Source organism: Saccostrea echinata, unplaced genomic scaffold (assembly GCF_033153115.1).
Source record: "Saccostrea echinata isolate AGI-Se365-2 ecotype Australia unplaced genomic scaffold, CSIRO_AGI_Sech_v1 ptg000048l, whole genome shotgun sequence".
NCBI classification, from domain to species: domain Eukaryota; kingdom Metazoa; phylum Mollusca; class Bivalvia; order Ostreida; family Ostreidae; genus Saccostrea; species Saccostrea echinata.
In genome coordinates, this window is record NW_026889797.1 from 587,827 (window position 1) to 869,936 (window position 282,110).

Below are 282,110 nucleotides of genomic sequence, written 5' to 3' on the forward strand. Positions count from 1 at the left end.
GAAAATCACTAAATCGCGGAAAGCTCGGAACCGGAAGTGACGTCATCAAAACAAAAAATATACATCTAGATTTTTTAATCTTCTATCAGACCTGTAAGTTTCATGAAAATCGAGCGAGCCGTTTCCGAGAACTCGCGTGCACAAAATCGGTAAGAAAAAAAACAATAATAATAATAACAAAAAATAGTGGAAAAGAAACCTAAGAAAAACAAGAAGGTCTTCCGCTGAAGACGGAAGACCTTAAAAAAAGAATAATAATAAAAGTGAAAAAGAAACAATAGAATAATAGAAGGGTCTTCCGTTGGAGACAGAAGACCCTAATAATCTTAACCATCAGAATCAGTAGAAGGTCTTCCGCCTGGAGCGAAAGACCTTAATTAGAAACTCTACATGTACTTCATTGAATAAGAATATCATTGATTTCAATACTTTTGTCATATTGAAAACAAGAGAAATGTTTTCCATGACATTAAATTCAGAAACATTACTTCATTCAACATATTTATTGAACTAATCTTCTTTCACCATAAATACTTCACTTTGCTAGAGTAAATTCTTAATTATTTAGATATAAAGAAATGCAAGTAACGACTTTGTAGTTTGAGGTAAAGTCATCCATATCATAGTAGGAAGATTAGTCTATATTAATACATTTCAATTTTATAAATAACATTCTACTAAGAATCCAAAACATATAAACTTTACCACGGTTCTCGATTCTTTGTTTAATTTTATGTCTATATCATGCTGTTGTTTTGGCCACAACCAAAAAAGCAATACCATATCCAATTAAGTAACAATGTACTCCCTGCATAAAATTTAATCTTTCTGAAAGCTTCCCTTATCTTAACATGATTAAAGGGATTTGTTGAAGACCGAGGTATTGTATTCAGGGTTTTTTTGTTCATATTCAACATACGTTAATAACTAAAGGGGTCTTTCAATCCATTGCCAAATTTAAAATATACAAATCATTTAAAGATACTAACAGTGCGTTTTTGCAGAGATTTCAAAGTGAGACATCGACGACATATATGACAGTGGATTATGTTTGAAGGTAAATAGCAATGGTTATTCCATGTTTCAATTTAAAGAATTTGTAAGAGAAAAATAAAATGCTGAAACAGCGAAAGAAAAAAATTCAACCGGTTACATTTTCGTTTTGCAAAAAAAAAAAAAAAAAAAGTTTGACATGATTTCAAGAATTTCAAAAGAATTAACTGGACAGTTACTAAAAAAAATGGGATTCAAAATTGTTCTTCTTTGTCTTTTTCTATGACAATGATCGCCATTTTGAAATTTTTAGAAGATTTCACTACTAGATTTTGTTATTATCCTCTCTTTTAAGACTAGCCCAGATTTTTGTCAGAACATGTTTGAGAAAATTGTAGGTGGAGCTGTAGCAAATTATGGTGCCCCGACATCATTCAAAGTAGTACATTTCATTAATTTGTTACAGGCAAAATTGTAATATTTCCACGTGTGTGTTTTTGTCTCTTGGGAGAAAAAACTGTACCTCCCCCTTATTAAACTATTTAGCCTATAAATTTTTATAATTATAATATTCATATCATAAAAACTTGTTTGTTATTTATAAATACAAAATATGAATACAAAAACAATAGACTTTTGAATATTTCCACAGGTTTAATGTCAAAAAAATTATACACGTTTATAAATACTGGTATGTTACACTAAATATGATAATGACATTGATCTGTAAAGAGGGATTTCAATACAATTATAATACTTTCCCAGCTACTTTATCTATAATCAATTTTTTTTTCTTTTCAAGTGAAGGTTAAGAATGGCTTGCAGCAAATACATATCAACAAAAGAGACGACCCACTCCGCCCGTTTGTCCCGATTGTTGTTGGATCCATGCACTGATCTCTTTAGAGATCTCCTTAGGACCTTCATAACTGAAGTCCAATTTCCCTATGTCCTCCAAAATGGCAGAGCTATTTTATTACCGATTATCAACAAAGACCAAAGAAATTTGCTTTATCCCAGTTCAAGGCAATTCTTGGGAACATATAAAGAATTTGATCTGTCTTTGTTATATATTTTATTGAGAAATATATCAGGGATACAATCCCACAAAAACGGATGGGGTAAACAACCAGATCCAACAGACAGGTCTATCTCTGCCAACATTGACCGCATCAGAGAGATACGAAACAGTTTTTGTGGTCATGCACCTCGAGTTTCACTCGTCGATAAGAAATTTCATCAGATCTGGCAAGAAATGACGGTAATAATCGGTGAACTTGAGATGAGTTTAGCTTCGGGGTGTACAACGTATACAACTGCAGCTTACCTGTTAAAAACTGTCACGATGGACCCAGAACAGGAAAAGAAATACTTGGATATTATTGATAAACAGCATAAAGTTTGGGAGGACTTTAAAGGTAGTTGATTTTAATTTTAATAAAAGATTTTTAAAACATACATACATCACGACTCATTATGTAAAAATCAAAATATTGTGTAGAAGAAAATATACACATTAGTTCCCCCCATTGTACAGTTGTGCATTAGCTTCGATTTGCAGTTCGTTTAATTTTTAGCTTACTTGAGCTGAAAGCTCAAGTGAGCTTTTCTGATTCCATTTTTATGTCGTCCGTCTGTACAGCTGTCTCCCTGCCTGTTCGTCTGTCTGTCCGTCTGTAAAATTTTCACGTTTTCGACTCCTTCTGAAGAACCACTGGGCCAGTGGGGGATAAACGTTTTTCGTAGGAATATGTAGGAAAGATCTTTAGAAATCTTTTTCTCAAGAACAGCAAAGTCATGATTGGTTATATTGATAAGGAAGTATCCTCACGTAGTGTAGATTCAAATTGTTCAAATTATGACCCTGGGATAGGGTGGGGCCACAATGGGGGATCAAAGTTTTACATAGGAATATAAAGAAAAAATCTGTCGATGAAGAACAGGGCCATATTGCCTCAAGCGAGCGTTGTGGTCCATGAGCCATTTGTTTGATTATATTATAAAAGTCAACTTTTAAGGCTATTGTTTAAGATACAACAAGTGAAATAATAAAGGAACAAGAAAAAATACACAACGAACATCAACAACTACTAGCAGAGCATGATATACTGAAGTCTGATCTATCTGATCTACAACAACAAGGGCAAGAGGTGAGGTCTCAGCTTCACAGACAAGAAAAAGAAGCGAAATCTGCGCTGGATAGACAGGAAACGCATTTTAAACATGAACATCAAAAACAAGAGAAAGAACTTAAATACATACTGCAAAAACAAGAAACCGATTTAAAATCAGAACAACAAAGACTAGATAAAGAGTTTAAATCTGCGCTCCAAAAACAAGAAAAAGAACTGAAGTCAGAGATACAGCTCCAAGGAATGGAGGTGTGCGTCGAACAGAATACACAGAAAACGGGATTAGAAAGAGTGACAACACGTATTGCAGTTTTAGGTAAATTTTGTATATTTTACATGCATTAAAATACTTGAGATTATTTTGACTACAAGAAATAAAAGATTTCCTTTAAATCGTTTTGTATTAAATTGTAAATAATTTATCATTATATGAAGTGTTCTGAACTATTTTTCCTGTTCTCTTTTTCCCTTAAACAGAAAAACTTCCTTTCTGTGAAAAAAGTAACATTCTGGGTAAGTCATTCAATTTTGTTTTTGTACTGTTAAATTATTTCAAGTTCCATTCATAACGAATCGTTTGCGTTATTTCATTTATACTTGATGTTCTTAATTTCGTATTTATTATTCATTTTTTGGTCAATTAAATGCATTAAATATTGAAATTATTCGCGTTAAACGTGTGCTAATGTTGTTTATATTATTTTTTGAAGCAATATTTGATAAAATTATTTTCATGTTTGTTCTTTTTCAGACAATACCGCAGCCATTCTTCAAGCTCATAAATCGCGCAATGTGTACATTAGGACATCAGTCGTAAATAAAATTTTAGAAAAACTCAACGAGAATAAAATCATCATTCTAACAGGAAAAGCAGGAAGTGGAAAGACGACCACAGCTTACCAAGTGATGTGTGAGCTCTCGTACGAATGTTCAGAACCGCCTTATACACCTGCCATAATAAATACTCCTCATGAATGGAACAAAGTCATCAACCCTAATCAGCGATATATTGTTTTTCTCGATGACTTCATTGGAACAAAACATTTTGATGGAGTAGGTGTTGGTAAATGGAATACAAAAACCGATGCAATATTCGCATGTCCTACGTATGGTCAAGCTTTAGTTTTGATTGGATTAAGAAGAGACATTTTAGAGGAAGCTCGGAAGTATGACTTGCAATGTTTTTTTCAAGGAAAAACAATAATTGACCTCTCTCTAGAGCAGAATATCTCAGGACAAGATAAAGAGGAAATGTTCGCAGCTTATGATGCAAAATGCTCTTTTAAAGATTCCGTGGAATTATCTCCTTATGAAAGAAGGCAGATAGTTTGGTCTGATCCATATTATGGGTTTCCTTTGACATGCTTCCAGTTCTTTTCCAGACGCGAATTCTACCAACTTGGTCCTTCCTACTTTTCACATCCAAATGAATTTTTGTACAATACAATAGAAAAAATGCGAAAGCCGAAATCAGACTACAGTGAAAGGGTGTCGTATTGTGTTTTATGTTATGTTTTCATACAAGGGAATATTATAAAAAACGCCATCAGGTACGAACTGTTTGAAAGCATCTGTGAAAAACTGAGACTATGTAATGTCCATGACATTGATATTTGGGATGCTATTGATGATTTAAAGGGTTTGTATCTATCAGATTTAAAAACACAAAACAAATACGAATTCTCACATGAAACTGTTTTAGTTTCATTTGGGCAGATAGCTCCTGATATCGTAATAAAACAGTGCAGTATGATGAAATTGCACGAGTTAGTTCGTACAGAAAACTATGATACCAAACCAGGTGAAGTCCTTTTGAAAATTCCACGACGTAACTTTGAAGACTTGGCACAGAGAATGCTTCGTGGTGATGATGGTGACGGAAAGGAGGAGATTATCCATTACGTCGTTATTATTATTTGGTATCACCCTGCGTGTCAGGATCCCGAGTTTGTGTCTGTGTTGTTGAATCGCGGTATAACCATTCGATTTGCATCTATTCTTTCTCTGCTGTGGGATTCTTTCCCTGGTCAGCTACATATGAATTGCGTTGTGCTGGAGAAGATGTTACAGTATTATGGTCCTCATTATAGCACTTCCGAACCACTGCAAAGCTATGAACATACAATAGGGAACATTAGGAGGCCTTTCGAGATTTTGAGCAGTATCAATACGCTTGCTTTAATAGAGACACAATTATCTGTTCCCAACTTTCCTTTCAATGAGCTAGTAAATGTTATTCAGCAAAGGTCTGCGACACCGTTTTTAATTTCACGTGACCTTCTTGCTAATTTTTTGTCAAGGTTTCTCTTTGATTACAAAAATAAAGCCATTGTAATGACAGTTGTTCAGTACATCAAAGCACATCAAGATTCACATGACCTTCTGGACTCGCTTTACGTTGCAAAACCTTTTTCTTTATTTTCTTCTACTAATATGTTTAATCTATATGGCAATAACAATGAAACACCGCTTCATTGCTGTGTTTTATATGGATGGGAGGACATCGTAGATATAATTTTAGAGATCCAAAAACCATCAAATACAACAAACAACTGGACATGTGCTCACATTACTGCACATACGGGACGGCCGTCCTTGTTACAGAAGTTTCTAAATATGGGGCACAATTTAACTAAAAGAACAGTTGAAGAGTACTCTGTGGCCTATACCACATTGCTAGGGCTCAGGTATGGATGTAGAGTGGTTGAAACTTGGTCGTACAAAGTGAATGAAAACTTTCTTTATGGCATCTCAGAGACATACCGTGTTTTATTTCCTGGAAGTGAAGACTTTAAAAATGTTATCTGTATTTTACTAAAGATTAAAGCAGATTGTTTTTGCAGTGAACTACTCAGGAAAATTGATAAGTTCGAAAACAGCATCGGACATTACTTAGTAATTCATAATTATAGCAACATTCTTGATCTCCTTCTGGGATATAACAAAGATTTTGTTTTTCAACATAACAACACTGAGCTCCCCACAACATTACACGTGGCAGTGTACCTTGGTAGACCGGAACTAGTGACGACATTGTGGGACGCGGGAGTACGTCCCGGAGAATCCGATCTCTCTCTTGAAGAGACGCTCGAAAGCGGTAAAAAGTTTTGTGCAAAGAAAATTGAGTACTCTGGTTTATTCTCATATGATCCACAAGCATTTTGCTCTCTGGAAGAGGGAAAAGAACTAATAACAGACATTAAACTAAAATGTATTGCGCCTGTGGTGGTTGAATTTGGAAGCGATGATGACTTCCACCGTGTGAGATATTTTCTCCAAAATCAAGTGAAGCGTATTATCTAAAACATCTTATTAAACTATTTAAGTGGAGTATGTATTTAAATGATGCCGAGTTCTTGCTTTCGAAACGCATTTTATTTTTTTTTTCATTCATCTTATCACATATGCAGAAAAAATGTGGGCTTTTCGTTTACCATTTGATGACACTATACGTATAAATGAACATTTGTATATAAATTAATGTAAGAAGTTTTATACATGTAGAAATCAACACGAATTTATCTTTAATGCTGAGGCTGAAATATTGTATGTTTAGGTTTGTATTAGAGACACACTTAATGTAAACTTACGAAAGGCAGAGCCATCCTGTTATGCATTTTTTCAAACAGATTTCTTTTTTTTTTTACAAATCCGTGAAGAAGATGGGCGTACTTGGCGTGCTATCTGCAGGAATCACATGTACGAAACATTTATGGTTTAAATGTCGCTGACTATACAGCAGGACAGACCTTACAAAGTTAGGCACATGAAAAAATAGCTATTTAAATTCACTTATGTTAATAGTTAAGATAACATACATTGTACTAACACGTCACGTAAATAATAAACACCTAACAAGATATAAAGGATATGGATGATAAATGCAATGAAGTTTCAGTAGGTTTAAAAAATTGGTTTCGCTCCCTGTGACACTGAACCAAAATGTATCTATTTTTAAACTCTAATGAATCAGTAAATAAAATTAAACTGATAAACGACTTGTTGTTTGTGAAAATAAATATATGCTTTATGTAAGGATGGAACAAAAAAAAATCTTGACACTTAATTGCATTGGACAAGTAACGCATACTACATGTACTGAGCTATCACCGCCTCACAAACATTATGGAATTTAAAATGACAAACAAGCAACGCATTTACACAATGGGATTTTTTCTTTTAAATTTGTTCATTTCTTATGGACTCTGGGTATTCTCTCGATTTTTTTTTAAATGTTTGCTCGTTCTTTGGAATTAAAATGCACACAAATATTTTTTTTTTTTAAATCATGGAGAAATGACCCAGAGATAGCAAATTAAAAAAAAAGTGTTTAAAAAATGTAAACATTTTGTACCAAATGACTCACCTAGCCATGTTTCAAGTTATTTTAAATGAAATCAAAACAAATCATTGTTGGGGAAATATCTAATATCCTTTTCCCATTTCATAAGAACATGATACATCAAACGAATGTTTATATTTTTTTTTGACAGTTCAATAAGTTTTCAGTATACAAGTTCGCCGCTATTCCTGCCGAATGTCAATCAAAACCGTCCTCATTCTTTGTGAATTAATTATGGAAATTTCATGTATTGGTTAAGATTATTAATTACGGAAGCTATCCAAAAAGTTCGTTGACTGTGGCGTTTCAGTCAATTCTGATGTGCCTTAATATAAACATGTACATATTGTAAACCAAAATATATACTATGAAAATTCAAGCCAGAGTAGTTCGGTTTTAATGCTTTGTTGTAAAAACCGCTAACGGTCCAAATAGTGTGCACGACACAGGCTGAAATTTATAAACTATGTAATAAAGTTTTAGCACTAAAATATTATTTCAATAAAACCAATCAAGCTTAATAAAAAATAAAAATGTCTTCAATTAGACACTTGTCATTTTTCGATATCTTTAGTATCATTATCAGAGAAATAGTAGAAATATTAAAAAAGATTCATCATCTGTTTGTTGTTTAACATTCCTATCGAGAATTTTTCACTCAAATGGAGACGCCACCACTTGCCAGTGGAGAGCTGCAAATTTTGACCTATACCCGGCACCCAGGGCCATTTAGCAGTGAGGGCTCTTTTTCGTGCTAGCACCTACTGCGACACGGGACCTCTGTTTATACGGTCTCATCCGAAAGACCTGTCTCAACATCCCACAGTGGGATTCAAACCCACGACTTAAGGATCAACTCCTTACTCCGCGACTAGAGAGCAAACGCTCCAACCACTGTGCCATGCAGGCGACACAATAAATGACTGAGAGAGCATTCAAAATATAACTTCATATACATGTGTATTTGGCTGCAAGAAATGATTGAAAGAGCAACAAAAAATACATGTGTTTTTTGAATTTTACATATTAATAAATTGAAGTGTCTTCAATTTATTACTTGCAAAATGTATTTACAATTCAACAATTACCAAGTCCAAGTTGTTTCCAATACTTCATCATCACAGGGCCTAACTCAAAAATGTCCATATCTGTCACTCGGGACCTCTACTGAAAGGGTACATTCATTTGTCATAAGTGAACACGTTGGTAATATGAACACGGTAAATAATAAATAATTTGACCATGGTGAATTGAAGAAAATTTGGTGATGATGAATTGTATTCACTGCGATCACTGCAAATTGTAGATATGATGCCATCAACATGGCGAATTAGAGCTTCTGTGTACTAGGTAAAATATAGAAATTTTAACCTGGTACATTCAAAGTTCCAAAGAGGTAGCAATAGACAAATCTCAACATAGAAAATCTTCATTAATACGGTCAAGGTGAAATTCTAATAAGATTATGGTAAATGGTTTGATTTTTCAATTGAAAGTATATTTCAGGTTTCAAAAGTAATTACTTTGTACATAGTAATACAAGACTGTAAATAACGTGCTTTATCCAGGAACGGGTTTTTAAAACAATGTATCTACAAATTCACCATATCTATCGCACAATCATGTTTCTACAAAAGTCCATGCTCACAGTATCCATAATGCCTAAACTCTACAAAACACCATGCCCAAAATATCAACAACTAGACCATATTTAAAGAATCTATAATTCAAATGACATCCTATAGAACTAACAAAGTCATCAAGTCTAGATAGAATATCTAATCTATTCACCATGTCTTATGGTATCTAATTCACCACTTCAACAGTACCAACAATTTACCATTTCTAAACTATCTACACTTACTCTATCTTCAATTTAAAAATTTCAACCGTATCCACCATACACCTTCTACTATTTACCATGTCATATTTAATATAGCCTCCTACTAAACTTCTTGAGCAATAAAAAAAAAAAAGATTTTCAAAAACTTTGTTATTTGGAACTTATCATCCCAAAACTAAATCTTTTCAGAATGCTTTTATTAAGATATATCATGATGTATATTTATTTATAACTTTTTATAATAAATTATAACAGTAAGTTGTTAATCATGTAAAAAAAAAATGCAACGTACAAGTGTTGTGGATCGCCTAATTTTTGTGAAACTTTGTTTTCATGTGATAGTTGTTTGGTATAAGTGAAAGAAAATTTTACAAAATTTGTTATTATTGTATAAAATCTTTGATACACAGGGGTGTGCAATTACCATCGCCCGACGCCCGGGGCTACCAATTTTAGAGGTCGGGCTATCATAAATCTATACTGCGTTAGCCCATCGGGCTAGTAAATCTAAAATGAAAGAATAAGTATATTTACGTCGACTGAATTGATGTACGAATTAACTTTGTTGTAAAATCATAATCTTTGATTCGTTTTAACTTATATGTTTTGTGTGTTGCTATCGCCAGTCGTTTCAGTGACAATTATAGTCGATAAAAATAGCGAGAAGTACCTGACAATAACAAAGCGCAAACCATTATTTGTTTTATTTATTTCAACTTAAATGGTTTTTTTTTTAACCTTTTTGTTATACTTATACATGTATTGTTTTCGGTAGTTAATGGGCTAGTGACTGGCAACCTCAGGCTAGTAACTTTGTTACTGCCACTAGCCCGACGGGCTAGTAACTAATTTTTGTAATTGCACACCCCTGATACATAATATCCAAAAATGTATTTTTCTTGAGCAGACTGTCTCAAACAATTTTGCAAAAATAGATATTTCATAATAAGAAGTAATTCACAGTGTACAAATCAGTTTATACATCATGTACATGTATCTATCAACAATTCACTAAATATTAAATGTCAAAACATTACTGAAAGTAACAAAATGGAGAGTGGGTTTTTTAATGCTTCAATTAAATTTGACAGATTTCCTGTGTATCTCAGCAACAACCAAAATTTTTTTTTACATAACTACTGCATAAAAAAAAAAAAGAATTAAAATGCAAAGAATTGTGCATTTACTTATGTACACTAAATACCCCAATTTCAATCCTTGACTTTCCAATTAAATATCAGCTAGTAAAGAAAATAAATATTAATCTACATCATAATATCACATAAAGTTTTTTTCTGCTAAATGAATGAAACAATTCACAAGAAGAAAATGTCCTCTAAAAGAGAACTCTCTTCTGCTGTTTCCTCTGCCAACTCCTCACAAAACTGGTCTTTAACAGGCGGGGCCCCAAAGGGGGCATTCTTAGGGAGCCTCATGCCTCCAGTTGATAAAATCTTTGCTGTTCCCCCCACAGGGATAGATTTGGTCGTGGTAGGAGTGATGTCCCTTTGAATGGAGGATCTAATGAGATGTGAGGGGTGGGCCGGAGATTCTTCTTCTAAGGAATTGACTATTTCTACAACTGATAATGTCTTCTCTCTGAATAAAAAAGAAAATGAAAATTGTTAATAATTTCCTTTAAAAAATCATAAAAGACACACTTTTACTATAACCAAGAAGTGACATAAGAACAGACAACAGCAATGTTTATTTAAATTATCTTTGAACGTTTAGATATGCAGAGACATACAGTAAAACAGGCTTAGAGTGAAGTTCCAGGGAAGAACAACTTTGACTCATTATAAACATAATTTGATATATCCGTCTACATTTTAGAACCATGGGGAATGAAAATCACTTCACTGCAAGTGTGAATTCATTACAAGAGTGTTTTCTATATCTGTGTAGTATCATACATTATTTTTTTAAAGAATCTTTTGTTAAAACACACTACAGATAAGTAAAGATCCTTCAACATTTACATTGTACACACATAAGGATGTCTACAACATTATTTCAACAAAGAAATGTTTGACATCCCTACTCTAGTAAGACAGGAAAGTTTCAAACAAACTTAGTCAAAGGAAGGTAGTCAAAATTTAAAGAAAATAAAAACTGAAATACTTTAAAGTTATAAATCTTTACCCTGGTGTTGAGGGTAATCTTGGACTAGACGTCTTACACGCCCTTTGGCGGTTTGTCTGTAAGGGAAGATTATTCTGTCTTGGTAAATCTATGAAATCTTCATTTGGTACAGGAGAGCTGGAAAGAAAGAAAAATCTTTGATTTTTGCTTTATAATTAAAATCTTTATTATAGACATTTCATTTTTCAAGAGATAAAACAATACAAGAGTCAAACTAAAAGTTTTAACAATGGTGACTTATAGAATAAATCTAGCAGGGATGACTGTGAAGGAGAACAGAAACATCAGGGATTAAAAAAATCATGAAAATGTGAATTGGACACATCATAAAAATAACTGACTTTGAATATAAAATGATAAAATTACCGAGGACTTCTACAAGAGTAGCTCGTAGCAGCATCCATTCTCCTGGTAGGGGTGGTAACAGGATCCTCTGCCACCCTCTCTATGGAATGATCCAATCTTCTGGAATAACTGGTGGCAGCATCGATCAGCCTCGGAGTAGAAGGTGTGGATCCAGTATCTTCACTTTCAAGCTTTAGCGGTGAAGTAGCTCTAGTGTATTTCTCTTGTGTGTTTGACTTAGGATAATTTTTTGGACCAAGTGTTTTAATTTCCTGAATTTTTGAGATTGCAGTGGGTTCTCTTAAGGGAAAATCAGTTGAAGCACCTAGAAGAGAGATAATTTTTTGTAAATGTACAGTGGTAATAAATATCCAACTTTACTACAAGTAATTTTTATGTATTATGTTTGTAGCCAAATCATGCATTTCTAAATGTGACATTGGCACATTCCTGAAAAATGCATGCAGATATTTACAGTAGAACCTTGTCCCGAACTTAATGATGATGAAAAAAAACTTCAAAATATCCAACAATTCAAGATATTGAGGGTAAAATACTTCAAGAATAAGTGAATGAGATTTCCCAATCACTTTGACATATCCACGTTATGTTCGAAATACCAAAGTTCAACTGTATTTCTAAATATGACAACAACACATTGAAAATTCTTGAAATGCATGCAGATATATTTGTTTTCATTTCTGACCTTTGTTTGCAGCTTCTCTACGTATTTCTTCTTTATCCTCAAGGTTAAAAATGTCTTCCTCACTCAAACACCTATCAAGGTTAAGTTTATCAACACGACCTTCACACACACTTCCACTGTCAGGCACATTAAACACACTCCCTTCATTGTCATCTTTGTCAGGGAATTCCCCATTTTTCTCCAGATAATCCATTCTGGCTTGCTGAGTTGAGCGACGTTTCTCTATGATATCCTGCTTTCTCTTTAGCTGTGCCTCTTGCTCCATTAACACCTTCCTGAGTCTCTTCTGTTCTTCAAGTAAAGCTTCCCGCTGTTTCAAGAGTTCATGCTTGCGTTCAGTTGAACTAAGTTTCTTATACTTTTGAAGAAACTCCTTGTTTCCAGATCCAAGCTGTGGAGAATGTTTCTGTAATTCATCATTATCTACAGTAAGTTTTTCCTTAAATCCCACCTTATTTGATTTCCCAGACTGACTTATAGGCGAGGATGACCTTTGACCTTTTGGAGAGCCAGATGGAAATGAGGCTCTGGATGACCTTGGACTCATATCGGGCTCCAGACGCTGAAACTCATCTCTTGGTGAATCCTCCTCAACATAAGCTCTAATATCAGCACTCTTCTGTGTACTAGACATAACTGGTTCCCGAAAAGCTTGTATGACTGGTATCCGGTCACTATAATCAATCCTTCCCCCTTGATGCCTGGGTGGAGTTGTTGTGGAGGACTCTGAAGCCACAATGGTACTGAGTCCTCCATCTTCATTTTGTTTCCTTTTAGCTATTTCCTTATCAATCATAGAGGTGAAAGGTCGACGGAGGCGGTCCTTGGTTGTTTCTACTTCAATGTACTTCTGATGGAGTTCGTTCCTTCCTTTTTCTATGTTTTCTTTATTTCCTCTCTGTTTATGACTCTGTCTTCTATAATGTTCATAATCCTCTTCTTCGTCAGCAGTTCCTCTGCGCTGGGATTCCTGTAAAGTATATTAAACTCCTACTCAAACTTTGACTTCATTATATTGCACATAATTCTTAAAATTTCAAAAAATTATCAGTTAATTTAAGTGGCTGACTTCCTCAAAACGGCAAGAATAGATTTCTTTTTTTTTAACTGTGAATGGAAAGAATGATTGCACTTAGTGTACAAAACGTGGCCCCCGGTAAATTGCCCAAAAATAAAGTATAGAAAATAGCCCCATGAGATGAATAATGCGATTCTTCTATGTCTAAATCGCAACTTTGCGAAATTACAGGAATTAAAAGTCCATAAAAATAAAGAACGAAGGTGTGTTTTGTAAGAGGGGTCACTGCAATTCATGAATTTCCATTAATATTCAAAGTTATTCCAATTTTTAAAGCTGTAATACATGGTGAGCGCATTCTTGCCCAAATTTCTCAAAAGGACAGAAGGTGTATAACTGTTGGAAATTCGTCATATTTAAAGGAGAATTTTGGGCAAGCCTGCGCTCGGGGTAAACTTTTTGAAAAAGGGTACAAAACACCGACCGTTCCTTCACTATTCACGGGTATTTACATGTTATTGACCTCATTATGACCTGTTAAATGTTCCAATTTATCACGTGATTTGTAGACTCGGGTAACATTGTGAATACTAAAAAAAATCAATAAAGCAGGTGGCTTTAGCTCCGATTAGCAATTCAGACCGTTACATTTTCAATTGATCAACATCAAATTATTTTTTTCTGCCCAGTATTTTTAATAGTGCCAAATTTTGCTAAAATATTCATTATTTTGTAAGTAAATTTTACATTTTTGAATATTTCCAAACCGGTATTTTTTCTGTAATTTTGCTTATTTTTCTCTGTAATTTTGCTTACTAGTATTTTTTTTATTGTTCTCCCCACCCCTTCTTTTTGGTACATTTTCTACATTTTTGCTTTATTTATTTTATATCAATTATGGATTTACGTTGACCTTGATGTAGGGAGAGGGCTAAAATAGGCTGACCCTTCTACTAAATTCTGTTTACTTTTCTTAACAAAATATTCTTTAAAATAAAACATACATCTGTATTGATTTCAAAAGAGTTCAATATATACAAAGGGGGCATAAATTATCAACTACCAAAAATTCCTTGACAAGCAAAAAAAAAAGGGGGGGGGGGGGTATCTGACGTAATTATTGAAGGGGCACAAGTGTATGGTAGCTATGTTTTCTATAGTGTTCTATATATCGGCAAAATTATCGAAGGGGGGGGGGGGGCTCCGTGACCCCCCGGTTCCTACGGCCATGAAGCGATGATAATAGTGGCATCTAATGGAAATTAATATTGTTCAGGTATTAGGTCCACATTTGAAGACAGAAAAAATAATGATGCTACCATTCTTAACTAGTATTTGACAAATGAGGGTAATGGAATTTTAAATCGGGCAAAATGTAATGATATTTTAGTTTTAGTCCTTGGATTTAGGGGTTCGCTTGGGGGCTCAATGAGTTTCCAAGACATAGTCTACATCTTAGCAATAGCATCATTCCTCAAAATGTTTTTGATTGTAAAAATATAGATACACGGGGTAGACGTACGTATAGATTGTTTAACACTGGAAAGCTTACTTGGACAAAAAAAAATAACAATACAAAACAAACAAGCACGCATACAATTAATAAAATTGTTTTAGTGATTAAATATCACTACAGCATCACAAAAAAATGTTTTGTTTTGTTATCCGTACACCAGTATTTACTGTGCTTAAGTACGGAGAGAGAGAGAGAGAGTATTATTATTTTAAAATTTCGATACGGCACTAATCTTTTTGAAAATACAGAAGAAGTTGTTTTTCTTTTATATTATTTTTTTTCATTAACATGTTTACATGTACAAGTAGGTCTGGATTATTTAGTGTTGATTTTCCATGTATACGCCATGTACCTTTCTTAAATTGCGATCGCAACTTAACCTATTTAAAATAAAAAATATTTTTGGAACAAAAGTAACCTGTCATTCACCTGTTGTTTTTTAAGTAAGCTGCTAGATTTTGTTTATTTACTAAACGACTTCAAGGATCTACCAGAACCTACCAAAAATTGGGAAAGAATCTGGATTTAGGGAGGGAATACATGTACATCTTCAAGATCCTCTCCCGCACCCCTCTTTCAAAAAAAAAAACAAAAAAAAAAACTGGCTTAATTCTTGAGAAGTTTAAACATGCTCTTTGTGTTTACTTTTGTGTATACTTTTTTTTATTATATCATGCTGAGTAGTTCCCAGAAGCCAGGCTATTACATGTTTTCAATCGATCGAAGAAATGCCCCGCCTACTCTGAATATTAATGAGACACAATTAAAACCCTGCTCGGACAAGCGCAACATTCCGGAATTAACACACACTAGTGGGCATTTTTAATTACCTTTAATAAAACTAAATCGCCGTTTTCAATGTAAATTTTCGCAAGTAATGTACCACACAGATAACAAAATATGGGTAAGGTGTAAAATAATTAAGATTTGAGTTAATTAGATGATGTTAGAAGGGTCCGAAAAAGGGGCCACGGCAATATGCTTAAGTGGAAAGATTCTTTTTGTTTTTAAAAGCCTTCAAAATACAATGGCATTCCCTCTTTATGTTGACAAGTATTGTACCTTTTTATAGACGATCTCTGTAATAGATGTGTTAAGTTGTTCCTCTCTCTCCAGAAGCTGATCCTTGTATCTACTCAGCAACTCCTGACATTGGAACAGCTTACTCTGGATATCTGTTATAAAGTTGTTAAGTTTGTATTGTCAGTTCTTCTTCTCGCTAATCTTCCCCATCCAAATGTTAAATGTATTGAAATAAAATAATACAGTTCTTGATGACTGTACCTGAAATTTTCTCACCACCACCAATCCATTCTTACCGTATTCCCAACCTATTACCCCTCTCAGTGAAATTTTATCCCTCCCATGTCTATCCCCTCCCCCATTTTTGAGACATTTCCTGACCCTTCCCCTCTTTCTGTCACACCCCCTCTCTTCCTGCGTAAAGGATACCCTCTCTCTCCTGTAGAATCTGTTCCTGTTGGTTGACCATTTGTAGCACCTGTTTCTCGTACTCTCTCCTCTCTGTCTGTAGCTGTCCCAGTACCGCCTCCTTCTCATCCCCCATCCTACAACATCAAACATAAGAAATGAAGGATTTTAGGTCATGCACTTCAAATGTAGATTTTCTTGGTATGGGTTGGTCACCAGTTTTACACATTCAAAATCTGGGAATATTGTAGTTAGGGCTCATTTGTTCTGTATGCTGCAGTGTGCAATCCCCTTAACTATCCCCTGTCATGCACCCCTATACCAGTGTTTGAAACTAAAAACTGACCAGTCAGCAAGGGCCCCGCCGAGGGGTAGAAATATAAGGGTGCAGCTTACAGAATGAGAATTTTCAAAAATTAAAAAATATATGAAGAAGAATATGCAATAACAACTGTATTTATAAAATTTCAAGATAATTCCTAAATATCCAACAGCCTGTAAAGAGTATCCCTGTATTTACATAAGGCAGTAAAAAACATCATATCTATAATAACTCATTTAAACAAGAATGAAGCATGTGTTCTATAAAATGCCAGCCTTCAGTGATTGCAAATATCACCCAGGCTTGACCTTAACTTCAAAACAAACATCAGTTGCAGACAAAGGTTAATTCATCCTAAAGTGACAAATAAAGATAAGCCTGGAAAATTTCCTGCCCCAGACAAAATAATTAATCCCAGGGGATTAATTGTACTGCTCTCTCATCCTTTTCTTCCAAGTTTACAATAAGAACTTTTTCAGTAATGATAGAATGAGTTTTTTATCAGACTACCTGTTACAATTAATAGTATTCTTGAATTTACATACGGCAACAACAACAAAAAAGAATAAATAAATAAATAAAATAAATAAATTAAAAAAAAATTAAAAAAAACCCATATCTTTATGTATATCTTGTTTTTAGAATTCAATAAAATCATAAATCATTGTGTATTTTATCAAAATAAAGTATGAACATTATTTAAATCCACATTTCAGAGAATGTAAACATCATTCAGAACTGACCTTAACTTCAAAACAAACTTCATTTGCAGACAGAGGTGTTAATTAATCTCAATTTGACAGAAACAGATAATGCTTTGGATTTTCTTCAAGAGGAAAGTTAATTAATCCCATGGGACTAGTTGCAGCTTTCATAGTTTACAATAGTCAATAGGAACATTCTCAGCAGTTATCTCTCTTTGCCCTGGCATTCATTCTAATGTAAAGTTAAGGAATCTACCCCACCACCCCAGCTCCAAACTGGATGACATAGAGAACCAAACTTAGCATCAAAATATGTCTTACTGCCTCTTCAACCAACATACCAAATTTGAACTTAATTGGTCGATTACAAAAAAAGTGATTAGAAAAAAACAGAAAACTTGTGGACGAAAGAATGACAGACGCACAGACAGACAGACAGAGTGATTACTATAGGGCACCCACAAATCCTTGCGGGGCCCTAATAAGCATGCACCCGACCGCCTGAGACGCACAAATTTTGCCATGGCCGAACAGATCTGCATGAATGGACGCCCTGCTGGACTTGTTAAAATTTCCGATAAATTGGAATTCATATCTTTGATAAATCTCTCTCAACTCAACCAATAGTATCGGTAGCAAAGTGTAAGAAACAAAGGGGGTAGAATTTGTCAGCCTATAGAATCAGGGTAGAAGTTATGGTGATCTAGCCCCATTCACGTTATCGCTAAAACAAACTATTTTCTCGGGAATTATCAAAGATTAAACAGAGCAATGACCGAAATTTGTGAAAATTTTACCTCGCTTATACATAACAAATAACAATCTCGCAAAAATTAGGTGGCCAGAAAATTAAGTGATCTACAGTATTCTAAATTCATACGACATAAGCTAACCTTTTTTCAAAGTTTTTCTGCACTATAAGCTCAATCTCCCTATTGAGTAGTTCATTGTTAAAATTGGCAATCTGACTTACTTGGCTAGTTCCTTTATGAGGTTAGCGACACGCTTCTTGTCATCTGCACACAGGTCTTTCAGCGAAACTTTCTTCATATTGCCTCGGAAATGCTTGTGTGGCTGTTCTTGAAGACTTTCAACTGTTAACTAAAATAAAATTCACATCATCATATACCTGACATTTTTCATTTTTCACTGCTCACAGTTACAAGAAAATCTTTTATTTTATTGTATTCTTGTCAGATCCCAAATATTCATCAAATATTAGCAGAGATCAGAAAAGATAGTCTAATTTAAAAGTTTATAATCATTAGGCAATATTTTTCATTCTTTAATAAGATGATTGCCTAAAAAATTCAACAGCATCTGAAATCATGAAAATTCTGTAAAAATGAAGCAAACCAACAAAGTTGGCCTCCATGAATGAAAACATTCTTCTTAACATGCTGAATTAGTTCATATGCATTTACTTTCCAACATATTCCTGCTGGATTATAAATACCTTACAATATATAGCATGTGTCTCTACATTTTTAAAAATCATTTATTAAGTCTTCTCTTTCAAAGTTAAAAAAAAAACCTATATGATTAATTAAAAGAAAAGATTTTTTCCCCTGAATTTAAATGAACCATTACATGGTCAATATGAGAATATAACTTACATCCTGTGTTATTGTGGTGGCATCAGCTGATAAGTTCATGACCTTGACTGGAGATTTGACAGGTATTGTGGCCTTGACCTCTGTGGTTTTGCGACCTGATTTCACTTGATTCGACTTCATTTTCTTAGGTCTGTGTGGACGGCGATTACCTGGTGCAGTCACTCCTAAAACATCAAGAAACATGATACTTCATACAATTAAGCCTTTGTCATTGACACAGGACTAAAATCTTTTTTTGTGGAAGCATATTTTCAGTTGCAAAGGAGTAACAAATATAATTTTAATTTTATAGGCCAATACTTTTACATTAAACACATGTCAAAGAAAAAAAAGTAGCTAAGTTTAAATAAAAAATGTATAAGTTAAATGTGCAATAAAATTCAAACAATAAATTTATTTTGATTTTAATTCTTTTATCTCAAATATTTCTAGAATGTCTACAAGTCTTTTTTTAAAAGGACTGTACAAATTGTAATTTAATTAAAATTTCAATTCACTCATCAATCACGATAAATCTATTCAGTACTGTGCAATTTGAAATGTTGCAATTTCAATATTAACACTTTGACTAATCAAGGAAGTTTCCACATTTTCTTTTGGAATGCGTATAAATTGTTTTAAGGCCAAAAAATATATACGTGTTTCCGGTTATCTGACCCAACCTATTTTTTTCCACCCTACACTTTTTTTCGGAAAACTTATTTTTTCCAGAAGAAATTTGTGTTCGTTGCTGTTTCATATCATTTATTGAATCATTAAATCATCCTTTTAAAATTAACAAGAGAGGAAAATGTTACGAATTGTCCCTTGTAAAGCTGTTTTCACAGTAGCAATCCTGAAAGTGTTATGAATATCAAGAGGAATCGACATGGGATCATATAAATTTAATTAGTGATGTAACACATATCTGATAAATGACCAGTGACATTTTGTAATTAATCATTAATTTATTTCCAGCCATTTAAGATATTTATTAATAAATACTTCACTGATTTTGAAAACAATTACAGATATCACAATATTGTCGATGAGCTTACTGTACATAAATGCATCATGGACGTAAATAAATATGGGTCAGATATATCAGTACACGCTAATTTTTTTTGGCCTACCTGAAAAAAAGGTCTGGACTCACCTGGAACAACAGCGTCCTCACCATTCTTTTTTCTTGGATCTAGAAATACAACAATGCAAATTATACAGAGAAGTAGGTCTGGACAGATATCTGATATTCTCTGATCAAAAGTATAGACAAAGTATGTAAGATGAGAATAGTTAGAATAATCTAACTGTGTCTTGGCCAGTTGGGAAAGGCCCTCACCACAGTTAGAATGCCTCCCATATACCCACAATGTAGCAGAAAATTGCAGAATCACAATGAAATGATTTTGAAGAAAATAAATGAAGTTGCATTGCGTTGTCAAATTAATCATGACAGACCTTTTTGAGACTGTGGATACTTTACATCCAAAAATTAATCCATATATTCAAATTAAACATTTTTTCTCAACGTTTTTACTTGCTTCAAATTTACATTCCGTGTTGATTCGGAACTCTCTGGATTGTTAATAGAATATGCACTGAGTTCGAGTTATATTCCCATGTTTGTTTTGCTACATTGCCAATACACAGAATGCATTCTATCCTTAAGCCAGGTGCTTATAAGGACATTATCATTTTATTGATAGAACATTCTATCTAGAAACGAGAAGATTTATATTGCTTTAACCATTTATCCGTTCCAGAAAACAACACAATTACATTTCATGTATAATTGTACTGTGGTCAGTTTTGTAAAATTTGCAGCGTCAAACAAGAGATTTTACATCATTCCTAATTCATTGTGTCAACAGACAGTTTAAAAAAAAAAATGCAGAGAACAGGTGAAAACTGATTTGTTTATTCTTAACATTTTTTTTTAATTAAACCTCCTTCGAATGCAGCTAGCTATATTTTAATTTAATTGATACATATTCTTTTGCTTTCAGTTTTAACGTAGGAAATGAATGGAGATAAAAAGTGCCAAAAAATATTGACAGTGATAGATGCAGAAATACCAGAGCTGTGAAGCATGTTGTGACAAGCTTTTAAAAATGTCGTCTGCAGTCAGTCAAACTTTAAATGCTTCTCACATTCCTTAAATGAAAATTCCACATAATTAATTTAAATATTCTTTTGTCATTCAACACATACTTACCAATCTTTGTCCAGAAAACATCCTTAGAATTCGGTTGTTTACTTTCTGTCTCGTACATGCCGCGGTTTCCGATAACGCATGCGCGGCTTCCTTGGTAAACGTATTGTTTAGATCCCAAATCGGAGAAATATTAATTTCCCGAAATACAAGTCGGAAATCACGGATCGAGTCGGTCAATTCTTCAGACAGAACAAAACATTTAATTTGAGCATAAATATAGCACTTTCCAATGTTCGGATATCTATTGTCACATTGTCAGTGATAGACTTATGGATGTAGTAAGAAAAAAGGTGGCGATGTAATGGAATAGAAAGGGGGGGGGGTGTATTAGAGTTTAAAATTAATAAACAAGACATTGAACAGTGTTTTTTTTTTTTTTTATGATTTAGGTGTTGTTTGGTACTTTATCATGATGTATGTATGTGTACGTTCACATAAATAAATAAATAAATAAATAAATAAATAAAAAGAAAGAAAGAAAAAAGAAAATTTACAAAATGTAGTTATCATTTTTAATTTAAAAAAAAAAACAACTAACTATCATTAGCTATTTTGAGGACTGAAGTATCCTCTGAGACCTTATAAATGTCACACGTAAAGATTGCAAACACGTTACCCCCATCAGCCCCCTAGCCCCTATTATTTATACTAACCAAAAACTGTAATTGCAATGTACATTCATATGATACTAACTGGACATGTTAATTTTTATTATTAAGATTGAATATTCATTAACTCATTTATTTTATCTTCATAAAATAAAAAAAAAAAAGGTGGAGGGGGGGGGGCTGCAATAAGGATATTTGTCTGATTTATCAACTTCAGTTGGATTGGACAAGTAAAATTTTCAAAATTTATTCTTTTAAATATATATTTTAATGCATTGGTAAAACACAGGTAATTCCAGGAAAATCCCAGACAGAGATCAGACTATAATTGCTATCAAAACATATTTCACACCTATTGTTCTACACCTAATAATCAGATGTGTGCAAAACAGGAATACATCCACCCAATATAGTTGCCCTATGTGCCTCCGGGTGCAACAAGGACTATATATAGGTAGGTACATGTACATCCAATACAGAAATTAACAATAAGTTAACTAAATCCGAACCATTTTTGTAACTTTTTTTATCAGCTTCTAATCCGCTTTATCTTGAAATCATTGGTTACAATACGGACGTATATGTAGGAATAAAAAAGAACGGACAAAAAATCTTTTTTTTCTCTCTTAAAAACTAATAAGAGTTAAAGACGGTCGATCGATCGATCGATCGAGAGAGAGAGAGATGAGATAGGATGAGTCAATTATAGTTTTATCAGCGATGAACTTTAAATTTATTAAATTACATTTTTAAATGTATGATGGCATGCTGAAATATTAACGAGATTTAAGATTTTAAAGAAAAAAAATTAACATTATTTTTTTTTATTCATAAATAATATTAACATCTTGCATGTAACACCGTGTCAATAAAAGTGAGTCTGTAAATCAGATTCTATATATAGTATAATTATATTTGAAAAGAAATCATAATCTTTGCTAACAATACTTTCTGTTAGACATGACAATAAATATCGATTTTTTTTTGGTTTGTTATGTTTTTCTTTTTTTGTTGGTTGGTATTTTTTTTTTTTTTTCTTTTATTTATTTATTTTTGGTTTTTGTTTGTTTGTTTGTTTTTGTTTTTGTTTTTTTTAATTTCACATTCTTTCTTTCTTTGTATTTTTTTTGCACCTTGAAAACTCTAGGAAAGGGGAAGGGGAGGGGATTACGCAATTCTAGCTATTTTAATTTTTAAAAGACTATATAATGAATATTACTTTGAATATGAACAATTACAAAATGAATATGAGTTTGAAAGGCGTTTTAATTTACAAATAGAACTTGTATCTGTTTAGGGGGGCTGATAGTTTAATTCAAAATACGAAAGAAATATTAAACTGAAACTGAACCGACGCTTCAACTTGTATACAATATCTTTATTAGACTAAAGCATAATATACAGAAATAAACTAGGACTCGTTTGATAAACTTATAATATAATCCGTAAATCCGTTTCTTTGTGATATATTACAATCAATATATAACAACATACAGTTCCCCTGCTTCACAGTATTCACACTATGTAATATATCTGACCGTAGGAGAAAAAAAAAAGAGAAACATTTGTCAAGAATGCGATATGTTCCTGTACTTGAGACCTTTGGAAGAAAGGATGAAACGATGAATCAGTCGTGATATGAAAATATTTTCTCATTTTTTCTGTACACAAAAATATCAAAATGAAGATAAATTCGGATGGCTTAAATAAGGCACCATTATTCAAATGTCTAGTATATATACACAAGAAGATCCAAGAAATGCTGTCTTAGACTTTCATACATAGGACAGTATAGTAAGAAAAAGGTCAGTTGTATCGGGCTTACATGTACCACTCGCAATATGGGCTGTCAGTAACTTCTCCTTTAAGATATGAACATTAATTTTAAAATAAATTGCATTCAAATCTTAGTCTCATATAAAATACAAGGCGCTCTCTGCGAATCATGAGGGCATGAGGTGTAGGAAGAGAGGTTTGATCCTGAGGGATTCTTTTGTTCAAAGAGAGAAAGATCGAGTGTCTCCCAAATGCAGATAGGAGGAAAGAAATTTTCTAACGTCTTTGAGTTGTTTTTACACAATCTCTGAAGAACTTTTTGCTCGCCTGCTGATAATTGTGCTCTTCACAGTGTTTTTTTTTTTCAGTAGTAGCATCAAGATATTGGAGGAAGGGGTGGGGGTTAAAGGTAAGTGATCATGTATTGAACACTTTAGTCAATTTCTCGCTTTTTTCCAAATGTTCCCACACTGTTTCTTTGTTTCCTTGAATGCCAATAATAGAGGGATTTTTAATGAAATTAATTCTAAAATATATTAAAGGTTCGCTACTTCTGGATCCACCATTTTACTGATTGCTATAAATGTTTTCTGTAGCACTTTGTATGTGATCACATACGGATCTAAAGACCAGACCATACTCATCCTGAAAATAAAATGACAATATAAATATACTTGTTACACCGAATGTATGGCTATATAAACTTGCAGATGAATATAGCACATTTCTTTCCATAAAAAGAGTTCATGCGTTTTGTATCTGTTTTCATTTTGTTTTCAATTTTGTTCGTTTATTCCAGATACAGTAATTATTTAAAATAAATTTATGTCTTCAATAGGGAAGGGAATTTACAAGCTTTGAATCATTATAATCTACCTATAAAGTCACCATTGCATCTAATTCACTGCATGTAACTTACAAAATTAGCACAGAACTCTGGTTTTCTAACTTGAAGCTGTCTGACGGCTGTAAAGACATCCACGCCGTCGTCCATGTTTATTTGTTGTATCACGTTATGAACGGCACAGAAAACACCACAGAGGGATGCACCATCTCTGTTGCAAGGAAAAAAAAATACAATTTAAGCAAGGAAATAAGGATACAACTCACAAATACGTATTGTAGGATTTGACACATGGACGCAGAGAAAAATAAGGCAATTCTCTTTTCTGCTTCAATTTTTAGTAAGGCGTGACATTCTCGGCGATACATACTGGCCATCAGTGAAATCAAAGAAACGAGATAACAACAAAATGTTAAATATTATTTGATTAGGCTTTGGCATGTTTTAGTTAATGTCAAATATTCACCTCTCAGTTGGTGAGTTATGACAATTCATATTAGATAATGCACATTTTAGCATTGGAAAAGGGAGATAAAGAAGATGGGCGAGCATGGCGAGCGCAATGCATATAGTGCGATAAACATGAAGGTGAAAAATGAAATCTAAATTATATTAACATTTTCTTTGAAATTTCATCTAAAATTAAAGTATACGTTATGTAAAATCTCCACAATTTGCAAGAACCTCACAAGGATTGAAATTATTTGCCTATGAAATAACATAAACACACTAAAGAGGACAAAAAGGACCACACTATAACACAATTTTTCGATATGAGGGAGTCTTCGCTCCATATTTTTGAAAGTTTATCCTCAAAGTTTGCGTAAAAATATACATTTTTTGGTTAACAAAAACATGTAGCAAAGACCCACTATACCTTAAAAATACACTTTTATCCCTAACAATAGAATACTAAAGTAAACTATAGTTAACTATAGTTTACTATAGTTAACTATAGTATCAAAGTAAAAACTTTGGAACTTTGATTTACTATAGCAAAAACTTTGGAACTTTGATTTACTATAGTGAAAACTTTGGAACTTTGATTAACTATAGTGAAAACGTTTGAACTTTGATTTACTATAGTAAAAACTTTGGAACTTTGATTTACAATAGTGAAAACATTGGAACTTTGATTTCCTATCGTAAAAACTTTGAAACTTTGATTTACTTTAATAAAATCTTTGGAACTTTGATAAAGTATAGTAAAAACTTTGAAATTCGATTTGATAGAGTAAAACCCGTGGAATTATGTTTCTGATTCCCATTCTTGCCATTTCATGATATTTTGTGGTCAGATTTTTAAAAAGCTTCACAGAACTTCTCATAAACATGGCCCTCCCCTGAAAAATTAATGTACAAGAAATGAATTTTAATATAAGGTTATCTTTCGCGCCGATAGATGAGCAGCATGTATTTAAATGTATTTAATAAAATGCAGATATAGTGTATTTTTTTTGATGGAGAATGGAAAGTGAAAAAATAAAATTTGCGCCATTTTCTAACCAAAATACCTGCTCCATCAACTTCAGTAAACATGTATTTTTACATTGATAAATGTTAATATTGCATTTGAGTTTACTAATTTGTAAATTTGAATTAACATGTACAACAACCCCCAGCACCCACACAACCCCACGCCCACCCTAAAAAGCGACAAAATAAGCATAAAATTATTAAAATACTTTAATAAGTTGATATACTATTGTGAAAACTTTGAAACGTTGATATGAAACTTTGATTAACTTTAGTAAAAACTTTGGAATTTTGATTTATATAGTGAAAACTCTGGAACTTTGATTTACTATAGTGAAAACTTTGAAACTTTGATTAACTATAGTGAAAACTTTGAAACTTTGATTAACTATAGTGAAAACTTTGGAACTTTGATTTACTATTGTAAAAACTTTGGAACTTTGAATTACTATAGTGAAAAACTTTGGAATTTTGATTTACTATAGTGAAAACTTTGGAACTTTGATTTACTATAGTGAAAACTTTGAAACTTTGATTAACTATAGTGAAAACTTTGGAACTTTGATTTACTATTGTAAAAACTTTGGAACTTTGAATTACTATAGTGAAAAACTTTGGAATTTTGATTTACTATAGTGAAAACTTTGGAACTTTGATTTACTATAGTGAAGACTTTGGAACTTTGATTAACTATAGTTAACTATAGTTTACTATAGTATTTTTTTTTTGTTAGGGATGACACAATGTTCGCATGTTTCCGAGAAATACTTGAAGTCCATTTAGTCAAGGGTCATATCACAAACATGATTTAAATGTCACCACTCATCAGGATCTATGTAGTGTAGTGGTTAGCGTGTTAGTCTCAAAGGTAAATGATACCCAGTTTTTTTTTTATTGCTAGGGTTCGAACCCTTCGAATCCCATATTTTCTAAAAAACAGAATAATTTTTGCCAAGAAAATTTTCCTCAGAAATGTTCTGTTTATCATAATTTCAAATATTTCAATAATGAGAACTTTACTCTAAATACTAAATTCATAAACTGATTATGATTTATATATATATATATATATATATATATATATATATATATATATATATATATCTGAAGCTATAGGCATTCTGCGCGGCTTGTTCACCCATCTCCTTTAGAAAACTTCATAAAATTTAATTGCAAAGAGCATCTTTCTATCAAAAGCCCAGAATGGTGTATTCTTGTTTCTAAGTGAAACTCAATATCCAAACTATGGATAAAAATGTCCTATATACATTTATTATCTGATGGTAAAATACAAACATTTGCATATTGAATGCTTTGCAAGGGTCAGGGATTACAGATATATTGCCATGCACTCCATTTGCATTCTGTGTAAACAAATTGATGAGTTTTTCTTACAATAAAGTAAAATAAATGAATGATAATGATATATATCAAATATAACAATATAAATGGATTACTTGCTGACAACTGTAATCGGTTTTTCATTCTCAGAACTCAGGGCGACAGATACCAGGCCTCTAAGCTGGGATGTGTCTTGAGGGTTTCCGGATGTTTTGATGGCGGTTTTCGGTTCAATTATCGTTATTGAATGAGCCTCCTCCTCAGACTAATATTAGAAAAATGTAACACCATAGAGCATAAAAGGAGTGTAAATTCAAGTGAAACATATCAATTTCTTATTTTTGAACATATTTTATGAATAAATAATTACATTCATACAAAATGCGCAGTATCATGTCCTACAAGTATATGAAAAGTTTCATTCGATTTCATTTTGGTTGGTAAAAAAAATCATTGACATTGTTATCTGATTTAATTATGATATAGAGGTATACAAGACAGAAATCACATATACGTATGAATCATCATCAGTGAAAACTACTCACAGTATTCTGAAGGAGGTGAATTATAGTGCTTTCAACGTCATTTCCGGTCCTTAACTGATTCTGCTGATAGTGAACAGAGAAAGGAGAGACTACCTTGGAAGAGGAGGGACTTGGTAACCATGTCGTACTCTAGAACGAAGGAAAACTGAAGTACACTAACATTAACTTGATACATATAGAATGTTCAGCTGTCACAGTTCCAAACAGTAATTCGTATACATACCTACATATTTTGAAATATTTCTCAAATACTTCAAGTAAAAAGAAAATGTTCTGTTTATTTTGTTCCTTGAAGTTATTTATTGATTTAACAAATCGTAATTATTCATTAATAAATACTCATTAATAAAGTCTGTATAAACTTGATTAAGATTTTAATGAATGAGAGAATCGAAAGTTTAAGGTAAGCATTACTAGTATTTTCTTTTCCTTTAGTGCGTAAGTTATACGTTTTGAAAATTTAAATTACCTACCGATCCAATCTCATTAAGTGGGTCCACACAAATTACAGTATCAGATTCGTAATCATTGAGCAGGCGCAGGAAGTCAACAGCGTCCTCTGTCGGTGGATACTTCGTCACTAAAAACGCCCGGCTGTTGGTATATGACTACAATTACAGAAGTCAAGACTGTAACATATCATTTTTTTCCCTTCAAATCGAGAAAGCGGAAGATCTTTTGCCTCAGATTTTTATCCATGATACAATTAATGATATGTAATAAAAGAATTGTGAATGAAATTGTTATATATATATTATGTGTAGAATTTAATTTTCTTTATAAATGTTCTTTGATCATCATCGGTACAATACGTATACCGGGTATTTCCTTACCGGTACATATATTGCGTTGATGAAGCTTCCTCTGTTTGACACCACAGAGGAGAGATGGACACTGTATTTATCCACTTGTTAGTGAAACAGAAAAAAAACTATTAAAAGAATCAATCAATATGTTGTTAACTTTTGAAAAAGGATTTAAAAAAAAAAAAAACGAATCTTTTTTTTCCCATTCTAGATGTAAAATGTTAAAATTGTATTAAAATTATTCAGTCTATTTGAATATAAACTAAAATAATTATGAAGACAATCAGATGGTTAGACTGGATACTAACAAGGTAGTATACTATTCGTATGTGCACCGCCACATCCTTCTATAGCTATTTTGTAATCAGAGTCCGCATATGTTGGTCGTACTTTCATCAAAAGCTACAAAGATGAGGACATTAATGAGTATATTTGTAGAATTAAACAATTAAAAATTGCCCTGGTTGGATATAGATTTATCAAATTTAATCTTTAATATTCGTTAAAACACTTACAAACTCACTTAAACTGTTGGGTTACTCCCACCGACTCACTTACCCGATCAGTATATGCACTAACGCTGGCAGACTGCCTTCTTCACAACCCTCCCTGCCCCCAATATTGTACCCAATCAATTTGACACTTGGTCAATATGAACCACTCTCTGCCTACCTGCTTGTCAATGTGCCTCATTACCTCAATAAATATCTCATCACTCACTCATTCACAAGCTATATAAGTTAAATAACTCATTCACTCACTCGCTAAGTCATTCACTTACTTTCTCCTTACTAACTCACTCACTAACGTTCTCCTTACTCACTCGCTAACTTATTCACTCACTTTCTCCTTACTCGCTAACTCACTAACTTTCTGGTTACTCACTCGCTAACTCACTCACTTTCTCCTTACTCATTTGCCAACTCACTCACTTTCTCCTTACTCACTCGCTAACTCACTCACTTTCTCCTTACTCTCTCACTAACTTACGAAAGCGGATAGGCTCATTTTTGACAAGATAAAAAAATATTTAACTCGTTATAACGATTTTATTATCTCGTTATAACGATTTTATTATCTCGTTATAACGAGTTAGTATCTCGTTATAAGGAGATAATTAAGTCCTTATAATGAGTAAGTTATTTCGTTATAACGAGTTAGTTATCTCGTTATAACGAGTTAGTATCTCGTTATAACGAGTAAATATCTCGTTATAACGAGTTAGTTATCTCGTTCTAACGAGTTAGTTATCTCGTTATAACGAATTAGTATCTCGTTATAACGAGATAAATAAGTCGTTATAACGAGTTAGTTACATGTATCTCGTTATAACGAGTTAGTTATCTCGTTATAACGAGTTAGTATCTCGTTATAACGAGATAATTAAGTCGTTATAACGAGTTAGTTATCTCGTTATAACGAGTTAATATTTCGTTATAGCGAGTTAGTTACCTCGTTATAACGAGTGAATATCTCGTTATAACGAGTAAGTATCTCGTTATAACAAGTTAGTTATCTCGTTCTAACGAGTTAGTTATCTCGTTATAACGAATTAGTATCTCGTTATAACGAGATAGTTTCATGTATCTCGTTATAACGAGTTAATATCTCGTTATAACGACTTAGTTATCTCGTTAAAACGAGTTTTTATCAGGTTATAACGAGTTAGTTATCTCGTTATAATGAGTTAGTATCTCCCTATAAAGGGATAATTAAATCGTTATAACGAGTTAGGTATCTCGTTATAACGACTTAGTATCTCGTTACATGTATAACGACTAAGTTATCTCGTTATAACGAGTTAGTTATTTCGTTGTAACAAGCTAGTATCTCGTTAAAACGCGTAAATATTTCGTTATAACGAGATAATTAGGTCGTTATAACGAGTTAGATATCTCGTTATAACGAGTTAGTTATCTCGTTATAACGAGTTAATATCTCATTATAACGAGTTAGTTATCTCGTTATAACGAGTTAGTTATCTCGTTATAACAAGTTAGTATCTCGTTATAACGAGTTAGTTATCTCGTTATAACAAGTTAGTATCTCGTTGTAACGAGTTAGTTATCTCGTTATAACGAATTAATTATCTCGTTATAACAAGTTAGTGTCTCGTTATAACGAGTTAGTTATCTCGTTATAACAAGTTAGTATCTCGTTATAACGAGTTAGTTATCTCGTTATAACAAGTTAGTATCTCGTTATAACGAGATACTAACTCGTTATAACGAGATACTAATTAGTTATAACGAGATACTAGATTGTTATAACGAGATAACTAACTCGTTATAACGAGATAATTACCTCGTTATAACGAGTTAAATATTTTTTATCTTGTCAAAAATGAGCTTATCCGCCTTTCGTACTAACTCACTCGGTCACTCCCTACCCTTATCTCTCTAGATCTCTCCCTCATTCATCTTTCCAACAACTTGTACTACCTCTGACAATTCAGTGACTTGCATCACTCAAGTAATGAAAAAATAATTCAGTAAAACAGTTATTCTTGTTTGAAATTCTTTCACTCAGTACCTGGAATTCTTTATGCAGTTCGCTCTGATTAGCTGGTTTGTCCATGGAGAGAGAGTGCGCCTTCTTAGTAAATTCTTCAATTGTGTTTACATTCACAGGAGATTTGTATATTTCGTTTAACGCAAGAAATATAGTTATATACTGTTCCTGAAACATTGAGTATATTTTACATAAGTATAGCGATTTCATGTGAAAAAAAAATAAGAGAAAGCAAATAAAAGCTATCGGTTCTGTAGCGCCTGGTATGGTAAATAAAATTTACTAAAATCACGAGCAATACTGCACTCAATTTTCCCATACAGCGACATTAGTTAGTGTTGGTGACATACATTACCTTTTATTCTAGTATTTTTCAATACAATATTTTACTCTAGGAGAGTTGAAATGGTAAGACTGTTTCAGTACTATGTACTTTTTTAATACATAGACTGTTTATTACATAAAGACTGTTGCTTTGAGGAGGGGGAATAGGCTGTTAAAGAAGGCTAAGAAAGTGTTTCGTTTTCATTATAATTGTTAATTTAAACAGACTGCTTGTTTTGCATGGTTACAATTGACTGCTATTTAAATAAAAATTGAAATAGAATTCTTCAGTGGTTTTATTTCACATGGATCACTCTTTCAAGACGATTGTAATTTACTATTGTTTTTACACAGCGACTCTATTAAGGTATTGTTATTTTGCAAAACATTGACATAGACTGTTATTTCAGTGTTATAGACTCACGTATGTCTGGACCATATTCATTCTGTTTTCTCTCATCTTCTTGACATATTCCGCTACGTTTACTTTCCCCGTCTTTCTTCCTATCTGGTTCAGGGCGTCTATTGCTATATACGTTCCCGTTCTTCCTATACCAGCACTATAACCCAGAAGATATATCTATGCTTATCAAACTTTTAATGTACACGCATCTAGTAATATCATATTTTCATATGTATATTTTAAATCATTTTCATTTCGTGCATATCAACAATTCTAATTTAGATGAAAAACTTATAAATAAAACATTTTCATCTAAATTAGAATGCACCTGCAATGCACAACAGTACGGGAATCATTCTGAGTGGTTGCTGTTCTGGTCACGTGATCAAGGAAGACAACAAGACATAGAGGATCCGGGGTTCCGTGGTCTGGCCACGAAGTATAATGATACTGGGTCACCACACGTGACTTCTTTGTCTGACAATGTAATTAAGCAGTGCTAATATAAATGTTTTGAATATCAAATACTAGTATACTTGTACATTGAAGGTTACTTAATATTATAGCAAAGTAGGACTTTTCATTTTAATTCATTACAATGTTAAATGTGGTGAGCTCTTGAGTTTTTTTTTCTTAAGGATTCAATTTTTTTTAAAACACTAAGTACATGTATACATTCATGCATAAAAATCTTAAGGAAATTAAAAAAGAATTGGACACACACACACGCACACACAAACACACAAATGCGATTCCAATTTTATAAAATTCGTATTACATTTATTGTCATCATTTAAATATTATTATCCTTAAATGAAAGATGGATATTGATTACCTAATTAAAGATTGCTGGAAATTTTACAATTTTACAATAGAAAATTAATCCCTGGAAAATTATGAGTGTTTGCTTCAACAAAATATAATGACATTTTTATAACATGATACATGTATTTACAGAAATGTGGTGAAGTACCAAATATTATACAATTTTCCCTTTCAAAAACATCCCTCCTTATAATTCAATATATCGTGGAAGTGTCGGAGCATAAAAAAAGTTACTTCTCGGATTGCAAAATCTGCGTAATAAGATATACAATACAAATAGATATTGGTTTTGGTAAAGTACCAACCTCTTTATGGATAACAGTCATTTTGCGTACAAGGTAGAATGCGTATTCTTTTTTCTCGAGCACTTTCACAGACACAGTTCCATAGTTGATGTGTTTGTTTGCATCTGGCCAGTACTGGGTACATTTGATCTTGAAATACATAAATAGATAAAACGTGTGATATCATAGCAATGTAATTAAAACAAACCATAAGTTCTTCAGTCAATTTCAATGAAATCCACAAGTTTTTGCTTTCATGAAGTAAATTCATAAATATATGGCTTTAAAAAAAGTAACGAAAATGAAAACTTTGATCTTCAAGGGTAAGGGAAGATTAAAAATTAAACTGATTTCATAAAATTAACTTGATAATAAGCAGGTAATAACATATCACCATTATTTTTTTTAACTTCAAATTTAGATGTGGATATGGAATTTAAACTTTATTAGACCAGAAAGTTTTAATTTTTCTTAAGGAAGCTCTAAACACTAACAAAAAGTGCTTTTTGGACTTGGAGAAAAGCATATCATATATAAAAGTGTGCATATTGAGACTATTTAATTCATTTACAACATAGGGCACCTGCCTTATTTCGGTAGGAAAAATGTTCAAAGACAATGGACTATTCGTGAACAGAAATCACTGTTGTTTACTTACATTGGGAAAATTAATGAAAATCATGAATTCAATTACTTATTCTTGGTATAATATAATGTTAGAACAGTTTAATCTATTACAATTTGTGTAACTAACTGTAATAGCCATTTTTTTTCTATCTTACTTCTAAGGGCAGATCACTCTAACTGCATAAAACTATCCTACAAGTAGCACTTTTTAGTGTGCAGTGTTTAGAGCTTCCTTAATTAGTACATTTTATTTAATGTAATTAATTCCTGTATATTCTTGTTATATGTGTCTTAAAGAATCAGAACGTAAATCTAGCATAAAATTGAGCAAAAAAAAATAAAAAAAAAAGTTTTAGTCGGATGTCAAGAGTTGAATAACAATCGGAATTCCATTCTAACATGTAATTACAAACCACTAAAAGGCTGTACCTATTACCTTTCTGATAAAATTTCTATTAACGATAAAAATTTATGTCATAAGTGATCTAAAATAAATGACATAGAGCAAATTTTATTGATAAAACAGAAATAAAAATATTTCAAAAAGACAAGTACGAATTTTTTAACGACCCACTTTTCTTTCAATTTTTTTCTTGTACAAATGACGTAGACAATTTATACTAGTATCTTAGGTTCAGATTGAACAAAACATGTCGACAGTGTAAAAAAGAATTACAGGGTTACATTTCAGTATAATATTGAATATGAAAGAGCATCGTGGAAACTGGAATTTTGTTTCAAACGATGCCTTAATAAACGTTTTTTATTGTTTGAGATGTCTTTTGCATGAAAGGATTTCAAGGGTTGGTTAATTAACTCTTTGCCCCTTTTACGTTTGTGACGTAAAAAACAACTTGACGTTGCGTCATAAAGGAACGACCTTATCCTTATCCCCGCACGCACCTGAAGCTACACAGTAATATTTGCGTAAAATAAAGGAACTTATTGTTGATATAATCGGCAACTGAAAAAGTTTCTTATTCAGTTTTAATTCTCAAATCAATGCTTTATGTTTCTTTTATTTCATACTTAAGTATGTGTTATCTTTGTAAAATTAAATCTGTATACGTACTGAATCGTTATGCCTTAATTCGTATTGATTATAGGCCTACTTTCTAATTATTATACTACTCCCCGGGTTCGATTTTGTAATAGGCGCGGATGTTGATCCGTGCATTATAGTTGCATTCTAGTTTTCCTTTTCTCTGAGCTTTTATTCTATTTTTTCAAAATATTTTTTTTTCGGTACAAGGATACATGTTTTATTTGCGTGATGATTAAGTTTAATTGCAATTCTTATTGCTATTCGAATGGTTATTCAGATTTTATTACAATAAAATTACGGTGTTTCAAAACAATGTGTGGACAGTGTGGGAAACTTGGTTACCATTGGTACTATAATAAAAAAACAAATTCAAATCATTGTATGGTATCAAAAATGTTTATAAATGTATTTAACCTACGGTACAGAATTAATAAAAAAAAAAAAACAAACAAACAAACAAACAAACAAAACAACAAGGGTATTCAACTGTTAAAGCATGTGTGTTTTTATAACTGAAACATTTTACGTTACACATATCATCCACACTTCATAAAAAGTTGATTAATTATAATTTCAAATACTTGCTTACAATCAGATAACTGGGATCAGCTAACATTGTATAACAGACCCCACCCCCCTCCCATCCTATCACCCAATAACTATTTTTCAAAACACTGAATTATTCCTCAGTCGCTAAGAATCCATGAAATAATGAGAAACATTGTTTCCCGCATAAATGAATATCACAAAGACTGCAACCATATGCAGTGTCCTTCCTCTTTCTCGGCGTCTACTTCGAACATTGTTTGCAATATGATCTCTTCTTCACTAGTTTTGAGAAACTGTGACATGTCGACGTGTGTAAGGCGCGTCTTCCTGCTGCCCTTAATGGTGTTGTGAAAGACCCGATCAGTTGCTGAGCCAACGAGATTCTAAAGTCCAGTTGTCTGTACTTCTTTTTGGGAAGCTGAGGTCGACATTCTTTCGTAAGAATAAAGGCGTTAATGATGGCAGTGTTGATGAGGAAGTGAAGTACATATTTCCACCACTTTTTGCTCGCCCTGCCGACTGGATATTTAGAACGCAACTGGTCAAATAAATCAACTCCCCTTAAAAATATGACTGGTAATGCCCGATACTTTGGGGTCGGGGAACGGACACAGCTGAACCATCTTTCAGACGCCTGGAAACGTTAGTAGCCATCTCCAGTGGCGATGTCATTGTCGACAAAACCGACACGGGTCGGTAGTCCATTCACACAGTTGCTGTTAATTGGCCGTCTTGTCTATAACGAAAAAGAAATTTATATTAGTCACATATTTCACAAGGGTAGTGTTACTTTTAAAAAGTCTACAATTGTCAGCTCCAAAACTGCATTTCAATATATTTTCAGGTATTTACCTTATTACATAATCTCCCTGGAACCTTGGCGTTACTGACTTCAGGTCGCTGGGAAACCCCTTTCTATTTCTCACTATCGTTCCACAACAGAAGATCTTTTTGGCGAGTAAACCCTTTGCAAGTTCGACTGAAGTAAAAAAGCTGTCGAAGAAAACTTGATGGTTTTTGCCCTGTAGCTCTTCTGTTAGTTTAAAGACGACTGTCTGGCCAACAGGAACACCCCTATATTGGTCTTTTCCAAGATACAAGTCAAGCTGATGGCAAAATCCAGACAGACTGTCGCACCTGAGCCAAACTTTTAATCCCCATTTAGTCGGTTTAGAGGGTATATACTGTTTAGCCTATAATTAAAGATAGAGCAAAGCATACAATTTCATTATAAGATATTTTTATCAGACCCGCCGTAACAACATTTTTAAAAGAGGAGGGTGTATAAAATAATCCAGAGACAAAGTAAAAAAGTATTTTAAAAAAATCTGATAAACCAATAAAATAAAAGGGATGGGGGTGGGTGGAACGCTTATTTCACCAAAACCGAAATTCGTAAATCGTGATGGTTGTCATGGTGGGGGGAGAGGGGTTAAACTCCATTTATTGCCATAAAAATATTTTCATTTCACTAACTGAAGATGGTTCCAGCATACTACATGTGTACAACAAAACACTGGGGAGGGGGTAGGCATTTAAGTGTAAAAAAGTCCACACTCACAAGAAAAATAACGTCAAAAGAGTCCTCTCAGGAAATAAAGAAGAATAATTGCAATCCCCCACCCCCACCTCTTCTTCATTTTTCTGCGTATTAAGGGTCTAGCTAGTAGTGTTAGGCATACGCTGTGATTCTGATCAACAAAAATTCAGAGATAGAGAGAAAGAGAGAGAGAGAGAGAGAAGGGGTGGGGTGGGGAAGAGGGGAAATAACTGTAAAATTGTAAACACAGAAAATTGCTTTAACCTTATGCCTTCCTTTGTAAGCAATCATGCCTTCGTCTATGGTTTGGTGTTTACGAGGTTGGTAGCTTTCAGACATGTTGACTGAGACTATGTCTAGAATTGGGCGGATCTTGTAAAGGGCGTCCTCCGTATCATCAGAGCTGCAGTGTAAATATTGGGTTATCTTTTCATACCGTTTGAGTGGCATTACTTCCTGTAAGCCAGCATTTCCAAAAAATTTATTTCGACTCCAATGAAGCTTGTAATCGGGAAGCTTGTTTATTCCCATGATGATCAGTATGCCAATATATGCCTGCATCTCGCTATAGGTACACTCATACCACATCGAATCATGACCTGCATTCAAAATACAATGAACATTTGAATTTTTTTTCGGGGGGGGGGGGGGGTAAAGTATTGATTTGTGCATATAGTAGAAATAAATTTATGAAGTGCAATACTTGCATCTTGAGTTTCACTCCATAAAAAGTATTGTTGAAATAAATGGAACGCGCGAAGTTATTTAATTATATTTTGGGGAATTTGAATTGATTTCACTCCCACCCCACCCCACCCACCCCTATTTATTTAGTTGTGTTTTAAGAATTTAATCATTTGTTGCATTTATGTGACAAGCAATGAAAAAACACTAACTATCTAGCGAACATGTGACAATCGTCAGTGTAAATAAAATACAGGCTGAAAAAGCGAGGGGGCTGCCGAAGAAGACAGACTAGGTTGACGTTTGCAGCACAAAATTCTTAATTTCAGAATACTGTTTAGTCTGTTACTTCCCAAGAAATTAATGTTTTATTATTATAATTTCATTTTTATTTTAAATGTAATATCATCGCAATACATAAAGATAAAATAATTTAAAATTATATGAAGAAAATACGGAACAATTCGACATTTCGTTTTACGTTTTTTTGCAAAAAATAAAGCGAAAAAAAAATTTAGCTAGATATAATGTAGCAATTTTTTTTTATTTTTGAATGAAAGAATTTTTCAATAACAGTATATAAATTTAAAAAAAAAATGTGATTCATTTATGGCCAGGTACTGTACATGTAGACTTATGCCAAATTAATATTGCTCATTATACTGAGCTAATTTTATGATTTGAACTATAAATCATTTCTACGGTATTTTATCTACACAATATTGTGCAATGTATATATAGGTTTTTATTCATAGATGCAGGATTTTTTTTTTTTTTTTTTTTAGGAAAGTTATTGTTGATTTTTATCAATATGTTTACTTTATAAAATATTTCTCTTAAGTTTTTATTAAACGTGATAAAATATATAAAGTGCCTCAAAATTTACACGGAAAATTAAGAATATGACGTTGCAAACAGTGTGTAACTCTTTTCATTCTTGTTTTTTGCTGATGTCAATTTTCCTTGCGTACCATACACGATCAATGAGTACTCAATAATTATTACTTATTACATTTTCCTGAAATATAACATAGTTGTAGATTAATAGCAAACCTTTTCGTTCTTGTTCTGCGAGGGCATATTTGTTAGTTCCTGTTGTCAAGGTGCTTATACATGCACTGTCAAAAATATTTTCGAAAAAATCTTTTTCTGCTACACAATTTTGTACTTGTTGAGTTGGTCCAGAAGGGCATATAAAGGGCGGTACATTGACCTCTTGAAGGTTGGAAGACCATTTTGGTAACAGGCACTGCTCTTCATCGGAATCAATTTCGGTCAAGTCCGAATCAGAAAGGCTCGCCAACAAAAGATTTTCACTGTCCGAGTCACTCAAGCTATTTTCACTCTCACAGCCACTATCTTCAAACAAATCTGAAGAAGCGTCCGTCATTTTGAAAACATTTACCAAGTATATTTTCTTTTACGGTTCCATTTCAGCAGTGATAAACCCTAAGTCTGACACAGATAATTACGTAAAATCTTATTATGACGTCATCAACCTTAATTACAAGATTTCCCGGTAAAATTGGTATACCCAAATGTACAAAAATAGATGGTTGTGGCGCTTTGTAGAGCAAAAACATACAGTGCGTTAAAATGCGTGTTTGCGGGGCAAAGGTATATGCGTTAAAATGCGTGACGGCGGGGACAAGGTATATGCGTTAAAATGCGTGATTGCGGGGATGGGGGTTAATATCCCGTTCAATATTTTTGCTTTCGAAGATATTAATTAAAAGTCAATTAGAGTGCAGAGGTATTAATATATTAATGCATCATTCATTTTGATGATGTGACTATTATTCATTGAAAGCATCTATACGTTAAAAGATTATTTTTTTTTATTGTAGATGCAGTTTACCTTATTTCTTTCTTTCAGATTTGTCAGCATCACAATAACAGATACATTCTCTTGCCAATTCATCGTCCAAAAATCCCCAACAGTGTTTTGCTTTGGTCCTAAAATAAATATTTATGTTTATGTGCAACATAAAGTGATCTATACAATCTGTTGTTTATTCTACTATTGGAATGAATATTTTTTCCCCAGAATTTACAATGCTAGACAGTAAATGATTGTTTATATCTGTAACTTAATCACATTATAAAAACAATTTTATCTAATATATTCACGAAGATATAATTAAAGCATCATTTCAAGTTCTTCTGTAAATTTGTTTATCTAGATTAAAAAAAAATAAAGTCATAGAACTGCATTGACGCTGATAATAAGCAAAATGCAAATATAAATTTGAAAATATCAACAATATATGCACACGTCAAATGGGGTCACTATTTAAAAAAAAAAAAAAAAAAAAAAAAAAAAAAAAAAAAAAAAATGTTAAAAAAATTAGAAAACTGTAGGTTTACAGCCTTACAGCAACAAAAGTTTCTTATGTTTCTTTTGAAACTTTTGTTTCAACTTTAAACTACCCGTATAAATGGAACACATCTGCTTTAAATATTATAAAAAGAAGTTTTCTAACAAGATATTTAATTCAACACAGCAACACTTGTTCGACACAGGTTTTCAGCAATGAGGGGGAAGTTACTATAATAATTATTCATTTTACGCAGAAAATCATTCATGTACACGTAGGTCATAAGTAAAGAAAACCAATCGGGAAAATGTCACTTTTAGCAAGGATTTGTTGAATGCAATACAGTTGGTCATAAATGGAGTTTTGAAAGTTAAATTAACAAATGTGCGCAGTTAAAATTGATGTTTTGTTTTAAATATACATAGACACATATCTGGTGTTATCGGAAACAGATAATCTCCCAAATAAAATGTTTATGACACACGAACCTAAGTTCATAATTTTTATAATGATAAAAATAGAAAAAAAAACCTTGTGCAGCGATGTATTCATGATCTCTCTCAGCGCCCTAAAATGTAAAGATAAAATAAACATTGGTTTTGAATAACAACAGAAATAGGTTTTGTTTGTTTGTTGTTTCTCGAGAATTTTTCACTCATATGGAGACGCCACCACTTGCCGGTGGAGGGCTACAAATTTTGACCTATACTCGGCACTCAGGGCCACTGAGCAGTGAGGGATCTTTTTCTTGCCAGCACCTACTGCGACACGGGACCTCGGTTTATACGGTCTCATCCGAAAGACCTGTCTCAACATCCCGCAGTGGGATTGGAACCCGCGACGTAAGGATCAACTCCTTACTCCGCGACTCTAGAGCAGACGCCAGAAATAGGTTCTTTTTTCAATTAACAAAACTTACCACGAATAACATGTATAAAGACACATATCTAAAGATTCATTTTATGTTTTGTCAAAGGTTACAAATGTTATTTACACTATGAAAAATAAAAGCGCTTGAAGGAAAATGAATTGATGAGTGTAGATAATAGATAATATTATACTAACTTTTAAAGCCACTTTACCTCTATATAGTTGGCGTTTATATAATCCGACGCAGTCTCAGTCTTTAAAATTACCCTTGAATGGTCATCTATTTCAAATGAGAAAAAAAAAATATTAGCAGATTCTTCTTGATTTGAAATACATAAAGAAATATATGACGTTATATACGTTGATTGATATAAACGTGTAAATATAATCAAACGAGACTTACAAGGAAATGTAGTCTTAAATCTATTTTTAGTAACATTTTCATTTCTCTTTCCAACGTCACATTTGTGATTTTCCCCATAAGGTAGAGTCTGAAATTTATTAAATATATTCCAATCTGAACATTGTTTTCATGACCTAAATGTTTACTGGACTATTGTAAATTGATATTTACAACCCAAAACATTTATATAAAAAGATAGTCTGGTTTACATTGTCAGGGAATGATTTTAAACTAATTTTCCTTATCTAGACATGATGAAAAGATAAAAGAAAATCTACACAATTCAAACCTTTTATATTATAAGGATTGTGTTATATCAAGTATTAATTGTGTATCCTCTAACCTATATAAAAATTTGAAATATCTGACAAAAAAAAAAAAAAAAAAAAAAAATTCTGGTGCCTGGATCTATAAAACGAATTATATTTAAAGTATCACAAAATACAGACAATGAAGATTAAAAACTTATTCTTGAATTTTTTTTCTACACTAGATTTCGGCTGTATGCGTACAAATCTTACTACTTACCGCATACTCTTTCTGGAATCCGTCATTATCATCTTTGCTTTTCTCAGAAATGATACGCTCTAACCGACTCATTGGAATGTCCGGTGTGGTGATATTATTCATGTACATTTCACCATACGGATTTTCTGCGTGTATGAGTTCATCTTCATCAACATCAACTGCGTTTTCTTCTTTTTTACTTATTAGGGATATTTCATCTTTGATTTTCATTGAAGACTTATTTTTGCGGGTTTTGGAGGACATGACACCAATGTCTGTAACTTTTTCCTTACCATCTCTCTTTTCATCTTTAAACACAAAACAATTAATTATATCGATTTTATATTAGGTGCATAATAAAAAAAGTTAATATTAAAAGGATAATTCTTAATAAATTTATATCTCACAGTGTATGGCCCTTTTGGTCTGTTGCTTGTCTCCCTCACCCTTGAGTTCATGACGTCTATTTTGTAAAATAAATGATTAGAAGAAAATGATGTTGAAATAAGTGTTAAGTACTAGATGGTTACAGTCCAATATTGATATGCCTTGAAATAAACAGTGTTTGGTAAAAGTAATAAGTAAAGCCAGTGTTTTTAGATGTAAAGTTTACCTTCTCAATACCAGCACCACGATCAGAATTACAAGGAAGGCAATGAAGGCCCCAGCAATCCCTCCAATAATTGATACTTGATTATTTACTTCGTTTGTCCCTGTGGTGAACTTAAATTTAAGTAAAGTTTTAAATGTAAATAGATATATTCTTTCAATACGCATAAAAATGAGCATACATTTTTATGATATGCAAACATCTATATGAGCAACTCAATAAGCTCACCCCAAATCTAAGGCATTCTCCAGTGACAGAATTACAAGTATTATTAAAGCAACTTTCACTGCAATTTTGCATACAATCGAACCCATAAGTATATGGACCACATTCTGAAAGTAACCAGTTAAATCCAAATTTTGAAAGAAATCTGTTTCATCAACATTTTGAAAGTTATCAGTTAAATAGATATTAAGAGAAACAAAAGTATGGTTGAAAAAGATCATCTTAAAAGATATCTTTCATCATGTAATATTGTTTTGGCGCTTTATTTGACACTTGAATGTATGATCTCAAACTTACGCCCGTTATCGAGGAAAAGCATAGCTTTGAATATTATGTAAGTATACCTTACCTTGTAAACAATATGTTCCTTGGTAACCTTTTCCACATCCAGCTGAACAAGAACCATTGATGTGGTGACAGGATGACGACGGATGACATTTACCACAGGGCTGACTACAGTTAACGCCATATTTATTACTGGAACATTCTAAAAGGCACGAAATACTAGTAAACATCATTTGTAAATAGATTCCATGCATTTTCTTTTTCTGGAAAAAGATGCAAAAATAGATCTATCAAGCATTTCAAAGTAAGAATTTGCGTCCAGTTTCAACACATGTGTTAATGAGTTTTGTGTTATATTAGAAACGTAATGTATAATCTTTGGGGAAAAAATTAGTAGAATTATCAAAAAGAATAAAGAACTTCACATAGAGAGAAAACAGTTAAATACTATTTCTGCATTGAAGTCCCTCAAATCCAATCTGGCATCCGCCCACACATTCCCCGGTCGTTCTGTTACATCTATTGGGTACTCCGCAGTTGTCATTACAATCTTGTTCACAGTTATTCCCAAACTTTCCAAATGAACATTCTGGAAATGATATTAACAATATTTCATATTTTTATGTCACTAATCTGCTTGTTTATTTTAGTTGTCGAATTCTTTATAATACACGAATAATACTCATCATACATGCAAGTACACAATTTAAGAAATACCATTTCATTATTACGAGGCAAATTACCTGTTGTACAAAAGTTTCCTTTATACCCAGTATCACAGCCCTCGGGACAAGACCCATTGATGTGATGACATTGTTTATATCCCAGGCAGGCTCCACATCTCTCTCCACAGTCCTGCCCATATCTGCCATCATCACATTCTATTGATTACAATCAATTTAGACTTTTCATTAAAAAATGAAATAAAAGATTTTCTTCAGGCGTCATACAAGTATATAAGAGATATTTGTCTGACAAACTAATAAAACCCTATATTAAATGAAGCATTCGGGAAATGACACAACTCTTAGGAAAGTAAAATTTAAAATAAATCCCGAGATTAATTTAATCACTTTTTTATCTTCAATATTCAAATAAAATAACTCAGAAATTTCCTACCATTTTCACACTGATATCCCTGATATCCAGGTTTACACCAGGAGCACACACCAGTCTCTACGTGACAGTAACGGCACTTGTCAGGACAGGGGAGGGAACAGTTAGGTCCGTAGTATCCACTTATGCAACCTTAATACATTTTAATATACTACCACTCCAGTGTTTGAGTGTTAAAGGTAAAATAACTATTTTTGGATAAAACGTATTCTAGAACATACATATAGATCTAATCCTTTTAAATTCATATATAGCCTGGCAATGTTTTTAAAAGGTAATGTTAAAGATTTTTAACAGGTGAACAATCATCAAATTACTAGGGAAATTAGTGAAATATTACTATTATTAAAAAAAAAAGTGTGAAAAAAGGAAACAAAGTAGGATGTAGGGTTTTCACTGTTTTACTCAGTAAACAACATACCGTAAACTTCAACCTCACAGAGCTCATTATGTGCGTAATTGGAATAGCCATCTGGATATGTAACATTTGAAAGTCTTTCGTTATAGTAGATGACATATTGTCCATGAACTGGGCATGTTATATTGGCAACGGCAGGAATTGTAGAATTGTCATAATTTGTGTCACGGAAACATAAATGACCATTTAGTCTCTCTGTTGTGTTTGACACATAAACAGAAAACCCTAGAAATCTTGCTGTGTAGCCATTAGACGAATCTGAAATTTGAAAGGATTTATTTAAAATTGATATTATTACGTTTAAATGTATCTGCTATAAGCTCATTTAAAGCTGTTAAGCCTATATTTAAGAACAAGCTGAAACATATATATATATATATATATATATATATATATATATATATATATATATATATATATATATATATATATATATAGAAAGCACAAAGAAATCCACATTTACAAGGATACCCACTTCCGCCCCAGCCCGGGATTGAACTCTCGACCTACGGAATCTGTCTCCTAGCAGTACAGGAACAGCGCGCTAGACCGCTCGGCTATCTAGGCAAGTCAAAAAACTTGCTTTCGATGCCGATGGAATAAGTAACGATCCTCTAATAAAAAACTAATGTCCAAATAACTGTATCTCACTTTCATTCTCAATGACCGTGTAGTGTAGGGCAGTGCCGCGAGAATTCCATCGGCATCGAAAGCAAGTTTTTTGACTTGCCTAGATAGCCGAGCGGTCTAGCGCGCTGTTCCTGTACTGCTAGGAGACAGATTCCGTAGGTCGAGAGTTCAATCCCGGGCTGGGGCGGAAGTGGGTATCCTTGTAAATGTGGATTTCTTTGTGCTTTCTATATTAGTATTTCTTCACTTAGGGCAGTTATGTTAGTTTAAGAGTTGTTGTAAAATGTGCTTTATAAATAAAAAACGTGTATTGGAAACGATCCTCTAATAAAAAACTAATGTCCAAATAACTGTATCTCACTTTCATTCTCAATGACCGTGTAGTGTAGGGCAGTGCCGCGAGAATTCCATCGGCATCGAAAGCAAGTTTTTTGACTTGCCTAGATAGCCGAGCGGTCTAGCGCGCTGTTCCTGTACTGCTAGGAGACAGATTCCGTAGGTCGAGAGTTCAATCCCGGGCTGGGGCGGAAGTGGGTATCCTTGTAAATGTGGATTTCTTTGTGCTTTCTATATTAATATTTCTTCACTTAGGACAGTTATGTTAGTTTAAGAGTTGTTGTAAAATGTGCTTTATATATATATATATATATATATATATATATATATATATATATATATATATATATATATATATATATATATATATATGGGGGGGGGGGTGAGAGGGTGTGTGTTTGTGAGGGGGTGTTTGTTCGTTTTGAAAAAAAAAATAAAAACGGAAATCGTTTGTTAATGCTTTTTCTTACTATTGCACAGGTAATAGTCACAGATGTCAACACGTTTTACAATTTAAGCTACATATACTTTCTTTTCCAAAAATGCTTTCTTTGAATAAACATGATTGAAAACATTTTAAATGAAAACTTGGAAAGATCGTCTCGTCTCATAACATTGTCGAAAGAATACTTACCCCATGCAGCATTATCTGTCCTGTAATAAATCCTTATGTTACGAATGCTGTAGATTGACTGCAGGTTTACCCACCAGGTAGCAGTTCTCTGATAATCAGCTGATACAGTGCAATGTCCTCCCCACGCACTGAGGTCAGATTTCTGTCCATCTACAGCATTACTGGAATCGAATGTACTGTCCCCTACATTGTACTGATTTGATTGCCATGTTGGTTTATTCAAAGCCACATTATCTAAAAATGATGATTACTTTTATTCATATTGTGATTGCACAGTTGATTGTATTTTAAAAAATGAACAGTTCTTAGCAAAAAACATATATTTTTAGAAACAAATAAGATTCCAAAGTTTTAGAATCAAATAAGATTGGTAGGTAAAAGGTAAATATAAAGTGTGTATGATAGAGACATTTTATCTTTAAATTTTTTTTTTAAAAATCACTCATTATTGCTTCCAAACGTAAAATGTACTAAAATGATATGTATGGATGATTTTTATTGCAATCTGCCTAGTTTTTCTTTATTGACGTTAGATAGGATAGAGAAATTGATGCCTTATTCAATAGAAAAGTAACAAGGAAGTAAAAACTGCCTTTTACATTGAAATTCATGAGGTCATTTTTGAAAGCTATTAAAGTATACTAAAAGCAACTTCTATAAGATAATGATCAACAGTATACACTTTGATGGTTGCTTAAGTGTATATAGAAAACAGAAAACGAATTGTTTTGTTTATAAGTTCCACTTAAGGCAAATATTTGTGCTTAGAATGGTTTGTTGTGACTTGAGAGAACGCCCCCTTCAAAACACAGTGATAAAGTTAACAAAATTGCTCGACTAAAACGTTTTTTGACGTAATGTACATTCTATGCATAAATGAACAAAATCAAATGAATTGTGTAATGATAAAGAAAGTGCGTGGAGAATTGGCCTTGTTATGACACTTCCTCTAGATCTGCGAAATGAATATACTAATGCAATATGGAATGTTTAAATATAAAATAAACTAGGCGCTACAAATTTTATAAGATATGAACGTGTATGTGAGACATTTAATCGATCTATGGATGAACTGAAAATGATTCCAAAGAAGAACGTCATTGGCGATAGACGAAAATTAACATTTGTGTTTTCATAATTTAAAATGTATTGCATATATCTGAATAAAAAGACAAGGTGCGGTATTGTGGTTAGACCAAATTTGGCCCCTATTTGATATCAGAATCAAAAGACAGTATAATTTGTGATAGTTTGCAATAAAAAAAAGTAAATGTTGTTTGTTTTGAAACCAGCACTAATTTTAATTCAAAGCATACATAAAGGCGAGTCAAGGATGAAAAAGTAAGGCATTTTAACAAATTTCCTCTACTCTGATGGAGTTTCATCAAATTTGAAATATTTTTCATTTCAGAAAATGTTTAGCTTGCATATTTGAGAATTTCTTTTCAAGATGTATCTTAAAGTACTGCTTGAAATAAAAAAAAAAGGTAATTAGGAAAGATTATGGCCTGTGTTTTCTGAAATAAAATGTATTTCAAAATTGATGAAAATTTGAATAAAGATGAGAAAATTTGGGAATGGGCATATTTTGTTACCTTTCTGTGATCTCTGTGTATTCTATCACTTAAAACAAACATTTATATTGTAATAGGAATGAAAACAAGTTTTGGGTGATGATTTATTTCATCTTTCTTAGAGACATCCAAAACGAGGAACCAAAAAGGAACTATGCCTATCTTGTTCTTTTGTGAGTAAGAGGAATTTTTTCAGTATGTAAAGTTTTGCTTATAAATTTATATTATACATTACTTTTGGATCAACCTTTTTTAAAGGAGCAATATTGTTTGGACAATTTATAATCAATTACAACCATTCTGGAAATAAGTTTAAAAATTATTCAAAAGAAATTTGGAATACATGTCATGTTATTCAATTGATAACAATGTCATTATTATTGCATTTGAATATTTAAATTACATTTTTATACAGTTATAGACTGGTATGAGGGCAACATATGGTTTGTTGGACCTGAAGGTGAAAATGTTGCCCGAGGCCGCAGGCTAAAGGCAATCATCTTCATCTTCAGGTCCAACAAATCATATGTTGCCCGAATCCCAGTCTATAACTTTTAGAGCCTTCACTTAAGATAGAACTATAAAATTAAAACCTTTAAACAGATTTACTCATATTATAAAGCAATTTCTTTATAAGAAATATTTTGGCTTTTTAAATAAAAATGACAACAGCAAAGAATAAAAAAAAAATCGATAAATTATCATAACAAAAAAAAATATTTATCACAAAACATTATTTTTCCCGTGACGCCATCTTTCAAATAGCATAGATGGTAACTCTCAAAACTTCGGATATTTCCTTGTCGCTGATATTGAACGAGGATTAATTACTTGTGACGTAGCAGTGACGTTGCGGTCTAACAATTCTTATGATGAACTGACATACCGGTCAACAATGAAATTGTTAGACCGATGAAAAAAACATTCAAGTTGTTGGATTTATTATTCGTAGAAATATATAGAAAGATATTTATAAGGGTATAACAATTCATAATGTATGCATCATTGTCAACAATGTTTGTCATAAATCCTCAACAGTCTATATATTATCCACTTTTAGTATTTTTTTTTTTAAATTGAAAACTTTTCCAGTTAAAAAAAATGTTTATGAATGTTTCTCATCTGCATGATTATCAAAAGGTCGATGAAATCTTTAGTAATGACTCTTTTTTGAATATGCACTGAAATATATCAAAGGCAATTGATTATAATCAGATTAAAAGTATTATACATAGAGTAACACATGGCAAAACCAGTATCACATCCTTCATCAACCCGAGACTTCAATATCAGCCCGAGAGCCGAAGGCCAGGGGGCTGATATTGGTCGAGGATTGATATGGGATGTGATACCGATTTTGCCATCTTTTGTTGCTTTCGTTATATATTTGAAAAGTAAGTGTCGATAATTCATATAAACATGTAAATACATTTAATAACACTTTAACGTGTACTTCTCTTTTGGTTGAATATTTCTGTTTTTCATCATTTTATCCAAAGGCATTATATTCAGTGATAAGAATAAGAATACTTATAAATTAAATAAAAATATTTTGAATAATACTGAATATCCAAAATTGAAATTTGAATTAACATATAAGAAAAGGAAAAGATCGATCTACCCCCAATGAAAAGTACTGAGTTGTTCCTGAAAGGTATTATAAAGGGTGTGATAAAGGGAGAAATGAAGGGTAATGATACATGTACGGGGTGTGTAATACAGGGCGCGAGACTGTGTTCATATCAGGGATGCAAAAATCCTGTATTATATAACAAATATATAATAATACATTTCAAATGTAGCCAGAAATAACAAAAAAAGAAACAACATCTATAATTTAATCCTTTTGATTAAATCGTTAATATTTAAAAGAAATCGGATCTTTACTGGCTGTAATACTAGTACTTTGAGAAAGACTACAAGTATATATTTCCTCAATAACAACTTACACGGGATCTAAATGGAAATGTACCTCTGACACAGTGTGATTAATATACGAAAATAAATAAACTTCCGGTATTGAAAATGAAAGAAAACCTTGAGTGACTCTGTATTAATACATTTTTATACTTATTTACCATAAGAATACATAAAGTGGATATCAAGTTAACCGCAAATAAAACTGTATTTAAAAAAAAAACCGATTTTAAACTTGCCTAATGCTTCGAATGATATCATTGATTATATTTAAATGTAGACAAATCTTTTTACATCTATGATTTCAGAAGACCAGAGGCCTGTAATACGTAGATGACATTTAACATGCCAATGCTTTGTCTAAGGAGACAGATGAAGAATCCCGCTATAAGTTATAAATATACCAATTGAAACATAAAGTCTGATTGAAATGTTGATATACATTGTGTTGTACAAAGTATTTTTTTTTTTATGAAGGCATAAATTTACAGGCGATTCATAAAGAAGAATAAAAAAACCTCACATATGTTGACATTGTACTGTATCAATATAATGTTACATGTAAATAAACGCTATAAAAATAAAAGGAAACACTCTCTCGGTAAAAGGTGAGTAAATATTTCTATGACTAAAGCAAACGCAGAACTCAAGCATTTATTGTTTGACCTGTTCTTAAATAAAATCTATATCATATTATTCACAACCAATAAAGATTTATCTTTACAAGCGATAGTAATTTGTGTAATACATGTATAAGGCAAACTGTAGCAGTGTTGCAATACCTATATTTGTGGATTCAGGAAAATGAAATCAAGAACACAGCATAAGCCTATGTCTTAAAACAAATAACAATTAGTCTTTATGATTAGGCTGTTGTTAAAAGGCACTCAGAGAAATAATTGAACTAAAGAAAACGGATGAAATCAGCTGATTCTAAAGTATGATATCATACTTCATTGGGAGACAAGGTAATAGTCACTTGTAAAACATTATGAACATCTTATCTACGTGAAATATTTAAATGAAATAAAACCAACTTACCATAACCATATGCAAGAAAAATTGTCAATGATAAGTAGTATATTTCTACAGAAGCCATATTAACTTCAGAACAGTACGTATCAATGAAATAATCCAGAAAAAAAGATATTTTTTATCAATCAACCAGGAAGTAATTGATTTGACCTTTCTCTTTCTTATATGATCGTCGACAGTAACCAAAACCGGAACTAGGTATACATCTTTTGAGGAAAGTTGAATATAATCATTGATATACACAAACGTATTTAGTCAAGAAAGATGATACATTTTGCTCAACATGTATGCATCATTTAAATATTTCTGTTTAAAAAAAGGCTATCTAAAAGAATACAGAATTTTCTGATATTTATGAATTAAATGAATACAATAGGCAAATGGCGTGTACAGGTGTATGTGATCTTAAATGTAATAACATATACATAACAGTATGAAATATTCATGGTCACTCACTAATTTATTTCATTTGGAAAATCTACCTACTTTGTGTTATATCAGTTATATGCAAACACTCACCGGAATCTAAAAAAAAAACACCTTGAATAAATATTTATTGCTTCACTGAAATTATTCAAGACAGATGTGAATCATTTTATGTGTATCAAATTATGTAGATCTGAGGCCTGTTCAACAGAGCGAACATTTCTGTTGGAGGGATAAGGGATTTTGGCAAGCGCTCGTGGACGTTCGCTCTGTTGAACAGGCCTCAGATATGTGGAACACATCAATCAAATTACAGCTGAATGTGCAATTTTGTTGAGGTCTAAAAACGTTCCATAAAAAGAGTGTAGAATAGATTTTCCTTTCCAAATTTGAAAGAACTAAACCTAAAAATATAATGGTATGTTATGAAAATCATGCTTAATACTTTTGTTTTTACTATAGAGAAATTAAATACTCTAAATTCTGCTTAATATGTAAACAAAAATTTACAACACTTGCAAAACGTGGTAACAAGAATATGCTTCTGATCAACAATCGTTTGTAAAATTTATTAGTACAAGCGTTTTATTCAATTTAGAATAAATGGCTTGTTTCCCCTTTACTAAATATAGTGTAGCCAGTGCAACTTCGATCGAACGATTATCATACAAATTGAATAGGCAATTTCAATCATATCTGATACAGTGCTCCATGTACGTGAACAACAGAGAAAATAACAAAATTATTTTTTTAAAATTTTAACAGCTCAAAACTGAATTTCAGTTGATTAAACTACCCAAATTTGAAAATATTTTCCAAAAATCTTTGTCACGGAGTTTTCATTTTCAATATGACAAAGAACATACCCAAATAATTACAATAAAAAAATATATACATTTCCACCATAAATAAATGAACAATAGAGATATTTGTGCCACTTCTTTTGATCTTCTTGCACTTACATAAGATTTAACGGTTGTAAAACTGTTTGGGGGTTACTTGTAGAGTTAATGGAGTTGTGGCCCTTGTTCAATGGTGTACGGTTTTTTATCAGCTCCGACTAAATGTGAGTTTTAAGTTGAATTCAGCTGAGAATGTATGTGGTATAGGCTTGAAAACTATAAGAAAACTATAAGAACATTGAAGGGTGTGTTATGATTTGAAAATTCAGGGAGCAATGCTGAAATATGTGAGTTATTTGTGTTTGAATTTTATATGCTGGTGTTAGCGTTATGAACATTACTCACTCTAACCTGGATGTGTGGCATGGAGTCGTCCTAAGCCTGAATTTTCAGTTATAAGCCTTGTAAACCTATGTTACTGTATATTGCACAATTACATTTGATTCTATAAAGGTGTGTTTATATTAGTGGTATTGTGTAATTCTTGAAAATGGGTGAATCTAATAAAAGAACTCTTCAAGATATGTCAAAATCTTTTGCTGATGCGGCAGCTCGCACCCCTAAAAATCTAAGGAAGGGTCGGTATCTGAAAACACTACCACACAGGAGCATCAAAAGCCATCTCCAATATGCGCTTCAACGCCAACATCCCCATCAACTCATGGCTATGAAAATTTAGAACCACACCTCCAGCAGTTCAACCCTGGTTTTCAGCCCCACTATGTTTTAAATGGTCCATTGACATTATCTCCAGAGGATATTCAAAAAATTGCCGAAGCTGTTAGAGAGGGTATCCGTGAATCATTTCGAGAGGAAATTTCCTCCATGATTGAAGAAAAATTGCCCCACTTCGTGAGGAGATAGACCGTCTACGAAATGAGAACAACGACATGCGTCGACAGATTGATGAGCTTGAACAGTACGGCAGACGTCCGCTCATCCGAGTATCAGGAATTCCTGAATCAGAAGGTGAAAACACCAGTCAAAAGCTCCTTGAGGCTACCTCAGCTGCCGGAATAGAACTGTCAAAAGATGATATTATAAACTCACACAGAGTTGGAAACCCCAGAAAACAACGACCAGGTCCACGCCAAATCATCGCTCGCCTGAAATCTGTGGATACGAAATTCCATGTGCTCAGAAACTCCAGCAAATTTCATGATTGCGAAGAAACTAAGCGTATTTCGGTTAATGAGGATCTGACTAAATTCCGCGACAGACTACTCTATCTGTGCAGACAATTGTGTCGACAAAGTCTCCTCAAGAATGCAAGATCTTCTAATGGAAAAATAACTGTTAAAGACAATCGCGATAAGTACCATCATATCAGAGACGAATCAGACTTGGTCAAATTCGGACATGAAATTCAGGAGGCAGTGTAGTCATTTTTACAAAATCCTCTGATGACTTTCTGACAAGTATTTCAGTAAGACCTATAAAACTAAATGTCAATCATAACAATAGCTTCAATATTTTTCTAAATTTAATTTTTTGTATGTTCCAGAGTAAATCAACTTTATCCACAACTTCTCAATTCCCTTTACCCTATGCATTTTTTGCATCTCTTGTTTATTCAATTATGTATATACATTTTTGTTGCATTGTATATCCATTCCGCTATTTGTTTTTGTGAAGATACCATTTTTGTAAATGTGTACCTTTACAATTTTCTCAAAAGACTTTCCACAACTTTAAACCTTTTCAACTTATTTACACTGGTTTTGTATTCATTAATTTACACCAGTGTACAGTATATTATTACCCATGTTATCCCTATGTACATATTCATATTCTATTTGTTTTTCCTGTTTATCTTGTGTTTGTGTTATACTTTGTATTATTTTTTTGTTGATACTTTGAACTATACATTATATCCAAAATCTCTAAGTCATGCAAACAAATATGTGTATTTAGTGGTTTTTGTATTTGTCATAACTTTAGCAGCTACCGATTGCAGCCTCTTTTTTAAATTCTACTTATGTCACAAGGTAGATAATGGGTAACTCAATCGAACAATATCGTGCTGCAATTGGTCTTTTCTATTTATCTGGCAGAGGTACATCAAAAACATGTTTATGGTTGTTTTTTTCATGCGCATGTATATTGCAACTCATGAAAAATGTTTTTAGAATACTCACTCAGTGCTTGACATCCATTACACTAAAATCTGTGTACGTCAATTTTTATTTACAATTTTTCACATTTGTTCTATTGGCATGTGGTGACATTGAGGTCAATCCGGGCCCTGTTATTGAAAATGTCCTTGACATTCTACACCTTAATATCCGAAGTATTCGACACAAACTAGGTCATTTAAACTCTTTCATTCACGACTTCGATCTTTTATGTTTTACAGAAACCCATCTTGACAATACCGTAAATAATGAAGACTTATATTTGGATGGATTTTGTAATATAATAAGAAAAGATAGGAACTGTTTCGGGGGAGGTGTCATGATTTATTTCTCTAACCAAATACGTGTTATTAGACGCCATGATTTTGAACCCTCTAACATTGAATGTATATGTATCGAAATTGATAACCATACCTCTAAAATCTTTTTATGCTGTGTATATCGTCCTCCGAACTCTGATAGTGGTTTTTGGACCAAACTTTCTTGGTGTATTGACAAAATGAGTGAAAAATCGGATAAAATAGTTTTAGTCGGTGATATTAATGTTGATCTTCTTACATGTAACACTCCACAAACACATATCATCCATGAAATTATTTCAACACACAACCTTGTTAATAATATTATCGAACCGACAAGAATTACGCACACGTCGAGCACGCTCCTTGACCCAATTCTCACTTCTGTTGACATTCAAGTTCGTGAATCGGGTACATTAGTAGTGGACTCTTCCATAAGTGACCACAGAGCTACATATATATCGCTTTCTTCAAACATAAATTATAATCGATCTTACAAAAGAAAAGTGTGGGCTTATAAAAGAGCTGACTTTGAAAAACTAAATTCTTTAATTGAAAACTGTGATTGGAATAAGAACATAAACGAGGCTCATACAGTAGATATAGCATCAGAAAACTTTACTTCTGAATATCTTTCGTGTGTTCGTGAATGTATACCTGAACAAACGGTAACCATACGTCCTCGCGACAAACCATGGTTTGACTCACTTTTAAGGAAAACAATGAGAACTAGGAACCGACTTCGTAAGAAAGCACACAAAACTAAAAAAGATTCTGATTTTGCCGCATACAGAACGGTTCGAAATTCGGTAAATAATATGAAAAAATATGCGATAACAAATTACTACGACAATATAGATACATTCTTAGAGGATTCAAGCAAAAATAATAATAAACTATATTGGAAGTTGATGAAAGACGCATTCAACGTGAAATTGTCCAACGAAATCCCACCAATAGAAATAAATAATGATAACGGTATAAAACATTTTGCTTATTCAGATATCGATAAGATTGAAGCGATAAATTCGTATTTTTCTTCAATTTCGACAATTGACGATTCAGATGAAACATTGCCAAACATGTACAATTTGTGTAGTGACACACTCTGTAATATTGTCATTGAGGAACAAGAAGTAATAGATATTATATCAATTCTTCCCGTGAACAAAGCCATAGGTCCTGACTGTATTAGTCACAAAATGTTAAAATCTACTCTTTATACAGTTGCTAAACCACTTACATTGTTGTTTAACAGGTCTTTATCAGAAAAAACGTTTCCAGCTTTTTGGAAAATCGCTCATGTTATTCCCCTGTTTAAAAAAGATGATCCCTCTTTAGTTTCTAATTATAGACCTGTGTCGTTACTATCTTGTGTTAGCAAAATTATGGAGAGAATTATTTTCAAACATATGTACAATTATTTTCATTGTAATAATTTGTTTTATCGATATCAGGCAGGACTTTTACCAGGTCATTCCACTGTGTATCAATTACTAGAAACATATCATAGTATTGTTCAAAATATTGATGAAGGTAAATCAAGTTGTATGGTTTTCTGCGATCTTTCAAAAGCTTTTGACAGAGTATGGCACAAGGGGCTTCTTTTTAAATTACAAACTTACGGTATATCAGGTGATCTTCTTCAGTGGTTTTCTAGTTATTTGTATAAAAGGTCACAAAAAGTAATGTATAAGGATCTGTTATCATCAAAACTAGATATTTTTGCAGGTGTACCCCAAGGTTCTGTTTTAGGTCCACTTTTATTTTTGATATATGTAAATGATGTTGCTGTAAATATGTTATCAATGTGTAGACTTTTTGCTGATGATAATTCGCTTCAAAAATCTTCATACAATATACTTGATATTGAATATAATTTAAATCACGATTTACATATTCTGGAACTTTGGTCAAATCAGTGGCTTCTAAAATTCAACCCTTCCAAAACAAAAGTTATTTTCTTCAACAAGAAAAATATTTCTGTTATGCCTAAATTATTTTTTAAAGGCGACAGACTGGAGTGTGTCCCAGTTCATCGTCACTTAGGTCTATTGTTGTCACAAAACCTTAGCTGGTCAGAATACATTGATAGCACTGTAAACAATGCTTATAAAAAACTTGGGCTTTTAAAAAAACTTAAGTTTAAAATTGGTAGGACACACCTTTCAAAATTATATGTCACATTTATCAGACCCTCGCTCGAATACGCTTCTATTGTTTGGGATGGCTGCTCTAACCTTGATGCCGAAAAGCTTGAAAGAGTTCAACTATCTGCAGCTAGGATTGTTACAGGACTTCCAATTTTTGTGTCAAGAGAAATACTTTACTCTGAAACTGGCTGGGAAACGTTGAAATTTAGGCGCTATGTCGCAAAAATGACGACTATGTACAAAATTCATAATGGTTGTGTACCTGAATACTTGAATGATATTGTTCCACACAAGCGTGAAAAAATATCAAAATATAATACCCGTAATAAAGAACAATTCACTGCTCCAAGATGCAGATTAGAATTATACAAAAGGTCTTTTATACCCGATGCTGTGAAACAGTGGAATTTATTAAAGATAGAAACAAGAGAAGCCATCTCACTCAATGCATTTCGTAAAAACTTAACTACAGAACTAAAAAATCCCCCAATCTATTTTTCATTTGGCAAACGTTATACAAATATAATCCATACTAAACTTAGACATAATTGTATACTTAACTATGATCTACACAAACGAAATATTATTAATAGTCCTTTATGTTCATGTGGAAAGTATGAAGATGTTTATCATTTCTTTTTTGCCTGTAGAAATTACCCAAACGCTAGGAATAATCTTTTTAACCGCCTATTTTTTCTTGATGAATTGGTCACTATTGACACAAATTTGTTATTATGGGGTGATGTAAATTTGCCTTTACAAACCAATACAAATATTTTTGCTGCTGTGCATAAATTTATTGATGAAACCTGTAGATTTTAAATTTGCTATGTTATTGAACAGATATTTCACTTGTATCACTTTTTAAATTTATATTTCTGTGTACTATTTCAATTGCATGACATGTAGTAATATATTTAAGGAGAGGAACAAGTAAGTTGTAAGAACTTGTTTCCAATCCTTTTGATTTAGTCAATAAAATATGTTCAAAACAGTTAATGTTTAAAAATTTATCCAAAAATGTAAATTTTTCTTGATAATATAGATATTTTATTGAAATATCAATTTATATACGCCTTTCATCGAAAATATGAATATAGAATTAACATTTTGAAATCATAAAAACACATTATATCATAATTGGCAACCTATTGCTTTTTCTTAGATGGGCAATGATTTTCAATCCAAAATGATGTTCAGTTTATTCATTGATAAATATGCAGTAAAATATTGTTTAAAAATGGAAAGAAACGTTGATTACAAAAATAGATATCCTTTATAAGAAATGTTTCCCATCCTTCGCATCTTATGTCCATCTTAAGTTGAGATTGCACGGATAAACTTTTAAATGCGAAAGAAATCAAAACTAAATAAGAAAATAAAATCAACGAAAGAAAAACAAGAAAAGAAAGAAGAATGGATTAAGGAATTATTTACAGGAATGGAAAGGAAAGGATTTGGACAGCAAAACTTCCTGATAAGCAAAATAACAGAAAGGCTATTTTGAGGTGAATGGCCGGTGTAACAATGTAATAAAGTGACAAAGATAATTAAAAAAAAAATGACGAAACCAGTTTACAAACTTATATATCTGTCGGGGAGTCTATATAGAAGTGGAAGTTATCACAAAAACCTCTAAGTAAGGTCGTGGGTAACATTTGGCATTTCATTAATTTGAAATTGACACGTACAAATTTATTATCTAATTCATTAAATTCTACGTTTTGTACAAAATGCGAATTCTAGTCAATTCTGCACCTGGTAAACTCGGCACCTGGTTAATTCGGCACCAAGTAAAGTGAATTCGGCACCTGGTATATTCGGTACCTAGTCAATTCGGCACCTAGTGCACTCGGCATCTAGTTAATTCGGCACCAGTTTTTAAATTATTATGAATATAATAAATTCTATAAATTTTTGAAGATGTTTTAGATAATTATCTTCATCAAACAGTTTTTTTCATTCCTAAATGGTTGCTATTTGAACAAAAATGCGTTCAATGTATCTATTCGAAAAAGAAATGACTGCTAAATGAAATAAATATATTGGAGACACTTGAAGCAAGTTGTAAAACTGTCAAAAAGTACCCCAATTCGATTAAGTCTCTGATTAATCCTTGTGCACGGAACAAGTAATTTAAGTGATTTCCATAAATGATGTTACTTGTTTTTTGCGGAATAATCTTCTAAAAATTAGATAAAGTAAAAATTTCCGAAGACTGTACGCATTGTCAAGTCAGTATACATTTTTTCATGATTCTTATAAGCATTTACAGGTTAGATTGTGTTTATTTCGGTATGTGAAGATGTGTAAGTCTATAATATACGTAAATATGATAAAAAATATTTTTAAAAGTGTATTTTGAAAGAAATTTCTGAACGAAATCAGATCTTCTTAAGTTACGATTGCTATCAGAGTTGGTATGTATGCACAGGTTATAAACGAAAAATAATGCACCGGTCGCTATCTGAAAAATAATTTCTTTTCCATAAAGAAATAGAAATTCAACAAAATTGTGCTGCCTAAATTAGATTTATTTAATCTCAAACAGCATGTGAAACACATCTAGTATACTATACGAAGGAAATGAAAATTATTTTTTATTGAACTGAAGAACTTTTACCATCAGTACTTCAAAACCTTTTCAAAGCATAAAGAGTCTTCGGGGATGTTTGTAACCTGCATGTATACTTAGACTTAAATAATATCTAGAAAAAGAGATGAAGTATAACCCCCCCTCCCCCGCCCCCTTTTACGTGCTCTATGAATAAGTTTTAAAGAAACATGAGCAAGTTTGAACTAACAATGTGCATATCAGTATTAATAGGTATAGAGTAGTAAATTTGTAGTCAATAATTGAAAAAAGTAAGATCTTTAACGTCAATTGAATTTAATTCAATATAAAGAAAAAAAAATGTTAAATCGTTCAAATGAGGATCTAATTACAGCATAGACATGTATGTACACATAGCTCCGAGTAAATTTCCGTTTTCCTGATATTCTCCAAGCGTTTTTGATTCAGATCTAAAAGCTGTACATGGCTTAAACATTCTTAGTCGCAATACTGAAAATATATTTTTGTCTTAAATTTTGTTATGTTTGTATGAACTGTAATAAATGTACATGTTACGGAAATGACTGTTACGGAGACGATAAAGTGACCATTGATTTTTATTTATTTATTTTTAAATGATTTGTTTGTACAGCATCAGGCTCAGTGGAAATTTGAAAAAATAAATATGTACATTTTAAGTTAATGAAGTAAAATTTACTATGATTTTTGGTATGGCACGGATTTGGTATTTAGTTTAAATTTTGGTATTTAGTTCAAAATTTTCAACAATATAAGATTTATAATTCTCGTCTAAGGATGTATAGTATTGATTATTAACGTTGTCCCAAAGTTCAAAAGATCTTTTAATACATTCCCAGATTATAGTAAGGAGAGTTACATGTATTTTTTGAGTGAGACAATTTTGTTGGTGTGGTGTCCGTAAATGAATTGTGAATTATGGGCTGTGATTCTATATTTCAAAAAGGACATTTGCTAAAATTATCTACTTGAAAAACAATTATATTATGTCTTTCCTGGTCAAAAATTCGTTGCCTAATAATCCAATTTTTCGCTTTATGCATTTCAACACACTGGCATAAAAAAATTACAATTTTGAATAGTACAATTATTATGGACAAGCTTTTCTTTTCAAATCTTGGTTATATACATTTTTGGTAAAGCAAAGGACAATGGGTAATTCTGAAAATAATAGCATCTATTTGTGTATACAAAATAGATGCCTTTATTTTACGAGAAAAGTATATTTGCAGGGACCTTTATACTAGTATATAGGTCCCTTGTACGTTGGCTTTTAAGAGTCGGGCTTGGATGACACAGCAAGTTTGTCTATATAAAGGGTCGGGTTTGTTCTTCACATTCCTTTCTGCTGAACCTTTCAAAGGTAAAGACGCATATCAAATGCTTGCAAAGAATACATCTAATTTTTGCTTTGTAATTTTAAAAAATCGTATAATTTTCCATTTATGAATTGTTTTTCAACCATTTTAAAGCTTTTATTACTGTTGATGTTGGATTCAAATTTTTACGAAGCAGACGACGCACACGCGGTTATGCCAAAAAATAATTAATTTACCTTTGTATTGTTATTAAATGATCAAATATTGGTTATCAACATTAATTATTGTCTTTTTGTTTCATACTGCGTCGAAATCGGAAAATGCAAACCCAGAATAGGGGAACAACAATATGGAAACTCGGTCGGACCTTTTTGTGGACACAGTGAGGATGGGCCCCAATATAAGTCAAAGAAAAGAATCGCAAATAGTCTGTGAACCAGTTGGAAAACCAGACTTTGAATATATGTATCATCACAATCCAATACATCAGGTACATCCACCACCTTTGAAATACATAAATCAGTTGAATGTGTACATGTATCATGATTAATCTTTGCCATTGTAGCATGAGACCAAAATATAAGCAATAGACTGCTCATACAGTGTATAGATATTGCTTCTAAAAAAAAAATCATTGCTTAAAGTGTTACCTTTCAAGCTTATGGTGTAGAATTTATTTCTGTTTTTTTCTAAAGAAAGGGGGGGGGGTTACCAAAAAAAAAAAAAAAAAAACTATTAAGTTTCAAACAAAAGTACCAGAAAGTCAAGTTGAAAACAAAATATATTTAGATATAACTAACCAGTTAATCCTACAAAATTATGTCACAACAAAATAATCTTTCAAAAATACATTCAAATCATATTATAATTTTACCATAGAATTCTCTCAAAATAAGGACAAAAGACTTGCAGTTGCCTGGAATTGTTCAAAACTAAGGTCAAAATAATTCAATAGATTTTGCATAGATGCTATTGTTAGGTGCACATTGTACAGCAGCCTTAACTTTGCCATATGTCCGGTTATATTAGTAGAATGTTCTGGACCTATTATATATTTATATTAGCTGGTTTCTATTTGTGAGAGGATTAAATTTAGTTTTTGTATAAATTCAGGTAATAAGTAATATAACCGATACAATGTTCTTTGCCATTGTAAAAGTAGAACTTGGTGAATCTTTCAAATCCAACTGTTAGGCACTACTTACAACAGGGCTCAGACTAAACAATCTTTAGTATGTGATGTATTTAAATAAAAGGGAGAATGAAACCACCTATCTTGCCCAGAGAAGAGTATTGTTATATTTATTTAAATGCTCCAGGGCTTTCCTGGATTTCAGTGCTTTGTATTCATGAAATTTTAGACTAATGTTGTGAAAATTTAGGAGGCTCTGATATATAGATAAGTCATAAGATCAGTTGCATATCATTAGTTATTACAGATTTACACAGCTTCCAACTCAATATATATGACTTGAAACAGGGGGATCTTAATTGTGTGGGGTCTGGGAGCAGTAAACCTCTAGAAAGGGCCTTTCTCAAATCTCATATCTTTAGGTGCTCTCGTTGAGGATTCTATTTGCTAGCTATTAAATTGGAAAAAATGATCTTGTAATACAAAAAGTGTGGGGGGGGGATTTATCATTGTTTAACAGCAGCCTTATCATTGTTTAACCACATAATTTATCAATCTCATTGATTAAGTTTGAATGAAAAGGAAAATGCAAAATATTTTTAGATAAACATCCATTTTCTATTACTGGAATTGGGATATCTTTGTTATGATCCTGTAGAGTGCAAATGAAATGTTGGAAATTGCAACATCTTGTACAAGAATGTTTTTGTGATCACTTATTTATGAATACATGTATACCTTAATGACCAATTATTAAATCAAAAAAGTCAATACAGTCAAACCTCATTGTCTTGAACTTATGGGATAAGAAATAACTTTCAGCTGAGATATCGGATATTTGAGATCTCAAGGGTAAAATGCTCGAGGAGTAGGTGTCAATCTGGAGTAACCATGTAATTTAAGATTTCAGTCTTCCAAATACCAGTTAAAATTACAATTACTTCTGTAAAGCAATTAAAACTGAGAGAACATTCATCCGATTGTATGTTGCAAAATGAATATATGGCCTTATTTTAATTATATTTAGTTGTCTTTAGACATCAGAAGTGACCCAAAGAAAGACTTTGTCAAGTACATGTACCTTAAATTCTTAATAATGTAGCAATTATTTCTCATAAGTCCTAGAAGGATGATTAAATTTTGTAATTTTATAGAGATAATGCTGATTGTTTGACTTCAGGCATTGGGCTTACATTTTAAGGTGTTTGGATCTGAAAACTCCTTGCAAGTTGCTTATATTTTGTAATTTTGTACATGTATATAATGCTGATTCTAAGACTTCAGGGTGTGCATTTGGTTTACATTTTTAATGAGTTTGGTTTTGTTTTTAACGAGGTTCGCTCCTGAGCTTTTGAGCAGATTTTTATCTTAACCTATATTTCAAAAAGTCTGAATAATGTTTTAATTCTTACAATAAATTTGGATTCTACAATGCCAATTCAACTATATTCAGTTAAAATTCCATGATTAAATTCCATACCAAAAGCATTAAGTGAGGAACTATGTTTTGTGGCGGAAGGTTTTTTAGAAGAAAATGATCATTTTTTCTCTTTATAAGTATTTAAAGTATGTAAAGTTTGAATTCCTATTTTTACATGCAGTCTGCACACAGAGTTATTTTGTGCAGTGAACTGTTTTATACTGGTCTTAAATTATATATTAAATAAACTGTCATGAATTCTATCATCATATTTGATAAATATAGCAAATATATTGTGAAAATCAAGAAAAAAATAGCCCTAATTTAAGCTTAAAATTAGCCCTAATTTAGTAATATCTAAAAATTAACATCACAGACCCCCACTTTTAATTTTCTTTTCTGAAAATATGAGATACTTTTAATCATTCTTCTTAAATTCAGTAAAATGTCATTACTTTCAAATGATTTTTTTTGCTTGTTAAATTTTTAATGCCAGAAAAATGAATTTTTTGAGTGCAAAAAGGTCAAATAATTGAACATGCAGAGTAATTTGAAATTTTTTTCATTGTCACAAATTTTAATGTGTCTATTTAAGATGAAATAAGACTGTGTCTGTTCCCATAATTTATTTTAATAAAAAATATTGGACGAAAAACTTTAAAAATTGGTTTATGTCTAATATGTTTTTACAGTGCAAAAAGGTCAAACTAAATGCTCTGTAGCGCCAAAAGAAGCTCATTGACCCCCATTTTTTGTTTTGATTTTTAGTTGAGCTATGTGTATTAATTCTAAAAATATACTTGATAAAAAAATCTCATTACTTTTGATGGCAGGATCCAACCTCCTTAATCAGAACACCAGAAAAATATAATTTCCTTTTTTGGATCAAGTCCATATTGATAGCAGTACTAGTTATATTCAGGCTCATTGCATATGAAAATATATCTCCAATTGGTGTCATTAATAATCAAACATCTATACCTGAAAGAATTTTATACTTTGCTATGCATTTTGTACTACACTGGAACAATATGGTCATACAGAGCTGTATAGAGTTCTGATGCACTTACATGTGTCACAGGCATTAATAATGTTTATTGAAAGACTCTTATCAGAGGTAAAGGAATTAGCACATAAATAAAGATTAGTTGAGTATACTAGTAGACAAGCATCTGTAATAAAATTGCAGCCTAAAAATCACAGGTTCAAATTGGCACCGTCAAAGTGCCAGATATCTTCATTGCAGCTAAACTGGTTATTGGTAAGTATAAATTTGAATAAACTTGTTACATGTATCAGGTAACGTATCTTTTTCTAGGAATATCATTAAGATCAGCATATGTTTTCAAAATATCATTATAATTGACAGTTCTACAACCATTGGTAACCATCACTAAGTAGTGTGATCTATTCTTATAATTGTGTAATACACATTTGTGTTGGGAATCTCCCAAGAAACTACATATTTGGGTATCAATAGGAATATAGTAAGATTCAACCTTGAAACTGGAGTTTTTGAAATGTAATTAAGGATTTCAAATAGCTCTGCTTAAATTTGCTAATTAGAGAGTGAATGTGTCACCTTCGGTGACGTGAAACTTGGTTCATCAAATAGCAGCATATGCATTGGCTTTCCTAGCAATTTTCATGGATTGAGAATTATGCTATATGTAATGATAATGAATGAAACTCCCCCTATTTGGTTATAAATCTCCAGATATTTGTTTTGATGAATTACAACCTATATATAAAACTTGCCTTGGCTAATGGACAATTCAAAACAAAATTAACAAGCAATGGTAAACTTCATGTAAATGCATTGCAAGGTGGCATATACATTTGTGAGGCAGGATAGTAGGGAAGTTTCTTTTTACAAGACCAAAGCTTTATTAGGCATTGAGGGAATAGGTGAGATACATGACATTATATATATATATGATATCATATTACAATATCAAGTCTCGTTTAAAGTCATCATTTCTTAAGTTCTATGGTCGATACAATGACCTTGTCAGCAAATAAAATCTATCGCTAAGTCAAATGCTGACTGATGTTTTTCATACTTCCTGGTAGTTGTTAGACCATTTATATTATTTACACACTGAATTATCGACAGATTTTTCTGTTATTTCCCTGTCATGATAAGGACACAGCAGGTGTGACAGGTCGGCAGAGGATGCTCACTCCTCCATGGCACCTGATCCCACCTCTATGTTTCAAAGGTTTCAGAGATGTTTGCTCTGCTCCACATATTTCATTGGCAAGTTTTGATTACTTAATGTGTTATAGCACCTTTCTTAATAGAGGGAAATTCAAAATTAATTCCAAGTCTGCTGAAGGATGAACACATCCATACATCAAGATGTGTGCAAGTACCCATTGGGGAGGGGGGGGGGGGGCTTGGGCAGTATTGGTCGTGGAACAGTTGACTTGTTTTGCTTCCCCCAATGTGTGGGGTGACTGCAATCTTTGCCAGCTTGCAGCCATGTGGCGTCTGCGCACACCAAGTCAACTGATAACTGAATATTTGTGTGAAACTTGTACTGAACTGTCACCTTGTTGATATGCTAATGCTAGTGTAAACTAAGCTAATAAGCTTACTCTTGGTGACAGTGATATATACTTTAGAGCTGTAATATATAGAACAAGTTTGAAATATGAAAAAGTTTGATATTTGAAGTTTGAGATGTTTGATCTATGAAGTTTGAGATATTTGATATATATTATGTACAAGATTTCATATGTGAAGTTGATATGATTGATATTTGAAGTTTGAGATATGACTTTGATTTTGAACAGTTTGTATGTTGATTTTGAACAGTTTGTATGTGTGCTGACCCTCCGCGGTAAACCCGGGACGGTTGGAATTTGAAACACACATGGTGTTTGAATTTGGTGGGATTGCCCAGTTGAAATGGCATCCCACAATGTTTGTATTTTCTTGTGCCACGGCCAATACTCGCCACAATAAATAAGTATAAATTCTATACTGAGTTTTGTGTCATTTTCTCTGTATAAATAAACTTCCATTAAATTTTCTTCTTTTTTCCACTAAAATAGCATAGTGGAAAGTGAAAACATAGCATATTTTATAGCAAAAATCAAGATCGGTGTTTATTCAGATGCATATTATTTAATACAAAACGATCAAATATAAAGACAACTAGAATTACAAAATTCTCTACTCAAGATAATCATAATATGCTTCGTTCTTTAGTTTTAACTTTTCTATACTTGCAAAATTAAGCGAGACTGATAGAGATTACAGTATATATTTATGCACTGATGATTCAATGTTGTACGTTTCAGTACGAATTATAGAATTATTCGAAATTTTCTTGAAAGAAAAGGTCTTAAACTTACTGAATTCCTAATTGAGTTTTCCATATATGAACTTTAAATCATTGGATCTGTACTTTACAAAGAGCATTTTTCTGGGAAAAAAAATCGAAACACCTATTTTCCCTGTAAGAGCAATCAACCAATTAATCACACGAAAAATATTACCAAAACACTCACAAAAATTACACGGTTACCGAAGTAACACAAATAGGTGCCAAATTCACCATATTCTGATGCCGAATTCACTAGGTGCTGAATTCACTGAGTGCCGAATTCACTTTTTCGTTAGGTGCCGAATTCACCAGGTGCCGAAATCACTTGTACCCCAAAATGCGCATCATGTTCTCAATTTATAACCTCTTTCTTAGGTCAAATACAAATACATGTCATATACACGTATTAGGGCAATTACCAAATCGCAGCAAATTTAATCTTTTGGTGCTGTTCATAATACAAATAATTATTATCGTTCATGCACATGGTGTACCTGCTTCTTCTCCTTTGTTTCGGCATATGCTGCATGTAAAGGTTTCGGAAGCCATATTACTTACGATAAAGCATTGTCTATATTGCACTCTTAGAGAACTATAACCCCTTCCTTTTAATGCACTATATACTGCTTTCTACATATCTTTTCCAGAAATCTCATTAGGTCGTATTAAAACAGTTAGTCGTTCAAAAATAACACTATAAGTATGTTATTTGAAGACTGGAAATTTATTTTTATGGCGTAATAGTATGATATAGTGATAACAAGCGGAAGAAATACTACAAAAGAGGAAGTACAGGCAGGTCTGGACACCTCTGATATCTTTCAACCCATTTTTAAAAGATATCTCCGCACCAACTTAAATTAAATCAAAATCCTTCAGGATTAATCTTGTAACATATTTTTAATTCATTTATCAAATGTTAAGCCGTTATTTTCACACTAAATTGTCATCAAATTTTCCCATTTACCTGTACAAAGAGCGGTGTGACCGATAGATAAGTGAAACCCACTCCTCCATGGCAGCTGATCCACCTGTTTTATAGGTCCGTGTTTGCCCTGCATCCATTTTCTATTGTTGTAATGGACTTTGAGTTACATGTATGATTAATGTTCGTTATCTGCACATTTCCTTCAAAACCATCCAACAGATCTAAAGTTTTTTTGAAATCCCAAAGTTGGAGTCGTTAGTTTGGGTCTATCTTGTTCTTATTTTCTTTCTTATTTGTTCTTTCTTTCGTTTGATTATTTATGCCACATGTTACACCCTACATGTAGCTCTTGCTACTCTCAGGCTTTATATATTTTATCTAAAAATGTTTAGTTTCAAATTGAGTTTCTCCCACAATAAGGCAGAATTGTGTTCCATTACGATCGATTCGGACATAATTCAGGAATCTAATCTGCTGTCTTTCATTATTGAAGAACATGATGCAAACCACTTGCTCAAAATAACAATCACAATCTCTTATGTATACTGTCATGCTAAAAACTTTTACGTATCTTTAAGATATAATTAATATTGTCGGAATTACAAGAAAGTAATCAAAGATGTATCTCTACTTAGTGAGATAAGAATACACGAACAAAGTTCATTGTGCTAAAAATGGCAAACGAACAAATATCAGTAAAATTTGCTTTGAAACAAACAATGCTTAAAATCCATTTAAAATCACGGAGGATTCAGAACTGGACAAAGAGAACCTCAACAAATCAACGTATTACCAGAATTGGAGTGTAATTATTAATATTTACATTTGCTGTGTTTTTCTACTAAGCCAACTGTGAAATTGATTTGAAAGTCATTTTTGTGTATACTCACGCGTAGAAATATACAGGACGAAACTCGCGCTAGTGACGTCACAATGAGGCTACAGAGACGCTAATAAAAATATGATGATATAGGGCAGCGAGAAATGCAAAAACGGAGTATATTTTTGGTGCATTTAAGCATGTAAAATGTAAATATAAGGAATGTTTTTAAGTTTTGTGTGAATTATAGGTGTTTAAATCACACAGACTTGCACGTAGGCATATTTTTCATGAAGTGCTAGCGCACTTCATGAAATATGCCTACGTGACAAGTCTATGTGATTTACACACCAATAACTCACATAAAACTTAAAAAAATTCCTTAAGTGAGGCAGTGTTAAATAAAAATGCTTAAAAACCCGATGAATCAAAACTTCCCTTCAATCTAACAAAATTCAATATGACTTCACATACAAAAACAATGGGGATGTTTAACTAAATTTGGAAGTTAACCATGAAAAAATTGTTATTGTTATCATATTCGATGCAATGAATTATTCTGGCAGTTTTAGTACATGTATACTTTTATGCATTTGTAAAATGTTGAGAAGGATCAAAAACCTTCCATAATGAAGCCTCTTGCATTTTATTTATTTAAAATACATTAATATACTTCTGTTAAATTTTTTCCTTTATAAAGTGAAGAAGGTAAAATAATTTTTCATTATAGTTTTAACATTTTCACTTATATATAGCAAAGCTATACCCCAGGGTATAGTTTGCTCTAAATATCAATCAGAAAATTTTCATTTCACTTCTTACGCTTTTTGATTTCCTGTAGTATAATTTGTTGGCACTCCTCCAGCACTGAAGAGTTCCACAAAGCTATAACTATGCTATCCAAGCCTCAGAAATTATGATACACATCGGTGAAATAAAACGCTTATTAAAAGACTGCGAATGGGATAACTTTTTAATCAAACCTTTGACATGAAAAATTCCCTTCAAGCAAGCCCTCGGGAAAAAGACCTTATAATGGCTTTGATAAAAGAGCTGTCCCACTCACCGCCAGTGAATAAATGCATTACATGAAACCCTTGAACGTAAAAAAAGTAAATGGCATAACTTAACATAACCACGTGTACACCAAACTGCCAACGATATATAGTAGATATTCATTAAAATCATATTAATAAACTTCAGAAAAAAATTCACTATGGTGCACCTTTCACGGTAGCTCAGTCGGTAGAGCGCTCGCTCCGTGATCGGGAGGTCGTGAGTTCGAATCTCGGCCGCGACAGACCTAAGTCGATAAAAATAGGTAGCAACTGATCCTTTGCCATGCGCTCGGCGCTTTGAAGTGAAAGTAGCGGGTCCTTCGGATGAGACCTTAAAAACCGAGGCCCTGTGTCACGGCAGGCGTTGGCACGATAAAGATCCCTCACTGCTCAATGACTCTGAGTGCCGAGTAAAGGTCAAAATTTGAAGCCCTTCACCGGTATATGGTGACGTCTCTATATGAGTGAAGAATTCTCGAATGGGACGTAAAACAATATATAATCAATCAATCAATCACTATGGTGCAAGGCGATTAGAAAAAAAAAAAAAAAACTATCCAGGAAGTCAATACAATGTGAACACGTGCTCAGAAAACAGGCTTAACATTAATATAGTATGGCTTACAACAAATCACTCTATATTCCGTATTGACAACTAATGTACTTCAAGCTGATTTTCAAGTTAAGGAAGTTGAAGGTGAGCTATTTCCTTCCCGATTAGATTTTTGCAACTCCATCACGATGATGTAACAGAAGTCCCTTCATACAAAAACAATAGAGCTTATTTTTTTTATACATTAGAGCATAGAGTGTATTGATATTAGCATAGATGTGTTCTTTTGTGGAATTTACGCCTCTGAATCTGAAGACCGGGTTAAGCCTGAATATTACTTCGTTACTTTTACCTTGCTGTACAACTTGCGACAATTCATGTCAGTTTACTCAAATTAAGAAATCATTGAGTGTCACTTAATCAGAACAACAATTATTATAGAGTACTTTTGATTTTTATGTAGAATGTAGTTAAAATTAGTTTTATGTGGCATACCATTTGTATATTAATGTGAACATACACCTTTAGCTGACAAATCTGCCTTTTCTAATACTAACAGAACACACCACAAAGAATGAGTATGGTATCTAGGATGCAGTGGTATTCTGTGTGTCCTGATTCAATGTACTGCAAACGATCACTAAATCATTCATATATGTTTATTTAAAAATGTTATGCATTCTTTATGTAATGTTTATTTGTTTCAGTTTACCACTAAAACTATAGTCTAAAAATACAATGAATGCAAATGCAAATCCTATTAAAATTCATACACAGACCAAGGTATGACCGTACACTTAAATGCAATCATTATATTTCAACTGATTTTTCCCTATATAAAAATAAATCGTTAAATGTGAGTAATCCCCGGCCTTAGACATCGCTGCAAATGTACTGATCCCCGTGCGTTAGTCAGATGAGTTAATCCAGCCATCAAAAGCTAATTCCCGGTTATTCGCAATCCTCTAGATTTTACTTGTGTATTGGTATAGTATGTGAATGGACTAATCCCCGTGCGTTAGTTGAGTGAAGTAATCCCTGTTTTAATAGCTAATTCACTGTTATCTGTCATCTTCTATATTTTACCATTGTATCAGTATAATAAAACAGTTAATGCTGATATTTTTAATTAGTTCTGAAATTTATGAATGATTCGTCACTTTTGGATCCACCATCTTACTGATTGCTATAAATGTTTTCTGTAGCACTTTGTATGTGATCATATACGGATCTAAAGACAATACCATACTCATCCTGAAAAGAAATCGAAAAGCATGATTATAACTTGCATAAATATAACCCCCTCTACCCCCCCCCCCCCCCGCAAAAAAAAAAAAAAAGAAAAAAAAAAGGTGTTTTGTTTGTGTTTTCATTTTCAATTTTGTTCTTATATTCCAGATAAAGTAGACAGTTATTTTATGAAATGTTTTCAACAATAGACTAAATTAACAAGATTTGCGTTATAAAAAAATTATCTAGAACATCAGTTTTGCAGCTTTTTCGTAACAACTTACAAAATTAGTGCAGAACTCTGGTCTTCTAACTTGTAACTGTCTGACAGCAGTAAAGACATCGACCCTGTCATCCATGTTAATCTGTTGTATCACGTTATGAACGGCACAGAAAACACCACACAGGGATGCACCATCTCTGTTGCAAGAAAGATAAGATGCAATAAGGGAAAAATGAAACACACAAAATCGTATTGTAGGATTTGTCATAGGGACGGAGGAAAGTAATTAAGGACAGAAAAGGATCTGCTCAACCCCCCTCCCCCCCACCTTCCACAAAACTATACTCCTTTATATCAACCTTTAAATCAAAGAAACAAGATATTAACAGGGGAAAAATGGAAATATTTTTTGATTAGGGGTTGGCATGAATAACTGAGCTCACGTAACATGTTTTACTTTTCAGTTAGAGAGTTATGACAATAAACATGAGATCATACACATTTTAAAAATGGAAAATCGAGATAAATTGTAGAAATTTTCATACAATTTACTAAACACAAAGAGCGTCCCTTCCATCAAGTGCTCTCTCGTTTATTCTCGTTATTACTAAGTGAAACCCAATATCAAAACTATCGATGAAAATGTTTGTTACTTTACGGTAAAAAAATGAATACCATACTGAATGCTTTGGAAAGAACAAGAAATAAAAATATGACGCCGGTATGTCAACATATATATCATAATTTCAGTATCTCGATCAATGCTAGCAATCTAGAGCTCTGAATCCTGTCAAACCCTTTGCAACACTCGCTGAACCAACAAAGGGTTAAAATAGTGACAGAAAAAAGTGCAAAATCTAAGACAAACCAATATTTCACCTTTAAGAGTTTGACTGACACTCTTACTGGTAAATATCAAAGAAATTTACAAGCACTATCACATTTGAGATTTCTGTCTGCACTCTATATTCATTTTGTATAAACAAACTTATGAAAGTTTTTGTAACATTAAAGTTATAAAATAAATGAATTATGAAAATGATATATAAGAATATAAATGGATTACTTGCTGACGACTGTAATCGGTTTCTCATTCACGGAACTTAGTGATACGGATACCAAGCCTCTAAGCTGGGATGTATCTAGAGGGTTTCCGGATTTTTTGATGGTGACTTTCGGTTCTATTATCGTCACTGACTGAGCCTCCTCCTCAATCTAAAATTAATAAAAAAAAATGGAACAAAGGATAAAACAATAACATATTCCATTCTTAACCATGTTTTATGAATAATAAAAGCTTCAAACATCAATTTAAGATTGCAGCACAGGATGAAATGTAAGATTTGAGAAGTTTTATTTAATTCAATATTTAATATCTTTTGACCAGAAAGAAAAAAAGTCCAGAATATTGCTTTCTATATTGTATACATGTACATGTAGATTGTAATCATGATATAGATGTATACAAGACAGCCATTACATGCTTACGTATGAAACGTCACCAGTGAAAACTATTTACTTTATTTGGCATTAAGTGAATTGTGGTACTTTTAACGTCAGTTCCGGTCTTTGATTGATAGTGAACAGTGAAAGGAGTGACTATCTTGGAGGAGGAGGGAGTAGGTAACCACGCCTTACTCTAGAACGAAGGAAGACTGGGGTACAGTGTTCTTACAATTCAAATGGACATTTATCACAACCTTATCTTATTAGTAAATGCTAAATTATCTGAATGTTCTGAATCATTAATGCAAACATCAATTTCGCTGATTTAGCTTCTTAAAATTATCCATTCATGAGCGATAAATCGGATTTCTTGATCAATTTCTGTATTAAGTTAATTTAAATTTTAATATCTGAGTCAAAATTTACATTACCACTTTTTTCTTAAAATCCCAGTGCTTAAGTTACGCATTCTGAACATTTTATGTAAATACCGATTCAATCTCATTCAGTGGATCCAAACAGATGACAGTGTCAGATTCATGATCATTGAGCAGGCGGAGGAAGTCAACAGAGTCCTCTGCCGGTGGATACCGCGTTACTACAAACGCTCTACTCTTGGTGTATGACTAAAAAAAAATCGCAAAAAATCAAACAATAACATATCCATTGTTTTCAGATTGGGAAGGTGGGCGAATTTTATATTCAAGAAAAAAATCAATTTTTCGAATTAAGACAGGTGATAAGGAACCAGTTTATTCTGAGAATTGTAAGCAGTGAAAAATGTATATATAAGATTTATACATGTTAAGGAGTTTATTTTTCGTGGAGAGAAGTAATATTAATTAGATCGTCAATATTTTCTCTTACTGGTACATATATTGCGTTGATGAAGTTTCCTCTTTTTGACACGACAGATGAGAGATGGACACTGTATTTATCCACTATTTAGCGAAATAAAGAATAAATTTCATAAAACAATAAACAAGGCATGATTTCATTTTGTCGTTTGAGAAATTAGAACGCCTGTTAAATACGTTTCATCTTTAGAAAACACTTTGAATTAAATGCAAGTGAAATACTCAAACGTGGCAATGTAAAGTTCAATCCTCCATTTCTTTCTATATGACTGCATGTATCTTTTAAACCCTTGTTTAATTTTCCTCAATTCTGAACCATTACAACCTTTTGCATTTCGCCTTCGTTACATCTAGATTTACAATGCTATCACAAGAACGTAACTGGCATATTTATACCGCTTGATTCTGCCATGATAGCGTTTATATTTTGATCTAAGTGCCTGAAAGTTGTCATAAAAAGCGTGGATTTTGGGAATATCTAGCTAGCGCGATATCTTTATCTCTCATCATTGAAACATTTAGGTATCATTTCTCAAATAACTTCTGCTTCATTATTATATAACAATAAAGATAATATCGAGAGAAATTGACCAATAACTATCAAATTGAATATGAAAGTAATAATGTAATATTAAAAATATTCTAAACCTATCGTTCCCTTTGAAATGCCCTGACTTAATACTGACAAGGTAGTATACCATTCGTGTGTTCACCACCACAGCCTTCTTTAGCTAATTTGTAATCAGAGTCGGTGTATGTTGGTCGTACTTTCATCAAAAGCTACAGAAATAGAGATTTATCCAAGAAGCATTCACTTATGAGTAACGTAACTTTGCAGAATTAAACAAGCAATATGCCTCGATTGCATATAGTTTCATAACTTTAACTCATCTTTACATGTACCTTACATCAATATCATGTACAATCACAAAAACTCTTAAAAACGCAAACTCTACAGGCATTCATTTACTCAATAAGTCTTTCTATTGACGTATAGACTGCCTTCTTTAAAATCTTCCCTATCCACAAGTAATCAATTTGACGACTTGTTGCAATAGACTCATTCTTTCCCTGCCTGGTTATAAGTCTGCCATCTTTCCTCAATCACTCACTCGATCAATCACACACTCAATCTCCGACTCGTTAACTCACTTCCTCCCTCCCTGAATTCCTTACTGACTGTCACCCACATGCTCTTTTACTCAGTAACTCACTCACTCATTGACTTACACTCCTCCTCGCTCAACGACTTTCTTTCTAACTTGCTTACTGATTGACTGACTCACTTACTCATTTGTTCGCTCGACCTCTCTCACTAATTCATTTTGTGTCTAACATATTCCTTCCTTTTTATTTTTCCATCACTCACCTATCCAGAAACTTTTGTCTTTTATCATTCACCCAGTCAATAATCTTTTTATCCTGACATTACTTCAGACAGACACTCATCTTTAACATGCCTATACAGTACCTGGAATTCTTTATGTAGTTCGCTCTGATTGGCTGGTTTGTCCATCGTGATAGATTGAGCCTTTTCAATAAACTCTTCAACTGAGTTTACATTCACAGGGGATTTGTATATTTCGTTTAACGCAAGGAAAATAGTTATATACTGCTCCTGAAATATTTTGAATATTCTTTTAGAATGCTAATTTCATTTAAAAAAAGAGAAAAGAGAAAAGAAGAGACATGTCCAAATTAATCTTTGGGTTTTTTACTACCAGATATATATAATTTAAATAACTAAGAAATGCAATTAATTTTCTATCTTGGGTAAATATTCACATTCATTGTTAAACTTGACTTGTATGTATTGTAAATAACTTGCAGTTTATTTAGTTTTCAATAACTTGCAATAAATAAAGACCTTAATAAGGCAACAAGTACACACTCATTATTCTTTACAATGGCATTTATCAACGGTAGTGTGTGTGACAAAGATTACATTTTCTAGTAATGTTTCTTAAATCAAACACTTCTCAGATGAATTGACAAGCATAGACTGTATTTTTAAAAGGATTATTTAAGAAACAGACTGCTTTTTGAAGGGTTATGATAATTATCAAGACTATTGTTTGAGAGGGTTGATATAGACTGTTATTTTAGGAAGAATTGATTAAGACTGTTAGTTTAGTATTGCTATTTTAATAACTTGTTGTTAAGTAGGATTGACGTACATGTTTTTAGTACTTTTACTTGACAATGATTGTTATTTAAAGTTGGATGACATAAATTGTTATTCAAGTATTGTTTTACACACCAAATGTTCTTTAGTACTGATAATTTTCAGAAACTGTTGCTTTAGAGGATTTTCATAGACCATTATTTCAGTATGTTATTTTAGATTTAATGATATTTTATGACTGTTAACATGGACTGTTATTTCAGTATTGTTTAATAAATCGACTGTTTTTTTTTTACTATTGTCGTTTAACAAAGACTGATATTATATGATTGACGTACGTAGGTTTGGACCATATTCATCCTGTTTTCTCTCATCTTCTTGACATATTCCGCTACGTTGACTTTTCCCGTCTTTCTCCCTATTTTGTTCAAGGCGTCTATTGCTATGTATGTCCCCGTTCTTCCTATACCCGCACTATAACTCAGAAGATATAATTATCTGTGCTTATCAAACTTTTAATTTACATGCATCTAGCAATATCACATTTTCATATCTATATTTTAAATCATTATACTTTCATGCTTATCAAAAACCTTATGAAAAAATTACAAGTAAAACGTGCTAATCTAAAGAAGAATGCACCTGCAATGCACAACAGTCGGAGAGTCATTCTGATTGGTTCGTGTTCTCGTCACGTGATCAAGGAAGACAACAAGACATAGAGGATCCGGGGTTCCGTGGTCTGGCCAAGACGTATAATGATGCTGAGTCACCACACGTGACTTCTTCGTCTAAAAAGTACATTTAATACACAAGAGGCCCATGTGCCATAATGTTCACCTAGGTATATACATGTATGGTCCTTCTGTTCTTCTAAGCAGATTTTATCTCTCCTATATATTCTTATGTAAATCTTTTATCATATATTATGGTCCCACCAGGGGGTCATGATTTGAACAAACTTCAATCAACTCAAGATGCTTACATATAGATATGACTAATCATGACCTTTTTGTTGTTGACATGAAGATTTTTAAAGATTTTCCTTCTGTATTCATAAGTAAAAATTTGATTGCCCACTGTGGCCCCATCCTACTCCCAGGGCTTATGATTTGATCAAAATTGAATCTACAGTGCCTGTGAGTGTTTCCATATAAATATGACTGATCATGGCTGAGCTGTTCTGTGAAAAAGATATTTTAAGACTTCTCCTATATATTCCTATGTCAATCTTTGAACGCGTATATCTGCCCAATCTTTTACCCAGGGGGTATAGAAAAAACTTCAATCTACACTACTTGAGGATAATTCCATATAAATATGACTGATCAAGGCTTGTCTTGAGAAGATTCTAAAAAGATTTTTTCCACTATATACATGTATATATTTATGCATAATCTGGATTTCCTGATGTATCCAAACCCTACCCTGAGAAAAAAAAATTAAAAAAGGGATTTTCCCTATATATACCTTTATAAAATTTCCCTTCTGTATTACTATAACTGATAGTGACTTTGCTGTTCTTTAGAAGAAGATTTTTAGAGATATATCCTGAATATTCCTATGCTTCTGTTGTGGTCTCGCACTATAACACCGGGGTCTTGATTTGAACAAATACGAATCTACGTACTGGTAAATTTCATCTTTTATAGCCCTGCTGTTCTGGAGAAGTAGATTTTTACAAGATGTCTCCAAATGTTTACGAATTCTTAATTATCTCCCCTTTAAAGAGGGCCTACCACTTCCTGTGAACAAACTTAAACCCAGGCTGCTTTGTTGCAAATTTGGCTGAAATTGGCTCAGAGATTTTGGAGAAGTCGAAAATAAAATTGACAGACAACACACACCTCACGACAAACAGACAAAAAGACGAACGTCGGACATTTTTCATTAGAAAAGCTTATGATTTTGATGTAGTTTAGCAATGCTAAGATAATGTTATAAATTTGAAATATGCCTTGAAGATAATTTAAAACTATGTCCAAAAAAAAAGAACTTTTCATTTTCATGCTAAATTGGTGAGCTTTTTGTGTTTTAAAAGATCCACTCTTTTTAATCATTAAGTACATGTACATGTATACATATGTGCATAAAATGTTATTTTTTAAATTGAATGGGGGAAAAATGCTATAGCTAATGGTGAAAATTTTACAGCCAAAAAAAAAAAAAAAAAAAAAAAATAAAAAAAAAAAAAAAAATAATAATAATAATAACTGAAAAGATATGACTTTTTGTAACAACCAAATACAATAACATTTTTTTTTATAATGAAATATCATAAAAAGAAATGCATGTGAATTAAGGCTAGGTATAAGCGTTTCTATGCAAATGAGCTAATAAAAAAGGATAAGAGGTAAATTTATTATTCGGAGAAAATTTTGATTAATTTTCTTATACATACTTAGTACCCATGATATGTTATAGCCTGTATACATTTTGACGTCGTATCATGACGTCAGTGTTCATACCTACTGGATGAAATATAACACATAAACAAAACAGCTACGGCGCAAGGGATAATCCTAATTAATTTGACTTAAAAATTGTAAAATGCTAAAAAGAATATACTATAGAATAATAAAACTACTGCACAGATCCTAGACATTTTATCGATTGATTGAAATTTGAGGAAACTTATACAGGACTGTACATTTTTATCTTGATTCAACTTAGAATTATGCAAATAGTAATTAAACAACTGAGCTGTTGATATATATATATATATATATATATATATATATATATATATATATATATATATATATATATATATATATATATATATATATATATATATATATATATATATATATATAAAGCACTAAAAACCAACAACACTGTATATCCTAAGTGTCGGATCTACTAAGTAGATACAAGGTCACGGATGGAAATTTATATAAAGCACTAAAAATGACCAACGACACGAACAATAATAATTGTCAAATTTTCGGGACAACCTGTCCCTTCCTCAGGACAAAGAAAAAAGTTAAGAAGTCATAAAAACAAAGGAAATAGAGAAGCAAAAACAACTAGCACTACTACTAAACTACCAAACACTAAATATTTACAATGTTACATGTTTAATTTGGAGTTTATAAACAGTTGTGAACAAAGAAATCCGGAGCGCTATGAATTGCGTCCGGTCTATCGGGTGTAGTCTGGTGAAGTGTGATTTACATAATTGAACGAATTAATTATCGCTAATTAATTACGGCCAACAGTAAATCGTACATTGTCTTATTCTCTCAAAATAGCGTAACTCTACATGATAAAAAGAAATTAAAGAAAGATAATATGGAAGGACAATTTTGAAATATGAATTTGGATATATTATAAATTTGGAAATCGGAAAAAAGAAATAAACAAAAATTTGAGCTGTAAATATTTGGGTAGGTTGTTCCAGGATTACTGATACGAATTAACGGTAAAGTTTACACTATATAGAGAGAATGAACTTGTTTGTTACAATCCGAGATTGGGTCTAGTTCACGTTCATCCTGGTGAAGTCATTAAGTTTGTTAATACCATTAGGGCGGAATGACTTCAGCCTGTGCATCCAGAACTTTTCCTTGCCTTTTCTCTGCGCGTCTGTCCATCTTGGATTATGGTCAATAACCACTACTGTCATGTCCTCCCATTTGTGTCCTTCAAGGTTGAAATGTTCCCCAACGGGTTCATTGAGTTTTTTGGTCCTAATGGTAGAACGGTGATTATTGACCCTCCTGCGAAGATCCCCTGTTTCACCAACATACTGTTTGGAGCAAACTTTGCAACTGATGAGATAAATGCAGTTGTCTGTTTGACAGGACAGATTCCCTAGTATTTTGTAGCTGCGGCCTGCAACGGGGCTGTTAAAACTGTCTGTGTCAGAACTGTACTTACAGAGAAGACATCTTCTGTCAGAGCAAGTTTTAAAGCCCCCGTTAGGTAATGGATTGTCCAATCTGGTTCTTACTACCATGTCCTTCAGGTTCCTCGCCCGTTTTAACAGCCCCGTTACAGGCCGCAGCTACAAAATACTAGGGAATCTGTCCTGTCAAACAGACAACTGCATTTATCTCATCAGTTGCAAAGTTTGCTCCAAACAGTATGTTGGTGAAACAGGGGATCTTCGCAGGAGGGTCAATAATCACCGTTCTACCATTAGGACCAAAAAACTCAATGAACCCGTTGGGGAACATTTCAACCTTGAAGGACACAAATGGGAGGACATGACAGTAGTGGTTATTGACCATAATCCAAGATGGACAGACGCGCAGAGAAAAGGCAAGGAAAAGTTCTGGATGCACAGGCTGAAGTCATTCTGCCCTAATGGTATTAACAAACTTAATGACTTCACCAGGATGAACGTGAACTAGACCCAATCTCGGATTGTAACAAACAAGTTCATTCTCTCTATATAGTGTAAACTTTACCGTTAATTCGTATCAGTAATCCTGGAACAACCTACCCAAATATTTACAGCTCAAATTTTTGTTTATTTCTTTTTTCCGATTTCCAAATTTATAATATATCCAAATTCATATTTCAAAATTGTCCTTCCATATTATCTTTCTTTAATTTCTTTTTATCATGTAGAGTTACGCTATTTTGAGAGAATAAGACAATGTACGATTTACTGTTGGCCGTAATTAATTAGCGATAATTAATTCGTTCAATTATGTAAATCACACTTCACCAGACTACACCCGATAGACCGGACGCAATTCATAGCGCTCCGGATTTCTTTGTTCACAACTGTTTATAAACTCCAAATTAAACATGTAACATTGTAAATATTTAGTGTTTGGTAGTTTAGTAGTAGTGCTAGTTGTTTTTGCTTCTCTATTTCCTTTGTTTTTATGACTTCTTAACTTTTTTCTTTGTCCTGAGGAAGGGACAGGTTGTCCCGAAAATTTGACAATTATTATTGTTCGTGTCGTTGGTCATTTTTAGTGCTTTATATATATATATATATATATATATATATATATATATATATATATATATATATATATATATATATATATATATATATATATATATATATATATATATATATAGGTGAAATACCTACCTCTTTTTGGATTACAGTCATTTTTCGAACAACGTAGAATGCGTACTCTTTTTCCTCGATCATTTTCACAGATACAATTCCGTAATTGATGTGTTTGTTTCCATCCGGCCAGTATTGTGTACACTTGATCTTCAAGAATATGGATTTTGAAAATGTATAATGACTTCTCGATGTAATTATTGACGCGCATGTGCAAAAGGAGATTCACAGGGCCAGATAGGATTGTACTGCAATGAAACTACAGTTTTTCTTAATTACCTTTATTTTTTGTCTTTTGAATTCTCATTCCCTTCCTACTTTTAATATTATTGTTTCCTCATTACAACGTTGAAATATAAAAAATAGTTTATTGGATTTTTTTTTTACTTATATATGTGTTTTAGCTTGCAATTCGAAATTTGATGGGTTAATTAAAACAAAATTATGTAATCTTTATAATATTTTACTGACATCTACACATATTGGCTTTCAGCTGGAAGCTGATAACAGATTTCTAGAACGCCGACCAATTATTTACGATATTGTCAATCTGATTTACCTCATTTCACAAAAAATATCTACATCATATGGAATCTATAAACAGCAAAATGCAGATTTTTACTGACAAAAAATAGAAAATATTTCAGAAAGACAAGTGTGAACATTAAAACGACCCAGTCTATCAGTGGAATCGTGTTTTTGTACAAAAGAAGTAAACTTGTATATCTTTTAGCAAATCAAGTTCAGAGTGAACAATTAAAATGTAGACAGTGAAATCTCATACGGAAAGATTAATGATTAAGGTACCATGAATTGATAACACTGTCATCTCAAAAATTGTTTAAAAACACGTTTAAAAACCATTATTCTTATATTCCAGCCAAAATATATTTCAATGTATTACTATAGGATTTTTAAAACTGTTTCTGAATAAAAAACAGTATTACAGAAACTAGAAGTCTAACCAAAATTAAGACTACTTAGAAAACGGTTTTTATTACCTCCTGGGGTGCAATTTGGAAAAACGTTTTCAAGGATAATTGATGGTCATTTCCCAGTTTAATTCTTTTTTGTCTTCGACGATTTTAGAGTCAATTACAGAAGATTAAAGAAGCATTCATATATCAATACAGAAATGTTACATATTTATTGTTTGACTGCAAGGTACCTTATTCCTTTCCTTCAGATTCGTCAGCATCACAATAGCAGATACATTCTCTTGCCAAATCATCGTCCAAAAATCACCAACAGTGTTTTGCTTTGGTCCTAAAAATAAATATTACATCAAGTAATTCGTACCTTCCCTATTTTGTTCTATCATTAGGGTATTAGTCCGGAATATACAATGCTGGACAAAAAATCAATGCTTTATCTGTTCATCTCCAGTCACCACATTCACAAAAAAGATAATTAAAGCATCATATTAAGGTCTTGTGTGAATTTGATTGCTTAGAATAAAAAAAAGAAAGATTGAATTAAAAAAGAAAACTCAGGTCATAGAATTACATTCAACTCTAAATAAGCATACAAATTTATCTTTGAGATACCTTCACAATATATGCCGTTGAAAAGATGGTCGTGTAATAACGGTAACCAGAAAAAAATGTATCAAAGAATGAGAAGTGGTACAGTAGTTTTTGAATTAAAGTTCTACTTCTGCTATTAGTACTATTAGCAAAGGACCACTATTTTAACAGTTTTATACCAGTATGTATTTAACAAAAAAAAATAATTTAATACAGCAACAATTGTTCCTTACAAGTTTTAAGGAATAAGAGAAAATTTACAATTTGTAATCGTTTTATACTGAAAATCCGTCAAGCTGATAATTATAAAAGTAAACTTCCGAAAAAAGATTCTCTTTTAACAGGGATTTTCCTAATATTACGCGGTGTAACAATATAATGTATCATAAAGTGGGTTTTGAGAGTTAAGTCATTTTACTTGTTAAGTAAAAGTGGACGTATTGTTTAGAATATACACAGAATCTAATCTGATATAATAGGAAACAGATAATTTGTAATATAAAAGTTGATGTCATTTGAACTTTAAGTTGATTCTTTTTCAATCATAAAACTATAAATACCTTGTGAAGCGATGTATTCATGATCTCTCTCAGCGCCCTAAAATGTAAAGATAAAATAAATGTGTTTGAATAATTAATATTAACAGAAACAGGTTCAAGATTATTTCAAAAAAACAAAATTTTCATCTACTATGATAAATATCTGAAGAATCATGTTATGTTTTATCGATTCTAACAAACGTGGTTTAAACTATGAAAAGTTTAAAGCACTTTTAGGAAGAGAGATTGATGCATTTAGATATTGTAAAAAACATTAACCTTTAAAAGTTTCCTTACCTCTATATAGTTGGCATTTATGTAGTCAGTTCCAGTCTCCGTCCTTAAGATTACCCTAGTATGGTCATCTTAAAAAAAAAAATATCAGCATTTTTTTTAAAATTTCAAATAAATGAATAAATAAATGATGTCATAAAATAAAAAAAAAATAAATTAAAAAAAATAAATAAATCAAATCAAATCAAACGAGTCTTACAAGGGAATGTAGTCTTAAATCTATTTTTAGGAACATTTTCATCTCTCTTTCCAATGTCACATTTGTGATTTTCACCATAAGGTAGAGTCTGAAATACAGCAGATGTATTTTATTTTAAACATTGTTCTTTAAGCATATCTAAGCTTTGTTCTTGAGCTCAAATTTTTAATTTACTATCGTAAATAATCTTATTACGACCCAAAACATTTTACTTAATTGATATATACCGGTAAATGCTATGATTGTACGTTATCAAAGGAATTTTGCTTACCTAAACACGGTTAAAATATAGTAGAAAATCTATATACTATTCAAAACTGACATATTGAAGGGATTGTGATGTATCTAATATAAATTTAAATCCTCTATCCTATATAAAGAGCACTCGAAATATCTGAACAAAAAAATCCTTCTGGCGTCTTGAGTTTGAAACATATATTACATTTAGAGATCACAAAATACAAACAATGAGGATTGTGATTAAAAGTTTTTTTTGTTTTGTTTTTTGTTTTTTTTTTTTTTTACATTTTTACTTAGGACGAATTCAATGCAGACACGGTGTCTGTTCGCAAACAAAACTTACCGCATACTCTTTCTGGAAACCGTCATTATCATCTTTGCTTTTCTCAGAAATGATACGCTCTAACCGACTAATCAGAATATCCGGCGTGGTGACATTATTCATGTACATTTCACCATACGGATTTTCTGCGTGTATAAGCTCATCTTCATCCACATCGATTGCGTTAACATCTTTATTACTAATCAGAGATTTTTCATCTTTTGCTTTTATGGAGGTCTTAAGTTTTCGTTTTTTGGAGGATGATAGACCAACGTCTGTAACGTTTTCCTCGCTATCTCCTTCCTCATCTTTAAACACAAGATAATTAATTTTTTTATTTTATATATTATATATTAAATACATAATGATAAGTCACATATAAATATAAATCTTAATAAACATATATCTCACAGTGTATTGCCCTTTTAAACTGTTTATTGTCCCCCATACCTTTGCGTGCATGATGCCTAATAAATTAAAAAAAAAAATATAAGAAAATGATGTTTTAAAAAGTGTCAAGTACTGGATAGTCGAAATCATATGTTTTGAAGTAATTGTGCTTTGTAAAAGAATTTTTTTTAGAGAGACAATTACCTTCTCAATACCAGCACAACAATCAAAATTACAAGAATGGCAGTTAAAGCTCCAGCAATTCCCCCAACGACTGCTACTTGATCTTTTCCCTTATTCTTCTGAGTGGAAGCCTTTCAAAAATGTGTTTGAAATATACAGTTAAAATTTTGCGATTTGTCGATGAAAGGAGAAGGATCTATATATTATGATTTGCTGCTTTAGTGCATACCTCAATACACTCACCCCATATATTGGGCATTCTCCAGAAAAGGAGTCACACGTATTATTTACACAACTGTCACTGCAGTTTTGCATACAGTCGAACCCATATGTATATGAGCTACATTCTGAAAGTAATCAGTTGCATCAAGATTACCTAAGAACCAGTTAAATGAACATTCCGAAAATAACCGTTGCATCAATCTTCTGAGGTATCAATATTAGTCATTAACATAAGATTGATGCATTATCTATAAATAATTTTTATGAATATACTTTACCCTGTAAACAGTCTATCCCTTGGTAACCTTGTCCACACCCACTTAAACAAGATCCATTTATGTGGTGACAGGAGGAAGGGGGGCGACATTTACCACACGTTTCACTACAGTTTTTGCCATATTGATTATTGGAGCATTCTAAATCAAATATCCTGAAATCATTTCTTTTAAATAAAGAAAGTTTTTTGTATTATAATTTTGCAAGGAAAGAAAGTATATAATATCAACTTTTGTTCAAGACATGACTTTTGTAAAATTAGTCTTAAACTGTTTGAAAAAAAAAAAAATTAAAAGAATATGCAGGTAAGATGTCATGCTTTCCACTTCAGTGTATATGATCTTGGAATTTTTTTTTCATACATTAATTTTGCATTTCTACGTCACATGTCATTCACTTTTTATACAACTCATTTTTATTGTAACTAAAACTGTGCTGTTGGTTCATGGTGAAGCTGCAAGTATATACTGAATTAAGAACACTTTGAAAATTTCTGTAATTTTTCCATATATTGAAGCTACATTCTTGATAAATTTAGAAAAAAAAAATTGCAATACACTTGTTACGTGAAATTTTATGTATTAGGTCTTCCTCTTTAACCAATATGATTTTATGGTCACTATTTAATTACAGATATCCTTCCATTTTTGTAATCCTACACATGACGTATTGTAGACAAATACACGTTTGAGAGTTTGTAAACAAATTTTACCTTTATCACCTTTTTATCGCGAATTAGGACTGCTTAAAAATATATTTTTATGCTTATTTTATAAGCTGCTCATTTTCATGTATAGTGCAAAATATGTAGAAAAAGTATATAGATTTGATTGAAGGATTGAATGTATACTGTGTTATGTCCCCTTCAAAAATATTTCCCTCAAATAAAGACGTCACCATATACCGGCAAAGGGCTTCAAATTTAGACTTATACCCAGCACTCGGAACCAGCGAACAAGGTGCGTTCTCAATCGTGCTAACGCCTACCGTGTCAGGGACCTCATCCGAAAGACCCGTAACTTTCACTTTTTATGCTGGACGCTTGGGGAAGGAAAAGTCACTACCTACGTTAAGATTTAAGTTTGACGCATCGCAGCAAACGAGAATCGAACCCGGGCCTCCCGATCATATATATATATATATATATATATATATATATATATATATATATATATATATATATATATATATATATATATATATATCTATCTATCTATCTATCTATCTATCTATCTATCTATCTATCTATCTATCTATATATGTATATATATATATATAATGTATGTTTTTGAATGAAAATTTTCATCATTTATTATTTGTGTGTGTGCTTAAATCTATTAAAGTATCATTGTAATTTGCGATTAAGAGAACTTGCAGATTACGTAAAAGGATACACAGTGTACAGTCCTTATACAAAGCAATTTTAAAAACTGTAAAATGCACTGTACCGTTACTGCACAGAAGTCCTTCCCATCCAGGTTGACATCCGCCATCACATTTCCCTGTCATCCTGTTGCATTGATTGGGTATACCACAATTTTCGTTGCAATTTTGTTCACAGTTATTCCCGAACTTTCCTTCTAAACATTCTGTACAAAAGCAAACCCTAAACATACAATAATTATCTTACACGTAATAGCAAGGAAACAAGCTCCAAGGGCAAAGTACACATTATACAAACAAATGAAATTCCTGTTAAAATCTAAACATTGTTCAAAGAAATTTTTATGATCCCAAAACTACCAATCATTTTTACAAGCATAGAAACGTAGGGGCTAAGGCAAAGCAACGACTTCTTCAAAATTGACATACAGTTTATCTCTGTTACAAACTAATGTATACAACCTCAACAAACATAACCTTTACTGTGACGTCATTTTTCCGTCAAGAAATTTGTCTCGGGTATTTTCTAATTTGTCGGATCTGTATGAGAACTATCCAAGAGTTCTGGAATCTTGTAAGACACATTAAAAAGTATACAGAAAATTGTAACTTCATATGCATTTGGATCCATTTTATTTTATATGTGTAGAAATTATTAATTTTTACTTAAAGGAAAGTTGTAATGCGCACTCGGTAACGTATTCGCCATCGGATATATTATATATTAGTTGTTATAACAATACAGTATACATGTTTTAACCTTATTGTTAGATATACAAGAATGATAATTACCAAAGATGCATAATTAAAAAGAAACTCGTAAAATATTACCGCTATCACAAAAAGTCCCTTTATACCCAGCATCACACCCTTCAGTACAAGATCCATTGATGTGGTGACATTGTTTATATTCAAGACAAGCTCCACATCTCTGTCCACAATCCTGTCCATATCTGTCACCACCACATTCTATTGCAGGTATTAAACACAACAGTGTGTTAAAAATTCATTTAACATATATATCTATAAAAGTTATTTTGTACCGTATGTAAAAATGTAATATGACTGCTTCAGAGATCAGCAATATTAGGAATCTGAGTGCACACACATTATATAATGCTAAACAGTGTCTAAAAATAAAAATCTTAACAATGTTACGGTTCTTTAGGACATAAAAATTTAATGATTTACATTTCCTGCCTTTAAAGGAAGATATAGAATAAAGTTTATTTTCCACCTTTTTCACATTGATATCCCTGATAGCCCGGTTTACACCACGAGCAAACCCCAGTTTTGATGTGACAATAAAGACAATTGTCAGGACAAGGAAGAGAACAATTAGTTTCGTAGTATCCAGCCCTGCAACCTTCAAATATCAACATTTGTAAGAAGCGAAAACAAACTTAAAAATTTATGGTTTCACATTTTATATTTCATAGGTATCCATTTATGTTACTTTACATATTAATGATTTTTCGCTCCATTTGAATTTTAATTATTCTGTTTTCTAGATTGATTTTGCGTGTCCTGTGACAAAAGTTGAAAAATGTAAACAATAAGCAGTTAAATAAAATATCTATAGAATACTGCCATTACTAAAGAAAACTATCGTTAATCTTTGTGATGAAAAGAAATAAATTCTTACACAGTTGTATTTGTGGAAAAAATAAATAACTTTATTCCTATACGTTCGCAAAATTTAATTTACAACATACCATACACTTCCACCTCACAGAGTTCTAAAAATGCGTAGGAAGAGTATCCACTTGGATAATTGATATTAGGAAGTCTCTCATTATAGTAGATAACATACTGTCCATGCACGGGACAGGTTATATTGGCGACGGCGGGTATCGAAGATCTGGTATAATTTGTATCGTGGAAACATAAATGCCCATCCAGTCGGTCTGTCGTGTTTGATACATAAACATAATACCCCAAAAATCTTGTAGTGTACAAAGAAAATGCACCTGAAATTTGAAAATATCGTCTTGATATGTAAAATCGTTTTTTCCCATTTTTTGTTCCCTCCTTTTGCAAAAGTGCCGGGGCACTTATTTTCATTCGCCTGTCTGTCACAAAAGCATTATCCCTTGTGTGAGTTTAAATATGGCTTACGTATTTAACATGTTCATTACTTGTGACAGGGCATTTCCTAATGTTCTTTTTTTACCTTATAATCCTGGCCATAAAGTTTGATACTAACAAACCGCAATAAGACCCGAATGACAAGAGACCAAAAACTCTGGAAAGTTGCATGTTTATGTTGAAAAGGAAAAAAAAATCTTGAGCCGTAGAATATAGTATTTTAGCTGTAAAGGTGCATGTACATTCCAAATCAATATTCGTATTAGACATTTGCATTTTAATCAATATTTTTCTTTTCCATATTTTTTTTTTAACTTTTAATGATCATTATCATAATTTGGCTTCATCAAATAATTTTGGAGGATGAACTTACCCCACACCCTGTTTTCAGTCCTGTAATAAATTCTTATGCGTTGAATACTGTAGATTGACGTCAAGTTTACCCTCCAGGTAACGGTTGTGTATCCATTATCTGATAAAGCACACTGTCCTCCCAAAGCTCCAAGGTTAGTTTTCAGACCATCTACAGCATTACTGGAGTGGAATCTACTATCCCCTCTACTGTACTGGTTTGATTGCCATGTTGGTTTATTTAATGCCACATTCTCTTAAAATGACGATAATCTATATATGATATTTTGTATTATCACCTTTTTTTTAGTGAAATGCATGTTTAAAACTCTGACATATTCGAAAAATATTCTAATATACCCTCCAAAGAAATTTCATATAATGAAAGTAGAACTGAAAATTAAACATTCAATTTTAGATATAATTTAAACGTCCAAATAAAGCAAATGTAATAATGCGTATGTTATACATGTATAAATATTATTTATTGCTCTTGTCACGACTATGGCACTTGTTGCTATCCCTGTTTCATTTTATCGAAATAAAATTCAATCGATTGACTGTATGTTGTTTTATGTCCGATTCAAGAATTTTCATTCATATAGAAGACGTTACCATATACTGGTGAAGGGCTTCAAATTTAGACCTTTACTCGGCACTCTGGTACATTAAGCAGTGAGGATTCTTTATCGTGCCAACGCCTGCCGTGACACAGGGCCTCGGTTTTTAAGGTCTCATCCGAAAGACCCGCAACTCTCATTTCAAAGTGCCGAGCGGTTGGCGAATGAACCGTTGTTACCTATTTTTTTTTTTTTTTTTATCGAATTAGGTCAGTCGCGGCTGTGATTCGAACACACGACCTTCCGATGAATTAAATTCGATAATGTTAGGAGACTTTTATTGCTTTCATCTAAGCTTAGTTCCCCTAAATGATGTAAAAGTAGAGAAATTGAAATCGTATTCCACAGACTTAAAATAATGAATTGAGCGATTTAGATCTACATTCTATCAAGGTCTAGAGGAACACCAATATACCTTCCTGAAAAAAAGTTTCATAACTGTCTGAAGAGCCAACACGACTGAAAGCACTTACAGTGAAGAGTTTATTTAATTTGACTTTAGCATTCCGTTTTTATTTACGTAAGAACGAGGGTTGTCCCACAATTCCGTAGACTGAGCTCACTTCTTTTTTAATAGAAATTAATGTATCTGCATAAAATCTTTTGTGTGGATAAGTTGTGTTTTTGAAAGAGAAATTACGAAGTTTTAACATGATGACTTGAAAACAGTTCGAGGAATAAGAATTGAAGTGTCGACGTCGAAAAAGATAAACCTCACCGGTTTTAAGAAATTTTAAGGAAATACACTAATTACCAGTATCAAATTCCTTAATCATTAAAATTATAAATAAATGAAATATCCTTATCATTATGAATGATTAAACATTAAAATATATAAAGAAAATTTGTGCATGTACATTCATAAAATAATATTATCTTGAAACCACAAATGTTTCTACGGGTTTTTCGTCTGCCATCTTCATTGGAATTGCACAGTGTCGCTCTTGCCCGATTCTTATGCCGGAGGACTCTTTTTATAGTTTCCCTTCTTCACATACTTGGAGAAATACTTAGAGAAACCATTTCAGATATTATGATTAACTAAGTACCAGAAGAAATTGCCATGTTTACCAAACATTTATTACTTGTGCATTTCTGTAAGAGTGAATTCAGGATCAAAACATATGATCACAGTGTATATGTGTAAACGCAGTGGCTATTTTGCAACAAGTCAGAGTTGAAACCGCTGGGTAAAAACCATTATAAATTCATATTTGTGAAAGTATACAACCAAAGTTTGAAGTAAAGTAGTTAATAACACAATATTAAAAATTTTCATTTCTATTTCCGAAATTCTGAGTAGCAAACGCTTTATTGTAGGATTTTAAATATTATAAACCGATTTTTAATTGTAATTTTTGGGTACTCTGCCGACTTCTTACACCTGTCAATGATCTATCTATAACAAATAAGGTTAATTTTTGAAATTGTATGTCCATAATTTATTAATAATTGTTGAATTAATCTATGTACACAGTTTTATCAATTAATGACACCAGGTTCCTACAAAACTACACCTGTGTACGAAATTTCGGGACAACCCTTGTATCTTTTGCTTTTCCCAAATTTATCTTATCAACACACACACACACACACCCTCACCCTTACATACACATACACACATACATGCGAAGGGTGTTAAGCCGTGACAGTTGTTAGATACAGTCAAAGTGGGGACTTCTTTATTTTTTCATTGTCTTTTGACCAAAAATATTAGTCTACCTATAATCCTGATGATAATTATAATGAGTATATAACGAAATACTTAATTTTAAGCCTAACACGTTTAGCAGCACAAACGGGGACCTGTTTCACACCCTTTGATATTCACACACCAGTACTTGATTAATTGTATCTAAACGGCGACATTTTTAAAAGAAAAAGCATACTAATACTCTCTTTTTTGCCTTTTATTCACTTAACACAACCATTCTCATCAGTGATTAGGATCATTGTTGTCTTTATAGGCACTTGAATGTCTTATATTATAAAGTGTATACATATCTTACACAAGAGTGGAACGTTTATTATAATACAATCGATGACATGTATGTATGAATTATTACTATACAATTTAGGGGACGTGTGCATTAATCATCACAATACAATAAAGGATATTCATGTATAAATTATTAAATTTTGAACAATACAGTTACCGTAGAGGGCATCTTGGTAATAAATTATGTACTGTGGAATCCTTAGATTTTGTGGTGGCTCAGTTTTCGTGGAATTCGTGGGTGCCCCTCATCAACGAATTTACAGCATCCACGAATTAATCAATTAGGGTTATAAAATCATATTTCCTTTCGTAGATATCAGAAAATTATCCACAAAATTTCATCGCCATGAACTTGTAAATTTAACAGTTTGCGAAATGGGCCCCCACGATTTTAAATGATTCCACAGTAATACTTTTTGGGTAGATGTTTTAAATAAAGAAAGAGTATAGACAAACACATGATTCTCACTAAAAATGTACAAATGTGCTTCTAGCTAATTATAAAGTATAATGGCATCAAAATTTTAACAGTTGTGAAATGTACGATTTACACATTTACCACGCTTAGATAAATAAATTCAATAAAATCAAGTAATGTATTGACTGGATAATGATGGACTTCACTTCCTTTACTTGATAGTATAGAGTCTTCACATCATGAGGGTTATGTCTCTTATTTTGGGGAGTTTTCCCTCCTGGTCAAGGGATCGTTGAATTGAGCCCCAAAACATGACAAACCTGAGTCAAAATAAAATAGAATACAACTGTTCTTCTTTGCCTTGCGCTTGAGAAATGAAGTCTTTTAGATGATACCTTAAAGTTGCAGTCCTGTGTCACAACAGGCATTGACATAAGGAACCCTCACACCTCAATCACCCTCTGTACCAAACAGAGATTTAAATTTAAAACACTTCACTGGGATCCGAGAACGTTCACATGAGTGAAATAATCTTGTATGGGACGTTACAGACAACAATAAATCCAATCTTGAGGGATGCCTGTGACGACTGATGCCTTGACGGACTTTTTGGACATTAACTCAATAAAATTTCTGCTGATGATGAAGGCTCCAACAGATACAGTTGTTTGAATTTTATTGTTGTGTCTACCTGGAAAGAAACACACACAAAAATTATTTCGTTTAAATTAAGTAAAGGTAACTATTCAATCATTAAAATTTGTTAAGGTGATCTTGGACCGTGTCGCAATTTTTTATTTTATATATATTTTTTTCTGAGTGGAAAATATAATACGTATTAGCAAATATAGATCTGTAAATATAATCATGATAATATCAATGGAAATCCAGGTGAAATTTAGGTGATATAATTATATGTAATTTAGTTTTAGGTGAATAAATTGATGAAGAAATAAATTAATGTACTCAAGGATTAAATTCATTTTCAACCCAAATAATAATGATTAATTATTAGGAGAGAAAGTGGCAATAAAGAACTTTTTGACATTCACCCCCTCCCCTTTTTTGGACCAAAAGTTTGGTTTTCAAAAGAATCAACAAACTCAACATACCTAAATCTGCTGCTTGTTAATCAAACAAACACATGAATTAGAATTTATTTTTCATCAGCAGCTATTTCGTCAGTGCGCATAGCTCTGCAGCACTTTTTCTGTGGAGAAAAGTAATCTTAAAATTCACAAAACATCTATACATCATCATGACAAATTTGTGTGAATTATCTTCACAAATTTATAAGCTAATAATTTGTTTATTATGGTTTGTGTACTAAAAGATATAAGGCAACATGGGGCGGGGTGGGGTGGTGGGTGTATAAACAATGTAAAAAAGAATTTTTTGAAGATAAATCTGCTGTGTTTTAAAACCGATTAATTAATGATACAAGGCTAACTTGTATTATAGTGACATATCAGCTATGCTAACTAGAGGTACTGTGAGCTTACAAAATTTAAAAGCTATGGATCACACTCAGATTAAACATTTTTCTGCATTAAAAAAACACCTTTATCATGGTTATATTCATTTATAAGAAACAGATATTAAATTTAATTTTCTGATAAATAGTCTCCTTACCTGTTCTACTTTTTGATGTCACAAAAAAAGTTTTAGGAACCTTGCTTTCTTGGCTCTCGGTGTATTTTCACTTTTGTTTTACATGTTTACACAACAAACACTCGAAAATCTTAAATGTCCATAAAATCTAGATGGCAATATATCTGCAACGTTCTTCATTAATAGATATAACATGTTTGACTAGAGACATAATTAATGTTACTTATGTCTCTTATTTGTCAGAAGAATTGGTTTAATTTCAAATCGGTGGTGTGGGGTCGTATCCGGGTAGTCTATCAGTCTTCATCAGCTGCTAGAATCGGGACTTCAACAGGTCCTGTAATCGGGTATCTTCGTTTGTGGAATTTTCATGAGAATTAGAAGCTTAACTTGGAATGTTCAGCTGACGATTTATTTGCTACATTTTTTTTAACAGCTAGATGCGAGTCCGGTAAATGTCGTAAATCCTTTATTTGTTTATAAAGCAATAAATGCATACAGTTTAAAATGTTTGCACATCTTTCAATTTGGAAAGAACCTTTGAAACGTTTGAAAAGATTAAAAGAAAACATTTTTCCCTTCTTCTGCGTAGTTTTCTAACTGTGGTGCAAAATTTCAAATTAAGTCCTCGTTGTTAAACATTTAGAGTTTTTGATATCATAAAGCGAGGTTTTTGCAACTTTTTATACTTATCAATAAAAGTTTAATGTAATAGTAAATGCATAACTTGCTGAACGTGGATGAAAGACAATAAATGTACCTTAAAAGAAAATGCCATTTATCAAACTGTCAAAAGTGCCTAATCATGACTTACACTAATAATATCTATAGAAGTGGATGGTATATCTGGTTGACAAATATATCCATGAATAAGTACTTGATTGGAATGATTTTCATTCTAAACAAAAGCCTTTCTACAGATGAAAAGCAGGAAGAATAAGGTAATTAAGAAACCTTACTTTAATACAGAATAATGTCTCCGTTCATAGATTTAAAATTAAATATTTATGTTCAGAAATAAAGATTTTTGTATATCTTCGACATATTTTCTATTTATCACTAAAAATCTGCATTCTGACAAAATCAACCAATTTAACACAAGTGTCCTTTTCCTCAGTTGGACACTCAAGTCCTGAGTGAGTGGGTCTCTCTAGTCTAAGAAGTTAAATTGTAAATATACATTTCGGCCTGTTATTTCTCATTTTTGTAATTAAAAAACTAACGGGTACATTTACAAAAAAAAATCTTTGTAAGGTAACAAGTCGCAGGGATAAACTTTATTTATGACTTTATTGTTTTAATTGATTCTTCGTTCACAGCATTGTAGTATGTGTAGTTCGAATTCTCTCCGTCATTGGTAACGTCACTATAAAATGCAAGCATTGTTTCAAGAATTAATAAATACGTCTTTACTTCTTGGCAAAAAAGTTATACCATTTTATTTGTATTAATATTATTTAAGTATAATGACTTTTATTTTCAAATTTGTCCACAACCAATAGAAAAAATAAATGAATGGTACTTCATTAGTTCACCGTTCAGGGTAGCTCAGTCGGTAGAGCGCTCGCTCCGTGATCGGGAGGTCTTGAGTTCGAACCTCGGCCGCGATTGACCTAAGTCGATAAAAAATAGGTAGCAACTGTTCCTTCGCCATGCGGGTCCTTCGAATGAGACCTTAAAAACCGAGGTCACCCGTGTCACGGCAGGCGTTGGCACGATAAAGATTCCTCACTGCTGAATGGCCCTGAGTTCCGAGTAAAGGTCAGAATTTGAAGCCCTTCACGAGTATACGGTGACGTCTCTATATGAGTGAAAAGTTCTCGAATGGGACGTAAAACAACATACAATTAATCAATCAGTCAATCATATGTTTCATATATAGATTTCAAACCAACATAAAAAATACACTTTGACTTAAGTATCATGTACATGATGTCAAGGAAATACGCTTGTGATCTAAATATTCAGTACAGTTACAGCATTAGTTAATATTTGGTAAAAATGAAAACTTTAAAAGCCTACCATATCCATGTGCATATCCTATTGCATTAATCAAAAAATATATTTCAATACTCATCAACGCCATACTCTAGAAGAAAATCTCAAATCTACCGGGAAGTTAAAGTAAGTGATATGTACTTTCATTTGATCGTTGACCGTAACCAAAACGGAAATATACATAATCAACATAGACAATCTTCATTTTTAAAATATATTTTACCGGAAGTTGTTTGTTCAAGTGTGCAAGTGTGCAAGTACACACTAGACATTGTATTGTGTTAATTGGTATATTTCTTTCTCAGATTCTGAAGAAATGTCATTTTTTCCCTATTCTTCATTTTCTTTATGGAAGGTAAATTTGTTTCATTCAATTGCAAGCCACGAAAGTTTGAATCAATAATGAAGTATCAGAATGTTTTATAAGTCTATAAAATATTTTATAAATTAAAATATATGACTTGAATTAAGAAATGAATGTAATATTTTTTTTTTCTTTGACCGACGTAACAAACAAAAATTTTGAAGGAAAATGTCATCAATGCGCGTAGTCTTCATACGTCGGTCAAAGAAAAAAACAAATTGTCTGTAAATATCGAAAAAGGATATATATACACCCAGTGCATCAAGTGGTATGACAAGATGTGCTGACAAACTTGTCGTCATCACAATGCTCGTGTTTTTGGCTTTGACGTCATTTATTTTACAGTTGAGTGAATGTGACTACATATCTGAGTGCATTTTTACCATATTTTCTGGCTGCGCAGTAAAAACAAATCTCATATTATGTTACCTTGGGTTTCTTTTTCGTTAGTATATGTTCCTATTTTGATGTCTAGTTGTCATTTTATATAAATTAAAACGAAGTCTTTGTTATTTATCATATCGTATTCGTGGTAGAACTATTTTCAAATTATTTCCTAATTCATTAGATTCATTTTAGGCATTTTTAAGCATGTCATTTTTTAAAAGCGGACGATTTATTTTTATGGCGTATGAGCGTGATTTAGCGTGATTTAGTGATAAATAGAGGAAAAATAGACAGGTCTGCACTTAGAAACACTTCTAATAACCTTTAACCTACTTGTGAAAGATATCTCTTCTTCTTAAATATCCTTCGGGATACTTTTAACATCATCAAAATTATCCAATTGAATTTTTAAAGTCGAGAAATACTTGAAATACTTGAAATAAAAGGTTGGAGTTGTTCGTTTGGGTTCGTTTGTCCTTTCATCATTTCCTTTGTTTGAGTGTTTCTGTCTCTTGTTACACCATACATGTAGCTCTTGCTACTTTCTGCTTTTATACACTTTTATCTAAAATTATTTTGTCTCTTAATGCATTTTCCCAACAAAATGGTGTTCCATGACGTTGAGTTCTGATGTATTAAAAAAAAAATTAATAATTAAAAAAAGCGGTCCGTACCGAACTTGTCTATGAATTAAAACAAATAGAATGTTCTTACACTCAAACAAAGAATGTAATCAAAATCATACATGCATCTCTATTAAGTGGTATAAGAATACACGAACAAAAAAATCTTTATGTTAGAAATGGTAAACAAACAGATACCCATAAAACTTGCGTTGAAACCACTAATGCTTGAAATATATATAAATATTTATATAAAAACAGAATATTATGAACTGGACAGAGAGAATTTCAGACATCAACTTTTTTTTAAAGAAATGAAGCATAAGAATTGATCAGACGGAGAGAGAGAAAGATAAAAATGCTTAATACCCAACATATCAAAACGGCTTTTACTGTTCACGGTAGCTCAGTCGGAAGAGCGCTCGCTCCGTGATCGGGAGGTCTTGAGTTCGAATCTCGGCCTCGACTGACCTTAGTCGATAAAAATGGGTAGCAACTGTTCCTTCGCCATGCGCTCGGCGCTTTGAAGTGAAAGCTGCGGGTCCTTCGGATGAGACCTTAAACACCGAGGCCCCGTGTCGCGGCAGGCGTTTGCACGATAAAGATCCCTCACTACTCAATGGCTCTGAATGCCGAGTAAAGGTCAAAATTTGAAGACCTTCGAATTCACCGGTATAAGGTGACGTCTAAGTAATAGTGAAAAGTTCCCAAATGGGACGTAAAACAACATACAATCAATCAAAACGGTTTTTCTAATTCACAAAATTATAACTTATTGTGGTTTTGTTCCTGCAATTGGTTTGATAAAAGAATCAATGGAAAAATGAATACCGTACCTCGTATTCAGGATTGAAAGACCTTAAATCGTTTAAATACTAACTTTGAAAAATTGATGTCTCACAGGAAGCCCTTTACAGTGTGAATGTGAAATGAGTAAATGTCCTGACTTACCATAACCTTTTGTACTCCAAACTGCCAACGCTATATGGTATATTTTCATCAAAATCATATTTATAAAATTCCGAACAAAAATCACTTGGAAGCAAGTGGTTAGAAAAACTATTCAGAGAGAATGAAACGTCAATACAATCTGAACATGAGCTCAGAAAACAAACTTAATATGTGTGTAGTATGGGCCCTAAAACAAAGCGCTATGTATACTGTGTTGACAATGAATCTACTTCAAGCTGATTAGCAAATGGAGGAAGTAAAGGATGTTCTTTCCTTCCCATCAGAGTTTTAATGCTCAATACAATGATTTAACAGATATTCGTTTATAAAAAGTAAGAAAATTGTACTTTATATACATAACAACATAGGGTTTATGGATACAAGCAAGGAAGATTTTTTTTTTTTTTGGCGAAAACCTCTCTAAATTCGATGTTCGACTAAAACCTGTATGTTATTTCCATAAATTTTTACCATGGAGTACAACTTGCGACTTTTCACAGCATTTCTAATGCGTAATTTTTCATATACTTTATTAAGGAACAAATGGACAAATTTAAGTAATGATTACGCATTTCTGAAATTATTTGCACATCTCTTTGATGAAATATTACATTTTAAACCAAAATATTGCTCTTTTATATTTATATCTCAAATTATACTGTAGAGGTTTTAAGTTATACATTTATAAGAAAATGTCACACTCCATTTTGATATTAAATTGTGATTCTAATTTTCAATTAGGGCTGACAATACTTAAGTGATTGGTTTTGCTTTCGCACATTTTTACTCTGAATTTTCTGGATTATAGATGTAATATTATTCATTAATACACAACAAAATTGCTACTTTTCTCAAGTATTAAGGATAAAGTAAAAAATTGTGAAAGTGCAATGATGTTTTAATCAAACGCCTCCAGAAATTCATAGTTTCAATAACTTCCAGATTAAATAAGTTTTTAATTTTATTTTCGTGTGAAATGCTTTAGCAACATATAAGTTGTGATATTATACAGAATATTTGAGAAAATATAAACTTAAAATCTGTGTCTATGCACCATTAAGAATGATGTTGCAGGTACTTTATCATTATTATTAGAGTTAAGTGGTTTGTTTGTTTGTTTGCATGTTGTTTAACGTCCCTCTCGAGAATTTTTCACTCATATGGAGATGCCACCACTTGCCGGTGGACAGCTGCAAATTTGGTCCTATACTCGGCACTTACGGCGATTGAACAGTGAGGGATCTTTTTCATGCCAGCACCTACTGCGACACGGGACCTCGGTTTATACGGTCTCATCCGAAGGACCGGTCTCCACGTCCAACAGTGGGATTCGAACCTGCGACGTAAGGATCAACTCCTTACTCCGCGACTCTAGAGCAGACGCTCTAACCACTGAGCCACGCGGGCGACAGAGTTAAGTGGTAGTGCAGCATTGAAGTGAATTAAGCATAATAATACAGACGTTTAACCTTTAAATCAGCAATTTATTACCTACAATTAAAGCACATGAATGTGATAAAGAATGCATTAGCTGTTACCGAAACAACGAAAACACCAAGTGTGCCATAGAATCTGGACTGCCAGATTGGTTCTTTCTCTGCGTGAACTACAATGCATAAATATAAGAATATGCTTTCAATAGAATGAATGAAGCAAGACATGCTTTGATACCATTCGGTATTTTTATTTCGTAAAATTAAACTTAAGAAATCTATTTTGATGGTCATTTAAGAATCAATATGTAACCTACAAACTCAGTAAAAAAAGACAAAGGTGTGACAAATTCGAATAATCAGTAAAATACAACGTCTTTAATTTCATTTAAGAGGGACGAGAACATTATTCTATAAGCGTATCAATAAGTAGAGAGAAAAACATATTTCAAAATGTAGGTAATCTTTCAAATTAATCCTTTTTTTATATTCAACACTTTTATTGCCTGTTTATTCCGCAACAAAGTAGTCTTTCCTTTAAATACTGTCTAATCAAAGCTAAACAGGAATACTAAATGAACTCTATGAAGAATAGCTGCGTTCCGATAACATTGAACACAGAAGAAAGTCCAGAGAATTTCGGGGATGGGGAAGCTGAACAACCCATTCTTTAAAAATTGAACTATTTTATTCTTTTTTGTAAAGTCTTGTCATCAATGAGCCTTAGTTTTATAAAACCTGTCTTTATTTTAATTATTTGAATTTTTTGTGTACATTCTTTATAGAATTATGCACGATACCTCGACCTTGCATTGTTAAATTTTGCAACACTTAGTCACTAGTATTAAAAAATAGCATTCAAGAAATTGTTAGCACTGACATCTTTTTTTCCACTGGGGGATAATCATCATTCTTTTTAAGCCTTATCACTTTGTATTGTTGATTTGTCTTTAAGGTTGAAAAAAGTAAATTTAAGTATCACCACCTTTTCCCAGATTAACAAACTTTCACAGTTTTTAATTCCTGATTTTTTTCCCTTCAGTTTTCATGAGCATAGCAACGTATCTACTATGACGGTCGACCCCATTTTGTTGTGTAAGGAACTTCCGAAGAGAGAAAAAAGATAGCTCAATGGGTTTTCGTATTATTAAGCGGGAGTTTGGGGGCGGCAGCCTCTAATACGTGTAAAAAAAATAAAAAAAATAAAAGCTTACCCTAGTCTTAAAAAAAAAGTTGCGCTAAGATTCATATCCGTGTCACTGTAGTTATATTGTGTTTTTTCTTGCAGTTGTAAATGCGTTTGTTAAGGGTGAGGAGCTTAATTGATCGTCAATATTTAATTAAGCTCTTTAGCTTACACTATCCTAGTATCGCTTATGCGTTCTTGTTTTTAGTAGAGATTTCTTAACTGCATTCCATGAAGACTCAATGATTAAGGTTGTTAAGTCTTCAGTGTTTTGCTAATTGAAATCTCCAGGTACTGATGTTCGTAAATCCAGGAGTATGTTAGATTAACTGCTTCCTCTGTTTCCAGAAATCCCAGATGCGTCTCTAACGTTTTATTTTTCTTATACTGCCGATTGCTGCATTTCCAAACTTGACCATCCTCACTGCATGTTTATAAATTTTTTCCTCCCATTGATTTAACATTTCCATACACCAAGGGTCACATTTATCGCTAAAATTCCAAAGACGTCAAGAATTTTGCAGCCAGTCAATTAAAAATCTCCATTCATGGAAAATATCATACAAATCATCGTGAACAAGGAGCGCGCTGAATCACTGTTTACATATAGAGTAGAAGTAAAACTTTCTATTTTACGTCACTTACCTTGACCAATCACAGCTTTGAAATAAGTAACGTGCTTAAGAACGTCATGACTTTGGAATGTGGCCGACAGAATGAAAGTGAATGGTTTGTTTTGAAAATGCTTTCATTTCTAATTAATAACTTCGAAGTTTATTAATATAAAAAATGACGAGGAATTCAAACAATAGGCTATTTTTCATTTTTTTGCCTTTTTGGCAAAATCATCACGCTGACGCTTTACTCTCTTATATATAGAGAGAGCGCGTCCTATTTCCATGTTATTTGTACGGACCAATAATTTTTTATTATCACCTAGGGGTCAAATGGGGTAGAAAAATAATGATGTTTTTTTTTAAACAAAAAGAACCTGGTTCTCAGAACTTCTCTTACATTTTATGCAGTAGCCTTTTCATCTTTTGGAAGATGATTGATTGATGGTGTCCTGTAGATGTGCAATAAGGTTTAGGAATTTTCATTTTCACCCTGGGGGTCAAAATGGTGGGCGAACACAAATTATTAGTGGATATTAAGCGGCTTTCACTAATATGCCTGTTTCGAGATTATCTTACGTGGTGCACTCTTTCGTTAGGGAGGGAGTTTTGTTTCCGCGTAAATCGGCAGGTGGGACAGTTATTTATATGAGTTACATCATCGATATACCGGTCTATTATAACTGTTTATCGGGATGTTCTCATCAACTCGAAAATAACCGATTCTAAATAAGGGAACCATTTTTTCTACCAAACAAAAAAAAAAAAAAATCAGAATTAAAAAGAAAATATCAGTGGATACGACATCAGAAAAGGGACATGGATCTCCAATACACACGCATCTGATCATTCCACGTCGGCATTCTGACTGACACAGTAATTCCTTCCCTTTTAATAATTTCAGAGAGTCCACTTACTTTTTAGAAAAAGTTTGTACAGTCAAAAAAGCATCTTTTTCACAAAAACTAAGACGGCTCTTTTGATTTCAAGTATCCTAATTGAAATTAGATTTTGTAAAGCATGTAAAATATAGATCGTTATAATCATCCAAATCATCAGTGCTTCATATTACGTATTTATGTATAATCTTTCCATAACATTAAATACATTTTATAAGTCCTAGCCATCGTCCATCTATTTATGCAACTTTGTGTACATCGACAACCTGTCACACATCTATGCTGATATGGATACTTTTTGCGCCTCTATCGTTGGAGAGCTACAATCACCAAACTTGCGTATTAACATCTATTCCTAATGTACCAATTGTTGTCATTAACTTCCTCTAAGAAGTTTCTTTCGCTTAGCATCCGTGGCAATAAAGTATACTGCTTTTGTAAATATGGCTTATTTTATTTTCTTAATTTTGAAGGCCCAATAAAGGTTCAAAGTAGCGGAAGATAATAATTTATTCATTGTAGTTCTTTTTTCTTTTATTGTAGCATGGCAAGCAAGACGCGAAGCAACATTTAATGTAATATATGCTTTTGATGTCAAGTTGTATAATGAGCAAAGTTTCATCAAAATTTGTATCAACTATATACTAATGTCTAAGAATGTCTGAATAATATCCACTGAATGAAAAAAAAAAAAAAATAAAAAAAAAAATATCGTAGCATAATGCTGCAAAATGATTAAAAATATATCTTGTCTTTTTACCACGATTAATGCCATTTAAATGAAACACACATTAAAACTGCATATAGTTTTTTCCTGCAAATTTTAAATATGATTAAATATTTTAAGTATTCAATACCCTGTTTTTGTTGAATTGTTTCCAGGAAAATTTATTTACATTGAGCTAGATTACATGCACAATGGGTAAGTGGGTAAGGCAAATTTAGTCTGTATTTACGATAGGCAAACATACAGCTTTTTGTAAAAAATCAGCTTTATAGTATTTTTGTCAAATGATATCCCCATGCAATGTAAGTAACGTTCATTTCAAACATTACATTGATATCAATTGCATTATAACATATTATATCAAATCCAGGTATACTAGTTTATTCGTAGAACATTTCCTTGCACAACCCACAAAATGTTAAATACTATACTTGTTCAGCGCTTGCTGTTAGAAATAAACTGTCTTCATTACAATCTATCAATCAATCAATCAATCAATCAATTTTCATTATCTTTATGTACATGTACAGAAAAATATGGGCAAAGAACTAACCTTTACAAAATACAGATCAGAATCATGTCACCGACGCACGAACCTTTGAACATCTAATTAATTGTACCACGCTTTAACCAAATTAGGCGCCGACGTTTTGATAAAAAGACAGTGGGATCGGTATTTCAAGCAACTCTCTTAAATAGTTTTCGAACAAGTACCAATAAGGCTCTTTTGACTTTTGCACATGTTGAAGTTATTAGTTACTTGAAAAAAGTTTAAAAATTATTACATATATTATATACTATATTACAAATCATAACTCTATTTCTTCGACTTCAATTTTTTGTATTCCAGCCCTCAGTTATTGGAGTGCATCATATTGTGAGGATTTCGCCAGCTCTCCTAGTTCCTGATAATCTCCAGTGACTTTTTCATCAGAATTTTCATAAATGGCATTTGGCTTTCTTTGTGCATCCTCAAACATTTCTTCCATTGGTGGCTTAACCATTTTTTTGTTCCTCTTCCTTTAAAATAACAATCACCATTCATTTAATTCAAAGCAAGGAAGAAGCCCATTTGCCTCATAATTTGCAGTTTCATGAGTATAATGAAATTTGGTAAATATGATCCAGTCAGTCCCATTTTGATTGATAAATTTGTTTAATTGCACAAGTTCAATGGAAAACAAACAATTTTAGCCATGCATTATTATTAATTTTACGTACCGTTTCAGGCAGATATACACAATTAAGACAACGTTAGCTGTGACAGATACAATGAAAGCGCCCAGAATGCAAAAAAATTGAGTTGCCATTTGGATTTTTCCTGTGTTTGAACTACAATACCAATTCATAAATCTTACTGAAAAGATACTGAATCAAGCAATCTTTGCTTGATGTTGTTCAGTATTTATATTTAATAGAATTAAACATCAGAAAGAATTATATCTTTTTAACTGTACACCCTAACAATTCCTCAGTGTCAAAGTAAATTAACCCATTAATTTCTCTCTGAAACAGAATTTTATTTAAACAAAATATTTTTAAAAAAATGTACATTAAATGGTTGAAATTTCGCCTTCCTGTTTTAAGATGGCGAGTAAACATAAACATTTCCTTTAAAAAATTGTCAACAATATTAAACAAAATGAACCTTTTTTCATAAACTGCAAAACATATTAGGAAACCTTCTTCAATATAGATAGATTGAAGTCATAGATCTCGAATTAATATTACAGTATGAATATGTATAAATTGATGGGGGAAAATGGACAATTATTAAATTATAGACATAAAAAAATTATAATAATACATAAAAAATAATAATAGAATAGAATAATAAACAAAACATAGAAGTATGATATTTTGCCTTTTGTCCAATTTTGTCAAGAAATAAATAAATAAATAAATAAAATAAAAAAATAAAATAAAATAAAAAATAAAAATTAAAAATTAAAACTAAAAATAAATCTATAAAAAATTATTCTAATTCTAGGATTTGAGTATAATTCGTTGCATTCCAATGGAAACTTGAGAGAAAAAAATACTCAGATAAGAATTGAATATCTTCATATAGCATTATGTAAATGTAAAAGATACGGATACATAAAACATTATTTATACCATCTTTGTGAATCTTTTATTACTAGAATATTTTCCTAGCATTAACAATGTTGCAGAAAAAAGAAAAGCTATTATCTGTAACTTTACCTTTTCAAGTGATCATTGTTTATCTGTAGACCATGCATTTTGATGGAGACAAATGTTCGACGCATCTCCTCTCCTGCAAGCATTCCATGCTAACAAAAAAAAAAAAAAAAAAAAAAAAAAAAAAAAAAAAAAAATAGATATACTACCATTTTCACATTGATATCCCAGATACCCAGGTCTACACCAAGAGCACGCTCCAGTCTTTCGTACTGAAAATTAGCCCAAAACTGCTTAATTTTCTTGCTTTTTTAAAATCATTTATTTATTGATTTCTATTTTTTATTTATTGGATTATTAATGTATCAAGAGATGACAACAGGCGTGAATATGTTCAGCCTAGGTGGAGGCACAGAATTCTTTTTAAAGATTGTAATGCAAGCGTTTATAGATCGTAAATATCCCAGAAAATAACTCTAAAACATTTACATACATGTAGGTGTGCAACCTGCAGCTTTGGACTGATTTAAAATTAGTGGTAAGAGTCTCTATAGCTAGTATGACTGCAGTTTTGATGTAGGTTTCTTACAATTTCACAAGTCAACACATAAAACTTCAATCATTAAGTTTTAAATTATTTAATTTAATTTCATAATTTTCAGAATATGATGTTGAACAGAATCAGAAATAATAAGGAATGACACCTGAAACATTTAAATAAACTAGATGACAAAATTGGTTGATTTTAATCTTTTAAGGTCAAAGATCTGAATAAAATGCACGTTTACATTCATTGTCGTGATAGGAAATCGAAGATAAACCTGTGATTTGGCTTTATTGTGTACACGTCTCAGGCACTGGGGCAGAAGGGGATACAACTAGTATATTCCATGTTACTTGTATTGGTCAGTGTAACAATGGGTACTAATTCTCTATTGCTCTACGTCTACATCGGTGTTAATAGTAAACAAATTACCTACTAGTATTCAGAGCGGGACAATCTTTATTGACACACAAATAATTTACATTGTTATTGATTTTGTAGAAAAATCAAATTGATTGAAAAATATTTAGCAAAATAGGAGACAGTATTAAAATTAAAAAAAAAAAAACACAACAAAACAAACAGCAAAACAAAACATAAAACAACAACAAAATAAACAAAACAAGAATCGAAATTGTAAACAAATTTAATTAAATGAATGAAATAACTTAAACATGATAAAAATCACTCTATTTTATTTGAAATAGATCTTTGATCAGTATTTAATTTCTTTTGCTAGTTTTACGTACATTTCTTGAGATAAAGTCTTAAGTATAAGCAAGGAGAAGGGGGGGGGGTACTTCAATTCTTAATCTCTGTTAAGGGCCCGTGAAACAGAGACAAGAAATTAACAGAGAAAACTTCGACTTTGTCTTATTATTAATTATGTTAAGAATAATTAAAGGTATCAGCTGGTCACAATTCAGAAACGGGGAACTCAACATAGCTGAATCCGAGAGAAAAAAAAAATATTTTATAAATTGTGAATGTGAGTAACATGTTGATTGTACTCATGAAAAAATGTACTAGTTCTGAATTTTGTCGTTTTTATTGAATCTCTAATATAATTTAATTCATGTATGTTAACTATTAAGTAATAATTTTAACTTAAGTAACATGAAACTAAAAGAATCAATCTTGTGCCAATCAGTTACAGTACCAACCAGACCCATCCTGACACCTAAGCAATCCAAGAAAGCAGCCAATCATTTATTGACGTTATGTAAATCCACTACGACTCATAGGGTGAGCTAACCATGCATCGGACACATACCTTGCTTCGGACAACTTCAAGCAATAAACTTTCTTTAAATCTGAGTGTTCCCGTGTTTTTACTTGTTTCTGTCTTGAAGCCGAAGATTTAAACTTTTTATTGATGCCGATTTTTATTATCATGTTGGGATAAAAATATCCCGAGAATGGCCTTGAAGTTACGTCATATTTTACATCATCAAAGGGGAGTAACCAGAATTTTATGATTTTGCAAATTTTTAGAGTTGTCGTTCTTTAATTAGATTTCAACGGAACGAGTAGGACTTTGGTGAAATTTGTTAATGATTGGTAATTCTACAGAACTTTTAAAGTAATTTCACTTCCATTTTTGTATAATTTTTTTTGAGTTTTTTTTTTTTTTTTTTTGCTAGTATGTTCATTTCACCGTACATCGGACACAAATTAACCATGCATCGGACACTTTCCGATGCATGGGTAATCACTTCTATTTTCATACAGAACCCAACTGACATCTGTTTTTTGCGGAAATGGAAATTAAAAACTCTAAATTTTTAGTGAATATGCAAGTTATCGATATATGACGTCTAGAATTGGACTCAATTTATTTTTACAAACCAGAGTATGAATACCCACGAGACCAACGTACAAGTTGACACGTAAATAGCATTGTAAAGCCTTTCCAGTGCAATGTGATGCAACTAAAAAGTCTCCTCATTTGTGAATCGATGTCGTCAATCAAATTTAACTAGAAGGTTAATTTTGAAATAAAAGATAAAAATATTTCAAGATCACTAATTTTAAAGCACCGAGATAAACCTATGACATTTTTTTCGGTTCAAATACCGTTTGTCCAATGCATTGTGAATATTGTCCGATCCATGGTGAAATCTGGCACATTAAGAAAAAAAAATGGTTTTTAGTGATATTTTCTCAATAAATAGCGTATATTTGTATCAAAAATATATATTTTAACCACATACTACATGTTAAGTTCCATTTTGATAATATTCGGCCGGTAGCGATATCGCTAGAACTTGTTGAAGTACGAGGGTGTCCGATGCATGGTGAATTCACCCTGAAGTATTTTTTTGAATAAATTAAGTTCTATTTTTGTGTTTTGATATGCCCTCTTTCTCTGCAATAAAGCAACCCCCCAATTGTCTTTTTCATTTCTGAAATGAGGAATGGATAATGCATAATATATATGAGAAAGAAAACCTTTCACCATTTATCTATTTTGTTTTAATTTGTCAATTCCTTTGTGAATTAGGAAGATTAAGTTCATTACTGTGTATAAAAACCATTTAGATAAATAGGATAGATGAGATCGTATTCCCAGCAAATATGTGGGCTTACAATTTTAGTAAAGCAAACTTTCAAACTACTAGTTAAGATTATTGATTATAAATGAAAAAAAAAATAATTGGGCCATATAAAAAAAAAATTGTTTAGTTGCCCAGTCCCGACCGACTGGATGAAAATGGCCGGATTCAAATTTTTTTTTAACCTCCATGGGGAACTTTTTATATATATATATATATATATATTTTCTGGAAAATGGGTTTTTAAAATAAGGCATTAAACTGAAATTTTCTCAGAAAAAAGAAGAAATTCTCACCTGCCTACCGACCCATTTTTTTCATTCTGAATCGGGAGAGGGCAAACAAACATTATTTTAAAGTTGGCCTTGTTTATTTTTTTTTAAGGTCTTCCGTTCCAACGGAAGACCTTCTACTGATTCTGATGGTTAAGATTATTATTCTTTTTTTTTTCTTCTTTTTCCTAGACGCCAACTTTGAGACCTCATATCTCGCTCATTTCTCAACAGATTTTGCTTAAATTTGCAGAGTTTATAGACGTTACAAAACTCTATCAGAATGCTGTCAAACAATTCAAAAAGTCACTTCCGCTTTTGAGTTATTGCCCTTTAAATGAAAATTTATTAGGCTTCATTTCCAGACAAAGGCTCCGAGACTACAATAGCTAGAGCAGAAATTCTACCGAATTTAGATAATAGAAGGATTGAAGTTGTGCACATCGGTTTTTGTTTTTCGATTTCTGTATTCAAAATGGCGCTAATTAGGGGTCAAAATTTAGAACGCCTAAAAGAGCGAAAATTTAGACATATTTTCCTTTGTATCTTTAAAAGTAAAAATATTTTGATAAGACATGTAGAATAAAAGTTGTGCACAATTTCAAGGCCTTTCATTTGACACCACTAAAAAGGGGCTGGCTCTTCAAATTAGGGGTCTGGAGCCCTTTAAAGGTTTTGCTTTATAACTCAAAAACGGTAAATATTCCGAAATGGCTGTCGTTAAAAAAGTTGTTCTTTAACATCTTACTGATTTCATGAAAATGTTATTTTGTTCGAGTCTTGTGTTTTAAATGCGCCAGAAGCTTGACCCATATACAGGTAAGTGTTTTCATTCAGCAAGTAAACGAGAGCTCTTCATGCGTGTAATTAAAATAAACTTACTATAAATAATAAATCTGGCTACATTAGATGCTAATATTCTTTAGAATAAGGTTCTTGAAGTGTTTTGTGCTTTATTTCCAAGTTATTTTTTGACAACTTTTCGTTTTATTTCTTTTTTTTCAAAGTCGAATAAACCAGTCTACTAAAAAAAGGGGAAAAAAGATAACCTTTTCTTCTTATCATATAAAAACAAACAATATACTGAGAAAATAAAACATAACTTTGAAGCATAGACTATTTACAGGCATTAAGTGTGCGCCTTTTACATTCACCTTATGTGTTTACAATTATGTAACACCTCCCTCGATAGCGCGTGGCAAAGGAGGTCACCGGGGATCAATCGGCGTGTGTGATCCAGCGACCTAGTCATACACAAAACAAATCATAGAATGGCCATTCCAAATTCATTTTGTAAACTAAGTCATGAGTGGATAAATATGTTGAATCTTTCAGATTATTTCATAATATCTTTGATTAAATCGCTAGTGCATTTTATTTAATATTTTATTCGCTGAATTACAGGAAAGTTGCATAGTTATTTTTATAAACAATTTATTTCTCGATATCGAGTTAATTGTCTGTTTTATTCATAATAAAATTCAAAATATGTAACATTAATTAATTCCTACTAGTAATGGAACTTTTGAAACTTAAATGTACATGTATGTAATCTAATATACGTTCTTTTGTCGACGCCCTTAAAATGTACAACTGTATATATACAGAGCGCCCCAAATATATGCATATCGAGCGTATGGAAATACAAAATCCCACATTCACACGCGCCTCCAAAATATGTAGAATGAGACATACATGCGTAACTGTATTTGAATATTACAAATTTATTAGACACCTAACCTTGAACAAATTTTTTTTTCTACTAAACTTGTTATTGTATGCGAACAAAATGATAAACATGTAATTATTTATAGGTTCCCATTATTTTTTCTGAAAATCAGAACACATTTATCAGCTCTCTTAAGGTTTTACGGATACATACAATGTACACGCATGCAAGTACAGAACATGCACGTTTTATAAGTGCATATGCAAGAGCGCCCCAAATATATGCATATCGAGCGTTTGAAATTCAGAAAAATTCTAAATCCCAAGTCTTTTTTCCCCATTATCTTTGCAATAAAATATCGGTTAAACTGAAATGATTTTATTGATTTACAGCATATATTAAAGTCAATTATAGGTCCGCTGAGTTGATCATGAGTTGTTCTCATAACGGGTAGTCCTCCTGGCCAGTCATCGTCACGGTTTGTAACATCGTAATTACACAGGTAAATACTAAGATGTCAATCCATATATTTTCCATAAGAAATGAATTACCGGGAGATGTCTCGTTTTCTCTGATCATATATTAATTGACAGCGTTTATGAACAGCTGTTAAAACACAGGCCTTTGTAAACCGGTAAATCACAAAAAAGAAAAATCCGAGACAAAAAACAGAAAATATAAATGTCTCTGGAAATAACATTAATTGCCTTTAGATAACTAAAATCAATTAATGTCCGCCGATTTTTGAATTAATCTGAACATTCATTGATGTGTACCTGTACAAGCAGTGTGTATATTTTTTATGAAGCCTTCGTCCAAACGAACAATATAATAAATCTTGAATGAATTAACTAACCCCTCAGTACACACACATTCGCCTACACCTGAAATCTAATCAAAATCAGATCTTTTTTACGGCCCGAAATTCTGATAGTCGCTGTATTTCTAATCTGATTGACTATACATGTACAGTACTGGCAACGCGGATCCCGTATTTCCCGCGCCCCGTCGCGGTTTAAACACATTTGGCCAGATGAGACAGGTAAACCGCGTTCCCTCCGCGGGAAATTCATCACCTACCTGTCCCCGCCGCGGTTAAATCATCGATCAACTAGTATCGTAAACAAACGGGAGTTATCTCCCCGAACAGGAATTTTGCGAAATTCCCTCTTTTAAAAAAAACAAATTAAAATCCCGCAGTGTATGTATATTTATGAAAGTATTTTCTTTTATTTCGCAAAAGGTGAAAATAATGAATGAACAAAAAAAATGTAAAGCAGAATATATTTAATCGTTTTTTATTTTATTTTATTTATTATTATTAATTTTGTTAAGTTATATATCAACACTAAAGCGACATCTTTTTTTCAAATAGTATCAAGAAAACTATTTATAAGATGAGTCATTTGAGAGTTTAACGTGACAAATTTTAATGTCGGAAATATAAGTTCTAATAACTTCTCTTTTCAAATTATATGCGAACTGCAATGTTACATACACGTGCTAAACAATAGTCAGTGCGAGTTTCGATTAACAGTTTTCAGCATTCCTATGAGGAAAAAAATATATCTATATACTGTTCATGTTTTTTTTTTTTTTTTTTTTTTTTACCAAATTTAGAACAATATAATTCATTTAAATAATTTCACTTTACTGTATTAATGTGCAAGCATTTCCCTGAAATTGTCGAATGACCGGAAAGCTGTAATATTCGATGGTGAGCGTTTGCAGTGAGTGGGCGCGTGAACGTTATAAAAGATATCAATAAAATATAACAATTTTTTCCCCCTCGATATTTACTTCTTTTGTAAACAGTGGTTTGTTTTTAATTTAAACATTTCTCCAATTACAGAAGTTGGAATGTGCATGGTGATGAACTTCACAAAACAATTAAAACGGGGGGGGGGGGGGGGGGTATATCACTAAAACTTATTATTCTCAATAATACTCAAGAAAAAAATCAATGCCAAGTTTACTTGAATATATTCTGTTTCTTTGTGTATTAAGTATTAGTCGCGATCATTTCCTGTGTATAGGGATTAGCAGAGCAAGAGCAGGAAACGGCATGCCCTAGGGGTTTCACACACCTGTCCTAGAGTACCTGTGGTAAATTTCTCTGCATGTGCAAGGCGTTGTCTAGCCATACAACACATCAGTCCCTTCAACGTTTCATTATTTCATTATTTCTTCATTTTCAAATGTAACTACAACCATGAAAGTTACGCGAGTCAATATATACTTTTTTTTTAACCCTGAGTGTATGTTAAAAGGAAAAAGATCAATCATACGTTTAAAACAAATTAATAGAGTTTAAATGAAATAAAATAGATCAAATCAAATTATGTTTTATTACTTTTTTCTAAATGCCGACGGGCTTGGTATTTATGTTTCTGTTTAATATATATGTACATGTACATGTACATGTATTATGCAAGTAGAATGTAAAATCCCAAAAAAAAAAAAAAAGTACAGAATGTTACGGCACGTGCAACGTTTTTCCTTCGGTCAGTTTATTGATTCATCGAGTCCATCGATTAAAACAAAATATTCATGATAGAATTTCAATGAAATGAATTGCTTCTGGATTATTTTTTTTCCAGTTTCAATATGTCGTTTCTGTGAACAGATAATATACTGTAGCCGATTTATCAGTTTATTGTCCAGTTGTGGACTTTGACTAATTCTACGATCAAGTTTCTGAAAAACACCGAAATAGTGACAGCCACAGACACTATTTAAGGTCTTCCGTTTAAATAGCACGATTAAAGACAAAAATATCTACCGAAACAAGATATAATAACATATTTTGGTGACATGTGGTAGGTACATATATATGATATTTTAGGCCCGATATGCAAGAGGGGTCCAGTGTTAACAAATGGAAGTGACTTACCTTCTCTATTTCATAATACCGCGGGTATGATTTTTTAATAAAACGTTAATTCTACGTTATATTTATGGATTTTTCATATGGAATACATTGTAAATGTGTACTAGAAGATTAATTTATGGGAAAAGATGAATAAAAATATTCTTGGACCCCGGGGTGTATATTTGGGGGGGGGGGGGGTCCTGTCCACAAGCACCTGTGCAGCATTCAAGCTTAAAAGACCATTCAAACAATACAAATCAGGAACAGTGCAAATCTTTTGAAATCAGAGGTAGAATCAAGTGCCATGGATCTGTCATGTTGTAAATTTTGAACTTACCGGTTGTCAGTATTTACTGCCACCCGGTAAACTCAAAATTTATAGCATGAGAGATCCTATTCATGCTAGCACTTACCCCGACACGAGACCTTATACGGTCTCATCCAAAGGACCGATCTCCACGTTTTACTACTTATCCAAACTGGGCATAAAACATTCTCAATGAATTTTGTAATCATTATGTTGAACCTAACAAATTATTCCGACTCGCTGTATGATCTAAAAAAACATGGCTGAACTTATCCATTCAGAAACTCACAGACTGGGATTGCTTTTAACCAGTGTGAATTATGGCCTTGATGCAAGGTCATTTGGTCGAGTCAAGGTCACTGACAGAGAAACTGTAATTTCGCTACCGTATTTGTACTAGTGAAACATTGCTGGTATCATGCAGAGTGTGACATGGCCTTGACTCAAGTTCAAGGTCACTAAGGATAAGATGTTTTGACTGTATGTATGGACTAAAAGAACATGACGTGTCACTGTGAACTTTTCAAGTCGGTAACACACAGATTGGGTTTTATGACGAGAGTGTGTCATGGTTTGACGCAAGGCATTTGGAATGTTCAAGGTCACATACATTCCTTTACAGTTTTTCCTAGCGAAATATTGTAAGTTGCTTCCCCTTACAAGATTGCTTACATGTATAACTTTAGAATGTGGCATGACCTTGACTCAAGGTCACTTCTTCCTTCTGCAGCTCCAACGGAAGACCTATTCGTTGCTTTGCAACGAGCTCGCTCTAGTTTTATTTCACCTATTGAAAAGCCTTCTTCCAAAAGATAAATTTTTATTGGGTTTGAATTTTAATACTTTTTAAAATAAAATGAACAGTTTTTTTAAAAATAAAAACCTATGATATCATAGGAAGGTGGAGATACCTTAAAAGCGTTTCTTTGAATCTGAATAAATGTAAAGTACTTTTACAAGGACGTAAAAAATGTAAACCTAAATTGTACGTGATGGAATAGTTTTGAATTTCCTTACATTACTTGTTGACAACGTACTTACCCCATTTATTGTTTTCAGTCCGGTAATAAATTCTTATATCATGAATACTGTAGATGGATGTCAGGTTTACCCACCAGGTGGCAGTTCTTTTATAGTCAGCTGATATAACACACTGTCCTCCATCTGCTCTTAGGTAAGATTTTAATCCATCTACAGCATTTATTTACTAGAATCAAATCTGCTGTCCGATACAATGAAAGAATCAGACTGCCATGTCTGTTTATTCAAAGCCACATTCACTAAAAAAAATAACGCATACGAAAAGTTTGAGTTTTTAACGCACATGGAACATGAAAAATTAGTTTCATGTGATGACCATAAAGTCTTATCGTTTGTGACAAAAATATTTTGGAAGAAATTGATACAACAGATGTATCCAAAGACAATCATCACATCTCAACAGAACAGATATGTGTACGTGTATATTTTACTGATTTTTTATTCTTAAATGTGCCGATACTGTGGAATTCCGCTAAAAAAATCATACAAATCTATGACCATGATATCCATAATATCCACGAATCCCTCTAACATGTTCATATTTTCCCTCTTAAACGTTATGTCAATCCGTCAAAATATCCAACACTGAAATCAATATGTATCGATATCAAGATATATCGATGTGAGAGTGCATAAAGGGAACGTGCTTACTGCCTGAACAACATTTATGTTATATTTAAAACAATATGTATAAATATTAATGACTTTTCTCGAATTCTTGAACCTGTCTGTTATAATCAAATATGGACATAGCGAACAGAAATCAAACACAACTGTCCATTGAAACAATTCAAATTGGGAGCAGAGCAAACACGTACCTATAAAATCAACAGTGGTGGGATCAGGTGCCATGGAGAAGTGAGTATCCCCTGCCGACCGATCTTCACCACCGTGTTTTTCTTGTCATGATCGGGAATCGGAAAAAAATCCGTTGACAACGCCGGTATATTAAGGTTACACCCAGATATTGTACTTATACAATATGACCTTATAGTAAGCTGTATGACGTGGACTTTAGAGACAAAGATTTCTAAAAATCTATATTAAATGATTGACTTTAGGTCCCAGAAATGAATGAAAACATGCAAAAGTTTAATATAAAAAAAATCTTGTTATTTCTGGATGCTATAAATACCTAGTATGTATTTGTCACCGGGGTTAAATACGAAATCCATGACGTCATGACTGTTAATCAATATTTGCAGAGTGGAAATGAACCGAACGAGAAATCATGTAAACAAACATATGAAATTAGGGTTTAAAAGCATTTAACATGATCATCATGTGATTCAAGGGGAATTGAAGCTGATTAATTAAGTATGTTGATATAATTTTACATTTCTTTCGTATAAAGAAGGCAGACAGTGTTTTTACATCCCGATCAGCCTTTCCTTTGTTGTTTGAATGTTAATAATTTTTATTTCTAACAAAACTTTGGATTCTTTAGTTTTTGTTTTCGACCTTGAGTACAAATTGTAAAACTTTTTTGTAAGGTTTCATCCCAAAGTGAGGAATAATTATTCATGTGATAGGAGTGTAGGACTCTAGCAGCACTTTTCATGGTCCAGTGATGATTTTACAAAACTATTTTTACAAATTGAAATTAATTATCCTCGGGGTAGAGTTGAACTTTTCACTTCCTCATTAAGGCATCTTTTTTTTATGGATGTCACATGAAGACGTCGTGATGGAGTGCACTTTTAGCGTAGGACTCATTGAAGTCTACAGAATGGATAGTAAAATTTTAGTCCTTAAATTTCCTGATTTATCAATGTAACATTTTACAGAAAATGTTTATTCGTCAAATTCTGGTCTGTGTGCTGCCTTAACATACCTGGGAATTCAATTAATAAATAAAGGCCTGAGAATTAAAAATTGTCGCCATTTGAGTGTAGTTTTTACGTTAGAAAAAGATTCGTAGACAGTTTAATTTGTAAATAATGGCCTGAAAATTAGAAAAAAAAATGCCGCCATTTGAGTAAATCTTTACAGTATTCCAAAAGTGCCTGATAATTCCCGTCGCTTGCAAAGTGTTGACTTCCGGAACTGAAATTAAAACGCCTTCTATGGATCTGAATGACTACTTCGTTGTGCTGATTCATCACATACCAAAGACAAACACTGATCTAACCCCAAATGCCTAGGTTTTATATAAAAAAAAATGGGACATAGATAAAATAAAGAATCCTTTATGTAGAACAAGGAAACCAATTTTGGTGTACGAACTATGCCCTGTAGATTTTGCAGTTTGAAAAACCTATAGTTCCCTCCGGTTTCACCGGTAGGGGACTAATAAACATCACATACTGCAAGCTTTTAATTCATCAAATGTATATAATCACCTGTCAAGAGAAAATGAGACATGACTGCTATTTACATTCTATATCAATACAGTAGAATAAGTTTAAAGCGAACAAACTTATAATGAATTGACTCTTACTGTGAAGTTATTTCCATTCCTTTGATAAGTCTAATTATTGGTAATTGATGACGAACTGGGAAATAAGACAATCTCCACTAAATGGGAATTAAATGTTTCTCATTCTTTGAATTTAGGCTTCTTTTTTTTTTTTTAAATATAAAGGGTTTCAATTCTACGGGATTACTGTTTCATTGTCATTTTTACAGCACTTTCATAATGTTGTGTACAAATTTTAAGAAAAGATTACACGAATGAATTTATAAATGAAAAAAAAATCAAAACAAGACAGAAAAAATAAAATTAACTAAAGAAAACTAACAAAAGATAAGTAATAGATGTATAAATTATTCATGCAGAGGAAAAAAGTTGTCATCTGGACAAGAACGCTTCATGATAAACAAAATATCTGTTTGTTTGTTTGTCTATTGTTTAATGCCCCTCTCGAGAATTTTTCACTCATATGGAGAGGTCAATGCTTGCTGGTGGAGAGCTGGAAATTTTGATCTATACTCGCCACTCAAGGCCATTGAGCAGTGAGGGATCTTTTTCGTGCCAGCACCTACTTCGGCACGGGACCTAGGTTTTTACGGTCTCATCCGAAGGACCGGTCTCCACGTCTCACAGAGGGAAACAAAATATCTGAACAGGCTAATGAGAAGTTGGTAATAACCATATATCAAATCAATTTTATATCGACAGAAAAAAAAAAAAACTTTAAAAAAGACAACATATGTTCACAGACTCTTGAATCTGTAGGAAAGGTTATGCAAAAAAGGGTTTATATATGATCATCTCCATATTTGGTCGTTCATATGAATTGAAATTTTATTGGTGTGAATATACACGTATAAAAATCCAAATAATTATTGGGATAAAGAGGTTAGTTAAAATTTTCTACGGTAAATTATATATAACAACAATTTTTATCCTTTTCAATTTTTTGCTCCTTTTACCCTCTTCCTTAATAGGCCATTTAAAAATGACCAAATTAACATAAATGTAATTTTTCAAGCAAATGTTATTTGACTTTTAAACATAAATTATTCAAAGTATTTTTTAATCAGAGGTATTCAAGAAAGTTACCCCATAGATTTTAAACACACTTTATCTTAAGCATGCATACTTTTGATTTTTTCCTTTTTTCTAGTATAAGAATTGTAAAAGATAATGTTAATTGTGATTTTCTTTTTTCAATATATAGTTTTTCTCTATCGTTTGCTGCTGTGTTACATACTCTTAAAATAGCATATTGGGAAATTTAGATTCCGTTTTTTTTTTTTTATTTGGTCAAGATCATATACCCGCTTCGCTTCACCTCATTCTCACAAGTCGGTAGAGCGCTCGCTCCGTTATCGGGAGTTCGTGAGTTCGAATCTCGGCCGCGACTGACCTAAGTCGATAAAAGAAATGGGAAGCAACTTTTCCTTCGCCATGCACCCGGCACTTTGAAGTGAAAGTTGCCGGTTTTTCTGATGAGACCTTAAAAACCGAGGCCCTGTGTCACGGCAGACGTTGACACGATAAAGATCCCTCACTGCTCAATGGCCCTGAGTGCTGAGTAAAGGTCAAAATTTGAAGCCCTTCACCGATATCTGATGACGTCTTTATATGAGTGAAACATTCTCGAATTGGGTGTTAAACAACACACAATCAATCAATCATTATGAAAAAAAATATAGTGTTGCTCTACGCGAGCTGTCTTCGAAAAAAGAATCATTGACAGCGTAATATTTGCTGAATATATCTTGTGAACCAAATGGATGTTGTTTTAATAATAGTGTTTTAAATGTTTAATCAATTCAATTTAATGCAAATTTGTATATTTAATTAATGGATTTTAATAATTCATCATCTCTTTATGAACCACTCCTTTAGACGCACTTGATATATATTTTATTTAACTCGTGAAACATATCTTTGCACCAACACTTGTAAATATAAATAAGCATCAATCTCAATGCATATCTTCTAGGTCATCAAGCATCCTGTTCTTGAAACACAATTATGTAAATTTAAAGTCGTTTGCTTGTAGTTTCAATGTCCTCTCATAATTTCCAATCTCAAAGCTTACTGACGTCTCTCTTTGAGTTAAAAAATCGCGAACATGACGTAAAACAACATACAATCTATCAGTCAATCAATCATATAAATCTAACAACTTTAATGCTAGAATCGCGTTTGCACCTTTTTTATAGTAACGCTAGAATCATTTTATGTATTTACTAATGATATGCCTCAATCATGTATGTATCATGAAGAAATTAGTAAGTCTCAAGGACGTGTCCCTCATTTACTCCATGTGAATTAAAATTCCGTAAGTGATAATGCAACGCACTGAATGACTGCAGTTTTTGTTTACCCTTCAAATAGATCTGGTCTCTCTCTCTCTCTAAAGCTTTGTGAAATGCCCCCAGTGTATAAAAAGGTCCCAGACTTCCATACACATTAAACGAAGAAAAGAATATTAACGTCGATGATTTTTTTAAGTAAGAGGAAATATTTAATTTGATTCTTGATATATTTATTTAGTACACACAAAACCATCGCAAAATTAAAATAAAATAGTCTTTAAAGTGTCATTCTGAAAGAAATTACTATGTATAAAAGACAATTAAAACTTATCAAGCAACAACATAAATAATAGAAAAAAATGTTAATTGATCATTAATTCAAATAATATATATGTACCCTTTAGTATTTTTTGTGCATTATAAATTTAATGACCTTTTAAAATCGATGATGAGCTCGTTGCATATTTCCAAATCACTATTCATTCATATGATGCTCGAAATTATGACAATTTTGACTGAAGGGGTTCGGTTTTTCTAAAATAATCTTTACAAGAAACAGGTACCCCCCCCCCAAAAAAAAGAAAGAAACGAGAGAGAGAGAGAGAGAGAGAGAGAGAGAGAGAGAGAGAGAGAGATTTGAAACATTTTCTAGTCTTATTCAGAACGTTATGTGTCAATTTGATCTTCGATATTATTCGAATGCGTGCGTAAGTTGAAATTCTAAAGAATTATTTCGTATACTAATAATACTACAGCTTGTCCTAAGCATTTTTTAGGTACTCTAGGATACAGCTGAAACGATTTATGTGTAACACTTGAAAAAATATAATTGACTGTCACGTGATCAATCAGGTCATGTGATATCAAAACAAATATGTCAGTATGTAGGTGAGCGATCCCTTTGTGAAAACTGTTTCTTTTTATATTCATATCACACACATATTGAATTCAAAACCGAGTTGAAGATATTTTGATATGTTTTGAAGGTTATTTACTTGCTTCGTGCGACATTAACATAGCTGGGTACGGATTTTTTCCGTATACCCGATCATGTCATGGAATGTTCAATCCTCCATGGTACTTGATTTCCAGCGTTGTTTTCAGAGGTCCGTGTTTTCTCTGCTCACAATAAATATTCCTTGACTGGACTTTGACCCTGATTACTGTTCATTATCTTTGTTTCATTCATGTTTCCTTTAAATAATATCAAAGATTTTGTTGTTTAGTTCTGCAATATCTATATTTGCTTATACATGTATGTTACAGATATAGTTAGGACTGCGTGACATGTGTTACTCCTAATATATGTAGTCTAGGGAGTCGTTATATATTCTCATTAGTCTCACTACCTTTTTGTTCAATTTAAAAAGACAAGTGTTTTCTTCACACTAAGGGATATATACACTGACACCCTTAAAAGAAAAAAAAAAAACATTTTGAATGACTTTTTAACACCACGTGAATGATCTCCCTACATAAATTAGACTTGATCTGTAAAACACGACCTGATAAGACCATACATGTTCTTTAAATGAAAAAAAAGTTTAAAGTAAAATAACAGAATAAAAGCTAAAAAAAAAATCATTTTATTTTCTGACATAAATTTTGTTGTACACAATCATTTCAGTAATGAAAAAAAACGTAATGCATTGTATACTGTAAAATAAGATATTTTCTTGGGGTCAAATTTTCGTGGTTTTAGGAAAAACTATGGGTCCGTGGGGACTTGAGTTCGTGGATGAAGAATCGTTGAGTAGTTATGTATATGACATCTTACATTTCGTGGCTGGCATGAATTCGTGGGTCTCTCTATACCTCGAAAACAACGAAAATCGGTCTCCACGAAAATGAATGATTTCACAGTATATACCATTTTTAATCAATGTAGTTCAAACTAAAGAGAACATTCAATACATCCTTAATAAGGAGTAAAAACAACCTGATTTCCTTTACTTAACATTAAAGCCAGAGTTTGTTGATACTAGTGATGTAAATAATAATGCTACATGATATCCTACAAAAGGATAATCTCTGGTTTCTAATAAGGATGCTCATAAACAATCAAAAATATTTCTTGATGAACTGGTTGCTGACATATACAGAATTTTTCTGAATGTTCGGGACAGGGAACAGTCTAAGTATTCAAAGCTATTGAAATGCACATTAGGTTTCTAATGAGGCATTAGACTGAGAAAGGTGTTAATCCGATATCTAATTCTGCAATTTTTATTTACGATTGTGACATGTTAGGTGAATTGAATACATTCACAAACTCCTCAACAAATTCAAATCTGAACAAAGGAAAACCGCATAACCTCAACAACTTAATGTTATTATTTCTCAGTTTATAAAAAGTTCGCCATTTCTGGATCCACCATTTACTGATTGCTGTAAATATTTTCCGTGGAACTTTGTATGTGATCATATACTGATCGAAAGACCAGACCATACTCATCCTGAAAAAAAAAAATTGCATAATTTTAAGACATTAATTTTATTTATCATTATTAGAATTTACTTCGTATTATTTTCTGACAAGGTAAAGTAATATTTTCAAAGGGACATAATATTATACATACATCGACTGTTGGATTAAATTTAAACAATTATTTACTTTTGATGAGTTCATCTCGTGACTGTATGAACCAGGCTGAGGGCCGAGATTATCCAGATACAAGAATAAGTGCTTATAGTCACGAGTAGACCGAATTCAAAAGTCAATATAACCATTACCTTAAATAATCAGGAATTTAACACCATTTTTCTTACGATATAGTTCTTGTCTCTTACAAATCTGGATATCCATAATGTGTTGTAATTAATATATAGTTATATTTCTAAAGTTAAATAGCTGTTAAACAAAGTGGAAAACAAACGTTTACATAAAATAGTTGTCTTTTTGGACACTTTCCTCTGCCATATTAAGTTCTTTAAAACGTACAATCTTATTGGTCAGAATTTTATCATAGACAACTGTTTTTTTAATAAGTATGGAAATTTAATAAGTATGGAAATTTCCCTATCTTGTCATTAGTCTTCTATAAATTTACGTTATTGAAAACCAATCTGATATTCTGAAGTACTCTAAGTTGAAATTAAAAAGATGCTTGAATTTTTCATTGTCAACATCCTTGTGGTCTTCCTAGACCAGGTTTTCCAATAATTACTTGGAATTCCCATGTACTGATTGTGTCCAATTATTGACCGACTTGTTTCGTAGTCTAATGACAAAAGATTTATTTCATTCTAAAACTTCTACATGAATACAAAAAGCCTCTTGCTGTGAACTTCCATGAGATTTTATCAATTAATATTATTTACATTCATTCATTAAATCGATATATCCATGGAAAACCAATGAATCTGACACATTGGGTTTATATTTGAATATTTTACTAGAAGACAGTAATGGCAGTTTGCAACTAAACTTTATGATAAACGTAATAACTTCAACTTTTCTTTCGTCTACTTCCTGCATTGACGTAAAAATATACCACTATTTATCTGCATACGGGACATATCTGACTGTTGAATTGAAAAAAAAAAAAATTCTTCGTACGAACATTTTGTTAGGGGGAATCAGGCAACTAACGCGTTGATGATACAAGAGTATAAACAATCTCGTTTGATGACTAGAGCCCGAATAAACCTGAAGGAATCTAATTATTAGGTGAACTAACTCTTACAACTCAGGAAAGAAAGGATGTCCAATATGCGGATTGGCATGCATCCCCATACACATTATATTCGACTATTTAGACTTTTCTTCTGCAAGGGACATATTGTGAAAGTTATTTAGGTATATTCCGCAAATACTTTTGTTGCGACTGCTACTTACAAGATTAGCGCACAACTCTGGTCTTCGAACTTGAAGCTGTCTGACGACAGTGAAGACATCGACCCTGTCATCCATGTTAATCTGTTGTAACACGTTATGGATGGCACAGAAAACACCACACAGGGATGCACCATCTCTGTTATCAAAAAAATTATGCAAATAAAAATAAATGTGTTTCTGACAATAGAGGCTTTTTCACAGAATTGGAAACAAGGATAGTGAACGATTTTCTCCTCCAAACTTAAATTATATCATTCGCGGGTCCAGTATATTCAAGAAGGGTTCACACCAACGCAGATCATTATCAAACTCAGAACATTTTTGGCAAGCCAAAAAGATAAATAACTCGCTCGAACCTGAAAAAAAAAAAAAAAAAAAAAAAAAAAAAAACCTTGGAGGGAATTAAACAAGTTGCCACTTTCACTGTCTAATTTTCTTCCTACACATTATTCCCTTTAACTTTCTAAGACGGAGAGGGCTGTGCTTTTTCTGGGGAGTGGACAGGGTATAAAATTATTTAAAAAAAACAACAAACTTTACATCTAAATTAAGTACCTGTACAAATCCCAAGGGGGGGGGGGGGGTACCAGTCTCAAGACTTATCTATCGTCTCCACGTTCCTGTTTATCCATCATGTAGGTTTGATCTTATTGATGTATTAAACATGATAAGGGTAAAAAAAAATCATAAAATCATTTAATTTTCTTTTATACATGCTTCAGCTCCGTCACATCCACATTTACCACCTTTTAAAGTTTTGCTTGTCAATTCTTATCCGATCTTGTCTTTGCATCGATAAAGTCAGACAAATTTTATGAATGTTGATAATGCACAGAGTGTCTCCTTTTGGTAAAAAAAGTGAAATGAAAGAAAAAACTCAAAAGCCCAAGTTATGAGCGTTTTAAAATACCAAGGTCAACTACAAATTTTGCTCATTGTCGTGTATACTTCGACAAGTAAAGTATATTTTTGTCAAGGTTAAAAACATATACACTATTTGAGATGTCTTTTACTAACAGATCGTTGCGAGGTTTGTGACATTTGGTTGTTTTAACAACATGCGAAAATTGTTTACAGTAAACAGTCAAAAAAAAAAAAAAAACAAAACAAAACAAAAAAAAAACAAAAACAAAACAAAACACAATACTGATGGATTCTAACTGACATCCAAATCCTAGCAAAACAGTTAACTATTTGAGAGTATTCAAAGAAATGTACGAGCACTATATAATAGTGCAGAATTTCAATCTGCATTCTGCAGACAAGCTGATGACAAATTTTTTGCTGCCAAAAAGAAAATAATCAAGTAATTTCTTGAGCATATTAGCATTTATGGATTAATTACTTGCTGACAACTGTAATGGGTTTCTCATTCTCAGAACTCAGGGCAACACATACGAGGCCTCTAAGCTGGGATGTGTCTAGAGGGTTTCCGGATGTTTTGATGGCGACTTTCGGTTCTATTATCGTAACTGGCTGAGCTTCCTCCTCACTCTAAATTGAGTAAACACAAAAAAGCAAAAAAGGAATGTACATGTTAACGAAACATATCTCATGTTTATCGTGTTGTATAAATAAATTACAAAACTTTTAAACAATTGATCCATATGTGCAGAACAGGGTCAAATGTAGTATTTGAGAAGCAGTTAAATTCGATTTGATTAAAAATAAATGATATTGTGTTCCGAATTAAGCATGATAAGGATGTGTATATAACACAGCAATTATATATACATATGAATCATCATTAATTAAGTTTACTTACATTATTCTGTATGACGTGAATAATAGTACTTATGACGTAAGTTCCGGTCTTTGATTGATAGTGAACAGTAAAAGGAGTTACTACCTTGGAAGAAGATGGACTTGGTAACCATGCCGTACTCTAGAATGGATTTAGGGCTCTCAAAACTCAATAGTAATTACTACGTCTATATTCAAAATTTTACTCTGATCCTTCAAATTATTTATTCATGCAACAAATTACAATTCCCTAGCAAAATTCTGTATTATCTTAATTCAGATTTGGATACATGAGGGAATGAACAAATGTTACAATACCATATTTTTCTCTTTGTAAGTACCTAAAACATTTTGGATACATGAGGGAATGAACAAATGTTACAATACCATATTTTTCTCTTTGTAAGTACCTAAAACATTTTGGATATTCAACTACATACCGAATCAATCTCATTGAGTGGTTCCATACAAATTACAGTGTCAGATTCATCATCATTGAGCAAGCGTAGGAAGTCTGCAGCGTCCTCTGTCGATGGATACTGCGTCACTATGAACCCTCTTCTGTTTGTATATGACTATGATTGCAAAAAGTAAAGCAGTAGAATACCCATTTTTAGCCCTTCATATTGTGAGAGCAGAAGAACTCTAGGGTTTTTTATTTCAAAATACATCAATGATATGTTATAAATGGCAAATTTTTAAAGTAAGTAATGAAATCTACATGAAATTCACACATATATGTTTTGTATTATTTTTTCGGTAAAATTCTTTGATCATCAGTTTTACATTACGTGTTTCCTTACTGGTACACATATTGCGTTGATGAAGTTTCCTCGTTTTGACACAACAGATGAGAGATGGACACTGTATTTGTCCACTATTTAGAGAAATAAAGAAATATATTTTATGAAGCAATAAATTGATAATGATTTCATATTGTCGTTAGAGAAATGAGAACGTTTATTTTTAGAAGAAAAAAAAACAACTTTGAATTCAATGTACGTGAAATGCACGAACATCGCAATGTAATGTTCAATTCTCTTTTTTTTTCAAGATATATGACTATTTGTATTTATTGTATGGATTGATTAATTTCTTCTTTATTTTTCCTCAATTCTGAACCGATACAACCTTTCGCATGTGAACTAATATCAGCAAATCATATTTGCATAATTACTATCTAACTACTAAGAAATTGACAGTATCTAGAAAAAAAAACTTACAAAATATTTTGCATTTATATATTTTTATTGAAATTAAGGGAATAAAGTCGTTCAAAAAGTATTTTTTCTCGTTACGTTCAAAATAAAGACCAATAACAATGTCTTCCCATTAAATGTTAACTTTAAACGGAGTGGAAGCTTTGTCCGTAATATATTTACATTTATACATTAAAAAAACAAGATGTATTAAATGTCTTCAACAACACAGCAAATAGAAAACTTTTCTGTGGTTTCCCTTTTCCATTTAACCATATATATATATATATATATATATATATATATATATATATATATATATATATATATATATATATATATATATATATATATATATATATATATATATATATATATATATTACAACAACGTAAATTGTGCATTAATATGTAATTGAATTTCGCAATGCTTTTATCCAGTGCCAGTTTTATCTTTTGATGATAAATGGATTTCCACGTTTCTTGACTAACATTGAACATTTGAATGTTTTGTAGAATGGAAAATTTTGACGAAACTGAATATAATATTGCACATTATATAAAAATAAATCAACAGCTTTTTGGTGTAAAGTAATAAAGTTTTGAATTATGTAGATATTATTGAAAGGTTTATAAAATTACTGTAATTTGTTATAGAATGTATACAACAATCTATAAAATAAAAAATGATCATGTTATCTATTTATAAGAAAAGATTTTTATTTTTATAAGAAAAAAAAGGAAAAGAAAAAAAAAATCCCTCTGCTAAAAGGGTTCTGTCACCCTAATAGTGCTGCTTAAGAAGAACCCAAAGAAAGAGTAACTGTGTGTTGATCTCCTCTTTTGACAGCAATGAGAATGTATATACATACACTATTAACTACATTTATACTCTTCTTTTCTTTTGATTGTAAGATTAATCTCATAATGCATATATAATAATTATCCATGTATGTGTTACATACTATTATATACAATTATATACTACATCTATATACAATGGTATGATTATCATTTAATTTACTTAGTTTTCATCTTCAAGTATTATCATGTCATCGTCCTGCGAGATGATGTAGGAATAATTTATGTTATTTTGTTTGATGGAGCTTAGTAAAGGCCCCATCCCTGGCAGCTGCCATAAAGATTTACATAGGGAATTCAAATGTTATATGATATGTCTGGGAAATAAAATAGAAAATAGAATCTAAAAAAAAAAAAAAAACACAAGAAAAATAATAATCATCAAATGATCGAACGATTAAAAAAAAAATCCTGTCATTCCCTTTTAGATTACTAGACTGAATACTTACGAGGTAGTATACTATTCGTGTGTTCACCACCACAGCCTTCTTTAGCTATTTTGTAATCAGAGTCGGTGTATGTTGGTCGTACTTTCATCAAAAGCTATATAAATAGATATTAAGCCAAGAAGGTTTCTGAGTAGCTCTTCAGAAAAAATAAAAATAAAAATGCCCCGATTGCATGTAGTTTTATCAAAGTACCCCAGTTTTAGGTTACATCAATATCATGTACATTCATCAAAACACTTAAAAACTCAAAGTTTTCAGACGCTCATTTACTCATTCAGTCTCTCTACTGACCTAAAGACTGCCCATTTTACAACACTTCATATACGTATTGAATTTGACGACTTGTTCAATACTCTCATTCTCTCTCTGCCTGGATGAAAGTCTGCAATCTTTCCTCAATCACTCACTCGATCACACTCACTCATTGATTCGCTCACTAAGGCGGCGAACGAGAATCGAAACCGGGCTTTCCAATCACGAAGCAAACGCACTACCACTAGGCTTCCATGATTGGTAATCACTGTTCGTTATATTCACCTTTTTCATTCACTCATTCACTTCCAATATTCCTCGCTTAGCGTCTCTCTAGCTTGAAGGATCACTCACTCACTCATCCACGCATGCACGCTTGCAAGCACTCACTCAATAACTCACTTGTTCTCTGGTTCACTCTTTCACTAAATTAACTTGGTCTCTCTATCCTTTTCCCCCAACTCATCTCTCAAATAACTTTTATCTCTAACCATTCACCCAGTCAATAACTCATTTTAACATGATATCCATTCAGACAGACACTCCTTTTCGTTGCCGATTGTAATTCTTTCATTCTTTCCTTATTCGGTACCTGGAATTCTTTATGTAGTTCGCTCTGATTGGCTGGTTTGTCCATTGTGATAGATTGCGCCTTTTCAGTAAACTCTTCAATTGTGTTTACATTCACAGGAGATTTGTATATTTCGTTTAACGCAAGGAAAATAGTGATGTACTGCTCCTGAAATATCATTATTGTCCTGTTAGAATACAAAGTATTTCATACGAGGCAATAAAATATGAAATTAAAAAAAAAAAAATGAAGAAAAAAAAAACAAGTTAATCTTTGAGTTTATATCGAATTAAATCAACAAAGAAATACAAATAAATCAACAAATAATTTTATTTCTTGTTTACGTTTCGAGATTTATAAGCATTTCTAGTAATTCAAATTATCCTTTTTTAAGATCTTGATGTCATTCCTTAGCCAATTGCATTAAAGAAGTCTTTAATAAATCTTTAACTTTTGTATTTTAAAAGATTTTTTAACAAGTATCAAATGGTGATTAAATACTTAATTACTTAATTCTCTGACAAATATTATCTATTTTAGTACTGTTTTTCATTCAAATTCTTTATCACAGAAGTATGGAAACGAATAGACTGTTTTTGAGGTTCATTTTGCAAACAGCTAGATTGGTATTTTAGGAGGGTATGTTTTAAATTTTGTCCTTAGCGAGGGCTAACATAGTCTGTTATCATAAGAGGGTTAATTGAGGCCTTTTTCAGTATTGTTATTTTATATAGATTGGCGTTTAGGAGGGTTGACAAATATGTTTTATTAATATTGTTTTTCGACATAGATTGTGATTTTTATTTAGTTGACATAAACTATTATTTATTAAAAAGTATTATTTAACACACCGAAAGTTCTTTCGGTATTATAATTTTACAAAACTATATGATGTGTTGCTATAGACTCTTATTTCAGTATGTTATTTTAAATACATTGTTATTTAATGACTGTAAACAAGGATTGTTATTTCAGCATTCCTTAATTTACCAGCTCTTTTTAAGAATTGTTTTTTAATAAAACTAATATTTTTGGAGAGCTGATTATAAGTATTTCACAAATGATGGCGTACATATGTTTGGACCATATTCATCCTGTTTTTTCTCATCTTCTTGACATATTCTGCTACGTTTACTTTCCCTGTCTTTCTTCCTATGTGGTTGAGAACGTCTATTGCTATGTATGTCCCCGTTCTACCTATTCCAGCACTGAAAATCAGGCAAAACATTCATTCATAAATGTTATCTTAGATTTCTGTGAGTCTAGTAATACATTGATCACATTTCCCTATGTATATCTTTGATCATTAAATTGTATAATACCAAAAGTATTTATGAAATTTCTCATTGCAATTCCGTTTTTAAAGCCAAAATCTCATTTAAAAACAAATCTTAAGTAGAAGGCACCTGCAATGCACAACAGTAGGAGAGTCTTTCTGATTGGTCCCTGTTCTTGTCACGTGACCAAGGAAGACAACAAGACAGAGAGGATCAGGTGTGCCATGATCAGGCCAAGCTGTATAATGGTACTGGGTCACCACACGTGATTTCTTTGTCTGTAAAAGGGTATAATTTACATTATTATATAATGTTGATGTGATAAAACAATTTTAAGGTAATCCACCTGGTTTCAAGTATATACTTAACGTTTTTCGAATTGTTGAAAATGTTTTCAAGTTTCAAATCAATGTGACGAGATAAGGGAATACAGATTCTATTAGTTTTGTAAAAATACACACCTCCGTATGGATTACAGTCATTTTTCGTACAATGTAGAATACATACTCTTTTTCTTCGATCATTTTTACTGACACAGTTCCATAGTTTATGTGTGTGTTTCCATCTGGCCAGTACTGAGTACACTTGATCTTGATGAACACAAATTTGGACAATGTGTAATAAGATGATGTTACAATGTTATATTCTATTCTACTGTATAGTATCATCTTTATGATGTTTCAAAGACGACCACAAATATGGAACTAAATGAGGAATGATTTATTGATTTTGCTCAAGAGAGAAAAAAAAAAAAAACATCTCTCAAGGAAAGAAGTGAAAGTTTTTCTTTTGAGGGTAAATAAATGACCTTTCCAACTTCTTCGATGCCAAAAAAAAAAAAAAAAAAACAAAACAAAAAAAAAAAAAAAAAAACATAGTACCATAAAAAACATTCTTTAGATGGTTGTAAAAGCAATTATTTCTTTTCTATTCTACTCATTTTGGGGAATACTTTTCATCCATCCCATGTAGCGGAATCAATTATTCTCTACATTGCTATTTAGTTGTGTTTTTTTATATGGTTTTTAATTAGACATGGAAGATTTTAAGTATAGTTTTGTATATAATAAATTACCATATTATTTTGTTGTATAGCGTTTAAATATATCTGAATTCAAATCAAAATGAAGTTAAACAGAAAACAAGAAAACAAATGTCTTGACGTCAACACTTGCATAACAGCTAAAATATTTCCCTTATTTATGTTTTTTTTTTTAATATTACAATAAAACCCTACTATTTTGGTAATACATAAACATCTTTATGCAGATTTTTTATTGATAAAATTCAAATATATTAGAAAGAAAATATGAAGCTTTTTGACGGATCCCTATTTTCATGGAGTTTTGGCAAATATATATATATATATATATATATATATATATATATATATATATATATATATATATATATATATATATATATATATATATATATATATATATATATATTAGGGATGTCAAAATATTTATTTTCCTAAGTCGATCATTCGATTGCATTATTCGAACGATAGTCGAATATTCGGAACATTTTCTGAAAATAAAATTTTATTTCATACTTCATTGGTATATACTCAGAAACCTTTTTACTTAAATCTATTTAAAAAGTAACATCAAAATTAATGCAACGTAACACGTGGATAGCATGATTCTATGAAATAAATTTAGAAACCTAATTCTCCAAAATTTATTATTTCCCCGTAAATAGAATTCATAAATCGGCCTGTACATGCAGTCATTTTTTATTTAGTAAGCATTAAAAAATTGCAAGCCGATACTTTTTAAAGCTTATTATGAAATATAATGGAAAGGGGGGGGGGGGCTATCAAAATGCCCTCAAATAGTTTAAAATGTAAGCGCATTGTTTTAATAATTATCGATGTATCAAAACAGGTTTATTCCTTGCATTTGAGCAAACTTAAAATAACATAATATAATTGTCCAATGAATAATTTTACAAACAAAGCCCATTATATTGGTTGGTAATTTATTACAAAAACAACACAGGCAGTTACTGACAATAAATTCTCGCAGTAGTGAAGCATTTATAATTGCTGTACTTTCTATACGTACATGGAAAATCTACCGTTTTTTGTTGAGGAAAATTATCGACTGTCTATGAGAAAAGACTGTTTCTCATTTTTTTGATGAGAATTCCATTTCATCTATCACTCATTTATTGCTTTTATTTAGTTAAAATAATATTCGAATGTCGTTTTCTTATTCGATCGTCGGTCCATTCGACTGATAGTCGAATTGTCGACTATTCGTTGACATCCCTAATATATATATATATATATATATATATATATATATATATATATATATATATATATATATATATATATATATATATATATATATATATATATAGATTTGTACATTTTTCCACAACTAGCTTTTAGAAAGAATTAAAAAAAAAATGTATTTAATGATGTAATAGACTGCTTCTTTTGTAATAAATTCGTAGATTATTTTTCGTATCAAGACAAAAAAGTTTAAGCTATCATTCTCCATGTTCATTATCATTTCAGGAAATTATTTGCTGCGATTTCGAAAAAATAGAGCCAATAACTTCAGGAGTACCAACAATAATTTGTTCACTTAATAATACTCTATACGTCAAGCTGTCACCATTTTTTCTTATCCAATATCTAAACCACTAATGTTTATTATAAATTTTACAATATTTCACCTTATTTCTTTCCTTTAGATTCGTCAGCATCACAATAACAGAGACATTTTCTTGCCAAACCATCGTCCAAAAATCACCGACAGTGTTTTGTTTTGGTCCTTAAAATGAAATAAAGAAGACATTAAGTTATTCAGAGCATCGTTTCAAGGCTCACAATATATACATATTGCAAATGTTCATGCAACCCTTATAACTATTACAAAAACCAATGCTGTGAAAAAAATAGTGAAAACTATGTTTTAACTCAAATTTCTACTTCAATCACCTTTTGTAATGAACGGACTCATCTGCATCTAGTCTAAGCAAATTTAACAATAGTATCACTTATTTTTCTAATTTATACATAGGAAAATATGTACACAATGCACGAACAGTTGCCCTTCAGAAATAAAGGGACAATACTGTTGATAATCGTTTAGACAGCATGTCGCTTAATGCAGGTTATATTAAAGAACATATGCTGGGAGAAATCTAAATCACCTTTATCCCGGATTTACTTGATACAGCAAATTTCAGGTTGCATGAATTTGTGCTTAGTGACAATTGAAATTCGTTTTCTGATACATAGCAAGTTACCTAGTGTTATACGAAACAAATACTTTTTAATAAAATCTTAAGTAAGACATTTACATAAGAAATGAAAGAACCTTGTGAAGCGATGTATTCATTATCTCTTGCAGCGCCCTAAAATGTTAATACAAAACAAAAGTATTATACTTATAATTATAATAGAACTATGCTTCTATTTCGATAAATTTAAATTCACTTCTTTGAAAAATTCGTGCAAGAGTTAATATTTAGAAAGTGCTTATTTATTTTACAAAGAGAAAATATGATTTTAGAATTGAAAAATCTGAACAATTTTCTGCAGATAAATTCATAAATTGTAGATATTGATAGTGCACTAAGGAAAATCTTACTTCAATATAGTTTGCGTTTATGTAGTCTGATCCCGCCTCAGTCTTTAATATGACCCTTGAATGGTCATCTATTTTTAATAATAATAAATTAGTTACCACATTTGTTAAATTTATTTCGGGAAACATGTACATAACGTAATATTTCAAGTTATATATATTAAGATACGAAGGACATTTGAAAAAAAAAAATCTGAGAAAGGTCTGTTTAATATCAACCCCTTAACGGTAGTTTCATTGGAACGAGCGGGAGATATGCACATATATATTATGACGTCAAATTGCTTCTTGATAATAACCACTCAAACAATGACGTCAGAATCCTCTCTGTTAAGATATGACCATTGAAAAGATAGGACGAATTTTAGTGTTTTAGATTTAAAAGTCAACATTTGTTTATCTTAATACACGCTAATTGACACAATTGCCATCTGGTATAATATTTACATAGACTTATATCTATCATTTGAAGTTATAATGAGGGGCTTGTGCAATTTGAGGGCCGTCAAAATGCGTGTCAAACATACATGTAATATGATTTATGGAAACTCGTGCCAAATATTGGGCAAAAAACATTTGCTGCGAAAAAATGACAAAGTTGTAAATTGTAAATGACAGTAGAATAGTGAACTATATTGCAGAATTTACTGACATAAATTCGTCAGGTGTTTTAACTAACTTGCGGAAACGATTAAAGGCCAGGAGAGGTTTTGTTACTGCTGTCCCACATTTTGCATAAAACCCAAAATGGCTCACGTGTAGATATAATAATTTGAAACTCGATATGTTCTTGAATAATTATATTATGGAATAGAGATAAGACTATACATAGTAATAAGACGATGATTTTTCTTTCTTTTTTTTTTTTTTTTGAGTCAAAGTTAAATGCAATGATGTGTTTTTGCTGATTGAGAGAAACTTTCATAAAGACTTTATCTAGAAAGCTCTATGTGATTTTTTTTTTTGAAAAAGTCTTTTCGAAGAAGTTCTTTTTAGCCTTACTCCGTTTTCGTGAGGTCATGCTAAGCATATATAATACTGAAGTCATGTACGGAGTTATTATGTCAAAAAAATACAATGACCTGACAATGTGTGCATAAGTTCCTCCTCTTTTCAATGATATCAAAACCTTATCCTCTTAAAACGGTTGATGTGTTGTCTAACCATCCTCAGAATTGTTCTTTCAAATATCCTTGGCATTAAGTGAAAATTAAACTTATATATAGACGTACAAGGGAACGTTGTCTTAAATCTGTTTTTAGGAATATTATTACTCCTCTTTCCAATGTCACATTTATGATTTTCGCCATAAGGCAATGTCTGAAATAAAGCAAGTGGCATTTTATTTGTAAAATGTATAGTGCATTTTTTTAATTCCCTGGTACATTATAATTTTGTGTCTTGAGCTAAATGTTAAATGAATACTGTTTTATCTTATCACTATTGCAAAATGTGTAAATAAGCCATAAACTATTTACCTTAAACAATGCCTGAGAATGACCTAGCCGTTTAACCTTTTCTGGACATTGTAATTAAAAGAAAATATTCAAGGAAGATCTTTGATATTTTTTCACCATATTCTCATGTGATCAGTTTAATAACAGACAAATCATATCATATCAATTTACCGCATACTCTTTCTGGAATCCGTCATTATCATCTTTGGTTTTCTCAGAAATGATACGCTCTAACCGACTCATTGGAATATCCGGTGTGGTTGTATTATTCATGTACATTTCACCATACGGGTTTTCTGCGTGTATTATTTCATCCTCGTCAATGTCCACCACGTTATCCACTTTTTTACGCATCAGGGATTTTTCATCTTTGTTTGTCATGGAAGTTTTATTTTTCAGGCATTTTGAGGACGATGAGGTTTTGGAAACAATGCCAATAACGTTTTCCTCCCCATCTCTATTAGTATCTAGAATCACAATGCACCAAATTGTTTTTACTTTATATTAGATTACAATAATTAAGTATCACATATGATGAGGAATCTTACAAAATAAATATCTCACACTTTACTGCCCTTGTAGACTTTTGCTTGTTCCCTATGTCTGTGAGTAGATGGCACCTAATAATTTGTAAAACAGATGAAAAAGTAATAAGTACTCAATAGTCTAAGACTTAAATCCATAATGATACAACTTCAAAGCAGTGCTTCGTAAAAGAAATTGGAAGAAAAGTTTACCTCAACATCAGCACAACGATCACAATTACAAGGCCGGCAACCAAAGCTCCTGTAATTCCCCCAATGACTGCAGCCTGATCGTCTTCGTCATTATTCTGAGTGAAGGCCTTTTATGTGCGTAATATACACAATAGTCATATTGCGATATATTGATAAAACTTAATATCAAAATAACGTAATGCTGATAATTTATCTTATGTTATGCAAACTACATGCATAACTCAATATACTAACCCCATATATTGTACATTTCCCAGAGAAGGAGTTACACGTATTATTAGCACAAGTTTCACTGCAGTTTTGCATGCAATCGTACCCATAGGTATATGGCCCACATTCTGAAAATCATCAGACACACTAATATTTAGAGATATTAATAATATAAATTTTTTTATTTTTTTTTTCATTAGTTATTTCTTCTGGAGTTGATTTTCAACTTAATTATCTGCATTGAAAATTTTTCCAACTTTGAAGGGAAAACATAGCATCATCTCTTAAAAGATTGTGGTATACCTTACCGTGTCGACAGTATGTCCCTTGGTAACCTTGTTTACACCCAGTTAAACAAGAGCCGTTAATATGGTGACACGAGGAAGGATACCGACAGTGACCACAAGACATGCTGCAGTTTACACCATATTTATAATTGGAGCATTCTGAAATCACATTAATATCATTTTTACCCCTTTTGAGCTGAAAGCTCATGTGAGCTTTTCTGATCACATTTTGTCTCTTGTCCGTCTGTCTAGCTTCCTTCTGTCTGTCTGTCTGTCCGTCCGACTGTAAACTTTTTAGCATTTTCGACTTCTTCTCCAGAACCACTGCGCAAAGTTCAACCAAACTTGTCAAAAAGCTTCATTGAGTGAAGGGGATTCAAGTTTGTTCAAATGAGGGGCAAACTTTCATTAAAGGGGAGATAATTAAGAAATAGTGAAAATTTAGAGTCACGTTTTAAAAATCTTCTTCTCAAGAACCACTGGGCCAGAAAAAATGAAACTCATCGGGAACCTTTTTAACATAGTTTAGATTAAAATTTATTCAAATCATGACTCCTGGCATTAGGGTAGAGTCACAATGGGGGATAAAAGTTATACATATGAATTTAAAGGAAAAAAAAAATTTTAAAAATCTTCTTCTCAAGAACAACAACGACCTGTTTAGTCATATTGATATGAAAGCAGCCTCAGGTAGTGTAGATTCAGGTCTGTTCAAATCATGACTCCCTAATGTAGGGTTGGACCACAATGTTGGATCAAGAATCTACACAAAACTATTTAGGAAAATATCTTTTAAAGATCTTCTTCTTATGACCGTTCACGGTAGCTCAGTCGGTAGAGCGCTCGCTTCGTGATCCGGAGGTCGTGAGTTCGAATCTCGGCCGCGACTGACCTAAGTCGATAAAAAATGGGTAGCAACTGTTCCTTCGCCATGCGCTCGGCACTTTGAAGTGAAAATTGCGGGTCCTTCTGATGAGACCTTAAAAACCGAGGCCCCGTGTCAAGGCAGGCGTTGGCACGATAAAGATCCCTCACTGCTCAATGGCCCTGAGTGCCGAGTAAAGGTCAAAATTTGAAGCCCTTCGCCGGTATATGGTGACGTCTCTATATGAGTGAAAAATTCTCGAATGGGACGTAAAACAACATACAATCAATCAATCAATCAATCAATCAATCAATCTTCTTATGAACAGCAAAGCTATGATTAGTCGTATTTATATGGAAGCATCCTCAGTAGTGTAGAAAAGGTTTATTCAAATGATGATCCTTGAGGGTAGAGAGGGGTCGTAATGGGGGATCAAAGATTTTCATAAGAATATATAGGAAAAAAATCTTCTTCCCAAGGAAAGCAAATCCATGCATTGTTATATTGATATCGAAGCATTCTTTGGAAGCGAAGATTAAAGTTTGTTGAAATTATGACCCCCCCCCCCCCCCGGGGGGGGGATGGGGAAAAATGGGGGATCAAAGTTTTATTTAAGAATACATAGGAAAACATCTTTAAAAATCTTCTTCTCAAGAACAACAAAGGCTAGTTGACTCATATTGATATCGAAGCAATCTCACGTAGTGTAGATTCAAATTTGTTCAAATCATGACCCCCGGGGGTAGGGAGGGGTAACAATGACGGATAAAAGTTTTTCATAAGAATATATAGTGGAAAAAACTTGGAAGATCTTAAGAACAGCAAAGCCATGTTCAGTCTTATTGATATTGAAGCATTGTCAGGTAGTGTAGATTCAAATTTGTTCAAATCATGACCTATGGTAGAGTGGGCCACAATTGGGGATCAAAGTTTTACATAAGAATATGTAGGGAAAAAAATAAAATCTTCTCAAAAATAGCAAAACCATGATAAGTCTTTTTGAAATGGAAGTATCCTCAGGTAGTGTAGATTCAAGTTTGTTAAAATAGGGATCCCCGGCTGGTAGGGTGGGGCCACCATGGGGGATCAAAGTTTTACATAGTTATATATAGGGGGAAAATCTTCTTCTCAAGAACATACAAGGCATGATTAGTCATATTTATATAGAAGCATCATCAGGTAGTGTAAAATTCAAGTGTGTTCAAATAATGGGGGGGATAAGTTTTTACAAAGGAATATGTAGGGAAAAATCTATATATAAATACGAAAGAACAACAAAAGTATTTGTTATATTGGTATGGAAGCATCATCAGGTAGTTTAAAATTTAAGCCCCCCCCCCCCCCCCCTGTAAACTTTTCAATACTGAACCGATTTGTGGTTTCTTAGCTAATGTGATCAGGTGAGCAATGTTGTCCATAGGCCTCTTGTTTGAACTGAATGATGGTGTAATTTTAATGTTGTCGAATAAAGATCGTAAAAAGTTTATATTATCAAGCATTATTTTTCAAAGTAAGCTATTAAAAAAACAAATCACTGTTTTGAAATAAAATATATGTGAGGAGTATTTGAATCAGATATCATATTTTAACTATCAATCGATATTGTTACTAAAAAAAAAATTAAAATCCCAATCTAATTAAAATTAGATGTTCCGAATCCGCTACCGCTTCTCAAACATCTAACAATATATCCCATTAGGGGTCACGTTAGAGTGACCTTTCGATTACCCAATGGAATCGCCGTCTCTGAAATCTTGGCTTATAGTTCGGATGCGTTTCTTTTTTTACTGCCAAACCTAAACGCCCGAGGGGTTTCGTAGTAAACAAAATATGCATGGTAAAGACCGTGCTAAATATGAATGTGACGTGCGGGATATATAGACGTATACATGTAGTTTGTGCATTTTCGTCTGCATTATTTACATGTAGGTAAGAATGCCAGATTGGCAGACTATACGTTCAATTTATTCCAAAATTACTTTAATTCAACGTAAGACAATCTACCGAGCATCAATAATGTTTTAAAGATGTAGCCGTGAAACTAATTAAAGAATCGTATACAGAAGGTTGAATCTGATTGGCCAAAATTTTTATGTTTATTCATAATCGAAAGGTCGCTCTGACGTGACCCTTAATGGGATGTTGTTAGATGTTTGAGAAGCGGTAGCGGATTCAGAAGATCTAATTTTAATTCGATTGTTAAAATCCACTCCTGCATTCATACCTCTTATGACTTAAAAAAGCGGTATGCATTTGTTTGAAAAAATCAAAAATCTTCCATTTTATTTAATCATATCAATAACATTGGTGGTACTAAAAGATGTAGATGTTTGCTGTAATTTAAGCATCATTTTCGACTTCGCTGGGCTAAAACTGAATTCATTATTTTCTTCAATCTAAAAATTTTGCTAAAAACGTTAAGTTATCGTAAAACCTGGATATTTTCTTTTGATACAAGCTGTTCACTCCTTTTTAAAATTAAAGCGGTTTTATTTTAAAACGGATTTGAATACAAATATGGATGTTCTAAGGATTTTTGAACTAAAAAGATGGGCAAACAAGGCGAGCAAAATGAAGTGAGAAAGTAAAAAATCAAATCGCAAAGATAACAAAATTCTCTATGATATTTCATCTAACATAACGTATACTATACGTACAATCTCTGCAATGTAAAAAAAAAATCTCACAAAGATTAAATTACTCGTCTATGAACAAGCATGCTTACATCAAAGAATGGAGAAACGATCATTTCTCCATACAATAAAACATTTTTTTAATGAGTGGGTCCTCACTCCTTTTTTTTGAAATTTTATTTTCAATCTTTGCCTACATGTATATTTATACATTTTATAGCCAATAAAAGCATGGAGCAAACACTCACTATACCTTAAAAATACACCTTCATGACCAAATATTCATAACTTTCATAACGAGAAATATGTGAAGTCCATTTAGTCAAGGTTATATCACAAATAGCATTTAAATGTCATAGTTTGTCATAAGCTATGTACGCAGCGGAGGTGTAAACGTGTTGGTATCGAAGAAAAATGATTTTTATTGCTTATGTTTGAGCCCCAAGAATGCCAATTATTTTCTTTATAATAATAGAACGATTTCTGCCGACAAGATTTTTTAAAGAAAAGTTTTGTTTGTCATGATTTCATCAACTTCAATAATAGGAACTTTATTCTTAGTACTAAATTCATAAATATATGATTTTTAAACATATGAAGTTAGAGGCGTTTTGCATGCCTTGTTCGCTTATCTCCTTTCAAAATGTGGAAGTTACATAATCAATGTTTGTTATCTCAATATTTTAATAAAAATGCACATTCAATAGAGCGAAATCTATACAAATGACTTGAGAATGAACTACTGTATACAGGGTTATTTTCGCCCCGTGTTATTTTCGCCCTATCACACTTGCAAACAATTTTGCCCCGTTTTAATTTCGCCCAGTCACAGTTTCGTTTAGGAAATTATACTTTTTTCTTTGAATTCGCCCCGTCTTAAATTCGCCCACTTGTGTCAAGGGCGAAAGGGGCGAAAATAAAACGGGGGCGAACATTTCCCTGTATACAGTATCAAGGTGAAGTTAAATAAAGTTATAAGTTTAAGTTGATGAAATTAAATTCAATCGCAAGAATTTTGCTGTACATCAGCATTGAAGAAAAAATGAGAAATCATATGAAGCGCAAATTCTTAAATCATACTTCATTATAAAATTAGATATCTGATAATGGTCTCTATACTTATTTATATACAGGATTCACCCAGGAATGTGAAGAAGGGCAAACAAATTATAAAAAAAATAAGAAATGAAGAAGTCTTCTGTAAATTTCTTTAAAATTAACGGATCTTGGCGTCCTGGCCTGCACCTCATCATTCGCAAAGAAAGTTTCCAGTGCATCCCAACATTTACATATGTGTCAATTAATTTTTCTATAATATTTGAAACATAAAGTAAATGAATAATTTATGAAAGGAAAAGTTAATAAGGATTGACAAATGGATAAAGGAATTTGGTATATATAATTATCTATTTTACATACATTTTAAACAGGTAAGTTATAAAATATAATATACCATTTTGGCATTGAAGTCCCTCAAATCCAATTTGACATCCGCCCACGCATTCCCCAGTCGTTCGGTTACATCTATTTCGTACCCCACAGTTGTGATTGCAATCCTGTTCACAGTTATTTCCAAACTTTCCATCTGAACACTCTGTTATTATGAAATTAGAAATAATGTGATTTTTAAATATGATTATCTTGCATAATGTTTTTCTGCTCATATAATTTACTGTGGTCAATAATACACAAAAAATGCCGACTAAAATTTAAAATTGGATGTTTAAATGTTTCCTGATAAAAAGAAACATAACCTATGTTACAAAGATTCCCTTTATATCCAGCATCACAGCCTCGAAGACATGAACCGTTGATGTGATGACATTGTTTATTATAGAGACAAGCTCCACATAACTGTCCACAATCCTGTCCGTATCTGCCACCCTGACATGCTAGTGAATACATCAAACAAACATGGTTACAGCAAACATTGTTAAAAGAATACTCGAAGGAATATGTATATATTTAAAATGTGTTATTTAGCCACCCCAAAGCATTTGCATGACTAGGAAACAAATGAAATTTTAGTACACAAATATAAATGTAAATTGTAAATCGATTTGTAAATTATAAAATGTAAAACCCTAAAAAAGGCACTTAGATAAAATATAAACATTTGTTGCCCTTACACTCCAACAAACATAGCAATTTTTTATCGATATATTACTTTGTTCACATTGGAACCCCTGATACCCTGGTTCACACCAAGAACACTCTCCAGTCTCTATGTGACAATAACGACAGTTGTCAGGACAGGGGGAAGAGCAGATACGTCCGTAGTATCCAGTTGTGCAACCTTTAAACAATGAAAAATGATAATTTTGAGTGATAAAGAAAACAAAATACACATAAATTCCTTTCCTAGAAACCGATAATTAATGTATGGTAAAAATACATCGATGTACCTCTTCAATATTCATACTTCATATATAGTTATACAATGTATGTGTAAGAACATCAGCTTATTTTAAGGAATATTTCTTTTCTTCCATTTAATTATTTGGAAGTATTCTATATATGACTTTTTTACGACAAAATCAATTTATGATTTTTTTTTATACTCGGGATATATATCAAATGCATTTTAAAATTTCGAAGCTTTGGGCAGTCTGAACTTAGCTGGAAGATCTTCATTTTTAAAGAAAACACGTATTTGGTATATGGACGTATTTCATGCGTAAACTAATAGAAGAGTAATATATATGAAATATGGAATGTGATTTTCTGACGGTAGCTTTATTATTTAGATCTACGATGTAATCATTTATCTATTCAAAATAACCATTTTTTATATTTATAACACAAATTTCTTCTCAATGTATGCGTTTTATTTTCAGGATATATAGATGATATTACATGGAGCATATGTATGAACAAATAATGATTGGGAGCAAATATTGTAGATGAATGCGTTTTAAGTATATCTTTGATTTTAGTCACTGAGATGACAATGGAACCCCTATAATAGTGATATTGTAAACCACTGTAAAGCGACAAAAATACTCATACACTTTTAAAGAAGAAGAAAAAGAAATAAAAAAAAATCTTTCAATTAAATATTTGATTAATTTTATCTGCCATGCTTTTAAAATCATTCTGAGAATTTAACATATTTTAGAATATTCCAAACTAAAAAAGACAAGATTTACCGGTAAAAAAAAAATCACATTGTGCATTTCGTGGAAACATACCCCCTCTCTCAAAATAAAAATGCAATAAATCTTTGTAAACAGAAAAAAATAAGACTTCTTAACTTAAGAAAAAAAATTAAAAAAAGATTTAAGGCCTTCATACCATAAACCTCCACCTCACATAGTTCATTATGTGCGTAGTCGGAAAATTCATCTGTATACGTAACATTTGGAAGTCTTTCATTATAGTAGATGACGTATTGACCATGTACAGTGCAGGTTATATTGGCGACAGCAGGAATTGTAGATTTGTTATAAATTGTATCTTGAAAACATAAGTAACCATCTCGTGGGCTTGTTGTATTCGATACAAAAACGTAAAACCCCAGAAATCTTTCTGTGTAGCCATTCGATGCATCTGGAATTTCAAAACATCTGATTGAGATTTTTTTCGGGGTTTCTTTACTCTTTGAATTTCTTTTTGATTTTGAAAAAAAAATGTATTTCAATAGCCTTACAATATTAAACATTAAAACATTTTTATTCCATGCGTCTTGTAAGCATACCTATGCTTTAAGAATCAGCCGAATAAATATTTTAAAATCGTCTCATATGAAGAAAATTGATGATTAATTTGGATACATAATTCAGGCCTTTCAACAACCACGAGGGTTCGTTGTAAAAAACGATAACTCATTACCGGAACTTGTTTACAGCAGGTGCGAGTTGACTACATTTTTGAAGTTCGTCAATTTCTAGCAATGCCTTCGTACTTCTTCACTGTCAATGATGACTTGTGGTTTAAACATTCAGCACAAATGTTACATGAATTTGTCGCATACTTACTGACATTATATAGAATTTTATGAGCAAAATTTTCATTAAAAATCTAAAGTGAAATATATACTACCAATCTTAATTTTAACCAGATTAAATTTGTATATTCTTGTATTTGTATCTTCTTGCTTCGTATAATTATTCATAGTATTTATTTATAGAAAGCTATATCATTATAGAGGAAGCACAACACAAAGATATGACTGTATATATTCTTCTTCATCAGAACAACTGTCAAAGAAAGTTCTGAATATGAATGAAATCAATCCACATTCACTTTGATCTTGTTATTCCAGGTTTTTTGTTCATTTGTTGTTTAACGTCCCATTCGAGAACCTCTCACTCATATGGATAAGCCACCACTTGCCGGTAGAAGGCTGCAAATTTAGACCTATACTCGGCACTCAGTGCCATTGAGCAATGAGGGATCTTTTCTGCGACACATGACCTCGGTTAATACGGTTTCATCCGAAGAACCGGTCTGTAGAGGATTTGTACCGGCTACGTAAGGATTAACTCCTTACTCCGCGACTCTACAGCAAACGCACTAACCACTGCGCCACGCTGGCGACTGTAACATGCATTCCAGGTAGAGTGAAGACAATCACATTGTTTTGTTCAAACCTTTTGTATACACAACAATACAAGAACCCTTTTTATGTATGCACCAATAACAGGATTTAAGCAGCCTATTTTCTATTCCTGTACACGATAACTCGTACATCAGCTATTTGTTGATTTTTTTTTTCAGACTTGAGGTACCTTTCCTTAAAACAGAGTATCATACAAATCAATTAATGATGATGTAATTTCTTAATGCTTTAATTCAAGGTCTAGAATATTCTAAGAAGTTCTATATATCATTTTTTTTTACCGCAGGTGCAACTTGAAAAATAAGCTGAAAGGCCTACATAATGGTTTTAGTTATCAAACAATTTGAAACCCAATAATCATTTTTTTCCCAAGAGAACTTTTTGTTTTACATGTAATTTCTGAGTTAGCAATAATAATAAAAAAAGAAAAATTAGAAGAAAACAAGATGTGTTAGTGAAACACTGATGCCTCCGTATGGCAGCTTATGGCATATGTTAAAGTTTCTCAAATGCAAGTCAAAATCCAGGCCAAAAGATAAAAAATGTTGGTACCCAAAGAAAGGTCTTGTCTCGTGTAATATACCTGTGAAATTTGAAAGCCCTAACTGCAACTGTTCAAAAGTTATGGCGAAGGTTAACGTTTTTTAAAAGTAAGTGAAACGTCAAGCCCTAGCTGCAACCATTCAAAAGTTATGACCAAAGTTAAAGTTTTTTCAAAAGTAGGTCAAACTCCTTTGTCAAGGTCAAAAGGTCAAAGTGGTCGGTATCCAAAGGAAGGTCTTGTCACAAGGATTACATATATGAAGTATGAAAGCCCTAGCACCAACCATCCAAAAGTTATGGCCAAAGTTAATGTTTTTCAACATTAGGTCAAAGTTCTAGGTCAAGGTCAAAAGGTCAAAGTGGTTGGTATGCAAAGGAAGGTCTTGTCACAAGGATTACATATGTGAAGTATGAAAGCCGTAGCTCCAACCGTTCAAAAATTATTGCCAAGGTTAAAGTTTTCAAAAAGTGGGTCAAACTCCAAGGTCAAGGTCAAAAGGTCAAATATGATGGTACCCTAAGAAAGGTCTTGTCACAAGAAATACACACGTGAAATATGAAAGTCATAGCTCCAACCAACCAAAAGTTATGGGCAAGGTTAATGTTGACAACAGACAGACAGACAAACAGACGAACAGACAGAAGGACAAAAACAATATACCCCCGGAATCTTTCTATCCGGGGGCATAAAAAAAGAAATAAATCTTAATTATAATTGATAATTTAGAAACATTTTTACATAATTTTGTCGAAAATGAACTTACTCCACACACTATTATCTGTTCTGTAATAAATCCTGATATCATGAATGCTGTAGATTGATGTCAGGTTTACCCACCAGGTGGCAGTTCTCTGACGGTCAGCAGATACACAACACTGTCCACCCCAAGCACTGAGGTCAGATTTCAGTCCATCTACGGCATTGTTTGCGTGGAATGTCTTGTTTGAAATGTACGGTTTTGATTGCCAAGCTGGTTTATTGAAAGCCACATTCACTAAAAAGAACCATATTATTTCTTTCATGTTGTGTTTTAACAATTTCATAACAAACACTATGTTTTAAAATAAATTTCATGATGAACAGAAGATCCATTTCTTGACAATTTTATTATTTCGAATAAAATCATGTAATGATATGAACTAGAGTGGAAAACATATTATGTTTTATTTCAATATAATCCTAAAGAAATGCAGCATATTTTATTGTGTATATATGCAAAATATACTCCCAAGTACAAAGCCTTTACGCGTATTTTATTCTTTTCGACAATATTTTATTGCGGTATCGAGGAAATAACCCTCCCATTCTTGTTCTAGTTGCACTCAAAAAAAAGTTCACATTTTAATTACATTTCCAAGCAAATACTGAGAATAAGAAATTAAAATGAAACTTCAACTTTTTCCCATTTGCAAATTATTTTCTGTTATTAGAGCATTAAAGACCTTATAATTTATTACTTTGAAGCTTCACTATATGGTGATAATGATGATGGTATATAAATATGACTTGAGTAGCCATGTTGTTCTTGAGGAATATTAAATATAAACTCCCTTATATATTTTACCAAGTAAAATTTTGGCCTTCTCTTGGGGCTTACCCTAGGTCATGTTTTGTACTAATTTGAAGTTTCATTACATAGGTATGTATTTATGCTTATATGACATGTCTATTACACTACTGACAACAATGGTGTTTTTCTGTCACACCTAGTTTAGATTAAAAGGAGTTATATGGGGGGGGGGGGGGGGGGGGCATAGCTTTTTATGAAGGTTAATTCACACAATAATTAAAATTATACTGTAAGAGTAAGAAAACCTTTCTTTATTTCGAAAATTGGGTAGACACTATCTGTAACACAAAAAATGACCAGACTAATGATTTCGACGATTCTTATCAAACAGATAGATGTCAACTTATATGTTTGTATGGTATGCATGAATGATAAGATTTGCACCGTTCTCCATAAAATAGACTAGCAACATTTAACATTTCTCATTACCGTTTGATCCACAAACACTTTCCCGTAAATTATGCAGAAGGATATAAAAAATATACGCTCATCTAGGACTTAAGGTCACCTGCTCATTCTGCTATCAAACCTGTTTACTCCCCTACAAAATATAGTGCATTGAAACCGCAAAGTGAAATTTGAACAAATCGTTCTACTGGGATGCCTTTACAAATGTAATACAATAAACAGAAAATGCATTTCTTTCAAGAATTATCATTTGATGTTAGGAAAGATACAATAGGTGGTAAAGCAAGCAACATTGACTATTATATTTTAAGATATATAAGTTCTTTGGTAATGAAGTACGTTAGGTGATCCGTGGCCTCCCTGTGGATAAACCACGTACGCGACAATATTAAAGTTACACACTAGCAAACCCCTGGTGTTCTTATTTTTTTTCAAAGTGATCACTATAGTAAATCGAAGTTTTCAAAGTGATCACTATAGTGTCAAAGTGATCACTATAGTAAATCAAAGTTTTCAAAGTGATCACTATAGTAAATCGAAGTTTTCAAAGTGATCACTATAGTGTCAAAGTGATCACTATAGTAAATCAAAGTGTTCAAAGTGATCACTATAGTGTCATAGTAATCACTATAGTAAATCAACGTTTTCAAAGTTATCACTTTAGTAAATCAAAGTTTTCACCATAGTTAATCAAAGTTTTCATAGTGAACACTATAGTAAATCAAAGTTTTTATAGTTATCACTTTAGTGAATCAAAGTGTCAAAGTAATCACCATAGTGAATCAAAGCGTCAAAGTTATCACTATAGTAAATTAAAGTTTTCATAGTGTCAAAGTTATCACTATAGTTTTCTATAGTAAACTATAGTCAGCTATAGTATTTTTTGTTAGGGACTGTACAATATAAGGAGAGCTCTGGTTTTCATAATAATGTACAAGGTAAGGTCACCTCTGGTGCCCCCAACGATGCACAATATTAGGTGACATTTAGTCTCCGTATGCAACTTAATTTGAAATCAGGTATCAGTAAAGATGTACAATTTAGAGTAAACTCTCGTCTCCGTATTTATATTCAACTTTATGTGTCCTTTGATCTCCCAAATGAGGTAAAAAAGTTGTATCAGAAACCGGTGGTTATCTTATCTGGTCTCCAAAATGGTGTCCATTGGTAACTGTTTTGGATACTTTTGTCTCCTTGGTAAAATACCATATTAGATGACATCTGGTCTCCATATTGATATGATACATTATTACTAGTATATCATTCCGAATGCAAACGTGTGTTTACTTATATGCATTTGATCCCATCTCTGGAATTTAGATATCTGTTTTTTATTCCCTGTTCCCAAATTTCCCTTGTTAATTAGATTTTTGAGATCGATCCCTGTTTGGTATCTTAACCTTTTTCATACGTTTGTAGTTGAACATCAGTTGTATAATTGAGCACACGGCGGGTATGGCCGGTTGGCGGGTGACTTGGTGCCTGGTCCCGCCTCTGATGGTTTTAGGAGGTCCTTGTTTGCTCTGTTTCAAATTTGTATTGTTTATTTATGGAATATGAAATTGATAACTGTTCGTTATCTTCACATTTCATTATCTGTGATATGACATAAAAGAATAAAAGTTGTAATCTGTGTTTATGTAAGGAAAAAAGAAACCATAGAGTGAGATAATTTTTTTTTTAAAATTTTCAATGCTTATTTTCATACGTGTTGCCTTTGTTTTTGAGATGTCTTTTAGTTTAGCATGGTCCAGTCTCTTAAATGACTGATGATATTGAACGAATAAAGAAAAAAAATAAAAACAAAACCGGCTCATTTTCCCATGTGCATTTTCTAACAAAATTACAAATGATCGGCTGCTCCAGCGGCTGATATTAATATTGTTTGAAAAAATTAAGCAGTTAAACATCTGTTAAGATAGTAACCTTATTAACATTAAATTCTAATGGAAAAATTGTTAATTAATCAATTTTATTTATGAATCAGATCTACGAAATTGTGTAATGCCAGGCTAGGATACTTGAAAAATGATTGAAGGGACACAAGAAAGGAATTTTCATTGTTTTATATAGTTGAGAATATACTGGCAAAATAATTGAGGTTGAGGGTATGTTCCGACACAGCTTCTTATAGGCCTTATCATTAACAACTTGTCATCTTGTGTTTAATGGTAAAATCATTACTTTCACACCTGTGCTAATCTATTTGAAAGTAGAAAGATGTAGAGTTATTGATATGATTGCATTCGAAGAGTAAGATTTTAAACCTCTGTTAAATAAAATTTAATTAAAATAAAACGTGATCTGCAGTCTGAAGAGTTCATACAATATTTTATTACTACGCAAAATGACGAAGTATTTGCGGGTGACTCGAGGTCCTAGCTGAGCGTACGTTTTATCCTCCTGCGTAAATTATAGAAATTTATACTTACATTACATCATCCTTTTTTTACGAGTACAAAGTACGGTTGAAAGTATCAATAAAATTTTGTCTTACTAGTGAAATAGATTCTATATCAAACATCAAAGGATAGGTTTTTTCTGTCCATAACATCTTCTTGCACCTGTCTTTTCGTCGTAGATTGTGATATCATAGCTGAGACGTTGTGAGACGACATAACTAAGCGATTGTGAAAATGAAATTTTTAACATGGATTCTAACAGCAATATTGAAGAAACTTTTCGGTACGTGTCGGGATGGTTATTAAATTTATATAAGTATCTCCTGGTAGTACTTTCTTTGTAACATTCTTGATAAAGCGGAGGAAAAATCAAGAGTTAACGTAATGGAAACTCACACTTTATACTCTAAAAAAGAATAGAAATTACCTTATTTATAATATAAAAGAGGACATAGAGATTCTAATTCTCATTGAGAAAAAAAGGAGAAAAACTTTCTATTCAACTTAAAAGTTAATTGTATATGAAAGTCCAAATCGGCTTTCAAGTTCTATTGTGTTTTAAATTATATATACCCCTAATCACAAATACAGGTAGTTGTGACTTAATATGAACTGGTAAAAAGTAAAAGTTCACCCGAATAATAATAATTGATATCACATATAAAGGAAGCTTTTCTGAAGATGAAAAGGGGGAAGTGTAGCAGAATTAATGGTTTACAATAAATGAAAAAAAATAATGTCCTCCTTAGTTAAAAATATTCAAATCAGTTTTTTTTATATTGAAATAGGGAAATTAAGGTTTGGTTACATGAGCATTTTTAGCTCACCTGAGCCATAGGCTCAAGTGAGCTTTTCTGATCAAAATTTGTCCGTTGTCTGTCGTCGTTGTCGTTGTTGTTGTTGTAAACTTTTCACATTTTCATCTTCTTCTCAACAACCACTGGGTCAAATTCAACCAAACTTGCCACAATGCATCCTTGGGGAAAGGGGATTCAAGTTTATTCAAATGAAGGGCCACGCCCTCTTTCAAAGGGAGATAATTAGGAATTAGTGAAAAAATAATGGCATCATTTAAAATCTTCTTCTCAAGAACCAGTGGGCCAGGAAAGATAAATCTTATGTGGAAACATCCTCAGGTAGTGTAGATTCATGTTTGTTCAAATCGTGACCCCCGGGGGGTAGGGTGGGGCCACAATGGGGGATCCAAGCTTTACATAGAAATATATAGGAAAATACCTTTAAAAATCTTCTTCTTAAGAACAGTAAAGCCATGATTGGTCATATTTTTATGGAAGCATCCTCAGGCAGTTTAGATTCAAGTTTCTTCAAATCATGACCCCCGAAGGTAGGGTGGGGCCACAATGGGGGATCAAAGTTTTACATAGATATATATAGGAAAATATCTCTAAAAATCTTCTTCTTAAGAACAGCAAAGCCATGATTGGTCATATTTTTATGGAAGCATCCTCAGGTAGTGAAGATTCAAATTTGTTCAAATCATAGCCCCGGGGGTAGGGTGGGGCCACAATGAGGGATCAAAATTTTACATAGAAATATATAGGAAAATATCTCTAAAATCTTCTTCTTAAAAACAGTAAAGCCATGATTGGTCATATTTATATGGAAGCATCCTCGGGTAGTTAAGATTCAAATTTGCTCAAATAATAACCCCCGGAGGTAGGGTGGGGCCACAATTGGGGATCCAAGTTTTACATAGAAATATATAGAAAAATATCGTTAAAAATCTTCTTCTTAAGAACAATAAAGCCATGATTGGTCATATTTATATGGAAGCATCTTCAGATAGTGAAGATTCAAGTTTGTTCAAATCATTACCCCGGGGATAGGTTGGGGCCACAATGGGTGATCAAAGTTTACAGAGGAATATATAGGAAAAAGTCTTTTTCTCAAGAACAGAAAAGCCATGATTAGTCAAATGGATATGGAGGCATCTTTGGGTAGTGTAGAATGAAAATTATTCAAATGAGGGCCCCCCGGGGGTAGGGTGGGGCCACAATGGGGGATCAAATTTTTACAAATGAATATATGGGGTAAAAATCTGCTGCTCAAGAACAACAAAGCCATTTGTTATATTGATATGAAAGCATCATCAGGTAGTTTAAAATTCAACATCCCCCTCCTTGTAAACTTTTCAATACTGTACCGATTTTTGCTTTTTTTCCTAGCCAATGTGCTCGGGTGAGCGATGTGGCCCATGGGCCTCTTGTTTCTGAATTATTTTAAAACTTTAATTTGAAAGGGAAATTTCTTTCTATTTCCATCTACACTGTATTAATTAAATCACCAGACCAAAGAAGAAACCCCGAGAATAATTGTACAGAAGCCTATTTAAATTAAAAGAGTTTCCGAACGGCTGCGTCTACTGTTAACGACAACAAACCCGTTGGGGAAATCCCGACAATACAAGCAACAAAAAAAGTAGGTTAAAGTAAAAACCCGGGAAGACCTGCAAATATACTAAAAATTGTAAATACAAGGGCTATCAAAATGATTGAAATGAAACGGACTTAACCTTACTGAGGTAGACTCATATACTCAAAATTAGCTCAATATCTGCAAACGGTTGGAAGAAAAGTGAGGAAAACCTGTTAAAATTCTAAACTTATCGTTGTCGATATTCTACCCCAAAATGGAAAACAATAAGAGAAAAGTGATGGACAAGGGCGAGTCTTTGTCATTGAAAAGGAAACAGCTATGTTTTCTAAAATAATACTTTTGGTGGTAACATAACCGTAGCAAAATGATACTTAAATCGAGAAGAGAGATATTTTTCTATAAGTGTACATCAATACTAGCAGCATAAGGAGCTATTAAAACAACTTGAATTTTTGAAAAATTTTTGTGTTGAAAAAAAAAGAAAAGAAAAATGTTCATTGTTCTTTTAACGTATCCAGATATCGTTAAGAATATTTTTTTTTGCAAACGATATACATCTTTTTCACAAAAAAAAAAACCCACAAAAAATCTATGGAAAGGCACTGTCATGTTTTCAGGACTATAACAGCGGGGATAAAAATCAAAATATCCACATTACATATCGACTGTCAATTTTTTTTCCCGACAGTTTGCCGAAAGTATTTCTTGCAGCATACGTTATTTTGCTTTTATAATACATTTATATATCTATATGTATTACAATGTGTTCAACACAACAATACCCTCCCCCCCCCCCAAAAAAAAAAAAATGCTATTTCAAAATATGATGCACTTGTTTATTAAACATTTAAATACATTTTGTGGTATCTTTTTAGCATTATGTAATCGTTAAAAGAAAAAAAAAACTCTCGTGAGAACATCTTCAAATCTTTTTAACATTAATAAATATTTTAAAAATAAAAATTGAAATTAAAAGCCTACCAAGTCCCTTTACAAATCCTAATGCAGTAATCAAAGCAAATATCATCATACTTTTACACGTTATCGCCATAATGTACCTGAAAATCTACGTGATTTGAACTTTCTTTTACATGGTCGACCGTAACAAAGCCGGAAATATATATCTGCTCTTAAATTCACTTGGGTATTTATTTTAATCTATTGTTCCTTTTGAAATTCATTATCTTTTTCAAATCAAAATTATTAAAAGGGGGAAATAATTGTTACATCCTTATAATAAATTCTAAATTCTGTTTCATTCCAATGCAAACCTCAAATGGAGTGCGCATGATCGACGATGAAGTAGGAAACAATAAGTCGAAAATATGTGTCATTATATGTCAACATCACTTAAAAGTTAAGGAGACCTCAGGAAGAATTGCTTTTCTGTAGCTTATATTTTCGTCATGAATAAGGACTATTTTATTAAATTAAGATCCAATTTAGTAACAGATATCAATATCTTTACCCAAAGTTGGTATTTTCCCATTTGTTCATGTCTTTGCATACCTAGTTTCAAAACTGCTACATTGTTCATTGTTTTGAGGTAACAACGATTGAAAAAGTGAATAAAATAATTATTCATCATTACAATTGTGTAAAAGTCAAATTCCACATGCAACATTCACGGTCCTAGGACAGTTTGGAAGAATCTGTATATGGTACAACTATCGAGCCGATTATTTTCATTATTCTCAAAACGGTCTTGCTAATTGCGAAACATACATCCTAGCGTTGGCACTAGTACTGACGTTGTCGATTGAAATTTAACTTTCCACAAGTTCTGAAAACAATGAATGTAATCTACTTTTTCTCTCGTTTTCACTCTGTATCCAAAAAAAAAAATTGTTTCATTTACATGCAAACCCAATATCCATTCAACATAAAAAACATATTTCAATTGCAAGCCTCATAACCAGAGTATTTAAAAAAATGAAGTAGCAAACAACTTAATGATTGTACATGTACAAGCTTATTAAATATATTTTCTTATAGTCATTTACGTACATGTAATATTGTGTAGTCAGGGGAAATAGCTTTCTTTTAATTTCTCCACGAATAAAAACCTTAAATCCAAGAATCAATCATTAACTGGTTCCGATGTATAGCTGAACTTTATATTCTTTTAGTGAACCCAAATGGCTGTCCATTGCTTTGATGTCGAAAAATATCAGAAAAGAAAGGTACACTAATTAATTTTTACCAGTCTGTTAATAATTTCCAGTCTGTTAATAATTACCAGTATGTTAATAATTAACAGTATGTTAATATTTACCAGTGTGTTAATAATTACCAGTATGTTAATAATAACCATTATGTTAAAAGTTACCAATCTGTTAATATTTACCAATCTGTTGATAATTATCAGTATGTTTATAATTACCAATATGTTAATAGATACCAGTATGTTAATGATTATCAGTATAAAAAGAGAATTCAACCGAGAGGACCAATTTGTCAGTCTTAAGAATTTCAGCAGAACTCTGTCAGCTGAAGAAGAAAAGATTCCACACCCGAAATAAATATATAATGAACGGTTATTTTTTACGTCAATTTGAAAAGAAATAAACATACTTCTTTGATTTTAATACATTTTCATAAAAACAAGTTGAAATTCAGTCCGAGTGTATTATTCTACGACTTGCAAATGTATGAAACCAATGTCCTTTTAAGGTAAACATCATTTGAACATGTCATAAGATAAATTCAGAACATTACCAATTATATTTATGCAGTTAGAGGGAAGATAGCTTGTGGAATTTTGAAACGAATTTTCCTTACACTATTACATGTATACATTTAAAGATGACACCGTTATCTTATTATACATTATTCAGTAATTGTAATCATGATTTATCTGTAGTCGATTACAATTCTTCAGGTTATCAGAAGAATTAATAATTAGAAAAAAACTTTATTCATGTGATTTATCTGATTTATAAAAAAAGAAAGAAATGCCTTTGATCCTGATTTTTCGTTTTAAATCTAAAAAAAAAATTCTTTTTGATAAAATTATTTCCATGAACCACTTATTACTGTCTATTCATAAAAAATCTATGAATTATCCGCTCATTAATTTTATGCAATATATTTTTAGATTAAAATCAGTATAATATGCACCTACATGTAATTCATCTGTGTCGTAATTAAAATTGCGATTCAGAATACTCTTGGTTTATTACTGCATATACATGTATCAAAGAGTTAAGTTCCATATTCCAAGCTCTGGCTCTTTTCAATTTGTACACAGAACTACTGTAGAAAAACACATTTTCTTGGGGATAAAATTTCGTTGAATTTTCATCTTAAAAGATTTCGTGGGCATTAAATTTCGTTGTTTTGAAAGTAACTTTTTTCAATATATTGTCTTATAAAAAATTCGTGTGGGATTTAATTTCGTTGATATAATTGTTTACAACGATATAAACGAAATTTTATCCTAAATGAATATTTGTGCAATTTGTGCTGTACTTATTTCCTTACAAGTATTTATGCAATTACATTTGAAAACCAAATAATCACTAACGTAATCACTGACTTAAAAAACAACAAGATCAAGTTATTAGGTTCCATTACTAGCTGAAATCCTAAGAAATACACTGTATATTCTCACTCATCACCACTGTATTCTAAAAATAGGTGTATTTCAGTCACCATGTATCATTTATACAGAAGAGATTAAATATAATTTTAAAGGTAATTAAAGTAGGTTTTCTCAATTTACATAACCATATGTACAGGAAATTACCGAGGTGAAGTAGTATATTTCCATGGTCACATATTGATCAACTTTCACTTGGATGAAGAGCGCAGTTATCAGTGATATAATCTAGAAACTAATCTTAACGAGGTTCGCTCCTGAGCTTTCGAGCAGATTTATATCTTAACCTATAATTCAAAAATTCTGCATAAAGTTTTAATTCTTACAATAATTTTGGATTCTACAATGCCAATTAAACTATATTCAGTTAAAACTCCATTATTAAATTCCATACCAAAAGCATTAAGTGAGGAACTATATTTTGTGGCGGAATGTTTTTTAGAAGAAAATGATCATTTTTTTTCTCTTTCGAAGTATTTAAAGTATGTTAAGTTTGGATTCCTATTCTTACATGCAGTCTGCACACAGAGTTATTTTGTGCAGTGAACTGTTTTATACTGGTCCTAAATTATATATTAAATAAACTGTCATGAATTATATCATCATATATGATAAATATAGCAAATAAATTGTGAAAATCAAGAAAAAAATATCCATATTTTAAGCTGAAAATTAGCACTATTTTAGTAATATCTAAAAATTAACATCACAGACCCCCACTTTTTATTTTATTTTCTGAATATATAAGATACTTTTAACCATTCTTCTTAAATTCAGTAAACTGTCATTACTTTCAAATGATATTTTTGCTTGTTAAATTTTTAATGCCAGAAAAATGAAATTTTTTGAGTGCAAAAAGGTCAAATGATTGAACATGCGGAGTAATTTGAAAAAAAAAAAAATCGTTGTCACGAATTTTAATGAGTCTATTCAAGATGAAATAAGACTGTGTTTGTTCCCATAATTTATTTGAATAAAAAATATTGGAGGACAAACTTTAAAAATTGATTTATGTGTATGACACATTAACAGTGCAAAAAGGTCAAACTAAATGCTCTATAGCGCCAAAAGACGCGCATTGACCCCCATTTTTTTGTTTTGATTTTTAATTAAGCTATGTGTATAAATTATCAAAATATACTTGAAAAAAAATTCTCATTATTTTTTATGGCAGGATCCAGCCTCCTTAAATACACCAGGAAGTTTAAATAGGTAATTTGAACTGCTGATAGTTGATCGTAGGCAACGCAGGAAACAAACATCGTCCATTAAAGAAAAAAGATCATTTTTAAAATCCTTTGCGAGCATAGTTGCTTATACAAATTACCATTGTTCGTGCACGTTGCCAGCAGCCCATATACTTACACTTTCGACTAAGTTTTTACTTTCACAAATTATTAAAGAAATACATATTTTTCTAATCTTTATTGAAGAGTTATTTTCTCTTAATCCGAGCATTAATTTTCATCATCGATGAAGTACCAATACTTTGATGTTGATATAAGTCGATAAAATATTGCATAAAGCCTACTTTTGATATTTTATGTCAATATAAATTTAAAATATAAATGTTGTAAATGAAAATCTGGATATTGCTTTCCCTTTTGTGGATAATGTTTATTTAATAATCCTCCGTTTATTAACTGATACATATAAAATAATACTTGCTCACAAAATCTTAAAAAAAAACTTGGATTTGAAGAAATCTCTGTAAAAAGTAATGTTCCCGATCCTTGCATTTTAACAATTCTTTTATATTCACGAAGAACCTTAGTTATAACGAACTACAAAATTTATAATGGACATTCACTATGAATATTTACTGTATATATCATAAGTGGATATACGAATAACTTTTCCAAGGCTAAGAAGGCATAACAAAACAAGAAAATAATATTGATTGTAAAGAAAAGAGACTCTAAAAAGATTGAACATATAACGAAATTATTCCCGAGGAAGTAAAGGAAAGGGCTTGCCCGCAAGTAGGACAACAAAAATTCCTGATCAGAAAAAAAAACCCAGAAAGGTTATGTTGGTGTGAATATTCGGTTATAACAATGTACTACAACGGCAAAAAAATGAAAGAATGGCGTGACCAGTTCAAAAACCTTTATTTCTGTCGAATAGACTATGTAGAAGAGAGGTTGAATACCGTAATATCTATATAAGGCAACACTTGCAATTTCATAGATGCGAAGATGAAACATGAAATTCAAATGTTTGAGTTGAGACAAGGAAATGTGACAAACAAGGAAAAGATAGAAGGAAAATGGTAAAAAAATATAACAAGGATTGTAATCTTGTTTAATTCTGCCCTTTCCAACCTCGACCTCAATAAACCATTATTTGTATATAAGAATAATACTTTAATTCTTCATCATAAATTTTCAGAAAAAGAACTTTTCCACCTATAATATATGAAAAATCCCAAGAATTCTGATTCTCAGCAATATTTTAGATGCCTTAAAACTGAACAAAAAAGTTCAATGGGTCATTTGGAAATGCCAAAATTTAAAAGTTAAATGCTGAAGCCATAATTGAAATTGCTGTGTACATAGGTTCACAGAATGAACTTGCACCATTCCGTCAATTGAATGGTCACTTAAAAGTCTGGAAAGGTCGCTGAATAACAGATCTCTACCATTCAGTAGACTTTCAGTCACCTTTCATTTAATCCAATGGCAGACTTTCATCCTATTTTTTTTTTTTTTTTTTTTTGTACACAGCGTAATGTTTTCTAAACTAATCAACCGTTCACGTCAGCTCAGTCGGTAGAGCGCTCGCTCCGTGATCGGGAGGTCGTGAGTTCGAATCTCGGCCGCGACAGACCTAAGTCGATAAAAAATAGGTAGCAACTGTTCCTTCGCCATGCGCTCGGCACTTTGATGTGAAAGTTGCGGGTCCTTCGGATGAGACCTTAAAAACCGAGGCCCCGTGTCACGGCAGGCGTTGGCACGATAAAGATCCCTCACTGCTCAATGGCCCTGAGTGCCGAGTAAAGGTCAAAATTTGAAGCCCTTCACCGGTATATGGTGACGTCTCTATATGAGTGAAAAATTCTCGAATGGGACGTAAAACAACATACAATCAATCAATCAATCTAAATTAATCATGTAAATAAAGAAAAAAAAAATAAAATCCTTTTATTATTATTATTATTTTTTTTAAAAATATTGGGAAATATACGAAATTTAAGGCATTTCCACCCTCTCAATTTGATGGATTGAAAGTAGGAAAAGTGCATTAACTTTGACTTAATAGAGTTGAAATTAATCAATTATTTAAAAAAACTGTATAAGTTGCAATATTTTTTAAGATGTGAGACATTAATAAACAAAAGTACATTTTTGTCAACAGTATTAATAAAATTATGTAAAAAATGGCTGAAATACATAATTCTGACACAGAAAGTTCCAAAATAATTGTTTCTTTATAAATATGTTTAAATAGTGAATATTAGGTAAAACCATTTTACATTAGAAGAACAACAAAGAAAGTGCCTAATTGAAGATATAAGAGAAGGAATTATTGCCCTAAGCACGTCTTTTTAGAATATTAAATAATTGATTGAATGAATGAAATATTCATTTTTTTAATTCTTTATAAGATATATTTCTATTGGGTATGAATTTAAATTCATAACATACTTTGCAAAAACCTATAACATCACAGGAGGGAGGAAATACCTTAAAAAGTTTTTATTGATTTTTTTTTATGATTACATGATATTTCATATGTTCACTTTCTATGAACCTATCTACCCTTTTTATTGTAGAGATTCAATCTAAATTCTTAATATGGTGGAATTTAATGGGCAAAGTAGTAATTCTTTGTATTTGCCTGTTTTGGTGTCTCACTGTGATTTTGTATAATCAAATGCAGACCGTCCCTATACTGTGTATCATATAAAATAGAGATAAAACTATATTTAAAATAATTATCTGATTCATTAAATTCAGTATTATGTCAATCAACCGCATCCTAACATCCCAACTTGTCCTAAATTTATAAATCCTCCCCTATTAACTTAATATGAGAGGATTTATTAATTAATAATTAAGCCAAATACACCAACCAGGTCAATAAGCATATCACAACAAAGAGCAAAGGCCACTTGAGGCCTTTTTTGGCCCTGCGAATTTCTAAAAAAAAAAAACGAAACTGCTTAGTTTTGGTTGACAATGCAGTATTTTTCACTTGGACCCTCAATGGCAGTGTTTCTATTGAACATGACGTAATTTTCTCTTAAGTCAATGCATTATGACGTCATGAAATGCGTCATTTTCCACAAATTCCTGTAAATTTCTTTTCAATATTTTATATAGAGCATTACCTCTGATCCAAAATATGCAATTACATAATGAATGATCTGTTTCTGAAAATCATAAAACATGTTTTAATCTTTGGATTGAGGGCTGTGCTCATAATACAATTCTTTGCTGAAGGTAGTCAAATATGCCTGTTTTATAGAAAATAAGAGAACATTGCGTTTTTACAAAGCCTGTTTTCCAATACGTGGATTCTCAAAAAGAAATTTTGTTATAGAAAATGAAAACACTAACTCCATGCTTTATTTTGATATATGGAATGGGACAGAGGATGATAGTCAATTAATTGATACATGTAGAAGGAAAGGGCCATTTCATGCACAAAGTGAACCTAGCTCTTTAATCTTTCGATGGTGTTTATAGCATTTTACATTATTATCGCTTAAGTAAACGCTGCATCTGCTTCTTCTTCCACATTTTTGACATGTGTTTCATGTTTAGGCTTGGAAGCCATCTTAGGTAGACACTTTACATATTGAGCTTTGAGAGAGCTATAATTCCCTCAAAATATTGGGTTTTACATATCCTTTCTAGGCATATTAGTAGGTTGTTCTTAAACAGGAAGTCGTTCATGAAAAAAAAAATCCCATAACTTTTTTAAGCTCGACATTTTGAAATAGGAAGCTTGATCTTTATAGCCAATAGCATACGTTATTGATAAAAAGCGGAAGAATTACGCAATTAAAAAAGGAATCTAGCCAATCTGCACTTGGTTAAAACATTTCTGATATCATTTATCTCACTTGTGAAAGATATATCTGTCAACCTGAATTTTGTGATACCCTTCAGGATACTATTTATATCTTCTTAATCATCTAATAGATCTTAAGCTTTTGAAAAACAGAAGTTGTATTTATTCGTTTGGGTTTTTCATGTCGTTTTATACCCTCTTTCGTTTAGCTGTTTATGTCACCCTTTACACTATATATGTAGATCTTAATGGTCGACAGCGGCCGGCACTTTTGTTGAAGAATATTGTCATTTTGCACAGCGTTTTTATCAATTTTGGTGACAAATTAGAACTAAACTAGTAATGCTATATGTACTTGTACAATTATTAGACTGACCATTTTCACCGGAGAAAGCCATTTAAATTCTTTTATGTGATAATATGAAATGCAGATACATAAATCAGGTTACTCGAAGGAGATAAGGTTCGAGATAACTCTAAATTATTATTGTCTTCTAAACATTCTTTCTCGACAGATTGTTGTAATCATAATTAATAAAAATCCTTGTTATTGGGCGTGTTTAATACATATGGGTAACCAGAATAAAATTTTCTGGGTCTATCAGAGATTTGATTTTTGTATATAATCGGACGTGTCATTGATGTATAAACATTGTTTTTTAACAATGCGCACATGGAAATGATCGCTTGATCACAGTAGTCACATATTTGCTTTAGCGTGCCACATTGATCTTTGGAGGCTGCAATGGCCTTTTCAAAAGCGTTTCGAGCACTTGATTTATTTAGGGAGGAAACAAAGACTCCCACATTTAGGGAGGAAACAAAGACTCCCACATTTAAGGTTTAGCAAATGATACGTATATGTATCTTTAAGAAAAAAAAACAAACTAGTCATTCTTGTTGTAATTTGTAAGGACATGTCCCTACTTTATCCTTTGTGAGTTAAACAAATAAGACTCTTCCGGGGTTTAAAATGCACCTCCTTGAATGACTCTGTATGACTACTACACCGTACTAGTGTACTATCAAAATATATTTGGTACATTTTAAGGTCAAGATCAAGTAAATAAATGGTACCTACAGATTTCTCATATTTGAGAAATCAGTTCCTTTAATGATGCTTTACAACTTTAGCTTGGTCAAATAAGGTGTTTCGGGGCATAATTTGTAGATAAGACGATAAATCATATTTTAAACCGTCATTTTCAATGAAAAATTAAGAAAACAAGTCATGAGTTTTTTTTTCCAAATCAGACAAAGGAAATGTATCCAGATTGCCTACAGTCTCTAAGAAAACGGCAATTTGTATGTTCTTGGGTTTTCATTAAAATAATATTAAATTAAATATAGGTATCGGGATTATTTTTTACATGATTTCAAATTGAATTTCATGAAAATACTTTATTTTCTACATAAATCTATTAGAGGTGTAAAGTACGGGAAAAAAGAAAGTTGAAATTGATTATGACGTCATAATAGATCTAGCACCAAAAAGTTAGTCTAAAGTCAGATCTTGACCTTAAGGCATTGTGAAATATTTACAGTGCTTAAAAAGTAGTACTCATCACCTGCACCTTTTAAAATAAGGAAGAATCTCTTTAAGTCAATGAACTATTTTATGTAAAACGTAAAATCTTGTCGAAATGAAAAATCTTACTTAATTACTACTTGACAAAGATATTAAGGTTAAGATCTAGAAATTCATTTAGATTGTCTTGATGATTGAGATCCATAATGACGTCAAAATTTATAAGATTGTCTTTATGGTTTTAGATCTATTATGACGTCATAGTTAAGTAAAACTTACTTTTTCCCGTACCTTACCTGTATAATTCAAAATGAAGAATATTCAAGGAATTCAATATGAAATCATGGCAAATGTAACCCCGATACCTACATTAAATTGAATATTATTGCAAATAAGAGGTGAAGAACATATAAATTACCATTTTCTGACGTAGGCGATCTCTGCACATTTCTTTTGTCTGATAAAGTAAAATGACGAATTTTGATATTTTTCCCGAAAAAAAATGCATAAAACTAGACATCCTTGCAAAAAACAGTGTTGTAGAATAAGGAAAGAAGGTTTTCTGGGTATTATTACAATAATAAGATTTGAAGGTGAACTGAGAATTGCGATCTGCTTATGATCAGCAATTGCTTGTCTAAAACGAAAAAATGTGCAGTTGAAAAACGCAAAGTTTAAAAATGAAACGAATAAATGTAACGCATAAAATTTTACTTAAACTAATTTTGAAAGATACGTATATTTTGTAAATCATTACCAATTAGAGGAAAACACAAAAAGTTGTGTTTCAGGTTTACGCAACATAGTAATCTTTACACACTATTTTTTGGAACCATGAAGATTACGAATAGTAATCAAGAAAAAAATCCATTATAACAATACAAATATGGAGCAGAACAAACATGGATTTTTCAAAATATCAAGGGTTGGAACAGGTGTCATGGAGGGTAAACCATCCCAATCGACCAGTCACATCTGCCGTGTGCTACTTATCATGGTCGGGTAAACGACATCGTCAGAATGACAAAAATGTTATCATAATCATACATGTATCTCTATTAATATTGATATAAGAATTAACGAACAAAAAAGTTCATCGTGTTAGAAATGGTAAGCAAACAGGTATCGATAAAATTGCCCTTGAAACCAAATCTATTTAAAATAAAAAAAAAATAGTTTAGAGTCTATTAAAACACACAGAACATTAAAAATTAGACAAAGATAAGCTCTGCAAATAATCTTATTCCCAAGATTAAAGAGCAAGGATTGATTAGATTGACAACGATAGAAATGCTTGAATAGAATAAATAAATGAAATAATAATAATAATAATAAATGTTATAAAATTAAATAAAAACTGATCGTTTATTTAACAAAATTGAATACGACTTCACAATCAAATAAAAAGGAATATCTTCATTTTTTTTCTATATACAATTGAAACGACACTATGAAAAAGATGCATTGTTATCATATTCGAAACAATTTAATGTACTGATAGTATTATGATTGTGTTGAGAAGGTTTTGAAAACCTCACGGTAGGTTTGATTTTGCATTTTACCTGCTTGTATATCAATTACACACTACTCGAATTCAATATCACATGGGATAGCATATTAGTTAAAACTTTAATTTAGAAATGTGCATGATGACTTATTACAGGAAACACCTTACAATGTGAAAGTGAAATAAATAAATTTTCTGACTCACCATAACCATGTGTACACCAAGTTGCCAAACTTAAATAATAAATTGTCGTCCAAATCATGATAATTATCTTCCGAGAACTTCACTAGTATGCAATGTGATTAGAAATAAAAAAAAAAAAATCCATTGAAAATGAAAAGATATCTCAATCTTAACACTTGCTTTGAAAACAAACTGAACTTAAATATAATAGAATACTTATAACACAATTCACTCTAGATACTGTGTTGACTATAATCAATTTCAAGATGATTTGCATTTTAAGGAAGTAGGAAGGAAGTCATTTCCTTTATGATTAAAGTTGCTATTATCTATTACTATGATTTAAAAGACGTCGTTTCTAAAATATAAGAACGCTTATTTTTATTTTTTTGTAGGTACGAACATAGATAATATATATATCAGCATAGAAGTTATTTTTTTTATTCATTTAATGTTGTTTTTGTTTGTGTAAGTAAGACTTAGCTTCTTAATTTAAAGTCCAGCTAAGACACTTAGGCCGAAATTGAATGATTTTGAATACAATACTATTTTAAAATATATATTATATTATTTATATTATAATTATTTAATTAAATATATTATTTTATACTGACTTGTTTACGGATTATGCTGTTGACCATTTTAAGACAAAGGGTCTTAAGACAGGTATGGTCTCGGCCTGTACCTGATTAACATAGAAATATGATAGCGTAAGTGTAAGCTTTTATTCAAACACAAATACCTCATAAATAGAGGTATCCAACGTCTCTTTTTTCTAATTAAGTTATTCAATAATACAAATTTTACTGTTTGGAAAACATACTAGACTTTTGTTTTCCTCGAAAAATAAATACAGGTATCTCATGTATTGTATCTATTTCAATTTATACCATTTTCACCATTAACCAGGGAACTGCACGGATGAGATTTCATGTACCAATTTCTTGAATCTGTGGTATTTCTTCTGATAGAAGGGCTAGAGTTTTAATACAAATACTTACAATATTCCCACAGAAGGTGTTTATACCTTTTACCTGTGAGATTTGTTTCGATAAACATTTCACAATCTAATTTCGATGCTTGAAAAACAAGTGACTTTAAAACACGAAAGAGTTAAAAATACCTAACAAATACCCTAATTACCTTTGATTTCGAGATTTGCTTATTCATTTATACTGCTTACGAATATGTCACATACACATTAAAAGGCCAAAGTCACGTGTTATCAGTAATGTTCTTATTTTAAAAAAGAAAATGCTTTCATGATTATCTGATTTTCTAATTTCTGATTTGATTTATTATGAAAGAAATGTCAAATGTCTTGAATGTACGCCCCATATCCAGGAGTATTTAAACCAGCAGATATGCTTCATTATTTAAAAACTTTAGGTAACTAATCAACGTATTTCATATGTCACTTTTAAAATCTAAAAACTACCAAATCTGGTGAAATAAATAGAACACTTGGTTGAGATCCCAGACTATTGCATGGTAAAAATTATGCATAAGCGTACTATATGCTTTGATGAAGTGCCGAAAATATTCATTATACGTTTGAAACGGAATTGTTTTTATAGTATCTGTGTTTTAATGATTATTTTAATATATTACTAACAAACTCAATTTGTTAGCTTGATGGTAGAACCTACAATGTTTTGTCAATTAATAGAATCCTGAATGGCAGCAGCTTATAAAATATCTTGAGAATTAAGAAAAGCCTATCTAATATGTTTCAAACGTTTTCAACTAGCTGAACATATCGAAGATCATTAACTATATACATGGTACAAACCATCAATTGAGTAAAAAGTCGAACTCCCCTGTGTAAATATATATGTTATAATCTCCATGAATTTTTGATTCTTCTTCTCAGAAGATCTCTGGGTCCTCTAAGGAATCATAACATTAGAACACCATCCTTCCTTCGAATTAACATTCAACACCAACAGGGGATATAATAAGGAGGTTTGCTAAAGCTTAAAAAAGTAAAAAGTCCCTAATCATTACTTAATTACTTCAGTATTTCTTTGGTAAATTTTCCCATGGCGTTTAATGCAAATTACAAATTACAAATTCTGAGAAGAAATCGGGGGGGGGGGGGCATGCTGAAAGTAATGCATAATTAAGAATTACCACTGCCTTCAGGCAACTTTTACATGTATATAGATGTACTAGGATCTATCAATACAATTTCAAAATCATTTAGTTTGAATAATGAAAAAAAGAGGAATAATGTAAAAACTTCCAAACAGAAATAAAACAGTTTTTTTATAAACTATTTATGGTCCCTATATATACTATGCAAACGCAAACGGTTCGAAATACTAGTAAACATATATCATATGGCTACTAGGGTGACATACCAGAAAGTTTGCCCCAATGTGACAGGAAAGTCCTGGAGTGTTATGTCAACCGATTGGGAAAACATTCTGGTATAGTCACCTGAGAATCCATGTGGTATATTTTATATTACATTATTTTATATTACATTTTTACAGTCCCTGAAACGTTCTACTTTGCCATTTTTCTGTTCGTTCACCGTTCGTTCAGCGTGCCTTCACCACTCGTTCACAGTGTGTTAACCGTGCGCTCTCCGTTCACAGTTCTGCGTTCAGCGTTCACCATGCGCTTGCGTTTACTGTTCACAAACCTTCAGCGTTTGCTCTTCGTTCGTTTGTTCACTTAGCGTTCACCTTGCGTTCAGCGTTCATTTATCGTTTAGTCTTCATTGTCATTCGGAGCTCGGATATGAAAGGACTTATCTATTAAGGGAAAAAGAATGAGAATGCGAGCAGTTACGGGTTTTGAAATTTTATGAAAGACATATCGTGTTTAAAAAATATCATTTTATGAAAAAAAAACTTAATTATTATGTTATTTAATTTAATATGCAAAATAAATGTTGTAAGACAGTATATTTAATTAGAACGACACGAAAAGATTAAAATGAAAAAGACAATGTTCGGATACTTCAAGTGCAGCAACATTTTGTTGTTATATCAAAGACGACAAATCGTTGATAGAGACTAGGGCAGAGCTCGTTGCTAGAGGAAAGAATAGGTCTTCCGTTGGAGCTGCGGACAGGAAATAGTGACTTTGAGACAAGGACATGACACATTCTAAGGCGAGTGTGACAAGTCAACAGGAAATGCTATCTTCACCTCAAATGACCACATCTTTAGTGTTTTCAGGGGACCGTGTTAGCCCTAATCTCAGTTTGTAATATAAAAATCGAACTTTTTCGCCTGATTAGAGTTCTTTATCTGCACATTTCATTACTAAGAAAACACAGATCTCGAAACGTGCGACTCAATTATTAATACGTGTAACTTTCATGCACTTTTTGTTTGATACAAAACATGTGGTGTTTCGTAAACCCCCTTAAGCCGTCAAGCCAGCATGTGAGAAGCATGTGAAAAACGTGCAAATTTTTTGCAAAAGTGGTGAGAGAAAAGTTCGACTTTTGAAAAAGAAGCGTTTAAAATGTATGAAATTTAAATGCTTTGCTACTCTTCATTAGAAATTTTAGAGAGAGAGAGAGAGAGAGAGAGAGAGAGAGAGAGAGAGAGATTCTATACATTCCAGAAAAAAAATAACAAGAACGTTTGTTCTGAAAACGAATCGCCATGACATATACCTGTTGAATATATATATATATATATATATATATATATATATATATATATATATATATATATATATATATATATATATATATATATATATCAGCGTCAGAGTAGGCATTTATTCAAACAAAATTATGTCACACATAGACGTATCCAGTCCTTTTTTTCTAAGTAAGATATTAAATTACACAAATTTTACTGTTAGGAAAACATACTAGATCTGTATAAAATACAAAACAATGGATTTTCTTGGGATAAAAAAAAAAAAAAAAAAAAAAAAAAAAAAAAAAAAAAAAAAAAAAATAGGTTTCTCATGTATTGTGTCTATTTCAATTTATATACATTTTTTTCTTTAACCAGGAATCTGCACTGATGAGATTTTGTGTACCAATTTCTTGAATTTGTGGTATTTGTTTTGACAAAAAGCTAAGGTTTTATCACAAATGCTTGCAATATGCTCGATTTTGCCTACAGATGGTGTTTATGCCTTGCACTTGTGAGATTTGTTTCGATAAACATTCCACAATTTATCTTCGATGCCTGGAAAATACATGTATAAGACTTTAAAAACACACAGTAGTTTAAAATACCTAAAAAAAAACCCAAAATAATTCCCTTTGATTTCAAGGTTTGTATATGCATTATGCTGATTAAAAATATGTAAAACACGCATTTACATGTAACGCTTAAAGGCAAGTGTTATCAGCGATGATCTTATTTTGAAAAAGAAAATTTCCTTCATGAATTTCTGACTTTCTAATTTCAGATTTGATTTGATTATGAAAGAAAAGTCTGTTGAGAACAGTCGCAATTTCAAGAATTTTTATAGAAATTTAATGAATTGATTTAATTTTGTAAAATCTAGAATGTTCTACATGTTACCTGAATGATTGATCAAGAATTCTCTAGAATATGTGAGAATGTGATGACCTAAAATTTTGCAGAACTTTCTGTTTCTTGATGTTTCCTTCATAGTACAGTAAAACTTGTCTAATCTGGATGTTGTGTATTCCGGAACTTTGTCTAATACGATCTAAACTTGAACTCCCTTTCAGTAAATTTCATTGTTTAAAATGTTGTCTAATCCAGCCAATTTCTTTGGAACCAGTGGTTTCCGGATTAGACATGTTTTACTGTATATAAGTAACAGTTTTTGTGATCATAGATTAGATTGAAAAAAAGATTAAGTATATATCAGAAAGCATTCTGAATATCTTAGCTAATGTGGTATTGTGATTGTTAACCCTTGTGGATTTGTTATTTGCCTTTAATCGCCATAATAAATGACAAAGAAGATCTCCATGTGCTTGTGATTTGCCCCTTTGTTTGGTGCCGGGACCCGGAAATTGGAACCTGCAATCAAGAAATTGTCACGGAAAAGAACATGTCAACCTCATACTTGAAAGACTTTGTACAAAGTTCAAAAATTTACTTATGAAAGAAATAGTTAAAGGTAAGACATCCTTTTCTCCAGAAGCTGGAGAAGAGGATTTGACAACCAAGTTAAGGGAGATTCAATCTTCCTTAAGGCGGTTAAAGGACTTTGGTACATAACTCGAGGAATCGATGATAGAACTTTCCATTGCCTTAGAGGGCAAAGTTGACAACGAGTCTGGAATTGAAAAATTTTCTTTAACCAGATACTGGAAGATAGTCAAAAGCTGTTTGAATTGATCTCTCTGAAGTTTCAGAGCACTATGAAGAACTTCTACTACAAGAAAAAAAAGACTGGAGCAAATGGACATTCAATATTTGCAAACGGAAGCATCAGATGACTCAAGAATAGACCACATGAGAGATCTGCAGACACAAATGCAGCAACAACTTTTGAATTTCCATGAACTCCGAATTCTGGAATTGCACAGGAAAGAGAAGATTTGCAAAGAATAAGAATCTCCAGTAGTTAAACTTCCAAAGTTTGAACTACCTTCATTCAATGGAGATAAATCAAAATGGAAAGGACTCTGTGGCTCCTTTGAAGCTTCAGTGCACAAAACCCGAGGCTTTTAGATATTCAGAAGTTCAACTACTTGAAAAGTAAAATGGAAGGAACAGCAAAATCTGTTATTTCCGGCGTTATGCTCCCCCATGAAATTTATGATGTAGCTCTCTCAATATTGAAGGAACGATTCGGAGATGTGCAGTCTGTAATAAACAAACATTACACGGACCTTGTCAACATTAAGCCTGCACTCAATAACGCTTCTAGTGTCCGTAGATTATTGGATGGACTAGAAAAACATATGCGCATCTAGAAGACTTGGAACAGGATATAAATGAAGATGTCTTTGTTACAATGATAATAACAAAGTTACCAAAAGAAGCCCGATTACAATTAGAAATACAGAAAGGAAAGAAAGAAAAGAGGACTGTGCAAAAGCTGAGCTTATTTCTTGATAATTACATACACTGTAGTAGCCAGAGAGTCTACAGATATGGACAACTAGACTCTCATAAGAAACAACCTGCAAGAAAACTTCATTACCTGGAATGTCAATTGAAAGAAAACATACGAGGGTTGTTTGAAAAGTTCGTGGACTGATGTGATTAAATTAATACTATGTAGTCTATGCTTACAAAATTTTTATTGAACATAAAACAACAAAAGTTAAAGAAATGTTGAAAATTTTAGCTTGATACCTTGAATATTTACCAAATTATCATAAGATAAAAAAGACATTATATGATCACACGACGCTGTCGCCATTTAGTTTCATGACGTCATTGTTTTTCAATGTCCGCATTCTCTACTTCATACACTTATCTTGATGAGTTTTCTTGGAGTTAAGAAAAGATTTAAACCCGTCTTGTTTATATGATTTTACATTGTCATAAACAGCTGATTTCAATGCATATGATATTGTAAATAGATCTGAAATATGCTCACTTGATTATAACAGCATATTTGCTTGTCGGAGTTCAACATTTATCACACATGATCAACTCCACTTTTCGACATGACAAACTTCGAACACCCTTACTACAAATCGACATTAACTTTACATCTCTCGTCTCTCTTAATCTTTTTCGGCGTTTAAAAACAAGTACTCTGAATGCATTTTATTTTTCAGTAGCCCATTTAAATATTTCCTAAGTCTATGCCAGTTTTTCCAGAGGGTGAAACTTTATAGAATGTTGGAAAAAGAAACCCACCCACCCCTTTCTGACGTCATTACAACCCCAAAATTGTTTGGACATTTCATATAAATTTTACAATAAAATTTCATAGAACTTACAGAATGGGGTACAAATTGCAAATTTTATGGTACAATTGTGTCATACCACATGTGTGAATTAACAGGATTTTTGAATGACAAATGCTCATATCAAAAAAAAGAGTTTTTTCTAAGTTACATCTAGGTAGAAAAAACGTGATCTTCGAGGTTGCGCCGCCTGGACATTCCATTGCTTTCAAAAACTTCAACAATTTATTTAAAAATAAAACTAATGATGTATAGTTTATTATATAAATAAAAAAAGATGATGCTTATTGAACGTTAAAAAATTCATTGATGTATCTTAAGCGGTTTTAATTTTATGGCGCTAGTCCACGAACTTTCCGAACAACCCTCGTACATCTGCAGAAGCCTTAACAACATTATTTCAAGAATCACAAAGAAGAAACAAATATGAAAGCAAACACCCCATATGTATCTTCTGTGAACGAAATGATTGGAGTGATGAATGCAAAGAATTCAGGAAAAATGATGACGGAAAACAGAAAATCAGAGGAAGATCTTACATTTGTCTTAAGCCAGGTCACCTGAGCTGCAAAGTAGACAAACCGTGTGTCCATTGCCATCAGACTAAGAAACATCACCGAAGTCTCTGTAATAGGAAAATACAGCTTTTGAGAGAAACCTCACACTTTGTTGAAGCATCAGAGATTCATGATTCTGAGGCAGCTAACAATATACCAGAATCAGTCTACTGTCCTTAGGTACTATAATGCTAATGTAAACTGCAAGAATTGATGCATTAAATCTGAATGGATGAAGAGTTGACACTATTAAAATTCTGATGGACTCTGGGTCTCAGAGAACATATGCTATTGAGAAATTAGATTCAAGTTTGAATTTGCAGAGAAAAAGAACAGAAGAAATATCACTTATCACCTTTGAATCAACGAAACTGAAAATAGTAAAAACTCCAAATGCATATTTAAGAATTAAACTAAAGGAAGGGTACTGCATGAGAATTCATGCAAATGTTGTGCCTCAAATAAATGGGTCAATACAAGAAGACCGTTGCCAGCGAACATCACTGATAGGATACAGCACCAATGAAAACATTTACAATTTGCTGGTACTCTACCAAAAAATACAGAGAATTCAACCATAGACATCCTTACTGGGAATGACTATTATTTTGGTTTAGTATCATCAGAAAAAAATGAAGTTAACCATGGACTTAACTTACTCTCATCAAAGGTAGGATGGATTGTCACTACACAAAAGAAGATTTTGAGGCGTCCAGAGATCTTTTACATGAAATGCTGATTGTAAATGGAAGTAACCTAACAACAGAATGTTGTCTTCATTCCAATGTCAATCAATGTTTGCCCTTGAAGTCATCATTGGATGAGTACTGGAACTTGGAAACGATTGGAATCAAAGACCGGCCTCACTCACCAGATTATTACAAGGCTTTGAAAAACTTTACTGATACAATAAAACTTAGTCAATGGCAGATATCAAGTCAACCTGAGCTCCCAGAGAGCAGAAAACTTGCTTTTGGAAGATTAAAACCTTTAATTCAAAAACTAAAAAAGAATCCTTAGCTACTTCACAAACATGATGAAATAATTCAGGAGCAGTTCAAGCAAGGCATCATTGAGAAAGTGACGAAGAGCAGTGAAGTAAAGAATAGTGTCAAACACAAAATACCCAATCATGCTGTTATTGATCCAACAAAACATATCAAAAAAATACAGATCGTTTATGATGCATCAGCAAAGTAAAAACCAGAGTATAACAGCCTTAATGAATGTCGTTACAGAGGACCAGTGATGCTAAATGGTTTATGTTGATTGTTATTGAGATTTAGAATGAAAAACATTGCAATTATTGCTGACATAAAAAAGACATTTCTGCAGATTGAATTACAAGGAAAAAAACAGAGATGTGAGAAGATTCCTTTGGTTAAAGAATATTGACACTCCGACAACAGCAAATAATATTCAAGTGTATAGATTTACGAGAGTTCCATTTGGAGTTATATCAAGCCCTTTTCTGTTGGCTGCAACTTTAGATTACCATCTTGGAAACTATAACACCGCAACAGCTGAAAGCATAAAAGGTAACATCTACGTAGATAATGTTATCACTGGTGAAGAGTCTTTCTCAGAGGCTAGGAAACTATATACAGATGCTAAAGAAATCTCCAGTGTCATGTCAAGATAAATTTATGTTAATAAATTGTTTTAAATAAAGTTCGTTTAATTGAATCCTGTATTTGTTAAGTATTATATATGTTAGTATGTTTTGTTATTTCATTGTCAACCCCCCTTTTTTTGTTTATGTAATATGTTTCGTAATGCACCCCACCAGGGGCCTCTTTGTTTTTACCCAATCATTGTACAGTATTTTGTTTATATAAGTATTTACATAACGCACCCTGTCGGGGGCCTCTCGATTTTGTTTTCATCCAATAGCTGATCAGCATCTTTCATTATCATTTTTGTTTTGTCGAGAGTGGCTGTGTTTTCTATTGCTATTGATTTGGTTTCATTGATCCATATCTTAGGATTATTTACCTTTTTCCAGGTATTTAGATACTTTATTAGCATTAACTATAGTGTTTTGGTGAGTGTACACTCTCGACACGTTTGTATTTTGGATTATTTGTGCCTGTGTTTGTGTGGGAAATCTAGGTCATCCTGCCTATCATCACGTGACTTTATTTTGTAAACAATGGCACCGTTACATGTTCTTGTCATGGGACATTCATTCATACGGAGATTGAGAGACTATGTTTTCACAGATGGAGATAATACGAATTTAAGATTGCAAGGAGATCAATTCGAAGTGGAATTTCGCGCGGCGGGAGGTTTGACGATACATCGGATGGCTAGTGATGGACGTTTTACTTCATTTGAGAGAATCCCGGACATTGTGTTCCTTCAGATCGGTGGAAACGACCTTGACAATGGAAGAGATGTTAAAACTGTTACGAGAGACATTATAAGTTACGGAAATTTCCTTGTGAAAGGATGTAGCGTTCAGTCAGTCATTATTGGACAGGTTATTTGGAGAAAAAGGACCAATAGTTACAACGCTAAAGTGATAGAACTTAACAATGCATTAAAACATTGGGTTCAACAACATGCGGATGCAAACATTATATTCCATCACCACCATGGTTTCTGGTCTTCTAATTTTGACTTCCTGTCCAGTGACGGTGTCCATATAAAGTGTTCCCACACTGACAAGAGGCACATGCACAAATACATGCAAAGTGTCAAGAGAGCTATTCTGAGAGCGGCTAATCGTCTCCCTGGGTAATCGTTTTACATTTTCTTTTAAATTAGTCTTGGTACATTTCTTTTGTTTTTGTTAGTATAAGAATTTATGTACCTTGACAATTTTTCTTTTACATCTCTATGTCAGGTCCTGTACTTTGTACCCTTTAAAATTTGTGATCAAACTCTTGTTAAAATGGGGTGTAATAGTGCAATTTAAGGTACTTAACCTGTACTTAACCCATTTGTTTACTGCAAATTTTCTTTATTTGGGTACTCAGTACTTCTGTTATGGACCTTTTTCTTTTCTTTCCATTTGGAAACAAACCTCTTTTATTATCTTGCAAGCACTGAAATAGATCCTCTGTATGCCATTTCTTGAATATACAATCTTGACTTGGGGACACTATTATATTTCAAAAAAAAAAAAAAAAAAAAAAAAAAAACCATTGGGTACATTTTAAGAATCTAGAAATGGTGCTCTTATTGAATAACATTATTTTCAGAGAGTTCAGAGATGCCAAGAAAGAGGAAAGAAGCAGATGTTCCAGATGGACTGCCCGAGGCAACCACTGGAGCAGGTGATACCAGTGAACCAGCACCTAAGAGGCCACGCAATTCGCCAGGATCGAAAACTGCTGACATTGACTATGATAAATTGGCCGATGCCATCTTGAGGAAACAAAAATTTGGTCCAAGTCCAATTCAAACACAAACAGTCTTGGCTGATGTTGTAGACCAACCGGCTGCATGTTCCTCAGGATCTAGTATTACACCACTTCAACAGGATGAAGAAATTAGTAACTTTGTGCATGATTCAAATTCAAACATGTTAAATAAGGAAACAGCCCAGTCTTCTTTCTTACTGGCATTAGACCAATTATTTGGAGGTGAGTCCCTCTCAGTAGGGGATAAGTCTTTGTTGAGCAGTGTTGCTCCTTTGCATCTTTCTGCAGGGATACCATTAGGTGCAACAATCACCCAAAGAGTGAAACAAAAGATCTGGAATAATAAATTTGTAGATATGGTATCATTATTACCTGATTTTCAGGAGGAAAAACTATCCCTGCAGGTAGAGCAAGGTAGCATCACTGTCGCTTCACAAGGGGCAAAGAAAAATCCATTGAATATATATCAATGGACAAATGCATTTCTAACCTTTACCTCCATTTATCTGGAACATAAACCAGATGAGGCTCCTCATTTGCTTAAGTACATGGCCACAATCCGCCAGATTCATGCTACCAATGGTGATGTAGCTTGGCGGTATTATGACGAAAATTTTAGGAAACTACGAGAGTTTACCTCTCTCCCTTGGCAACAACCCCTGGGAGAACTCATGGTCAGGGCATCAACGATACCAAAATCTTTCACACACAATTTTCGCTCCTCATATAAATCTCAAAGGGGACAGCCCTTTCGTGGAAGACCATGCTATGCCTACAACAATGGCCAACCTTGTATGTCCTCCCCATGTTCATTTAAACACATCTGCCTTTATTGTAAAGACCCCCACCCCAGATTTCAATGCACAAAGGCCAAAAGCATTCCTCAATCAATCAGTGGTCAATCAACAAAAGCCCAACCCAACAATCAAAAAACAAGGCCTTCCCAGCCCAGTAAACCCTTGTCGGCTCAGTGAATACCTGATAGATTATGACCCAGTCTTGAGACAATATCTTATTGAGGGTTTTTCTCAGGGTTTTCATTTAGGTTGTTTATCATGTCCAGCTTCTAGATCATGTAAGAATCATTCATCTACTCAAAGACACTTTGAACATGTGAAAGAAAAATTACAACATGAACTGAATCTAGGTCGAATCCAGGGCCCCTTTAAAGAATTACCATTCCCTAATTTGGTTTGTTCTCCATTAGGTGTAGTGCCTAAATCTACCCCAGGTAAATTCAGGTTAATACATGATCTTTCTTTTCCGTCACATGATTCCGTTAATTCACATATTCCTGATGAAGAGGCCAAGGTTCAGTATGATACCATCCATTCAGTTATAGAATTAGTCAAAAAGTTTGGAAAAAATTGCCTGATGGCAAAAACAGATATAGAAGATGCTTTCCGCATCATTCCTATTCACCCTGAATGCTATAAATTGTTAGGGATCTTTTGGGATGGGGAATTTTATTACGATAGGTATTTGCCTATGGGAGCTAGAAGTAGTTGTAAAATTTTTTAAACTTTCAGTAGTGCCTTGCAGTGGATTATGCTTACTAAATTTGGAGCAGGTGGTATGTCACATATGATAGATGATTTCTTCTTTATCGGTGCAAAAGGTTCCAAGGATTGTGATCGAGATTTAAAACAGTTTATTTCCTTATGTTCAGAAATTGGTGTACCAATCAAACATGATAAAACTGTTTTACCATCTACAGTTATAACAATCTATGGCATAGAGATAGATTCAGAAGCTATGGAATGTAGATTACCTATGGATAAGGTGGAAAAGATTCGCAGTCAGTTACAAACCTTTTCAAAAAGGAAGAAAGTAACTCTGACAGAGTTACGATCATTACTGGGTTTGCTAAATTTTGCTTCTTCTGTTATTTGTCCTGGTAGGGCCTTTTTAAGACGCCTTACGGATCTTACAAAAGGTACACCTAAGCCTCACTATTTCAAGGTTAGACTCAACAAGGAAGCAAGGTTAGATATCAAAGCTTGGCTTATGTTCATTGAAAATTTCAATAATAAGTCTGTTTTCAAAGAAGACAATTTTGTTTCTTCTGATCATTTGAAGTTGTATACTGATGCATCAGGATCTCTGGGGTTTGCTGGTGTGTTGGGAGCAAAGTGGTTTGCAAGTGAATGGCCCTCTGAATTTTGTGATCTACAAATTGCTATCAAAGAATTATTCCCAATTGTACTAGCTTTAGAAGTGTGGGGAGATATTCTGGAGAATAGGAATGTATTATTTCTCACTGATAATGCTGCAGTGGCTTGTGTAATAAATAAACAATCATCAAAAGAACCAATTATCATGCGGTTAATTAGAAGACTTGTTGTCGTATGCATGTGCAAGAATATTCATTTCAAAGCACAGCACATTCCAGGAAAAGTAAACGTAGTTGCTGATGGTTTATCTCGACTTAAATTTCAGGAGGTACGACGAACAGCTCCTTGGTTGGATCTCAAAGCAACTCCAATTCCACCAGAGCTAATGACCATTTGAGTAAGGAATCCATGATGCTTTTACGTAGTTCCCTTTCTCAAGCTACGAAGAAATCTTATGCCAAAAGCTGGAAGTTATTAATTGAGTTTCAAAAATCTTTCAGTATTGATTTAATATTTCCTGTCTTGCCAGTTATTTTAGCAAACTTTATTGGTCACCTTCACTCATCAGGAGTTAGCCCTTCTTCAATAGCCTCTCATTGTTCAGCTATTAGTTTTGTTCACAAGTTACTAAATGGTCTCGATCCATGTCAGTCCTTTCTTGTCAAGAAATTGCTTAAGGGCTCAAGATCATCTACACGTAATATCTCACCTGATTCACGCCTACCCATCACGCATGCAATCCTTGAAAAATTAGTAGAAAAATTAAGCGTGTCAGTCCCTGATCCCCATTCGAGGTTATTGTTAAAATCCCTTTTCCTACTTGCATATCATGCATTCATGCGTCTTGGTGAATTAGTACCAAAATCAAAGGCACAAGTGGAAAAGGTAATTCAATACAATGACATTTCTTTTGATACTGAGAAATCCATGTTGATAACACTCAAACATCACAAATCACATGACAGTCCCTTACCCACATCACTGCATGTTTATGCCAGTGGAAATTCAAAATTTTGTCCTGTTCAACTCATGAAATCATATTTGGCAACTTTTGCACATACTAAGGGCCCCCTTTTTCAATTCAAATCAGGCTTGCCTGTATCTTACTACTTTGTTTCAAATAATCTTAGTCACACAATTGGTCTTTGCGGCTTAAATCCAAGACATTACAAAGGTCACAGCTTTAGGATAGGTGCTGCGACAGATGCAGCAGCTAAGGGTTTATCAGATACTACCATTCAGAAATTAGGTCGTTGGAAATCCAATGCTTTTCAAAGATACATCAGATTTCCAGCACATTGAACATGTTGTAGGGAAAAATTTATGAAAAGTTGTTGTGTATGTTATCTGAAGGAACTTTGTTAGTGGGCAGCATATGGTTGCACTAGCAACAAAGGACATATTGTAAATGTGTTTCCCCTTGGTTATGTCTCATTCAGTGCAGCGGTCAGCAGTTGGTTGCGCTGCAGAATGCCATGGTATATGTATATGTAAATTTCTTTGTTAAAAGCAGTGGTCAGCAGTTGGTTGCACTGCAGAATGTTATGATGTGTGTATATGTAATTTTCTTATTCTCTAACAATACCTGTTTTTGTTCAAAGCAGTGGTCAGCAGTTGGTTGCACTGCAGAATATTATTTAAAAACTTATTTGGATAGGATTTATCAACACTCTGATTAATAGTTTACATTTTATTTCTTTGGTGGTACATTTACATATGACACTTCTAGTCCGGTTCCCTTCCTTTTTTTTTATAATTTATTTCTAGTCACCATATTTAGTAGCATAATATGACCTTTTTTAGCCCTTTTTGGCTTGTATTGTTACCACACATGCTCATTCTTGTATATATTTATATAGATTATTATGTTTTTAAAGATTAGACTGGGCTGTTTCCATCTTCGACGACAGTAATTTTATATTTCTTGAATACATTGCAATGTTTTGTTTTTCCTTTTTCTTATTTCCAACTGCCTTCATTTCGGGTGGCCTTCAAGGTTTCACCTTGTCGATGTCAAGGTTTCACCTTGTCTGTGGCAGAATTTTTGGCCACCTTTTTTTGCTTTTGTTTTATCATCTAGTTCTGGGAGGCCATTTCAGTGTATAATGTTTGTTGTAATTATGTAATATGTACTCATTTTGGACTGTTTTACCTATAATGTATATTACAGGAAATATTGGTTTTTGGCCTCCCAGTAATTTTTTATAATGTGGATTGTTATCGTCATTTTTAATAAATGACATTTTTGGAATCACAAAAACTGTTCTGTTTTCTTTTGGCAAAAAACTAGCTTCACTGAAGGCAGTTTGCTTGGATTGAAAGAAGTTTTACTTAAATAAACTTACGAGATTGAGCACTTAACTCCAAAGACTTTAGTAAGTGTATTCCTCTAGCTGATCAAGCGAAGAGAGGAACCATGAAAAAAAAAAATCTTGGTTTATCTCGGAAACTTTCTGAGGACTCCATATTTATAAACAGTCAAAGAGATGAAACTCAAATTCCACCTATCACCAAAAGGAAAGTCCTTTAAAGATTTTTGATCCACTTGGAATCTTCACACCAGTTATTTCGAGAACAAAGTTGTTTCTACAAACATTATTGAACCAAAAGAAAGAGCGGGATGAAGAATTGACCAAAGAAGATATTCAACACTGGGAAAATATATCTTAAGATTTTGATGATATTCCCAGTTGCCATATTCCTCGTTTTATTGGAATTTCTGGTACAGTGACATATAATTGAATGTGCTTTTTTGACGCATCAACTAAAGCGTATGCCTGTTCGGTCTATTTACACCAAAGCAACAATGAAAGAACTACAGTCAACCTGCTTCTTTCAGAAAACTCGATTAGTGCCACGCAAGAAAATAACACTACCTAGATTGAAACTGTTAGCTGTTGTCATTGGAGTCCGATGCGTACACTTTGTTGAACAGAAACTTAAATTAACTAGCACAGAAAAGATTCTTTTAACCAAATACCAGTGTGCACTGCATTTGATTAGAATGAAGAAACCTCTAACAACTTCTGTGAAAAACAAAGTAAAAGGAATCAGAAACAATAAAAATATCAATTTTCAATATGTATCTACAAAAGATAATACAGCTGATATTGCAATCAGAGGGACAACAGTTACAACTCTTCAAGAATTTGAACAATGGTGGAATGGTCCAGAATGGTTAAATAAAAGAAGAGATGACTGGCCTTCATGGACAGAACTTTCTATTCCTAGATGTTTCCTTCATAGGATATAAGTGACAGTTTTTGTGATTATAGATTTGATTGGAAAAAAAAAATAAAGTATATATCAGAAAGCATTCTGAATATCTTAGCCATTGTAGTATTGTGATTTTTAATCCTTGTGGATTTATTTTTTGCCTTTAATCGCCATAGTAAATGATAAAAAAGATTTCCGTGTGCGTGTGATTTGCCACAAAGTCAAATGTCTTGAATGTAAGCCTCATATCCAAAAGAATTTAAACCAGCCGATATACTTCATAATTTAAAAACTTCAGGTAACTAATCAACTTATTTCATATGTCACTTTCAAAATCTAAAGACTACTAAATATGGTGAAATGGATAAAAGCTTTGAGAACCTAGGCAATTGCATGGTAAAAACTATGTATAAATGTCCTATACGCTTTGAAGACTTGTTAAAAATATTATTTTTTAAAGTTGTTTTTTTTAATATGATCTGTGTTTTAATGATCATTTAAAATGTATTACAAACTAACCCAATTTGTTAACCTGATGGTAGAATCTACTTTGTTTTGTCGATTAATAGAACCCTGAATGACAATTGCTTATGAAATAACTTGAGAATTAGGAAAAACCGATGTAAAATGTTTCAAACGTTTTGAACTAATTGAATATATCACAGATCATAAACTATTAACATGGTGCAAACCATCAAATGAGTGGGAGGTCGAACTCCCCTGTGTAAATAAATATGTAACAAACTCCATGAGTTTTTGATGTCAATTCTCAGAAGATGTCAGGGTCATTTAAGGAAATATATAACGCTAGGACATCATCCTTCCTTCAAATTTACATTCAATATCAAATGGAGATATACTATGGAGGTTTGCTAAAGCTAAAAAAGGTAAAAAAAAAAAAAAAAGGCTAATTATCAATCCCAACTTACTCCATTATTTCTTTGGAACAAATTATCATATAATGATGTTTTAAGGCAAATTACAAATTCATAGAAGAAATGTGTATTTTAAGGCCTGGTTTGCTTCTCATGATACCTCCACATCATTCTCAAAAGTCCGTCAATTGTTTCTCAAAAGTAATCAATGTGTTTTTTGTCTGTGCCATGTTGTAAGTTATGCATAATTAAGAATTACCAATGCCTTCAGACATCTATATAAATAGATGTATTACACTCTACTACTACAATTTCAAAAACATTTAGTATGAATAAAGAAATGAAGAAAAAAAATGCATAAAATATCAAACAGAAGTGAAACATTTTATTATATAGTCCATTAATAGTCCCTTTATATATATTTTTACAAATGCAAATGGTTCATAACACTACATATTCACTGGATTAAATGTATTCACCGGAGGGTCAGTTCGCATTCACCATCTCTTATAAAACATTCTTGTAAACATTAAAAAAAAAGAATGAAATAGATTGATCAACTCGTCTTTTTTTCCTACACTGCGCGTCCACAGAGCACAGCAAGATCATACTTGGTGAATACACGGGCAGTATGACTTCGTAAAAACAGGTCATAATCAGCACATGGTTGGGGTATTTTGGGAAATAGGAACACAGAAATTATTTTTGCACGGTTGATGACAGAAATCCTCTGTAGGTATATCTTATATCGCTTATTAAGCTATCGTGTGACGTTATATTTTTTTTCTCTACTCAAGAAATGTAAACATGACACCTTTTTTATCATGCTTAAGTCTTATTTAACGATGTCCTGCGCAATACTGAGGTAAGCTCCAACTTTAGATATTGTGCAGTGTGATAAAAGAAACTTGCTTTTTAAAACTTTAATCCCTATTTATATTCTAAAATATTTTAAAACATGCATGTCCATATAAATATTAATTTTATCTTTGCATAAAAATAACCATGTTAATTATGGACAGAATAATTGGCCCATAAACAAAGAGAATCAAACCTCCACTTAGACACTGTCGGGCATGGCATTTGTCAATCAATATCTCTGAAATAAGGTAAAAAAACTAATTTTATACTTAGTAACTGTTTTAGGATATGTGGGACAAACTAAATTATTGCTGCAATGTATACAAAATATGAAAAAAAAAAGCAATGAAAGAATTTTTTTCAGCCCAGGGTCATTCTTCCCCTTAAATGTTGCTTCTGGTGACTTGATTTTTGTTTGGATTTAAAAATTTCAGATGCTTATTCAAAATACATCGAATTGGCTTGTTCAAACGTTCATTCGTCCGCAATTATCGCAGTAAACTATAAATAGTTTGCTAGCCGATAAATCTCTATTGTCTATGCAATTTAGAAATATAAGTACATGAACAAATTTGTATAAATTGTCAATCTAAAAAAAAAAAAAAAAAGAATGACATCATTTGTAAAAATCAATCCATTTGGCAAGAAATAACTTGTAGTTACACAAACTATTTTCAAATTCAATGATACTGCAAGAACATTTCATCCAATTATGATGAAGACATTTTAGTTTCTTCACATTATCTAAAAACAAATCACAATTAACGTTTGCTGTAGCAGAACATGCAATAAACATATTGTAGATTCCTTATTTAACGCGAGTACTTAAATCGCGTAATTTTCATAGAAGGTCAAATCGCGAGAACAATAATTCGCGAGTGGACGATTGATCTGGAGATTTTACATACATTTAAGCACCATAAAAATAAAAAAGTAAGTGATTTTATTTCGCCAGTGCTGCTTCTAGCGAAATGTCATAATAATTTATTCCTCGCGTAAATTTAGGAATCTCTTATTGTTCAATAGTCTTTGAACATGTTGAATGCAATTATTATGAAAAAGTTCAGTCTTTTTATTTTATATATTTTTTTTTTACAATATTAAAACATGAGAACAACAATAACCCATATTCAGTCAAGTGAATTTAATACGAAGACTGTAGTTATGACAAATACAGATACATGCTTGTAAATTTCAGATGACCACACATTTCCAGTGTTGTCTATTCTTCATAATATAATATTACTGTTATTTAAAGTCAGTAGGTGATGTATCATTTTCTTTCAGCTCATCATTGCGTCTTTTAGAAGACATAAATACCCTAATCAAGTCTATCATTTCCCTTTGATTTGCAAGAATTTGTGTAAAGACATTCTCTTTGCATTTATCGCCAGAATATCCAGGTTCACAAACCCCATAACAGGATCCGGTCACGTGATGACACGGTCCATAACCTTTACAGTAACCACATTGTTCTTGACATTCTAAGCCATACCAGCCATGGCTGCATGCTGAATATAAAGTGGAAAAGAAACATAAAAACCAAAACTTGAATACTACGAAATCGTATCAGATGTAAAACATTTTTTTATTAGAATAATGAAAATGTAGAACGCAGATTTGCAACTTTCTGCACAATCGCCTGAGGTATAGTCATTGATTTCAGAGTATATTCATGAATTTTATACAAATGAATATTTTCCATTTACTTCTGTTGCACAATGGTCCCCGATAGCCAGCATCACATCCATGAAAACAGGATCCGTTCAGTGGATGACATTGAACTGACCTAAGGCATTGACCACATTGCAAGGTACAATCCTTTCCATAAAATCCACCATCACATTCTGATACGATTGTATTAAAGAAAGAATAAAAATATGATAAAAAATGTATTCATTTTGATCTGCGCTATACGTTACTATTTGTAAAGAAGTAGACATGAAATGAAAGATACACGCCTTTTAAAAAATAACGTCATTCAATTTAAGTTTGAAAATTGACCACGCAGCACAAATTTGCATACTATGAAGAAATGGACGGAATTATCGATAGCACAATAAATATTCTTTAAAACTGAACTGATTCTTGTCAAACAATGGACCTATACTTACGTAATTTGTTGAATAAAGTTCTGGGATTATTTTAACATACGTCACCTTAATTAATTTTAAAATTCAATTGCAATAAATATGTAGATGTGAAATGTTTCCGAGGAACCTTGAATAGTTGTATCGATATAATTCATGTAAGTTATCTAAAATGGCTCATGTAAGCCATAGAGAAAAAGTCTTAATTATAAATTCAGGAATCGGATACATTAGAGAGGTTTAGCAAACCAACGCCTACCTGCACGCGTACTTGTTTATCACCGAGTATACGTAAGTACGAAATTGTAGCTTATATTTTCTTATTTAATGTTTATTTCAAAGAAAGGTAATGATTTTCGAAAACTAGAAGATATAATGCGGATATTGATAGAAAGAACTAAATGTTTCTCATTGAAACAAAATATTTTATTGAGTGTCAAGTGCGCTTCTCTTGACTATCAACTTATCAAACCTTTCTCTTACAAATCAAGTTGATGACAACTTAAAAAAAAAAACATTTTCGTTAAAAATCTATATGTATGCATAAATATGTTCAAATTAGAAATATAAACTTTACAAATAATATATTTTAATTCTTGGAAGAGAGAAGAGAGAAAGCCTGGGCCGGAGGAAGGTGGGATGGCGTGAAATTGAAATAAAAAAAATGTCACTGTATTTCTTTTCAGTTTTGAAACATATCTGAGTGTAAAAAAGTAAATAAGATTTTCCGAGAGGGATTATTTATTGCTTTTGAGAGAAGTTTTGGCCATAAAAACCCTTTAAAGATAGAGCAAAGTAGACTGACGTCAACAACGCTATTAGCAGGGGTGGCTTCGATGTAGATTGCGGGAAAGTCAGAGAGATCCAGCCTTTTGATACAACACCATAGAAGAAAGAGTGCAGAAATCAGGAAAAAAATATAAAATTTATGACATTTTGGATTAATTCCCAATTTGATTTTTTTTTAATTGCATACATTTTGCATATAACTTGTACATGGTAATAGATTTATATGCTGTTAGGTTTAAATAAATCACAATGCTGCTTGTTGTAAAAATATTTCAAAGTAATTAATCCATTATCAAAATGATCATGATCAGTGCAGTAGTAACATCATTTGAAAAATAAAAAAAAAGCGGGGGGGGGGGGGGCGTTATTCTGAAAAAGTCAAAAAGGGGATTTGTATATTAGTACAGATTTAGATATATTTTATTTAAGAATCACGTACTGCGTTCAATCAGAAAATCTGAACAATGCCATTGTTTGTTCTGAAATTCACTACGTTGCTCATAATCTATGATCAGACAGAAATATTTATCGATTTATACATGATTAAACATGACTTTTAGATTCAGTATAATATAATATTTTATCTTTTTTTCTAACTTAAATCAGGAGTTGTTGAAGAATATGACGAGAAATCAATAATAGACACGTTTTGGAATTAAAAGAGGAGGAAGAAAGAATAAAAGAATGTGAGAAAGAGAAGAGGCTGTCGATGATCGAAAAGGCAAGGGTATTCGAAAACGAACCCTTGAAAATTTAAGCAAAGGTGAGGTAAAAATGCTTTAGTTATAACTTGTTGTTCCTATTTAATTTGTGTTTATCAAGATTCCAATTTCATTCAAATCAGTAATTTAAAAAAGTGAGGAGATCTAGAATCTTAGAAAAAATTACATGTAGTAAATTAAAAAAAAAGGAGTTGTTTTTAGTTTCAATTAATTTGAAAATTAACGGTAAAAGAATTCAAAGTCATCTCTTTGATTTTAGTGAGATAATTGAATTTTTGAATTCATACATGTATTTCATTCATTTAGACGCAGATCAAAGTGACCAAGCTCCGAAAAAAAGAAATTCTACAACAAATATTATGGAATACTTGCAGAAACTCCTATCAAGAAAGCAGATATAAGAAGGAGGAACTTCGAGAGGCGAAGAGCATAAACTTCAGAGAGAACGATTCGAGCTGGAGAGAGACGAAAGGAGAGAAAGAGTAGAACGGAGACAAAGGAAAAGGCCCTTATGTTACATCTTATCCAGAAAGTTTTGAATCAAAAATAAATTTCGTTTATAACAAATTCAAATTTCAATCAATAAATATCAATTTGAATACAAGATAAATAAATCATATATATGCCTGAAGTTTCTTCTTGTACATTTTTCTTTACTGTGCGTCTCTTACATTTGAATTAAAATATTTCACAACAGTCAATGATGTAGATATTCTTCAAGGGAGGGTGGATTCAGACCCAGAAAGCAATCCAGTTTCGCTCCCATACAAGCATGTATAACAATTGGTCAGTGAGATTGCAACTTTATATTATTTTCTAACAGGCTGAAGATAGAGTTTGTGGTTTTTCTTGTAGTACGAGAAAAGCAAACAGACTTAACAGTTTCCCCAATCCCCACTCCACACAAATTCGAATGGCTGACATGCGCCTGTTAAAACGTGCTTGGTTAGCAGAAAGAAAAGCACATTTAAAGGGTGGTACGATGTATGGTGTTAAAGGATATGCTGGATACCCCAAAACACAATAGGCTCAATTGTTAGGAGTTGTCATATTTCTGTGCCTATCGATTTCCGACCCATTTTTCCCTCAGCAAACCAGCATCGTGTCGTCTTCCTTCCACTGGGCCATAAAGTGGGCAATTATTCTAGTAGGGGCCATGACACTTTGAAATTTTAAGCCATGGACACGTTTGTTGCCATTGTAAACAATTCTCTTGTTGTGCGCTGGACGACATTTTAGACGAACAGTACCTTCGATGAAACCCAAGCAGTTTTCCAGAGGAGGAATTTTATATCGAATAACGGTAGCCATGACTTGAAGCTCTGCAAGTGACAACCAGGTGTATCGAGAAGATTGGCATAATTGTCGTATATGTAATCAAGTGCTCTATTGAAACAGTACCTTCGATGAAACCCAAGCAGTTTTCCAGAGGAGGAATTTTATATCGAATAACGGTAGCCATGACTTGAAGCTCTGCAAGTGACAACCAGGTGTATCGAGAAGATTGGCATAATTGTCGTATATGTAATCAAGTGCTCTATTGAATATGTTTGAAAGTTCATATTTTGTTCTACCAAACAACGGGGATAGGTCCTCCAGGTGATTAGGGTATGCAAGACGCCTAATAACAACGCACAATCCCTCCATTCCTCTGCACATTGTGTGATTTGCACACCGAAAAAACTCTGGGATTTCCATCGCATATATAATTTTATTCAATCCCGTTTTATCTAAACGAAATAAATGCTTACATTGTACGTCTGGAATGTCTTCTAATTGTAGAACAGATTGATTTACTGGATTGCATTGTTTCCAGTAGTAATAAATCGGCATCTTCTGAAATTGCTACCAACATCCTTAGGGAGCTATATCCATAAAGAGGCTAAATTGGCCATTTTTTTTTCAGGAAAATTAAACTGGGGAGAAGAAGAAAAATGACGATAAAATATTATCCACAAGTATCAAACTTAAAAAAAATTAAGCAGATTTTTTTTATTTGATGGCGTCAAATTTGCCCAGAAAACGTCTAAATACGTGCACTTTCATACTTTTTATCAAAATAAAGCATTTTTTCGCTTTTGGTTCATTTCGTTGCTGTGGCCGCACCCTTCGAGCAAAATTAAGTTTACACCATTAAAAAAGGAATTAAAATATGAATAGATAGAGCATATTTAAATTTTGTTCGAGGGGTGTGGCCGCATCGAAATTTTTACTTTTCGTTCGATTCAAATCTCTATGCACCGACCACCACAGTGGAAATTACGGGGTATACCCAACATAAATAAATAAGAAAAAGATTTTGTGTTGCTTTTGTAAATACGAAAAAGTTAAGAAATGCAAATGATTTGTCTATAATATGTTATTTTGTATGTCGTGGTGCAAAAAAGTACGAAAATTTTTTGCTAAACTTGACCGCATGCAGATGCAATAATGTCGACTTCTTGTACTTTTGTGTACTACGTGCCTCAGTCCTGACCCAAGACTTTTTCGTCATGTAGCTGATCTATTAATTACTCATCAATATGCTGAGATTTTCAAGTCTTTTCCCCCTAGCCTATTTATTTGTGTTTTGTTTTTTTTCAACCAGGCCTATAGCTATCGGCTCCTCGTCACCATGGTCACTATGTTATCAAAGGGAGATTATCCGAAAATGTGTACGTCAGTGGCGAAATCGTAATAGCTACGATATACTGATTACGTTGGATGCAACTTTCAGGACGTACATATAATGATTGTTTTACCACCTTACAAAACATAAATTATGTATGTCGTGAAGTTAGCATCAACGACCTTCGCTAGCAAAGGGTTTCTGATCCATTACTCTCGGATCAAAAACCATTGGCGGAGCATCGACAGGCATCACAAACGTCATAAAAATGGTAAACGTTGGACTATACATCCTATACTAACATGCGGTTTCGAAATTATTGTTGACATTTTAAGACAAACGACTAATTAATATTGATCAGTGAAAACATTTTCAGATTCAAGACCTCGTAACATACGTTACAAAATATAGACTTAGAGTTTACATCAAATAAACAATATAGATTGATTTTAGAAGGTCTATGATTTTACAGATCGTATGTAATTTTTGTGAAAGGCCGTTATAAGACAAATACATTGTACAAAAGAATAACTTACTACCAAGGTAGTGACAACACTTTATGGTTCTAAGTAACTTCAGTATCGCCTGCATGCTGTGACTTGGCCAACATATGAAGAAAAAAAAAATCAAAGGGAGGCTACTTGCTATCTAATTCTATTTTGAGTTACTCCTCTTAAATGTAGCAGGTCTAAGGGAGAGAGGACAATAAAGTTTAGCAAGCGTGGTAAAGGGGGGGGGGGCTTTTACAAGAAAAGACAGCGGATTGGGGGAGGGGGATTCGAGATTCCCACCCTCACTCATTTTCAGTTTTGAGTAAACTTTGGGACAGTTCGACCAATTGCTAATTTCATTTAAACAAGAAAGTGCCAAAGTGAATTAATCATACAATGCCATTATATTAGTCCTTGTATACTAGTATTGTGTGGAAAAATCCATTCAATCGCAGTTTTGATTCTTTTTTTTCAATTTGTATGATAAAAATTTAAGAACGATTGATTTTTCGTTACCTCCGTCATTGCGTGCATGAATGCAAGTATACATGTATATTCCGAATGTATCATTGTTATTAGCGCTAATTTTGTCTGTCTATCATATCTGTTTTTTTTTTTTTTTTTTTTGGAAACGATATCTATTTTAAATATAACTTCATATATCTAGACTTGTCTGTAACGCATTAAACATTTAACTTTGTTGGGGTGGGTGGGTGGGGTCGGGGTGGGTTATGGTAAAAAATACATGTATGTCGCTCGACATGTGGTCTACATTTTCTCTCTCCAATTTTCAGTCAATTCATAATACTAGTAAAAGATGCAATCATGTGCTGCTTATTATAGACAATTAATGCTTTGGAGACAGTAGTTTTACATCATTGAATAAAGTAAGCAATCTACGGTCTGTAATGATAGTCATTCACTACTGCCAGTAGCTGTTTCCGTGTATTTTTATTTAATTACCTACAGTAAAGTTCCGAAAACGTCCAAACTTATAATAAATAAATAAATAAAGTCCATTTCCAAACATATTAAATCCTGAAAGTTTCCTGACAAGCCAAAGAATAAAATGATAAAAAAAAAATTAAAATCCCTTTCCAAACGTATTAACCCCAGAAAATTTCTTGAAAAAGAAAAAAAAAAAGAGCGTAAAATACAAACGTGAAATACACCTATTTGGTGGTAGTGATGGTGGGGTCAACGTTTTCTAGGGCGGGGGGAGGGTCCAAAGTCATTTTTTACTTGCGTCAGTATATACTTTTAATAACTCTGCAACTCTGCAAATTCCAGGGGGGTCCGGACCCTCCCTCCAACCCCCCAACCCCCTGTAGATCCGCGCATGTGCCATATGTATACGATATTATGATTATTCCATCGTCTTCTATACTCATTATCGCCTATTTGTGATTGTGTTAGAAAATGCACATCTTCTACCTTTCTATTTGTGGTTGTGTCAGAAATTGCATATGGAGACACGAAACGTTATTTGCAGCTCGACAGAATAATATCATAATATATGAAAATTATGAGTAAAATGTTAAAACTCGCTTTGAACTATATGAGTGTCTGAGTTGTGATTATGTTTCAATTCTCGAGATAATTATAAATTTATAATTTTATTAAAAGCGTTTACAATAGGTACTCCCTACTTAGGAGTGTGTAAGATATGAAAGCGAATCATTTTCATTTCTGCTCATGTGAATTACAGTGCAAAAAAATTCATAAATAAAAATCAGTCTTTTTTTTAAAAAAAGAATGTTTTATATATAATGTAGCTGTAATTGATGCTAAGATATTTTTGTCTACACTTCAGATTTATTGTTTTGTCTGCAGAAATCATCGGCATGATCCAAGTTATTATCTCGTCGAAAGGTTATCCTTTTTGTCATTTAGAGATCTCGTATCTTTTGGGTATATATATATAAAAAAAAAAAAACTTTTTCACTTTGATGATCTAACATAAGTGTCATTAATTAGTGAAATTTATTTTGATTAAACAATTTAAATTGAATAAAGTGGTGTGCGTGCCATTTCCGTTTATCTTTTTTTTTTTAAATTAACTTCATGTTTTGTTTTGAAATTCAAAATACTTTGGGAAATCTTATGTTTTCTTTCGACTCTTCTTTGAAAAAAAAAAAAAGAATAAATAATTAAAATGCTATTTTAAAGTCTGTAGTAGCTTCTTTCCTAAATATACTCCCTTGTGGAAAGCCCTCAAACGTCACTATTTTTCGTGTATTACATGTACATGTATGTAACTACAAATTCATTTCAAATGTCCGGGAAATGCCTTAAATTACGAAAGTGCAGCGAAATCCTCATAATGACAATATAATAGATGGTCACTACAAACATATTCATTTTTAATGCAACCTTTTTTTTAATTCTATGTTTTCGTTATTGAAAAGCACTTGAATATTCTTTGATAAAACCTCTAATTTTTGTTTGTACGCCGTAGGACCATACTACATGTACAAAACATTTAAGAATGATAAAATCCTTAGCCATAGATACTAGTGAATATTCTACTACAAAATTCAGTTTAACTTAAACATGATAGATTAACACTTGCTGTAATTTTCAGTTAATTTTCAGATCATTCATTTGAATTGTGTTACATATATCCACGATTTTACCAAACAACAGTTGTAAAAAAAAAAAAAAAAATATTTAGTATTTCGTTAAAGTACACATAGCTTCAATTTAAAAATAAATTCAACAGTTTTCACAACTTCTTGAAAAATTCATAATATATTTTTTTTTTACTTTTGAAGAAGAGCCTATATTAGTGACTTTTATTTCATTAACGTACATGTGTTACTTTCTTATGCAAAATGCCAACGTCACGACGCTTAAGTATATAACGTCAACATAAGACGTGATAGTACTAATAAGGAAAACAATACCAAATTTAAACGACTAAAAAAAAGAAAATCTGAAAAGATATTGTTAAAAAATAAATTGCTTTACAATTATACAAATCTTAGAGTAATATGTGAGAAAGTTTCATTTAATTTGATAACAGGGCCGATTTTGGTACTTCGTGGATTTAGGTCTTTAGTGGCATTTTCGAAAGTTTGTAAAATTGAAGGTGATAAGCTAACAAATGTTAAAAAATTACCCCATGATAAAAACTTTTACAATCAAATTTTCACGTTCACGAACACGTCGTAATTGCTAAACAAAAATATAATTAAAACGTGTACGCGTAACTCTAGCTTGTTAGTAACGCGTACAAGTACGCGTACACGTTGGTTTGATAAACCTCTCTATTTGCTTAACATAAAAAACAGAAACTAAACATTTATTTGTACAATACCCTCTCCTAAAATGACACATACCCCATACATTTAACAATAGAAAATTAATTACGTATTTAAAGTGATGAAGGACACAGGGTCGCATGACTCTGCTAAACAACTTCATAGTCTCCGTTTATATAAGCGCAAAACGTGTAAAACATCAGATCTTGTATAAATGTTTGCCATTTTTTTCTTTAATTACCATCTTACTTAAAATTAAAAATAAAAAAGGTTAACATTCTTTTAAACATTAACAAATTATGAAAAAAAAAAAAAATTGATGCACTCCTCTGTTTCCATAAACTGCGCGTCACACAAGTGGTGACGTCATACACGATCTGTTTGTAAAGCAAGATCATACTCGGTGAATACAGGAGTGGTATTATTATGTAAAAACAGATCATAATCAGTATATGATGAAATATTTTGAGAAATGGGGAACATAAAAACTATTTGGTTGACGGAAATCTTACGTATGTTTATCTTATTTCGCTTATTTAGCTTACGTGTGACGTCTAAGTGGTTTCTCCCGTACTCGAGAAAGGTAAACATGACAAGTTTTTGTCCTGCTTATGTCGTCTTTAACGATGTCGTGTGCAATATTGAGGTCAGCTTCACCATTTGAATTTTTTAGTAAATCAATAATTTGAAGGAATTTGAAGGACTTTTCAACATTAATTTAAAAATACTTAATGATAGAATATTTTTGTAAATTACATTTTTTTGTTGTTTTAGTTGTCTTAAAAAGTTCGTAATTTTCCCTATCCCGATGCAGTGTGATAGAAGAAACTTGCTTTTTCGAATTTTAAACCCTATTTATACTCTGAAATATTTTAAAAGATACATGTTCACTAATATATATTTTTATATATACTTTTAAAATCCAATTATGGACAGAGTAATGAGCCCGGAAACATGGAGAATTAAAACTCCACTTAGATACTGTAGGGCATAATATTTGTCAATCAATAGAGAGGTTGAGATTTTTTACGCGAACGAATACATTTACTCGTAGTGGGCGGATCCCCTAAAATATAGTGTGTTATACGTGATCAATTCTCGAGTAAGTTTGCGTTCTACACGTATGACGGCATCTACACGTAAGTACAAACTGGTAGATTTTTCTTAAATATATAAACAATTCCTGAATGATAAAGGTATTCAAAACATAAACCTTAAACGACCATTAATAGCTCTGTGAATTTAATGTAAATGTTTTAGATAGATCTTGCGCCTTTAATTCAAACGGTTGTCATATATTATCGTCTTAGAATTTGTAAATTTGTTGATTTTATACTTAAATCTTAACATTCTGGTGTAAGTGTGACTCTTTGACATTGAAATCACTTTTCAGAGGGGTGGGGGGTGGGGGGTGGGGGGTTAAGACTTCATGAATGAAGTGCGCTTTGTGTGTCTATTAGATGTTGCTTGTTACAATCTGAAATTTTAATTTCTGAGTTTTCAAAGCATATATATGTTTGCACTTTTTGGTGAACATTTACACCCATAATCGACATAGACCTATATTAGAACTACATGTACAAGCACAGGGGGCTCGTGTTACCAGACCTAGCCGCCTAACGTTACATGTGTCATGTCATCTCATAAGAAATATTTTTTACATCATTATATTGTTTTAAACGTTATGAATATTCTACAGTATTTATAATTTGTATGTATAGTAAGCATTTGGATGGCTCTGGATGTTCAAATTTGTTTTTTTAAAAATATACAGTTGTTACACCCGTCCGATACAAAAATCAATCAAAGCACATTATTCACCACTCGTTTTTAAATGCATATTTGTTATTTAGAATAGTATACTGAAAGGAATCAAAATTTAGATCACACATTCTTGAAGTACACGTAAAACACTTTTTTTTAATGGACAGGAAAAAACAGGTCCGATTTTTCGTCAGCATGACAAGCTGCTAAGGTTAGAATATGTAGAGTTCAAAGTATCGGTAATTGCAAAGCGAGAAAACTTTAAAAATAAACCACAAATCGACAAGTTGAAAATTATTCGATTTCATAAGATTTGAGGATTATTATTCCAAGTAATATTGTTAAATCTATACAGAGAGGTCCTTTCAAAAATCCCTTTGAAGAAAAACAAAATGGACTGAAATAGCCAATAAACTGCCAATGGATCTTGATAATAGGCGGGTTCGCAAACGAAGTCTTTTACTTATTGAACAACGACGGAAGCACAATAAGAGTTCCCTAAAGAAGTATGTTTAATTGTTTGGCAACTTTAAAATATTTTCATCAAAATAGGAATAAATTGGCTATTGTCTTTTTTATTTATTTATTTATTTATTTTTTTTGTAAATTTATCAAATAATTTTCTAATGCAGGTCTGGAGTAGATGAAGAGTATGGGGAGAAAAAAAAATCTCATGGATGAATCGTTAGAATTATTTGATGAGGAGGAACAGAAAAAAGAAGACTATAAAAACAAAAGCGGAGAAGAGAGAAAACATCGGGAAGATATTCGAAAACGGGCCCTTGCGAACTTAACACCTACAAAAAGCGGTAATGATTTGTTTAAGTAAATTGCATAGTCTCAATAAGGCTTAATTGTTATTTATATCTGTGGTGCCCCTTACTTAGGGAATTTTTAACTTTTTTTTTAAATCTTAAATAAGAATAAAATTATAAGACTCAACATCTGAAAATGTGATGTATAAATATCGCCCCCTTTAACCTCCCCTTTTCCCCATTCAGAATAAAAGGTTGTATATTTGTGTGGGTTTTTTTTTTTCGTGCGTTGTGTAATTCATTGAACATATTTGATTATTTTTTTTCTCCAGTGAATATTTGTTTATTCAAAAAAAAAAAAAAAAAAAAAAAAAAAAAAGTGCGAAAAGGCCTATAAACTGCGAAACTGACCCCCCCCCCCCCCCTCCCTCAACCCCTCAAAAAAGAAAAATAAATAAATCCTACATGAAGTAAAAGTATATAACTAAGAAAAGAAATTCTTTCCCACAAAATAATAAACAATGTTTTCTTGATCGATATTAAAATTACTTAATTTGTCATTCTAGGTAACACTCCGCAGTCGTATTGACTGAATTTATGTATCTTCTTTTTATAGAATGTAATTTAAGTACAACCGCCTCTTTTTTTTTAAAATAAAGAAATCCCGGTGGGGGGGAGGGGGGGGGGGCGCTTGTGGTTTGGAGATTTAAACGTGCTAGATGTAAAAAATAAAATAATAAAAAAAAAAAAGTGCGAAAAGGCCTATAAACTGCGAAACTGACCCCCCCCCCCCCCCTCAACCCCTCAAAAAAGAAAAATAAATAAATCCTACATGAAGTAAAAGTATATAACTAAGAAAAGAAATTCTTTCCCACAAAATAATAAACAATGTTTTCTTGATCGATATTAAAATTACTTAATTTGTCATTCTAGGTAACACTCCGCAGTCGTATTGACTGAATTTATGTATCTTCTTTTTATAGAATGTAATTTAAGTACAACCGCCTCTTTTTTTTTAAAATAAAGAAATCCCGGTGGGGGGGGGGGGGGGGGGCCCTTGTGGTTTGGAGCTTTTAAACGTGCTAGATGTAAAAAATAAAATAAAAAAAAAAAAAAAAAAAAAAAAGGCTTCTATATCTTTTACGTTAATTTTTTCATAATAAAATTAAAACTACGTTCTACCCAATGAAAGCATACTTAAAACCATCTACACTAGTCTACTAATATTTATTTAACCGTAAAATTGGGTAGTAAAAAGGAACCACTGCACTGCACCATGTAGAAAACTCCTTTTCAGGTAATTTAGTAGTGAAGTTTAAGTACATTTCATCTCTCCCCAGTACATTTTCAGTGCATGGTGAAACATTGACATTCCTTACACAAAAAGATGAAATTTCGCTGCATGATATCGGTTTATTCCCAAAGCAACAACCACTGAACTTCTCATTTTTTGAACTGAATTTAATGGGACACCTTTGTTTTTTTACTATTTAATCATAATCAAAACTTGTTTCAGACGAAGACCTCAGAAAAGTGTCGAGAAAATCTACTTTCGTTGTCACTTATTTAAAGGAAAAGACGGAAGCAGAAATAGCAACGAAACAAGAAGAACTCACATTGAAAAAGGAAGAACTAAAACTTGAGAGGGATAGGTTCGAACTAGAAAAACAAGAGAGGGTACAGAGGCTTGAAAATGAGAAGCAGAACAATAAAATGTTGATGGAGCTTTTAGCAAAATGTTTAAATAAATGGAATTGATAATGTCTAATGACAAATCTTTTCCATAACACAATAAACAAATAAATTTATTTTTAAAAAGATTAACAGTTTATTTTTCAGTTAAATACAAACGACATTCAATTTCATTGTTTGCTTTTCATTGATTTCATTGGTTAATTCTTTAATACATATACTCCTCAAGAGTTGGAGGTTGCAGGCTGAAGTATCACTTGTGACGCTTCCGTATAAACAACTATGGCAGTTTGTGCGAAGTGTCGCAACAAGGTAGTATTTAGCGACTGGTTGAAGAAAATAGTTTCTGGGGTTTTTTTTTCTGTAATCGACAAATGAAAATAACGAGAGAATTTTACCCAAACTTCATTCGACACTTGACCGTAACTTTGACGTACGTTTGTTGAAAACCAACTGCTGCTCATTTAGTAGTGCTCCACGTAAGGGGGCCATCAAGTGCGGCCTGAGAGGGTATGCTGGGTCGCCCAACAGGGAAAATAAAGTACTGTCGGGGAGCGTCATGTTTTCTTCTAACATTGACATTAATCCACTCATTCTAAGCATAGCCGCAACATGGCGTTTTGCTTCGGCGCGTCCATACATGTGAATTATCAATCCGTTTGGAATTGTAATTGACTGAAACTTAAGTCCATGTAGGCGTTTGTGGAAACTATTAAAGACTTTCTGATGTTTCAATGGTCTGCGAATTGGTCTCACTGTACCATCTATGAATCCCCAACAATGGGATAAAAGGGAATCAATGTCAGACATAGTTTCAGCGTACTCACGTAATTTCATTTCACTCAATAAGAGTTTATCAAATTCCCTCAACTTGAATGCATGTTTGTCAAAAATGAAATTCAGAACAGTGTTAAAGATATAAGAAATTTCAGATTTTGAACGACCAAATAAAGGCACATATCCTCGAGCCTATTTGGGTAAGCTAGGTGACGTAGTAAAATAAACAAACCTTCTGTTCCAGACGTTCTAGTACCATTGGGACAAACAAAGTGAGAAGGAATCTGTATAGCATGACAAAGACGGTGTATGCCGTCCCTTTTGAATCGAAAAAATGAAATAAATTGATCTTCGGTAACATCTTCTACACGAAGAGAAGGTCCTTTTTCATGGCCTTCAGAACATGTGGAAAGCAAAAGCAAATCATCATCCCCCGTTATACAGGCTTCATCAGTTATATCTTCTATTTTGTGAGAAAAAAACGTCATGATATTGCGTAAATAACGTCACAATGATTTTTAACACGTGCGTGCTACACGTAAAAAATCTCAACCGTATTTCTCACCTTACGTGTACGTGAACTTGTAAGTATTCTTATTACACGTACGCGTACCCATACACGTAGGCAATCTCAACCTCACTAATATCTCTGAAATAAGGGAAGAAACCTAATGAAATAATTGCTTTAAGATATGTGGGACATACGTAATTAGAAATATAGAAAATATATATATATAAAAAGATTTTTTTTTTCAGCTAAAGGTCCTCCTTTCCCTTAAATTATTAAGTACACTTTACCGTTAGCGCATTGAAGTCCCTTCCAGCCCGGTTGACATCCATTTTCACACTCTCCGGTCGTTCCGTTGCATTTAAAGGGGTCCTTACAGTTTTCGTTGCAATCTCGTTCACAGTTATTTCCAAATTTTCCAGCGGAGCATTCTGTTTTAAAGATCGTAAAACTTATACACAGCTAGGTTAAGGACGCCCATGAAATATACGCCTTAATATTTTCAGAGAAAATGAATCCGATTTTAAATATTTTATTAACAACATTAGTTTTAATGATTGTGAATTGTGTGTGAATTGTTTGCACTTGTATATATAACGCATTCCAAAATCAAAACAGAAAATCTTTTTTTTTCTGTTTTAGGCATTTTGCCCCTAGGTATTGACAAAATCCAACAGAAAATACAGTTTTATAAGATATTTGTTGATAAGATTGTAAAAAATCAGCATTTTTCTAATAGAATTATGATCTAGTGTCACAAACAAATTGAAATGTAAATATATAGAGGAAATATTGAATATTTAGCAAGATTTTACGGGGTAAATTTCCCCCAAAAGAAAATCACTGATTCACATCTTAGAGATAGCAACAATCTACAGAGTAAATTTCCTCTCAAAAATGACATTGATACAGTTTACCTACAGTATTTCAAAGCAAAAGCAACCATCTTGATGATAGCAAGACTTTACGGGGTAAATCCCCCCCCCCCCCCCCCAAAGAAAATCACTAATACAGTATTTATGATTCGCAAACATCGTGAAGATGGCAAAAATCTACAGGGTAATTTTTCTCTCAAAAATGACATTAATACAGCATATACACAGTATTTCAAAGCAAAAGCAACCATCTTTTAGATAGCAAGATTTTACGGGGTGAATTTCCCCCCAAAGAATATCACTAATACAGTACTCACTACTCTCATAAAAAGCGAACATTACACTTTGAAAATCGCAGAACTCTACAGGGTAAATTTCCTCTCAAAAATGACATTCAGTTTATATACAGTGTTTGATAGCAAAAGCAACCATCTTGATAATAGCAAGACTTTACGGGGTAAATTTCCCCCCAAAGAAAATCACTAAACAGTATTTATGATTTGCTAACATCGTTAAGATGGCAACAATCTACAGAGTACTTTTTCTCTCAAAAATTATATTGATACATTTTATACACAGTATTTCAAAGCAAAAACACCAATCTTGTAGATAGCAAGATTTTACGGGGTAAATTCCCCCCCCCCCCCATAGAATATCAATGATACAGTATTCACTCTCTCAAAAAACGAACATTACACTTCGAAAATCGCAGAACTCTACAGGGTAAATTTCCTCTTAAAAATGACATTGATTCAATTTATATACAGTGTTTGAAAACAAAAAAAAAGCAACCATCTTGATGATAGCAAGACTTTACGGGGTAAATTTCCCCCCAAAGAAAATCACTAATACAGTATTTATGATTCGCAAACATCGTGAAGATGGCAACAATCTACAGGGTAATTTTTCTCTCAAAAATGACATTAATACAACATATACACAGTATTTCAAAGCAAAAGCAAACATCTTTTAGATAGCAAGATTTTACGGGGTGAATTCCCCCCCCCCCCCCCCCAAAAAAAAAAAAAAAAAACATCACTGATACAGTATTCACTACTCTTATAAAAAGCGAACATTACACTTTGAAAATCGCAGAACTCTACAGGGTAAATTTCCTCTCAAAAATGACCTTGATTCACTTTATATACAGTGTTTGAAAGCAAAGGCAACCATCTTGATAATAGCAAGACTTTACGGGGTAAATTTCCCCTCAAAGAAAATCACTAATACAGTATTCATGATTCGCAAACATCCTGAAGATAGCAAAAATCTTCAGGATAATTTGTCTCTCAAAAATGACATTGATGCAGTTCATACACCATATTGGAGAACAAAAACATCCATCATCTAGATAGCAAGACTTTACGGTGTAATTTTCCCCTCAAAGAATATCACTGATACAGAATTTATGCTTCACAATATCTTGGCGGTAACAAAAATCTACAGGGTAAATTTCCTCTCAAAAATATTATTGGTACAATTTAACTTAAACGTAGGAAAAGCAAATTTACACTGTGAAAATCGCAGAAAACTCTTCAGGGTAAATTTCCTCTCAAAGACGATATTGATAGTTTATATTATACGTAGAAAAAGCAAACATTACATTTTAGAAAAGCAAGTATCTACGGAGTAAATTTCTTCCCAAAAAGCATCAAAGATACATTATATATTATATTGAAAGCATGAACAAACATTACAACTTGATGATAACAGGACTTTAGGGGGTAACAAACCCACCCACCCCCCCCCCCCCCCCAAAAAAAAAGAATATCACTGATACAGTTTATATTATTTACAGAAAAAAACAAACATTACGTACATATTTAAAACAACAGAACCTTACAAGGTAAATTTCCTCTTAAAATAATTTGATACAGAACTTACTTTTTACAGAAAAAGCATACATTACATTTGTACATCTTGATGACAAAAAGACTCTCTGGGGTAAATTTCATCTCAAAGAATATCAATAATAAAATATATTATTCAAAGCACGAACAATATTACAACTTGATGATGGCAAGTTTCGATCTATGGGGTAAATTCCCCCTTCCCCCCAAAATATCTAATGATAAAGTATACATTTTTCACAGGAAATGCAAATGAGGTCTTTGGGTAGACAAAAAGTGCTACTTAAAAAAGGAAATACAAACTTAAAATCTTGATGCTAGCAACACTCTACGGGATTAATTTACCCTCAAAGAATATCAATGTCGCAGTGTATTTTATAAAAAGCAAAATCAACAAACATTACGTCTTGATGATAGGAAGACTCTACAAGTACCCCCTCCCCATCTTAACTAAAAATTTTCGGAGTTAATTTACTCAGTATCTGACAAACTGCTCCGTTATATCGAGATTATGTAATTACAGTTTAATCTTTTTTTTAATCAATCTAGTTTACAATATCTTCACCTCGTTGACATATTTTCAAAACTAAGAAATAGAGTATCAGTTTTCTCTCAAAATCTCAGATAATTTTTTTTTAATTCGGTACTTTTTATTAAAACCAATGCAGAAATCAATGTTACAAAGTAAATGTCTACAAATTTTGCTACATTTTTTTTTTTTAAATTGCATATAATTCACAGTTAGAGTTAATTTTAACGGTTACTTTTCAATTATTTTGCAGATTTGATGACCCCCTGCATTTTGATCAAACCGATACACACTCTATTACCAACATTTCTCCACTCGATAATTTTCTTCTTAAAATTTTTCGTCTCTCATATTTTATCTTTTAAGCAAAATATAACTTAAAAACGTACATGTACTACACGGACGCTTTGCATTTTACTATTTTACTAGTATCACTAAAAATGATGATTTGCTAATCCTTATAACTTTGTTAAAACCTCCAAAATCGTTCCAACGGTAATTTCTTGTAATATAATAAAATATCAAGAAAAAGAAATACAATTTTACTTCTCCATGATTTAAAAATGAAACATAGGAAAAAAAATAATGACATAAAATTTTAGGATAATGAATGTATAATTTTTATATTACAAACGATGTTTCTAACTAAATACCATGCAAGCTGGAAAAAACTTAATATTAAGGTTAACATAATATTATATTTTATAAATATAAAAAAAGAGTGAAGCTTCTCGCATCTTTCTTTCCCTGTTAAAGGAATAAGATTTTCTTTTGTCTCCCGTTATTCTTTCTTTATTTAAACAGCGTCCTATCTCTGACCGAAGTTCCATTTCTATGCTTTTCTACTGGCTGATGCAATAGACAGATTGCAGATTGCATTTTCCAAAGGAAATCTGGCAACCATATTCTGAACCAATCCAAAATCCACCTATGGATGAAATTTTAAGACTCGTAAATCACCTCATCATATAGTTTTTTTTCAATTTACTTCAATTTTCCAAACCCTTAGGGAATTTTATATGATTTCCTGACAGGCATGACGGATTTAATATTGCGCACAAGAGTAGAGTAGCAGGTGCCTGCTCCGAATTTTTGTAAAACAATCTATCTGTATATTTGGTATGGAAATTTCATTCAGTATTCTAAAGACCCCCACCCCCCGACAACACATATATACACATACATTGAAATGCTTCTTTTGAGATTTATGCTTATTTGTGATATGAGCTAATATTAAAAGATTATCAAAACAGTTAAATTCACTTACTATAGCATTTTATGTGTAATAAGAAAAGTTCAGACAGGACATATAATTACATGTATTACTGATGCCCTCTAGGTCCATCATGAAATTTTTATTTAAGGGGAAGTGCGAGAGGTAGCTGAGAGCATATAGTTTTACTGCAACCTAAATGTTGGTTAAAGTGTTTAACATTTCAGCTTCAGTTATTTCACGTAATAAAGAAAGCAACCAAGTTCCGACATCTTCATGCTAGGCAATAGAATTGTAGATCAGGAACAAATTCAAATCCAGATACTGCTTATATATATATATATATATATATATATATATATATATATATATATATATATATATATATATATATATATATATATATATATATATATATCTCCAAAAAATGAAAAGAAATATCACAGTGTCCGGTAATTAATATGAAAATTAAAAATAACAAGGCAACAATGTTAGTAAAACGTAAGCGCTTCAGACGTTTTACATATATACCTTTATTGTTCAAGATTTGGTCTTGAATTTGTAATTGTTCCATTCAGCACAAAACAGTCACTTTTATATCAAATTGTCATAAAAGTACACTTTTGAAACGTTCCTAAAATGCCTGTGTTCGGGGAGAGGTCATCTAGCCTGGTTTCCTTTCCCTGAATTGCTTAGTGTTCTCTGTGACCTTGGCGTGGATGAGGCAAGGAACAAGGAAAACGGACGCCGCGCATATCAATACGGCCAATAATATTTAAATTCCCAACGCACAATCCACCAAGTATGAATGTAGGGTATATTATAGGGAAACGAACAAAATCAACTGTTTTCACACAAAAATTAAAATAAACACATTGCTTTCAAGAAAATTATTGAACATATTGAATTGAGCTGATCTGTCCCTCATCATTTTACTGTTTACTTTCCCGTTGCGTGAAGTCCTGTTTATTCAACCCGTTGTATTGGATAGCATTGCGGCCGTGTCATAAATCTGACCTTAGTTAGGCTGTTATTTCTAAATTTTCTCAGCAGCTAAATCTGTTATCTATCAAACCTAAGAGCATTGGAAGAAATTCTGTGGATTTTCTCAGGTGTAGCTTTAGAATGAATTTGATCAAAGTGCAATTAACGCTAACTTTTACCCAGGTAGCACAAAACGTTTTCATAACATTTTTTTCACGTTGTATTGATGTTATCTGAAAACGTTTTTAATAAAACGTTTATAAAATGGTTTTAAAACGTTTTATTTTGGTTGTAAAGACGTTATTAAAAACGTTCTTACCAATCATTTTAAAAATGTTTTTCATAATATTTTTTTCTTGTTGCAAGGAGGTTTTCAGAAAACATTTAGCATTTAACATTAATTCCTATAATGATAAAATATCGCGCAGTATAAATTGAATAGCATGATTAAAAAAAATACCTTGTGTAATAATTATTATAAATTTCATGAAATACAAATGTTACCAGACAACATGAATACAACATTGTCTTAAAATGTTTGCAAAACATTGTAAAAACAAATGTTACCAGACAACATGAATACAACATTGTCTTAAAATGTTTGCAAAAAAATGTAAAAACGTAACAGAAATACCAACTCCAAGCAGCAGAAGTTTTTAATTACTTAGTGTAAGACGTTACATGTATATGAATAAAACTCCTGTTTTCTTATAAATAGCTCCAAAGTTTGAGTTAATTATGATTGATTTTGAGTTGTGATAATTAAATTTAGACCCCAAAAATTAAAAAAAAACAAACAACAACAACAACAACACGGAAATGTGTTCATATTTTTCTGTTATACATTGTAAAAAATATTTATATATAACAAGGAGAGTAAAAAAATTCCAAAAAATTATTTGTTCAACAAAGTTCCTGAATTAAATAATTCAGTGGAGTCATTTATTTGTGCTATGAGAATTAAGTTCTCCCTTCAATAATGTGTTTATCGAGAGTTAATCGAGTGACACAACGGGATGCCATGGCCAGTGCTGATGCAGCCGATCCTTGTTGCAAACTATTTCCATGTGATCTATATAGAACAACAGAATCACAGTTTTGAAAAACCCGGCAGCATTCTTGTAAGACAACGAAAAGGAATAGGGGAATATCTTACAAATGTCAACATATGGTATGTTAAATTTTAAATAGTATTCATTATGTATATTTAGCAATCATATTGTAGCTGTAAATACATATGCATTTAGAATCTTAGATCTTTCATTCTCGTAGACTTAGGTGTATATATGTTTATAAAGTTCATCGGCATTTGAATTAAGCGGGCGATTTGTTGTTTGAAAACTTGGGTTTATTTACATGTATTAAAATTGTTTGACGTGTTTCAAAACATAATTAAAACATAGTTGGGTATAGGAATGGGTGTGGGAGGGGGCCTTAACAAGACAGTGTTAAATAATTATTAAGAGGTGGATTCGTTAGACTTTTCCGAATTTGAGTTATGTATTACAGAATACAATGCCACGTACGTTAAACCTATTTTCTTTTGGAAGGGAAAGGAGAGGAATTAATTAATCAATCTCAGGCTTGATTATATATTTGCTAGCAATCAAATTTTGAAATACACATTCTTCATGATAAAATATAACACTCATTTTAGTGAATGCAGTGGTTTCAATGCAGGGCGGAGATATGCAGGACAATGATGCAAACAAATTCCATGGGTCAGTTCACTGAGACTGGTGAAAAGTGCACCCCTTTAAAGAATTATTAAGTTTTATCACCATTAATGCTAAGAAAATGCATTAAGATTCAGTTAACATATCAACTTATAAATCATGTTAAAATATCAACTTAAAAATCATTGGAAAATGTATACAGCAAAAGGAAACTGATCTAAGTACTAGTAATGCTATGTTGTTTTCATTTAACTATTAAAGATAGGCGTCGGAACCAGGGGGTCTACGCCCCCTCCCCCCAATTTTTTGCAAAGATAGACGTAATAGAGTTAGTGAAAATTCGGGTTTAAACCCCCCCAACGTTTTTGTTGGTTTAGCCCCCCCTCTTAAATTGCTTCCGATGCCTTTGTTAAATATGTTTATACATTAACTTATTTACATTTCTTATAATGAATTTCACATTACATTTTAGTAGCTGCTGCTTACAAGGCTTACAAAGCATCAAAGACACTCTCTAACGATTTAATGAGAGGTGGGACGAAGAGGTTTGATCCATACCTTTCTGGAGGAATTATTAAATATGATAAGGTACGTTTGAAGTTGGTTGTCAGAAATATATAGATATATTACCACCTGTAAATTTTTGTTTATTAATACAACTGTATAACAAAACATACTTTCTTTGTGTTCATCAGATTTTTATATGCTAGTATGTGTAGTTAGTTGTCAGATGCCCTATAACATGGATATGCTTAAATTTAAAGAAATTTACGAGTATGAATGGGTAATCATTTAGTCAAAGTTTTATGTCCAAATCTTTGTTTTTCAGAAGAAAACAGAGAAGTCCAAGTGTATAACAGATTAATTTCTAATGGAATAAGGATGCTGTGATCTTTTCGTATTTCAAACAGTACAAATTTCATTTGAAGGAAGACTGTAATTTTATTGTGCAGGTGTTTAAAAAACAGTGTTTAGACAACATTAATGAATGATTTTTTTTATTAAATTATAAGAGATATATTGTTTATTATGTTGTAAAATTGATTTTTTTAAATGTTTTAAAAACGTTTTAAGAAATGTTCTCAAAGCGTTTTTAAAAATGTTTTCCAAACGTTTTTAAAAATGTTTTTAAAACATTTCAGTACAATGTTTTTGCAAAACGTTATAATAACATTTAAAAAACCACACAAAATAACGTTGTAATAACGTTTTAGAAAATGTTTTCATAACATTTTCATAACGTTTTTATAACGTTTTAATAACGTTGTTGTGCTAACTGGGTATATTACCCATGGGAGTGTTGCGAGACAAATGATGTCAGCAGTGTTGAGGGAAAGATCAAAAACTTTTACAGATTGTAAAATTAAAGCTTCTAAACTTAATTTTCAGGGAACAATTTGAGGCCCTATTTTTTCTTTTTTTTTGGGGGGGGGGGGCATGATTTCAATATCCTACGGGCTCAATAATAATAATGAATTTAAAATGAAGCATATAATTATAGGAAATAAACGAGTTAACAATAAACAAAGTAAAACAAAAAGGAAATTAAAATAAATGTTCGAATCTGTAACCCTTAATTTGAAGGTAGAAGGTATAAATATGTCATAGGTTACTAATTTTACCCCATTTCATTGACAACGGAAGTAGTGCCAATTGAAAACACAGTTTTTCCCCCTTAAATATGTCTAATGATGTATACAGGTGGATTGGGCTGAATCTAGGGTATAGAACGGTGGGAGAGTGTGTGGTGAAAAGAATCAAAATTTAAAATATTGAGAAATGTTGCCTTTGAATGCTTAGTAGAAAGGGTGTAAATAGGTCATGTTTTCCTTCTTCTCAAGGGGTAAGTGAAATATGCAACGTATGGGGTACATGTACCTCGCTGTGTTCTAGAGGGATTTGCACATCATGAATTCTCCTTAGATTCGGAAATATTTAAAGGCTATAATAAAAAAATCGCTAAATTCCATGAAAATTTTAATTAATTTTAAATAGAATTGAAATAAATTACACATGCAAAAATGTAGAAGAATGCGTGGTAGCAAAATAATTAATCATATCAAAGGAAATGAATGCTAAAATTATCAATGACATCCGAAGAATATATTTGTAAAAGTAATTTTTTTTCCTTAGATCCACCTCTCCACGATTCTGCCATCAATTGTCTCAAATCACTCTTAGGGGAATATCAGTGCTTAGCGTTAATTGCATTTGTATTGAGTTCAGCTCACAGCTAGATCGGACTGGATTTCTTGGGATGCACAAGCTGCCCTTTTTGAATTTGGTGATTTTTTAAGTTCATTGAATTTCATTCCATTATACTAAGTTACTTGTTTTACATGTACTCTACTGCAATCGCAGATGCATAATTCATTCATGTGGCAATAATTATTGCACTGTTGAAAATGTCTTTTTTTCAGAATGTAACAAAAATCATGAACAGTTATTCCTTTCCTAGGAAAGTTCATCCATCTATACTGCTACTCCTTTAAGTTAGAAAAGAAAAAATTAAATAAAAAAAAAAGATATTAAAAAAGCAATATTGGTAGAACTTAATTCCGAATTTTAAAAAAATGATTTATGAGTACGTCATTCTTAACGTTAAAAAAAAAAAAAAAAAAAAAAAAAAACTTAGCTTTTTTGTGTATTTCTTTATATCTTGTAATACCATGCTAAGCAATAAAGTGTAAATGATTTTTTTCTTCTAAATTAATTGACTGAATTGCATGGCGACTTCTGCAGGATGGGCGATGCGACATCATTGCCTTTGAGTAATAAAGCATACATGCTGAGCACACATTGCTACTAATCGTTAACTAATGGGTTGAAAATCTGATAGCCATCTATACTTGGCTGCGCGGGTTGTTTGGTATAACGTGGAATAGAGAAAGTCGTTGTAAACGATACGTTTTGAACTAAAATAGAATGACCTTGACTATGACAATTGCAATCATCTCGGACCTTTCCGGCATAATCGATTGTTGAAAATGTCTGCTAAATAACAATCCTGTTCTTTGAAAATTTTCATAAATAATTCTGCCTATATGTGCAGTGTTTAAATATTCAATTATTAAAATTAATCACAAAAATGTTATCATAAGAAGTTAGATGAGATTAATACTCGAAAACCACTCGGAAATTCTTTTTTTCTTCTTTCTACTTATCAAATGTACGATTGCCGATATGAGCTTGTTTAAAATAATGGTACACGGCCTTTACCATGTATACCTAAGGTTTTATTTTTTTTTTTTTTATACATGTACATTTCTCTTAATCTGTACATATACGCATGTACATGTATACAAAATATAACGTGTTATAATTTCGGAAAAAGACATGTAAAGATAAAAATATAAACAGAAGTAGATAGATTTCGTCACTGTAATTATGGTACATGAAAAACATCTTACGTTTAAATTTTTTGTCTATCATTCTTTCATTAATTTTTGCACTTGACATCTGATACTCCGCAAAGAATACAGCTAGGAAAGGTAGACACCGGCATATAGAAAGTAATTTGAAGGTGGATATTTTTTTCTTTAATTTTTAAAATGATGTACAATATATTCGAGTTTTAAAGTCAAGAATACGTTCTATCAATATTGCTTTTCATTAGCTATTTCTTTAGTTTATTTTTCTCTTTTTCAACCTAAGGTTGTGTCAGTGTAGACAGATGAACTGAAAAAAGAATAACTGTTCATAATTTTTTCACATCTTTGAAACCACATATTTTGTAAAGTAATAATAACTGCCACACGAATAGATGATGCAATTGCAGTAGAGTACAGAATGTATATGCAAAATGTCACCAAGTTTTAAGGAGGGCAACCTGTGCTTTTTATAGATCAAGATACGGATGCTGAGAAAATGGAGAAATTATCTTAACTTAGGTCAGTTTTATGACATGGCCGCAATGCTATCCAATAAGAGGGTTGATTAACATCTGGAATTCACGCAGCGGAAGAGTAAAGAGTAAAGTTATGATAAATAGATCACTTCAATTTTTCTCTCGCAACCACCCATTGATAAATACACTCATTTACCTTGAAAGCAATGCGTATATTTGATTTTGTCCATTTCCCTGTAATATACACTACATGATGAATAGTGAGTTGGGAATTTAAATATTATTGGCCGTATTGATATGGCCAGCGTTCATTTCCTTTGTTCCTGGCTCATCCACGCCAAAGGTCACGCAAATTAGGGAAAGGTAACCAGGCTTGATGACCTCTTAGTTTTGTGGACGCAAGTACTTTAAGAGTGTTTCAAAAGTGTACTTTTATCGACGATTCGATACAAAAGAGACTGCTTTGTGCTGGAACTGAAATACAAATTCAAGTCAATATCATGAACAATCAAGGTAAATATACAATTTTATATATGTCACGATATATGTATGTTTTAGGAAGTATCTGCATTTGAATTCGTTCCTGATCTACAATTCCAATGCCCAAGCATAAGGATTTCGGAATTTGGTTGCTTTCTTTATTACTTGAAATAACTGAAGCTGAAATGTTAAACACCTTAACCTGTTGACCAACATTTAGGTTTTAGTAAAACTATCTGCATATGCTATCAGTTACCTCTTTCACTTCCACTTAAAAAACGTCCATGATGGACCTAGAGGGCATCAGTAATACATGTAATTATATGTCCTGTCTGAACTTTTCTTATTACAAATACAATACTATAGTAAGTGCATTTAACTTTTTGATTATCTTACGATTTAGACCCATATCACGAATGAGCATCATTCTCAAAAGAAACATTTATAAATGTATGTGTGTATATGAGTGTGTGTTGGGGGATCTTTAGAGTGGAACTTCGGTCAAGGATAGTAAAGGAGGACGCTGTTTAAACAAAAAAATCGTATTCTTTTAACAGAGAAAGAAAGATGCCAGAGGTTTTTTTTTTTATGTTTTTGTATGTTTAGAAGGCGTAATATTATGTTAACTTTAATATTTAGCTTTTCCAGCTTGCATGATATTTAGATAAAAGTATCGTTTGTAATATAAAAATAATATATTATTCATATTCTTTTTGTCATCAAGATGTAATGTATGCTTTTTTTCTGTAAACAATATATACAGGGTTAATTTATTTTATGAGAGGAAATTTACCTTGAAAAGTTCTGCTTTTTTCAAATAGTAATATTTGTTTCATTTTGTGAATTATATAAACTGTATCAGTGATATTCTTTGTTGGGGGGGGGGGGGTGTTTACCCCGTAAAGTCTTGCTATCATCGAGTTCCAATGTTTGTTCATGCTTTGAATAATATATGCTGTATTATTGATACTCTTTGGGGAGGATTTACCCTGTACATACTTGCTATTTTCAAAGTGTAATGTATGTTTTTTCTAAGTATGATGTAAACTGTATCAGTAATATTTTTGAGAGGAAATTTACCCCGTAGATTTTTACTACCTCCAAGATATTACGAAGCATAAATTTTGTATCAGTCATATCTTTTGGGGGGAAATTTACCCCGTAAAGTCTTGCTATCTAAAAGATGGGTGTTTTTGCTTTGAAACACTGTATATAAACTGTATCAATGTTATTTTTGAAAGGAAATTTACCCTGTAGAGTTCTGCGATTTTCAAAGTGTAATATTCGCTTTTATAAGAGTATTGAATACTGTATTAGTGATACCATCTTTGGGGGTAAATTTACCCCGTAAAGTCTTACTTTCTAAAAGATTGGTGTTTTTGCTTTGAATTAATATATTGAAACTGTATCGATGTAATTTTTGAGAGGCAGTTTACCCTGTAGATTTTTGCTATCTTTAAGATGTTGTGAATCAAAAAATCTATATCAGTTATTTTCTTTGGGGGGAAATTTACCCCGTAAAGTCTCGCTATCTAAAAGATGGGTGTTTTTGCTTTTAATTACTGTATATAAACTGTATCAATATCATCTTTGAGAGGAAATTTACCCTGTAGAGTTCTGCAATGTTCGAAGTGTTATGTTCGCGTTTTCTACGTATAAGATAAACTGTATCAATAATTTTTTTTTGAGAGGAAATTTACCCTGTAGATTTTAGTTACTGCCAAGTAATTGTGAACCATAAATTCTGTATCAGTGATATTCTTTTGGGGGAAATTTACCCCGTAAAGTCTTGGTATCTAAAAGATGGATATTTTTGTTTTGAAATACCGTGTATAAATTGCATCAATGTCATTTTTGAGAGAAAAATTACCCTGTAGATTGTTGCCATCTTCACGATGTTTGCGAATCAGAAATACTGTATTAGTGATTTTCTTTGAGAGGAAATTTACCCCGTAAAGTCTTGATATCATGAAGATGGTTGCCTTTCTTTCAAACACTGTATATAAATTGAATCAGTCATTTTTGAGAGGAAGTTTACCCTGTAGAGTTCTGCGATTTTCAAAGTGTAATGTTCGCTTTCATAAGAGAGTGAATACTGTATCATTGATATTCTTTTGGGGGAAATTTACCCCGTAAAATCTTGCTATCTACAAGATTGGTGTTTTGCTTTGAAATACTGTGTATAAAATGTATCAATATAATTTTTGAGAGAAAAGTACTCTGTAGATTGTTGCCATCTTAAAGGTGCTTAGACACAGATTTAAAGTTAATATTTTCTCAAATTTTCTGTATGATATCACGACTTATATATTGCAATAGCATTTCACACGAAAATATAATTAAAAACTTATTTTATCTGGAAATTATTGGAACTACGAATTCCTGGACGCGTTTGATTAACACATCCTTGCACTTTCACAAATTTTATCTTTATCCTTAACATTTAAGAAAAGAAGCGATTTTGTTGTGTATTAATGAAAAACATTACATCTATAATCCAGAAAATTCAGAGTAGAAATGTGCGAAAGCAAACCCCCTCACTAATATCGTCAGCCCGTGCTCAGTGTTGTGTACAGAGTTTAACAAATTGAATACACCCGTGAAACGTAAACTGTTTTTGTAAACAGGGCACGAGCTCTGTTATTGTTAATGTTTACGATTCACCGGGTGTGTTCAATTGTTAAACTCTGCACACACCACTGAGCACGGACTGACAATACTGTGAGTGGGTTTAGCTTTCGAATATTTCTACTCTGAATTTTCTGGATTATAGTTTTAATATTTTTCTTTAATACACAACAAAATTGCCACTTTTCTTAAGTATTAAGAATAAAATTAAATTTTGTGAAAGTGCAAGGATGTGTCAATCAAACGCGTTCAGAAATTTGAAGTTTCAATAACTACGAGATGAAATAAGATTTTTATTATATTTTAGTATGAAATGCTATAGCAACATATAAGTCATGAAATTATACAGAAAATTTGAAAAAAAAATTAACTTCAAATCTGTGTCCAAGCACCTTTAACGATGTTAGCGAATCATAAATACTGTATTATTGATTTTCTTTGGGGGGGGGGGGATTAACCCCGTAAAGTCTTGCTTTTGCTTTCAAACACTGTATATAAAGTGCATCAATGTCATTTTTGAGAGGAAATTTATCCTGTAGAGTTCTGTGATTTTCAAATGTAATGTTCCCTTTTTATAAGAGTAGTGAATACTGCATCAGTGATACCTTCTTTGGGGGAAATTTACCCCGTAAAGTCTTGCTATCTAAAAAAAATGGTTGCTTTTGCTTTGAATTACTGTAGGTTAACTGTATCAATGTCATTTTTGAGAGGAAATTTACCCTGTAGGTTTTTGCTATCTTTAAGCTGTAAATCAGTGATTTTCTTTGGGGGGAAATTTACCCCGTAAAGTCTTGCTAAATTGTCAATATTTCCTCGAAATATTTACATTTCAGTTTATTTGTGACACTACATCGTGTTTTCATTAGAAAAATGCTGATTTTTCACAATCTTATCAATAAATATCTTATAAAACTGTGTTTTCTGTTGGATTTTGTCAATATGCCTAAAACAGAAAAAAAGATTTTCTGTATTGATTTTGGAACGCGTTATATTGGGTCTCTGAGTTCGGCCAAAGCGACATCGCTTACATCAACTGTTTGTCACGTGACAGGTTTAAAATTAGAACATATATGTACTACTACAAAGATCGTAAAAGTTCAACGATATACGGGTATCTTTCCGCTATAAGATTTATTCTTTTTTGTTTGAGACAAATTCCTTAACATACAAAGCATAGGCGCTCCCCAGCTTAATTGTTAAAAAAATATATATCTAGTATAATATAAACATAACAAGGCATGAAACTAGCCTCCATGTTGGATTCCGCTTAGGGGCACTTTCTGACTAAGAGCGAGAATTTCTCGCCCAAGTCGGACTTTTCTCAGACATCGGAAGCTGTCATTTATTAAAATAAAATCAAATCAGGTTGAATCTTGCAGTACGTTCGTCGCATTCACGCGTTTTCTAACATTTCTCTGCAAACGAGGTCTCTTCGGCCGGAACTTAAATGTTTATTGGGGTAAAGATAATTCGATCGTCGTTTACCTTCAAAGTACGAGAACGACTTTTCACGGAAAATTAACATTTGATTTTCAAAAATGAACTAAATGTATTGTGAAACATATGTATTTGTAAATCAATTAAACATATGATTTTTCTTTGCATTTTAATTACTTCTAATTGATAAAAAGAAGTCTAAGACTAGCAGATACTTGAACTTATGAAAATATATTGTCACCCGTTAAGTCTAGATAAATCAGCAGTGCCAATATATTAAGGAAAAAAAGGGAAAAGGGGGGATATTCAATATAAAAGAAAGTCTTGATAAAACATATGCTTTAATACTAATTTTAACTACAAGTATTATGAGTTTCTATTGCCACTTAATCTTCCCCCCCTCACCCCCACCCCCTTCCCCTCCTTGATATCCCGGATTCGTCTCTGGAAAGTGTGTTACTTACATACATGTAAAGTTTAAGTATTACTTTTTTTGCAAAATTAATAAATATACAAGTACATGTATATTTTATCCTGATAGCGGGACTTATTTCTTATAGATGGATTCATACAGATATACTTTAATAAAATGGGACAGTTCTAAAGTTTAATAACAGGTTCAAAATTCTCACTAAAATAGTATATAAGTGGTTTGGATGTTTTAAATATTTTGTAAGGGTAATTATTTCTAAACATATATTTTGGTATGTTCACATCACCGTTAATATTTACAAAGCTGAAACTAACTTTATTAGCTCACTCTTTCACAGCGTTCCCTTGATAATGATAGCACGTTTGGCATTAGTTTTGACCAAAAACCAGCTTCAGTCCAGTTAACAAATACAAAGGCAAAGGCAGCTAGATTAGGAGTCATTTAATAGACTAGTTTACTATGACATAATATATATATATATATATATATATATATATATATATATATATATATATATATATATATATATATATATATATATATATATATATATATATGTCACTACAATGAAGTTCCTGAGCCCTGTCCCGCAACAACCACATATAAACACAAACATATGCACAAAGTGCGAAACTATTAATTTCTTCATGTGCAAGATTATAAAGTGTGAACTTGCACATGGCAACTACAATAAAGGATTCAATTAGTGATGCGTAATTCTGAGGGGACAACTATTTGATTCTGATAGGTACTGGCAGATTTTGGAGAAAAAAAAAATCAGTCCTTGAAAATGTTGGGGAAAAAAATTTATTTTCCACCAGGAAGAAAATGAATTATTTGACTTTGAGTGATAGTAACCCCACCCCCACCATGCACCACCACCTCTAATTTTCTTTTTTTTTTCTTTATTTTTTCCTACCCACTTTTTTTTCGATGTAGTAGAAATTAAAAAAAAAATTCCCTAAGCATCATTGAAATAAATAATCTGTCCTTCAGTGACATGAAAATAAACATTTTGACTCGGAAAAAAAATGCCATCCCCCGCCTTTAGAAACAAATCGTCGACCTCTAAATTTTAATATTCTGTTTAAGTGTCTCTGTACATCATTGATTTAAATAAAAAAAACAAGTCTTTTCCCTGTGAATAGCTCCTTTTCTTCCGATACACCTCACAATTTTCGTGCAGAACTTACTTCTGCAAACATCCGCTTTATTTTATTATATTTCTTTACTATAAACATTTTACCCCCCCCCCCCGTCTGCTTAAACGTGCCCCTCCCCCCTCCTTTCGCCCTTATAATTTTGCCAATACATGAATACACTAATACTATGCAATAGAAAACAAACCTAACTTACGATTGTCTTCCTTCAATAATATTCTTTCTTTCTTGTCAAAGAATTGTAAAAAGCATTATTGTTTAGTTGCACCCCCTTCCCCTCCCCAAGCACACAAACACAAACACACACTGGCACACAAACACAAACACACACTGAAACGGCTTTTTATGAGCCTGAAAATGTATATAAAATCTTGCAAGGTCTTATTGATGTAAAATTATATTTCTTTCATGGTACTTTTGTTCGTTATGAAAAACAACGTTAGCTTTCCATGAGATGCACTCTGAAGGTAAACGACGATTGAATTATCTATACCCCCATATAAACCTTTAAGTTCCGGCCGAGGAGACCTGGTTTGCAGAGAAATGTTAGAAAACTCGTGAATGCGACGAACGTACTGCAAGATTCAACCTGATTTGATTTTATTTCAATAAATGACAGCTTCCGATGTCTGAGAAAAGTCCGACTTGGGCTCGCTCTTAGTCAGAAAGTGGAATCCAACATGGAGGCTAGTTTCATGCCTTGTTATGTTTATAGTATAGTAGATATATATTTTTTAACAATTAAGCTGGGGAGCGCCTATGATCAAAAGTGCTGTGAGCATCTTCCTTATGCTCGGGAATGGTGTAAAATTTAGCCGTCTTTCTATTAACTCCCGACACAAATGTAGTACGCACTGGAATAATGTTACATTACGGATTATATAAATAATGCACAACCAGCTCCCAGCACTTTTCAGAATGGTAGGAATAATAGCTACACGTGTTTAAAAATTTAGAATTTATAGTGAAGCGGATATCGTTGAACCTTTGATTTTTTCGAGGGGCTGGGCCCCTGATTCTAGCACGTTACTGTACAAAGGTGCTCCCTACGGCTAAACATAAAGTCTACAAATTATCAATTCAGTTTGATTATAAAATGTGGAGTAATATATATTAGAATATGTCTTTATTTTGGTCCCATTAAGCTTGTTTCGTATTTATTTTTATTTCTACAAACTATGATAAAAGTTTGATCCATGCTTCAAGTACAGAGAAATTGCGTGTCAAACTAAGAAATGACGTAATCTCAGTAAGTACAGCGAGATCAAGCTGGCTTTCATTCTTCATTCGCTAAGTGATATTATGGCAAGATAAGTAGCAGATCCATTTATCTTTATTATATTTCTGTGAAACGAAAGTATTTGAGTGTGTTTTAAAAATAGCATAGAGTATTTATTCATCGAGATTCATTTGTATTTTTTAACGTTACGTCACGTTAACGTAGCTTTCCCGAATCTCTGCATAGGCTGACGAAAATATGGGAGTCCTTAACCTAGCTGCGTAGATATTTAACACATATCTTGCACATAACATATTTTATATTTCTATGGTAAAAGTGTTGATGAGAAACACAAGTAATGATACAGAAACCGATACAATAATGATTACGAGATGTGCATTATTTGAAAACGTTTTATTTAAAGAGATACCTTTGTCACAAAAAGTTCCTTCAAACCCAGCGTCACAGCCTTCAGGACATGAAGCATTAATGTGGTGACATTGTTTATAACCTAGACACGCTCCACATCTTAGTCCGCAATCTTGCCCATATCTGCCACAGTCACATTCTATTGATTGCAATGAAGTTCGTTGCAAAACGCAGTAAAATGGATGTATTGATTAATTTTTTATCCGATTAATTTTGAAAAAAAAATGCACTTACATGAACCCCAGAGTAATACATCATAGAAAAACAGACATTATAAAGAATTACTAGAAGGTAAATAAGAAAAAAAAATGATATACGTGTACCCTCCTTAAGGGGAAAACACTTAAAAAAAATACGTATGTTGCCAATGTGTTGCCTTAATACACCCCAGGAAGATAAAGTAATTCCTACCATTATCACACTGATATCCTTGATAGCCAGGTTTACACCAAGAACAAACTCCTGTCTCTACATGACAGTAACGACAATTGTCAGGACAGAGGAGGGAACAGTTAGATCCGTAGTAGCCAGTCCTGCAACCTTCGATTAAAAGATTATCAAAGGATATATTGTAAACCTTTTTAATTTTCTACAGAAAATAATTATTTTTATAATTAGACTGGATTTTGTGTGGATTAATTTTCATTGTTTCTTAACATCAAGGCTGACTAATAAGCATGGGTTCTGCAAATATTCAGATAGTAAAAACGGAATTTTATTCAAAGTTCATGTTCATAAAGAGAGATAAAATAACCCTCAGATTTTATAAAATCTTTACAAAACGGTTCATACCATAGACCTCCACCTCACAGAGTTCATTATATGCAAATTTGGAATATCCTATCGGGTATGAGACACCTGGAAATCTCTCATTAAAGTAGATGACATATTGTCCATGGACGGGACACCTTATATTGGCGACGGCTGGTATTGTAGATCTGGTGTAATTCGTATCGTGGAAACACAAACGACCATCTAGACGGTTTGTTGAATTTGATATATAAACATAGAAACCTAGAAATCTTGCCGTGAAGCCATTTGATGCATCTGAAATTTAAAAGAAAAACGTCCACTTTATAAATATTACAGATATATCTACTATATAAAGATATCTTCTGCTTTGAAAAATGTATTAAATGAATTTATTGTATATTTAGCTGTAAATGAAAAGAAAATCTAAATTACATTTTAAGATTCATAGACAATAGTTGAGTTTCTGAAAACACAGTTCTAAAATCAGCTGAAAGAATATATAATATATTAGTTTGACTTTAAAAAAAATGAATTGATAAATGGATACGTTTCAGTTAATTTTGCTGATATTTCAGATTCTTGCATTTGTCTTCTGAAAGTATTGACTGCAGTTCCATATAAATACTTTTCCCCTTAAATATTTAAGTCTTATTTTTTTTAATAATGATAATTCGGAAATTCCTCAAATTATTTCTACGGATTGAACTTACCCCAAGCATTGTTATCTGTCCTGTAATAAATCCTTATATCATGAATGCTGTAGATTGCGTCCAGGATTACCCACCAGGTTGAAGTACTGTATCCATCAGATGATATAGAACACTGTCCTCCCCATGCACTGAGGTCAGTCTTCAGTCCATCTACAGCATTACTGGAGTCGAATAAATTATCATCTGGATTGTATTGGTTTGATTGCCATGTTGGTCTGTTCAAAGCCAAATTATCTAAAATTAACGACAAAAAATTTAACTAAAAACTTGACTGAACAACTGATTATATACTTTTGAAAATTATCAGTCCTAATTGTTTCAAGATAATTAACAGTGTACGCTTCGGTGTCTGCATGCATACGTGTATATATGGCTAATAGAAAATGGAGCTGTTATGTTATTAAGAGAAAAAAATGTGTAGAATCGTTTTAACAGTGGCAACTGTTTTTGTTTAATGTCCGAGTTTTATGGCTTCATAGTTAATCTCCCTGCAATTTACAGCAATAAAGTTAACAAAAATGTTCGTCTTATTAGTTTTCAAGTATGTATAAACAAAGTATGTATATATAAATATTACATGTATACGTATTAATATATTCTTTTCAACTACAAAAGTCTGATATGTGTTTTGATCTACTAATCTTTTAATGGCGTTATACGATTCTTTGATTTCGGCAATACCTGTGGTAGAACTCCTTATTATCAAAAAAGTGTATTAAGGAAGTTTTCAAAGTCCCGATATACATGACAACATCCAGATGTAATACATAAATGAAAATCATTGCAACGACAGCTTATAAGCAAGGATCTGTACCAATTTCATTTAAGGAATGAATTTAATAACTACCCAATTTATACCGTATGAAGTATGTTGGGACAGTTTTATAAACTGCGAAGCGGTTTATATATAAAAAAAAGCGTAAACTGCTTCAACCCACTCTATACCGTATAAATTCTGTAGCTATTAATTTCATTCCTTATAATTTAATTTTCATTCATTTAGTGTAAGATAAAAAGATGATTGTCCTAAAAAATGACTTCAACTGGTACAAAATTTAAATGTAACGTCAGGTGGATCGATCTGTTTTTGACGCAAGTCATTGTGACGTAGGCAACCCAATTTATAGGATATACATGTAAAGTAATCTTTTTTATCCAATCAATTGCCGCGTGATAAATAGAATTAAATTATTAAAAAATATATCAACAATAAAAATTACATATGAAAAAATAGAATTATTGTTCCAGAAGATTTTTTTATATATTAAAGTTTTATTCTTGATCTAGGATTTTTTTTTCAGAAATTAACATTGCAGAAGAAACCATATTATGTAGTAAAAATACGTTCACAATATCACAACTAAAAAATCTGTTGGTCTTATTAGGTGAAAAATTAAAAAAAAATGACATATATAACATAGACATATTGAATAAATAAATACAAAGACAGCTCTCTTCAAATGAGAAGCAGAAATTTCAAAATACATTAATGTCCACAAAGAATAAATTCCTCGTCAGTAGACTGCAAAATTTCACAAGTGCATCAAATTTGAAATATTTTCTGAATTGAATGTAAAAAAAAAAAATCAATAGAAATGGTAATAAATTTAAATTTAAAAAAATGAACTGGCATATTTCATGATAAATATACTTTTTTTTAAAGAATACGTCTTTAAATTTTGAGGGAACTACAATTCGCGACGTAGAAATTAACTGTGAATTAAAAAAAAAATACTGCTGTTTCACCCTAGCCGAGGCGTTCCTGACATAGGAAGTAATGCGTGTTAAGTCAGTGTCAAATAAAAAGGACGATATTGTTTGAGCGATTAATACATGTTAGATTATTTTGAAATAAGTTCATCACAATAAGCAAATGGTGGGTACCATTTTATAAACCGAGATATTCACTTTGACACTGTTTCTTTATTATGAGTGCTCTTAAAGGGTAAAAATAATTGTAATCCTTTAACGTCTGCAATCAATTATAATTATTCATGAAATAACGGAAAAATCAAACAAAACGTTAATAATATAAAACATAAATCTCGTTTACATGTTTGTTTGTTTGTTTGTTTGTTTGTTTGTTTGTTTTTTTTTTTTTTTTGTTTTTTTTTTTTTTAATTCTGTTAATTACTTTGAGAAAAAACAAAACAAAACCAAAACCAAATGTAATCCTTATTACTTTAATGTATGTTCAGTAGCATAACTTTGAAATGTATGCTTCAATTTCAACAATGTCTTTCATAAATCCTCAACCTTCTATACATTTACAAGTTTCAAGACATAAACGTTTTAATATATAATATTTTTGGTAGAAAAATAACATCTTCATCAATGTTTCTTATTTGCATAATTATCAAAAGTTTTATGATATACAACAATGACTCGTTTCTGTTTATGTTCCAATAATATCCATTGTAATCAATGTGAACAGTTACATGTGTGATAACATTTTAAACTTAGTCATGCATTAATTCTATTCAATTTGAAAACACTCTAACCTTCAGAATTAAATTAATTTAAAAAAAGGGGATTTAAGTATTATAGTTTTACAGCGATTCCTGTTAATTACTGCCACTAAAATCAAAAACTTCTACCCATAGTTTAGGAAGACACTATAGATTATATCACATGAGAAAACTTTGCAATTCAGTTAACTGAAGAGACTAAAGGATTGCCATTCAGTCACCTTTCCAGATATTTTAGTAAAAATTCAATTGAAAGGTGCAGTTTTTTATTCCCACTAACTACTATTGTGTGATTCAAATGTGAAATTTTACCTTCGACACACTGGGTGACTTTTTCACGAAAAACATAAGTAATTGGGATGAAGATATTTCCATTTTCACAATTTTTATAGTTCAAAGTAGAAAAACTTCATTTATTTTCACAGAATATAGTTTAAATCAATATAACTAATAATTGCCAAGAAAATCTATAGGTAGCCATCTTTTAAGGCGTAAGACATATATAAATAGAAGTATATGTCGGAATAAAAAAATCGTACATTTTAAATAAAAAGTATGATAAACATTATGTGAAAACTGGTTCAAATACATTATTCTGATGTAAATAGTTCAAAAATAATTGTTTCTTCATAAATATATTTGAATTGTTAATATCAGGATATCCATTTTACATCAGAAGTTCAATAAAGAAAATACTTGAATGAAGATACACGAGAAGGAGTTATTGCCTTAGGCAACATTTTTTAAGATTGAATATTTGATGAAATAAAGGATATATATATACTTTTTTTTAAATTCTTTTACTTTACACACAGGACATTCAATAAATGCTCCCTCCATTAGAAGTTATCAAACGTTTGTGTAAATCGAATTAAACACAAATTTCAAGCATTTATTGTTTGTTAAGTTTTGTAATGAAATTTCTATAATTTTTTTTTTATTAACAACAAATTACAAAGAGATATTTCTTCACAAAAGCTAGTAATATTATGTATAATATAAGTTAAAACTATAGGATTGGTAGCATTGTTGCAATGACATTTACGCTTGTCCTTTTATGAAAAGAAAGCAAAACACATAGCAATAATATTATTGTTGAAAAGAATGATCTTTTATGTGAAGTATGGAGATAAAAAACAGTATTCAAGCTCAAACTGCATTTAAGCAATACAAATCGGGAGCAAAGCAAACTCGGACCACCAAAAACATCAGAAAGTGGATCAGGTTTCATAGAGGAGTGAGCATCCCCTGTTGACTGGTAACTCCGCTGTGTGCTTCTTGTCATGAGCGGGAATTAACGGAAAAATCCGTCGACAATTCAGTGTGTGAATAATGGCCTAACAATTAGTATGAAAAACGTCAGTTAGCACAGAAATTAAGGACAAATTGTATTTGCTGACAAAGTCATTGTATCGACATAGAACTTACGAAATGATAACTTTAAACCAGACTGTTGATATTCTTGTCTCATCAACTTATTTGTCAATAACTGACTCTGTAATAAGAACTGTTCATACATAGAGCATGCTCTTGCGTATCAAAATGTATTGTAAAAGCACACACATAACCCTCATACACACCTACACCTACCCTAACCTACCTTACAGACACACCTTTATGCACAAACGAAGCAAAAATTGAACATGGAAGAAACATGAATCTACTAATGCTTATGTATAAAATAATATTGATTTGACGGACACGATAATAGTTGCTAAAAAAAGATATTGATTTTTATAACTGAACTAATAAAATGCACCAACTTACCATAACCATATATACAATAGATTGCCATTGCTAAGTGGTATACCTCTACAGAAACCATATTAACATCAGTTAATTTTACCAGGAGGGACAACAATACACCTTCAATGTTATAACTCAGAGAAAAATATGAATCAACCAGGAAATTTAAGTAATTGATTTTTACTTCTTTTTAATCATATGATACTCTGTTGTAACCAAAACAGGAAATATTACCTTAACAAGGACAACTTCATTATGTTCCTCCAGCAAAGTGTGGGAATATATTGTTTTTACTTTCTTTTTTTCAAAATTTCTTTGGCATCTCTTCGTCCACGAGTGGTCTCATGCGATTGAGATGGAACCTTTTTAGGGTTAACATGTTGTGTAGAAGATCACGAAGCGCGAAGATCATTTCATACACTTGCCTGCACGTGCGTACGGGTTCGAGGAGTGAAATGACTTGTCACAATTTTGTTTAATTTGATTATGTTGGTTATGGTGTACCATAGGTTCATTCTCATCGTATAATCATCACGGAAAGCTGATCACGGCTGTCAGACCGGTTTCAACAATTTGTCTACGTGTAAGTTAGTTCTGAGCAGGCTGTAGAAGTGAGAAGGTGTGTCCTTCCTAAGTAAAAATGTTGTATGACCTGTGTGGTCGCGAGAAAAATGACTGCGTGCATTTGGCCAGAATGGTTTGTGTATGTTCGAGAAGTTTTCCTGTGTGGACAGTAGAGTAATTTTGAGAACTTTGACAGAGGTGAGCTTGAACTGTATATTTTGTTAGCTAGGTTTCTTGTAATTTTTTTTTAAGAAAAAGTAATTATTGCATTGCTTTGTTAAGTTTTATTTGTAATAGATAATGTACCCGACATATTCAAGTATTCCGTATGAATGCGTTTATTACCGACTATGGAAACCCAGACCTTTAAATAATGTGTTATTATAGGTGAACAGCTGTGTATGTGTATGTGAAGTAGCAGGTGAACATTATGGCATACTGAGACATGCGAGGAAGTCCTACGTACTACGGTGTTAACGGCCAGAAGAACGAAACCGTAATTCCATGAGTAACCAACGACTGTGTGTCTATGAACAGTGATGAACAGTTTACGTTAACGTCTTGGGTCAACCTCTGTGGTCTCGCCAGTCAGTGTTTCCGATTTTAATTTTATTTGCACATGGCAACGAAACAATTGTTGGGTCTGATATGACGATATTATAGTCGGTGTATTGATACTATCATTATCATTTTTTTATTTATCATTATTTTGTTGTTTTTGTTTTTGTTATTTGTTTGAGTGTTGTAGATATGCGTGTTGTGTGTGTGCAGGTGTGCAGATATTCTTTGCATTTTTTGGAGACCTATAATAAGCTTGTTTGCACGTACTCTTTGTTCTTTTTCAAAGATTTGGTTACAGCGAGGGAATATTTCCATGCCATTATCACAAATTGTGACATGACTGATACAATTGAAACAGCTAAAACTTTTCTCTATATGCATGTATATTATATAAACATATATTATTAGTGTCGACATGGGCATGCTCGTGCATTGTAATTTGATTGGCTTATACTCAAAGGACTATACCGGCGTTTTTTTTTTTTTTGTTTTTGTTTTTGTTTTTGTTTTTTTTTAATTCTAATATTTCTGAAAATAACTCGTAGATTTATTGCACAAAAGATTAAAAGGTTTGTCTAGTTTAAAAAAAGCTTGTAGGAACGGGAGTAGGGATTGTTTTGGGCACATCTGTAATAATTAGCACTAGTTTAAACGTTATTTATCTTTTAGAACCAGATATTGTTTTTAAAACTTACATTTTCTTGCATTGTAAAGTCATCTTTTGAACTGCCTGGTTTTTAAAACATTTTTCCCAAAAGTATTATTTTTTTTCAAAATCAAGACAAGATTCATTTATAGTAAATAGCATCTTTGAAGAATAAAAAAAAAAGTTTATTTAAGCCAATAAAATGCTTTATTATACGATGAAAGGGGCCTGGGTGAAATCGCGTTGCAATTTTGTTTACGGATTAAAGAACAATGTACGGTTTCAATACAAAGTTTGCCCTGTGTTTTTCTTAAAATTCGAAGTGATGTAAACAATTAAATCTAATGCTTTTTGAATCTTTGACATTCCATGCAGAAAGATCATGCATATCATTTTCTCACATGACCTTCTAAATGCTAATTGTGAAGTCATAAACTTGTGCATTTTCCCGTATTTTGCAGAAGACACCAATTTTCAATGGAATTTTCTTTCAGATAATATTGCTCACAGGTATCGCCCCAAACAATTTTGAGATATGTGATTTATCTAAGAATTTTACACAACATATTCGAAAATTTAAGTTGGCGACGGCTGTGGACACCATTTTTTTTAAGGGAAAATAACCCTTGAAATGGGTCATGTTGAGGGTTTCTCTGTTAAAATAGAGAAATGCATCAAATTTATGGCGTCATTTTTCTAGAATGGTACTCCTTCATGACATATACTTTCCTGATTTATTTGTTGTCTTGGACTGATATGAAAACTCTTAAAATTCTGACAATGACATTTATCATAAATACCTCAACATCTGTTGATAAAAAGATAAAACTGTTCTCTTTCAATAAAATATCTCTTTGGCTCAGGAATATCAACAGCTGAAATTAAAAGGGCAATGCTTTCAGAAATGTATTTATTAAAAAATAGGACATCATTTTTTTTTTTTTTTTTTTTTTTTTTTGCAACTGAGATCCATTTCTTTTTTACTTAAAATATCGATTTTTAAAAACTAAATACAAAACAGCTGAACAGAAATTGGCCGAAGCTACCGACATAAATACAGCCTCAATTGGTAACGGTGTAATAAAAATAACGTAATATGCAGTATCACGATTTTCTCCGGGACAAGTTCATGACTCTAGAAAAAAAGGGATGAGTAAGCCACCCTATGAAATATGCACGTAAGAAACAGTATTATATGTAAAAAATAAAATAAAATCTGTAGGACGACTAACATTATTTGTAAAATTTTGTTCATTTCTCATAAAATTATGTCTTATTATATATATATATATATATATATATATATATATATATATATATATATATATATATATATATATATATATATATATATATATATATATATATATATATAATTACACAAATAGCATTTAGATAAAATAAATGGTACTGGAAGAATATACTTTCATCCAATTGAAAATTTCAATTTGATCCCATAACTACCTGTTTACATAGAACAGTTGCAAATGCAATGACATGCATGCTAAACCACAATAAATGTAATTTTAATTTTTTTTAATTGGGAAAAATATTTTTTTTTATTTCATCTATTCTAAGAATCATTTTATAAATCTTTATATATTTTTTCAATAAAAATTTTCAGCTATAACTTTCCCATTTCAATAGAGTAAATTAAGTAATTGCAACTCAATTAACATTAATGCATTATGTGAAAAAAAATGTCTGCATTTCTTTATAAACACAAAGACTGCATTTTTAATAATGCATTTTATGCTAAAACCCACACAGCTCATTGTTAGTTAGTGATTTATTTCTCTATATAAAATCTTACGCGGGTTATGTATTTTTTTCTGCAACAGCTGCGACATTAATTCCCGTACTAACAACCAAAGAAAGCATTTTATTGTTTAAATGGCATCCATAACCACTCGTTACGTGTACATTTTCTTCTATCAGTGATTTATTCTCAAAAAATGACGCCACATCATTATTTAACAGAAATTCATATTAACTTCTTTACAGCCCAATCTGTTGTTTCTTCTGTTTCATACATATATCCAAGCATAATATCAATATCGATGTAATTGTTATTTTCTTGAACATTGAGTATAATGCTCTTGGAAAAAGTTCGCATTAGCTGTATCTAATTCTTTACAATTTGCAAGTTAAATTTCAAGCTGACTTTATCGGAACAGTTTAAGAAAATTGATACAAAAGTATTTATTATCAGACACTTTCATTTTTTTTTTTCTATGTATATATTTGTTTATTTCAATTTTTATTAGCAAAATTTATTTTTTAAGCAAACATTTTGTGGCACTTCCTCCTCCGTTTATTTTCCCCTAAGCATATTATCTTGCTGTTAATTGAGTATATAATTACTCATATAAAGCCCCCCTCTCCCCACTCACTGTGTTGTCGTAGGTTCCAACCTTTCATGTTACCAGTATCTATGGTATCTAAATCCGAACAAAGATGGGTTCTTCTTTTTTTTAGTTTGAACTTTGCCTTTTTATTCGGATTTTATTTACGTGTCAATCCCCCCCCCCCGCACACACACACACACACACACACACACACACATTTGGAGATCGACGCAACATCTCCTGAGCTGTTCTCTTTGTACATATCAGTAAGATTTACTATGGATTAAAATTATGGATTAAAATAACTAAATACATTTTACAAGATTTTTTCAGATAAAGAAGCACTAAATAGTAATAAAATTATTTATTAAGCATTCCCGCATCAAATTTCATGTAGGGTACCCTAATATGATATTTTTTTTTTATTTTTGTTACACCTGGAAATCCAATAGTACTTATACACGAAACGCAGTCGATAAAATTTACTTCCGTGCTTACAATACCGCCACTTTGACGTCGTTTTTCTTCGCATTATGACGTCAAAAGATAAGGGCCCTTTTCTCATGACGGCAGTCATATATATATATATATATATATATATATATATATATATATATATATATATATATATATATATATATATATATATATATATATATATATATATATATATATATTCCTGTCAAATCACATGATTACTAGAGTTTCTCAGTAACTGCACATAAATTGATTTGGCGTAAATTTTATTTTATATTTTGATGCATTAAGTTATTGTAATATCGTAATAAATATACTGTATCCTAATCTACCTGAAAAGTAAGACGAGTACGAACAAAAGTATTATTGTACAAAATATTTCATGACAATATCAAATTACCTTATAATTTAAGTATATTTTTTAAGACGACTTTGGTGGCCTTGAGATTTTGAAATATGTTTAACAAAACATCTTCAAGTTTTGCTTGGACACAAAATTTCACAAATGGACTATATCTTTTGTGGAAATAATTGAACATTATCACTGTGCTACCTTGACAGCATCTAGTTCCCCCATACTGCGTCAATTAAAAGCTTGTAACGTCAATTTTGACACAAGATTTTGTCTTTAGTCATCATGTGGTTAAAGTGATATTTTTGCTTTTTGAAATTCCTTTTGACGTTACAATAATATTTATCATAAATGATATATGATAATGATATGCATCAAAAATGTGAACCATGGCCCCTTTTTTAACATCTACACGTACCTTTTCCCAGTAAGATCACGTTACCATTAGTACATTGAAGTCCTTTCCAGCCTGGTTGACATCCGCCTTCACACTCCCCGATTTTTCTGTTGCAATTAAAAGGGTCAGCACAATGTTCATCACAATCTCGCTCACAATTCATTTCAAACTTTCCACCTGAACACTCTGTTGTGAAGTATTTAAACATATTGACATATAATTATCCCACTTGTAACATTCTATATCAAATTTATTCAGTTAAATTCCGTTATGAAAAAACAATTGCTAATAAAACAATCTGGCTTATACGGAAATATTTATGAATCCAGTAGAAGGATTTGCACTAACTTCCTTACATGTATACAAATATCAGAAACATCGCTTATAAGGAAGCAAAATTCTATGTGCTAGAGATTTCCATAAAAAAGGTGTAGCATGCCTGTGATAATGTATTATGCGTAATGATAAAATAGCCGTCTAAAAAGAGCAGCCAAAAGTAGTTGAGAACGGATACAAAAGAGAAAGATTGCCTCTATCACAAAATGTCCCCTCAAACCCAGCATCACAGTCTTCAGGACATGACCCATTGATGTGATGACATTGTTTATATCGCAGACAGGAACCACAGCTGTCCATATCTCCCACCATCACATTCTATCGAATACTTTAACATAGTTTCAACGAACAGTAAAATAAAGGTAAAGCTTTTTTTTATCTAATAAACTTTTCATAAAAAAGAAATATGCAGTTACACATAAAACCGAGATTCAGATATCCTTTAAAACTTACAGTTTACAGATATATATTATGTAAGAATAATTATATCACCATTTAAGTATAACATCAACAAAACACTTGAGAGAAATACATGTTAAAGCATTTGTTGCCTTACAACATATAAGACTATTTTAAAACAAATTAATTTCGTATCATTTTCACATTGATGACCCTGATACCCTGGTTTACACCACCAACAAACTCCTGTCTCTATGTGACAATAACCATTACCACAGTTTTCAGGACAAGGGAAAGAACAATTAGATCCATAGTATCCAGTCCCACAACCTATTATAGAAGGTAAAGATGCAGACGCATGAATTCTTTAACAAATCTGTGTCAAGTCGAATGTAAAGCAGAATGAAATTGTTTGGAAGCGGTAAGATATATTGATTGATTGCATGTTGTTTGACGTTCCGTTTGAAAATTTATCTCTCAGAAAGAGAAGTCAGCATTACCGGTGAAGGGCTTGAAATTCATACCTTTATTCGGCACTCAAGGCCATTGAGCAGTGAGGGATCATTATCGGGACAGCGCCTGCCGTGGGAAGGGGGGCTCAGTTTTTAATGTTCCATCTGAAAGAACGTATCATTCACATTAAAATGCTGAGCTCTAAGGGAAGGAACAGTTGCTACCTGTTTTTTATCGACTTAGGTCAGTCGCAGCAGGGGCTCGAACCATGACATTTCGAGCGCTCAACCGAATGAGTTACCGTGACGGTGGTGAAAGAGAGAAAACCCTGTATACAGTATTGATAACTGATAACTGCATACATATTTATGCCTAACTGACTAGGCAAAAATGGTATTTGAAAACATTTCATGTAAATAACAGAAATGCAGAAGAGCAGCAGACCTGATCAGATCTGATTCACGAAAAACACGGCGTTGTAATCTTTGAAACACCTAGAACATTTCTACTAAAGTAATACCCGGAACTCAATTTTCTTGAATTAATGCCTTTAATGGTTATATACAACCGCATTAAAAACACATCAATAAAGAGCCAGGTACGTTAGTAGCAAAAATCGGCCCTTCTTTGAAAATTTAAAATAATTATAAAGAAATGACTTGAGGATGTACTCTTTATAAATATATCAACAATTTTTATCTAACTTTTGTAGTTTAGTTGCAATAGCCCTCTAAAAATGGAATGTATTTTATTGCATTTAATCGCTTTGAGCACTATGACGTCATTATTGTTGTCAATTTAGAACATTTAAATAACAACTTTATTTAATGTATCAATGTATGTTATACGTAAATAATCTTACATTAAAATGTTTACATTGCATAGTTTATTTACTTCAAAGAAAATATGCACAAAAAAGAATGTTTTAAAGAATAAATAACCTCCCAAGTATCGATATACCTGAATATCATAACTGCAGTCAAAATTGCTTGCATAATGTGCAGTCTGTTTTTCTCCACAAATAGATTTATTTTTTCAGGAATGTTTCAAAAAAATAGATAGAGAATGCAAAAAGATCCTTGAAATGAAGCTTTTATTAACAAACAAGCATAATAAACGAGGAAATATAACCTATTTTAGTATTAATTTTGACCTATTTGCACTAAGGTTCAAATTATAATTTTTTAATACCGAAAATCGCCCATTTTGAGATTAATCAATACAATTTTAAAACAGTATTAAATTATTCATGCAAAAGAGATCAATGGGCAGCAAAATAATAAGGAATTATATCGCCAGGATGTAATAATAACTCAGGCTCGAAGTATTGGGGGCGAGGGGTCTGTCCCTTTTCTTTTTTCGAACATTACCTTTTCTATCGAAAATGTCCATTGATGGGCTAGTAGCTCCCTTCCCCCACTTTTTGTTGCAGGGTTATGTGGTGATGTATGAAAAAAATGATGTGGAAGAAGTTGAGAAGTTGGACCTCCCTCCCACGAAATGGGATTTTCAAGTTTGACCCCCCCCCCCCCCCCCGCCTCCGCATTTCAAAACCGATACTATGTGCCTGCAACTTAAGAAATATCTAGTAAAATTCATTGACTTCAGAATCCCGAAATTCTGAGTTACTCCAAGGTTTTGTTTAAAGTATAAATATATATCCTATTGCGCTGAGAAAGGGAGGAAGGGGGGGGGGTGAAATTAAGCTACTGGAATATCAAATAACAAAAAAATCAAAGTTGACCCTAAGTTTCCTTGTGAACTGAACGTCAAAGTTAATTTTTTTATTTGTCAAAATTCATACATATAGTACAGACTGGATATGAATTACATATCTTTGAGTCAGAGTCAGGCTCTAGGTGACATGCCTTCATCATTTTCACCAGCATTTTCTTAAGTTTACGATGACCTTGCAAATTGATCTTTGAATTTGGACCACAGACAAAGGTGTCAACTAACAAAGAATAAATTAAAATCATTTTCCTAATTTACCAACAGGGAACTTGCAAAGCCATACAAAACAGCTGAAGTAAATTCAAATAATAACTGTAGTGATAAAATTTAATTTGTCTAATGGGGAATTCAGACAATACTTTTCTTGCAAAACTTTGTGAAATATATGATGAATTGCTTTGTCAAATGAGCTAAAAAATATTTCGATTATTCCCAGTAATTTTAACAATCATTAATTATGTCTCTGACGCCGTTTTTACCATATCAACACATAACTTTATGATTGTACGTTGTTCTGTTTTCATGGGCATTACTTGTGATTTTTCTGAACATATCCATCATCCTTCCAATAATCAGAAAATGAAGATGGTCGACTCATCTCATACATGACATATTTAATTTTTATTAAGCTTTGACTTGGTTTATAATAAGATAGGTATATTTTTTCAACCCTTCATAAAAAGGTTGTAACATTTCAACCCTTGGCCATACGCACTTATCTGCGACCTAAAAGATGTTTATTTATTTATTTATTTTTGTTTTTTTATTTATTTTTTTTTTTTTTACAAAAAAGTTATTACGTTGGATTGTCTTAACTTGGGTGCAAAGTACAGCGATAAGGTTACCAGTGTCTCGAAACGCGGGGTTTTTCAAAATGACTGTAAGCATGCATAAGGTCAAACAAACATGACTTTTAATAACGCATCAACCAGGGTCATGTTGAATTCATTCCTCTCGTTGTTTCAGCTTTAGAACCTGACTGTTAATCATTTGGGGACAAACAACAACAAGAAATTAAGATCTGAAAATAATTCTCCTGAGTCTTTATATTGTAACGCTAAAATGTTCTATACCCAAAAGACAATACTAGTATCTTTCTGGTAGGTATGTCACCTGAGTTTGTGAAGGGGGATTTCAGAGGCAAGGGTGGGGGGGGGGGGGTTTACCCTCAGACCCCTGGCCAAGTAGTTCAACTTCCCGATTTTCGAGATTCTAAGTATGATATATAAGCTTATAAAAAGTGCGAACCCTCCCCCTACACACACACGCATGCATCTTATTGTTATACCTCATTATAATTATTCTATACAACGCGTTATCTGATTGGTTCAAAATTGTCACGTAACGGGCCATAAAACTTCATATTTCCCTGTCATCGTCATGCTTTTCATCATATTTAACCTCCTAGGAAAACCAAGTGCATTTTCTCACAATACTTATAAATCGTTCGATTCGTTGACGAAACTCCCGAAAACAGCAGACATCACAAAATTTAAAATAGTAGCATAAATGATTGAATGCAATGACAAAATTGGCGGTCTTCTTCAATAAGGATACTTCTTAAAAAAAAAAAACAAACAAACAAAGAAATCTAAATGCGAAGTGTCCAAGGGACTTCGGTTAAGTGTTCCAGTAACTTTTTGAAAATTTGTCTTTATTTTTAAAGGCCTTGCTTGTTTCGGTATATTAAGAATCTATTGCATGAATGTTAAGGAAACATGAAGATTTATTCAACCAAAAAAATTCGTATAATTTTTCTTCGCTGAATAAATCTTCATATTTTCCTCACGTCATGCAATAATTGTATGGTTTCAAATTGTACATGTATATCTCATAGGAAGAATATTTTTATTATTAATATTATTTGATTTTGTAAGAATCAATGAATTTTTTGGAGAGTTTTTCCTGTCACAAAGGGGAGGGTGTAAAATAAATGACTTAGAAAAAAAATTATAGATACAGATGCATATAAAATAAATTTTAAAAAATATTTTCAGTATCTTAGAATTTCACAAAATTATATGAAGCTGTCCCATTTATAAGTTTTTATTATAATGAGCATCATGTTACTCGAATATTACGTTATTAATATTCTCATCTCAACTTCTCTGAAGGAAAACTTAATAGTTATAATTATGTAATTTCCCCATTCTTCTTTCTTGAATTTAACGGCATTGTAACATATTCTTATGCCTCTACTGTTCTCAATTATCATTTCAATTATTTTTGAGAAGACATAAAAACATATTAAATGGTGTATGTTTTTTTTCGTTTCTAGTTGATGGTATATAAATTTAATTCATTGAATACTTTAAATATACTAAGTATAAGTATGTAGTAATTAAGCTTTTGGAGAAAGGGTGTAAGTGCTATAATATTAAAATAATTCATCTGTGCATTGAAACATGTAAACTTTCCAGTATTTTTACAGATAATAAAAAGTCGTTAATTTGAGATTTTTTTTATAACTAAAATGAATCATCTGAGTACGGTTTCTCTTACTATGAGAAATTCTCAATTATTTTTTATCAAAATGTTTGATAAGATAACGTACTGTTTACAGTAAAATATCGAAGGAAAGACTGAAAAATGGGGAAAAATTTTGGCGCGTCACTGTACGTTGTCAATGTAAACAACGAGGACGTCTATATTTAGAGTTCGATGTACAACCTAGAGACGTTAGGTTTTTGCCTTAAAATTAACATAAGATGCCTTTTTATAAACTTAACAACCCAAAAACATCTCAGTTAAACCTTTTACAACAGACTTTCAGAAATTTAGACGTTTTATGTGTACATTTGCCTGTGTTTTGCTTGTTCCCGAATTGTTGCCTGGAATGAAAACGAAAGTTAAAAAGGTGGTCGCGGATACAAATTTTTTACAACTGAGTTATTAAAATGATGCATTTTATCATTTAGATTTCTATAAAATAATCATGTATTCAATTGTTATTTATTTTCTACGAATATAATCAAATTACCAAGCTAATATTCCATTCCCCTCACGTCAAGATCAGTATAGCAGACGACTGATATCAGAATTTGTAAAAATTCAATGTGGCCACAGCCCACGGCCAGAACGAAACCTGTATAAATCAATCCCTTTTATGTTATAGTATTTCTGGTTAAAATATCTTCGTGGCCGATGCTTGTGGCCACATCGAATTTTCCCAAAAACCGGGTGAAAAGTGAAGAAAATTGCTTGTTTTCCGGAAACGGCATAGGTTTGGATATTACATAGCAGCATAAGAAGCTTGGATCCGCCCAAACATTTACATATAAAAGGACTTAGGATCATAAACTTTATAAATATACATAGTTAGTGAGGATACGCAAACTTTATTTTTTAAGCATTTTGCAGGGCCTGTTGACATTAGCTAACGTACCTAGCTCTTTGCTACCTTATAGGGGTCAAATGAAAGCTATATATGGCGTATCTGATCTAAAAAATAAAAGTACTAGATTGAGTGTATATAAACATGATATATATTGTTTACGTTTAAATTAAAAAAAAAATCACCGAATTTGAACTTGAACAAACTCATGTTTCCATAGTTTAATGCATTTTAAAATGTGTCTGTTAATTAAATGCGGAGCAGGTAAATAAATCGGTTATTGTTTTAAATTTGTAATATCTTTAAAACGTGATTAATTTAAATTGTGTAATTTACAGAAAAATCCTATCTACATATAAAGTAATAAAACAAATCGAAAGATCTATTTAATTTTAGTATGTCTGAAATTATGAAAAATACGTCATATATTACTTTAAAAGATACAGTAAAATTTGTCTAATCTGGACACAAATCGTTCCAAAGAAATTGACCGGAGTAGGCAACATTCCGGATTAGAAAACATTTTAAACGCTTGGATTTACTAAAAGTTGACATCTTATTAGACAATATTTTGGAATACACAACGTCCGGATTAGACAAGTTTCACTGTATATATCCCCAGTACACGATATTCCACAATAATTTCGATGTTGTTAATTAGTTGTTATTTAAATGAGTTCCGAGTATACAGTACCCGCATCGTTATTCTTTACAAGATACACGACACGATAGGATACACGCACGATACGATAGGATAAACGCACGATACGATAGGATACACGCACGATAGGACCGGATACACGCACGATAGAATAAACGCAAAACACGATAAACGCAAAACACGATAAACGCAAAATACGATAAACGCAAAACACGATAGACCTGATAAACGATCTTCACGATAGGATAAACGCAAAACCTGATAGGATTGTTTCAAAATGCGAAACGTATTTTGACAAGACGATTTGTTTCCTTTTTAGATACACTGTGGTATGATGATTTTAATTACTTACAAAGCCGCAAATCTAAATGCTTAAATATATTAAATGTATTATGATTAAACATTTGAGGTAACTATGCTTTGTACAAGAAACATGCTTACTTTTTGTCAGTAATGGATCGTAACAAATTCAAACTGTAATTATTTTAGATAAATTGCATTCTTTGGTGGAAATTATGCGATTGTTTGTATAATTATTCAAATGTCGAAATTCCGTCGAATCGTTAAATTTAAATTTTAGTCGTTTAAAAACAGAGATTTTAATGATGGTGGCTTAAAAATTCCGTAGTCAATCGAAGTTTTAAAACCAGGTGCAATAACTCATGAAACGCTATAAATATATTCAGTATTTTAACAAATGAAACCTTATAACTTTATTATCAAATATTGAGTATATATCCGGAAGAACTCTGTAATAAATGAAATATTTGGATTCAATATCTTCTGCTAGAAGTCTGTGATGTATCCAAAATCGCCTTAATTTAAATTATCGGTATTTAATAATTCAAATCTGACGAAAATAATTTACTATTCAGTTTAGGGGAAAAATATATATGGACCGTTCTCTGGGAAAAGAGGTCTTAATGACAAAATTCTCGAAATTGACTTTTTTCAAATATTTCAAATCTACAATAAATTTAGGGCAAACAGTCAAAATTTGAGGATTTAATTTGCTATAGTTTCAAAAATATACTTGTTTGAAAACAACATGCTGTAATGAAACAATAACGTCATTGACGTTATTCAATTACGTCATCTTTTTTTTTTAAATGACGTCTTAGAAACAGAGACTGAGATTAATTTCATGATGAAATACAATTTTAACCTAACTTTATCCTTACACATTTTGAATAAAAATATCACTAAGGATATTTATTAAATTATTTAGTGTGTGTATCTGTACATGTTGCATAGTGAATGACTACAATAAATAGTTACATGTTTATGTATATTAACTTAATTTCATAAAGGTAGACTATACTTCTTGCTTTCAATAAAGATTGTTGAAAACGACAAAGAAAATAATTATGATAACAAAGAAACAGGAAACTAAATAAAAAACAAAGCTGTGTCATTACATGTACGTTATTCAAGCGGTTGACAGGCCCGATGGGAAATTTATGACCAGATAAATGCTTGCGAGAGTCAATGAGACCAATGGGATATAAAATAACTGGTCTATCCTGGATGCGATTTTTTGTCTTTTAATATGCTGATCCTCACTTTTGCTAATGAAACTCATTCTTCTACAGACATATTACCAAGCTCTGTACTTTGAAATCAGTGGTACTATTGTATTCCCCTTAGAGGCTTAGGAAAGTCTTCCATTCCAGCCACTGTCATGCAGGGTACTGGGGAGCCGAGATTGCGACTGAAAACTGGTCCACGATTGTTTGAAGCTGATCAATGGAGTTGGTCTCTAAAGTTTTTGGATTAAAACAAATCCACCAGCTATTCTGCAAAGTGTATGACGTTGAGCTTGCATCATATATTACACCGTTTGTACTGCTGTCCCGTCATAATATGCCACATAAAATACATGTACATGCATTCCATTGATAAACTGTTTCTTGTTTTGGCGGTTGCAATTATCAGTATGTATTGTAAGTTCAGTATTGAGAAAACGACTAGTTTAAAGAATTGAATCTGGTCCATGAGTATTTGTACTTTTACACACTACATGTATAGTTTCATGTTAAGAAATTTAAAAAAAAAAGTGCTTTAGGATATCGCCTTGTCGAAACCCAAAGATTTGGATTTTGCAAAGAGTCAAGAAATAGAGTGGCCCCATTTAGAGAACATAATGAGGTTTAACTCATTGGTATCGGAAAATCCGTTTTTGTGATGTAACTGGAATAATACATGGTGTACGGGAGAAGTGTTGACCGCTGAAACTGCCAAGCTCCTGTAAATAAACCAGAAATCTATTTAAATGATGTTTGCCGAGTTAATAAATAACCAACACGCATAAATTTATCTTGCTACATATATTTTTGAAAATGTTATTAAGTATAACGAAATAAGATTAAAGTAGACTTAACTTAATGTTGAAAGAGGAGGGGAGGTTCACTCTAAAAGAAAATGTTAACAAACAAAACCAAAAAAGTGTATATTCTTTTGTAAAGTTTTTTTTTTTGATGGGTAAAACTTTTAATAGGGTTTGTTTTCTATTGTTAAGTATATAATTGTAAAAAATATTGCCCCCTTCCCTTCCCCGGTTCTTATGGATATTATATATAGTACAGCATGAAGGATGATTCTTTTTCTTACAATGCAATTTTAGGTCATATCTCTCCATGAGCACTGGAAGTTTGTGTAAAAATTAAATAAAATATATTTAATATATGCAGGTATATACGAAATTACTTATTTTCAATGCAAACCACAAACTAAGTAATGTACTTCCCACAGGCACCTGAATAGTGGATAAAGGAGATGAACTTATCGTCACCCCCCAACCCCCTATTCGGACGTAGTTTAAGTTGAGTTACTTTTCATGATATGCTCTATTAAAATCAAATCAACCATCTCGGAGACACATTTCACGTGAACATCTTTGCTTTTAATTTGCCTTGGTTGTATCTCCCCTTTTGCCAGCTTTTCCTGATTCTGTTTATTGTCCTTTCTGACATAATTTATTTTATCAAATAAAATCTGCAAGATTTTATTTGATCAAAAATTATGTCAGAAAGGACAATATCTTAAAACGACATGCACTTTTCGATCTTCAGAAATTCATAAACCGAAACTAGGAAAAGCACATGGCTGTTTAGACGTCAAAATTTAATTTGATATTACAATAAAGGTTAATTTGATGCTATATCTATCCCAAATATTAGTACATTGTAAAAAACTGATTTTTAGGCGGAAGCGCCTATTACAATTGCTTTGATGACCTTCTACGTCAAGGTCATTTTTGCCCTTTTCTTTGGTACTCCAAACGGATGTTACTTAACCTAAGGGCGTACAACTCTCTACACTTTAGCTGGTTTCGCCGTATTCCGATCCCGAGTGATTTTGCCACCAATAACTGTTCCTGCTGAGTGGTTACGACCCAATTTCCTGTTTGCTCTGAGTGTATTCGCCCCAAACATACAGATGTTTATGTAAGCAAAAGTCTTGATCAGTAAGTTTTTAGATTAACATAATTGATGAGCACTCTAATTAAATTCGGTAATAAGTTGCCGATCAATTCCAATTGCAAGGATAAACTGTGTCTCTCACCTATTTCCACTTTTAAAAATCTGAATTTGTTAATCATTAGTGTAAAAATCAGATTCCAATAAAAACTTATTTACATGTACCTGTCTATTTGCCTATTTACCTGTCCTCCATCCCAACAGGAGGTAATTAAACACTGCTTATCCAGTAATTATATGTTTATAAAGCTAAGTATTTGTTAATAAAAGTATTCCACCTATTCCCACAAAAAGTTTTCTTACGGTCCAGCGATGTGGAAAACCGCACCGGTCATGCCGGCAGAAGCGATTAAAAATGCATATATGACCGGTAAAAACGCCATCGATGTCGGTCCAATTGATCAGCCCTGTTTTTTGTTAAAGTTTTGGTTTTCTGTTATCATCAGCGTATTTTCCAGATGGGTTTATACAGTGCCTTTGTTAATTTAATGCATGCAAAGGTGTGAAGTCAGAGCAGGAAACCTCTTCTCGCTTGAACGAACTCAGCCACCTGGCCAGGTAACATGCCTCAGGCGGTTAGGGGATAGGAGATAACACGAATTATGTTATAATATGAGGAAAAAACAAGTATGTAGTTACCTACTTATAATGATGCTGTTACATTTATGTTTGAGGCCAAGGTCAGTTAAAAGTTTTAAATGCGGTATAAGGCATTCTAGTTTATTTTTTTCTCACTTGATCAAGTTGAATAGATTATTTTCCAAATAAATACAATGCCATATATAATACTTTTCTAAGTACCCCTCCCACAACCTCCCTTGAAAAAAAAACTATCATGTTTGTTGTTTGTCATACTCAAATGACACATTTAAATCCAAGCAGGACAAAAATATCCACTCTTCGGCTCCAAACTACTAGTATAAAAATTCCTGGGCGTGCAACAAATAGATTAATACCTATTACTTTTATTTTTAAAGTAATAATTCTTATTTCTTGATTAAAAAATCAAATGTAAATGCATGTATATTTTTATTTTATGTATCTAAATTAGTGTGTAAATTGTGTTGTTACTCTTATGAATTGAACTTAAAGTACATAAAGTAATTTTTTTTTAATATCAAAGACACAGTAGAGAGTGCCCTCATGAAAATTTGTCCACAAAGTGTCCTTTTGATTCTGGATTACCATGCCCTTTTTAGGGTCTAGATTTAACACTTTCAGGAGTGATGTGTAATAAAGTTTTTTTTGAAAAAAATGTTGTATACTTTTTGTCTTGTTTGTACACACACACACAAACATATACACACAGACCGGCTAAAAATCGCATTCTGGCTTATTTTGTCTTCTTGTCAGTCCGAATGACTGGCTATAAAACTGGGATTAAAAGGAATTGACCTGATAGATGATACAAACAATTAAAAAAATCATGAAAATAACAACTTCATATATTTATATGAGTAACTAGGATAAATAAGTTAAGCCACATACATGTATATCTTTGAAAATTATCATTTCATGAGCACTTAACGGTGTCTTGGTATTAACAATTTATGAAAATTTGGAACACATATGAGAACTTTGAACACAATTATATATGAAAACTTTGAACATTATTATATGAAAACTGTGAACACCGACGTTGAATTTTATTGAATTAATGTAAGAAATTAGAACATGTCCAGTCAATTTATGAGAACTCTGAGCAATATGCCTTTAAATTCAACAATTAATGAGAAGTCTGACCAGTACGTGCCTTTGAAATTTAACAAGTCATGAGAACTTGAACGATGTCTTTGCAAAATTTTGACAGTTTACGGGGAACTTTGATGAGTGTCTTTGAAATTTTACAATTCAGGAGAATTTTAAATACAATTATTTGAAAAATTTGAACACAATTATAAAAGAAGTTTGAAAACTGCCTCTGAATTTTATTTTGTGATAATTTCATCTCGTATGTCAACTTAAAAAAACCCAGCAGATTCAATTGTCTGAACTATAAGTTAGGAAGAACACATTAATTCAAACTAAGATTAGAACAACAGGCTTAAAAGCATGCACAGATTTTTTTCTCTCTGATTAGTTAATAAATTTGCAATCATGCTTCCGCCTATCAGTACTATCAGTACTTTGATTTTTTATTTAATCGTATTTGTTTACACACTTTTGTTTTCTATCCTTAATTGTACAGACTCGTGTTAGTTTCTACTTACTGATGATAGTTATATACAGTTATTTTACAAATTATAAATGCTGTGGAAAATAATTACCCATAAAAACAAAAATACTACAAAATATATTGTATTTACCTAGTAAGGATTTTTTAATAGTCGTCACTTCATATTTGTAGAATACTTAATGCAAAAGTTATTCGATACTAACAAATAGACACTGCTACTAAAACGATTAGTTTATATGTGGGTGAATTCTTAATAAAGGTACAGAATAATAAGAATGAGAGATTTGACGGAAAATGTATTTAAAAAATATAGGATCGTTATATTTTGGTTATAAGAAGGAGGGGGTTGGTCCATTTTCGCTAGCCAATGATTTGTGAATCACAAACTCTTGGCTAGCGAAACTCCAGCCAAGTTCAGGTGGTGTATCCCACTCTCTCTGTATCCCTCCATTATATATCGGAATCAAGCGAGGATCTAGGATTTGTTTTCCGCGGGGGGGGGGGGGGGGTCCACCCCAGTAAAAATTAATCTAGACCATTAATTTCATGACGAGCAAAAAGAAAAAAACCTAAACAAACAAAAACGTACACTACTTACAAACGTGAAAACCTTCGTAAAAGAGTTGGTCGGGGATGGGCGTATGGAGGCAGAACCGCTTTCCTTCACTTCTTAAATAAGCTTCAAAAGAATTACTCCTCCTACTATCTTAATAGGTGTCCTTGTTTTTTAGGAGAGGAAGAGGTTTCAAGGTCATTTTTAGTTAGTTTACTATCTATATTTGATTACTCAACAAATTTCGGGGGAGGGGCGGTGGGACTCCCTTTAGATATTTTTAGACATTGGAATAACATTAAAATATGTTAAGTGTTTAGATATTGATTTGATTTAATGATTCTTTTAGAGAAATATTCAGGAATTTTATAACGTAAAATCCAGAAGCATCCAGTCATTGTCTCAAGCCACGGTCCGGAGTCCGCATAAAGCACTCTCCAGAATGGGAGAAGATCGTACATTTTGGCCGTGGTTTGCGACGATGCACCGGCGTTAGAACACACACAGAAAAAAACAGCAGTGCAAACGTGGAACTTGCTTTTAAAATATATGCTGATTTGTGATAAAATATCTACATGAAGAACTGCAAGCAATACAATGAGAAAAAATGCAGTTTCATGCATGAAAATTTCACGATCCACAACCTACAAATGCTGCTTAGAACAGGTGCTGTATGTTACGAGAACGCATGAGGATTATAAAATAATCAAACTCATTTAATATTATTTTCATGTATGCAAACTTTCAAAGTATAAACATTTTATACTTATATTACTTACTGATAATTCATCGTCCATTCTTCTTTCTGTGCTTATCCCTTCTCTCGCTTTGAGGTCTGGCTCGAGTGACGTAATGTAAATAAAGATGGCTCTTCAACATGTGATGTTTGGAGGATCATAACACTTTACATTAATAGAGGCGGGTTAACGTATTAATAGAAAATTTGACACTGACTCTATTTGTTTCAGCGTATGATTAATTATTCATTATACATGTACTAGGATTTCAAAACTAGCGAAAATAACTGAACAAAAGTTTAATAAATTCATTTGTTTATCGTGTACATTCAACTTAAAATTGTCCGTGAAATGCACATTAGGGGGTCGTAACATAAAGGGTACTTAAGTCTAAGACCATGCTTAAGTAGGACTTAAGTACAGTCTTAAACTTAAGACCGTAACTAGAAACGTGCTAAGATTTAACAATCTTAGCAAAACTTAGGCCGCCGGAAGAGGTGACTTAAGTCTTAACTTTCTTAAACATATATTTAGAACTATTTAAGGTTGACTTTATATGTTAAAACATCCCTCTATTTATATTATGCATTAAAAAATAATTTTCCATATTTAAATATACTGGTATAAGAATTTTAGTTTTTCGTCGGGGGAAGTGGGGATTCATCACTGATTCCAATGTCACTCTCCAAATGACATATACATGTAAATGCAAAATATTATTTTTGGGATACGTTTGAAACATAAGTGGGACCTAGGTTATAAACACTAATCATTATTAAAAATTAAAGTAAATAAATTAAATAAATAAGTAAATTGTATACAGTAATCATGGATTTGTTTGTTCACTGTCTAAAAATGAGATGAAATGATTTTAAAAATTGTTGGCGAATTAAAGGATGATGATTAGAAAACTGATAAAGATTTTCTGTAAATTATATTGAATGTAGCGAGGATTCAGACAGGGTTATCTACCGTTAACGTTCGATCGACAGAGAGAGAGAGAGAGAGTTGTTGATAAGTTGGATATATACGAAAAATTATTTTCTGAAAACAATTCTTTTCCATCCTTCATTGATTTGTAAATGAGTATGTCATAAAACGTCTGCAGTCTCTGCTTGCTGAAATGGGAGGAAAAAATTCAAAATGTCCCCTTTGTTTTGTTATTTACTTTTTTATTAGAATTTCAGTTTAAAGTACATAGATGTTCGGTTATCGTGCCATGTGTGCGAGAATGACAATTTGAAAGCAAGTGAACATTTGTCGAACGAAAGAATAACAACAAACGGTAAACTGAAAACATCGCAGTCTCGAGTGATAAACAATATTCACGCATTTACAATGAACCACTAATGCCACGTTGTGACCGTGCAATATTTGTTTTCAAATACATGTATTTCGAATAATTTAAACAAAATTAACTTTAATTAAATACGAAATCTAATCTAACCTAGCTAAAACCGATAGGTAAGGACGTCAACTTTAATATATATGTGATTAAAAACGTAACTAAATCATTTAAGCTTTAGTTGCTTTATTAAAGCAAGCTTTATGTTACGACCCCCAGGCCCGTAGGAAGCAATTTCAGTTTGGAGGGCACAGACATACATTTTCAGTTTGAGGGGGCACTATCAACCAAAAATTCCTCGACAAGCAACAAAAAAAAAAAACAAAAAAAAAAAAAAAAAAAACAAACAAAAACAAAACAAAAAAAAAAAGAAAAAAAAAGGTCATCTGGGGGTCGTAACATAAAGCTTGCTAAGTTTTTGACTTAAGTAGGGTCATAAGTATGTTTTAGGTGCAATCTTAAGACCTGCCTAAGTACTACTTAAGTATGTCTTAAACCGTAACATAAAACGGACTTAGCTAGGTCTTAGCTAAGTCAAACTTATGCTCAAAATATTTTTTATGATTCATCCTAGTTTTTCAATTTATTTCATATGTATTTGTAAATATGATTTAGTTACATTTTTTATCACATGTAAATTAAAGTTGACATCCTTACCTATCGGTTTTAGCTAGGTTAGATTAGATTTCATAATTAATTAAAATTAATTCTGTTTAAATAATTCTGAATATTTGAAAACAAATATTGCACGCTTGCAAAGTGGCACTAGTGGTTCATTGTAAATGCGTGAATATTGTTAATCACTCGAGACTACGATGTTTTCAGTTTACAAATGTTCACTTGCTTTCAAATTGTCCTTCTCGCAGACATGGCACGATAACCGAGCGTATGTACTTGAAATTGAAACTCTTAATAAAAAGTAAAATACAATAGGGATATTTGAATTTTGTTCCTCCCATATCAGCAAGCAGAGACTGAAGTCATTTTATGATATACTTATTTACAATTTAATGAAGGATTGAAAAGAATTGTTTTCAGAAAACAATTTTTCGTATATCTCCAACTTACATGTAACAACAGTCTCTCTCTCTCTCTCTCTCTCTCTCTCTCTTGTACGTTAACGGTAGTGAAGCCTGTCTGAATCCTTGCTTGTTGCATTCTACATTCAATCTAATTTACAGAAAATATTCATTAGTTTTCTAGTCATCATCCTTTAATTCATCTACAACTTTTAAAATCATTTCATCTAATTTGTTCACAGTAAACAAACAAATCCATGATTACTGTATACAATTTACTTATAATGATTAGTATTGATAACCTAGGTCCCACTAGTATTTCAAACTTATCCCAAAAATAATATTTTGCATTTACATGTATGTCATTTAGAGAGTGATATTGGAATAAGTGATGAATACCCCCCCCCCCCCTCCCCCTACCCCGACGAAAATTAAAATTTCTATACTAGTATATTGAATAGAGAAAATAATTTCTTAATGCATAATATAACCAGAGGAATGTTTAAACATAGTAAGCCAATCTTAAATAGTACTAAATATATGTTTAAGAAAGTTAAGACAGACTTAAGTCACCTTTATAGGCCGCCAAAGTTTTGCTAAGATTGTCAAATCTTAGCATGTTTCTAGTTACGGTCTTAAGTTTAAAACTGTACTTAAGTCCTACTTAAGCATGGTCTTAGACTTAAGTACCCTTCATGTTACGACCCCCAGACGTTTTTATTGAGGGGACACAAGCATATAGCAGCTCTGTTTTCTATAGTAATCTATATATCAGCAAAATTATTGGGGGGGGGGGCACGGCCCCCCGTACCCCCCCCCCCCGGTTCCTACGGCCATGCACATGTAGGCTTATACTCATAAATGTGTGTAGGTATTTATTGATTTCAAAACTTGGTCGACAAATGTGAAATATCCAGTAACATAATACCAGGGACCTATATAAATATATATATATATATATATATATATATATATATATATATATATATATATATATATATATATATATATATATATATATATATATATATATATATATATATATCACTACATATACATGTATAAGCATGTATTAGTCCCTCTGATATTCATATATTGAGCATTGAATGTCTAGATTCATATTTCATGTTCACTATACATGCATATTGATTTCATGTTTATCTCATAAATAATGTATTGAAATCTTTTCTAGTCTATGAAAATTTTATGTATGATTTTTCTCATAATTTTTTGGAAGGTTTATTAATTATTCCTGGTTATATTGAAGGTTAAGTTGCTTTGAATTACTGTAAACGTGGAAATTTTGACGACGTGCTAATTTTGACTATATTGACGATTTTTTTCTTTTCTCGTCCAAATTTCCACTCGTCAAACTTCACATCATATATATAGCGTCACAACAGACATTGACCGTTGTGCAACTTCACCGCTTAATTTTCTCGGCTTTCCCCACTAAAACTAGATCAAAGTTACTGTTTAATTTTTTGTCAATTATTATGAAAACATATACACTGTAATTACAGTTTTAAAATCCATTGAGTATGTCATATACTATTATTACCCACGGTCACAACATTCTAACTTTGCATAATTATCACGCCGTGTTTGACCTACTTTGTCACCGCAGGCAATCTCATATAATGAAAACAAAATACAAAAAGAGCAATTAATTCAATCAAATCTTATACACTGTAGATGTTTTTTAACAAGCAAAATTAAATTTTATTGATGAGAACGCTTGTAAATGAGTTCCCGAAAAAGCCGCGGTCCTTGCTTGTAACATCCTCAACTTTCAGGACCAATTTCGCATAGAACGGCTAAATTGTAGACGTTCTCAAGTCAACTAAGCCAATGTTTCCATCAAGTTTTTGGTCCTCTAGTTTCTGCCGAACTTACTCTGAGTATCAGTTTTGAAACTCGTTTTTTGAGGTGTTCTTTGTATTCAATTTTGTTTTAATCTTGTGAAATCAAAGATATATAACTCTTGATTCAATATTTCGTCAAAATTAACACTCGTCAATTTTTGTAAAGAAAAAATCGTCAATTTTTCAACTCGTCAAAATAACCACATTTACAGTAGTCCTGTGCATGTGAAGAAAATATGTGATAATTTTACGTAAATGCCACTAGAAAGTTGATGTATTTTATAAAATTGTCAAACGTAACTTATTCATAAGAATAAAATGACAGAGGAAACTCGAAATGAATATAAGATATCATTAGCGTAAAATACCATAAAAATGAAATGTATAACTGGTAGAAATGAATGTAAATATGTCACAATTACACCAAATTGCTATATTTTTGGGGATTAAAATGTTTCTTATAGATTTTAAAAACACTCTGTAAATTGAGGATTTCAGAAAGTGTAGATTAAATTCGGGCTATTTTTTTTTCTATAATTTGCCTGATTACCATATCTTTTTTACCTTGTAAATTAATCTTGAACCTTTGAATATTCATCAGACAAAAATCTAAATATTTGACATTATATGATAAATTGTAAAAATTGAGATGAAATTTCATGTGAATTCATGAAAACTGAGAATTTTGAAAAAAAAAGGAAATTCGGATTAAATGTATATATTGAATATAAAGGATTTCATGTTTTCTTTTCACCAGCTCATTTCATATTTATCAGTGATCAAAAATAATTAACAACTTTAATTTCATGGTGAAAGATATTTTTTCAGTCGGCAAAATTTATTCATGTGCACAAATTTCAAAATTTCCCTGTGTAAAAGTACTATTTTTAGGACCTATTTTCAAATGACCTTGACCGAAAATCAAGGCTGATGACACCAAAGTTTTTGGATGTTAAAATAGTGTAAACAGTCTGAATATTGAGTATTCAGAAGATCAAGATTCTGCCATTATAAGAAATATGAGAAGAATCCATCCTTAACAGTTAACAATTAAATCTGTTATTTACCCTTTTTAATTAAATACTTACCATTAGTACACTGAGGTCCCTTCCAGCCTGGTTGACACCCACCTTCACACACCCCGGTCGTTCTATTGCATTTTAAGGGATCATCACAGTTTTCATTATAATCTTGTTCACAATTATATCCGAATTTTCCTCTCGAACACGCTGTAATGAAGATATTTAGACTTATTGACATTTAAATATCTTGCATATAACATACTTTTATACATATGTTTTATATTTCTATAGTGCAAGTGTTGATAAGAATCACGAGTAATGATACAAAAGCAGATACAATAATGATTAAGAGAAATGCAATGTGATAACATTTTATTTAAAAAGATACCTTTATCACAAAATGCTCCTTTAAACTCAGCGTCACAGCCTTCAATACATGAACCATTAATGTGGTGACATTGTTTATAACCGAGGCACGCTCCACATTTTAGTAAACAATCCTGTCCATATTTGCCACCGTCACATTCTATTGAAAGCATTCACACGCATATGAATTCAACACACCTAGAAATAAGGCGGGGCTAAACATTTAGATACGCCCAACCAATCAGGGTAATAAAAGTTTGGTCCGGTCTAGTTTTTCGATTATCTTGCGTTAACATAGCCTAACTGGTCATGTAAATATATTTCAAAGTTCAAATGAAGCAATCTATTATTTAAGGATTTTTTAAACCTGCTAATCAGGTGATAAAATCATATCAGTGAAAACTAACATAATCATGAAAAGATTTATTTTGGAAAACATTTATTGCACTATCACCGTAGCCTTTTGAGAGACATTATGTTCAGCATCATTTTTATAGATATCAATATTTCGCCAATTCTGCTGCCATTTTATTCGATAGTGTAAAAACTTCAAACCCCTTGCTTGAAAAATAAACAACATACAATAACCATCGAATAGTTAACATTGATGATGCTTGTATTGGACAATGCTTTTATGTAAATATTTGAATAAAATTAATTGCGCCATACAATGATCCATGGATATTAGGTCAGATCTAGTGAAGTTGAGGTCAGGTTCTAGTTTGACTGGTCTTGCTTGATTTGAAATTGATATTGAGCCCTAAATAAGGTTGCACACACAAATATTGGTAACATTTTTACCTCATGTCATTTATTTGCCAGGGAGCCACAAAATGACGACTTACATGCACTTCCCTAATGAAAATTTTTTTTTTTTTTTTTTTTTTAAACGAAAAAATATGTGCGTTTCTTATTTTAAATTCAGAGTGTTATCTCAGATTCCCTATAAACAACAAGATATATATTTATACTTGTTTATTGTGGCACTTCTGGCCGCGGTGATTCATTTCAGGGGTTACCACAGGGCTACCCCTCAATAACAATAAACAATCAATACAAAATATGTGACGGCCCCAAATTGGGCGAATCCTGCACTGGGTAGGTCACAAGTGCATGGACGTCACCAATACAATAATAATTCATAGTCAATTACTCTTAAATGCCCAAGTCAAATTATAATTAAATGCCCAATAGTCAATTAGCAATCAATATTGAATAATCAATTTCAATTCAATGTACAAATTCAACAGTTCAAACTTCAATATCAAAATAATCAAATGTAATGAGCTTAATGTGTTGCACTCCTCCAATTGGGTTGAGGTGCGACGGAATACGCCACTTGCAAGGGCCATAACCATTTGTGTGCTGGCCTAAGCCTATCACAAAAGGTTATGACACTGCAACCGCCACAAATGGGGTGCCAAGAACCATAGTGGCGGCGGCAGTACCCCAACGCAATTGGTCACCACGACCAGGGCCCGCTCATTTAGCCGGGAATGCATTAACCTGACCAGACCTAATATGCTCAATTGCTCCCTGATAATTGTTCAACAATAAGTCGTTCCCCAATTGTGATAAATGAACCCCATCGTCATGAAACAAACTCCTATGCTTACTCTCAAACTGTAAATGCTTAATGTATGCCCCACCCTGTGCTGTAACCACCCTAATAGCTTCCCTGTTCATTCTAGTTCTTGCATTTTCTATGGCTTTTACATTGTTAGAATAACGCCATACAAACCTAGGGAGCATACCTGACCAGACTATTTTTGAATTGGGGAATAGTTTTGATACCTTTAATAGCGTTTCTTTCAGCTGTTGCAACAAGTCTTTCAACTTTAATAGGCCAAGATTGTTTGCCCCACAGTGAATAATAACAAGATTGGATTCATCTTCTAATCTCTGCAGAAGCTTCAGTTTAGGGATCAGCTGACTCAAGATCATACCCCCATAGCCCTGCCACCATATGCATGTATTTGGTACATTAAGATTGTGACCCCCTGTTCTTGATCTTGATGCTAAAAAAGCTCTCTTGACAATGGATGATCCCACGATCCAAACTTTATAATAGCCTAAATTAAAAACTAGATGTATGTTAGCATTTGACATGATTAGCGAATGTATGAACAATATGCATTAGATCGCCATCTCCCAGAATTTTGAATAACTTCCCTTGATGCCCCTTGTTGAGCAAGCGTTGTTGCCGCTCCAATGCGGAACGAATGTGATTTATAATTTCTACTATCAATGGTGGACATATTTAAAGCTTTACTTAACACTGAACTAAATTGATAACGAGTCATGGGTTTTCCTGAAAAATGACAGAAAAGTGGGCCCGTAACTGTTGGACGCCCGAGTAAGTATGCTTGCATAGCTCTAACTGGACACATTTCCCCATGCGATGCCTGAACGCTTAATGTCACCCCTTTACCCATCTGATCTGTTTTCGAATGTTTAATACTAATTGTCAATTTACTGGCAAATAATGAAACATCTTCCACTTGTAATATGGTTTTAACTGTATTGCCCTTCGATAAGGCAATTTCACCTATTCTTAGGAATGCATGAAACGCAAGCAAGAAAGCTGCCTTATATAAAGCGGCTTCGTAGGAGCTGCTACAGATTACCTGAAGTTTAGGTATTATGACAAACAAGATATCCAATGTAATTGGTAAACGACTATCCCCACTCGGATTTGATCTTTTCATGCCCTGTAAAAGTTTTTGCACCACAAAGGTCTTTGTTGGGTCATTAATGCCATTACTTTTACAATAAAAGCTAATTGCTGTAATATATGACTTGGCTGTCGAATGTTTGTAACCCCTTAATGACAGTTGGGCAATGAACATATTTATGTGCGTATCTGGTGGCGGCCAAGTGAGCGACCATCCTTGTGTCTCGCGAAAATGGTCAAAGTTTTGAATCCCAACTGTGTATGCTTGTGCAGTATTTAAGGACATAGATGCGTTGAACAAGCGCTCTACTTCAACTGAGAGAGTAATATCTGGAATGGCTCCGGGATGGTCTGCGGCTCTGGGTCCGCTGCTGGTGCAAGGCGCCTGAAAACCTCCCACTTTTTGCGGGATATAGAATCAGCAATACAATTACTTTTACCTGGTATGTGATTGGCTTTAAATTGTATATTATATCTTAACAATGCTAGCATTAGTGGCCTAACTAATGACATAATTCTTTCAGACTGCGATGATTGTTTATTTAAAATGTGAACTAAGGCTATATTGTCTATGAAGAAAATGATTTTTTTATTTTGCAATCTTTTCCCCCATACCCACACAGATAACACAATAGGTATCAACTCCAAAAAAGTAATATCCCTTAAAATTGCTGTATTAGTCCAATCTTCAGGCCATTGAAAATAGATCCATTCACCCTTAAAATAGCACCCACAGCCTAACTCTGCTGACCCTGCACTGTCTGTGAAAAGTTCAAGTGTATCTGAAGTACTCCATTGACTATCTGGAAAATACACCACCCCATTAAAATTTTTTACAAATTCAAGCCATGTTCTCAAGTCCTCACGCATTGGTCTTGTTATTCTAATGTGTAAATATGGTTTGTCTAGTCCTCTCATCGCATTGTAGAAACGTCTATAAAATGCTCTACTCCCATGTATTGCTTTACTAAAAAAATTCAACTTGCCCACTAAAGTTTGTAGTTCGAACAATTTAATTTTTTCTTTGCCCACCCAAAATTGCAGCAGTTGAGCAAGTTCATTAACTTTATTCTGGGGAATTCTAATTTGCATTTTGATTGTGTCAATAAGCAGGCCCAGGAAGACTAAACAAGTAGTAGGTGCTACTGTTTTTTCTAGATTAAGGGGAACTCCAATATCAACACAAACCTTCTGAAAGGTTTGCATAAGGATTTTACAATCTTTAGTGTGTGCCCCACCAATGAAAATAAAATCATCCAAATAATGGTGAATTGTGTCCATGCCAGTTTTATCCCTAACCACCCATTCTAAAAATGTTGAAAATGTTTCAAATATTTTACATGAAATGGCACATCCAAAGGGTAAACATTTGTCGAAAAAGTAGTTTCCATTTACGTACATTCCCAGTAACTCGAAATCACCTGGATAAACCCTAAGTAGCCGAAATGCACTTTTAATATCACATTTTGCAATGACTGCCCCCTTTCCCAGTTTACTTATTGTTTGTATAAATGTGTCGAAGGATGTATACTTAACAGCAGTGTAAGCTGGATCAATATTATGATTTATACTGATTGACGGTGGGTATGAAAGATGCATTATCATTCGCCAACCGCCATCAGCTTTAGGAACAACTCCTACTGGGGATATGTGCAAATTGTGTATTGGTTGTCTTTGATAAGGGCCTGCTACCCGCCCCTCCTTAACTTCATTATCTATTTTTTCCTGTAAAACATCTGCATGTTGCACTGCAGATACCAAGTTCTTTCTAAACACAGGAAGACGTGGGCCTGAGTATTCTAACTTAAACCCATTAATTAGACCCTCCCTTAAAAAGATGGCCGTGGACTCGTCAGGGTATTTATCCAAGTATTCCATCACTGCATTAGTTCTTATAGGGGAAACGCCCAGGTCCCAAAGGTCTTGCTTGTAGCCCAGGTTGCCTTTTGGCATAGAACTGGTATGGGGTTTGGAACTGCGGTTGCTGACCAGCTGGTCCATTTGCACGAAAGGCACGATTTAAGTTAAGGGAAGTCTGAGCAGTTGCTGCTTGGGAACTTAAACAGAGCAATGCAGGGTGCATATCATTGCACTTAAGACAGCGATGTGTATATGTGCATTGAAGCCTGGTGCACTTGCCTTTGTAGTTGTAATCAAAGCACTTGTAATATGTAGATGCCCTTTGATTATTGTATGCTACAGAAGGTGACATATAAACAAGCCACAACTCATTGTCAATTACCCCCCAATTACCATTTGGGTTTATTGCCATGCGTAACCTGTACTGCTCATCATACGTGACCCAACCCTGCGATTTCTCAGCCCCTAATCTCACGTCGTGCAAGTACTTGAGCAATTGCTGCGTTTTATGGGGGTGTGCTGTTAGATAAATGCTAGCGAAAATCAGAAATGCGTCTGTCCATTTGTCAATTGATGTTATTTTGTTTGTGTTCTTTGGTTGTGCAATAATCTGTCCCTGTGCATCCATTGATAAAGTTGAAACCTGTAATTTACTTGGGTCCCTTACCAAGAGAAGGGCCAAATTAATATACTCCCCATTAGCAATCTTTTGTTTGGTCGAGTTGTCGACATGATAGCCTAATGACAATTGTGTTGAATTTGCCATAGAAGGTAAACTAGAATTTGGCAAAAACATATCTGGTTGCATGCAAGTATCATTACCAACTGTACCTTTAGAACTGGTAGCTACATCTATTGGAGCAATAGCGTTCATTTCCGGTTGAACTTGATTTGCAGAGCCCGAGACCATTGCTGTCTGTGGTTGTGTTACAGTTACGTTGGTAGATGGGGCTGTTTGAGAGGCTGTGGACAACACCAGTGAGGCAAGCTCTACATGAGCTGAAGTTCCGGGCACGTTGGTCGCTGGGGTTGCTTGAGGCTCCGAGACAGAGGCTAGGACTTGCCCGGGTTGAACCGTAGGCTCCGTTGTCTCCATCCGTGCTTTCTTAGCCCTCCTCCGTGTGGATATGATTGACTTGAATTTTGCTTTAGGCATTTTGCTCGAAAAACATAAATATAATTATTTGACAAAGACTATCCGAATTATTTCACAAAAAATTTCCCTACACGTGAAACTTTTAAATCGATCAAAAATCGATGCAGAAATTAGCCATCGATGCCCCAATTTGCTTTAAAACGCAGTTAAATAATCCTTAAACTTAATTTAAAAATCTTTCAACTTCTTACGACTAACGAATTCAAATAAAATTAAAAGCAATTTTTCTCCTGCAAATTTCGTGACTTTACCAATTTCTCGAATCTTCTAGAAAGGAAGTTGAAATACTTAATATTATACTTTACCCCAACGGACTACAATTATCCGGACAGAATGACATTAATGAACCTAAATGGACTTAATTTATCCGGAATGGTCAAAATGATAGGGTCACTTCCATAAACTCACATATCCGAGACAAGAGCTCGTATATGTGGTGATATATACAGTTTTAATGCCTTACCTTTTTTACACTGATATCCATGATACCCGGGTTTACACCAGGAACAAACTCCTGTCTCTATGTGACAATAACGACAATTGTCAGGACAGGGCAGATAACAGCCTGATCCATAGTATACAGTCCTACATCCTTCAGGCAGACATTTAAAAGAAAAGCCAGTCCTTAAATTACATGTATGATTTAGCAGAAAAATCTATTTATTTATCTTAAATGTCTACATGTCATTTATTTATCAGTCATTAAACACTTCTTTGTTTCGCTTCTGTGTTCTAAGCTTAAACATTTTTTTTTATCCAATAGAATTTGTCAAATACTGTTTGGAACATAAAAGGAAGAAAAAAAAAGGTTTTGTTCCTTTCTCTATTCTTTTTTGTTTACATTTCAAACAAAGCCTGTGTGCAGGTTTAAGATTAGAAAACTTAATCTTTGCTAGGGCAACCTTTTCTTTTTAATACAGATTATTAGGCCATTATTGTTAAAATGAATTTTCTACTGATAACCCCGCTGACCAAATGAAAATTTGAGCAGTCGACAAGAAATGTTATCTCCTCCACTTTACCTGAACACATGACCATGTTTACTCTACTTTCAATTTGTAGTGTTAATTTGGACTTTTAAGCATTGATGCTACTCAAAATGTTTACATTTCTTTGCAAAGAAGCCTTTTTGAAGGAATTTATCTTCATCAGCAGAAATACATGACCTCAGAACTTTTTAAAGAAAGAACCTTAACAAGCACCTTCATACCATAGACTTCTACTTCACATACTTCATTATATGAATCTTTGGAATAACCATTCGGGTATGAAACATCTGAAAGTCTCTCGTTATTGAAGATGACGTAACGTCCATGGACGGGACATCTTATAGGCCTATTGGCGACGGCTGGTATTGTAGATCTGATATAGCAGGTATCGTGGAAACACAAATGACCATATTGACGGTTTGTTGTGTTTGATATATAAACATAAAAACCTAGAAATCTTGCTGTAAGCCCATTTGATGTATCTGGAATTTTAAAATGCCCATTTCATGAATGCGACAGATATTTTTGCCCTACCTTATGAAATAGTTTTTATGCATTAAAAATATCTGAAGCTTTAATTTAGAATACACGCCATTATTACATGTAGCTATACACTGAAGACAAATATTTGTCAATTTTCAAAACATATTGTTCATAATTGAATCTGAAATTTGAAAAAAAAAATACAAGTTTTAGCTAAATTATGTTGATGTAACAGATGTTATTGATTCCGTCTTCCGATCGTTGGAATGTGTTAACAAATTAATACGTTTCCTTATTGTATTTAAGCCTTGATGTAAAAGCTTGATAAAACATTATAATGATAATGCCTCGAATTATTTTTCGAGAATGAACTTACCCCATACACTGTTTTCAGTCCGGTAATAAATTATTATGTCATGAATGATGTACATTGATTCCAGGTTAACCCACCATGTGGTAGTTCTCTGACGTTCAGCTGATACAGAACACTGTCCTCCCCATGCCCCGAGGTCAGATTTCATTCCATCTAGGGCATTGCTGGAGTGGAATAAATTGTTCCCATGCGAATACTGGTTGGATTGTCACGCTGGTTTATTCAAAACCAAATGCACTAAAATGACAATACAGTTCGATTCATATTTTTGTATACCCCTCTTAAAAGCAGAGCTGAAAGTTAACGAGGTTCGCTCTTGAGCTTTTCAACAGAATTTTGTCTTAACCTTTATTTAAAAAAAAAATCTGCATAATGTTTTAGTTTTTTTTTTAAATAAATTTGGATTCTACAATACCAGTTAAACTATATTCAGTTGAAACTCCATGATTAAATCCAATACCAAAAGCCTTAAGTGTGGAACTATATTTTGTGGCGGAAGTTTTTTTTTTTTTAAGAAAATGATCATTTTTTTTTCTCTTTCGAAGTATAAAAAGTATGTTAATCTTGAATTCCTATTTTTCCATGCAGCCTGCACAGAGTTATTCTGCGCCGTGAATTGTTTAATAATGGTCCTAAATTATATATTTAATAAACTATCATGAATTCCATCATCATATCTAATAAATATAGCAAATATATTATGAAAATCCTGAAAAAAAAATCGCCCTAACTTAAGCTTAAAATTAGCAATATTTTAGTAATATCTAAAAATTAACATTACAAACCCCCACTTTTAATTTTCTTTTCTGAATATGTAAGATACTTTTGACCATTCTTCTTAGATTCAGTAAATGTTATTACTTTCAAATGGTTTTATTGCTTGTTAAATTTTTATGCCAGAAAAAAGATATTGTTTGAGTGCGAAAAGGTCAAATAATTGAACATGCGAAGTAATTTGAAAAATTTTTGTTGACACAAATTTTAATGTGTCTATTCGAGATGAAAAAAAAAGACTGTGTTTGTTTCCATAATTAATTTGAATAAAAAATATTGGAGAAAAAGCTTTAAACATTGATTTATGTGTAAGACGTATTTACAGTGCAAAAAGATCAAGTTAAATGCTCTGTTGTACCAAAATAAGCTCATTGACCCTCATTATTTGTTTTAATTTTTAATTAAGCTATGTGTGTAGATTCTAAAAATAAACTTGATAAAGAAATCTCATTACCTTTGATGACAGGATCCAACCTCCTTAATGTCATATTTATTAATTCCTTTTTGACCATGAATACAATGCAAACATATGCATATTCATTTGTAATTAACCACTGTCCCAAAGAAAAGAAGTCCGACCAATTTAAAAATCTACTGTTAAATTATTTATTTTTGTGGGCTGAAATTTTCCTGGTTTGCCGAAATAATGTAGGCTGGTGGGGAGTTGATATAATTGATGAAGAAATGTACTTAAACTGTACCCTGTCACTTTACTTTTCTCGGAAAAAAATACGAATTTCGGGTCTCTTTATACCCCAAAAAGAACAAAAATGTACCCTAGTTAGTGAATTTGCAGTATATATTTAATAGAGCATTTCCTCGTCCAGTGGGTCTTAAGAAGGGCATTTTTAAATAACTTCTTTTTTTTTTTCTTTTTACAATATCTAAATTATCTTCCCTAATCAAAAATGGGGGTTGTACGAAGTGGCAAACGTTTCTTTAAATACATTTTCAAGCAACCCTTTTCATATTTTGTTACTATTTATGGTAAACATTTCTTTGAAACATACGTATGATACACTATGTAAAATTGCTCCTCTCTTTTTTTTATATATAAAAAAAAAAAAAAAACGTTTTGAACATATAATGATTAAGTACTAGATCAACGATTGAGCTGAAATTTGAATTAATTTCATGAGTGATTGGATTTATTAATTAACGAAATAATAGATTTTTAATATGTAAAGCGTGAATGTGTATATATTAATTGTGTTTCCTGAACTGTTGTCACGTTTCATAAAATTATATTGAATTACTTTCCTATTAAAAAAATTCAAAAGGGTTAAAACATATTCAAGTCACATGATACTGCTTGCATAAAAACGACTTGAAGTTGCATTGCTCTTCAAAAAATGACGTCAAAATTTGAATTATTTATTAGGTTTGATTTTGTAATATTTTATCGTAGTCGTCTTCTAGTAGTTCTGTGGTTTGCAATTTTCTACGTATTAGTTTTGACCAGGTCGTAGAAATGTGAAGGTGTGTTCTTCCAAGGTGTAAATGTTGTAAGACCGATTAGATAAGAGTGTTACCAGTGTGGTTTAGTTGACCTGAGTTGCATGTACGAGTGTTTGAATGGTGCCTCTGTTTGAAAAGTGAAACTATAGCAATTTTGAGCATTGACCAGATGTGTGTTTGCCTGGCATTGACGCAGTGTTGTAGTTGGTGGCCATCGATGGAAGAGTATGAATATAAGTTGAAAAATAAAAAAAAAATATATCGATAACGAACAGTGATCAAAGTCAAAAAATCACAAACAAAACAAACCGTGAACAGGGCATAAAATTTAAAGAGATGTGAGAGAACTGTGAAAATTATTGCAACCTTTTAGACATAATGAGATAAAAACCAAATGCATTTGTTTAAGTTGTGGAAACTTTTTTAGGATAGCGCAGATTGCATCACCACCTTGCATATCATATTTCACTTGATCACATTTATTCATTTTTTTTTCACTAGGCAATGTAACCTCCGACCTTGGTCGGAATTACGTGTAATCTTTAGCGCATTGAAACTATCATATTTTTTTCAGCTACTTTTTTTACTACATTTTTTTAGTTATTTGTATGATTGTAGTAGGTTTACATGTATTGTTCTCATATGTGCAGATGACATTTACAATTTTGAAGTGCAATAATAAAGTTATTTGCACTTACTTTAAAGTTCAGTTTACAGCCAGGGATTATTTCCATGCCATCATCACGAACTGAGACATTTGAAAAGCTTCAGGAATAAAAAATAACATTTGCTGATTCAAACTTTTAATTGTAGCTCCGTTAAAATGTGATCAAGAGAGTTAATGATTATACGTTTATATCTTGCGACTTGTTTTGTAAAAAGGGTTTTAAAGACAAATACATATAAGGATATTTAATTTTCTTTCCAGGGGAAAAGGCACGATTCTTCTGCATTGGAAAGATTTTTTTTTTTTTTTTTTTTTTTTTTTTTTTTTTTTTTTTTTTTTTTTTTTTGCGAAGGGACAAAATCTTTCATTTTATACATGTATTAGCAAAGCTCTGTAAAACAACTCCCATTACCCCTCTATGATTCATCATTTCTGTACAGAGGTTATTGTTTAACATCTCTAACATGTGAAGTAAACACATATTGAGATTTCTGGCAGTGCTAGGTAATATACGTTTGCGATTGTTTCTTGTTAGTTGAGAAATAAAGTAAAGATGTGTAAAGATATAGTACCTTATAAATTGAAGGGAAAAAGTGGTCCCATAAAGTGTGCTTGTTAATTACCCAAATACATATGTGAAATTATACAATAAACTTCGACAACTTTAGTGACACAAAAATGGAGGGAAAACATTATTATACTCAGTCTTTTCAAGAATAGCCATCGTGTTTTTTTTTTTAAATCTATTTTTGAAAACAGAGAAGAAAAGATGAGGGAATTTAGAACTAAACTGAGAGAAAATCAACAATTAAACTAATGTCCAAGGATGTCGGAATAGTAATGCTCAAAGAAGAATAAAATATAATGCTGATAACCAAACCGTTTTGAAATATAACGTCGTTGTATGAATATTCAAGATTTTTACTTACACACAAATGGAAAAGGTAATTTTTAAAGCAAAATGTAAATTATAATGTTCATTTGTTCGAAAAGATGTATCGTCTTGCAAGGTTTTCAGGAAGCATTTTGATATTTACTTAGATTTAATACGCGCTGATTTAAACAAACCCCATTTTAAGATTGATAATCATGCAGCATATTTATAATATCAGCTTTAGAGTGATTGTTTTATCAAAAATATACCCTGCAATGTATGTTCCGTTCCTTACAATTACTACATATATTACAATGTCGATGATTGTAAGTTATTATTTAATATTTATAGATTTGTCAAAAGAAAAAAAAAAGTCTTTATTTTACAAAGTAAACAAGCAAACATTTAACTTACCGTAAGCTGAAGTAATACCAAATACCAAAAATAAATGGTACATTTTCTTGAAAACCATATTCAAAAACTTTTGAGAAGGTCATTTCAGTAAAACGCGCTTATAATTGATTTCTATGTGTACAAGACCTCACGTCCTTACACTCAAAGTTATTTATATACTTATATAAGGAAGTTCTTAATAGTTACTCATTATATTTATAAGGAAGCTCTTTGAATCAAATTATTGCGTTGTTGATCCGTGTAATAGCTTCTGAAACAAAAATGTTACAGCTATATTTTTCGGCCTAGTGTCTAGCTACAAGTGTAAATGATTTACGAATATTTTTTTTTTGTACTTTGTCAATCGCGAATAGATTGTATGCATTATAAATTATCTTTTTTTTTCATCTGTAAAAGTCAAATGTTGCTTAACTGATTAAAAAAAAACTGTGATTTTAATCTTAAGTATTTTGTTGCCAACACGGTTTTTTCGTTGTCAAGAAAAGGCAAAAATCTGTACCCCGAAATGTTATTTTTATAAGAAATGTAATACTCTGATAATTTCTATTGTACCTGTTTTTGACGGAATGTCGTCCGATTGCAGATGTTCTTCATCAGTGTCCCCGTCTCTGTTTCTCTTTCAACGTATGCTATGATCATAATTATGTCTTTGTCAGCCCGTCTTGGACATGTGAAATGTTTCTTTCAAAATCATCAATGTCTTCTTGAGAAACACTTTTTTTTAATTATATATTTCTTGCAGTAAAGTCGAGGCAAACCGTCTTCAAATCGGACAGTAACTCGACAAGTGTCACACCATCGTCATCATCTTCTGTGTCAAGTCGAAAGTTAGGTTTGTTTAAACATTTTGACGGCAAAGGCGTTAGACTCCTTCTATGCAGAAACTAAGAATCTAATTGCTTTCAATATATTTATTTCCTCGGGGCTCTCTTTGTTTGATTGCATGTTGTTTTACGTCTTGTTCGAGAATTTTTCACTCATATAGAGACGTCAACATATACCTGTTAAGGGCTTTAAAATTTTACCTTTACTCGGCACTCAGGGCCATTAAGCAGTGAGGGATCTTTATCGTGCCAGCGCCTACCGTGAGAGGGGGCCTCGGTTTTTAGGTCTCATCAGACGGACCCGCAACTTTCACTTCAAAGTGCCGAGCGCTTGGCGAAGGAACAGTTGCTACCTATTTCTTATCGACTTAGTCGGGGCCGTGATTCGAACATACAAACTTTCGATCACGGAGAGAGAGCTCTACCCACTGAGCTACAATGACGGTTGGAATATCATTGAAGAAACACATAAATTTCAACTAAAAAATAGTCTTATAGTCTCCCTTCGAAAAAAAGTCAAATTTACATTTTTTCTTCTTTTTACACAACATGATAATCATTTAGAATAACATTGATCATGTAGTAGATAATTTTATGTCTGTATTTTCTTTTGGAATTGTAAAGTATGCCCCTTTCACACACCTTTAAAACGCTGGTGTTTTCTAGAATAACAAGACGTATTTTTAAAGGAATAATGTCCCGTATGGCTGTTCAAAAGGCAAAGGTTAAAGTTCTTCAAATGCAAGACAAACTCCAAGGTTTAGGTCAAAAGATAAAAAAAAAAAAATGTTGGTAACTAATGGAAGATCTTGAGTTATTGTCACAAGAAATACACATGTGAAATATTAAAGCCCTAGCACAAATCTTCAATAGTTATGGAAAAGGTTTTTTTTTTTTTTTTTTTAAAAGTTAGTCAAACTCTAAGGTCAATGTCAAAGGGTCAAATATGTTGGTACCCTAGGAAAGGTCTTGTCCAAGAAAAAGACATGTGAGATATGAGTCCTAGCAATAACGAGCAAAAACTTAGGCCAAGGTTAATGTTTTTAAAAATGGGTCAAAATCAAAGGTCGAGGTCACATGGTCAAAAATAAGTACACCAGGAAAGATTCTTTCACAAGGTATAAATAAGTGAAGTCTGAATGCCCAAGCGTCAATCACTCAAATATTATGGCCAAGATTAAAGTTTTAAAAAAATGAAAAAAAGTGGGTCAAATTCAAAGGTCAAGATGTCAAATAAGTTGGTGCCCAAAGAAAGGTCTTTTTACAAGGAATACACATGTGCATTATAAAAGCCATAAATCCACCCAATTAATAGTTGAGGACATAGTTATATTTTTTTGCGAAAAGAGAAACATACAAACAGACAGACTGACAGACGAACAGACAGGGCAAAAAACTAGATGCCCCCGATTCTTCGACCACGGGGGCATTAAATAAAGGCAATGATATTGATTTCAAAACCTGACTTTTAGGATGAGCTACGCAGTTTTTTTTTAAAAAAAGTGAAATATTTCTCCTTTGATTATACAAATTAGGAGGCCATTCTGTAAATAAATGACTTGACAATCTGGCTCGTTCGTTACATGTAACCTCGGGTGTCACTGACATTTCGCGTTTGAAATTTGCCGACATTTCGCTTTTGAAATTTGCCAATCATAAAGGGGTCAGCTTTTCACCTCCATCCATGTTGAAGCAGCAAGAATCGTTAATTTTTCATTGGCTTGTTTGATCTGGATATGTGGTGGTCCGGGATTACCTATGGCAAAGCACAAGGTGACTTTAGATATGGTAAACACATCAAACTGAACAATTTGAAAAAAAAAAATGTTGCTGTTAAAACCAATTTAACTACATAGTTCTAATCATTGAAAAAAGTGCGCGATGTTAATATATTGAATAATTTAATCCGCGATATGTGTGCTTTATTGTATGACAGTCGGGCAATTTTGTTCGCTGAAGGCAAGAAGGATAAGTGTAAAATACGTCTACGTTTCTTTGGTTCTGGATTTTAATCATTGTTTAAGTAATACAAGTTTCAGGCCATTGTATGTAACACAGATCTGAAAGATATACCAGAGATGAATCCTGGCTGCCGTCATTGAGTGCAGAAAAAATGAATAATGGCGCTTTGTATTTTCTTTAACTGTATATGAAAATGGTTGAATGTCACAAATTAACCCGTCTAAACTTTAGAGTAGAAAGGGTTTACTCCTAACATGACATACTGCATTATTTTCTCCCTAGTTAAACTCAGAAAAAAAATGAAAATATTTTTACAGCATATAAGGTCTTGCTATGGAATTCAGGAACATATTTTTTTCTTCAAACCATATTATCTCATAAACTAGTAATGCAAAACTTGAATGTATATTATTTTACATAAAAGATATCTCATGAAAGTAAATTGGCCAAATTTTAATATATAGTTTTAATGATTATAATGGAATTGTTCTTTAATTCCAAGGGAAATAAACATTTCTTTTTATGGAATAAATTACACAACAACCATAAATAAAGAAAATACAAAAGAAATCACTGGAGAAATTAATTCGGAAGGTAACAGAAGGAAACAACTTTAATAAAAACACCATTTTTTTTCTAAGAATCCTTACTTTGAGGGAAAAAAGGGTAACAAAACAACCAGATATCGAAATCAGCGTCACTACTAATTATCAAAAAAGAAAAAAAAAAATAGAAGGGACTTTTTTTTTGATTTGTGATGACTGTAATAAAAAAAAAAACAGCTTGAACTTTATTTTACCGTAACTAACTTTAGTTTAATAAAGTTAATATTTTACTACATTGATTTTCTATGAAAATTGATTCTCTTTAATTTCTTTTTAGATTTACAACCTATATATTGCCGGTGGAAAACTTCAGATTTTGGTCTGTAATGAGCACTCAGGGCCATTGAGCAGTGAGGGATCTTTTTCGTGCCAGCATCAACTGCTACGCGGGACGGCAGTTTATACGGTCTCATCCGAAGGACCGTTTCCCATGTCCCACAGTGGGATTCGAACCCGCGACATAAGGAATAACTCCTTACTCCGCGACTCTAGAGCAGACGCTCTACCACTGCGCCAAGCCGGTGACATCTTATCTCGTTAATTCGTTGCTTCTACAGTAAACTATAGCTGACTTTAGTTTAAATTAGTAAACCGTCATCGTCGGAAACCCACGGCTGATTACGCTTCGTTCCTCTCTCCAATCAGCCGTGGTTTCCTACGATGGTAAACCGTGGTCATGGGGACATATCAAAAGTCCAGGGGAAAAAATAAATGAAGAAATGAAGTTTCTCTCACGGATTATTTCCAGAAAGCATCAGAATATACAATATGTATTTAATATTCCGGATAAAGAAACTGTTTTCCTTGTATTATTGTACAAGGATAGATCAGCAAAAAAGTTCACCTTTACAGAAAAATTTACTGAAAACACGGATCCTAACCTATATTCTCGTATAAATGATACAATAGTCATTCCAAAAATAATTGACCTGTTAATCAATCTTTAGAATAAAAGAATCCCGATTATATTCAACTATACGCACTGATTTAATGATTGTTTCAACATGAACGACATTTTATTTTCAGGATTGACAGACAAAAAGATACAAAGAAAAGCGTTGCGTATCTTCAGTTGATGTAGTTTACTTTAAATAATGTTTTTTTTTTTTTTTTTTTTTTTTTTTTTTTTTTTTTTTTTTTTTTTTTTTAAAGACGGACGGATGGAGAGCGGGGCCTGTATAATTGATGGGAAAACAGTATGCTTTATCGCAGAAAAGAACATGTATTAATTTCCTGGGAGTTAGATACTTCAGCAAAGATAACTGCAAATCTAAAATCCCACTATAAAAAGCAAGGAAGTAGAAATGTCAAGAAGGATTTTATGTATAAACCCTTGACAAGACTCCGTTAATTCTAACTATGGACTGGAAAATATTCACCCTTTCCATTGCTCAGTCTCTAGGTAAGAAAAGTTAAGTAAGTTAAACAAGACTCAGAGATGTTTAGGAAGTTTCTTCCGATCAGTAATCCATTACATGGAAGAGTAAAGGTACGTGTACCACTAATGATACTTATTGCTCATACATAAGAACCTTCATGGGACAGGTAACAATATCTGTGTTTCTAATAAGCTTGAAAGGGTTCTAAACCTGTTGTTCAAGCATGCAAGTGGATCAAAGGTGTTTTAGATGGACATTCTCAAAAAGACTTAGAATAGTATGGTCGAAAGGCGTGAAAGAAGGAAGGCAAAAAAGGAGAGGGCAATCCCCCGCTTTGAGACAATACTTTTTAATTTTGATGTTCATAGAAAAGTCATGTTTTTTCCAAAAATTATATCTTCAGTTGTCATCTTTAACTTATTTGATTTTTTTTTTTTTTTTTTAATTGAGAAACATTATTATCAATTGATAATTTGTTGGCAGTTTAGCATGTTTAGTGGTAATGGGTTTATCGATTCCATAAAAGATGACTTTTGAATATGAATCGGTCAATTAGTCTCCATTCTACATTAACTTCTAAATCACAGGAAAATGAATTTGAATAATATTTTGAGCTTTACACTGTTGCGTAGTGATTGAAGTGCTTAACTTTACGCCTTACGTGAGCTTTGGCGATTGTGTGACGCGTTTTTTTTTTCACCTGCATTAAAATCATAACTTAGAAATATTTATCAGTAATTCAATTAAATAACTAAATAAAATATGGGAAAAAATATTGACGAAAATTTTCCATGATTTCCTCGCCTTGTAAACTTCCATTCTTTTTTAAAGGTGAAAAGAGTGGCTTAATATTATATCCATGGACTAATTATCCTTCTATTTTTTTTTTTTTAGAATGAATTATTAAGATCCCATACACATAAACATATTTATCTTCTAAAGAGTCGTTGCCCATATACGAGGGGTGATCAAAAAGTTAGTAGACTAGCGCAATAAAATTGATGCAATTTAAATACATTTTGCCCGTAATACATACATTTCTGAAAAAAATATATTGACTCGGTTTGATATTAAATTTAAAAAAAAATAATGATTATTCAAATAACCGTGTTGTGCATACTGGACTGACATTAATTGATTGTGCTCTGAATCGTACTAAATGAAACATGCAGTGGGATTAAATATCAGTAATATAAAATTTACCCGATGCAACCTCAAATTATGACAGCTTACTTCAGGTAAAGAAGGTAATAATAAATACATTTGCACAAATATCTAATTTTCTATCGAATATTTAAAAAAAAAAATAATAAAGACTGCAAAGAGAGCTTTTTCATAATGTTTTTTGAAGTTTCACTTCATTAATTTTTGAGTGTATTCAATGATTAAACAATAATTATAATGGAAATTTGGTAGTAAAATATATATATATATATATATATATATATATATATATATATATATATATATATATATATATATATATATCGTAGAGCTTAATGTATTCATAGTTATCTTTGGGAATTATTACTAATATAGTTTATTTTAAAACCCACTGACCATGAGTTGTGCAAGATAATGTTTTATTATACCTCATTATAATTATTCTATACAACGCAGAATCTGATAGGTTCTAGATTTTTACATGACAGGGCCATAAAACTTCATATTTCCCTGTCGGTGCCATGCTTTTCATCATATTCAATCTCTTCGGAAACCTGGTGCATTTTCCCGCAATAGTTATCGTTCGTTGAACGAAAATTCCCGAGAGTTAGTAAGACGTCACAATAGTCACATTCACATCACTAATTCTGTCAATTGTTTCAGTATAACACTACGTTTAGCCTGGTTCCCTGGCTCTTCCTTGCCTAGTGTCGCGGAGTATACGAAGCAAAATAGGGACAGGGAACCAGGCTACAATACGTTAAAATTGAAAGTGAATTTAAGAGCGGGGCCGAATTTGAAAGTTTATGTTTATTTTAAAAGTTTTTGCTTGTTTCTGTATAATAAACAATTTCTTGCATGGATGTTCGGGAAACATGAAGCCCTCGGGGAATATGATTTTTCCCGGCGGAATATATCTTCATATTTCCCTCACGATCATGCAATAAATGTATAATATATAGCATATTCCTACACCAAAAAACATACACCGATACACATTTAACCAAACCATTTTAAAGGTCGCCGGGGAATATGCTGTTGTCGTCATTCATTATAATCAGATTGATAGGTAGAAGTAATGAAGATTATGTCTTTATCAGAAATGTTAAAGGAAAAATCAAGTACATTTATATTGTGGAAAATCGAGTATTTTTGTTTTCCCTTTAGGCTTGTCCACAGTGTTTGGTTACTGTAATTATAACCCGTTAACTAAATCCTTCGACGATTGCACTTCCTACGACGACTACAACTTTTACGGCTCCTACAAATACTACAATTACTACTCCTCCTTCTCCAATACGCTGAGGTAAGATTACTATGATTGTATATTGTTTTAGGTCCCATTCGAAAAATTTTCACTCATTTAAAGACGTCACCATATACAGGTGAAGGGCTTCAAATTTTGACCTTTATCCTTTGCAGCATTTGTTGTTTGCTTTTGTTTTGCTTTTGTTGATGTTGTGTTTGTTGTTAGCATTGGTCACAGTATGAAACTATGCCATTCAGTTAACTGAAAGATGAATGCAAATTTGCTGAAAGGTGACTGAATGTCAGAGCTCTGCTATTCAACTACCTTTCCAGACATTTCATTGATCATTCAGTTGACTGAACGACGGAAAATCATGCTGTGGGCGAAGTTGGCTGTAATTATCTGATCATATTGATATTACCATATTTTCTCTCATTACATCATGTTCTTAACCACAGTGCTGGTCTAATCGTTGGCATTGTATTTGGCGCCCTCACGGGATTGGCGACGTTGATTGGGTTCATCGCCTTTTTGTATCATATTCTATGCAGAAAACCCACTCAAAATCAGGGTGCACTAATGCTCATCCCCAACACAAGTGCAGGCACAGCTGTTGTACAAGCTACTCAGTCATGTAAGAATATGGGTACAGTCCACTAATTGTTTTCCCATAGGTGGCAATGTTAACATTTCTTCACATAGCTATGTCCCAAATTTTCGTTCAGCAGTGAGTGACCCCTCAAATCAAAGCACATCAAGTTGTCTTTCCTTGGTTAAAATCTCGAGGTGGCATGTCAGATTCGTTTTCCGGCAAAATGCGTCTGTCTGCGTTAACCTCTGAAAAAGAAAGTGAAAGTAGGGGATTTCAAGACTTCTCACTGGCGTTATAATACACAAAATAATTCTGCTGATCTTCTTGATAAATTACATTTTCCAAGTTATTTTGTTAGGAAACATACTCCTTATCAACAAGTTTGAGACTCAGTTTAGTACACTATCACAATTTTTTTTATTCAAGTCTGCAAATTAAGGAACTTGTAATTTTTTTTCTGCACTACTTTCTTCTCCTACCGATTCTAAAAATAATTAGAGGTATGTACCCATATTTTATAAATTACATAAAAAAACATGATCTTTGATAAACAGTATTTTACCTTAAATCAAATTATGTAATTGAATGAAATACTTGTATTAAACTCTTATCTTTAAAAAGATAAAATCAAACTGAAATGTGCAGACCTTTACATAGTGAATCTTCGAATATTCTGAAATTTGTTTTACGTCTGAGATCCAGAAAGTAATAGGTTGGTCATGAATTATATTTTCTTCTTATTATAATGGTTTAGCTATGCAGCCTTACCATCAACAGGGGTTATGCCCAGCTAATACTGGTCAGATGCAGACAAATGGACAAGGCGTTGCAGCCTCTTTTGCTTCACCTCCCAAGTACAGTCCGCCACAACAATCCACTAAAAATCAAGATCTCTAACCGAAATGACATTTTCCATGACAATAAGAATGAAACAAATATTTTCTTTAATCTGCTTTCTAACGTGCATCGACTTCTCCTCCCCCATTTTATCACCGTTAACGTCTTTTCGTTTTTTGTGCTTATTCTGTTTCTTTGAGGCTGTTTGTTTTTTTTTCCTAAATTAAAATGCTTACTGCAATTTAATTATTGTTAAATACTCTATAATTGTAAATACAGTTAATAAACTATTAATGAATATTCATTGTGCAATGTACCATTTTCCAATACATTTCATTAAAATGACAGAGAAATTGTATTTGAATAAGAGAGGGTTAATATTAATGAATATCAAATCAATAACCATAACCATCCTCTCCCAAAAAATATCATTGATCAAGTGCATTGCCAAGGCCATGTCAGGTATGATTGATTGATTGTACATATCTATGTTATGTTCTAATTCGACCAGTCTCAACCGAACTTAAATTATTTATATCCTCATTCAAAAATCAAAACAAACTACCAATATTATGGCTAGCAGCTCCAAGACCTGCGGATTTAATTGACGACATTGCTCAACATTTAATAAAGTGCTTTTATAACATTTACAAAAATTGATATTACAACAGCAGAAAACTTAAGATTACTGGAGGGAGGGGGGGGGGGGGGGGGTTGACTGAAAAGCACGCAGTCTTGAGCTCGAATGACTAATCACAAAGAACGCTTTACCTTTATTATCATTACAGGACTGGTCATACAGGTATTCCTACTCACTCAGGTAAAAATAGAAAAAAAACCTGTTTGAAAAGGAATAGTACGATTTCTAATTTTAGATTTTTTCAACCTGTAATAAATATATTTGTTTTAGAACTTTTCACTCGTATGGAGACGTCAACATATCCCGGTAGAGGAATTCAAATTATGACCTTAACTCGTCGCTCATGGCCATTGAGCAGTGAGGGATCTTTATCGTAACAACGTCTACCGTGACAAGGGGGCCTCGGTTTTTAATGTCTCTCCGAAGGACCCGTAACTTTTACTTGAAAGTGCCGAGCGCTTGGCAAAGGAACTACCTATTTATTATCGACGAGATTCACACACAACATTCCGATCACGGAGCGAGTTGTCAGGTATAAATAAGAAACGACATTTTTTTTATCCCCACACAAGTTGCATCGTTTACGTGCATGTATATATTGTATGTGCGGGTATAAATGTTTAACTGTTTCAGTGCATGCGTGCAGAAGCTAATAAGCAAGATTGAAAAAGAATCTTAGAACTTATTGTAATAGATCAAATCCTGTCAATTATTTAGATTATCGGTGGTTTTATTCTTCATATGAACGACAATGTCCTCTTTCAAGGGGAGATTAAAAAAATAGTGAAAATTTTATGGTATCTTTTAAATTTTTACATAAGAATACATATTCAAAAATCACCTTAAAAACGATGGACAAGGGCCTTGACGGTCACCTGAGTATAATACAACATTGTAGAAGAACAATTCAAGTACAAAACTAGAGGCGTTGTGAGCGGGCTAACAAATCAAATTAATACTCCAACTACACATTTTTAAGTGATTATTTAAATTTCATAAGTGTAACCTTGGAATTGCCAAGAAGACCTTGGTTGGAAAAATAACATACATGTAAGTGCTAGTAATTTTAGTAAAATTCTTCTCAATTAGAAAATGGAGTCATGAATTCAACAATTTTTTTTGCCAGTGACATTGAATTTATGAAATGAGCTTGGGTCAAGGTTATGTCACATACTCAGGTCATAAACAATCTTTGTACCAAGCATGAGCTCGAGCTTCTAATAAAATTCTATTACAAAGTTATTGCCAAAGCAAGAATTTTACGCTTTTTTCAGCTAGTGACCTTGAACTTCCAAGAAAGATATTTGGACAAGATCATGACACATGCTGATATTGATAAACATTATTTTTTACCGATTATGAATCTTCCAATGATTCTTTACTACAAAGTCATAACCCGGACAAAAATATTATACTTTTCCTGTCAGTGACCTTAAACTTGCAAAAATGACCTTGCTTCAAGGTCATGACATACTCCGTGATCATAAACAATCCTATAGCAAGTATGAGCTTTCAATAATTCACCTTTACAAAGACTCGCTCAGTGATCAGAAAATCGTTGGCTCATGCCCTGTGACGGTACATATTGTCGTTTTGTACATATTGTCGTCGGCGACAATATGTACCTACCCTCACTGCACATATTGTCGTCCATCGGTGCATATTGCATATGTACTGAGACGAGTGTGACGGTACGTATTGTTGTTTTGTACATATTGTCGTTGGCGACAATATATACCTACCCTCACTGCACATATTGTCGTCCATCGGCACATATTGTCACCGGCGACAATATGTACCGAGACAAGCCTTATTTTCCTCCTGCATAATGGACGACAAAATGTACAGTCAAGCACCAGCATATATTGTCGTCGGCGACAATATGTACAGTCAAGGTTGGCATATATTGTCGTCGATATATTGCTTTGATGAATATTAGCTTGAGAAATGAAAGAGAGATTGACAAACACACGTGCACGCACAGTGGGAGACATACATTACTCGCAAATACTGTATAGGTAGAAAACTTTTTGGTCAGGAAATTGTGTCCAGGATTGATGAACAACACCATGATGTGTCAAGATACCGTAATTCTTGAAATATCTGATACATCAGACTACTCTTTTTTCTTGTAATATATACTTTTAGATTGAATACATGTATACCTTTTTTTTGTTCAGTAGTATTGATTATTTGGAAATTATTTTTTGCGTTATTCTTATATGCAATTATGTGCCGATATAATTTGTGTTGGGGTTGACATTTTAGATCACCTGAACTGGAAGTTCAAGTGAGCTTTTCTGATCAAATTTTGTCTGAGCGTCCCACTGTCTGTAAACGTTTCACAATTTCAGCTTCTTCTCAAGAACTACTGGGTCAATTTCACCTAAACTTGCCACAAAGCTCCGTTGATAAAGGGGATTCAAGTTTGTTCAAATGAAGGGTCATGTCCTCTTTCAAGGGAAGTAGTTAAGAATTAGTGAAAATTTAGTGACATCTTTTAAAAATCTCAAGAACCACTGTGTCAGAAAAGTTGACACATATGAAAAAGCTTCATTATGAAGTGTATATTCAGTTTTATTCAGATTATGTCCCTCGGGGGAAGGGTGTGGCTACAATAGGTGATCAGAGTTATTCATAGAATATTTTTAAAAAAATCTTTAATAATTTTTTTTTAGAACTACTGGGTCTGAAGAAAAGATTCTTATGTGAAAGCTTCATTACATACCGTACGTTAATTTTGAGGTCCTGGCACGAAAAAGATCGCTCACTGCTCAATGACCCTGAGTGCCAAGTATAGGTCTAAATTTGCAGTCCTCCAACGGCATGTGGTGGCGTCATACGAATGAAAAATTCTCGAGATGGACATTATAATGTCCTCTACAAAAATTAAGAATTTTTCAATTTAAATTTGTATATGATATATAAATTTAAAAAAATTCTAAATTTTTGTAGAGGTCAATAACAACAAACAAACAATCAAAGACAAAATTAATGTTGTTCAAATAGTGACCCCATGGGTAGGATGGTGCCACAATGGGTGATCAAAGTTTTACAAGGGAATATAATTATACAGAAAATCTTTAAAAATCTTCTCAAAAACCAGACAGATGTAGCAGCCGCGCACCCCCCGTCCGGTGGTTTGATTTTTTTTTTGCTTTGGTAAATTCTGTTTGTTTAACTTGTATATACTCTCAATTTAGTCTACAGGTAAAATTTCATAATTGAATTATTTACTTAACATATACAATAAAGCATATTTACATACAAATGACTTATTTTTTATTATCAAAAAAATTCTGAACCGCACCCCTCTCCATTCTGAAATATCTGGATCCACCATTGAGGACCAGCAGTAGGCCCGTGATTAGTGATGTTTATATGGAAGTATCCTTAGGTAGTGTACATTCAAGTATCTTCAAATCATGACCCCGGGACTAGGGTGGAGCCACAATGGGCGATCAAAGTTAATCTAGGAATACGAGGGGTGATCAAAACGTTTGTGAACTATCTCTATACAAAATTTACAAAACCACAATTCAGATCAGAATGCAATTTGGCACACATATAGTCATACATATGTTCTATAAATAGCAGATATTATGTAATGTTTTGCTCCATGTCTGTGACGTCACAATGTGAAAATGACGTCGATATGTAGGTGACTTGTGAAAAAAAATGGTTGACTCAGTCGTACTCGAGAAACAAACTGTTGTAAAGTTTAACGAATATATTGGAAATTCCTTTGCAGTAGCATATAATAAATTGTACAAGTTTTATGAAGACAAAAGACTTGCCAAAAGTTCAATCATTTATTGGATTGATTGTTTGAGTGAAGGAAGGGAGATAGTTAAAGATGATGTTTGTTCTGTTGCTCATGGAAAGCAAGCTGGGGAAGAGATGTGTCCTTAGTTGAGCAATTTGTTATGAAAGATCGCAAAGTTACAGTTAGAAAAGTAGTTGAATATCTTAACAATTAAATGATTATTAAATCCCTAAAATATCGTTCACTTTATACCTTAAACATGTCAGATATGATAAAAATTTTTAAAGAAGGCGCCCATACTTTTTCCACATTGAATAAACGACGCTCCTGAGACAGAGGATTCGGGTTGTGATAGGCACCATGCTCATTCTGGAAAAGGATTTCCTTATCCACCCATCCTATTGCCGAGATTTGGTCATTTCTGACAAATGGACTGATCTTGTAAAAAATAACTTGCATGGTAAGAAACATAAGACTCGGAAAAATATTTTAGCTTCTGTGAACAGAACGCTACGGAGCATGTCACGTGACCGCCAGTATCACGTGATTCACGCATGGGCAGAACTGTGTCAGATATGTATTTAAATCGGAGAAGACTGTTAAAATATAATGAACACTGAAACCTAATTTCATTTCTTTTATGGAAGTTATTCAATTAGTTCGCGAACTTTATGATCATCCCTCGTATATGGAAAATTCTTTGAAAATTATCTTCTCAAAAACAGGAAAGCAATGATTAGTCATATTTATATAGAACATTGCCGTGCGTTGTCATACGACAAGTTCTGAAAGATGACAATATGCGCAGTGAGGGTAGGTACACATTGTCGCCGACGACAATATGAACAGGACGACAAAATGTACCGTCACAATCATGCTGCATGAAATAGCATAAGATACACGTCAGTGTGATCCACATACCAATTTTATTCACAAAACTACCAAAAAGCATCAAAAGAGATCTTCAAGCAACAATATCTGTGGGGCGACAATATGTACAGTGAGGGTGAGGCACTTAATGTCGCCAGCGACAATATGTACTTGTGTAACTTTTCAACCGGCGACAATATGTACCGATGGACGACAATATGTGCAATGAGGGCAGGTACGTATTGTCGCCGACGACAATATGTACAAAACGACAATATGTACCGTCACAGACGAGCCTTATTTTCCTCCTGCATAATGGACGACAAAATGTACAGTCAAGCACCAGCACATATTGTCCTCGGCGACAAAATGTACAGTCAAGGTCGGCATATATTGTCGTCGATTGAGAGCTTGACAAACACACACAGGCACGGAGGGAGACAGACAGCATTGCTCGCAATACTGTAGAGAGAGAACTATTTGGTCAGAAAATTGTGTCCAGGATTGATGTACATCACTTTGACATATCAATATACCGTAATTCTTGAGATATCTTATAAATCAGCTATTCTTTTTTTTCTAAATACAGGTATTTTTTGTTCAGTACATATGTAGTAATGATTATTTGGAAATTATTTTTTGAGTTATTCTTATATATGATCATTTGCCGATATAATATTATAAATGTAATCTATTGTTAATAATAATATAAGAATAACGCAAAAAAAAACAAAAACAAAAAAAACAAAAAAAAAAACAAAAACAAAAAACAAAAAACAAAAAAAAAAAAACAAAAAACAAAAACAAAAAAAAAAAACAAAACAAAACAAAACAAAAACAAAAAACACATTTTTAGATCACCTGAACTGGAAGTTTACGTGAGCTCTACTGATATTTTGTTTGACCGTCCGTCTGTCTGTAAACTATTTATAATTTCAGCTTCTTCTCAAGAACTACTGGATCAATTTCAACCAAACTTGCCACACTGGCATCCATGGATATAAGGGATTCAAGTTTGTTCAAATGCCCTCTTTCAAGGGAAGTAGTTAAGAATAAGTGAAAATTTAGTGACTTCTACAAATCTTCTCAACAACCACTGTGTCAGAAAAGTTGAAACTTGTGTGAAAGCCTCATTAAAAAAGTGTAAATTCAGTTTTATTCAGATCATGTCCCTCGGGGATAGGTGTGGCTACAATACATGATCTAAGTTTTTCATAGAATATTTAGAAAAAAAAATCTTTCAAAATCTTCTTTTCAAGAACTACTGGGTCAGAAGAGATGATACTTATGTGAAAGCTTCATAGCGTACGTTTAATTTTGAGGTGCTGGCACAAAAAAAGATCCATCACTGTTCAATGATCCTGAGTGCCAAATATAGGTCTAAAATTGCAGCCCTCCATCGGTATGTGGTGACGTCTCAATATGAATGAAAAATTCTCTAGAGGGACATTTTAACAACAAACAAACAAACAAAAACAAAATCAATTTTGTTCAAGTCATGACCCCAGAGGTAATGTGGGGCAACTATGGGTAATCAAAGTTTTACATAGGAAGATATATACAGAAAATCTTTAAAAATCTTCTCAAACACCAAAGACAGATGGAGCACCCCCCCCCCCCCCTCGCTTGGTGGATTTTTTATTTTCCTTTGGTAAATTCTGTTTGTTTAACTTGTATATACGTAACCCACAGGTAAAATTTCATAATTACAAAATTAACTTAACATATACAGTAACACAGATGGAATGGACGACAATATGCGCAGAGACGGAAAGTGTACGTACACATTGTCGCCGGCGACAATATGAACAGGACGACAAAATGTACCGTCACAATCACGCTGCATGAAATAGCATACGAGACACGTCAGTGTGATTCTCACACCATTACTGGAATCAGATGTAGCTTCTCCATTCCTTGAATTGGTACTGACATACACATTTGGTTGGTTTATTCAAAGCTATATTTTCTAAAATTAAGAATCAATTTGTAAACATGTGGTCATTTTCTAATTACCATGGATCTTAATATTTTAAGACCTAATACGATTTGATACTTTACAAAATTAACTTTAATAAAATGCGTCGTAATAATGTTCCAAATATGCTACATTTCTTAATTTCTACACTTCCCTTTGGAAAAAATAAATAAATAGATGTTTCAATTTCCTAAGTGTTTGTGAACATTTTAGTAACATAATTGAAAAAAAGAAATCATATCATACCCACGCAGTAGGGTTAAGGTGACAAATGGAAATATCGGCGATTTTGTTAAGATAGAAAATACATTCTTTACAAGGATGTGCGATTCTTTTCAGGACTTTAGTATTATCGGACAAATGCACCGTGGTTGAAAACCACATGTTGAGGACGATAAGAGTTCTTATTTAGACTTGTTTCGTGGTGTGGCAGTCACGTGATTTTAGCAAATATACCTGAAGTATTGAGGTCATCTATCAATTCCAATATTGCAAGGGCATAACCAAGTTAAAAATCTGAGTTTAAGTTAAAATTATTTTCAACATTCTTTGCAGTTTCTGTTAAGTGCTGTGAACCTATATAGATTTTTTCTATCTAATTGCTAAAATTACATTTGTTAGACCATTTGTTAAATATTTTGCTGGTCAAGTACATTAAATATAGATATAATTAATTCATTTCCAAGATTTCTTCAGGTTCTCAACACTTTTCAAATATCTTCATACTTCTTGTTTTTATGTGTGAAAGCTTGTCATAATTCATTCAGGTTATGCCCTTGCAATATATCGATTTATTACGACCCCTGTATAACCCTTTAATGAATCTGCGTCCAGATTTACGGCAGTATCGCTTTTCTAGGGAATGTACGGAAAGTATATGAATAAATTCATAAAATAGACATCACATCCAAGGTAATGGCCTCTTACATATCTGCAAATAATATTTTATCTAATTACAAAATACATTTTTCATTGTATGCTATTATCATGATTATGTCTTTATCTGTCCGTCTTTGAAATGTGAAATGTTTCTTTCAAAAGCATCAATGTCTTCTTGAGTAATACTTTTTTATGCCCCTGGATCGAAAGATCCCGGGGGTATATTGTTTTTGTCCTGTCTGTCTGTTGTCAACTTTAACCTTGCCCCATAACCTTTGATTGGTTGAAGCTTTCATACTTCACATGTTTATTCCTTGTGACAAGACCTTTCTTTGGGTACCATCATATTTGACCTTGACCTTGGAGTTTGACCAACTTTTTGCAAAATTTTATGAAACTTTAACCTTGGTCATAACTTTTGAACAGTTGGTGCTTGGGGTTTCTAACTTCACATGTGTATTCCTTGTGGCAAGACCTTTATCTCCTCTGGATATCAACCTCTTTGACCCTTTGACCTTGAAATAAAAGTTTGACCTACTTTCGAAAAATTCTGACCTTGGCCATAACTTTTGAATGGTTGGTGCCAGGGCTTTTATACTTTACATATGTAATCCTTGTGACAAGACCTTCCTTTGGATATCAACTATTTTGACCTTGACCTTGATGTTTTACTTACTTTTAAAAAACTTTAACCTTCGCCGTAACTTTTGAACTGTTGCAGTTAGGGCTTTCAAATTTAAATTCTTTTATCTTTTGGCCTGAATTTTGACTTGCATTTGAGAAACATTAACCTTCGCCATGAGCTGCCATACGTGGGAATCAGTAGTGTTTCACAAATACATCTTGTTTCAAATTATATATTTCTCGCAGCAAAGCCGAGGCATATCGTCTTCAAATCGGACACTACCTTGACAACTGGCATATCACCATCAGCATCATCTTATGTGTCATTCGAAAGCTAGGTTTGCGTAAATGTTTTTGATGGTGAAGGCAGTGGCTTCCTTCTATGCGGAAACTGAGAATCTAATTGCTTTCAATACAATAATTTCTCCTCAAACAAACACTTAGATCTCAAACTAAGAATAGTGTTATCTTTAATTAGTAAAAAGTCAAATTTACATTTTTTTCTTCTTGTAACACAACATGATAATCATGTAGAATAACATTGATTACGTAGTTGATAACTTGATAACTTTGTTTTTGATTTGTAAAGTATGCCCCTTTCCCACACCTGTAATACACTGGTGTTTTCTTGAAGAACAAGATATATTTGTAAAACAATGATGTCCCCGTATGACCACTCATGGTGAAGGTTTAAGCTTCTTAAATGCAGGTCAAACTCCAAGGTCAAGGTCAAAGGATAAAAAAAATGTAGGTAACCAAAGAAAGGTCTTGACTCAAGAAATACTCCCGTGAAATGTAAATTCTCAAAGAACTAACCGTTGAAAAGTTATGGCGAAGGTTAAATTTCTCAAAAGTAGGTCAAACGTCAAGGTCAATGCCAATGGTATCCAGGGGAAGGTCTTGTCAGAAGGAATACATATGTGAAATATGAAAGCCCTGGCACAAATCATGCAAAAGTTATGGTCAAGGTTTTTTTTTTTTTTTCCAAAAGTAAGAAAAGCTCCAAGGTCAAAGTCAAAGGGTTAAATATATACCACAAGAAAGGTCTTGTCCAAGAAATAGGCATTTGAAATACGAGAATCCCAGCAATAACCGTTCAAAAGTTATGACCAAGGTTTAAGTTTTAAAAGTGGGTCAAAATCCAAAGCCACATGGTCAAAAATAAGTGCACCGAGGGAAGATTCAGTCATAAGGAAGTATGAAAGCCCTAGCTTCAATCATTCAAAATATATGGCCAAGATTAAGTTTCGTAACATTTTGTAAAAAGTGGGTTAAATTGAAAGGTCAAGAGGTCAAATAAGTTGAAACTCGAAGAAATCATAGATCCACCCAATCAAAACTTGAGGACAAGGTTATTTTATTGTGGACAGACAAACATTCAAATAGAAGGACGGACATGAGAACGGACAGGACAAAAACTAGATGCCCCCGGATCTTCGATTACGGGGGCATTAAAAATGGCAATGATATTGATTTCAAAACATGACTTTAGGATGAGACACGCGGTTGATGATCTCGATCCACTTTTAATATTTCATAAGCATTGTGTACATCACAGCCTGAAAAATGTTCTTTAGAAGAAGCTTTTATATAACTACTTAATCATTAAATCCGTATTAACTTTTCATCCCTCACCAAGGATGCTCCAACAAACAATTTAATGGCGTAATATTAACTTTAAAATTAAGTGAATCTCAGTATTTTTCTTCTTTAGGCGAAATCCTTGGATTTCTATTGTGAGAATAGATCACTTACATAAATGTTATCGTATCGGACTTTTGTGAAGAGTAGAAACAAATTTCTCATTTTTTTCCAGAGCACTTCTGTTTCCAAGATGAGGTCATAGATGATTGTTAATATCATGAAAAAAAAATCACCCCCTTGTTTTATAATTTAAAAAAAAAGTGTTAAATTGAATATTGAGTTCCCCTTTCTTTATTTTCTTTTCTTTTTTCCATTGCATGTATAATCGCATATTTTGGGTAATAAGTATGCACACATCTGAGTGATTAGTTTGAAAGTTTCTTAAAAAAATAATTAAAAAGAAGTTACTGTACAGCAGTTTAAAATCGCGGACGGAAAAGATCGCCATTTGTTCAACTTGCAGCAAATCGCGGTCGTTTTAATTCGCAAAAAGGAAAAATTATACAAAAACTTTTTTCAGTACTGCAAATATTTTTCTTGCGTATTGTATCGATTCTGAACCCGATTAAATAGAACGGAACACCGTACTGATTCCGATTAGAAGACAAAATGTCTTACGATTTACAATATTTCGCATTCGGATAATTTTTCTTCTTTCTTTCTCGTGTTTTCTTTCTTTTTTATTAAATATTTCTGAAATGCATATAATTCAATACTTGAGTGATTTATTTAAGTGATTTCAAGTCGAATCCTATACATTATGTTAACAAAAAGAAGCCTTTTGGCAGGTGTTCGTTCATAGGTATGTTTTGAGTAGAGTACAGAGTAGTATTTACTGCAGTATGTTTACATCCGTCTGAATTTAAATCATTGTCAGTACCGATTGTCAAAAAGATAAACTGTTAATAAAATTGAATTAATGTGTAACAGTTTTGTCTTTACTACGTAAAAGCCTTGATTAAAAATAATAAGACTGAGTGATACGCATGGGTGAAATTTGACAAGACATGTCTTATAGAATTACTTCGCACCTCGGCTGGGTGGCAGAATTAAATGTTATAGTTATATTTTTTTTTGGGGTGGTATAAATAGCTAAGTATTTATCGCAGGAGTTAAATACCAAACCCATGACGTCATAACTATTGATCAGATATTTGACGAGTGAAACTTAACATGACGAGAATTCATGTAAACAGGTATATGAAATGGGAGTTTTAAAGCATATACCGTGAATGTCATGTGTGATTCATAAGGAATTAAAGATTAAAAATATGTACGGTAATTTATTCTTATCATGTTTTCTTAAAATGAACTCAGGCAGTGTTTTGAAATCCCAATCAGCCTTTCCTCTGTCGTTCTATAACAAAAAGAATGCAAAAGTTCAACACTACGCCGCATACTTTGAAACAAAATTTGTGTTTGTATCGAAAGCTTGTATCCTATAATACTTGGAAAGTGCTGCTAGAATCCTGTGGTTAACATGAATTGATGACAATTCCTTCATCGTATGTACAAAATGTAAAAAAAAAAAAAAAAAAAAAAAAAAAAATTGGTAAGGTTTCATGCGAAACTTTGGAATACTTTTTTTGTGTCGGGAGAGTAGGATTCTAGCAGCACTTTTCATGACCCATTGATGTTTTTACATAATTATTTTCACAAAAAGAAATGAATTATCAACGGGGTAGTGTTGAACTCTTCACGTTTTCGTTAAGACAATTTTTCTATTTATAGATGTCACGTGATGACGTCGTAGTGGAGTGCTTCTTTTAGCCTAGAACTCAATGACATCTATACAATGGATAATAATAGCAAATGTTTTTTTCTTTACCTTTTACGATTTATCAATGTTAAATTTTACGAAAAAAGTGTAAATTCGCCGAAAAATGATCTGGGTACTGCCTTAACACTACCTGCGTAAAGAATCTTATCACAGATATCGGTAATATTTCAATTTATCCTTATCCATTTTTGAAGAATTATTCACTGTGTGTTGAATTCGCGGAATTTTTATTTCCGCAAATATAGCAAATATTAACTCTGCGAGTTAATTTCCTGCTGCACAGTAATACTTTGTTTCTTCTTGTTATAAAAATGCTGTAACTAGATAAGCAATTTGAAAATGTCTTCTGTGTATGGCTACGGCAATCAATATTACACCACACAATTATTGCAAGATTGCATTGTAAATCCGTATCAACTGCAGCTGGCAATGTGGTTGCCCGGGATTACCAATGACAAACCACTGGATGACTTTAATGGGATACAAGTAATACTTGCCTGACGAAATCAATCAATATCTATTGAACATTTAAGCAATGAAATATGGCGATAACGAACAGTATTTAAGTTCAAGATCCATTTAGATAATACAAATCGGGAGTAGAACAAACATGAACTTCAGAAGTGGGACAGGTGCCATTGAGGAGTCCGCATCTCCATGCCACTGTTTGGTTATTTAAAGGTTGAATAGTTACATTGGGATGAAACTGCAAGTGCGCTTGCGTAGATTGCAGTTCTGGGAAATACAGTTAGACGAGTCATTCTAAAAATTCATATTACTTTAAGGACGGGCTTCTTCATACACACTCTCTGGTCAGTGATAAATTGATGAGACGGCCTCTATTTATAGACTGGTCTGTTGTCTTGAAGTGTTCGAGTAAAAAAAATGATTCAATACTGCTCTAGGACGCAAAGTAAATGGCCGGTACAAATTAAAGCTACTTAATCTAGAGCAAAATAAGATACCCCCCCCCCCCCCCCTTGGACAAAACTCACTTGTGATGATGGTCTTGACATATATTATGAACGACTTTAAAAAGCATCTTTTTTTATGAAATGAAAATCAGTATTGATCGTTATGTCTTCTTCATTTTGCCCAATTCTTTACTTAGAACCTTACGAGAGTGAAGCCCATTCCTCTACGGGTACTGGCCCACACTCTTGTCGATGTATCAAAAAGAAACCCTTGTGCATTACAAAATTAAAGCATGAAATAAAATGTCATCGGCTGACGTTCTAAGCTCTTTAAAAAGCTAACCTTGTAACGTACATTATTTTGTAATGTTGAAAAAAGGGCACAAGAAGGGATGTTCCATATACCAGGTGGAGGGAGATTGTTTATGATTGGACTAGTCCAATGAATTGGATAACAGGAAAACAAAATAGTAAGGGTAATTAGCAAATCTTTTGCTTTAGTGTTGCCTACGCACAAATAATGTGTTATTCAAAAAATAAAATAAAATTTGCAGTCAATAAAAAATCTGAAACTTAAGAAGAACAAACTTTATGTTATCACACCCTTACAATAAAACAATCCAAGAAAAAGATAACTTACTTGTGACATTTGGCGAGAAATGATTGTGTCACCCCTTTAACAGAAGACAAATGGATTGATCCAGTAGCTTAGAAATGCAGAAAAAAATGTTACACGGACATGTCCGTATAAAGAATTTCTTAGAATAAACATGTTCATGCAGAAAACTGAAGGAAGTAAACACATCAATATTTAAAGCTGAAGGAAGTAAACACATCAATATTTTGCATCAGTAATATGATTCTTTCTTCTGCATGCAAACTTATTGTGAAAATGCAGGCATCAAATTTCAATTTAAATCAGCCTGCACAAAATCTAGCTCACAAAGTATGATCTCTTAGTTTCGGACCATGGAAAAATTTATCCTTAGACTGCCTGACGATCGTGGTGTCAGGGAATCATAGACACATCACACTTCACATTTAAAAAAAAAAAAAAAAAAAAAAAAACGGAATGCCATCTCTTTAACAACCATTGGTAACTACTTACTTATAATCAATAAAGATAAAAGTGCGCAATATTAATACATAGATTAATTGTATCGGCGGTATGTGTGTTTTATTGTACGACAGTCGGACAATTTCGTTCGCTGATGACGAGAAAGATCGGATAAGTGAAATACATTTCTAGACTTCTTTTGGGCTGGGCTTGAATCATTGCCCAATTTGATACAGTTTCCTTTTCCTTGCTACTGTGTATGACAAGAATCTGATAAACTTACCAGGGATGAACCGTGGCTGCTATCAGAAAAAGGAATATTAGGGCATCTGGTATTTTCTTTAACCAGATGAATATGGTTGCAAGTTTCAAATGAACCTGTCTAAAGTTTAGGGTAGAAGAGGCTTAATTATTGCATTACCTACTGTATTATTATCCCTCTAGTTACAATCAGAAAAGTACGGAATTGTTTTTAGAGGTTGTTTTTCTTGTTAGGAAATTCAAGAACATATTTTTTTTTTCCAAATATGTTGTCTCATAAGTTAGAAATCAGAACAACATGTTTATTATTCGCTATAAAAAATGAATATCTCTTAAATGTATGTCAGGTCAAATTTTAATATATAGTTTTATTGATTAAAATGGAAATTGTTCTTTAATTTCAACGTGAATACATTTTTCTTTTTTTTTTCCATTAATTACTTAACAACCATAAATCAAGAAAATCTAAAAGAAATAATCCAAGAAGTCAATTGGAAAGGTCACTGATGCAAACAGCTTCAATAATAAGGACTTCTTCTTTTCTTAGTACATGCATACTTTTAATATAAATAACTCTAGTTTTATATGGTTAATTTTTTACATAATTTAATTTTAGAGAAAATTTCAACTTTTTTTTAGATTTAAAATCCAAATATACCTTATTCTTAGCAATGATTTAATATAAAATGATACGTGACTATGGAAGTACTGATTTTTATTTTTTAAATTAAGTATTTGCATGCATGAACATCAGAAAAGGATAAAAAAAAAAAAAACAATGGAATTTATTTTATGAGTACTTTGATTTGCTGAGCTATTTTTTTTTTAAATTTAATCTCGTAATTCGTTGACACTACAGTAAATTATAGCTGACTTTAAGTAAGAATTTTAACATTCGTAGGGTTATACCAGGGAACATAAATGATGAAATTAAGTTTCTCTCACTGATTACATATATGTCCAGAAAGCATCAGAATCTAAATTATGTATGATATGTTCCTGATAATGAAATTGTATTCCTTATTTACTTGTACAAGGAAAAATTAGCAGAGAATTTCACATTTACAGAAAAGGCAGCTTAAAGTGCTGAGAGTACTCATCCTTACCTATATTCTCTAATAAATGACACGATTGTCATTCAAAAAATCAATTGACCTGTTCATCTTTAAAATGATGGAATCCTTGGAGAGAATGAACAATATACACTGTTCTAATTATTGTTTCAATATGAGGGAGTTCTATTTTCAAGATTAACTGACTGCTAAATAGCCATTTCCGTAGATCAAGAGACTTAGGTAACGTCACACACTTTGTAAAGTTTTTAACCGAAAGAAGACTTTGCTAAATTAATGATCGCTTGGGCAGGTATAAATTAGCTTACTTAGCTATAAATATCTCGGGAACTACAGCATCTTTTTTACACAGGGCTTCTAAAATAAGCCTTAAGTTCCTTGTTATTATTGCAAATTCAACACATGTATTTCTATGGCGTATTTAAAAAAACACTCAAAGCCTGTATGTTTTTTGAAGTCCCTAGGAACTTTAAAAAACATATGAGAGAACAACAATCAATAAACATAAAATACTTGAAAAAAAAAAGATGTTTATTATAATTTCAGTCAAAATTAAGGAAATTTCCGGTAAAGAACGAAAGAAGTTTTTTATGAAAACATTTGAGAAATAGGCACAGTAAGGCTAAAACGTGCACTAAATCATTGTCTTGTTGAAATTTTTACTTAGAAAGATTGCAAAACGTACATCTTTATTTAAGTTTATGATTTATTTTTCGTTTCTTCCGTTTAGATCTTTTGGAGTGCATCGTAATGTAAAGGTTTTCCTAGTTCTCCAAGTTCTTGATATTCTACAATGACTTTTTCAGTAGAATTTTCGTATGTGTTATCTGGTTTACACTGTGCAGGATTAAACAGTTCTTCCATCCTTTGCGTACAGTTTCTTCTCTTTCGTAACCTGTAAAAATAATTATTATTTATTGAATTTAAAGGAAGAGGCTCAGGTGTTCTTACGGTCATATGAGTACTATGGGTATTTCTTCGCCAATTTAACCATACCTCTAACTGAAAAGTCGTACTACATGAGCCATTGGCAGTTTAAAAAAAAATGGTTTGAGCTCCCTGCATAGTGAAAATTGTTTAAGATCATAAAGAAGAGTACAGTAATCAAAAATATCAAAAGTCTCATTGCTTTACCCAAGGACTGACTACTTTTTAAGATACGCTCTATAAAAAATATCATACGTCCGACTAAGCCCATCTCTGGGAACTGTATTCTGGACTGAATGGACATTTCTTTTAGATCCAAATGTAAGTTGAAAGCTACCAGTTTAGTATAATAACTGAAGTAATAAGGAATGAGGTTATTTTTTAAGGCAGCAACAAGATTAGTTTTACTGATATTTTTGAAACACTCGTTTTTATCATCCTCTTCGTATTGTGTGGTACAGAATATTGAAAAAAATCAAATATATCCAGTTATATAGAAATCGTTCGTAGGGCTTGAAAACTAACACTGTCTTTCAGATCAAGGAAGGATAGCGAATCTACTCTGTTAGGAGAAAACTGAAATTGATCTAGTTTCTTTAGCCTACAACTGCATTAATAAGCTAACTTTTTTTCGTTTTCAATATTTCGTCCCACATAAAACGAAGTAGACAGAATCAAAGCCAACAATGATAAGAATATATAAAGAATGCTGGGCCATATTTAAACAGGAAAAATTTACAGTTACAACACTTAAAAATAACAATGCATCAAAGTAAAATACCTGTAACAAG

The 282,110-nt window shown here is 32.4% G+C and overlaps 10 protein-coding genes across 11 annotated transcripts; 4 read left to right on the top strand and 6 right to left on the bottom strand.

Moving 5' to 3' along the window:
• Nucleotides 1-10,266: 10,266 nt before the first annotated feature.
• On the bottom strand, nucleotides 10,267-21,382 carry LOC133203183 (protein hinderin-like). 2 transcript variants are annotated; one of them, XM_061339023.1, is made up of 10 exons: nucleotides 21,311-21,382; nucleotides 20,249-20,287; nucleotides 19,114-19,277; nucleotides 18,471-18,598; nucleotides 16,493-16,608; nucleotides 16,103-16,215; nucleotides 12,507-13,467; nucleotides 11,822-12,125; nucleotides 11,456-11,572; nucleotides 10,267-10,909 (listed from the first exon to the last, which is right to left on the bottom strand). In XM_061339023.1, exons 1-10 carry the CDS (start codon nucleotides 21,366-21,368, stop codon nucleotides 10,627-10,629), a joined length of 2,283 nt encoding a protein of 760 aa, XP_061195007.1. In that variant the 5' UTR covers nucleotides 21,369-21,382; the 3' UTR covers nucleotides 10,267-10,626. The 2 variants fall into 2 exon arrangements, with proteins under 2 accessions (XP_061195007.1, XP_061195006.1); XM_061339022.1 differs by having other exon boundaries at nucleotides 12,507-13,476.
• A 2,770-nt stretch (nucleotides 21,383-24,152) lies between these two features.
• On the bottom strand, nucleotides 24,153-97,438 carry LOC133203182 (receptor-type tyrosine-protein phosphatase epsilon-like). Its single transcript, XM_061339021.1, has 26 exons — nucleotides 97,350-97,438; nucleotides 88,401-88,634; nucleotides 87,655-87,909; nucleotides 87,177-87,305; nucleotides 86,771-86,908; nucleotides 86,005-86,145; nucleotides 84,559-84,696; nucleotides 84,302-84,405; nucleotides 84,080-84,189; nucleotides 83,897-83,952; nucleotides 83,507-83,793; nucleotides 82,924-83,011; nucleotides 82,728-82,795; nucleotides 82,452-82,488; nucleotides 81,534-81,631; nucleotides 80,387-80,515; nucleotides 75,973-76,121; nucleotides 31,966-32,101; nucleotides 31,239-31,385; nucleotides 29,015-29,108; nucleotides 28,734-28,807; nucleotides 28,374-28,508; nucleotides 27,901-28,029; nucleotides 27,472-27,620; nucleotides 24,614-24,749; nucleotides 24,153-24,339 (listed from the first exon to the last, which is right to left on the bottom strand). Exons 1-26 carry the CDS (start codon nucleotides 97,405-97,407, stop codon nucleotides 24,262-24,264), a joined length of 3,297 nt encoding a protein of 1,098 aa, XP_061195005.1. The 5' UTR covers nucleotides 97,408-97,438; the 3' UTR covers nucleotides 24,153-24,261.
• A 23,263-nt stretch (nucleotides 97,439-120,701) lies between these two features.
• On the bottom strand, nucleotides 120,702-134,938 carry LOC133203114 (receptor-type tyrosine-protein phosphatase epsilon-like). Its single transcript, XM_061338962.1, has 20 exons — nucleotides 134,836-134,938; nucleotides 134,552-134,655; nucleotides 134,318-134,424; nucleotides 134,145-134,200; nucleotides 133,752-134,047; nucleotides 133,356-133,443; nucleotides 132,127-132,194; nucleotides 131,854-131,890; nucleotides 131,207-131,304; nucleotides 128,974-129,102; nucleotides 128,642-128,790; nucleotides 128,308-128,443; nucleotides 127,257-127,403; nucleotides 126,413-126,506; nucleotides 124,708-124,781; nucleotides 124,345-124,479; nucleotides 123,927-124,046; nucleotides 123,507-123,655; nucleotides 122,162-122,297; nucleotides 120,702-120,779 (listed from the first exon to the last, which is right to left on the bottom strand). Exons 1-20 carry the CDS (start codon nucleotides 134,936-134,938, stop codon nucleotides 120,702-120,704), a joined length of 2,304 nt encoding a protein of 767 aa, XP_061194946.1.
• Nucleotides 134,939-138,326: 3,388 nt separating this feature from the next.
• Nucleotides 138,327-144,439, bottom strand: LOC133203115 (uncharacterized). The gene is made up of 6 exons (XM_061338963.1): nucleotides 144,181-144,439; nucleotides 141,607-141,861; nucleotides 140,442-140,608; nucleotides 140,076-140,204; nucleotides 139,766-139,906; nucleotides 138,327-138,341 (listed from the first exon to the last, which is right to left on the bottom strand). The coding sequence occupies exons 1-6, from the start codon at nucleotides 144,437-144,439 to the stop codon at nucleotides 138,327-138,329; spliced, it is 966 nt and encodes a 321-aa protein (XP_061194947.1).
• A 27,106-nt stretch (nucleotides 144,440-171,545) lies between these two features.
• Nucleotides 171,546-172,161, top strand: LOC133203116 (uncharacterized). The gene has a single exon (XM_061338964.1). It carries the CDS (start codon nucleotides 171,571-171,573, stop codon nucleotides 172,159-172,161), a length of 591 nt encoding a protein of 196 aa, XP_061194948.1. The 5' UTR covers nucleotides 171,546-171,570.
• A 5,512-nt stretch (nucleotides 172,162-177,673) lies between these two features.
• Nucleotides 177,674-178,153, top strand: LOC133203117 (uncharacterized). The gene has a single exon (XM_061338965.1). It carries the CDS (start codon nucleotides 177,674-177,676, stop codon nucleotides 178,151-178,153), a length of 480 nt encoding a protein of 159 aa, XP_061194949.1.
• A 13,822-nt stretch (nucleotides 178,154-191,975) lies between these two features.
• Nucleotides 191,976-194,092, top strand: LOC133203119 (uncharacterized). Its single transcript, XM_061338966.1, is given in 4 exon segments — nucleotides 191,976-192,085; nucleotides 192,212-192,239; nucleotides 192,241-192,388; nucleotides 193,851-194,092. Coding segments are annotated over 4 exon segments (504 nt in total). The 5' UTR covers nucleotides 191,976-191,999.
• Nucleotides 194,093-213,164: 19,072 nt separating this feature from the next.
• On the bottom strand, nucleotides 213,165-225,741 carry LOC133203120 (protein draper-like). Its single transcript, XM_061338967.1, has 6 exons — nucleotides 225,624-225,741; nucleotides 225,115-225,279; nucleotides 215,535-215,768; nucleotides 214,864-215,118; nucleotides 214,483-214,611; nucleotides 213,165-213,277 (listed from the first exon to the last, which is right to left on the bottom strand). Exons 1-6 carry the CDS (start codon nucleotides 225,739-225,741, stop codon nucleotides 213,165-213,167), a joined length of 1,014 nt encoding a protein of 337 aa, XP_061194951.1.
• A 23,390-nt stretch (nucleotides 225,742-249,131) lies between these two features.
• Nucleotides 249,132-250,262, bottom strand: LOC133203121 (uncharacterized). Its single transcript, XM_061338968.1, has one exon. It carries the CDS (start codon nucleotides 250,260-250,262, stop codon nucleotides 249,132-249,134), a length of 1,131 nt encoding a protein of 376 aa, XP_061194952.1.
• A 10,782-nt stretch (nucleotides 250,263-261,044) lies between these two features.
• On the top strand, nucleotides 261,045-265,116 carry LOC133203122 (uncharacterized). The gene is made up of 4 exons (XM_061338969.1): nucleotides 261,045-261,087; nucleotides 263,396-263,534; nucleotides 263,936-264,111; nucleotides 264,824-265,116. Exons 1-4 carry the CDS (start codon nucleotides 261,045-261,047, stop codon nucleotides 264,964-264,966), a joined length of 501 nt encoding a protein of 166 aa, XP_061194953.1. The 3' UTR covers nucleotides 264,967-265,116.
• Nucleotides 265,117-282,110: the final 16,994 nt, after the last annotated feature.

Coding starts and splice junctions, on each gene's coding strand:
- LOC133203183 (XM_061339022.1), bottom strand. CDS start 21,368: ATGTACGAGACAGAAAGTAAACAACCGAATTCTAAGGATGTTTTCTGG. Junction 16,216..16,492: donor GATTCTACAGGAGAGAGAGG/GTATCCTTTACG, acceptor ACTTTATAACAG/ATATCCAGAGTAAGCTGTTC. Junction 10,910..11,455: donor AGATTACCCTCAACACCAGG/GTAAAGATTTAT, acceptor TTTTTTATTCAG/AGAGAAGACATTATCAGTTG.
- LOC133203114 (XM_061338962.1), bottom strand. CDS start 134,938: ATGTCTTGTGGTCACTGTCGGTATCCTTCCTCGTGTCACCATATTAAC. Junction 127,404..128,307: donor TGAATATGGTCCAAACATAT/GTACGCCATCAT, acceptor ATGATATTTCAG/GAGCAGTACATCACTATTTT. Junction 124,782..126,412: donor CACGAATAGTATACTACCTC/GTAAGTATTCAG, acceptor TTCTCTAAATAG/TGGACAAATACAGTGTCCAT.
- LOC133203116 (XM_061338964.1), top strand. CDS start 171,571: ATGGCACCGTTACATGTTCTTGTCATGGGACATTCATTCATACGGAGA.
- LOC133203120 (XM_061338967.1), bottom strand. CDS start 225,741: ATGGTGGGAGATATGGACAGCTGTGGTTCCTGTCTGCGATATAAACAA. Junction 215,769..225,114: donor CGTGATCTTACTGGGAAAAG/GTACGTGTAGAT, acceptor CGTTAATTTTAG/ATAATTTGGCTTTGAACAGA. Junction 213,278..214,482: donor AGGATATCAGTGTGATAATG/GTAGGAATTACT, acceptor ACATTATTCCAG/TGCGTACTACATTTGTGTCG.
- LOC133203115 (XM_061338963.1), bottom strand. CDS start 144,439: ATGAAAGAAATAATATGGTTCTTTTTAGTGAATGTGGCTTTCAATAAA. Junction 140,205..140,441: donor ATTGCTATGTTTGTTGGAGT/GTAAGGGCAACA, acceptor TGTATTCACTAG/CATGTCAGGGTGGCAGATAC. Junction 139,907..140,075: donor TGGATATAAAGGGAATCTTT/GTAACATAGGTT, acceptor TCATAATAACAG/AGTGTTCAGATGGAAAGTTT.
- LOC133203182 (XM_061339021.1), bottom strand. CDS start 97,407: ATGATTTTGATGAAAATATACCATATAGCGTTGGCAGTTTGGAGTACA. Junction 76,122..80,386: donor TGACTGTAATCCAAAAAGAG/GTAGGTATTTCA, acceptor TGTACTTTTTAG/ACGAAGAAGTCACGTGTGGT. Junction 27,621..27,900: donor TTCACCTCCTTCAGAATACT/GTGAGTAGTTTT, acceptor TTCTAATATTAG/TCTGAGGAGGAGGCTCATTC.
- LOC133203117 (XM_061338965.1), top strand. CDS start 177,674: ATGCCTGTTCGGTCTATTTACACCAAAGCAACAATGAAAGAACTACAG.
- LOC133203121 (XM_061338968.1), bottom strand. CDS start 250,262: ATGCCTAAAGCAAAATTCAAGTCAATCATATCCACACGGAGGAGGGCT.
- LOC133203122 (XM_061338969.1), top strand. CDS start 261,045: ATGGACTGGAAAATATTCACCCTTTCCATTGCTCAGTCTCTAG. Junction 261,088..263,395: donor TTCCATTGCTCAGTCTCTAG/GTAAGAAAAGTT, acceptor TTTTCCCTTTAG/GCTTGTCCACAGTGTTTGGT. Junction 263,535..263,935: donor TCCTTCTCCAATACGCTGAG/GTAAGATTACTA, acceptor TCTTAACCACAG/TGCTGGTCTAATCGTTGGCA.